The sequence below is a fragment of the Chiloscyllium plagiosum genome, unplaced genomic scaffold (assembly GCF_037043375.1).
Source record: "Chiloscyllium plagiosum isolate Xiang-an unplaced genomic scaffold, Cpla_swu_hap1 HiC_scaffold_50, whole genome shotgun sequence".
In the NCBI taxonomy this organism is placed as follows: Eukaryota; Metazoa; Chordata; class Chondrichthyes; order Orectolobiformes; family Hemiscylliidae; genus Chiloscyllium; species Chiloscyllium plagiosum.
In genome coordinates, this window is record NW_028270188.1 from 16,389,809 (window position 1) to 16,678,166 (window position 288,358).

Here is a 288,358-nt window from a genome sequence, read left to right on the forward strand (position 1 = left end):
AATTGTGGAATTAAATATAGTAACTAGCATTATGAATTGAAGAAAAAATGAGCCATTCAGTGATTATAGAAAAACTTTTTCTTCCTTTACTAAAAAATGAAGGTAACACAAGAAATATGAATTTCTATCAAATGGTTTCCTCATAGAGTCATATTATTTTACTTTAGATGATTAATATTATGATCAGAGTTCAGACATTTGTGTCAGAATTTGGAAGAAAGTTAATAGATAATGAAAGTGAGCATGAAAGTGAACAAATGATGCAGTCAATGACATTTGGTACATAAAGGAATTATAATAATTGTCATTATTGTGCAGTGATGAATAATGTTGGAATAGAAAAGACAAAAAGAATTAACATGTTCAAAACAGTTCTTTTCTTACAATTAAATGAAAGCAATAATCATTTTGCAGAGCGCGTGATTTGGAAAAAAAACAGTCATTTAATGTGTTTATAAACTGAAACCGACTTCCATTTTGCAAAAATTGAGACTTTTCCAAATTCAAAATTTAGGTTTGCTGAATTACACAACAAAAATGGTTGTAATTTGAAATATCTCTTACACACAAATTTAAAATAAGTAAACTTAATGATTTTTAGAATGACAAAAAGGTTTATTGTTTGCATGATTGTATTACAGTCAATATCCGTGATAAAGTAGAAGCATTGTTTTAAGCAACATAAATCATCTTTAACTACTGAACTGAAATAGAAGATATCAATTGCACTTGTTGCATGGAATAGTAAACAAATGCTTACTGTTGTCATTGGTTTCAGGAGCAATAAGGTACTTACCCAGGTTATTCTACTGAACAATAATCAGATGGTGATGGAAGTCTTTGTGTTGCTTTATGTGTAATGTTTAGTGAGAACATTGGGTTCGATAAAATTGAGATATTTGCATGAATTAGGAACAGAGTGATATTTGAGTGCGAATGATCTGATTTAAAATCAGAAAGTTTTTGATTTTTTTTTGAGGATTGCTGAGTGAATCGTTCTTAAACCATCATGCAATCAACGGGATAAGTGAGAGATATGCAAATTGAACTTTCAAATGAACACACCCTGATATTTTCACACCATTTTAATATCACATTCAATATAAATAGATAACTGGAAAGCTAAAAACAAATCTCACACAATTCATAAACGGACCAATAATTAAAAATTGATAAATAATAGCAAGTTGACATTTGTTTATTTTACTGAGAAGTAATTGATCTTTTCTCATATTTATAACACTGGAGCATAACATTCTGTGTTGTTTTAACTAAGATCTACAGAACAAGAGAAAATTAATGACTGTCATTACTTTGTATATTTCAGCTTTATGACTGCAACATTCTCAAATATTTTCTGAGGAATATTGATTGAGTGGAATTAGATACATTTTGCTATGAGTGACCAGAAGAAAGTATATAGCAGATACTGTGATTATTGGAATGGACGATGATACCTCCAAATAATCTACTGATATTGTGATTGGATATACAGTAAGTGTCAGCATCGAAGTAAATTATAATCAAATCAATTCAAAAATGTTTCCAAGTTTAAAGTAAATACAATATTCACAATGATTGAGAGATTGCACATTGCAATGTCCTTGCAGTATTTATTGTACAGAAGCATAATTCCACATTTGTAGCCCTTACTTAGATATAAGATATATTAGCAACAAATGGATTTTAAAAATATATATAGTCGTGAATTTGAGAATAATGAGATATCTCATCTTGATATTAGACTGAGTAATATGTAGAAATGAAGAGTAATATCGCAGGGAAAAGGACTTGGAGCTCTCTGAATTTCAAAGGCTGAGATAATTGTTATATTTCACCTGAGCAAAAATCAGACATTCACAAAGAATTTTGCAAGGGATATTATTGGTCGTTTTTTATGTGCATGGGCCTGAACAAATAGGTATTAATATAGTAGCATTGACAATAAGAAATAATGAATGATTTTTTTTTAAAAAACACTGCATTTTTACAAAGTCTACATTAAATTGCTGTGCAATTATTATAATTGATAATTGTTTTAAGAATCCTGACAGATAAATTGACTTAATATTTTGAAAACACTTTGCTCCGATGTTGATTGGATATTCATTAAGATTAAGAAACTGAAAATTAAAGCATAAAACTTAGCTGTATGATGTGAAAAAATCATTCAGCAGCAATTGAAAAAAAATATTTTGTTTAATAATACAGGCAATGCAAGATTTATATGCTTCCAATAGTTTTCTTGAAGAGTCATGTCAACTTTGTTGATGTAATTTTTACCACAATAAATGTTTCGATATTTATTTCAGAATTAGGAGGAAAAGAATTAGGCCATGAAAGTGACTATTATTGTGAACAAAATATAGAGTCACTGACATTTGATACGGAAAGGAATTCTCATAATTATGTGATTTTGTTTACTGACATCTAATATAGGAGGAAAAGGAGAATTGTCAACATTTCCAAGCAATTTTTTTCTTATAATGAAATGAAAATAAAAATCATTTTGGAGGGCAATTTGTTTGAAAAAAGGAAACAGTCATTTCATATGACATTTTAGCTGAAGACTCGTTCCGTTTTCCCCCATTGGAATCTTCACAATAATTTAAAACTTAGTGTTGGTTAAACAAAAGAACAAATTGATATAATCGATATGTTTTCTTGTACACCAAATAAAGTAAATGTAAAGCAATTTTATCATGAAAATTATATTGTCTGAATGTAATCATTTCACACATAATAAATGTTTGTATTGAATCGAAATGTCATCATAGTTGTAGAAGTGTTTTCCCCGGACAGGGAATGAAGACTCAGGAGGCAGGCAGAGCTCAGGCATGTGGAAGATGTTTCCTCATGCAGCAATCAGTTAATGAAGGGATCGTCCCCCGAGGCCAATCTCAGAAGGGAGGTCCATGACACACTGTAACGTACAATAAAAATCAGCATTTTTATGGACTTCCTGCCTCACAATAGCCACATGCAATGTGGTTACAGCCCTTCCATCCTCATCCAGCCACCCAATTGAAATACATAATCGCAGATGGGCATTCTAATGGACATTCCCAGATTCCTATAATCTCATGTTGTTTAACACGTACTATAATCTTCAGGCTTTGCGATCTTTCCACGCATCTTATTAAGTTAGATTCCAAAGTTGTTCCTGCACTCCCTCGGACCTCTCAGGATGCCTTATCAGTTGGGACATCTTGAATTCTGCTATTTATTATATTTTATTTTATCAAATTCAATTACTCCTCATACTCCTCACTGTCCTAATTATATATGTACAAAAGACATTTAGTTTTAACTTACTTGCTATAAGATTCATAATATGACTTGTGTTATAAAGTTCGTTATATTGTGTAAAATTATACAGCCAGTCGTACTGTCAGGACTTTATAATTAATGGGCAATGAACATCATACCTTGAAGCTAATTCCTAAAACTAGCTAACTTCACATCTAAGTCTAAATGCTTTTCTATAATGTTTTTAGTAGGTATTGGTGCATGTATCAAACTTATGTTGCAAATTACCCGTATTATACTCAAGAATCTGTAATTAGAACCTTTTTTTAATATTCTGAGCAACTTTAAAATAATAATTATTTCTGACAAACGAAATCTTCTGTTATCATGATAGCTGCTCAGTGAGTTAAGTGGGCTGCATCCTGCAGCTGCTGTTTATTCATTTACTGGGACAATTATCCTTTCATTTATGAAGATCAGGATTGGTCATTTGTCTGTATGTCGGCATGCTCTTATCAAGAAATGTCTGGAATGCTGTAGTCCTGGCGTTGGAGTAGGTCCATTGATAGTGTGCTTTCTTTTAATTAAAGGCTGGAAAAGAATATTAGTCTAGTTTATCACCCCCTGACACCTTGTATTTTAGTTCTAAGGTAGCTGCCTGTTTTTGAATGTCAGGCATTTTGTATGAGCCAATATGGACCATTCTATTCCGGAAGGGGGCAGGCCATGCCCACAACAGCAAATCAACTAAGATTCAAGTATTAAAATAAAAATCACAATTCACTACCATTGGTATCTGTACAATGCAATACGTTTACGTTACTCAGCATTCATTTTACACTTAAAGCCAGATGTACTGGATTTGATCAATTCTTAAATATTAGATATAAGCAACAATTAATCTTAAAAACATTTCATAGCAAACTTAAAAATGATTAGAAATCTCATATAGCTGCCCATCATGTGTAAAAATGAACAGCATTTATTGGAGTGTAAAATAATCAGACGTCTCTCAATACGTAAGGCCGAATATTAATCCAATGATTTCTGTGAACATTCAAATGAGAAGGGACCAGATATCATCTGTGAGTGTTGGATAAGGAATCGTTAATTAGTTTGTGTTATCCTGGAATAAGAGAACTATTATTCTTTTTTTAATATTGACACTAACAAATACTGGATTAAATTAAAATGTGAATTTGACGATGTTTGTTACAAAACCTAAACTGAATTGCTGTGTGATTTTTGGAATGACAATGAATTGATAATTATATTTAGAACTTTGGCAAAGTAAATGATTCAATATTTCCAAATGGATTTGCTCTGATGTTGACTAGATATTTCTTAATCTGTCAGCTGAGAATGCACACTCTGACATGATAATATGGAAAGACATTAGATATTCAGTGAACCTTTTTCAGAAATGGTTTGTCATTCACAATTCTCAGATCTTCAAGATTTCTGTACTTAGTTTCTCTACTTTTCTTCTGGAGAAATATAACATATAATAAGAACAAATTCTGCATTGTATTTAATTCATGCAATTTTTCATATCATCAATATTTAGACATTTGAGTCAGAATTATAAAGAAAATAAGTCAATATGGAAGATTTATTTTCACAGAAACATACAGTGAACAGCATTTATCAACGTATTGGTTTCAATATTGTCTCTGAATAAACGGATAAATACTTTAATGGGGATCTGTTGACAATGTGATGAGCCACAATTATATTTTTATCATAATGTTTAGATTGGAAACCTATCAGAAAAAATTCCTATATTCAGGACTTGCTTCATCTCGATACATGTTACGTGTAGTATCCTCAGGCATAAGAAATAAGGTGTCATCATTGGTCTGGGAAAGATGTAGTGTGTAAATTATAATAAGGTTCTCTTACATATCTTTGGATCTGGTGAGACTGTGATGTTTGCTGTGATTATTCATCCTGAGAACAATAAGGCACGTACAAAGTGTTTTTCGCTGAACAGTAATTAGGTTGTCTTGAAGACCATTACGAGTACTTTGATTTCAATAATGTTGAGCTAATTTCCATGATCTGGGAAATGTTTCACAACATTTTACCAAAATTCTGGATTCTAAGCGTTCAATGGGTTTCGTGCAAACACCCTTCACTTGTCGTCCTTCTCAAGCAAGGTGGATAACGCGCAGGCACTGGCTGCAAGTCAAGGTGCCAGGAAGTCTGCTTAAAACTCTCCAAAGCACAACTCTCGGGCTGGTTGTGACTGGATCTCTCTAAGCTTTGTGATCTCTTTGACCGGGCTTTTCACAGTTTTCTGGAGCTGATTATTTTGTCGAATGTTTGCTTTAGTTTGGTCTTTTTAGCTCCGATTTCTCCAGCTGTAGGAATATTTAGAATGTTGAATTATGGGCGACAGGTCACTTGACCTTAGTGCACATGTAAAATATGGTTCACTTATTGTTTTAATAATAAATTGAGAATGAATCGTTGCATTTTAACAAATAAAAGTTTCAATTTTTTCAGTGGTTTACAATGATATTGATTAGATACTCATTAAGAGAGATCAACTAACAATCATAAGCTATTTGCAGGATTGTTGAATTGAACAAGGAGACAGACGTGCAGAGATTTTTTTGGAAGGCATTGCTTTTTCATTCTAATATCTCGGATGTTCAAGAGGTCTATGCAGCTGTTCATTGGTTCTCTTGTCCAGATACTAATTTATAATTCATATCGCGGTTATTGTGCCTGGAATTTTGAGATTTGTCTCAAAGTTAAGAAGAAAACGAGGAGCAATTAATATGAGAAGTTGAGTGAATAGAAAGCACCGTAAATTTAAAATACCGAGTGTGAGAAACAAAGCTCACTCACTTCAATAATTTCAGTCCAAGACAAAATCTGAAGCAAACAGTGTGTTTATTAGACGCTTGCAAGCGTGGTGACTGAATAAGGCACATAGAGTTTAGCAAATACATACCTTATATAGGACTCACTACTCCAAACCCGGTGCCCATTACTGTTGTTTCTCTCTTGCCCTCTCCGGCCTTGTGCATAACAAAGTAGAGTTTTACTTGGCCGTTTCACCACATCCTGCTGTGGCCCATTGTTAGGTATATCCTCCTTCACTACTATCTAAATTCCCCCACTTGTGACATTTCCTCCCTTTCCCCAACCATATTGATCCTTATGACCTTTTAACTGGGGTTTGTTTTTGTGTTTTTGCAAAAGTGGGAAACAGATGCTTATAACTACTGCTTGTACAAGCATATCTGGCTTAACCTATATCCTCACAGTACCTTAACTCGTTGTCTGTAACATCTACCATTGTTTGCAGGCACGTTTCATTCTTGTTATGCACATGTTAGCTAATGCAAAAACAATTATATATTTCCTTCACATTATATATTTCCTTTTCATTCTTGTTGACTCAGCTCTTGGTTGAAACAATTATACACTGGTGTGAGTGCACTTACAATGCATAAATAATTATGATCCCAGAAGTAACAATACTTTACCTATATCCCACAATTTCCCCCATTTTTTTTAGTTACCATTTGCTATCTTCTGCATTTTTCATTTAAGCATTGCCCCCAAAATTCACAAGCATCATTCCGGAGATTTCATCCATCTTGGTCTCACTCATCCCCTCATTATTTAATCCACAAAGTTCCTCTGCCTGATTGCCTTTTCGGGGCATCTGTTTTATTAAGGCTGCCTCAATCAGTCTTTGGGTGAGTCCTCATATACAGGGCATGATACAACAGCCAATGTCTACCAATATCCCGGCTACTACTATCAGGGAAGTAAGGATGGAAACCACCACCCCCTTCTATTTTCCAAACCATGATTCAAGCCATCCCGTGAGAGATGTGTCTACTCCTGAACTCTCAGCCAGTTCCTCTGCTAAGGTAGTCAATCCCCTAAACGCCCGAGTAATTGAACCATCAGGTGCAGTGTTATTAGGAATAAAGGTGCAAGATTTTCCTCCTAACATCACACACACACAGACATTTTTCCGCTAAAATCATATCAAGGGCCATCCTGTTTTCCCATGCCATCCTACTTGTCGCATCAAACTGTTCTGATATTCCTTTAACCGCATCTCTTGTATAATTTATAAATCGCTGTTGATTATAGAAAATGTAATTTATCCAATCTACGTTTTTATTAATTGTTACCCATCAAAAGAGACCTGACTCAAAGGGTGCTGCAATCTGATTATGAGCCTTGAATTAATCAGGTACTCCCCTAGGGACTCCTACAGAATCGAGATAAATCCTGTCATCGAAAGAAGTGCCTAACAGTGATCTCTTACTCCTCCCCTTTTTCCCCACTATCTTTTCCTTCTCAAATGCCAGGGTAAATGGAATTGCCAATTGTACAATTGCACATATCCCACTCCAATCTGGTGGTAGGGTGGGTCTCAATATTTTGCCTCCACAGTACCACCACAGATCCGCTCGGGGAGCCTTTGGTGCTGAGTAGTTCCCTCCCTTGTCCGTTTCAGTGACATTCTTATTCTCTGTACATACTTTCAGCTCCCCCAAATCTCTAGACCGATTTGTACCTTGTCTATGCACACACGTCGTGTGATTTCCGACTCCGGCTGAAAACGCAGTGGAGGTGGGGGGTGGGGGGGGACATTTGAATCTCGCTTCTCCAAGGGAGCGAACATCAGAGATAGGGAGGTACAATTCCTATCATTCCATGCAGTCTTATCCTGTTACAGGGCTATCATACATTTCATGCCCTTCCTGTCTCGCTTCCACCCAAGTGGAAAGGGAGCCACCTGGGCACTGGTCTACCGGAGGCACATGCATAGCAATTGCTCTTGTTCAGACTTTTTACAGTACACTTTACCCATTCAAACCAGGCATTTGCATCCCCATACCCAGTTTCTATTTCGATGGTCTGTTTCAAGTCCTTTATCTCTATAATTTTTACTACTTTAGGGTCATCAGGAGGGGTGAAAGGTTCTACCTTATTATCCAATAGTTCTGTCCGTTTTCGCTGTCCTACGCTAATTTGAAAACAACAGCCCGAGAAATCCTTCCCGTTTGCTTACATTTCTATCCCAAATGTTTCATCTAATTGTATCTCATAGGTCCCCCCCACCCCGAGAATTGCTTTGTGCCATGTGGTTTTATTTATCATTCGGTATATTAGGCTACGCTCTTTATCTGGACAATTGAGAAGTGATCGGAAGGTGGCCCGGTGTATTGTGACAAGACCATTATACCAAGTGCCATCCCCAAAGGACTTAAGATGTATCTCTGAGCTGCGGTACTGTCTCTGATTATTTACATCCCCACAATTTACTAAATTACATGCATCAGGTCTATTACTTGCAGATTATCAGACTCAGGGACCGTTAGTAACACATATGAAAATTATATTTGACAAAATCCCAATACAAAGAGAGCTAGCATCACAACTCTAAGCATCCCCAGCATTCTAAAAATTGTGCTGAAGCACAAAAAAACTTATTACACAATCCTACAGAAATAATCCCGCGCTTGCGTCGCCACTGTATAATCAGTTAGTCTAAGTCTCTTCACCCTGAGTTTCAGCGGGTCTTGAGTTGATTCGGCTGTCCAGACTTCTTCCACAAATGGAGATTTCACTGGCCTTTTGATCCGAGTGTAGTGAGTCCAGCCTTTCTCCGCTGTCCTTATCGCCGTTTCGGTAATCAAAGGATCCTGATACGGCCCTTCGCAGTCCGGCTGCAATTTAGTCTCTGTCCATGATTTTACTCAGCCCCAATCTCCTGGCCAGATGGGATGAACGGTGAATTCAAGGGGCGGAGTCTGTGCCAATTAACTCTGTTTCCTGAGGAGAGACAAAGAGGCGGACAAGCCGAGTACATACTTCTTTAGAACAAGTTTTAGTTTCGGGAATTGTCAATTCACCGTTCGTTCCCATGTAAGGTAATCCAAATAAGATTTCATAGGGGGATAGTCCCAAATCTTTCCTTGGGGCTGTTTGTACTCGCAAGATAGCTATAGGTAAACATTTGGTCCAAGGGAGTCTGGTTTCTATGATCAATTTAGAGAGCTGTCATTTGAGTGTTTGGTTCATTCTCTCAAACCTTTCTGATGATGGTGGGTGCCATGGAGCATGGTACTCCCAGGAAATTCCCAACCCTTTCGTTATCTCCTGTAACAATTTAGGGGCAAAATTAGTTCTTTGGTCGGAATCTATACGGTTCACTAGCCCATATCGAGGAATTATGCGCTCTAAGATTGTTTTAGACACCCCACCCGCAGTGGCAGTAGCTAGGGGGTATGCCTGAACACAAACAGATAGATGATCTACTATGACCAGCATATATTTTAGTCTTCCTACTCAGTATAATCTACTTGTATACTCTGGAAGGGTCTCAAGCCCGGGTCTCTTCCTCCCGGGGTCTGTTTTCTCAAGTCTTTCTTATTTACCTTTGTGCATATTATACAGCCCTCACATATTTGTTTAGCATTTGTATGTATTCCTTTACATCCATATTCCCTAAGAACTAAATCGCACATTGCTTGTACTCCCCAATGGCTGCCTTGGTGTAGGACAGCCATAATTTCTCATATCATCATTTTGTTTAACATTTCCCTTCCATCAGGTAACATCCATTGCCCGTCTACGTTTTTTGCAGCCCCTAAAATTTTTAATTCTTTTTCTTCTCTTTCAGTAAATGTAGGAGCTTCCGGGGATCAGGGACAGCAGGTATTCGGGAGTGAATCAGCACTCCTTCTGGGTCCAGGCCTGTTTCCTTAGCCACTTCATCGGCTAATCTATTCCCCCAAACTTCTGGTTCATTTCCTTTCTGATGACCATTTACATGCACTACCACTATTTCTCGGGGGAGTAATAGGGACTCCAAGACCCGTTTAATCAACTCCTCGTGTGCTAATTCCTTCCCCCGCCTATTGATCAGTCCTCTTTCCTGCCATATCTTTCCAAAAGTGTGCACAACAACAAATGCATATTTAGACTCACTGTATGCTGCTCTCTCTTTATTTTCAAACGCCCTAAAGGCTCTTTCCAATGCGTAGAGGTCGCAGGTCTGAGCTGACCACCCATTTGGCAACCTTTCTGCCTCTACCACCCTACCTTTCGTCCCGTCTACAACTGCATACTCATTATGTCTTTTCCCTTCAGTCACCTGGGATGATCCGCCTATAAAAAGTCAGGCCCCTGCATGAAATGGAACATCTCTCAGGTCCATACAGACCTTAGTTTGGTATTCTATAACGTCAAGGCAGTTGTGCTCTGGATTCTGAGGAGATTCTCCTTATCCTTTCCAAAGAAAGGCAGCTGGATTTAAACAATTGTCCGTGACCAACACTAGATAATTCTTTTCTATTAATATTGCCTCATATTTCAGAACCCGCGAGTCTGTCAACCATCGCCCAGCTTTTTGGTTTAAGATCGTTCTCACTTGGTGTGGGTTGCTTACTATTAGGGCTCCCCTAAATGTAAGCTTTCCGCTTTCCTCCACCAACAGTGCATTGGCAGCCACGGCCTGCACACACTCAGGCCATCCCCGGGATACTGGATCCAATAGCTTCGAAAGATATGCTACTGGCTGTTTCATTCCTCCCCACCTCTGGGTTAATACTCCCAAAGCCGGTCGCTTAGCTACGGTAGCAAAGAGCTGGAAAGGTTTATCTAGAGAAGGTAAGGCTAACATGGGGCATGATTCAGATCTCTTTTGAATTCTTAAATAGTTCTTTTTCCTCTTCTTCACAACTCAGACACTTTGTTTCCTCCTCTAATAGTTTGAGATATAATTTCTTAGTCTGTTGAGCATAAGAATCAATCCACAATCAATATCCAGTTAAACCCCAAAAAAGTACGTAATTCCCGTTTAGTTCTGGGCAGCGGAATCCCCACTGTTCCCTCTAACCGTTCCGGGCTTATCTTTCGCTTTTCCTCACTAAATGTCCCAAGTATTTCACATCTCGCTCCACATATTGTATTTTGTTTTTAGATACTCGCATCCCTGCTGACCCAGGAAATTAATTTCTTTTAGTTGCTTCAACTACTCTTTCTCTTCTCTTTCCTGTTTTGCTAGGAGGTCGTCTACATACTGCAACAGTTCCCTTGGGGCTGTTAAATTTCTCCACTATTTGTTCTAACATCTGTCCAAATAAATTCGGGGATTGCATAAACCCCTGGGGAGCACGGTCCACTGGTATTGCTGTTTCCATCCTGTCTTGGGATCTTCCCATTCAAAGGCAAAAAAATCCTACTTACCTCCGCCAAGGGACAAGCCCAAAGGCATCCTTTAAATCTATCACACTAAATCATTTGTGGTCATAAGGGATCTTACTTAAAAACGTATAGGGGTTTGGCACCACTGGGTGCCTGACCTGTTCTACTCGATTCAATGTTCTCAAATCCTGCATCAATCGATACATTCCATCAGATTTTCACACTGGTAGAATTAGGATATTATAACGAGACATACATGGCTCCAACACTCCATCTCTAGCCCCTCAATTACTGGCTGCAGTCCTCGTTTACCTTCTATGGAAATGGGATATTGTTCCGCATAAACAACGACCCCTTTCCTTTTTAAACTTATTTCTAGGGGACGGATCTGTACTTTTCCACGATTCCCTTCTCTAGCCCATATAATAGAGTCTACCTCTCTCTCCACATCTTCTGTCAACATTGCCATTTGTGCAACTAATTCTTTTTCCTGAATTCAAATCTCCAGTCCGAAGAGGATAATTAAATCTCTCCCTAGTAAGTTACTTCCTATATCAGGGATATACAACAGTTCCCCTGTGACCCTATCCTTAGGACCTTCTATCATCATAGGTTCAAATACTGGAACAGTAAATCCTTCCACTTTTACTCCGGAAACAGCAATTGACCGTGTTGACATTCCTACCTTCTTTGGTTTAAAATTCAGCAATGACCGTGCTTCCAACGTGTCTACTCGGAAGTCGACCTCTTCACTACAGGGTCCCACCTTCAAGTTTATCAAGATTTCCTGGTGGCTCCCCGGGGACAGGAACCCCTGACACCCCTATTCTTCATCAAAATTCATAAGCGGAATTGCCCTTTCTTTCTTGTGTAGATCAGGACACTCCCGCTTAAAATGCCCGAGTTTCTACAATAATAGCATCCTGCCTGTGGAGACTTCCATCTCTTCCCCTGTCGCCCGAACCCTCTATCAAATGCTCCCCCTTGTCCTCTCCCTCTCCGTCTTCCTCTCTGTCCTACATGCTGCCACACACCGCTCAGGTTGCTCACTATTGGTTCCATTCTTTTCTTAACTACCTCATCAACCGTAGCTACCACCATTTTTACCTTCTGTTTTTGTCTCTCATCCTCTCTCTTTACAAACATTTTCTGTGCCACTCTTAACAATTCATCTTATAGTTTTTCGCTCCACTCTTCTATCTTCTGTATCTTTCTCTGTATGTCTGGCCATGCCTTTGTCACAAAATGTACTTTCAAAAGACCCTGTGCCACTGGGTCCTCAGGGTTCATTCTCGAGTATTTCCGCATTGAGTCTATTAATCTTTGCAAGAAAGCTGAGGGAGTGTCCTCTTTCTCCTGTCTAACTTCAAAGGCTTTAGTCAAATTCTGTGACTTCGGAACTGCCTCTCGTATTCCTTTTAGAATCAGTTCTTTCAATTCCCTCATTTCTTCTCGATGCTCCGGGTTTTGATTTTCCTTCTGGGGGTCTCTGAAGGGAAACTTCATCTCTCCCTATCCAGCATCCCCATCTCCAATGGCGTGTTCCCTGTCCCATATTTTAATGGCTGCTCCTCGTATAAGTCCTATTTCTTCCCCAGTAAATGGTATATACAAAGTACACATTAACTCAGCCCACGTATACAGATTGGGCCCCACAAATTGATCGATTTGTTCAGACAACCCGACTGGATCCTCAACCAGGACTTTCATCTCCTTTTTGAATGTTCTGACCTCCCCACTGGTGAGGGTGGCACTTACAAACCCAATCTCTTTGTCCCCTATTGATACCTCCCGAAGGGGATCATTCGTTACGTTTTTCCCATTTTTTTCCTGTTTTTGTTTTCCCCCTTCGGCTTTGGTTTAGATCCTCCGGAGGCCTCCTCTACCTCTACTTTATCTTTGCTTTCTTTTGTTGAGGATTGAGGGTAGGGAACAACAACATCCCGGTCCACCGCCCCTTCCTCCTCCTCTTGTAAGTCATCCGTTCCCTGTCCCTGTCTGTCTGTCTCTCCTCCTCCCCCATTTTCACCTAATCTGATTTTATGGTGTGGTGGTGGTGGTGGTGGGGGGGGGGGGAGCAGCCAAGAGGATCCCAGGGTCGGGGTGGGGCAGAGGGGGAATCCCTTATCTTTACTACCATACTACCATCATTCCCAAACTGCCCTTCCAACAGGACGCATAGTCCGCCTCCTCTTGACTAAAAGGTTATTTTTTATTCACATACAACTCTAAATACTGACGGACCCAATCCTCGTCCGAACCATACTTTGGCCAGAAGACAGCCGGACAAAGGATTGGTTCTTTGGTCCATAATAAACAACAATATTTAATCATTTTCTTTTTATCTTTTGCCCTTGTACAAGTGTTACTTGTCCATTCCCACAACATCCTCCCCAACGGACTTTCTGGAGGAATGTTACTTTTTCTTCCTTTCCTCCGTGACAGTTACTCTGCCTACCCCCCATTTCCCGGGCCTTCGCCAGTCCCTCAGCGATTAAATACCCCTTTTCCCGGCCACCAATGCAATACTTAAAAACCAGTTTTCTTACCTTGGTCTGTGCACAGAGTTGCCTGGCCCCTTTTCACTGTATTTTCTATCGACCTCGTGTCACTGTCTGATTCAGATGTCTCTCTTGTGGGATTCATACCAGTCGCCCAAGGGAGCGGACCAAACCGGGAAACGAGACCGCTCCTTAATTGGGAACGGGACGCATCTTTCCAGTGTCCAGGGCCAGCCACTCCCCCCGGCGATGGAAGAACATCCCGGACAGTCCCCAGTTGTGAGAAACAAAGCTCACTGACTTCAATAATTTCAGTCTGAGACAAAATCTGCATCAGTAGTGTCCTTTATTTTACTCTTGCAAGAGGGTGTGATGTCTACTGTGTACAAGGCAAGGGACACACACACACACTGAATTCAACTAATACACGATATGTATGTTATTTGGTTCCTTTTTTTATCCCATTGTTCCACCCTGTTTACATCTTCCACTTCTCCAAGACCGGCACCCATTACCCCTGATTATCTCTTGCCTTATCCGGCCTTTTCTGTACCAAAATGCTTTTTTTCTGGCCTCACAAGGCCGTTTGACCACATCGCACTGTGATCCATTGTTAGGTATATCCTTTTTAACCATTATCTACTCCCTCCATCTGTGCTTTCCCCAACCATACTGATCCTTATGACCTTTTAATTGGGGTTTGTTCCTGTGTTTCAGTAAAAGTGGGCAACAGATGCTATTGTGTACTCCTTGTGCAAGCATATCTGGCTTAACTCCCTCCGCTCACAGCACCGTATCTATTTGTCTGTAACATCAATCATTCTTGACAGACACATTTCAGCTAATACAAAAACAATTACGTATTTCCTTCACATAGTTTCCATTCTTGTTGACTCAGCTCTTATTTGAAACAATTACACACTGGTGTGAGTTCACTTACCTTGCATAAGTAATTATAATTGCAGAAGTAACACTACTTTACCTATATCGCACACTAGAGGTTGCCTAATAGATGCCACTACTTAAATGATTTAAGATTTAAGGGTGATAGGGAAAAGCCAGTGAGCCTGATGTCAGTAGTGGGTAATTTGTTGGTGGGGATTATAAGGCATTGGATCTGCACGTACTTTGAATGGCAATAACTGATTAGGGATCTTCAACATGCCTTTGTGCAAGCGATATTGTGTCTCACTAACTTGTCTGAGTTTTTTTGAAGAAGCGACTAAGATGACTAATTGCGGCAGAAAGGTGTACATTGTCAATATAGACTTTGGTAAGGTGTTTAATAATGTTGTGCATGGGCATCTGGTTAACACTGTTGGTTCATATGAATATATGGAGAACTAGACATACGGATATAAATTTTGTTCAAAGGTAGGAGACAGACGGTAGTGGCGGAGGGTTGTAATATACTGGCAAAAGTTTGCAATGCTGGGCAGATAGTCCAGTTCCGGGAGTATTCTCAGAGCACAGTCTGTACAGCTTTCCATCCTGGCTGTTACCTTGTCCCAGTATATGGTGTCAGGGTTGGTTCTGTGCGGCAGATTCAGACTTTGAGGAAATGGAAATTCCAGCTGCTCTGGCAATGTCTTTATTCAATGTTTGCATTCTTGTGAGTTGTCCCATCATATTCTCCCTTCTCCAGTTACATCTATTCCCATGCCTCCTTAATCATATTTTCTCGAAGTTATCAGTTTATTAATAATTTGTTTTTTTTTTCTGTATCTTTCCCTGACTTTGGTTTTTGGCTACTTTCTGTATCGTGTGCTGGAATTATGAAGCTCAAAAACATTGAAATGGTATGTGTCGGGCTGTTGTTCACTTCCCGCTGTGTCCCATGTGGTGTTCCATGGAGGGCAGGGGGATTCCAGTAGCTTTGACTCATGCCTTTGAAACTTGGTCTGTGCCTGTCCACTGAACACCTGTGTTTGTCCCTCTCAGCTGATCGTGCGGTCAGTTACACTAGGAAGCCCCTCGAATATTATTGTAAAGGAGCAGGCATCGAACTTGTAGCTCAGGGGCTTTTGACTTTCTCCTGTTATTGAGAGATTAGTGGAGCTGCTGGGGATGGTTTGCTGGAGATTGTGCTGTGAGCGACCTCAGACATTCAGGGAGACCTGATGATTTGGTGACCCAACTCTCGATGGAGCATGAGGACTGTAGTTACAGCATCTGGGTCTGCAACATGAATAGCAATGGAGCAGAGGCTGCAGAGAGGGAAAGCTCTGAAACCACGGAGTGAGCGTGTGGGGAAATGGATCTGCCAAATTTGTCTGTGTCTTCGTCTGGGCAAGCACACGTTCTCACTCTCGCCTTTACATACACTGATGCACATTCTCCCTCCGCTCCACACACACACACGCACATTCATAATCCTCCTGTCTCACATGTGCACACGCACACTCTGCTCTGTCACACCCATGCCCACATCCACTCTGTTTCCCTCCTGTCCTCACACACACATAACCCCTTAGTCTCTCTCACTTACGCACATTGTCTCTCTGCCCTTCACACAGACACCCTCCTTCACACACATATGCATGCACGTATAAATTTGTGGGGTGAAATTGCATATGCACGTTTACATTTGCAGATACACTTTATTTTGTTCCAAAAACATACAATTTGGAGGCAGTCAGTCAATGCTGTATTTTATGAACTCGTACTTTGGAAACAAGCCCAATCTGACTCCAGGCGAAGTCACAGACAGACTCCCAACAAGACCTCTCGCCTGACTGGAGGGGTCACCTCTTTTACATTAATAATGCCTGAAGGTATCTCCAGGCAGTGACTTGAAATAAATTCTGCGATTTGCATTTAAACAATCAAGACATGAACCTCCATTCTAAGTGATTAATGATTTAAGAGCCATCCTAGGTGCGTACCATTCATGCGCATGAGTTGTACAATCCTTATAACTTCAGTGTTTAAGGTAGTCCTCTCTCTAACACTTAATGAAGCAGCAGCAGCGCTATGGAAGCTTGTGTTTTCAAATAAACGCGTTGCGCTAAAACCTACTGTCGTGTGAATTTTGACCTTGTCTGACCCAGTCCCAGCGGCTCCATATCATAGCTTTTTATTGCTTAGCCAATCATCTCTCTTAGCAAATAAATCTTTCCTTTCCCCATGTGATCTTCTCGCGCATATAATTCTTTTATGAAGCACGTTTCACACTGCTGTCTGGAAATCCAGGTATAATACATCTATATGATCCCCATTATCCACCCTGTTTGTCAACTTTTAAGAAAGTTAGTCAAATCATTCAAACATGATTTATCCTTTATAAAGCTATGTTGACTGTGCTGGATTGTGTCTTGACTTTGAAAATATCTTGCTATTAATTGCTTCCTAACGGATTCTAACAATTTGCCTTCATTACCAATAAATTTCTCATTACTTTTAATTCCCTAGAGAGGTTGGTTATTCTAAGTTCTTTGCTTTCTATAAACTCTATGATTCCTTTCACAATTCCCATATAACAAGCACAAGACTGTAAAAGATCTGCTCCAATTGCTGTGTAAAAGGCATGAGTGGCTGATTGGACTCATTATGTTCCTGCTTTACACACTTACTAGGCTGAATGTACTCCTGCTATCACTATATTATAGTCACGATGGCTGGCATGACCTGCTCCTGTTCCTGACCAAACCGTTCAAGATCTCAATGCCGTCCTCCTTTCGCTCAATGACAGTTTTGGGGACTTATGGAATCTCCCTACTCAACTGTCACTTTTCAAGAGCTGAAATATGCAGGCAAATTGTGTTGCTCACATTGGATAGCTCAGTGGTTAACACTGCTGCCTCACTGCACCAAAGATTCATGTTCAAATACAGTCTCCAATTTCCTCCCACAGTCCCAAGATATGTAGGTAAGGTGGATTAGCCACGCTAAATTACCCATAATGTCCGGGGATGTGGAGGCTAGGTGCATCAGTCATGGAAAATGCCAAGTTATAAAGATTGGGTGGGGTGGGTGGAGGGGTTTGGATGGGATGGTCTTCGGAGGATCAGTGTGTTGTCGATGGGTCAAATGGACTGCTTCCACACTGCAGAGATTCTTGCAGAAATCAATTGAGTGAACAATCCTCGAGTTAATTCCAATATCCTTTCCTCAGTGAGGAAATTAACTCTGTTCACACTACTCGAGATGTGATCTCACTGAGACCCTATACAGCAGCAGCAGCATTTTGCCAGCCTACTGTAAGGTTCCCACCCAGGTTAGAGCAATCTCAGCTCTCTGGGAATACACAGCATTGCTGAAAGATCTTTGTCCTTTTTAACTCCACCAGCATAACGGGAGATCTGGTGATAATGTCACAATGACATTTAAGAAGAACATGTCATGTGTGTTGAGATGATATCAATCTTGAGATATGCCTTGCCAAACATCTCGCCTGAATCTACCGTTAACCTCCCCAGAGCCCACGTCACTCAGATTCCACGGAAACTGGTAAGGTGGAGCTTTGAAACAGCAAACATTGATGAGAGTTATATATCAAAATCAAAATTGTGATACAAATGTTGGGCATGTTATAAAACAGGAAATTAGATATACAAGTTTGTGGGTACTGCAGTAATAATGGACAGCTTTACGTTACTTCTGAACAAGTAAACCCAAGTGAATGTTAATGCTGGGAAAATGGATTTCATAACCGTGTATGAGATGGGTTGTTTTGACAATATGTCGACCACCGAGCTAGATATCAGGCTGTTTTGGAATTGCTGATGTGTGATCAGAAGAGGTAATTAAAGACTTTGCTGTAAAGGAGCTTTTGGGAATAGTAAGCTTAATATTTTGAATTTAAATGAGATCTGAATACAAAGCAGTTTTTTGTCCTTATATTACTGGTGTATACTGAGTCATGCACGCCATTAAGATACGAAGAAAAAGTTGGCTTCAGTGAATTTGAAAAGTATATTAAAATGATTTAATGAAAGACAGACAATGGCTGTTATTTATACAAACATTGTGAGGTCTGTAAGGACTTTCTCGAGATTAATTCCTCAGGTAGCAAGATTGTCTGATGAGGAAACTCCGCCGGTGTTCCAGAGAGTTTCAGAGAATGAGAGGTGATCGAAATGAAACATTTTTTAAAAACTCACGCAGAGGGAAGTGATGAACACAGGGGCATTCACAAGTGAGAGCAAGAGTACCGAGAATCCTAAGGCATTCCAGAAGGGCATCACGCAGAACAGAATAACCAGGGAATGTTTGGTGATGGAGAGAATACTGGGAAATAAATGAATTCAAGGCAAAAGATACGTTTTGATGGTGAACAGTCTAGTTCTCAGTTAGAAATCACACAACACCAAGTTATAGTCCAACAGGTTTAATTGGAAGCACATTAGCTTTCAGAGCGACACTCCTTCATCAGGTGATAGTCACTATCACTTGATGAAGGAGAGTGGCTCCGAAAGCTAGTGTGCTTCCAATTAAACCTGTTGGACTATAACCTGGTGTTTGTGATTTTTAACTTTGTACACCCCAGTCCAACACCGGCATCTCCAAATCAAGTCTAGTTCTCAGATGTTTGTGAGGACTGGGGTGTTGGGTGGTTCGGAAGTTTATGGTAATGATGGAATTTGTATTGAAAACTGAAGACAGGAGTTTATGTCTTTGTCAAATATAGGTAACAGAAATAGCAATGAAGTTCAGCATAGTTTATGGGATTAATAAATGGATACAGATGGAGAGACTGACCAGGAACACCAGCAATAGCGAGTATGGGATTGTAACCCGCCTGAATAATCAACAGTACGGCTTCTATCCGATCTTGTAATGTTGACCAAATCGACGAAAGATAGAAAAGACCCAAGGATAAACTCCTGTCCATTGTTGCAGCATTCCAGTGTAATGTTCTCAGATTCTGATCCATTAGTGTAACAATCCACAATATTCACAGATGTTTATCACTCCTCTGCCCGTCTCTGCAGCTGCTGATCCCCGTTAGTGTTGGAGGTGATGCATCTGCTGCTACAATGGGACAAAGCATTGCAAGAAGCCCCTTACGAATAGAAGATGGAAACTATCCAGTGACACAATTGGAATCCATGGAGACTGTCATCAATCACAGTCACTGAACAAACAGATCAGTTAGCTCCTTTCAGTGTGGTACATTCAGATCACAATAACAACTGGACTGGATTGAATGCTGGCATTGCAGGATGTTGGTCATATCTCCCATCACCAATTGCTTAGGTGAAGTTAGTTAGGAAGGCGAATGATGGATATTTTCTTATCGCAGGTTAGATGATTCTGGTGTGTTGTTCATTTGCAATGCTGTAACCACCTGAACCTCCCACCTCCAAAAACACAATCTCCATGTTGGGGTTAGCGTGCTCCCCTCCACTAGAACAGGCCCCAAGCAATAGATTGGCAGTGGGCAGGAAGTGTGGATTTGCCTGGGCATTCTTCTAATTGCTCTCATAAGGCAAATTCGTATCTTCAACGCACAATGCACTTCACCTTAATACACTTTATTGGATTCAAAACAGTAAGACTTACATTTATTGAATTCAGTCCATAGTGAAATATGGCATGTTGGCACAAAGCTGGTCCCTTTACAAGGATATGCTTTTCGTGAGACTTTTTAAAGAGGTTCTAAATGACCAATATGTCTGAATTCTAAAAGGTTTATTGGCGTCCTTTTGTTTATACATAACAATAATGCCGTAGACAGACAACTTTTACGTCTTTAAAAAGAAGTTTGTTTCATAAAGAAGACGTGACCAGCTCTCTAGTTGGACAGGTCGGTTCAATCTGGGATTAGTTGAGTGAGCTAAAAATGTGCTGCTGGAAAAGAGCAGCAGGTCAGGCAGCATCCAAGGAACAGGAAAATCGACGTTTCGAGCATGAGCCCTTCTTCAGGAATCCTAAAGAAGGGTTCATGCCCGAAACATCGATTCTGCTGCTCCTTGGATGCTGCCTGGACTGCTGCGCTTTTCCGGCAACACATTTTCAGCTCTGATCTCCAGCATCTGAAGTCCTCACTTTCTCCTATTAGTTGAGTGAGGGTCACTGTTGAAATTGTATGCTCTCCCCTCCTTCTGCCCTTCTGACTTCATATCCTGTAAGCCAGAAGCCTTTAGACAATGTTTCAGGAATCTAAGCAGGTATCCTGGTCAAGACTATTTTGAGTTTGAAAGGATCAAACAAAGTCATTTTGATAGATTGATAAGAGCTTTAAAAATCAAGCAAATCTACGATGCTCGGCGAGAGACAATTAGTTGGAGGAGTCCAAAAGTGCTTGCCTGATGTAGTGCAAATTCATTTGGAAGAGCAGAGAGTTGAAACAGCAAGGTTAGCAGCTGAAGTAGTTGATGATTATGAATTGACCCATACAACGCGGTTTGGCTTCCAGAATCAATTTCAGCCCATGAGGGATAGAAATTGGGCCAATGATAAATCCTCACGTGAAAAGGGAAAGGAAGATCACAGTGAAGGTCATAAGAACAACTTACTACAGGATAAAAAGGAAACCCGTGAAGAGCACAATGAAGTTAGAAAACCTCCGATGTTTTTATTGCAACAAGTTAGGTCACATGAAATCACTCTGTTGGTTGGCTATTGAAAATAAAACAGATGTAGGAAAACAGGATAAGCCTGGGAGTTTTGTTGGAGCGGCAACAGAAAGCACAGTGGAAGCTAGAAAGCTGCATCAGAATGTTAAGCTTATTGGAGTTTGGTTAATGAGGAAGTGCCAGATCTGCTTATAAAATGTACCGACCAAGTTTATTCACATAGTCCAGGAGTAACAGGTAAAGAAAATGCGATATTAAGGGACACAGGATCCTCTCAGTCTGTGATGCTGAAAGATGAGGAGATATGTACTCCGAAAGGATTATTTCCAGAAAAGGTCCTGCTAAAGGAAACTCATGGTGAGACTGAAAGCACAAAATTACATCAAGCAAGTGCACAATGTCAAGAAGAGTGTGGATAAATTGTGGTAAGAGTGTTGGACACACTGTCAGCTCCAGGAATACAAATTGCCTTTGCAAAGTATATAGCTGATTTACCTGTAGAAATACTACCTACTCTGATTAGAAACTCAGCAGAGACACAGGCAACTGAAGCAATTCAGGAGTCTTATCCTGTAATCTTTCCTGATTGTGGGGTAACAAGGTCTCAATGTCACCAGTTGAAACAAATGTAAAAATGTTGAATCAAAAATGTAAAGATAAGGAAGCTGAAGTGGCATTAGCAGACACTTTATTCCATCAGTTAGTTGAGACAAAACAGGGGCAAACAGGGTCTCATGCAATATTTTTTGGCTCAGCTAAACCAATTAAGTTCCAGCAGAAAGATGAATATTTAAAGCTGTTATAACAAAAAAGTTTGTACATTAGGTATTCTGAATATATCACTGTTTGTTATTACCTTACAATTTATGTTCTAATGAGAAATGGAGACTATCACATAATCAAGGAGAGGAGAAATGGGCATTAAGGCATCAAATTGTATTGCTAATGCAGTATGGAATGGTGGTTTTGTGAGTGGCGCATGAGCGACCACCTAGAGGTCATTTATGAGTGAGGAAAACTCAGGCTGAAATACAAAGACATTTTTGCACACCTGGACTGCACCAGCATGTCGTTGAAGTGTGCCAGGTGTGGCATAGATGTCATGTAATTGGAAAATCACAGGCGGTAATAAACCTGCACCTTTAATAATTATTCCTGCATTTGAGGAACCTTTTACAGGAGTCTGAATTGACTGGTAAGGTCGCCAACCTCAAACAATAAAGTGGGAATCAATACTTCTGAATAATAATGGATGTATTGACTAGATTTCCAGAGGCCATTCCCGGATGCAATATCACAGCTAAAAGGACTGTAGAGGAATTACTCTTTTAAAAAGAGATACGGTCTACCAATAGAGATACAGTGAGATCAAAGTTCAAACTTCACATCCAAACTAATCAAAGAAGATAATGGCCGCTTAGGAATAAAGGAATTCAAATCTACTGCGTCCCATGCAAAATCGCAGGGAGCAGTAGAAAGGTGACATCAAACATTGAAGACCATGTTGAGGGCTTATGGTCAGGATTATCCTGATGATTCGGGTAAGGGAATTCTCTTTGTACTTTTTGCGATCAGAGATGCATCAAACGAATGCACCAAATTTAGTCCATTGGAATGAGATTTTGGGAATCAAGTGAGAGGACCGTTAAAATTGGTTAAGGAGAAATTAGTAAATCAGAATTCAAAGGGCACACATTTGGAATAGGTCTCGAATTTTAGGGAACGAATAATAGCGCTGGGGAGTTGACTCGTCAGAATTTAAAAGTATTGCAGCATGCAATGAAACAGGAAGCGGATAGGAAATCAAACATTTGCAAATTTGTTATTGGGGATAATGTATTAGTGTTACTTCCAGTAATAGGTGAACCTTGAAATGCAAGGTTTAGTGGACCTTATCAAATGCAAAGGAAATTGAGTGAGGGTAATTTGATAGAAACTCCAGACAGAAAGCAATCTCACGGAGTATTTCATGTGAATATGCTCAAAAGGTATTTTGACAGAGAAGGAAAGCAAGAGGAGAAGGTGTTAATGATAACAACAAAGAAGGAAGAACCAATTCAAAGGATTCATCCCAACACCATCTACCTCCTACTGTCAAGCCAATTTTGTAACTGCATTGACTTTGCGATAGCCCACACATAACCGTTGGACGTTTTCTGGCTTTGGCACCATTTCTCAGGGTGAGTTCCAGTCACTGTAACTCACTTCAATTCCGCCATCTTGGAGCATATGTTCAAACTTCTTCTGAACCTGTGCCAACTTTAGAGGGTTATGCCTATAAGGATGTTTCTTAATCGTAACAGCATCTCCTGCATCTATACACAATTAGGTAAGTACTTCCCAGTTAATTTCCACATATCTCCCCATGTGATAGTAATAACTCTTTTATTTCGATTTTTCTCAGGAAGGTAACACAATAATTTATCTCAATTTTAGACTACTTCCTTATTGTCCAATTTAACTTGAGGAATATCCAATGAGATCTTGAGCAACTGGGAAAATGGGCTGAGGATTGGCAGATAGAGCTTAATGCAAATAAATGTGAGATGTTGCATTTTGTTAGACAAACTAGGGCAGGATTACTACCGTTAACGGTAAGGCATTGGGGAGTGTAATCAAACAGAGAGACTCAGGGTGCAGGTACATAGTTCCTTGAAAGTGGAGTCGCAGGTAGACAGTGCAGTGAAGAAGGCATTGGGCACGCTTACCTTCATCAGTCAGAGCATTGAGTACAGAAATTGGGACATCATTTTGTGGCTGTTCAAGAGAATGTTAAAGCCACATTTGGAGTACTGTGTACAATTCTTGTCGCCATGTTATAGGAAGGATGTTATCACCTGGAAAGGGGATAAAAGTATTTAAAATGATGTGACAGAGATGGGAGGTTTTGAGATATATGGAGAGGATGGGATTTTGTTCCTTTTGCATAGGAGACTGAGGGTGAACTTACAGAGGTTCATAAAATCGTGAGTGGCATGGAGAGGATGAATAGCAAAGGTCTTTTTTCCCAGGGTGAGCGTGTCAAAATCCAGGCAGGATAGTGTTAAGATGAAAGGGAAGAGATTTAAAAGAGATCTAAGGGCAGCTGTTTCTCACAGAGAGTGCTACAGAGACATGTAGCGAAATGTCAGAGGAACTGGCATTGGTGAGTGCAATTACAACAATTGAAAGACAATTTGATGTGAACATGAATAGAAAAGGTTTGGAGGGGAATGTTCCAACAGCAGAAAAATAGAACTTGTTCGGTTTAGGAAACCTGTTGAGCATGGATGAGGTGGGCCGAAGGGTCTGCTTGCACACTGTATGACTAAGAGTCTATGACTTGCAAACTCCTCTTTCAGCACTAATTCCTCGTTGCACTCAATTCATTTTCAAGTCAAAACCTCTCTGTAAATACCTTCAATGATATAACTATGTGAACGTTCTTAAATACAGAATTCCTGACATTGATGTGGTGCTGTAGACCATAGCAGAAGCAGTATTATATTCAAGCACAATCTGTAACTTTTTGACTGGGATAATCCCTCAGTCTACCATTACCACCAAGATGAAATCTCTGACATCTCCCTCACAAAGCCGATAATTACTTAGCTACATCCAATTCCCAAAGAGAAGAATAGTTACAATCTGACCAATTTCCATACCCTCAGTGCCATAATGTCACATTAGTGGTTGTTTTTCTGACAGAGCTGTCAAGCAGAACAGAAATAACGTGCTCATTGTGGTTTCCGATAGGTCACCATGTGGAGATGGTGCTGTTGAGGAAATGTCACTGGATTACTAATCCAAACCAGGCTAACGCTCTGGCAGCTGGTGCAAGTTAAAAACAATTAATAACATATCCACATTTAAAATCTGGTTTCATTAATAGTGACCTTGAAGCCAATGTTGATTGTAAACACCAGTTTCCTTCCCGAATGTACTTTCAGGAAGTGAATCTCCTGCACTTCCTTGGTCTGGCCTAAAAGTGACTCCAGACACACAGACGTGTGATAAACTCTTCAATGGTCTCTAAAACAGTCAAGCAAGACACTTCAATGTATCAAAGTACCCCGAGGTTTGGAAGGATAAAACCGACAGAAAGCTCTGTGTCAGAAAAGGGAATGGGAAACACAGTCCTGTTGACACTGCAGAGATCCTCGGAGGTCTGCACAGAAGACACAAAAAAAGAGCATAAATACCTTTAAAGATCAACATGTTTCAACTAATCCTTTTTGCAAATGATAAGATGCCGTTCTTTTGATCCCCCACCAAAGTACACACCGTCACATCCATCCCCATTTTTCGTCATCTGCCATGTATTTGTCCAGTCACTCCACTTGTCTCAATCACCTTGGAGCTTTTTTTGCATACTCCTCACCCACTCACAATCCGACCTCAGTTAGTGCTGTCAACAGACTGGGAAATATTGCATTTGATTCCCTCAACTAAATTTTTGGCATGCATTGGAATAGTAAGAGCCCAAGCACCAATCCCTATGACACGCCATGATCGTTTACTTCAAAACATATGGCTTTATTCCTGTTCACTGTTTCCTGTCAGCTCTCCTATTCTAAAACCATGTCCATATTTTAGCCCCAATCCTGTAACATTTGACTTTGCACAATAAGCCAGAGTCTGTACCATTATCTTTCTGAAAATTCAAATGCATTTCATCCATTGATTCTCCGTATGTATTGACCAGTCCGTTTCTCAAATATAATTCTCATTTCGTATTGACCCATTACATAAGAACTAGGAGCATCAATAAGATCATGGCCTCAGCTCCCTTACCCGCCCACTCACCATAACCTTTTGTTCCTTTACTGTTCAAAAAATTATCTATCTGAGCTTTAAAAACATTCAATGATAAAGCCTTTACTATTTTACTGGGCAGGGAATTCCACAGATTTACAACCTTCTTGGTCAAGAGGTTCCTTCTCAGTTCAATCCTAAATCTGCTCCACCTAATTTTGAGATTTGTACTCTTGTCCTAGTTTCACCTGCTACTGGAATCATCATCTTTATTTCCATCTTATCTATTCTCTTCCCAATTAAATGTGTTTATATCCGATCCTCCCTGATTCTTTCAAATTGCAATCAATATATAATTCCAGTCTAATCAGTTTCTCCTCATACACCAAATGCCTCAACTCTGGAACCAACCTAGCGAACCTCCTCTGCATCCACTGTAGTGCTAGGGTATACTTTCTCAAGTAGGGACACCAAAACTGCACACAGTGTTGCAGATGTGACCTCCCCAGCACCCTGTACAGCAGCAACATAATCTCCCTGTGTTTAAACTCAATCCCTTTCTCAAAGAAGTACAACATTCCATTTGACGTGATAATAACTGCTGCACCTGCAGACCAACTTCTGCGATTCATGCACAAAGACACTCAGGTCCCTCTGCACAGACGCTGTCTTTTTTACTGTTATTCCGACCAAAATGGATGACTTCACATTTATTATAATTGTACTCCATCTGCCAGACCTTTGCCCACTCACTTAAACTATTTATGTTGTTTTTTAAAGTTTATCAGTCCTCTGCACATTTACCTTGCCACTCATTTCCATATCATCTGCAATCTTTGAGACATTACACGTGGTCCCCAACTCTAAATCGTCGATGTAAGCTGTGAATAATTGCGGTCCCAGCACTGATCCCAGAGGCACACCACTAGTCACTGATCAGCAACCAGAAAAACACTCATTTAATCCCACTCTATGTTTCCTGTTAGTTAACCAATCCTCTACCAATGTGAATTCATTACCCATAACGCCACGCATCTTTCCCTTATGCAGCAGTTTTTTTTTTCTTTGGCGGCACTGTATCGAATGCCTTTTGTAAATGTCGGTACACCACATGTTCTGGGATCACCCTGGTCATAATGTCTTCATAGATTTCCATTACATTTGTTAATCATGACCTGCCTTTCATGAACTGATGCTGTGTCTGTCCAACGGAACAATTTCTAACTCAATGCATTGCTATTTTTTCCTTGATTACAGATTGAAGTATTTTCCCCACTACACATGTTAGGCTAACCAGTCTATAATTCCCCACTTATTTTTCTACCCTTTTTATATAATGGCGTCTGATTTCCTGTTTTCTAATCTGCTGGAAGTGCACCAGAGTCCAGTGAATTTAGAAAGAATCCACAAATGCATTTACTATTTCTTCCACCACCTCTGCTATTACCCTTGGATGCATTCCATCAGGGCTGGGAGACTTATCTACCTTTAGATCCATTAGCTTGCCCAACACTATCTCTCTCGTGGGAATGGCAGTTTCCAGTTCTTCAAATACCTTCTTCTCTTTGACAATTCTGGCACGTTATTGGTGTCCTTCACTGTAAAATCCGAATAAATATGTGTTCAATTCCTCGGCCATTTCCTCACTGAATCCCCCTTCTCACCCTATAAAGGACCAATGGTTAACTTACCCATTCTTTTTATTTCATATATTTTTAGAATCTTTTGCTGTCTTTTTTTTAAATAATCTGAGGTAATTTACTCTCATAATCTATCTATCTGATGTTTCAAGATAGTTTTTTGTTGCTTTCTTTTAACATTTATAGTTTTTCCAATCTTCTAGTTTCCCATTGTTCTTTGCCATTATTTATGCCATTTATTTCATTTTGATAGCCTCCCTTATTTCACGAGACATCCATGGTAGCTTACCCTTTTCCGAAAATCCTTCCATTTCACTGTTATATGCTGGTGCTGACCATGTGGTAAAACTGCTTTGAAAGCCTGCCACTGTTCATCAATGGTTCCACCTTAAAGTCTTTGCTTCCAGCCACCTCAGCCAAATCCTCCCTCATCCTATTGTAGACTCCTTTGTTTCAGCACGGGACCCTGGCATTGGACTTTATCTTCTCACCCTCCACCTGTACTCTAATTTCAACCATACATTCAGTCCCACTAATATCTCCCAAAACACTTATTTACGAATTTCATTCTTTTTCACTTGTGACTTAGGCTTTCCAGTCTTGCTGGGAAGATTTGATTTGTTTGGTTTGTTTTCGTCTGTTAAGACTGAACTGAAGTATTTGCTTCATAGTTCTGCTATTGCCCTGTTCTCTATTCTCCTTCCTCTGAGTTCAGACTGTAACGAAGTCTGCACGTGTTTTCTCTAACTTTTCCATTGACTTTTCACTCTTATAATTCTTATAAGATTCTCTTCAGAAACCCATCAATTCGTGTCAACACCATACAATCACTGGAGCATAGTCCTTGTACCGTCAGAAATATCACATGCTCTACAGTAGTCCCACTCTCCGACATCAAGCCCATAGCTGTGAATGTTATGACACTTCCAGACCTTGTCCAAGTCCTATTTAGAAATTATGAGGTTACCAGGACAACTCCACCTCAGGAAGTACATTGCAGATCCCAACACCCTCTGGGTGAATAACATTCCGCAAATTCTCTCTAATCCTCAACCCCTTCACTTTAACAGTGTGCTCCCCTGTTCTTGCCTCTTTGACTAAATGGAACAGCTGCTGTCTATCCATCCTGTCCAAGCCCCTCGTAATCTTATCTTTCTGAATCACATTCCCCTCAGCCTTCTCTGCTCCAATGTAAACAATCTGAGCTTATCCAGCCTCTCTTCATGGCTGATAAGCTCAATTCCCGGGAACAGCCCGGTGAATCTCCTCTGCACCCCCTCCTGTGGAACCACATTCTTCCTGTAATGTGGCTCCCAGAACGCCACAAAATATTCCATCTTGGCCGAACCAAAGTCCTGTATAGATCGTATAATCTATGTCCCGATGAGTCAAGGCTATTGACTATTCACAATGCCTTCTTAACTCCACTATTACCCTGGCCAGTCACATCCAGGGATGTGTAGAGAAGCACCATCTCAGTTTCTAAGTGTGCTGCCATTCATTGAGTCTTCCCCTGACTGGTTCCTTCTTCCAAAATGCATCACCTCATATTTATCAGAGTTGCATTCTATCTGCTATTGATCTGCTCATCTGACCAATCCATCTCTATCTTCCTGTAAGATAAGGCCTTCCTTCTCACTGCCAATCACCTGGTCAATCTTTATGTCGAACATACACTTATTTATAACACTTTACCTCCCCCCTACACATTCACATGTACATAATTTATGAAGACCACAAACAATAAGGGATACAGCACTGGGGTACACCACGGGTCACAGATCTCCAGTCACACAAAGAACCTTCTCCCATCACCCTCTGTCTCCTGCCCAGAAGAAAATTTGAATGTCATTTACCAAGTTACCCTTGATACCATGAAATTGTACTTTCTTTATCAGTTTTGCATGTGAGGATTTGTCAAAGGCGTTGCTGAAAATAAAAACATATAAACAACCTCCTTGAAAACAATCAATAAAATTCGTTCGGCGTGACCACCCTCTGACAAGTTCATGCTGACTATCCCTGATCAAACATCCCCACTACCAGCTCCATAATATTCACAGTTCCCACCTTGACGTCAGTGCGGGCCCTAAATACATCATTATCTATGCCTTAATAAAATTCAGATTTTATGTTTCCAGTTCTCTTCTCAGCATTTTGTTTGTTACAAATATGTCCATTAGAGCCTTGTTCTTGTCTCTAAAGTAAGTTCATGAAAGGGACAGTGTGTCAGAGAAGCAATGTCGCTGGACATGTAACTCAGAGGCCCAGGTTACTACACGAAATACACTGTTTGAAATCCTACCTCAGATGATGTCAGAACTTAAATTCAAATGACAAGAATTGGAAGTTAAAGCTAATTTCATTAATATCAACAATAATAGCACAACTGTTTGTCTATTTCACTGATGTTCTTTGGTAAAGAAATCTAACATTATTACCTAGTTTGGCTTCAGACTGATGTCAGACCCACAACAATGCGCTTGGCTCTTAACTGCCTGAAGCAATGACCTCACAGTAAAGAGCTTTTAGTGAGGTCCTTACCAGCGATGCAGACATCGCATGTTATAACAATATGGAAATTTAAATAAAATAAAGAATGATGCAAGAGGTCAGAAACAAAACAAAGTCGAAAAACTGCCACAGAAACTGAGCAGACTTTGCACCCTTGAGTCGAGGGAAAAATAGAATTGACATTTCGAGCCCACTGCCCATACATCATAACTGAACACAGCTGGAAATTATTGTGATTGAGGTTGGTGACAGTGATGTCTATTATGAATGGGAGAAGGAGAAATTTGAATAGATAGAGAAAGAGAGAGATAAAAGAACATTTGTTGCATAGGGGAGACGGAGTGAGTTGAATCGATAAGGAGAGTGAGAGAGAACAAGAAGCAAACCTTCTTTGAGAAGGTGACCAAACAGGTAGATGAGAGTAAACCAGTTGATGTGTATATGGATTTCAGCAAGGTGCTCGATAAGGTTCCCCACAGTGGGCGGGGGACAAAACACAGAGGAATGGGATTGTGGGAGGTATAGCAGATTTCTGAAAGAAGACAGAGGGTGGTGGTTGATGGGAAATGTTTATCCTGGAGTCCAGTTCCCAATGGTGTACCGGAAGGGTCGGAATTGGGTCCACTGCTGTTCGTCATTTTTATAAACGACCAGAATGAAGGCGTAGAAGGGTGGGTTAGTAAATTTGCAGACGACACTAAGGTCGGTAGAATTGTGGATAGTGACGAAATAAGTGGTAGGTCACAGAGACATAGATAATCTGCAGAGCTGGGCTGCGAGGTGGCAAATGGAGTTAAATGCAGACAAGTGTGAGGTGATTCACTTTAGTCGGAGCAACCGGAATGTAAAGTACTGAGCTAATGGTAAGATTCTTGCTAGTGTAGATGAGCAGAGAGATCTAGGTGTCCAGGTACACCGATTCCCGAAAGCTACCACCCAGGTTGACAGGGATCTTAAGAAGGCACGCAGTGTTTTATCTTTTATTAATACAGGGATCGAGTTCCGGAATCACAAAGTTATGCTACAGCTGTAAAAAAAATCTGGTGCGGCCGCACTTGGAGTATAGAGTACAGTTCTGGTCACCGCATTTTAAGAAGGAAGTGGAAGCTTCGGAATGGGCGCAGAGGAGATTTACTAGGATGCTGCGTGGAATTGAGGGAAGGACTTACGAGGAAAGGCTGTGGTAATTGAGGCTGTTTTCGTTAGGGAGGAGAAGGTGGAGAGGTGACTTAATAGAAACATATAAGGTCATCAGAGGGTTAGATAGGGTGGACAGGGAGACCTTTTTTCCAAGAATGGTGACGGCGAGCACGAGGGGGCATAGCTTTTAATTGAGGACTGAAAGATAGTAGGGCAGATGTCAGAGGTAGTTTCTTTACTCAGAGAGTAGTAAGGGTATGGAATGCTTTGACTACAATGGTAGTAGATTCGCCAACTTTAAGTACATTTAAGTCGTCATTAGACAAGCATATGGACGCGCATGGAATAGTGTCGGTTAGATGGGCTTCAGATTGGTATGACAGGTCGGCGCAACATCGAGGAATGAAGGGCCTGTACTGCACTATAATATTCTATGTTCTATGTTCAAACAAAGGGATTGTGGATGATCAGCTGGAATGGAATTAAAAACGAGACTAATATTATTTATTTTTATTTTGTTCTGATATTACTGAAAATCATACCCATGCTGGGTAAACACCAAAGTCACTGTTTAAAGTGAGCTATGCCGCTTTGTCTCTCTTCCCTGTGTGTATTCCTTATCTTCATTTATTCATTAGTGGGATTCTGGGCCAGTATTAAATTTCCTTTCCTCATTGTCCATGAGATGGTGTTGGTGAGATGCCTTTCCGACCTACTGCAGTCCGTGGGCTGGAAATAGTCAGTGCTTAGGACCGTTTGCTTTCATTTCTTTGAGACTTTGTGTGAGTGATATAACTGAGTGGCTGGCGTATCCATTTCAAAGGGCAATTGAGAGTCAAAGGCATTCCTGGAGTCACATGTAAGCCCGGCCAGCTGAAGGTGGTATATTTCATTCCCTGAAGGATATTAGAGTGCTAGGTGGGATTTTCTGACAATTGACAATGGTTTCATAGCTTCATGTGACTTTATTGAATTCAAATTCCACCATTTGCCGTGGTGGGATTCGATTCCAGGGTGGGGATCAGCATCTAGGTTCCTGGATTAATAAACAGGAAATAATACAACAAAGACACTTTCCTTACATCTCCAACCATCGCCACTGGCAATAGTGATGTTGCTGTTGGTGTGGCTGTGATTGAAGAGCAGCTGTACTCGAGGCTAATGGATGATTTTGTAAAACATGCCATCCTTCTTATTGTTGTATTTATTAGAAGATTAGAGGGTCGGAAGAACCCTTGGCGAAAATGAGCTGTGTGTCTTTGATCATGAGTCACGAACAGAATTCATACCAGGCAGCAAGTAATCATCATAGTAAATTGCATACTGTCTTTCATTGCAAAATGATTCAAGTACAGGGGTGAAGGCACATTCCTGCCATCGAAGAGTATTGTTCAGAAAGTACTTTGGGCACTGTGTGCAGATTATCTCTCCTTTATAATGAATGATCACTTTGCCACAGAGAGTCTGTGTAAAGGAGTTTCACTGGACTAATCCGTGTAGTGATGGTATCATGAGGAGACTGGGAAGGAAATAATCTGCCCCACTACAAAAAAAGGAGATTGTATTAAAATTTGAGGGTTATGGATCAACACTCTTTATTTTCAAAACAGAACACTGATAGCGTTATCTAAAGATGTGGTTTTTTTTCATAATACATGTTTTCACAATTTGGCAAATATATAGAAAGGAAACGATTAGACGGATACGGGAAAAATATAGGGAAATGGGGTTCGCATGGATGGACATTTTGGTCAACATGGACCAGTTTGGGCTGAATAGCCTGTCTCCACTCTGTGGACTCTATGATACTATATTTACCTGAGTGGGACCTCATATTCGTTAAGCGAGAGCTCCAGGTTCTGAATGAACTCTTACTGCCTCAATGTGCAGCTGGTGTGTGATACTGTGCTGATGTCATGTTGTTCACAAATCTGTAAGCATCCACACTCTGATAGAGTTCGCCATTACCATAGCTTCTAACCTCCATGCAGAACACTAGCCTGTCTTCTCAGCGATGGGAGATGCCTCCTTGAGACTTGGCACAAACCATCCGCTGTCCCTCCTCACTGTCAGCAAACCATGGTATTGTAAATGTAACACGTTTGTACCATGAGCAATGGAGCTAGGAAGAACACCATGGAGCAGTCTGTCTGCGCAGTCTATGCTTCACTGATTTGTCATGTTGGAGCATCAGTGACATCCTCCTTTGTGTTACAGTCTGAAGGGGATGAATGGCCTCTTCTCTTCATGAATTAGTGTTTTGAGGGGCTGAAGGGGATGAATGGCCTCTTCTCTTCATGAATTAGTGTTTTGAGGGGCTGAATGTCCTCCTCCTGGTCCCAGGGAAAAGGTTCATGTACATTACTGGGCGACCCTTGCTTCCCGCTTACCAGTGTGATGTACTGACAAGACTCCTTATCTTCCTGTGTAATAGCAGACATGCAGGGGCCTGAAAGAACATAGCAAGCCAGACATTACTGAACTCTCCAATTTCAGGTAATCTTTCTTCTAATCCACCAATTCCCTTCCCAGCCCCCTCCCTCTCCCCTTCCATTCCTGTGATCAACCTTTTTTCCAGCTACCACCCAGATTCAGTCCTCCCATCGTCCAACCCAGTGGTATCCCTTTACCTGTGTTCACCTATCCCCACCTCACCACCCTGCCTCCTCGTATCTTGCCCCGGCCCTTTATCTTTAGCCCCTTTACTGTACCCGCAGCCCTGAAGAAGGATTATACCCAAGGCGTTGTCTTCTCCACCTGCTAATGTTGCCTGGCTTGTTGTAATCTTCAGCCACTTGCATGTCTACTTTGGATTCTAACGTTTGCGGATTTTTTTTCATAATCTCTTCCTGTGTAGTCAGCCAGAGAAAGTGAATGGGCTGTGTCTCTTCTTATCCAATAGTTTTGATGGCTTGAGTGGCTTTCTCACATTCCTGTAAAACCAGCTTGAGATGCTGCATGAGCTTTTTTCTTTTAACCACGGAAATGTGCAGAGCCTGATCGCACAGTTACATGAATGTTGCCAGCACTTTAACAGCACAAGTTTGAATGTTTTCTGTCATTGATTCTTTAGCAGCTGAGGAGGAGACACAATGTTCTGAACATTGTGTGATCTTCACCGAACATCCTCACTTCTGATCGTATGATAGAGGGAAAGACATTGATGAATCAGCTGAAGTTGTTTATGCCGAGAAAGTTTCCCTGAGGATCGCCTACAGAGATATCCAGGGACTGAGAGGATTGATCTCCACCAGCCATATTGTGTTCTGAATGACCCAAACAGTGGGTATTTCAATTTTGTTCAGGCTCCTTGACACCTTGCACCGTCAAATCCTGCCGTGATCTCAGGGTCAGTCACTCTGACGTTGTGTTCATAACTTTTGTTCATGTCAATAGGCCAAGGTACATGTGTGGGGAATGTTTCCTTCTCTCAGAGGGTAGTGACTTTTGGGTCCTCTCTATTCCAGACAGCTACATCACTGAAACGTTTGAGGTCGCGGGGCGGTGTTAATGGATGTTGACACGTCCGGGAGTTGAGGGCTACAAAGAATTGGGCATGAAAGAGAAATTTCGGCCAAGAACATATCAGCCATGACCTAACTGAATTGAAGGGCAGGCCTGAGGGCCTATGTGGTCTGGTGTTATTCCAGTATACCCCATAATCCAGTCATTTTGTGGCCTCTTCCATTTCCTATGTCACTGACTTGAAGTAGCTGAATATACTAATACTGTCGTTGCATGATCTAAACTGGATCTAGTTCTATCGACTTGAGGGACTGATAAGTCTTCTTCTCTTACTGTATATCAGGCTCCATGGGCTGAAAAGGTTCATCTTGTTCTGGTGTAACTGAAATCTATATAATACAACTCTACCACCTTTGGAGAAAGTTAGCACTGCAGATGCTGGAGATCAGAGTCGAAAGGTGGGACACTTGAAAAGAACGGCAGATCAGGCAGCATCCGATAAGCAGGAGAATCGATGTTTTGGACATTACTGATGATGGCTTTATGCCCAAAACCTCGATTCTCCTGCCCCTCCGATGCTGCCTGACCTGCTGTACTTTTCCAGCACCACACGTTTCGACGTCTACCGGCCCGCCCGAGTCAAAATTCCTGATCATGTCATCAAAGAACTTTAACATATTCATCAGGCGTGAGCTTCCACTCATGCTTACTATTCCTAATCAAGCCCTGTTTTCCAAATGCATTTTATCCCTCAGAATCTTCTCAAGTAATTTACCTTCCACAGATGTTAAACTTACTGGTCTATAGTTCCCTGGCTTTATTTTTCAGTCCTTCTTTAGTAAGGGTACAACATTTGCAATCCCCCAGTCTTCTGGGATCTCACTTTTGGTAAATGATTATCAAAATTATCAGCCAGGGCCACCGCAAGTTCTTCTCTAGCCCCTTGCAGTTTTCTTGAATATATCCCGTAAGGACGATGAGATTTATGCAACTTCAACATTCCAGTGCATTCTGTATCTACTCTACTGTGAAATGGACTGTCCGTAAGATATCATATTCAACTTCCTCAAATTCCCAAGTATTCATGTCTTTCTCCACGTTAAACACGGAGAAGAAATATTTGTTAAGGACATCGCACATCTCTTATGGTTACACACATACGTGTTCACTTTGGTCTTTGAGTGGTCCTATTCTCTCAATAGTTAATGCTTTTCCTTAAATATACTTAAAGTACCTCTTTGAATTCACCCTGATCTTCACAGCCAAGGCTATCTCATAGCCCTTTATTGCTGTCCTGATTTCTGTCTTCAGTAAAGTCCTGTATCACTTATAAACATCCAGGAGTTCCATTGATCGCATCTGCCTGGACTTGAGCCACACCTCCACATTTTTTCAGGTCAAAGCCTCAATAATTCTTATCATTCAGGTTTCCCCATTCCTGACAACTTTCCTTTCACGCTCACAGGAACATATACTGTAGATTTTAAACTCTAGCTGTCTCCTATTTGCCAGTTTCCTTTGCCTGCAAACAAAATACTCCAACCAACCCTACAAGCTCCTGTATAAATCCATCAAAATTCATTTTTCCACAATTTAGAACTTGAACGTGTGGAGCAGATTCATCTTCACTCTCCATAACCATTTGAAAATTAATAGAAATATGGTTATTTGTCGCAAAATGCTCACCCACTGTCACGTCCGTCACCTGTCCTGCCCTATTTCTTAAGAGTAGGTCAAATCTTGCCACTTCTCGAACAGGACCCTCTATATAATGCTTGAAGAAACTTTCCTGACACACTTAATGGATTCCATTCCATCAAATCACTTAATGCTCTGGCAGTCCCAGTCTGCCTTATTAAAACCCCTATTATGACAACACTATTGTTCCTGCAAGTCTCCCCTCCCTCCCTGCATATTTGTTCCTCTAATTACCATTGACTATTTGGGGACCGATAGTACAAACCCAATAATGTCACCATCCCCTTCCTATTTCTTAGCTCCATCCACAAACCCTCACTGGTAGATCTTTTATATATATCATCTCTGATCACTGCTGTGATACTCGCCTTAATCCAAAATGCAACGCCCACTCCACTCCTTCCACCACCTCTGTCCCTCCGAACGCACGTTACCCTGGTACATTAAGCTGTTAGTCCTGTCCGTCCTTTAGCCATGTTTCTGTAATGGCTAAAATATCCCGGCCCCACGTACCTATCCATGCATGAGTTCACCGGCCTAACCGGCCAGCTCTTTTGTATTGAAATAAATGTAATTTAATCCAGCAGGCGTTCCTTGCTCCCTATCGTGTTCCATCCTGAACTGTCTCACCAGCTAACTGTTTCTGATTACTGTATCCTTCCAGCCTTGCATTTTCCTCCACGATCTTGAGGATAACTCACCACCCCACCCCACCCCACCTTGCCAATCTAGTTTGCACTTTCCCGTGTTGCACAGTTAAAACTGTCTGCCAAGTTGTTGGTCTCCCATCCATTGCATGTGCTACCTGTCCCTCTTGAACAGGTCAACGCTTTCACAGAAAAGATCGCAATAATCTAAAAATCTGAATGCCTCCTCACTGCATCGATTCGTTAGTCACATATTTATCTGCCATTTCCTCCTATTCTTACCTTCTCTAGTTCAAGACACTGGAAATAATCTGGAGATTACCACTGTCAAGGTCCTGATTTTTAACTTTTCTCCAAGCTCTCTGTAATCACTCTGTAGGACCTCATTCCTATATCTACCTGTGTCATTTGTGCCAACGTGCACAATGACTTCTGGCTGATCACCCTCCCCTTCGAGAATATTCTGCAGCCGATTGGAGACATCCTGGAGCCTTACACCTGAGAGGCAACATACCATCCTGGTTTCCCGTTTGAGGACACAGAATCTCCGATCTGTCCCCCTAACAATCGAATCACCTATACCTCAGACCATGTTTACCTTTATCGTTTCCTGCTGCTCCCCAGAGCCAATCATAGTGCAACCAACCTGGCTACTGCTGCTTTCCCCTGAACGGTCATTTCCTGACACCCATCCACCATCTCCCAACACAAACAAAATCAGTATCCAAAATGATATACTTGTTTTCGAGAGGAATGGCCACAGGGGATTCCTTCACTCCCTGCCTACTCCCTTCGCCATTTCTGGTGTTCGCCCAGCTACTCTCGGCCTGGAACACGACAGGAAGCAAGGAACGCCTGTTGGATTAAATTGCGTTTATTTAAATGAAACGGGGCTGACAGGTAAGGCTGATGAACTCAGCGCGTGGAGCATTACATGGGACTGGGATATTATAGTCTTAACAGAAACTTGGCTAAGGAAGGGACTTAGGTGTGGCCACCTCGCTAAAACTCTTATCTATGAAGTGCTCTGTATCTGGGTGATCCGGAAAGCAGCCAGGTACAGGTCCCGAACATGGTCCCCCAGGAGCTACAGCTGATTGTACTGCTCATACGTGTAGTCATCAGGGACGGTGGAAATGTCCCTGAGCTTCCACATCCTGCAGGAGGAATGTGCAACTGCCCTAACAGCCAGCTCAAGTGTTGCCAGTCTAGCGTTAAAAGGACTTTACCTGAGCTTACCTGTACTTTGTGGTGAGTTGCTGCTCACTGAACCATAAGACCATAAGACCATAAGACATAGGAGCGGAAGTAAGGCCATTCGGCCCATCGAGTCTCCTCTGCCATTCAATCATGGCTGATGGGCATTTCAACTCCACTTACCCGCATTCTCCCCGTAGCCCTTAATTCCTTGTGACATCAAGAATTTATCAGTATCTGCTTTGAAGACATTTAGCATCCCAGCCTCTACTGCACTCTGTGGCAATGAATTCCACAGGCCCACCACTCTCTGGCTGAAGACATGTCTCCGCATTTCTATTCTGAATTTGCCCCCTCTAATTCTAAGGCTGTGTCCACGGGTCCTAGTCTCCTCACCTAACAGAAAGAATTTCCTAGCGTCCACCCTCTACAAGCCATGTATTATCTTGTAAATTTCTATTAGATCTCCCCTTAACCTTCTAAACTCCAATGAATACAATCCCAGGATCCTCAGCCATTCCTCAATGTTACACCTACCATACTGGGGATCATCCTTGTGAATCTCCGCTGGACACACTCCAGTGCCAGTATGTCCTTCCTGAGGTGTGGGGACCAAAACTGGACATAGTACTCCTAACCAGAGCTTTATAAAGTCTCAGTAGCACAACGGTGCTTTTATATTCCAACACTCTTGAGATAATTGACAACATTGCATTCGCTTTCTTAATCACGGACTTAACCTGCATGCTTACCTTTAGAGAATCCTCAACTAGCACTCCAAGATACCTTTGTACTTTGGCTTTACGAATTAGCTCACCGTTTAGAAAGTAGTCCGTGCTTGTATTCTTTTTTCCAAAGTGCAAGACCTCGCATTTGCTCACATTGAATTCCATCAACCATTTCCTGGACCACTCTTCCAAACTATCTAGATCCTTCTGCAGCCTTCCCACTTCCTCAGTACTACCCTGCCTGTCCACCTAACTTCGTATTATCGGCAAACTTCCCGAGAATGCTCCTAGTCCCTTCATCCAGATCATTAATATATAACGTGAACAGCTGCGGCCCCAACACTTAACCCTGCGGGACACCGCTTGTCACCGGCTGCCATTCCAAAAAAGAACATTTTATCCCAACTCTCTTCCTTCTGTCAGACAGCCAATCCTCAATCCATACCAGTCGCTCACCCCGAACACCATGGGCCCTCACCTTGCTCAGCAGCCTCCCGTGTGGCACCTTATCAAAGGCCTTTTGGAAGTCTAGGTCGACCATATCCACTGGGTCTCTCTGGTCTAACCTACTTGTCACCTTTTCAAAGAACTCCAACAGGTTTGTCAGGCACGAACTCCCCTTACTAAATCCATGTTGACTTGTTCTAATCTGACCCTGCTCTTCCACAAATTTAGAAACCTCATCCTTAATGATGGATTCTAGAATTTTACCAACAACCGAGATTAGGCTAATTGGCCTATAATTTTCCATCATTTGTCTTCATCCTTTCTTGAACAAGGGGGTTACAACAGCGATCTTCCAATCATCCGGGACTTTCCCTGACTCCAGTGACTTTTGAAAGATCTCAACAAACGACTCCACTATTTCATCAGCCACCTCCCCCAGAACTCTAGGATGTAGCCCATCGGGGCCAGGAGATTCATCAATTTTAAGACCGTTTAGCTTTTCTCGCACTTTCTCTTTTGTAATGAACCCTATCGGACCAAAACATTACTACCTACTCCGCTACTAACAGAACGTCAATAGACCAGTCCACGTTTAGTTTGGGTGAGAGAAGGAGGGAGACACTAGACTGATGTAACGTTTGGGCCTTATGCACTCTTTGACATCAGGCCCATACTTGGACTTGGGGGGTGTTTTGCTGAGGTCTTCCTTCCAGTAGTGGTGACTGCGCTGATGCAAATATTCGCCCCGACAGCTAATCCACGTTGTCGCAGTCCTTTGGGCTTTTCTGTCTATTAGTACTGCATTTATGAATTCCTTGAATCTATCGATTGCATTCCAAACTGTGTCTCACTCCGGAGGGAGAGAGGTTGATTGTCCAGTGAACACAAGCTATTACAAAAAGTTTGCCATTAGACAGATTTGCGACAGCATACCCATCTGCTCGCTGAGTCTGCAGTTCGTGTATATATATTCTGATAACCTTCCATTCCATTTTCCTGCATTTTCCACATAACTATTGTTTAAAAATCTGTACATCTCAGCCTTAAAGATATTTAGTGATCCAACCTCAAAAACCTTCACAATTTTCTCCAATTGTTCCCTCCCACAGATGTGAGACTTGGTGGTCTTTAATCCCATGTTTTTTTTTCTAGCACTCTGTGTGGAAGTTGAACCTACATTAGATGTCGATTCCGGTTCGATCACACCACCTCTTTGGCCAGAGACAAAACAATAAACAAAACTAAGCTTAAGTGCCTGCAATCTCCTTCCTCATCTTCCACATACAGTTCATCCAGATCGAGGGATTTGCCCACTTTTTATCCTGCATCAACCTTCAATCCTTCCTCAGCTTCTGTGTCAATTTGCTTCAGTTCACTCTGGCGGAACAGACAGCGAATCCAGGAACTGCTTCTCCAAATTGAAGACCAATATATAGTACGCGTTTGACATATTATCTGGCTCTATGCACAGGTTGCATCCTCGATCCCTAATACTCTCTATTCTTTCTCATGTTACCTTCTTACCCTTAATAAACCGATAAAATGTCTTTGGATTCTTGAAAATATCGCCCACCAATGCTTTTATCAAGCCCCCTCCCCCGCTTTCTGCTCTTCTACTTACTTTCTTGAGTTTTGCCCTACATGATCAACTACTCTTCTGGGACCTCCATTCACCTGCTCACTTTATTTCTCCTTTAAGCTTCTCTTTCATTGTTAATTCCGTTCTGAATATTTGTAGACATCCAAGCTTAACTGGGCTGGTTTTCCGACATTTCACCTTCGGTGTAACATGTTGCCGTGACATTCTCATCAATTCCATTTTGAGCATGTGACACCCCCACCCCACCCCCACCCCCAAGCTGCTTTGCTACAGTTTCACCCAGAAGTAACTGTCTTGTGGCCAGATCCTGTCTAATTTTGATAACATCTGCCTCATTTTTCGAAATTATTCTTATTTTTCAAACATTTTCCTTTTGATCTTTTCTTTAAGAAGCTAATGTACATGAGTCACGGTCACTGATCCGACAATGTTCTCCAAATTCTGCCTGCAACACCTGACTGGCTATGTTCCCCACAGTCAGACCCGGCACAGCCCCGCCAATTGTTGTATCTGCTACATGTTGATATTAGAGGCTCTCTGGAATAAAGATCAAGACATCTGCCCCCTCTTTAAACATTATCACTGCCCGAATGAATGTTTGGAATTTCAATGCCTGAATACAATGATCCTTTTATTATATTTACACACTTCAGTGAATTAGTTATATGTCTGCTCCTGTATTTTCTTTTATCTGGGGGTCTATAATATCTCCGCAGCAGTGTGTCTGCCATTGTTTTGATCCTAACCTCAACCCAGAAGGCGTTATTTGAATACCCTTCCAAGACATCATCCGTCCTTACTGCACTCATTGACTCCATAACTAACAATGCAACACCACCTTCTCTTTTACCCCTCTCCTCTGCTGCCTATTGTTCTTGTACCACAGAATATTGAGTTGTCAGCCCTGACCTCCCTCAAACACATCTATGTGATGGCAAAAATGTCCACTTCTCTATGTCACCATTTTCACATCAGTCGGTCCGATAATATTCCCTGCACCTCGGTAAAGGACATCCAGTCTGGAATATAGCACTGGAATACTCTGTACCCCAGAGTTGTTCTGTCATTTACTGTTTGTTATCAAGCGGAATTTCCATGAACGAGAACTGCAACTCTGGGACTGAATTAATCAAATTCAACGTTCCATAACTGAACAGTTAGCTCCACATGCAATGAACTTCTGCTGAATAATTCCCTGCTCATTATGCAGAGGAGTCAGCCCTCAGTAATGGAGAAAGTGAGGACTGCAGATGCTGGAGATTAGAGTCGAAAACTGTGGTGCTGGTAGGTCACAACGGGTCAGGCGGCATCCGAGGATTGGGAGAGTGAAAGCTTTGAACATAAGCCCTTCATCAGGAAGACATTGGTGTGGTCACATTTTTTTTCCATTCCATGATTCACAGGGTATTTGAAACTGTGTTTGCTCAAGATGGCAGCAGTGTATATAGCCCTGAAATGGAAAGCAGTCAATCAGTTGTTTGCACAGGGAGTAGACAAAGTTAAGTGAAGTACAGACTGATTAAAGTACAAACATAAGGATACATAAGTCCCCTGGACCAGACTGGAAGCACCCGAGGTTAACAGAAGAAGTGAGGAAAGAGACTGCTGCGCCTTTGCCGATGATCTTTGCATCCCTACTGTCCACTGAGGTATTGCCTGATGATTGCAGGGTTGCAAAAGTTATTCCCTTGTTCAGGAAATGCAATAGGGATAATCCTGCGAAATACAGGCCAGTCAGTCTTACTTCTGTCTTGGGCAAAGTATTGGAAAGGATGCTGAGAGACAGAATTTATGATTACTTGGAAAATAATAGTTTGATTAGAGATAGTCAGCATGGGTTTTAAGGGGCAAGTCATGCCACACACATCTTATTGAATTCTTTCAGGCTGGGATCAAACACATTGGTGAAGGTAGAGCAGTGGATGTGATGTATATGGATTTTAGCAAGGTGGTTGATGAGTTACCCTAAGATCGGCTCATTCAGAAAATAAGGCGGCGTGGGATGTAGGGAAACAGGGAAATCGGTCTGTGTGGATACAGAATTGTTTGATACAGAATTGTGGATACAGACTGATAGTGGTAGAACATGGAAAGTATTCAGCCTGGAGCTCGGTGACCTGTGGCGTTCTGCAGGAATCGGTTCTGGGATTGCTGTTCTTTGTGATTTTTAAATGACTTGGATGATAAAGTGAAGGGGTGCTTTCGTAAGTTATACAATGTAACAAAGATTATTGGAGTTATACGTGGTGTGGAGGGCTGTTGTAAGTTGCAATTGGACATTGACAGGATGCAGGACTGGGTTGGTACATGACAGATGGAGTTCAACCTGGATACGTGTGAAGTGATTCATTTTGGAAGGTCGAATTTGAATGCAGAATGCAGGGTTAAAGTGAGGATTATTGGCAGTGTGGAGGACCACAGGGGTCGTGTGATCCATGTCATAGGACGATCAAAGTTGTCACCAAAGTTGATAAGGTTATTAAGATGTATGGTGTTTTCATTAGCCTGAGATTGAGTTTAAGAGCCGCAAGGTTATGCTGCAGCTGGTGGGACTACACTTAGAATATTGTGTTCTGTTCTAATCGCCTCATTACTGGAAAGACGTTGAGGCTTCGAAGGGGGAGCCGAGGAGATTTACCAAGATGCTGCCTAAACTTGAGGAATGTCTTACAAAGTAAAGTTGAGAGAGCTCGGGCTTTTCTCCTTGGAACAATGAAGAATGGGACGTGACTTGATAGAGGTGTACAAGATGATGAGAGGCATAGATAGAATGGGTAGTCAGAGACTTTCTCGCAGTGTGGAAATGGCTATCTCGAGCGGGCATAATTTTAAGGTGATTGGAAGAAGGTTTGGGGAGATGTCAGAGGTAGGTTCTTTACTCAGAGAGTGGTGGGTGCTTTGAATGCACTGCCAGGGGTAGTAGAGTTAGCTGCATTAGGGATATTTAAGTGACCAATGGATAAGCGCATGAATAGTACAACAGTACAATGAAGGGTATGCCAGTTAGTCTGATCTTCAAGTAGGATAAAAGTTGGGCAGGAAGTCAAGGGTAGAAGGGTCTGCAATGTGCTGTACTGTTCTGTGTTTTATGTTTCACGCAGCCTGTGGATTCTTATCAGTTGCTGAATGTGAGGGAGTGATGTATGTGAAATCAGGAAGCTAGGGAGCGTCGTTAGCCCAGATCTTCCAGTTATGTTGTTCATTGTTACATTCACCTGAATGCCATTACAGTATATGTAGTGTCCTACACCAGGCAGGCTCCTCCAAGTTCAGTTATTAACGTGATTCTTGACTTGTCATTTGCTGCTGTTTTCTTCAGGTACAATCTGTTGGGTGACCCATATATTGATTAGATGTTTGCTAAGTTGCATGAATTGGGTAAAAAATAAGACATCAACTATGATTATTCAACTGAGCTATAATCTCTGAAAACTATTAGGTCGATTCTATATTTATGGAACTATAATATAAACTCCTGTCAAGATTTTCTAACACAGAAATAAAGACTGCACATTTTATTTTCTGTGGAACAAACAACATGGATGTAACTCTTTTGGCGATCAGAATTACACACACAATGTCAGGATTCAAAACAATGCATTGTCACTCCAACATTTTGAAAGTAGTTGGCTTCTGAATGATTAAATGTTCAGGGTGAGCAAACGATTGACCAATCAAATAGAATTAGCGTTCTTATACATTTACACATAACCAATCAGTTTAATTTCTCACTGAAATGTACAAGCTTCAGCTATTTGCCAGCGAATTAGAAATGGCTATAGTTCAACATGCTCTGTGAATATTAAACTAAATAAATGATTTGTGCTATCAAATTTTAGTGAGCAATAATTTGAAAACGTTTAACTTTTAGAAAGAATGTTATTTAATTTGAAATGCAGACAGTGAACAAAAACGATGAACACATTATCGTGTGAGTGAAAAATCAAACCTTTCAAAGAGATTTGTGCCAAAGCAATTACAGATTCGTTTGAGTAATTGGAATACAACATTTAAAATATTCATATTCTGAGCAATAATTAGACTATATAGTGAAGCTGGCCTTGCAATAGTTACATTTTAAATTCTGCACTAAACAATCAGATATTCATGAACATTTAGAATGGGAAATAATCGGATCCTGAGTTTATTCGCATCAGACACATGATAGAGTGCAAAACTTTAAAGTACAGGAGGAGGCATTTGCCACTGTGTGTGCATCAGCTCCAGGAATGTCTCCCAAGTCCCTCCCATTTGCCAGCCCTATCTCTTGCAGCCTGTTAAATTCATATTTCCAAATACATATCCAGTTCTTTTTTTTAATGTTCATCCACAGCTCTCCCAGGCAGTTCCATTCCAAATCCTAACAACTCTCTCAATAAAGAAGTTTTTCCTTATCTGATTCCTTGCTCTTTTGCTGACAAGCTTGAAATTAGAACTCCATGATGATGCAATGCCAACTAACGGAAACAGAGTATTCCTGTTTTACTCTCCAACTTTTTTTTCATACGTTTGAGCACCGCAATTAGTTCACATATTTGTCTGTTCTGCTCAAGGAAGAATAAGCCTTGCAAGAACTGTTACAAGCACTACATCGGAAAAACAGGCAGAAAACTAGCCACCTGGATACATGAACAACAACTGGCCAGAAAAAAAGACATGACCCACTATCACTAGTATCCTTACATACAGATAAGGAAGAACACGATTTAGACTGGGTCTGCATATCCATCTAGGACAAGCCAAACAGAGACACGCACGAGAATTCCTAGAAAAATAGCATTCCAACCTGAACTCTATCCTAAACAAACATATCGATTTCGATTCCATCGAACACTCTCTGACAAAAAGAACCGGACATAAAATCACCAATACTTGAAATTACATCACTGACTCAAAGAAACCTAAACACGTGAATAGCAACCATGACATAACACCAGTACTTCACCAGAGGCTCACTGATAATGTTCCCTAGTATAGTGATGAACCATCTGAAACTGAACTCTCCAACTCAGCGAGCAAACTGACTTCCAGAAGAAGCACAATTTCTCTCATCCTCCCGTTAACTAAACACTTCATTCCACTTGTCATTCCGACTATTTTAAGGTTATTTGTATTCTTCTGCAAAGTAATATAGTATCTTTCTGAGTGTGTTTGAATGTGTGTCTGTGTATGTGTGTGTGTGTGTGTGAGAGAGAGAGAGCGAGCGAGAGAGAGAAAGAATAATCCTCTGTAATCTCTGGATTAGTCTCCGTGCCATGTGGAAAAGAGGGAAGAATGAGGAAGACAGTAGAGCATAACATGTTAAAAATCTAGTTCAGGGGTGAGAGTTCCAGATTGTTGTATCATTGGGATCTCTTCCAGGACAGGTGGGGACCTGTACAAAAAGGACAGGTTGTATCTTAACTGTACAAGCACCAACATCCTTGTGAGGAGGTTCTATAGTGCAAGTCAGATGGATTTGAATAAACCAGGAGAGTGAGAACCAAAGCAGAAGATCAGGACCTGAGCAGAAGGTAGAGGTGAATAAGACATCAGGAACGGCCAGTCTAATGACCATGCCGAGAGAAGGAATCAAAACAGTGAGTTGGGAGTTGGAATAAATTATAGAGATGAGGCGTAGGTTTTTCAGAGATTAACAAGTAAGGATGGAGAGGTGGGGGATGTGAGGGAGTGAGGTGTAAGATCAGGAAGACAGTGCACAAGAAAACGGGAAAGAGGTTGGGGTGGGGAATTCCGTGATAAACAACTGGCAGCAAAAGACAGGAAAACTTGCTGCTTGTCAAAGTGAATACCTGGGAAAGAATTTATTATGCTTCAGATAAATAACACCCTTATTGCTAGAGGTCTGTATTATAATGGAGAAAAAGCTGTCTTTATATTATGGCTGTAGCTTTAATAATGGTTGCATACAGCTAGAATAGTGTCAGTGTTGTTGGACAATGCGTGCACTGAGCATATGAATTACACTGGATGGTCCCAGAGATGGCTGGGCTGCCTTTCGTTAAGTGAGTGCTGAAGTTGCATGAGATGATGCTGGTTTGTAATATAGCCACTTACTGAGTACAGTCAAAGGAACTTCCATTGTTAATTGTTTCAGAATATACCAGAGTGTTCATGGCTGCCACTGCAAAGAATCATGCAATGAAAAACAGGCCTATCACGTCTGTGCAAGCAAGTGCAAATCCAAAGACATTTTAAACGTCTGTGAGGTTACCTGCCTGAACCACCCATCCTGACAACGCATTCCAGATTCATACCCTCATCTCAGTTCTAAACACATTCCACAAATCCTCTCTCAATCCCCTGACGTTCACTTTAAAAGTGTGTCCCTTTGTTTTTGATCCTTTGACTAAGAAAAATAGCTGCTGTCTGTTCATCCTCTCCATACACCATTTGCTCTTGTACACCTGTACCATATTCCCTCCTCAACCTTCCCTGCTGCAAAGAAAAAAACGAGGAAATGTAGCCCTCCTCTTTCGTACTCACTTTTGAGTCCTCTCTTGTCTTGATACTTCTGACTTGCATCTTCCCAATTTATCGGTGTTAAATTTCATCAGGCCATTGATCTGGCTATCTGAATAATCTGTTTCTATCCTCCTATAGCCTAACACTTTCCTCCTGACTGTGATCCACCCAGCTCATTTTTGTGTCATCCATAACATTGGTCATCATTCCACTGCTACCCACATTCCACATTCTCACAATCGTCATTTCTGGATATCACAAATAAACCGTGATTTCCTTCCTGTTCTCCAGATGTTATTCAGAGGATGATTGGACAATTCCACTCTCTTCCTTTTCCTATTTTGGTGAATTTATGAGTGATGTAGTTAACACATTTTATGAGGGATCCACAAATAGCATTTCGACACAGAGTTGAATTCACCTTTTACACTCTGCCCCTCTGCATGTTTTGTTTATAAACATTGTAAATAATTTAGGGTAAACTAGGGTTTGGCATCTTGCGGTGGAACATTAGCATTTTGCGTGGTACTGTTCTTTGTAACATTCCCTGCAACAGCCAGAGCTGAAGAAATATTTCATCTGCAGGATGGACATGCACGCATTCATTGTTTGTTTTAATCAGCGAGTGTGATGAGGATAAATATTCAAATAAATTCTATATTATGGGCAAACTGCAGAAGATCAAATCATATTCTCATATCCACCTTGAATTGGAAGCAAATATATACTGTAAAAAATCAAAAATATTGAAACACCACGTAGGGGAGAAAGGAAAATGTCGTCTGCACTTGATGGAGATATAGAAATATATAGTACATGTACAACCTGAACAAGAATCAAGTGATAGAACAGAAAGTACAAGAAATCCTTTCTTAATTTTGAATGGAATCCAGATCCCGATTTTCTTGTACAGTGATGTTTTCTCATCCAATCTCACTTCCTCAAAAGCAAGCTTTTCCCTGTCACTAAAACTTCATCTGCCTTTCTTCCTCCTCCGTCCTACACTTTTCTTACACTCCTACTTCCCTTGCACTACCCCCATGCTGCTACATACTCTTCCACTGATGATCCCCCTTCACACTCTTCTTTTGCCACTCCCACTGTAAGTTACACCAATTCCCCAGTTACTCCCACTTTCTCTGGCCAGTCCTTCCCCTTTTTGCTTTCCAACTGGGATGATGGGAGCCGCTGGCTACTGTGCTGCTATTGGTCATCAGTGAATGATGAGATTGAGATGATCAATGTCAAATAGGAACAGACAATAGTGTGTTTCTGTCACTGTCTGATGCACCGTGAGCAGGCTGGTTTTGTTCCCCATGGTACAGAGTGGAGTGTCTTTCTGTCTCTCTGTCACAGCGCTTAACTAAAGAGCCTCATCACAAATAGGACAAACCTCTACTCACAGTCAGAAATCCATGCATCAGTTTTACCTTAAACATTGTGAGTAGAGTGAGCCAATTGTTCAAACAGGCTGTGTACTGGCGTTTTGTTCTTTATTCATTTAACTGATCTTCCAATGTCAGTTGAGGTGAGATCAGAGTAACTTGTGTTGCATTAAAGTAGTGTTTGACTCATGTGACATCAGAGATCCTGAGTAAACTGTGGTCACTGGGAATCACAGGAAATTCTGCGCTGGTAATTTCCTCACTGAACAATGACACTTTCCCCAGAGCTATTGGGAATGACAAATAAACTCTGCCCTTGCTAGTGCCTTCCAAAACCATAGATAAATTTTTCTTGTTAAATTTATTTCAAGACATATTATATTTTCACACTTTGGTCTAAAGTCTCTGAAAAATAAAACTCGCTGCTTGAGTGTCACTCCAGTGAAATCAGGACGTTACAATAAGATTGCCTTCCCAATTATTTTTAATCAGCAACTTTCTGAGGTCTGATCGTGCGATATCAGTACCACTGAGATCAACGTTTTCTCTGTCCAGCAGAATCGCATTATATTGTCTCAAGGCTGCACCACTCCACAATTCTAATTTATTCACGGGCTTATTCGTTGTGCTAAACAGATGCACTGGGCACACAATTTGCAACAAGGTAGAGATGCCCTTGACCCTCTGAAACCATCCTCCCCTCCCATACCTGCCCACTGACTCCAGGCCCTCCCCCAACGCCACCTCCTGTCGTTTATTCACCATCCCTCCTTAACTTCCACTCTCTGACGCTGAATGTTCTGTACTAATCAAATGTCTGAACTTCACCTCTCTGTGCCCCCACTTTAATGAATTTTAGGCATGATAATTAGTTGAGCTCTTCCGCTGTCTTCGCCTCAGTGCCCATTTCTTTCGGCAAGGTTCCTCTCCTTGTCCCATATACCCCTTTACCCAGCTGCAACACTCTCCCTCCACCTGGACCCCTCCCTCTGGCCTTTACCTGAAATAAATCGGTTCATTGACAAATCTCAACATGACATTGGTTGTCTTAATTTCTCTGCACTCCCCTCACCAAATCCATACTATCAATGTCCAAACAGACTATACTCCATGTGCTTAGGTCCAACCCTGACTGTGTTATTCAGCCTGTGCCGACATGGGTGCTGCTGCTATAGTCTGGTGGACTGACCTCGACATTGCAGAGGTTGAACGCCCACTCTCAGGTACCTCCTCTAATCTCCCCCTGGACCATGACCCTACCATGGCACATCAGGCCTTTGTATCAACTACGACAACTGACCACATTTCATCTGGAGATTTCTTCCCCACTCGCTCCACTCCCCTAACTGCCCTCGAGCTGATGGTCCTCTGATAGCAGAGCTCGCTTCTATCTAGTCTCAAAAATTCACAAACAGAACTGCCCGGGCAGACCCTTTGCTTCAGCCTGCTCCTGCCACACAGAGGAAGTTCATGGATACACACTTGGGCCCCAGTTATGCCTGTTTCTTCTTGGGGGACGTCGACCATTCCCTGTTCCAGTTCTACTCCAGCACCCATCCGCAAATCTTTGTCCGGTACATAGATCATATCAACGCTGCTGCATCTCTTTCTTGTCCGGAATTGGAAAAGTTCACCGATTTCGCTTGGAATTTGAAATTCTCCATCACTTTCACCTGGTCGATCTCTGGCTCCTTACTTCCTTTCCTCAACATTTCTGCTTCCATTTCTGGGGATAGACAAGCCGCTGACATCCAGTATTAACCCACCGACTCCCACAGCTTCGTGGAGTATACATCCTCACACCTGGTTTTCTGCATAGACTCAATTCCATTCCCCCAGTTCCTCCATCTCCATCGCATTGCTTCTGATGATACTAAATACAACAAGGAAGCCTTTGAAATGTCCACCTTGTTCCTCAATCAAGGGATTCCCCATCATTGTTGTCAATAGGGTCCTCAACCGAGTCTGACCCATCTCCTGCACTTCTAGACTACCCTCCCCTTCCCTCTAGCAACAGAGTTTCCATTGTCCTTGCCTACCATCCCAGCAGCATTCACATGCAGAGGATCATCAGCCCACATTTCCCCCACCTCCAGCGAGATGTCCCCACCTGCACATATTCACCTCTCCTCCATTGTCCATCTTCTAGAGGGATCATTCCCTCCAGGACACACTGGTCTACTCTTTATTTACTCCCACCACAGGTCCACTTCACTTTCCCCTGCCGGAGGTGTGACATATTCCCATTTACCTCCCTCCTCATCAGTATCAAAGGGCCCAACTATACCTTCGAGGTGAAGCAGCACTTTACCAACAATTCCCACAATCCGGTCTACTACATGCGCTGCTCACAATGTGGTATCCTTTACATCGGGGAAATGAAGGGTAGACTGGGTGACCGCTTCACAGAACATCCACGTTGGACCGCTGCAAATGACTCAGAGCTTTCAGTTGCCTGCCAGTTTAACAGAGCTGAAAATGTGTTGCTGGAAAAGCGCAGCAGGTCAGGCAGCATACAGGGAAGAGGAGAATCGACGTTTCGGGCATAGGCCCTTCTTCAGGAATGAGGAAAGTTTGTCCAGCAGGATAAGATAAAAGGTAGGGAGGAGGGACTTGGGGGAGGGGCGCCGGAAATGTGATAGGCGGAAAGAGGTCAAGGTGAGGGTGATAGGTCAGACTGGGGTGGGGGCGGAGAGGTCAGGAAAAAGATTGCAGGTTAGGAAGGCAGTGCTGAATTCGATGGATTTGACTGAGACAAGGTGGGGGGAGGGGACTACACTGGCATCTACACTGGCCCCACCCCCCACCTTTTCCTCCGCTACATCGATGACTGTATCGGCGCCGCCTCGTGCTCCCACGAGGAGGTTGAACAGTTCATCCACTTCACCAACACCTTCCACCCCGACCTCAAATTCACCTGGACAGTCTCAAATTCCTCCCTTCCCTTCCTCGACTCAACCTCCTGCCAATTTAACAGCCCATCCTATTCCTTGACCAATATCTCTGTGTCAGGCTTGCTGCAGTGTTCCAGGCAAATTCAGCGCAAGCTGAAAGCACTACACCTCATTTTCCATGTGCAGACTCTGCAGCCCTTAAGACTCAAAATCAAGTTCAATAATTTTCGGGCTGAACTTCCCAATGTCCTAGCCCCCTACCCATACACCAGGCCGAGTTGTCACATAGCCTTACATTACTCAAACCCTATTGTTAGCTACTAACAGTCTCCATTAAGAGCTATCCAGTCTCTTATGCATATAAACCAACATTTTCCGTGTTACTATCAGTTCTAAAGAAGGGGCACTGGACCGGAAACGTTAACTCTGATTTCTTCACACAGATGCTGAGCGATTACAGCAACTTCTGGGTTTGTTTCAACATTGTTTCAACATTGTCATCGCAAGGTCTCACAATGCAATACCTCATCGATATTTAGAGCCCTGTCAAAGATAGGAACTTTGTAATTTCTCATTTAATGTCCATAAGAAATTATTCGAGGTTCATCTGAGATAACAACTTTGCTGCTTTCATTCAGATCAGACACTTTGTCACAGTTCAGAAAGAAGAAAGAAATCAAAAGAGCTGGAGCGAAACTCAGCAGATCTGGCAACATCTGAGCAGAGATGCAAAAAAACCCCTTTGATTCTAATAGGACTTTTCAGAACAGTGTCACATCATATGATATATGTTAATTCTGTTGCTCTCTGCAGACACTTCCTCACCTTTTTCGTTTCTCCAGAATTTTCTGTTTGCATTTCATGTTTCCATTATCTCTATATTTCATGTTTCTTGACAGGTCTACATGCTGACCTTGGTAAAATTTGGACAATGTGGTACTTTCATGTTTCTATTACAGTTGGTGTGTCTGTGACACCTGAATTACAGGAGAAAGTGAGGGCTGCAGATGCTGGAGATCAGAGCTGAAAATGTGTTGCTGGAAAAGCGCAGCAGATCAGGCAGCATCCAAGGAACAGGGGGATCGACGTTTCGGGCATAAACCGTTCCTGAAGAAGGGCTTATGCCCGAAACGTCGATTCTCCTGTTCCTTGGATGCTGCCTGACCTGCTCCGCTTTTCCAGCAACACATTTTCACACCTGAATTACAGCCGAAATCTGTTTCTTCTTTAAGACAGAAAGTAAAAACTAATCTGAACATCTTGTAAATCTCAGAATATCTATTTTGTTTGAAAACACATTTTAGAGGCAGCTGAACTTCATGAAACAATAGGGATAGATTTTTGATGATGGAACACTCCGTGTCCTTCATTGAACTAGCTTGTCTCCCCCAATCTTCAAAAGCTTTCAAAGCATAACATAGAATTATTACAGCAAAGGTGGTGAAAACTCAGCCCATTGTCTCTTCCAGTTTGGAATGAGCGATATTTCTACTATTATTCTCCTGTATTGTCCCCATAGCCCTATACATTTTGTTATTAGCATCTGCTTTTAATTGTAAGAATCCTGCCAGATATGAACAACATGATCAATCTCAAACAAAAACAGACGTTTGAGGGAAAGCTCAGCAGGTCTGGCAGTATCTGTGAAGAGACATCAAAGTTAATGCTTCAGGTGCGGTGACCCTACTCAATCTGTATTCCCAATTATTAAATGGTGTGTATATAAAATATAGTTCACTTTATCACATTTAAAGTGATCCTGTTCAGTTCACATTGTCATTGAGCATTGCATCTCCCAAACGTTGGCTCGTTCCTTGTTGTGAACTACATTCAATTCTATATGACGTTAAGAGTGATGATGACTGGGGAATATCATTGTACTCCCCATGCAGTCTCCACAGCCACTACCCCCCTTCCCCCCTATCTACTAGCTAAACCTGACTTATTAATTCATAAGTCTTAATGAATAAGTTCACTTTTGGTTTTTGACTGAGGGCAAAAAAGGTTAAAAATTACTGCTTGACAGCAAATAAAACTGCATTAAAATGTTTGTCAATTTGTATAAATTAATTACTGAAGCATATTCCATATGGAAGGTCCAATGTTTCTTTATTAGAGCAGTTAGAGGACCATTCAGAGAAATCCACACTTCCTGTCTATGTTCAGGGCAACTGTGCCCAGTGACAGTCTGTTGGCTGGGGTTTGTTCCCGTGGAGGAGAGATCAGCACATTAACAACATCCTGATTGTGTTTCTTTTTTTGTGTGGAGGGGCGGAGATTCGGGGTAAGATGGTGACAGCATTGCAAGCGTACAACAGGACAGAGTCATCTAGCCTGCAATAAGAAAACGTCCATCATTCTCCCTCACAACTGACTTCACTAGAGGAATTGCCAGCGATGTCAGCCTCAAGTCCAGTCCAGTCCAGATATATTGTGAACTGAATGTGCTGCATTGAAAGCGAGAGCTGTTTGCTCAGTGACTGCGATTGATATCAGTCCCCATGCATTGTAACTGTGTCCTATTGGTGAGGGGCTTCACTCAGTGCGGCATCCCAGCCTAGGAGCAGATCCATCCGCTCCAACAGTAACAGAGATCAGCAGCTGCACAGACGTGGAGAGGACAGATCTGAATCTGCGAATAATGGACTGGATAATTACACAAATGGAGAGGAGGCTTTCCTTGGGTCTTTTCAACATTTTCCTCTGTTGAAAATGTCTACCTTATCGGATATTAGTGGAGCTGATTATTATTTTGGGCGGGGTGGAGAGTGTGTTACTGACCTATGGTGGAGGAGCAACGCTCCGAAAGCTAGTGTGCTTCCAATTAAACCTGTTGGACTATAACCTGGTGTTGTGTGACTTTTAACTTTGTACACCCCGGTCCAACACCGGCATCTCCAAATCATAACCTATTCTCGCTATTTTTGGTGTTCTCTACTTCTGTCCATTCATTAATTCCATAAACAATTTTGAACTTCGTTACAATTTCTGTTATCTATGTTTTCCATTGAAAGAAACTTTTATCTTCAATTTCAATTGCAGTTTCCATTCATCTGAATTGCAGACCACTCCCTTACAAACATCTGAGAACAAAACTGTGCACAACCTCGAGATCCCTTTTTGCCCTGAACTGAATTATGTCTCCTGTTCTCTCTGTCACGAACCCTGTCCACTACCAGCTCAAAATATCCCCAGTCTCCATCTCTGCGTCAGTGTTGTGGCTGAACAAACTATTGTCTGCACGTTGGTAAAATTCAGACTTTATGTTTCAAGCTCTCTTCTGGCCACTTTTCCAGTTACAAGTATTTCAATCACAAAATTGTTCTTGTCTCGGACGTTGCTTCATGATTAGGACAATGTATCAGAGTAGGAATGTCGCTGGATGTAATTCAGGAGCAAAGCTTATTAAACGAAAGACATTTTTTCAAGCGATTTGTTTCAAGGCCTACCACAGCTGATGGCAGAACTTAAATAAAAATGCTAAGAATTGGAATAAAAGCGAATTTCACGAAAAACAACCATAAAACCCACATTTTGTCTGAAAACCTTCCTGTTTCACTGATGACCTTCGTTAAAGAAATCTAATGCTATACCCGGTCTGGGTTAAGTGTGACTTCAGACCCATATCAATGTGCTTGACTTTATACTGGCTTGTGGAATGGCGTCAGAGTCAAGGCAATTAGTGATGATTAACAAATGATGCCCTGGCAGAGATGCCGGCTTCCCATGGAATAACACATTTGAAGGTTAAACCAAATAAAGAAAGATACCGGAGATCTGAAATTGCATAAATAATGCAAAGAAAAGATCAGAAAGTGCTGGGAAGCTTTTCTGAACTGAAAGCAGTTGGAAAATAGTGTGAACAATGCTGGTCGCAGGGAAGTCTGCTTTGAAGGGCAGGTGGAGTGAGTTGAATCGATAGAGAAAGAGAGAGTGAGAAGAAAAAGAGCAAACAAAGGGAATGATGATCAGCTGGGATGGAAATAAAATGTGAGATCCTGCTCATTTATGTTTAACTTTTCCCATCTTCCTGAATATCATGTATCCCCCGCTTTTCAAAAATTCGCTTTTTGCCACTTCCCTTTCCTAAAATCCTCCATTACATCCTGTTTTCACTAATCAAACGAAATCTGAAGAGGATTTTCACTTTTAACAAGAAAAGTAAATTTTTCGCACATAAATTAATGCTGCTTTACTTTATGCCGTATCAGCTTATGAAAGGCTTTGTAGGAACACTCTACTTTCAGATACCGAGGAAATCTCTATCTATCTAAGATCATGTTTAAAGCGATTTGATCCCACCTGTCTGTGTTCCCTGAGTGTCGTCATGTTCTTATATTTATTAATTGGATATAGGAATCGCTGGCTGGGCCAGCATTAGTTAACTTTTTTGATTGCCCTTGAGAAGACCTTGAGCCTCACAGGGCACTTAGACAGAGTGAGGCACACAAGGTGACAGCTGCACAGGAGCTGTGCAAAGCAAGATCGACGTTAGCAAGATTAATATTATTTGAAAAGTTGGAGATGTCAATTCGTCAGTCTAATTAGGGTAGGGAAGAAGGTGTTCCTGAGCATACTGGTCCATGTTTTCAAATCTCTGTATCTCCTCCCTTTTGGAAGAGGTTGTAGGATATCATTACTAGTTTGGGAGAGATATTTGATGTTGCCAGCCTTTCACTGACAATGAGAAGCATGAATGGATGGAAGGCAAATTTAAATTATGTCTAAGATACAAAACATAATTGAGTTTATTGTATTGCCAACATCCAACCAAAGAGCCATCACATGCTTGAAAAGGATAGAGAAGCCATCACCATCACAACGCGAGAGAGAGACGGAGACGTATAAGGAGAGAGAGAAAACACAGCGAGGCAAACAGAAGGACAGTCAGTAAAACAGAGAAAGGAAGCAAAACAAGAAACAAACAGTCACATGGACATGGAGAAGGGGAGATAGTAAGTTCTGGGAAATAAACAGAAGACAGAGAAAAGGAAAATACAGGGAAACAGACGGTGTGAGAGAAATAGTGAGATACAAAGCACACAGGGAGCTGGGGATGGGGTCACAATGTGCTGGGGGTGGGGAATGGGAGGTTCTGGGGTGATGACCAGAGACAGCTGGCGCTGAACACAGTAGGAACTGGAGCAAGGGAGGTGAGGATTTACTTTGACCTGTACCAAGATATACAGGCAAAGCATAGTAAACAATAATGTACAGAACAATGGCTATAAAGTATGTTTGAGAGTCATGCAGGTTACGCTGCACAGGGCGTGGGCGAGGCGAGATCAACAGAAACAAGATCAGCATTATCTGAGATTAGGAGTACACTCATCAGTCTAATAACAGTCAGGAAGAAGCTGTTCCTGAACCAGATGCTCAATGTTTTCAAGCTTCTGTACCTTTTAGCCTGATGGAAGAGGTCATAGGAGAACATTACTGGGGTCTGATGGGTCATTGATAATGTTATAACAAAGAACATTGCAGTACAGAAACAGGCCATTCGGTGGTCCAAGCATGCGCCGATCCAAATCCTCTATCTAAGCCTGTCGCCAATTTTCTAAGGATCTGTATCTCTTTGTTCCCTGCCATTCATGTATCTTTCCAGAAACATCTTAAACTAAACCACTGGTCACAGTTCTCCATCTTGAGAAACTCCCTCCCCCGACTATTCTCTGCCTCCTGTCGCCCAGCCAGTTCTTTACCCATTAGCTCGCGCACCATGTGACTTCACTTTCAACATACCCCGACCATGGGGAAACATACCAAAGACCTTCCTGAAGTCCACGTACAAGACATCTACAGACCCTCCCTCACTAATCAACTTTGTCACTTCCTCAAAGAATTCCATTGATTTGGTAAGACATGACCTTCTCTGCACAAAACCATGTTGCCTATCATTGATAAGACTATTTTCATTCAAATAAGAAAAATTCCAATCTCTGGACCCTGTCTTCGTGGAGTTTTTTACAATCTCCCCGTGTCTGCATTGGGAGAATTAACTATTTTCTCTCTCGACAGTATGTTTCTATGTTTGTTTCAGGTTTCTGCATCTGCAGTTTTATTACTTGTATTTGATGGAGAATTGCTGCAAATATGACGGGTTTATTGTAAAAATGGCACTGGTGCTCGGGCTTCCCGAGGACATGGGAATCTTGCCCAGCTACTTATGGGAATGCATGTCTCTGATTATCTGCTCTCTCTCTCTCAATCCCTGAGTCCATCCGTCACTGCATGCAGCCTTTCATCAAGCCACCCCAGGATTCCCCACACCACATCGCCTGGTACTGGATGCTCCCGACGCAAGGAGCGCACAAAGACACTGGGCACTTTCTGAACCGCTAGGGATGCGAGGCAAAGTCTCAGCATTAAAAGGAACAGAATAGCTAAAATCTAATTGAACAGCAAAGCAGAGTAAACAGGCTGAATGGCAGCCATCTGTTCTGACATTTTCTGGTCTTTTGGACTAATTCCATATGTATACCTTGTCACACAGGTTTGGTGAAGGTGATAGATTTCAGATCCTATGGTCATTGCGACTGATTCGTTGGTCTCCATTTTCCTGGTTAATGAGATCACACTAAGTTTTTATTGTCAAGTCTATACATTTCAAAGTAAAGATCTTGCCGGAGTTGTGCAGAAAGGATTTTTGAATGTTGGAGAGACTAGATTATGCCACGTGGCAGTGAGGTTAGGAATAGGAAGGCAGTATAGTTAAAAACATGGCCAAAGAGCTGGGAGGGTAGGCTGCACTTCCAATATGTGGATCATTGGGATTCCCGGGTCAGTAGGATATACACAAGAAGTACGCGATGCATCGGAACTAGCAGCAATCTCCGATATGTAGGTCATTGGGATTACTGGTCGGTATGAAATTCACAAGAAGGACGGGATGGACGTGTACTGGCAGCAATCTCCTGACAGTCAGGTTTGCTATTGTCACTATGGAGGGTTTCAACTAGTGTGGCGGTGGGGGGAAGGAGGGGGAGAGCCAGAGCAGTACATCTACAAGCACAGTGACTGAAGAGTAGTTGGAGACTAATCCCAGTAGAGCTAAGACCAACAACAAACTGGCAGTGTGGAGTGAACACAATGGGACTGGCAGTCTGAAGTGTGCTGATTTTAATGTGAGCAGTATGACAGGCAAGACAGATGAGCTTGGAGCTTGGAGTTTGAATGAGTATATGTAACTATGATATAAATATTACAGAGATTTGGTTGAGAGAGGGATCAGAAAACAGTCAATCCAATGGGTCCAGAGAGAGTTGAAGAATGTGGAGTGAGAGGCTGGAGACTGTTGTTTGAAGCATAATAATTATCCAGCAGTTTATTGGAAGTGGACAGTGTGTGATGCAATGTACAGATTGAAGGGACAAGGGAGAAAACTGAAATTGTATGTATTACAATATTTTCTGCTTTACTGACAGTCTTTTCTAATCTCCTATTACCAGAGAATAGACGAGGAGAATTTACATCAGGGAAACTCAAACCAAATATCAGGTCAGGATCTGATGGAGTTGGGCTGAAGTGCATTTATTTCAATGGAAGAATTATTATGGTTAAGACCGATGAACTGACAGCCTGAATCCGTGCATGGGACTATGATGTTGCAGCTTTACAGAGACTTGGTTGAGAGAGGGAAAGGACTGGCCGTTCAACATTCCAGGGTTTCATTGTTTTATGTGAGATGGAGAGGAAGGTAAAAGAGGTGGACGAGGTGTTTTACGAATCAGGGAGAATGCTACATCTGTACTTGAAGAGGACATACAGGAGGGACCATCCACTGCAGCAATATGGGTAAAGCTCAAAAATAAGATGGCTGCAAGCACTGCGTTACTATAATCCCTCCAACAGCCACAGAGGGATTGAGGAACAGATGGGCTCACCCATCTGTGGACTCATAGCAGAAGCGGTAATGCAAAGATTAGAACAAACAGTTTTACCGCAAATTCAACCCAAACTCTGGGTCAGATATGTGAATGACACCTTTGTAATCATTAAAAATACAGAAATAGAGAACACACACCGGATCATCAACTCCACACTCACAGGAATCCGATTCACTAGAGAGGAAGAAAAGGACAACCAACTCCCATTCCTAGGCATGATGGTACAGAGAACACCTAACGGAGAATTCACCACAAAGGTATACAGGAAAGGCCCACACATACAGACCAAGTCCTGAACTACGAAAGCAACCACCCTAACACACACAAAAGAAGTTGCATAGAGACACTATTCAAAAGGGCCTCAACACGCTGCAGTACACCAGAACTGCAAAAAGATGAAGAGGAACACCTATACAATGTATTCGCCAAAAACGGATACCCGCGCAATTTCATCAACAAATGCCTAAGGGAAAGACAATGGAACGAGGACATGCCACAACCTAAAGGACTAGCCACACTACCATACATCAAGACCATTTCCGAACTGACAGCCAGACTACTGCGACCACTAGGACTCATAACAGCACACAAACCAACAGCCACTCTCAGACAACAACTCACCAGAATCAAGGATACGATACCCAGCATGAGCAAAACCAATGTAGTGTACAAAATCCCATGCAAGGACTACACAAAACACTACATAGGGCAAACAGGAAGACAGATAACGATCCGCATCCATGAACACCAACTATCCACGAAACGACAAGACCAGATATCCTTAGTAGGCACACACACAGATGACAAGCAACATGAATTCGACTGGGACAACACTACTATTATAGGACAAGCCAAACAGAGAATAGCCAGGGAATTCCGAGAGGCATGGCACTCATCCACAGATTCAATCAATAAGCACATCGACCTGGACCCAATACACGGGCCACTGCAACGGACAGCTGGAACTGACAACTGGAAGCGACAGATTCCAACCACTATAAATGCCGGAGGAAACATCACAGAAGCGCTTCACAGGAGGTTCCCAAGCACTGAGGATGTCACCTCGACAGGGGACGAAACGTCTGCAACACAAATTCCCAGCTCGGCGAACAGAACCACAACAACGAGCACCCGAGCGACAAATCTTCTCACATACTTTAAACACATTTTATGACTGAGGAAGAAAGGACGTGTTCCGATGGGACCGTCTTCGTCTGAATTGTGCTTGGACCAGAGTCCGTGTGAATCCTAACCAATGATGTAGACAGAGTTTTAAACTGATTAGGAGTGTGTGTGTGCGCGGGGTGGGAGTTCTGTTATAGGGTTTAATTAGAAAAGAGTAGGTAAGAGTACAGAGCTCAGGAGAGGTTATTAAAATCTCCAGCATAGACGCAAATAGGACAGAGTGTATGGAAAGTGTAACCAATCAAACTTCAAGCACACAGGACAAATAAATGGCAATAGAAGAGGGACCGTTAATACAAGATTGAAGGGTTATATCTGAATGCGTGCAGTATAAGGAATAGGGTAAAAGAGCTTGTGACAGAGATTGCAATTGGTAGGTATGACGTGATTGGCATCACAGAGAAGTGGCTGCAAGGGGATCAGGATATTCAAGGACATATACCCTATGGAAATGATAGAGGGAGTGGGTTTACTTTATTAATAAGAAATGAAATTAAATCAACAATAAGAAAGGAAATAAGGTCAGATGGTGTAGAATCTGCGTGGGTAGAATTGAGGAACCACAAAGGTAAGACAATCACAGTTGGAGACTTGCACAAGCCTCCAAAGAGTAGTCAGGAGCTGGGGCACAAGATACACCAAGAGATAGAAAAGATCTGTAGGAAAGGCAAAGTTACAGTGATCATGGGGAATTTCAATATGCAAGTGCAATGGGAAACCAGGTTGGTAGTGAATCGCAAGAAAAGGAATTTGAATAATGTCTACGGGATCGCTTTTTGGAGCATCATGTGGTGGAGCCCACTCGGGAACAGATGACAGTGGATTTAATGACGCAGGATGGACAAGGGAACTTAAGGTGAAGGAAAACTTCAGAAGCAGTGATCAGAGCATGGTTGAATCTATTCTGCAATTTGAGAGAGAACATAGAATCAGAGTTAACAGTATTTCAGCTGAATAAAGGCAACTGGAGAGACATAAGGTAGAAGCTAGGTAGAATTGACCGGGACAGGCGTCTAGCAGGAAAGACAGGGTAACAGCAATGGCTGGAGATTCCACGATAATTTAAACGACACTGCAGAAATTCATGATGTGTATTAGAGGCATGGTACAGGGAGGATGAGGCAACCAGGGCTGACAAGGGAAGTCAGGGATTGTATATATGCAAAAGAGCAAGCAGAGTGAAGGGCAGTGGGAAACTGGAGAATTGAGACCAACAGAAGGCAAGAAAAAATAAATAATGATGGAGAAGATTAAGTATGGGGGCAAGCTAACCAGTAATATAAAGGAAACTGTCAGAAATTCTTTCGATATATAAAGTGAAAAAGAGAGGTAAATGTGAATATGGACCACTGGGAAATGATGCTGCAAAGACAGTAGTGGGAAGCAAAGAAATGGCTGAGGAATTTTGCATCAGACTTCACGAGTAATTTGCCAAGAATTGAAGGGAGTGAGAGGGCAGTCCTAAATACAGTGGCCATCACCAAGAAGAACATGTTAGAAAACCGAATGGCCTGAATGTGGATAACTCACCTGGACAAGATGGACTACACCCCAGCCTTGTAAGGGAGATCGCTGAAGAGTTAGTGCAAGTGTAAGTGGTAATCTTTCAGGAATGACTAAAATCAAGAAAGGGCCAAGAGGCTGTATAATTGCTAACATGACACCCTGCTTAATAAGGGAGTTAGGCAGAAGATGGAAAACTGCACACTGATTAGCCTAACCTTGGTTGTGCGTAACATCATAGAATCCATCGTGAAGAATGGGATTTCTGAATACTTGGAGGTCTTTGGTAAAATAGGACAGAGTCAGCATGGTTTCATCAAGGGAGGTCATGCTTGACAAACCAGCCAGAATACTTTGTGGGAGTAATGTGCAGATTTGATCAAGGAGAACCGATAGATGTTATCCATCTGCACCTCAAGAATCCTTTGAAAAGGTGCCATGCATGAGGCTATTGAGAAAGATATGAGTCCATGGTGTTAGAGGCAAGGTGGACGTTGAAGCTTGGCTGTCTGACAGAAAGCAGAGAGTGTGGATTAAAGTGTCCTTCTCAGGATGGCAGCCAGTGACAAGTGATGTTCCACAAGACTGAGTTTTGGGACCACAACTTTTCACTTTGTGCATTCATTATTGATGTGAAGGAAATGACGGCATTCTGGCCAAGCTTTCAAACAGTGCAAAGGTAGATAGAGGGACAGGTAGCATTGAAGAGGTGGTTCGGCTGCAGGAGGGTGCTCTAGCGCATCTCCTCAACTGCCCAAAACTCCGCCCTTGAACTTCACCCTTCCAACTGCAACAAGTTAGATCCTCTCTGTTGCTTGCCTTCCATCCCACCAACCTCAGGATACAACGCATCATCCTCCGCCATTTCTGCCACTAACAGTCAGACCCCACCACCAGAGATATACTTCCCTCCCTACCCCTATCATCATATTGCTGAGACCATTCCCTCACAGCTCCCTCATCAGGTCCACGCAACCCCAACAAGCCACCTTCCACTCCCGGCACTTTCCCTTGCCACTACAACAGGTATGAAACCTGTGCTAACATTTCCCTCCTCACCTCCACTCAAGGCCCCAAAGGATCCTTCCACATCAGACAGATAACATCCTGTGCATCCAAACACCGCTTCTAGTCTGTCCATTGCTCCTGGTCTCAACTACATTGGCGAGACAGGATTTCAACTTGCAGAACGGTTCAGGGAACACTCTCGGACACACACACCCAACAACCCCACTGCCCTGTGGCTGAATACTTCAACTCCCCCTCCGACTCCGCCAAGGCTTTGCAGGATTGTGGCCTCATCCACTGTCAAATTCTAGCCACCTGACGTCTGTAGGAAGAACGCATCATCTTCTGCGTTTGGACCCTTCAAACACACGGTATCAAGGACAATTTTACCAGTTTCCTCATCTCCCCTCCCTCCATCTTATCCCAGATCAAACCTTCCAACTCAGAACCGCCGTCTTGAACTGTCCTACCTGTCCATCTTCCTTCCCGTCTATCCACTCCACCTTCCACTCTGACCTAACACTATCACCACCCACCTTCATCTAGCTGTCACCTTCCAAGCTACCTTCCTCCCAGCACCAGCCCCTCTCATTTATCTCTCTGGCCCCTTCCGCCCACCCCACATTCCTGACGAAGGCTTTATGCTTGAAACGTCGAATCTCCTGCTCCTCGGATGCTGCCTGACAGGCTGTACTTTTCTATGACCACACGTTTTGACTCTGACCTCCAGCATCTGCGGTCCTCACTTTCACCTGTTGAAGGATTTTTACAGGTTTGGAGAGTGAGCAACGAAGTGGCAGATGTAGTACAATGTGGAAAAGTTTGGAAAAACATTTTGCCAGGATGAATAGAGGCATAGACTATTTTATAAATAGCAAGCAAGTTCAGAAATCTGAAGTGCACAAAGACTAAGGCGTTCTCGTCCAGGAGTCTTTTAAGGTAAAGTTGCAAGTTGTCAGTAGTTAGGAAGGCAAATACAATGATAGCATTTATTTCATGAAGGCTTAAATATAAAAGCAGGGATGTACTTCTAAGGCTCTACAAGGCTTTGGTCATGCTACATTTGGATTATTGTACGCAGTTTTGGGTCCCATATCTCAGGAAGGATGTACTGGTCTTGGAGCGTTTTCAGACGAGATTCACGAGAATGGTGCCAGGAATGAAAAGCTTAACATATGAAGAATATTTGAGGGCTCTGGGTCTGTATTTGATAGAGTTCAGAAAGATGTTAGGAGGTCTAATTGAAACTTACAGAATACTACATATCCTGGGACAGAGTGGATTTTGGGAAAATATATCCAATGGTAGGAGAGACGAGAACCAGAAGGAACAGAGTAAAGAGAAGACCTTTTCAAACAGAGATAAAGAGAAACATCTCCAGCCAGAGAGCAGTGAATCTATGGAATTCACTGCCACAGAGGGTTGTCGAGTCCAGATCATTGAGTACATTGAAGAGGGAGACAGATAGGTTATTGACTGTAAAGTGGATCAAGGGTTTCAGGAAGAAAGCGGGAGAATGGAGTTGAGAAGCTGAACAGCCATCATTGAAGAGCGGGGCAGGCTCAATGGGCCGAATGGCCAAATTGCTGCTCCAATGTCTTCTGGTTGTATGGTTAATATTGGGTCTCCTCATTCCTCATTGGGGTTGTACACTGGAATTTGATCTTCAAATGATTTACAAAGAGTAACGTTTCACTACTGATGACTGGGAAATATCATGTTCCCTCACTCCACTCTCAGCAGCCATGTCCCCAATATCTTAATCACACTGCAATTGAAATCCAATGGTACTTAATCACAGTTGATTGACATCGATACCATTAACAGCATGACCCTCACCTGCCCTCTCTGATTCTCGAATAACCATCTGAATTGTGTGTCACGTCATGTTATCTGTTAACATATCCATGTTAGTTGTCCGTTATCACTCGTGTTATCGTAGGCACATTTTCCTGTTAGATTCAAGACTAGAAAAGTTCTCTCCATAGTTTACTGACATTATAATCACTGATCAGTAGTTACAGACTGTATGTTTCCATTTATAAACGGAGAAATGTGTTTATGTTCTGGAAATCCTTTGTCATGACTCCCATATCCATCATTGAATGATATCCTGTGTTATGGTGGACCAGGTATTTGGAGCAGGTGACCTCCATCTGCTAATATCAGGAGCTGTGAGGAGCTGAATAGAACATAGGGTCATAGGACTGAGCAGCAGGAGTGGGCTATTAGACACTTTGTCACCGCTCCACCACTCATAAAATCCATGGGTGATGTGAATGTGGTCTCAGCAGCATTTTTCTGTCTGTACACCATTTTCCTACATTCACATGTCTGTCAAATGTCACCAAATATAACTTTGAATAAATGCAAGCATCCAGGCACCACAAACTTCTGGGGAAGGGAATTTCCACTTGAACAGCCCTTTGAAAATTTCTCATTTGTGTTTCAACCAATGTTGGAAGGTCACTACGTCCTTTTCCAGTCCCTCTCCTCCACTGGTTACACCAATCTTAAATGCAACCAGTTTTGTGATGTGACCAATGATGTAGGTCTCAGAGTATGCCATTTTCTAAAAATGTGTGAGACACAGAAAGTTGAACTCATAACAAATGGTAAAATGATCGAGTGCCCCAAAAGTTATTCTGCCTTTGAAGTTATTCTGCTCACACAAGCTACTAGTAGTGGGATTTCACTCTGGAACAGTTGAATTTGGCTGAATTCCATTTGCTTCAGTCAGTGGAGAGATTCCAGTGAATTCTCACCAGAAATCCTTCACAAGTGGTAAAGATAACTCAGGGATTTTATGGTCTCACACTTTGCTATTGGATGAAATAACATAAGAGAGAGAAATCAATAGGCTGCTGCTTCTCAGGCAGGGGACATTTTTCTCCCTTTCTGTGTTGAAACATACGATAATGTCAACTCAACACCAAACTGGACCATATGTGCTCTTCTGGAACATTCTCTGGAAAACCCGATTATAGATTATATGCAAGTGCATTCGTTTCAATCGCAAAAAAAGTCCCCACTTTATAATTTGATGACATGCTTAGATGTGTCTGTGTAAGTTGTAAATATTGGTAGATGTCTTTATAGTATGTGTGTTAATGTCAATGCAAGTTTTTCTTAAAGTTTATTCTCTAGCGTTAGTCTCCCTGACAAGAAACAATATGCATTCAGTTGATACACTCTTCAGAAAGTCATGGATGGTTCAATACTATTTCTCAGCTAAGATCGAAACTGATAATCCCCCATAATAAAAGGCCAGCATTCCAGGAATGAGTAAAGGGAAACCTCTTTGAAAATCTTCGAGAAGAATTACATCCTTTCATTTTAGTTTCGGGGATCAAAACAGCACACAGTGCATCAAATGTGGTCTCAGCAATGCCCTGTAAAGATGCAGTTAAACATTCCTGCGATTAAATCTAATACCTTTTGCCAAAAACAGCATCATTCCACTTACCTTCCAAATCACTTGCTGCATCTGCAGACTGACTTCATATGATTCATGTCCCAGGAACATGGAAACCGCCTGAATCACAGAGTTCTGCAATCTCTCTGCATTTACATTGTTTACCATTGTTTTATTCTTAATGCTAAAATAGACAACCTACCTTGTGTTATTTCTGCTGAAGGTTTGCTCACTAACATTCCCTGTTTGTTTCTTCATTTGATGACACATGAAATAACCATCTTGGTGTACGAGCTAATTGAGCTCCAAGCAATTCCCTCTCTTTCTTTCAGTTCTTTGAAACAAATTGTTGATCATTGATGACCCCACAGTGACCTCTGAGGCACTCCATCAATTACAGCTTTGCAGCCTGAAAATAAACATTTGTCTCTACTCTCGATTTCCTGTTAGCGACTGATCTTTTCTGGACAGGAGAGTCAATGTTCCCTGCTCCTGGGTAGCCGTTCAACGGGTTGATGGCCTCCTGCTGGGCTGTGTAATGTACTCAACGGGCTGAATTACTTCAGTCTATATTGCTGTGCAATTCCTTAGAGTGACAGAATGGTCTCCTCCTGTCTCATTGTATCGATCCTGTCTGATTGAATGGGGTGGACCCCTACCATGTAATAGCCTCGAGGGTGGATTGAGGGAACAACACATGGGGTAGGGGCAACAGTTGGTCATTTGGCTGCACCATTCAGAATGCTCATGGCTGATCCGAGTGTGTCTGTCCATCCGTCTCCTTTCTGTTCCCAATAAACATTGACTCTCCTGTCCAACAAAGATCAGTCAAGCGCAGACTTATGCACTTAATGGCAAGGTCCTAGGGACTGTAGCTAAACAAAGAAACCTTGGAGTGTAGGCTCATAGCTCTTTGAAAGTGGAGTCGCAGGTAGATAGTATAGTGAAGAAGGCGTTTGATATGCTTTCTTTTATTGGTCAGAGTATTGAGTACAGGAGTTGGGAGGTCATGTTGCTGCTGTACAGGACATTGTTGAGGCCATTGTTGGAATATTGTGTGCAATTCTGGTCTCGCTCCTATCGGAAAGATATTGTGAAACTTGAATGAGTTCAGAAAAGATTCACAAAGATTTTACCAGGGTTAGAGGATGTGAGCTACAGGGAGAGGTGAACAGGCTGGGGCTCTTTTAACTGGAGCATCGGAGGCTGAGGGGTGACTTTATCGAGGTTTACAAAATTATGAGGGGCATGGATAGTGTAAATAGGCAAAGTCTTTTCCCTGGTGTCCGGGAGTCCAGAACTCGAGGGCATAGGTTTAGGATGACAGGCGAAAGATACAAAAGAGACCCAAGGGGCAACATTTTTCACCCAGAGGGTGTACTTGTATGGAATGAGCTGCCAGAGTAAGTGGTGGAGGCTGGTACAACTGCAACATTTGAGAGGCATTTGGGATGGGTATATGAATTGGAAGGGTTAGGAGGTATATGGGCCAGTTGCCGGCAGGGGGGTTGAGATATCTGGTCGGCATGGACGGGTTGGACTGAAAGGTCTGTTTCCATGCTGTACATCTCTATGACTCTATACACGAGTCTTAACTGCTCCCTGAGGATGAGGGCACCACAGATAGCACAACACTAAAGTGAAAGTTACGTCCTTACTTCTTGGTGGGACCTGTTATTTTAAAACTTTGTTAACTGAACTTCAAATCACCACCTCTTTGCAGATATAAGGACAGAATAATTATGAATAAACATAAACCATTCAGGGCTCCAAACATGTCCCACATTCCCACTGAACCTTTCCAATTGAATATGTATCAAACCCAGCCTCTGCTGCTGTCTCAGGAAGAGAATACCTGTTAGCATAGCACCACATGATAAAAGGAGCAGAATTAGGTCATTCGGCCCATCGAGTCTGATATGCCATTCAATAATTTCTTATATGTTCCTCAACCTCATTCTCCTGCCTTCCCCAAGTATCCTTGATCCCGTTATAAAACAAAAAACTTATCAATTTGTATCTGTGTCTACATGTGCGTATGTTTGTCCATCTGCTTGTCATCTGTGTATTTGTGCATCTACGTTTGTCTTTCTGTGTATCAGCCTGTGTGTTTCTATCGATGTTTGTGTCTATTTGTGTGTGACTCTATATGTCTGCGTGTGTTCTTACGTGTGTGTATGCCTATTCCCTTGTATGTATTGTGTTGTTCGTATATTGGGGTGATACCAATAATTCTGTGTATTTCTGTGTCTCCATCTCTGTGCAGTGAGGTAACTGTATTTGGGGGTGGGGGGGTGGTGGGAGTTAAAGGACTGTCGTGAGAATTGCCTTTCACTGAGCACTGCTCCTTAATCGGTCAGTGGGACATGGATGTTTCAGAAATTTCACGCGAGGCATCCCAGTCCGCTTCATCTTGTATTAGGTTCCTCCCGACATGGCGGATGTGGGGGAGGGGTGAGGGAATGGATATTGGGTACTCCACCACCCGGCTTGGCCATTTCCGTCCTATTACAGGCTGTTTCTCTTGGAATAGAAGAAAAGGATGGAAGGAGTGAGGGCAGGAGTGGATGGCCTTGCTGTTAGTGCTGGTGGAGGTGGATCTGGGAGTAATTGTGAGGCGTCCGGAATGAGGCAGTCGACAGTTTTGAATCCATATTGTATTATTAATGTGTGGGCGTATTGAGTAGGTGACAGAGAAATTGTGGGAAGGAAGTTGCTGAATTCAATAGTGAGAGTGGCAGTGCCTGAGCCATATTTGGAGATAGAGCATGAGAATTTTCTGGGGGTAGGTGCTATAACAGATATACAGACAGGGTGACGGAGCAGAGAGAATTCGGTGACCATTATCCTGACAGAGTGGGGAGGATATTGATGCTTGTCCTGTACTGATGGAGATATCGTCAGATCATCTCAGCGTCGAGATGAACCTCCCCGAATGTCCTGTCCAAGTCTATCACTAATAATGACACAGACCTGTCCCTCAGATTCCACAGAATCAGTTTATGTAGAACTTACAAATAGCAAGGCGCAGCAAATATTGATGTGTTCTATATCGGTTGCAGAAAATATGAGCATCATATGCTCTGGAAATTAGATATGCAAGTAATATGGATTCTGCAGTTTTATTGGATGTTCTCAAGTTGCATCTAAACTGTATTAACTCAGTGTCTGTTTATGCTGTGCAAAATAAATTCTGCACGGATATGTGAGGTGGGTTGAAGAGTATGTTGAGAAGCAAACTATAGAGCAGATTATTTTGGGTTTGGTGTTGTGTGATCAGAAGGAAGAATTAATAACCTTGCTCTGAATCAGCTTTGAAAGAATAGAGACGTTAATAAGGTGCATTTTACATGGTGTCTGCATGAATATAGAATGCTTGAACGTTCTGGTTAAACATCATGGTCGCCTGGAGGCTAGAGGGTCAAGTTCACTCCAGTGAATTGGGAATGTACAATATAACATATAGTGGGAGCCAAGCAATATTTGTTGGAGTCATAGAGTCAGACAACACGGAGACAGGCCCTTCGGCCCAAACACGTCCATTCCGACCAAAATGTCCATCCACGCTAACCCAATTTCCCTGCCGTTGTCCTGTATCTTTCTAATCCTTTCCTGTCCATGTATTTGTACAAATGCCTTTTAAATGTTGTGAATGTTCCCGCCTCAACCTCTTCCGCTGGCACATCATTCCATATACATATCACCCCTGTGTGAAAAGCAGTTGGTCCTCAGGTTCCCTTTTATTGTTTCCCTTCTGACCTTAAACTGATGCCCTCTTGTCCGTGATTGCCTAACCCTGGAAAAAAAACAGAGTGCATTCACTCTGTCCGTCCTTTCCATGATCTTATACATTTCTCTCAGATTCCCCCTCAGCCTCATACATCTAAAGTAAAAAGTTATATCTTGTCCAACCTCTCCCTATAACTCAGACCATTGAGTCCTTTGCAACATTCTTGTAAATTTCTTCTGCACTCTTTCCAGTTTAATACCATCCTTCCCATAGCAAAGTGAACACAGCAGACCATAACGCTCCCAGTATGGCCTCACCAGCATCCTTTATAATTGTAACGTAACTCCCTAATTTACATACTTAGTGATATACACTGATGAAAGCCAGCGTGCCAAAAGCTTTCTTCACTGCCCTGTCTAACTCTGAATCAATTTTCAGAGAACTATGCATATGAATTCCAAGGCCCGTCTGTTCCACTACACTCCTTCGGACCCAACCATTCACCATGAAACTCCAACCTTGATTTGACTTCCTAAATTGCAAGAACTTACACTGATCTATATTAAAATCCATTTGCCATTTCTCAGCCAGGTGATCAAGCTACTGCTGTATTTTCTGAAATTTCTGATAATCTTCCTCACTCTCCATGTTGCTGCCTATTTTACTGTTGTCTTCAAACTTACAAATCATGCCTGTACATTCTCATCTAAACCATAGATATATGTAATATGTAGTGGACCCAGCACTAACCCATGAGGCTTTCCATTAATCACAGGCTTCCAGGCTGACAAGCATCCTTCCACTATTACACTCTGCTTCCCACCATCAAGACAAATTTGCATCTAATTTGGCAGCTCCTCCTCAATTTCATGCGATCTAACCTTCCAGAGCAGCGTACCATGTGGAACCTTATTGAAGGCCTTACTGGAATCCATAAAGACGACATACACCATCCTGCCCTCCTCAAAGTTGCCAGTCACTTAATCAAAGAATTCGAACAAATTTGTGAGCCATGATCTCCCATGCACAAAGCCGTGCTGGGTTTGATGGTGGGCTTTTCCCCAAAACGTTGATCTTCCTGTTCCTCGGATGCTGCTTGACCTGCTGTGCTTTTCTAGCACCACTCTAATCTTGCTCCTAATCACACCCTGTCTTTCAAAATGCATGTATATCTTATCTCTCAGAACCTGTTCAAGTAAGTTACCTACAACAGATTTTACGTTTTGTGGTCTATAGTTCCCACGTTTTTCTTTGTAACCCTTCTTGAGTAAGGACACAGCATTCGCTGTCCTCCAGTCCTTCGTGACTTCGCCCGTTGGCCAGCGATGATGCAAAATATCAGCCAGGGCTCCGGGAATTCGTTCTTTGTCGTCCTGCAGTGTTCCTGAATATATCTGGTCAGGACCAGGAAATTTATAGAAATGTTGCAAAGTATTTTTATTTCAGATACAAGCACCAAAGAATGGGAAAGTGACACAATGATGTTTAACATAACAAATTCGAAAATGTAATTATCATAGGAAATGACTTCAGAAGAATTTCAGTCATTGTGGAAACCTGAGAACTCTCAGAAATTCACGACCCAGAAACAAGGGACATGAAACTGACAAGGAAATCAAAAATAGAACATGAATGCTAACAAACAGGAACAAAAACACTGCATTAATCTACAATGTGTATTTCAAAGGAAACAAAGTAAAAGCAAGTTCAAATATGGAAATTGGTAATTGGGAGAGGAGAGAGTTTATCGTGAAGAACAAGGAAATGGCCAAGAAAATAATCATTTGTTTTGTATCTGTCTTCAAGGCGGAAGATCCATAAAATCAGCCAGTAATACCAAGTGATCATGTAGCGCTTGTGCAACTGAAGACAAAAAGTCAATTTATATCAGTAACAAGGTAGTATTTGAAAGTGTAACTGGATTGAGCATTGCTGAGTCTGACAAACCTGACGTACTTCATATTAAAATGTGAGACATAAATCAGCAACAGAAGTATTAATTGCACTGTCGATGACTGCGTTTTATTTTCCTGTGCATTCTGAAGAGGCCGGAAGCCATTCCGGATAAATGGAAGTTAGTAAACGTGGTCCAAGCACTATAGATTAATGCAAGGGATCCAAACATCCATAAAGAGAAAAAGACATAGTTTGGAGAACTGCCGACCAATTAAATTGACATCTGCAGGGAAACTGTTTGAATCTATTATGCAGCATGTGATATTGGATATTTAGAAATTAATAGGATCAATGGAGAGAATCCACATGCATTTCTGGCAGATGTTTAACTCGATGTGCTATTAGTTGTTAGACCCCATCTACCACCACCTGAGTAAAGGAACAGAAAGTGACTTGGCCACAGGAAATGACATCAACAACCCAAAGAAACCCTTTAAAAGAAAGCAGGAATGTGTCGCATCACTTCGCCAGAGGTCCACTGAAGATGTTACCTAGTATGGTAAGGAAACGTTGGGAAATGAACCTGCCTGCTTAGCGAGCAAACCTGCATCCATTGTGTACTGTGTTGGTGACCCAATCTGAGAAAGAATATACTGACCACAACAAAACTGCAATGGACGTTCTCCAAATTAATCCCACAGATGGCGAGAATGTCTGATGAGGAAACTCGGCCTATGTTCTCCAGCGTTTCAACGAATGAGAGGTGGGTCACAGTGAAATTTACAAAATTCACAAAACATATGACAAATTGGAAATTATCAGGATGTTTCCCTGGCTGCCCAATCCAAACTCAAGGCAAATAATGGCAAGATAAGGGATTGGCCACTTAAGACCGTAATTTTGAGGAAATTCATCACTCGGTGAGAACTGTCTAAAACAGGGTCATAGAAACCTGCTGGCAGGGTAAGATTAAGGAAAATCTCCAGATATTCTGCAAGTGTGTCAAGTAGAAATGTATAACAAGGGAACAGGTACGAGTCATTAATAACTTGCCAAATGCATCCAAATCAACTTAGTGTTAGGAGACAGAGGGTAGTGGTTGAAGGCTGTTAGTGTGACTCGAGACCGATGTCCAATGGTGTATCACAGGGATCAGTTCTGTGATTCGGAGGTGCTGGTGTTGAACTGGGGTGAACAAACCTAAAAATCACATAACACCAAATTATAGTCCAGCAGGTTTATTCAGAGGCACGAGCTTTCAAAGCGCGCAACCACCTAATGAAGAAGCAGTGTTTCGAAGTTAGTGCCTCCGAATAAACCGGTTGGACGGAAACCTGATGTTGTGTGATCGTTAACCTTATTATTTGTGGTATTCATAAATGATGCAGCTATGAATATAGACGGGAGTGGTGGGAGTGTGACAACTAAGTTTGTGTTTGATACAAAGATTTGCCGGGTGGTTGGCAGTGAGGAGGAAGGTCTTATGTTACAGGAAGATACAGATGAAGTGGTCAGATGGGCAGAGCAATGGCAGATGTAATGTAACCTTGATAAATATGATGTGATTCACTTTGGATGAAGGAACTGGACAGGGAGTACTCAATGAATGGCAGCACACGAGGAAGCTCAGAGGGTGTTTCTCCACACTTCCCTGAATGTGACTCAACACGTGAATGCACAATTTTGAGAAAGCATAAGGGACCGTAAACATAATCTTTATTCATCAAGGCATAGATTATAAGAGCTATGCGGAACTTTGGTTTGGCCAAGATGGAATACTGTGTGTAGTTCTGGGAATCACATTACAGGAAAGATCTGATTGTAGTGGAGGGGGCTCAGAGGAGATTCACCAGGATGTTACCAGGGATGGAGCATATCAGTTATGGAGAGAGGCTGAATAAGCTCGGGTTGTTTAGTTTGGAGCAGGGAAGGCTGAGGGGGCCGTGATTCAGATGGATAGGATTCCGAGGGACATGGACAGGGTAGATAGACAACAACTGTTCTTTTTAGTCAAAGGGCCAAGAACAATGCAGCACATTTTAAAGTGAAGGGTTTGACATTTGGAGGGAATTGAGGTTTGTTTTTCACCCAGAAGGTGTTGGGGTCAGGAATGCCCTTCCTGAAAGAGGAGCTGTCATGGTAACTTCACAACCATTAGAAAATACACGTCTGTGCACTTGAAATGCCATAAGATTCACGGCTATGGGTCTTGTGTTGGAAAGCGGGACTAATGTAGACCGTGCTGTATTGTTGATGGGACAAAGTCTGTGTTTCTGTGTTTGTATGGCTGTGGAAGGTCAATCATTGAGTAGCTAAAGATAGGAATTAATGGGTTTCTGAAGAGTATATTAACAAGTGTTTTAAGATTGAACTTGTAATATCTTCTGAAAATATGTCAATGGCAAAATTAAGGGGAAAAAAGGTGCAGCTTTCTTACAGTCTGATACCAGAGAATTGAGGACAGGGAAAAAGGCAGAACTATGGAGCAAATACTTTAGTTATGTCTTCACAGAAGAAAACAAAACAAAAAAGAAAACTTCCCAACAATACTAGTGAACATTAGTCTGTTGAGAAAAAGGGAATAGAATGAAATTTTCAACCAAACAGTTTTAGAGGACGTATTGGAACTGAAAGTAATGGGCACAGACAATTTCAACAGAGATTGATCAAATGGGAATAATAATTAAGAAAGTGACGTTTAGCATAATTATGGAGAAGCAATCAATGCAAAATGAATGCATTTTCAGAAAGATTTTTGACAAAGCCCCAACACTATTATGCAAATTCAAATCCTCTGGGACTGGGACTAATATGGTTTTAGAACGGGACAGCTGGCTGGAAGCAGTGAGTAGGAATAAAACAATATGTTTTTTGAAAGGAAGGCTTGGAGGATATAGCAAGGATCAGGGTTTGGGCTGCAGCTATTCCCAATACACATCATACATTTGATTGAGTGGATCAAATTCAATATTTCCAAGTTTGCTGATGGCACTGAACAATATCGGATTGTGGGTGAGCAGGAAGTCAAAAGCTCCAAGGTGATTGAGACAAGTGGAGTGTCTGGGAAAATGCGTGGCAGATGGAGAGCAACGGGGAGGCGAGGTGTGGGATATGTGATATTGTGACCTTTGATGGGAAAAAAGAACGGGAGCCTATCATTTGAAAAGGGAATTTTTTGAAAAATGTTGATCTATAAATGAACTTAAGCTGCATTTTTGTTTCCTTCTGTGCAGCCCTCCGAGTTCAGTGTAGTGCAGTCAGATCTGAATACAAAAGTCAATACTGGGAATGGAATTGGGACGCTGACCAGTGTACACAGACCCAACAAGTGGGGAGCTGTAACATTGAAAAGGATCTGGATCTCCCTCTGCACCAGTCACTGAAAGCAATTTTGCAGGAGCAGAAAACAGAAAAGCAGATAAATCGTGTATTCACCTTCATTTCAGGGGATTTTAATCCAGGAGTAAGGGTGTTTTACTGCAGCTGAGCAGGGCCTTGGTGAGACCTCATCTCGAACATTGTGCAGTATTTTGTGCAGTTTTGGTCTCCTTACCTAATAAAGGAGAAACCTGACATTGAGGGATAGCAGTAAAGGATAACCAGACTGATCTCTGGGATGACGGGCTTGTTGTGGAAGCAGAGTTTGGGGCGGCTATGCCTGTATTCCATGGGCTTTAGGAAAATGAGTGGAGATCTCAGTGAAATATATAAAACTCTGCTAGGGCAGGACAGATTGGAAGCAGGGGTGACAATTCCCCTGGCTGGGACATCAAAACAAGGGGCCACAGTATTAGGTACAGACAGGCCACTCTGAAATGAGATGAGAATAAATGTCTGCACTCAGAGACTGGTGAATCTAGGGTATTTTCTCCCAGATCAGGCTGTGGAAACCAAGGCACTGAATATAAATAAGGATTTCTGGAAACTAAAGGGATAGGGAGAGGCAGGGTATGGTATAAAGATAGAGGATCAGATATCATTACTGAATGTTCTCCAATAACGTGATAGCTGTCTTCCTGTGCAACACTGTGTTGCAGAAAATCATGCAATATTAATGATGTGCTCTATGGGGAGAAGAGGATAATGGGCGAACCGCAAAATATCAGTAAAAAAACAAAAAATAAAGTTAGTCTAACACACACTAGCACAGTCTAATTAAATATTTAAATCATATATTGTAATGAAATAGTGCTCATAATGACAATGCAGTCACTGATTACATCCCCGTACCTTTCACCAAGCTCTTCACCAGAAAGCGCGCAGGGCTGACTAACCACGTGATGCCAAAATGGAATTCCAGTTCTCCTGAAGATTCTCCCCCGGTCTGAAATAAAGTTTCTTCTAATTGGAGAGAACAATTCCCCGTTTCAGGCCCAGGTTCAATGCTTGCAGAGCGGATTGCATTCCTATTTTAGCTGAACACTCAGAGGGTGCATTTTGCAGACAGAGGATCCTGAAGCTGGGTTTTGTTGTTCAGCTGGTGCCTGGCAAGGAATCGCGTCACAGTGAGCGGGAGTTCACTTTATAGAAAAAAGGTGCGCAATTCACGAATCGCATTGCAGTCAAATCACGTTTGATAAACACGCGTTATCAGAGAACTGCCTGTATATTGAATCGAGGAACAAGATTGATGGACTGAAGGGACTACAACAATTCTTATTTTATATTTCACAATGTTTAAACATATTAATGGATATGAACACTGTGTCGGGAAAACTGCATTGAGGAGATTTTCTCCATGAACTAGAATGGGGAAGTCTCAATGTGTTGAATGGCCTACTCCTTTCGCGATGCTTCTGTGCAGTCTGTGGGAAAGCTCTGTAAATGTTGTCACAAGCTGTCAGATGTTAGGAAGGAGGTCTCTGCAGGATCAACAGGACTGTGATTCCCATTCCCTTTTCTGATATCGAGGCTGGTGCCGGGTATTCTGTCTGTTTTTTTCCTTGAAGACCTTGGAGCAGTGTGATACAATTGAGTGTCTTCCTTGGCCGGTTCAGGGATCATTGAAGAGTTTATCACATGTCTGTGTGTCTGGAGTCACTTTTAGGCCAGACCAGAAAAGCACGGGAGATTCACTTACTGAAAGTACGTTGGGGAAGGAGATTGAAGTTTACAGTCAACATTGAATGCAAGGTCACTGTTACCATCACCAGATTCTAGATCTTGATATCTTATTAATTGTTTTTAACTTCCACCAGCTACCAGAGCATTATCCTGTATTGGATTAGTAATCCAGTGACATTTCCACAACAGCACCATCTCCACATAGGAACCTACTGGTAACCACACTGAGCGGGTTATTTCTGGACTGCTTGAGAGCTCTGTCAAAAAGAACTCCCACCAATTTGATTATCGTGAAGGGACTGAGGCGGTGTTAAATGGTCAGAATGTAATTATTCACCTATTAGAGGACTGGACATAGTTGAGTAATTTTCCACATTGCCAGAGAGTTGTCAGAGTTGGAGCTGGAATGAAACAGCTTCCAGGGACACGGCTTGTTGTGCAGCATAAGACTTCAGTCCTATTGCAGGAATGGTGTCAGGGTCCATTGTCTTTGTCGTATCTACTGTGTTCAGCGGTTTCTTCATGTCACATGCAGCGAATTGGTTTAACACTGCCATCTGTGATTCTGTGGCTATCATGGCGAGGGTGAGGTGGATCATCCATTCAACACCTCTGGCTGAGGATGGTGCAGATGCTACATCCTTGTCTTTTACACTGATGTACAGGGCTGTTCCGTTATTTAGGATGGGGATATTTCTGGTGGCCTCTCCTCCAGTAAGACATTTAATAGTACACCGACATTTATGTCTGGATGGGACAGGACTGCAGAGCTTAGATCTGATCTGTTGGTCTTTGGATCATTTCGTCCTCTCTTTCAGATGTTAGTTCTGCTGTTTGGAATGAATCCACTCAAGCGCCGTAGCTGTAACGGTTTGTCATCAGCTTTAGGTACTCATGGTTCTGACCTTGGCATGTTCACCCACACTCCTCACTGAGCCATCACTCGGCTTGATGGTAATGGTAGACTGATGGAATATCCTGGAGAAAATGTTACAGATTATGTTTGAATACAATCCTGCTTCTGTTGCTGCTGTTCTCTACAGCATCACGTGAACGCCCAGTTTGAGCTGCAATATCTGCAATTCAATTCTCCTGACTGTCCCCAGTTCACATCGAGACCCAGTCACCGATCAGCCGTGTACTCAGTGACCTCACCTGGTTTCTCATGCCGTGATACGTCCATTTTCATATTCTCATTCTGCTGAGGGCTCTCCTTGGTGTCATGCTTCCAATTTGTTACGTTACTCAAACCCTTTAACATATTAATCCGAATCTTTTCCTTGCTCGTCGTGTCATCTGCGTTTGAATTGAATGTGTTTCCCTCTGGTTTTCTCCCTGACCATGATTAAGAGCTCTGTAGTGTCAGTGATGCCAGCCTTTTGCAGTTTCTGAGCGAATGAATGTGTGCACTTCAGTTCCCAGTGTAGGACGCTCCGTATTGGACAGGGCATTTGAGCAGCTTTCAAACACGTCATTGGAACTTGTTCAAAAACAGAAATTGCTGAAGAAATAAAGCAGTTCTGGCGGCATCTTCTGTAGTGAATGTAGAGTTAATCCTTCGAGTCCAGTGGCCCTCTACAAAGCCCGCAGTTTCTTCAGCAATTTTTGTATTTATTTTGTATTTATTTCCTTTATCCATAGTTATTTGTTTCATTGAAGATTTGTACTGTGCGTATTCGTTTCTGAAGAGCCTCAGCAGGTCTGGCAGAATCTGCAGAGACAGAGAAACAGAGCTAGCGTAACAAGTCCAATGTGACTTGTTCTGAACTGAAACGGGTTGGACACTGGGCTTTTTAATCCCTTGCCGGAGATGGGGGATGGGTGACTTGGAAAAGAGGGTGTGGCAAAAGATAAACGGGCTATTGGCACTTGTGAACGAGAAGATGATGCAAAATGGCTTTAAATTAAGGTGTGAATGGAGGAAATGGGTTCTCTCTAACTGAGTCAAAAGATAAAGAAGACAAAACCACACAGGGCCATAGGGAGAACAGGAGAGAGAATGTTGACAATGTGGTATTTTATAGATCTAGATCTATTCGTTTTCACATTATACATCATCACTGCCTTCACATTATGGAATTCAGGTGCTTGACCTCTTATTGGCACTTGTAAGAGTTTCATGCTGCCTTAGTTTTGTAACATAGAGCAAAACTAACAGTATGAAGTTTGGGCTGTTTTCTACACCTGTCATTTTTAATATTCTTTCAAACTTGCAGTGCTTATCATTAAACGTTTGATCTTGAAGTTAGTATCAGATGGCGTGTTCGAGGTTGAGGGGTGGCATTCTAGAAGTTTATAATATCATAGGAGGCATGGATAGAGTAAATAGAGAAGATCTTTTCTGCAGGATCGGGGAGTTCAAACACAGATGCATAGCTTTAAGGTGAAAGGGGGAAAACTTGAAACGGACGAAGGGGCAACATTGTTTGCACAGAGTGTGATGTATGTATGGAATGAGCTGCCAGAGGAACAGTGGGAGATGCAAGTACAGGTACAATATTTCAAAGACATTTGGACCAACATATGAATGGGAAACGTTTAGAGGCATATGGGCCAAGTGCAAGCAGATAGGATTAGTTTAATTTAGAAAACCTGGTCAGCATGGACAAGTTGGACCAAAGGGTCTGGTTGTGCACGATATGACTGTATGAATGTAGAAATTGAGGAAGATGTACGAAAAGACATGATGTAATCCCTGAGAAAGTGACAAGCAGATTTGATAAAGGGAACTTGTCAACATGAGGCTTTCCAGAAAGTTTTCACAAGGTATCACAAAATAAACGTGATAGAGGCTTGTAGTATGATGAATAATATATTTGCATGGGATAATGGTTGCTTAACACATAGAAATCGGAGAGTCAGGATTAATGGATCTTTATGATAAAGGTGTATCGACTGGCTTACCACAAATATCAGGCCGATGGCATCAGTTATTTACAATCTATACTGATAGTCTGACGGCAGTAGCTGAGTGCAATATACATCGGAGTTTGTGGATGACTTTGAGAACCAAAATGCAGGCTGCTATTTAATGAAGAGGAATCCCAAAAAAGGAGTAGTACAAAGGGATTGGAGTGTTGCTGAGTATGAAACGTAACGTCAGCATGCTGATGCAGCAAGTAACTAGGTTGGTTCATGAGTCGGCTTCCTGGGATGGAAGGGTAAAATTATTGAATACATTTAAAATAGTGAGGAGATTATTCATTGTGGTTGAAATGAATGAGGGTGATATTACTGAAATGTACAAGATACAGAGGGGGCTTGACAAGGTAAATGCTGAGAAGGTGTTTTCCCTGAGTCTCGAACTCGAGGTGATAGATACCGAATAAGGAACATCGATTTCAATCTGAGGTGAAAAATGATGCATTCTCTCAGAAGGTAGTGAATTTCTGGAATTCCCTAACCCAGAGAGTTGTGGAGAGATGTAGGAAATTGGGTAGGAAAGTGGAGTTGAGCCTGGAAGTATATCAGCCATGTTCTTATTGAATAAAATTTCAGTCTTGAGGGGCCGAATAGCCGTCTCATGTTCTACTTTTTAGTTTTTTATGTCTTGCTTTTGGAAAGTAATTGGTTATTTTCCTGGAAGTCGTGTTGTACAATGTTGCATTCGGGAGAGGAGAAACTTTGCCTGAGTTAACACTGGATGGGATATGGGAGCTGCATTCAAAGCAATTCCAGAGCAGAAGTTAGAGAGTGGGGAATCATGGAATAAGGGATAGCGGCTGGGGGTCACTTGCTGACCGAGCCTGGAATTTCCAAGTGCATTTCCGAAACTACACCTAACCATCGCCGTGGCTTCGATCTGCCTGTTTGTAGCAGGTCCAAAGGGCTGAATGGAACATCAGAACATAGGGCTGAGGGACACGAGTGGGTTCAACGGCCCTTTGACACTACCCCACCAGTAAATAAGGTCATGGCTCATCTCATTGTGGCCCCAGCTGCACTTTTCTCTCCATGCAGCATTATCCCTGATTCACCTGTCTATGGAAAATCAGACAAAGCCAGCCTCTATATAATATAAAGATTCAGCCATCCCAAACTTCTGGGGAAGGGAATTCCCACTTGAGTGAAATCCGACTTTGTGAATTTTTCCTCACTCCGGTTCTGACTGAGGTTGGAGGGTGTCACTGTTTCCCTTTCTAGTCCCACTCCTTCACTACTCAGAACAAATTTTAAATGTAACCGGGTTGTTGGTATGACTGATGATAAAGGTCTCAGACGGGTTCAGGTTCAGTGATAGAAACAAGTCAGGCAGATTTCTTTCGTCAGCCGCAGGTAACTAATAGGGCTAATGGAGCAGCATGGTAGATTTTTGGTTAGCACTGTTACCTCATGTAAGCAAGGAGCTGAGCTCAATTCCAACCTCGTCTGACACTCTATGTGGAGTTTGAACATTCTTTCCGTGTCTGTGTGGGTTTCTTCTCAGTACTCCAGTTTCCTCCCACAGTTCAAACATGTGCTTAGTTTGATTGGCCATGCTAAATTACCCAGAGTGACCAGGGATGTGAAGGTTAAGTGGGTTAGTCATGAGAAATGCAGGGTTAAATTGATAGGGTAGGGGGACAGGTCTGGTGGGATACTGTTTGGTAGGTTGGAATGGACTCGATTGGTCGAATGTCCTGCTTCCACACTGTAGGGGTTCAATGACAACAGCATCAAGTTTGGGCTCTACAAACTCCCAGTCAGTATATATCTGGTTCACTCGCCTCAAGGCTTTGTATATTTCAATACGATCAGCTCTCACTCCAAGGGTAACCTGTTAAAGTCCCCATAATATCAGCCCTTCATGCATGGAATAAATTAAATGAAACACCTCTGAATTGCTTCCAGTGTTACTATATCCTTTCTCAGATAAGAATGCAAAAATAAAACTCATCTCACACACCGATGAGTCTGTTTAGTTTTGTTTTCTCAGGGTGTAGTGAGTCTTTGGAACACTTCCCGGCAGACCATTCGAGGCAGAGATATTGAATATTTTTGAGGCATGGTTCACGAATCACAGATGAGTCAAGGATTATCGAGGAGTGGGCAGCAATGTGCAGTGTTGGGGAAACTGTAGACAGTGGTACTGAATGACACGGCTCCAGAATATCCAGGAATTAAACAAAATAATAACATCGATAAAGTTTTAAAGGAGAAACAAAATGACAACGATCTGAAAGGTCAGCTTTGCTGATCTCTGCATCACAATAATGCTCTATCGCACCCCACCACAGTCATTTACTTACAATTGAACACTAAAAGAGCGATAGAATCCTTACTAATGCCATTTTGTCAAGTGGAAATGACAAAACATGGGAAAGGATCGAGTAAGTCCCAACACGCAGCGCACCCGTCAGAAGCTGTCAGTATGCCTGGGGCCGCACCTGTAACAACCTCTGCTCGTTCAATGGACCGAGTTACTCACCAGGCCTTGGGCACCGAGTTCACCAAGTTATGGAAATGATTGAAACCATGATTGAAGAAAAAACCAGCAGGAAGATAGAACCACTCTCAGCCGTGCTCCAAAAACATGAACAACAACTTGAAAGCCTTGGAAACAGAACGGATGAGGTCGAGAGCCAAACTGCAGGGGCAGAGACTGTGATCGATTCCTATAAGGAGCGGATCCTCACCCTTGAAAAAACAGATCCGTACCTTAACTGAACAAGGTGACGACCTCGAGAACAGGGGCAGGATGAAGAATGTTCATATCATCGGTCTGCTGGACCAGACATAAGGTGATCAGTCAGTGAGTCTTTTTGCGAGAACTGACTGCAGAGATTCCTTCACTTTAAACTGAAGAGTGAAGAGTGAGACAGTTCATCGGGTTACGGTGCGCAGGTCAAGCTCAGACCAACGCCCTCACCCTGTCCTTGTGCAATTACATTGTTGCAGGGACAAACAAAGACTTAGGGAAGCTTCCAGAACACAGAGAAGAGACCCGAAGAGGGCTCCATGATTATGTTCTTCCAGGTCTTTTCAGCGGCAGTGATTCAGAAAAGAAAATCTTTTGATGATATCAAGAGAAGATTAAGGGAACTTGGGATTCAACATTACTTAATGAACTCAGCGGTGCTCCGTATGCACGAGTGGAGCTTTCAATAGATCCACTGACTCTCCAGAGAATGTGAAAACTTTGTGGACACTTTAAAGTAGGCTGGATGCGTTAATGGAAAGCGATAACCTTGTTTCTCTTTTTTAAAAGAAAGTTTGTTGAACCTTTCTGGTATTAAGCAGTGTTAAATTATAGTCGGGAATGGGTAGAGTACATACTTTTAACTTCTTCATTAGTATCACTACTCGTTTTTCTCCTGCTTAGTTTGTGTGTCGGGTTCGGCTAAAGCTTGAGGGAGTTCCGAAGGTGATCGTGATGACTGAATGCCTACCTAAGGACAGTTCAGTCCCGATGTTTGTGATTAATTGTCCTGGATGCAGTATTGATAATGGGGCAGAAGATAGAGATTTGTGACGTGCAAATGCCCACAGTCGACGGGGGTAAATGCCCCTCCTGAGTGCCATTGGCACTTTGTATCTTTTTTTTGTTTTTGTATGTATTTAGTTTTGGAACGTTTTGAGAGCTTGTTAGTTGTAGTAGCTTTAGTTTGCATGTTTTTTAAGCTCTACGATTCTTTTTTCATTGGTGCTCAGTGATTTGTAATTCGAGTTCTTCCTCTCTGGATTTCAAATATTGTTTCAGTCTGTAATGGCTAATGTCGTGCTTAAATGGTGTATCTGGAACATTAAGGGGAGCCATTCGCCAGTTAAGAAAAAGGAGAGGGTGGATATTGTCGTATTGTAGAGATGCACTTTGATGACAAGGAACATTTGACATTAAAGCAAGGTGGGTTTGATCGGGTTTATTTCTCGTCTTTTAATACTAGGAATAGGAGAGAAACCATACTGGTGAGGAAGAATCTTTCATTTAAATTTGTAGATTGTATTAGACACCCACGGGAGGATCATCATCCTTAAAGATATATGGGGAAGAAAGCAGTAGTTTGAATGTTCATTGCCCCCAGCTCACTGCCTTAAATTCCTTATAGATGCATTTCCCAAATTAAGTAATCTTTATTCGTAGCACTTTATTGTAGGAGGAGATTTCAATTGTCTTTTGCACTCACGGTGGACAGCATGCTCAAAGGCTCCCAGCACCATCTTTCCAATCTAAGCAATTCGTGGATTTTTGTGTGGAACTGGGGCTGGTGGATGTATGGAGGCAGATCTACCTCATAAATAGGGATTTTACTTTCTTCTTTAAACCGCAGAAATACAACACTAGTGTTGATCTCTTCCTCACCTTGCAGCAATCTTCGATTCAGTGGTTTCTGTACAATTAGGAATATTACCAATTCTGACCATGCAGCAGCATACTTACTGGTTAAGATTAAGGGCTATATAGTAGGTTTGAGACAGTGGCGATTCGCTTTATTCTTAAGGATAGTAAGTACATTGAGTATTTCTGTAATGAATTCAGATCTTTCTTAGCCATTAATTCAGATTCAACCAGTAACACATCCATTCTATGGAAAATTGCTGAGGCTTATGCCAAAGGAATAATTCCTTAGGATGCGGCAGAAGCTGGAGCAGGAACACTTGCTCCAGATATGGTTGAAGGCAGCCGAGAGGGCATACTGTGGTAGACCCTCGGTGGCTAGGCTGCAGAGGATCACAACGCTTCGGTCTGCAGTATATAGCCTATCTTGCAATGAAAAAGAGACCCCAAAGCCATTACCTCAATTAGGGAAGGTACTGGGACCCTTTTCTGCGATCCCATAAAGATTAAAGCAGCATTTCGGAGATTTTACTCTGAATTATATCAGACTGAGCATTATGTGGATAGATGGATTAAGCTGGAATCTTTCTTCAAGAACTTGGACATTCCAGAGGTAACCCCCAAATAAGCGTCTTGCCTTAATGCACCATTGCCAGTGCTGGAGGGTGTAAAACAGCTTCCAGGCGGAAAGGCGCCCAGTCCTGACGGATGTCCACGTGAGTTTTATGAGGAATTTATAAACCTGTTAGAGCCGATGCTTACTATGTTCGTCACTCACACAGTCACGACTGCGTCCCACCATCCTTAAAAGAGGTTCATATCTCTCTTATTTTTAAGAAAAGGAAGACATCAAAAGATTGTGCTTCCTATAGGTCCATCTCACTTCTAAATGTTGATTTCAAAATTCTGTCTGAGTCCCTTACATTAAGGATGGAAACTATTTATCCTTCCATTGTCGAAGTATAACAAACCGGCTTCTAAAAGGCTGCAGATATTCCAACAATGTTTGGAGATTACTCAATATGATCCAAGTGTGCCAAGAGCAAATTATACAGGTATTAATGATCTCTTTAGATGTAGAGAAGGCAATTGCTTGGGTTGAGTAGCTGTATCTCTCCTATACATTAGAATGGTTTGGTCTCGGCAAAGTTTTTATCAAGTGGGTGAGTGTCCTTGAAAGTGACCCACTGTGTACGATCCTGTAAAACTAATATTTCTAGAGGCAATAGACAAGGTTGTTGACGCCAGTGTTGTTTACGATGGTGATTGAGCCACTGGGGAAGGCCATCTGCAGGGACCCCCACATATCTGCCCCAGAAGTGGGATAGATGTCACGTAAGATTAAATTGTCTGCAGATGATGGTCTTAATTTTTGTTAAATCCCACAGTTTTGTTACCTCACCTCATGCAATGCATCAGTTCGTTTGGTGCCTTTTCCGGCTATACCATTGATTTTACAAAGTCGGAGGCCATGCCTCTGGGCGAACTCAGGGAAATAACTGATGCCGTGGGAGAATCCTGATTTCCTTTTCAATGGTCCCGGGGGTAATGGGGATGTTTCCTATTTAGGTATATTCATTAATCCTATCTTTGAATTTATATTTAACGTGGGATTTGTCCATTTGTTTTACAAAATTAAACAAGACCTTCTAAGACGGGAGGCAGTTCCAATATCCTGACTGGGTCAGATAGCTCTTATTAACATGAATTCCCTCCCTTGTTTGCTATACCCCGTGTGAATATTTTCTTTGATGTTTCCCAGACAGACATTTAGGAGACTAAATGGATGATGTTGCCCTGATTTGTCACCATAAGCGGTCCCTTACCAAGTTAACCAAATTACAACGACCCCACAGTTTGTGGGGAGTCGATCTCCCGGATATTAAAAGTTATCAATTAAGATCTTCTTTACCCGGTGTTAGTGAGGCTTCGGCGTTAATATGGTTAGATATTGAAGCTTCTCAGGCAAAGTGCTCCCTTATTAGGCTGCTACTCATAGACAAAATGAGGACAGTTATGAAGTATTACCATTTCCCAATACATATCAATAATTTTAAAGTAGGGAGGGCAATGAGTCCGATCTAGGGCAATATAGCCAAACCTCATTTCTTACCCCAAAACGTGGTGTACCATGTTTCCGACCGGGGGTACTGGATTCCATGTTTAAACTATGGACAACTCGTGGGTGTATTTTGCTTTGATGGTTTATCTGAGGGAGAAACAAGGCTGTTCTTTGACCAAATAAGTCGTAACTATAGACTACCGAGTAGAGATCTCTTCTGTTTTCTTTTTATCAGATCAGAGATGTTATTCAGAAAAGAACCACGCTTTTAACGGACCCGTACATATCCGATACAGAGAAGAGGATGCTTATTGCTAAGAACACACTCTCTGACAGTACCCTTTATCATTTGTTGGAGAGTGCCCCCTTAGACGAGACTTTGTGCCTTTATGATGTCTGCAAAGAGTTTTGGGGGTTCAGGTCTCTTCGGACACAGGGGAGGATATTTGTGAAAATGCAAGAAGTATTTCGATCTGTAAGAAGACTCTTACCCTGAAGTTGAAGATTCTTCATACAGTCTATCTGGCCCCAGCTCCTCTCTTAAAATTCAAGGTGGGAGTATGTCTTAAATACAAAATGACTATGGACACTTTTACTCATTGCTTGTTGACCTTCCGCCGGCGCTATAGGAGCGGTGTGTTCGCTGGGATGGAGAAGATCTTGCAGACAGAATTGGAGATGGGTCAGGTTTCCCTTTTCCTGGGCCTGCCCAGTCTACTTTACTCAGATGTGCACAGGAAAAAAATACTTCAATACCCTCACTCTCTGAGTTCAGAAAAAAAAGGTTCTGTTGTGTTGGGTGTCTGAAAACCCCCTGGGTCTGTTGGGTTGTCGTAACGTCGTCATGGAGCATAGCCCTTTGGACTTTTTAAAGGTATGTTGCACCATAAAATAGAGGATTTTTATAAGACATGGCGGCCCTTTTTGAATTACCAAGGTACAGGCTGATCTGCCACTCTAATAAGGACTTTTATATAGCTATGACGAACTTGACTAATGAATCTAATGTTCAGAGAGGAAGAATTACAAACAAATGAACATGTATTAGTTAATGCTCTTGAAGTTTGAGAGCTATAGTTTTGTTACACTGAGTTCTACTATTCGTTTTTTTTATTTTTTTTAATTTCTCTTCGGTCCGTTGATTTACCTTTTCTTATGTACATGCACATGTGTGTAATTGTGTTCAATTTGCATTGTTTTTTGAGTTGGGTACTTATTGGTTCATTGAAGCATTAAAAAGATTTTCTCTGAATAAAAATATTTTTGAAAAAATTAAAATGTTATCATGGATAGAATAGAGTCCCAAAGGACCACTTTCTCATTAGTGAGACCACAAATTATGGTTTATTTTAAGATGTTGAGAGGGTATGCCCTCGGTGGCAACCTCCGTCTGTGTGGGGAATTGAACATTCGCCCTTGGCTTTACTCTGCATCAAAAGCCAACCATCCAGCCAACAGATTACGAGACTGTGTAACTGTTATAGACAGAAATAGCCAAAGTCAAAGTGAAATATAAACTTTGATAAGAAGGAAAAAGAAAGGTTCAATTCAGATAACGGTCAAGATAATGGCTGAGGAAAACAAAATCTCCGCTGGAAATTGTACTTTATAACGAGAGAGTTCACTGGATGCTGACTTTGGTTGAATAAGTTGACCCAAGCAAAATAACCAGAATTACTAATTGTGATTAGATATCGATAACTATAAAATATGAGTACATTTTTGATTGGTCAGTGTGAAGCATGCTAACCATTGTATGAAAGTAAAAAGCTGATGGAACATATTTTTTGGAGGGTTGGTCCCTATGGGAAATGCCTGCCAAACACATGCTTGAAGAAACTCAGGGTAGAAAGTGCGTGAGTGTCGTCTGGTTTGTGACAGGAAACCAGTGGGCTGAATGATTGAAAGTTCCTGCAACGTGAAGCTCAGGAGACAGTCAGATCACCACCGATCTTTTTAAATGGTATAGTACATTTGAAGGGCTGAATGGACTCATTATGGATTTTAATTGCATATGATTAAAAAAAACACTCTGTTCCTTCACCTAATGTTTTACACACTGGGGCACTGTCATTTTCCTGAAACTGGGAATTATTTGGAATATTATCTGGAACATTCCATAATCAACATTCTCCGGAGAATTCTACGATCTGGGGGGATATTACAAAGGAAAGAGGCACAGAGAACGTGTGTGTGTGTGTGGGGGGGGGGGGTGGTGGGGGGGCGTGCTGCATGCAAGAGGCAAGAGTGAGAGTGGTGGAGCATGAGCATTGTTCGGGTATCGGTGCTGGAACAGACATAGATTGAGTGTGAGGGACCAGACAGCATACGATGACCCTTGTCCTCACAGAGTTGGGAATGTTATCGATGTTTGTCCTGTATTGTTGGACATTGCTACAGATCACAGATACTGCACTGAGCTGGGTGGTGAGCTCAGATCATGCTCGGTGGGTCTTGTGGTGTGCCCCACTCTGGGGAGAGATGTTTTAACCCATCCGCCAAGATATCTGTGACCCTGTTGACAAACCGTGGTGTAATTGACCCTTATCTGTTATGCTCTGGGTAAGACGTACATGGCAGTTCCAAAATGAGGAAAGATCAATCGAGTGCCCATTGTCCTTTTAAAGATGGCACCAGTGCCAGAGATAATGGAATATCCAGCGGCATCTGGGCGATGGTGGGTTCCTCCAGCCAAAGTGGGTGGGAGAATCGGGTTAACATTGAATGGGAGTGCCACCATGGGTTAGGGTGGGTAATTAATGAGGTGAGTTCGATAAGATAGCACCAGGAAATTAGCTCGGCCTCGTGCAGAGAATCCCCCTGTCACACTCAATGAAAATCACTCAAAGATAAATTATTGTTATAATCAGACGGATAAGTTGAAGATTCTACTGACCCCATTCACAGTTACAGAACTGCAGAACAAATCCTCATCCACAACTCTCCATCATCTGAACTCACACCTATATTCTGTTCACCATCATTCCTGGTAATCCTGGCTTATTGTGCCTGATGCTATCGAAATGTCTCTATCTCAGCATTCTGAAACCTGTGAGCACATCCTTCCATGATATTGATGCTCAATCTCACCCGCTCTGTCTATACCCAAAACCCCTTTCATTTGCTGTCATGCACGGAGACAGGCCCTTCAGCCAAAACTGGTCCATACAAACCAAAATGTCCGTGCAAATTAACCCCAATTCCCTGCACTTGGCCCATACCTTCTCTGCCTTTCCAATTCATATATTGTTCGAACAAAGTGCAACGAGGTTTTGTGACATCAAGGAAGGCCTCAGGAAAGATCTCGCTGAATCTACCATTCATCTCACCCTAGCAATCAGATTACACAGAAACAATTTGACTGGAGGTTATAAACGAGACGTACAAGCAAACACTGGTGGGAGATGTGTATGGAAGTCAAGACTGCAGGAAAAAATGTGTACGTTCTAAACAGGAAATTAGAAATACAAGCATTTGCAGGCAAACCCCGAGGGGTCTGGTACAATTTGAAGGAAGAAAGTCGAAAGTTTGGCCCTCGAATAGCACAGCAGGTTAGGGTGCATCCAAGAAGCAGGAAAGTCTATGTTTCGGTCATAAGCCCTTCATCAGGAATTCACTTCAGAATTCAATTTTTTTCCTAATCCTCTGAAGGAAGAGAGTGAGTCAACATTTTTAATTTGGGAATTCTTCATCAGAACAGCTTTTGTTTTTGTTCTCCAGTATATGCAGCTGTTTGTTTTATTTTAGATCAGCAATTATCTTGCATGCTGCAGTATTAATGGACAACTTGATCTGGGAAGAGGGGAAGGGGTGAGGGCGAAGAGCAGGCAATGTGTCAGTCACAGCTGAAGGACCTGTGGAGGTAAAGGAAGGCTTGTTGGAAGCACCGCACTGGAATTCGGCATCATTTGAACAGATGTGACAGATCCAGATAAAGAGGGAGGATGCAGATTCTCGCGCAGCTGGTCATTGAGTGTCACAGTGGCTAGCAATACTGCCTTACAGCATCAATTACCTGTGTTCGATTCCACCCTTTGGTGACATTCTGTGCGGTGTTTGCACGCTCTCCTTGTGTGTGCGTGAGTTTCCTCTGGGTGTTTGGTTTTCCTCTCACAGCCAAAAATGTCCAGGTTAGGTTCAATGACCTCACTAAATTGTTCCGCAGTATCCAGGGATGTGCAGGTTCGTTGGATTGTCTATGGGAAATGTACAGTTACCGGGTTAACGTTTGGGGTTTTTTGGTCGGGATGTTATCTGGAGGGTCAATGTGGACTCGGTGGGCCAAATGGCCTGGTTCCACACTACAGGGCTTCTATAATTTCTATGTAGCTGTCTGTGTTTGAAAACACTTCCCAGGATCCTACCTGTAAGTGCTATCACAATTTGCCTCAACAAAATGTTACACCTTCCGTTTGTCTAACATGAACTCCATCAGCCACTCCTCGGCCCTTTAGCCTATCTGATCAGTGTCCCGTTTTACTCTGAGTAAACCATCTTCACTGTCCACTACCTCACCAATTTTGGTATTATCTGCAAACTCACTAACCATTCCTATTGTATTCACATCCAAATCATTTATATAAAATGACAAAATCCATTCGATCCTTGTGGTGCACTGCTGGTCACAGGCCTCCAGTCCCAAAAAAATAACAGTTCATAAACATTTACTTCGTCTATTACCTTCGAGCCAATTACCTCCAACTCTTCCTGTATTCCATGTGATCTCACCATGCTAACCAGTTTTCATGTGGAACCTTTTTGAATGCTTTAGTAAAGTCTGTATTCTATTCCACAGTTCTATTTCTGTGCCTTCGTCAATCTTATTCGTCACTTCTTCAAAACGCTAAATCAAATTAGTGGGACACGATTTCCCACACACAAAGTCATGTTGACTATCGCTAATTGGAATTTGCATTTCTAAACAAAAGTAAATGCTGTCCCTCAGAATGCCCTCCAACAACTTACCCAACAAAGACATCAGTCCCACTTGTCTACTGTTTCCTGGCTTTTCCTTACCACTGTTCTTAAACAATGGCACAACCTTACCTGCGACTGTCCATGATACAAATATCTCAGCCAGAGACCGAACAATTACTTCCCTAGATTCCCAACAGATCTGGGGTACATCTGATTCGTTCATGGATCATAGAACAGTGCAGCACAGTACGGGCCCTTGAGCTGCTGATATTGTGTCGCCAGTTTATCCTCCTCAAAGGTCAGACTAACCTTCATGTCCTTCATTGTACTAAAATCCATGTGCCTAACCAAGAGTCACAGAAAAGGACAGAGGGGATTATCCACCTTAATGTATTTTAAAATATCCAGCTCCTCGTCTTCTATAATATGGACAAATTTCAAGATATCACTTTTCATTTCCCCAAGTGCTCTACCTTCCATATCCTACTCCAGAGTAAATACTGATGCAAAATATTTATTATCTCATCGGTCTCGTGTAGTCCCACACATAGGTCACTTTGCTGAACTTTAAGGGGTCCTGTTCTCTCTCTAGTTACTCTTTTGACCTTAATGTATTTGTCGAATCACTTTGGAATATCCCTTACCTATTTTCGAAAGATATCTTATGTCCCCATTTTGCCCTCCTGATTTCCCTCTTGTGTATTAGCCTACATCCCTGGTACTCCACATTGGATTCACTCGATTCCTACTGTCTGTACCTATCATATGCTTCCGCCTTTTCTTGAACAGAGCCTCAATTCTGCTCGCCATTCAGCATTCCATAGACCTACCAGCCTTACCGTGCTCATGGAGAGTAACATGATGTCGCTAGACTCTGTAAATCATTCGTGAAGGCCTCCTACTTTCCCGCCAATAGCTTCTCCAAAGCAGTTTTTCAAAGTGCCAACATAAAACGTTCAAAGTTGGCCTGACTCAACTTAAAACTTTAACATTTATATTAGGAGTATTCTTCTCCATAAGTATTTTACAACTGATAGTTACTGCATAACTGACTCAAGAAACAGAATGACCTCCTCCTGTCCCTCTGTAACAGACTTGAGAGGCTGAATGGCCTCCCCTGTCCCTTTGTAACAGGGGCGTGTGGACAGAATTACTTCCTCCTGTTCCTGCGCAGCAGTCTCGATGCTCTGAATGATGTCCCAATGTTATGGAAGAAATTGACAACAGTGCACATAAAACCAGAAGCAACATTACACATAGTAAATGGACAATAAATATATATCCTGGTTTATTGGCTCTGGAAATTACCCCACCAGTCACCTTATGCAGCGGGTCTGTTACTTTTTCACTGTCGCCATTTATAAACAGTATGTAATATACACAGTCCTACAGTGTTCTGGCACTACTCCCACATACAAAAGAAGCAATAAGAATCTTTAAAGATTTATGGTCCATCCCTAAGCAATGCCCATCCATTCTACCCACACCGAGTAAATGTTCCATTTTATTGGGATATGAAAAGTGATGTCAGGAAGGGGTTAACTGGACCTGTTTGTTCAGTGACTGGGATTAATGTTAGTCGCCATGGGTTGAATTACCCCAGTGGACGGTTTCCATCTTTTAATGATAAGTGGGCTCCGTTCAATGTGTTATCCCACAGTATGGTGGGAGCATCACCAACAGTGTTAACAGGGATCAGCAGCTCCAGAGAGACAGGGGGAGAGATCAGAGTCTGAGCACAAGAGTCTGGAATGTTTCAACAATGAATCAGAATCTGAGAACATTAGACTGGAATGTTACAGCAATGGATCACAATCTCAGAACATTACACTGGAATGTCCCAAGAATGAACTGGAGTTTATATTGGGATGTTTGGTATCTTTCTACGTATTATGATCGAAGGTCATTATCGTGGTGGATCAAATATGCACTTTACATTATACAATATTTTTATTATCCAATCCTGGCTTTCGTTGGTGTACCTGGTAAGTCTCACTGTTCAGTCATTAATTCTATAAATCATGTTTGACAGCAATACTGTTCTTTCATTCACTCAACATCCTTGCCAATGTTATTGTTCCTGCTAAGACTCTAAACTATATATTCACTTGACAAACCACTACTAAATTGTTAAATCACTCTCTCCCTCCTTGCTTCTGGCAGTGTTACACATGGGTTGATATGTTGACTTGCTCAGTTTCAGCTGTGAAACATGATTCGTTGTATCACTGCACTTGCTATCTAAATATTGAAAGCATTGTGGTCACTATCTTCTGTTCTGGTTACAAACTGCATTTCCTACCTCTGACTCCATCTCAACCCCGGCCAATATCTGAAGCTGAAATAGACAAATAATACCAGTGGTGATCCTTTTGGACATGAACCAATTCCTAACACTATACCTTGACCATTCCTAATTATAACTACTGATAAATCCAGCATATACTTCACTGGTTCATCCCATCTGCTATTTGAACCATGAGATGTGAAATACAGTCTTAAAGATGGCACTCGCCTGTTGCTGATACTCAGAGCTGCAAACCTGCAGAAACAACTCTGCGTCAATACTCCACAGCTCATATCTGATATCACACAGAACTCTCCATCCATCCATCATTCCTGTGCGTACTGATCTATAATGCTATTGGGTCTGGCAATGCTTTTATTTAATATTCTCAAGCACGTCATTAACAGCTGCCCATTAACTATCTCTCTCTGTCCATTATACCAAGCCCTAACAGTTGCTCACATTTAAACTGATTTCCTCCATGTGTGCTCTCTCTTAGACAATGATTTTCACATCTTACAATACCCCAGAACCACACACAGACGAACACATAAAACCCCTTGTCTTGAACTGATGCATGAAAATACAGAGACATTAATTTGTGGGAGCTCATTTACTATCACTCGCAGTATGGGCGGACAATTGTCCCGTAGCAGCAATATACCGGCAAAGTATTGCAATACTGCCATGCTGGGCAGCTTGTCCAGCTTACTGAGCAATACACTGGCATAGTCAGCACAGCTCCCCATGCTGGCCAGATAGTCCAATTTACCGAGCAATACACTAACATAGTCTGCACAAATGCCCATGCTAGGCAGATAGTCCACCTTACTGAGCAATACACTAGCAGAGTCTGTACAGTTCCTCATGTGGCCAGATATTGCACCTTACCGAGCAATACACTAGCACAGTCTGCACAGCTCCCCATGCTGGGCAGATAGAGCAGTTTACTGAGCAATACACTGGGATAGTCTGCACAGCTCTCCATGCTGGGCAGATAGACCAGGTTACTGATTAATGCACTGACCCAGTCTGCATAGTTCTCCACGCTAGGTTGTCTACTTGTCCCAGTTTATAGTTTCTGCGTTTGTTCTGTGAGGCAAATTCAGAATTTCGTGGAACACATTTGGTCAGCTGATCTGGCAATGCCTTTATTCAATGTTCTCATTCTTGTGACCTGACCCGCCAAGATCTCACTGCTCCAGATAGACTCCCTCCCTTGTTTTTTTATATCATATTTCAACAACATGCTCTGGATTTGTCTGAATTGTCCGTTTCTATCATTAATGTGAATGTCTCTGTCCATCTGTATCTTCCTCTGGCCTTGGTTTTTGGTTGTGTATTGTATCGAATACTGGCATTATGAAGTTCAGAAATAATGTAATGGTGTGCGTCAGGCTGTTGTTCACTTCCCGCCGTGTCCCATATGGTCCTCCATGGACAGGGGGGAGAGTGCTGGGCTGTTGTTCACTTCCTGGTGTGTCCCTTGAGGTGCTTCATGAAGAGGTGTGTGTGTGTGTGCAGGGCAGTTGTTCACTTCCCGGTGTGTCCCACGTCGTGCACCATGTTGGACGGCGGTGTGTGTGCTGGGCTGTTGCTCACTGGCTGTTGTGTCCCATGTGGTGCTCCATGGACAGGGGGTTGTGTTCCGGGTTGTTGCTCACTTCCAGGTGTGTCCCAAGTTGTGCTCCATGTTGGACAGGGAGTTTCAGCATCTTTGACTCATGTCTTTAAAACTTGGTCTGTGCCTGTCTACTGAACGCCTGTGTTTGTCCCTCTCAGCTGATCACCTGTTCATAAACACGATGAGGATCCTGAAGTATAATTATAAAGGAGTAGATATGTCACTTTTAGTGGACGGAAGTCTTATTCTCTCCTGTTATTGATAAGTGGAGGAGCTGGGGATGGTTTGCTGGCGGTTGCGCTGTGAGCTACCTCAGACATTCAGGGAGACCAGAGGATTTGGTGACTCAACTCTTGATGGAGCATGGGGACTGTAGTTACAGCATCAGTGTCTGTAACATGAACAACAAATGGAGCAGAGGCTGCAGAGCATGGACGCTCTGAAACTACGGACTGGGTGTGTGTGGGGAAAGGGATCTGCCAAATCTGACTGTGTCTTAACGTAAGCACAGGCTCTCACTCTCATCCTTAAACACACACACACACACACCCTCTTCCGCTCACACACATGGAAACAAACATACATATCCTCTCTCTCTCACTCGCACGCCAACTCCCCCCCCCCCCCCCAACCACACACACACACACTCCGCATCTCTCGCACAGACACACCTATAAATCTGGGGTGCTAATTTGCGTTTGCATATTTATATTTGTGGATAGATTGTATTTTGTTCAAAACAGCATTCAATTTGTACGCAGCCAATCATTGTGGCATTTTATAAAGTCCTGCTTTGGAAATAAAACCAGTATGACTCCAGGGTAAAACAAGCCGGACTCCACACAAGACCCTCCATGATTTGTGCAGGGAGAGTCACATCTTAGCAAACATAATAGAATTCTTTGAGGAATGACAAAGTTGATAGTGCGGAAAGGGATCTGGATGTCATATACATGGACTTCAGTAAGGCGTTTGATGAGATAGACTGATGGAGAAGGTGAAGTCGCAGAGGTCAATGGTGTACTAGCTAGATAGTTTAGAGAACTGGCTGGGCAACAGTAGACAGAGAGTAATAATGGAAGGGAGTTTCCAAAATGGACAATTGTTCTGTGTGGTGTTTCATAGGGATCCGTGCTGGGACCACTGTTTGTTGTGATATATTTACATGATCTGATGGAAGGTATAGGTGGTCTGATTAGCAAGTTTGCAGATGAAACTAAAATTGTAGATTAGCAGAAAGTTGAGGGAACTTTCAGAGAACACAGCTGAATGCAGATAGTTTGGAGAGTTGGGTGGAGAAATGGCAGATGTGAGGTGATGCATTTTGGAAGATCCAATTCGAGAACGAATAATACATTAACTGGAACAAAACCCTGGGGAAAACTGATGTATAGAGAGCTCTGGGTGTTCAGGTCCATTGTTCGCTGAAAGTGGAAGGTCGATAGAATGATCAAGAAGGAATTTAGCATACTTTCCTTCCTGCATTCTAACAATTTAAGAAGTGGAGAACCACAGACCAGTTAACTCGTCACCAACAGGAGGGGATCTGTCGGAATCTATTGCGTACAAGAGTAGGCAGGCCATATTACAGTTGCATAGGACTTTGGTTCGGTCACATTCGGAATGCTGCGGACAGTTCTGGTTGCCACATTACTGAAAAGATCTGGATGCTTTGGAAAGAGGGCAGAGGATTTTCACCAGAATATTGCCTAGTATGGAGAGAACGACATGTAAAGAGAGGTTTGGTAAATTAGGATTATTTTCATTAGAAAGATGGAGGTTGAGGGAGGACTTGATTGTTGTCTACAAAATCACGAGAGATGTAAACAGGGTGGATAGCAAGAAGCTTATTCCAGAGTGGGGGACTCAGTTACTAGGGGTCAAGAATTCAAGATGAAAGGGGCAAAGTTTATTGGAGATATGCTCGATAGGTTCATTGCGCAGAGGGTAGTGGGTGGCTGGAATGCGTTGCCAGCTGAGGTAGTAGAGGCGGGGACGATAGCATCATTTAATATGAGGAAGCAGAGATATACAGATCCTTACAAAATAGGCGACAGATTTAGATAGAGGATCTGATAGACACGGGCTTGGAGGGCTGAAGGGCCTGTTCATGTGCTGTGATTTTTTTTGTTAATTGTAAATACTGGCGAATAGCGTCTGTTGATACTTCAAAGGAAAATGAAATCAGGTGGGCGGCATGGTAGCACAGTGGTTAGCACTGCTGCCTCACAGCGCCTGAGACCCGGGTTCAATTCCCGCCTCAGATGACTGACTGTGTGTGCGTGGGTTTGCCTCCGGATGCTCGGGTTTCCTCCCACAGTCCAAAGATGTGCAGATCAGGTGAATTGGCCATGCTAAATTACCCGTAGTGTTATGTAAGGGGTAAATGTAGGGGTATGGGTGGGTTGCGCTTCGGCGGGTCGGTGTGGACTTGTTGGGCCGAAGGGCCTGTTTCCACACTGTAATGTAATCTAAAGATCGAATGTGTGGTGGCGATAATTTATTGTAGCGAACAGAAAAATGACAAGGAGACGAAACAGTTACATTGTATCTGTCTTCAAAGAGGAAGATCCAGAAAATCTCCCAAAAATACCAGGTCACCATGGGACCGTTGTAACGAAAGATTAAAATCAATCATATACAGTTAGGAGGTAGTATTTGGAATCAGAACTGGGATGAGGATAGATAAGTCTGACAGACCAGATATAATTCAAACTGAAATTTCAGAGAAAACAGCAATATAAATATGGATTGCAATAGGGGCCACTGTACTTCTCTGTATTCACTTTGGTCGGTTATAAATGCATTCAAATGATTTACGAAGGGAAGAAGTGGGTGAGTGGAGGACTGTAGGCCAGTTAGTTGTTATCCACAGTAGGGAATCTGTTGCAACCTATTGTAACGAAGATCATATTGGACACTGAGAAAGTAATAGCAAATTTTAATTAATTGCATTTATGAAAGGGAAGTTATAATTTACAAACTTTTTCTCGAAGATATCTCTTGTATTTGGAAATAATGGCGAATCAGTGAACATGGTACAGTCAGATATTCAGGAGGAGTTTTAATCAGCACACACAGTAAGTTAGCAGAAAACATTAAAGCAAAGTGTATTGGGAGGAACATATGCAAACGGGGAAGGTAAGCATTAGAGAAACTATTGGAGAACATAGGTGGTAGTAGAAGGTTATTTGTGTGACTGCAGACCGGTGCTGTGTCACTTTAAACGCCTTCATTTAAAGCGAATCCGAATTCAGACGATGAAGAATCAGTTAGACTCAAAGTGTCTGCTTGCTCTCTCTTTACGGTGCTATCTGACTCACTGTGATGACTAGCATGTGTTGGGTTCAGTACAGATTCAGCTTCTGCAGTGATTTGCTCCGACGAGAAGTAAAGACATTCTGCACCAGTAACACAGAGAGTTGGGGAGACTGTACCTGGACTGTACCTGTACAATTTTGATGTCTTGATCTAAGTAAAATATACTGATCACATATACTGAATGGACATTCTCCAGATTAATCCCTCAGATGGCACGATGGTCTGCTGAGGAGACTTGGTCTAGGATCAAGGCGGAAATTTGTGCGTGAAACTGGAGACGCTGATTTATTGTTATATGAGAACTTCACGTCTGTTTTACGTTGAAAAGGAGAAGGCAGGTACAGAATTCAAGAAGATGGACTGAGAAGCTCTTTTACAGATTGATGTAAGATGTGAGCATGGATTGATATATTGGCTGGTATAAAATTGGACCAATGGCCATGTCTAGATCAGTTACATCTCAGGCTGCTGTTGAAGACAAGGGATGAAAGGTGCTGATGCAAATGTTTAAACAGAAAATGGTCACAGGTGAGGTGTCCGAGGACTGGAGAACACCGTTTATAGGAAGGGTTGTAGAGATAGAGCAGGGAACTATACACCAGTGTGTTTCAGATCAGTGTTAAAGAAAATTTGGCACAAAATAGATGGTGGTAGAGGCTTTTCGTGTGACTGGAGACCGGTGTCCCCTGCTATACCATAGTGATCAGTGCTGTGTCCCTTATTACGTGTAGTATTCATAAATGGTGCAGGTGTGAATGTAGAAGGGGAGTGGGAGTGTGATAAGTAAGTCTGTGTTTGATACAAAGATTGACCATGTAGTAGGCAGTGAGGAGGAAGTTCTTATGTTACAGTAAGATGCAGATGGAATGGTCAGATGGGTAGATCAATGGTAGATGGAATGTAACTCTGATAACTGAGGTGATGTACTTTGGAAGAAGGAACTAAATGGGGAATACGCAATGAATTGTAGCACACAAGAAAGCTCATAGGGAGCTTATCCACACATTCTTGAATGTGACGTGGGAGAATACAAGGTTACGTAAGAAGTCAATGGAAGCAGTAGGCATAACCTTTACTCATGGAGGCATAGATTACAAGATCTAAGGAGCACTTTGGTGAGGTCAATATGGAATACTGTGTGGAGTTCTGGGAGCCACATTACAGGAAGTATGTGAGTATTCTGGAGGGTGTGCAGACATTCACCAGGATGTTTCCAGTGATGGAGCATATCAGCTATGGAGAGAGGCTAGATAAGCTCGGGTTGTTTAGTTTGAATGAGAGAAGGCTGAGAAAAACGTGATTCAGAAGGATAAGATGCCAAGGGACATGGACAGGGTAGATAGACTGCAGCTATTCCTTTTAGTCAAATGGCCAAGAACAGGGGAGTACACTTTTAAAGGGAAGGATTTGAGGTTTAGAGATGATTTAGTGATTGTTTTTCACCCAGAGGGTCATGGGATCTGGAATGCACTTCCTAAGGGGGGCAGTTAAAACCGGTCACCTCACAACCATTAAACATTATTTGGACGAGCACTTGAAGTGTCATACCATTCATGGTTGCGGGACTGATGTCGGAAATTTGGAATAATATAAATCGTGCTGTATTTTTGATCGTCTAGAGTCTATGCTTCTATGATTGTATGGCTGTGGAAGGCCAATCATTGAACAGCTTAAAACAGGAAGTAATGGGTTTTGGAAGAGTACATTAACAAGCGTGAAATGTAAAATCTTCTCAATGTACAATATACAAAGGTGAAATGATGGAGAAGATAATTGTAGCTTCCTTACAGTCCGAAGCTAGCGAATGGAGAACAGGAAAGTGGCAGACTATGAAGCATCGACTTCAGTTCTGTCTTCATGATAGGATTTAAAAAAAATGCTTCCAAACAATTCTAGGTCTACTGAGAAAGAAAGGAAATACAATCAAATCACTAAATAAGCAGTTTGATTGAATTGACTGATTTGAGAGCAGCAAATGTAATCCCAATATTTCTAAAGGAGGCAGGGAGAAAGCAGGGAATTACAATCTACTTAGCACCAAAGAAGCAGTCTAGACAATACAAGAGTCTATTAGAAAGAATGCTTTGCCAGGGAACTTTGAGCATTATGTTAATTTGAAAGTAATGAACATGGATCAAGTCAATATCAAATTATTAATGGCGAATCATATTTAAGAATCCGACTGCGAAATAAATTATGGCGGAGCAATATATGCAGTGAATTTGAATTTTCAGAAACATTTTTGATGACGTCCCAAGTGTAGTGTTGTGACAATGCTACTCCTTTAACAAGGTTATGCTGTCCTTGTTTTTCTTTCACAGCAGTCTGAAAAGCAGCGAATCCGAAGAGTCTGGGTTTGACTACTTGGGAATGCTTTCAAATCTACAATTAAATCACGTACAATGAGGAGTGAGCTTTGCTAGATCCGGTCCTGTGTAATGAGACAGGAATAATTAATGACCTCATTGTTAGGAATCAACTTGGAAGGAATGATCACAGTCGGGTTGAATTTAAAACACAGATGGAGAGTGAAGATAAAATTCAATACCAGGGTCCTGTGCTTAAACGAAGGAGAATTCAACAGAATGGAGGGAGAACTTGGCAAAAGTCGACTGGAAACAAATACTTTATTTTGAGAGTTGACGAGCAGTGGAGGATTTTCAAAGTAGTTTTTCAAAGTCCTAAGCAAACGTATATTCAGTGAAAAGGAAAGACTGTAAGAAAAGGGCAAGTCTGTCATGGGTGTCTAAGCAAATACGCAAGGTTATCAAATTGAAAGAGATGGAATGCAAAATGGCCAAGAACAGCAGGAACCTCGAAGATTGGGAAAAGATTAAAGGTCAACAGACAGCTATGAAAAGAGCGATAAAGAAAAGTAGGATAGAACACGAGAAAAAAAACTAGCACAGTACATGAAGACAGATAGCAGATGATTCCCTAAATATATAAAATGAAAATAAGTGGCTAACTTAAATGTTGATCCTTGAGAGGGTAAGAAGGAGCATTTAGTTATAGGATATGATGAAATGGCTGAGGCATTGAACAGGTACTTTGTATCAGTCTTCATAGTGAACTACACTAATAACATGCCTGTGATCGACGAAGGGATGAAGAGTCTAGATTAGAGTGGTGTTGGGAAAGCACAGCAGTTCAGGCAGCATCTGAGGAGCAGAAAAATCGACGTTTCGAGCAAAAGCCTTTCATCAGGAATGCTCTGAATTGTTGTGCTTTACCAGCACCACTCTAATCTAGAATCTGGTTTCCAGCATCTGCAGTCCTTGTTTTTACCAGAGATGAGGGTAGGTGACGACTTGTGAACAATCATTATTACAGAGGAGGTAGCGTTGGGCAAGCTAATGGAGCTAAGGGCAGACAAATCCCTTGGCCCCAATGTAATGTATCCCAGGGTACTAAAAAGATAGCGGGAGAAATAACAAGTGCACTTGTGGTAATTTTCTAAAATTTGCTGAACTCTGGAGCAGTCCCAGCAGATTGAAAAACAGCAAATGGGACGCCATTGTTGAAAAAGGCAGGTGGATAAAAGTTTGGGAACTATAAACCAGTTAACATAATCTGGGTAGTGGGGATGATGCCTTGACTGTATTATCAAGGAAGAAATAGCAAGGCATTTTGATAGAAAACGGCCCATTGCACAGATGCAGCGAGGATGCATGAAGGGCAGATCATGCTTAACAAGTCTTTTGTAAATCTACGAAGACATTACGAGCAAGATAGTCAACGAGTCCGCAGTAGATGTGGTGTATCTAGGTTTCAAAAATGCTTTGACAGGGTGCCACATAGTAGGCTGCTGCATAAGATAAAAATGGATGGCCTTACGGCTGAAGTATTAGCATGGATAAAACATTGGGTGACTAACGGGAAGCAAAGTGTGGGTATAAATGAGTGCTATCCTGGCTGGCAATCAGTGATGAGTGGTGTGCCTCAGGGATCAGTGTTGGGGTTGCAATTATTCACAATTTATATAGATGATTTGGAGTTGGGAGCATGCGTAGTTTGTCAAAGTTTGCAGATGGCACGAAGATGAGCGGCAGAGCAAAGTGTGCAGAGTACTGTGAAACTTTGCAGAGGAAAATAGTTACATTGCATGAATGGGTAAAGGTCTGGCAGATGGAATACAATGATAATAAATATGAAGTAATCTATTTTGTTAGGAGTACAAGCAAAAAGAATTATTACTTGAATTGTAAAAGGATGCAGCATGCTGCTGTGCAGAGGGACCTGGGTGTCCTTGTGCATGAATCACAGAAGGTTGATCTGCAGGTACATCAAGTAATTAGGAATATAAATGGTATTTTGTTCTTTATTGAGAAAGGGGTTGAATTTAAAAGCAGGGAGGTTATGTTGCAGCTGTACAGCGTGCTGGTGAGGTCATATCTGGAGTACTGTGAGCAGTTCTGGCCTCCTTGCTTGCAAAGCGATGTACTGCCAGTGGAGGTGGTGCAGAGGAGATTCACTCTGGTGATTCTGGAGTTGAGGGGGGTGTCTTAGGAGGAGACACAGAGTAGATCAGCATTATATTCATTGGAATTTAGAAGAATGAGGGGAGGATCTTATTGAAAGATAAAAATAATTATTAAGGGATGACGTAAGAAAAAAGTAGAGAGGATGGTTCCACTGGCAGGTGAAGCCAGGACAAGATGGAATAACCTCAATATGAGAGGGAGCAGGTTTAGGATTAAATTAAGAATGAACCTTTTCATCCAGAGGCTTGTAATTCTATGGAATTCCCTGCCCAGTGAAGTAGTTAACGCTACTTCAGTAAATGTTTTTCAAGCTGAGATGGATATGTTTTGAACAATGAAGTAAATTACGGATACGGTGAGAGCGCGGGTAAGTGGATATGAGTCCATGAGAAGATCAGCCTTGATGTTACAGAATAGCTGAGCAGGTGAGAAGGACCAGATGGCTTACTCCTGCTCCTAGTCCTTCTGTTCTTATGAAAGGGGAGTGGCCAGTTCTCCCAGCGCAGACCCTCTGCTTTGATTTGTTTGGCCTGATTTCTCACTGACTGGCTGTTTACTAAAAGCAGGCAGCCAGTTGTGAAGCTATCAGGCCAAAGAAGAAGGTCCATGCTGATCCCTCCTCTCTCTGATATCTCTCCTTGAAGAACCTGGGTTTGATTTTTCCTTTCGAATTTTCCACGGGGTGTTTATGGGGATTGTTTCAACTACTTCGAACAACACCTTAGATTATTTAGATACAGATTACTTACAGTGTGGAAACAGGCCGTTTGGCCAAACAAGTCCACACCGACCCTCCAAAGAGCAACCCATCCAGATGCATTTGCCTACATTTACCCCTTCACCTAACACTACGCGCAATTTAGCATGGCCAATTCAGCTAACCGGCACATTTTTGGACTGTGCGAGGAAACCACAGCACCCGGAGGAAACCCACACAGTCACGGGGAGAAGGTGCAAACTCCACACATACAGTTGCCTGAGGCTGGAATTGAACCCGGGTCCCTGGCGCTGTGAGGCAGCATGCTAACCACTGTGCCACGGTACCACCCAATGGCTTTCAACCATTTTCAGATTCTCGGTTGAGAAGTGGAGTGCTACTGAAGCCCAGAAAGCTTCACCTGGAATATTAGTTGATTTGCCAACTTTTAATATTTTTTAATATTTATTTATGAAACTTTAAAATGACAAAACAGGGAATAATCTCTTTAGTTCTACTTACTGTGGAATTAGTAGCATGGATATGGCTTCTAATTGGCTGTCTCTTGGTATTGTCATCCCTAATCATGTTACACAGTAATGCCCTATATTTTTGTAGGCTGGATTGAAAGTCAGTTCTTGGTCTTCTCATGTACCCACTCCTTATGAATTTAATTTGCTAACATCATTAAGTTAGGATAATCTGTTGGGTTTTCGGATAGTTTGTTATTCTGCATGCTATTTTCTTCTGTTTGTGTTTCATTCCGTAACCTTGAAAATAAATTCTGTTTTAATTAAAACTAAGTGGCTTTACCAGCTGCGTCACTCCTGGAATATCTGCCTTACACCTGCTTAAGGCAACAAGCAAAGTTTGAGTCTGCACTACTTCCTTGAAATGACTTGAGGTGGTCTGTCCTGGCCCATAACAGTGTGCAACTGTGAGATCTAATATACTGGCATGGGTTGAGAATGGGAGAGAGCTGAAAGAAAAAGTGATTCAGAATAAGCAGTTCCTTTTTTTGGAGTGGAAAGCAATTACGAGCAGGATGATCCCGGAATTGATGTTTGGCACCCATCTATTCAGGAAGCAGATTAAACATCTGCTCGAGGGTACTCAATGTAATGTTTGAAAATCTGCTGATGGCACCAAACTGAGAATTGATTGGGTGAGGTGGATGTAAAGAAGTTCAAGGTAATTGAGACACGTGGAGGGAATGGGCAAATACGTGGCAGATGAATAACAATGTTGTTGGACGTAACACTGAACATTTTGGTTGGAAAATTATAATATCAGGCGAGCATTTTAAAAGGAATTGATGTGTAAATTTTGATTTGTGAAGATACCAACATGCATACTTTTGTTGACGTCTTCACCGAACTCTGAGGTCCATTCAAAGCAGTGAATTCTGAAGCCAGACATCAATACTGGGTTTGGCACTGGCACGCTGCCCAGTGTACATAGACCCACCAAGTGGGTATATGTAACATTGAAAAGGATCTGGATCTCCCTGTACACCAGACACTGAAAGCATTATTGGAGTAACTTAAAGCAGTTAGGAAGGTAAGTGATGTGTTGACCTTCATTACCAGGGAATTTGAGTCCAGGAACAAGAGTATCTTATTGCAGCTGCACATGACCTTGGTGAGACCCCATCTCGAATATTGTGTAGTACTGTGTGCAGTTTTGGTCTCCTTATCCAATAAAGGACAAACCTGACATTGAGGGAGAGTAGCAAAGAATGACCAGACTGATGTCTATGATGACAAACTTGTTGTGGGAGCAGCGTTTGGGGCGACTGAGTCTGTATTCCATGTGGTTTAGGAAAATGAGTGGAGATCTCAGTGAGATATATAATACTCTGACAGGGCGAGATATATTGGAAGCAGGGATGATAATGCACCTGGCTGGGACGTCTAAAACAAGCCGCCACAGTATTAGGTACGGTCAGGGCATTCTGCATTGAGGTGAGAATAAATGTCTGAACTCATAGACTGGTGAATCTGGGTATTCTATGCTACACAAGCCTGTGGAAGCCAAGGCACTGAATTTCGTTAAGTATTGCTTGACCCTAAAGGGACAAGGTTGCAGCAGAAGTTTGGTGTGGTGACAAAGGATCAACCATCGTTATATTGAATGGGAAAGCAAAATTGATGGACCGAAGTTCCTAATTCATATTGTTCCAATAATTAATCACTTCAAAGGATAGACAGTATGCAGTGTTTGTGAAAAAAAAATTGAAGAGATGTTAGACCAAAAACTATAATGGGGGAGGCTCAATGTGTTGGATGACCTACTCCTTTCCCGATGTTTCTGTGCAGTCTGTGGGAAAACTCTGTAAATGTGTCACAAGCTCTCAGCTGTTAGGAAGGAGGCATCTGCTGGATCAACAGGACTGTGTTCCCATTCCCTTTTCTGATACCGAGACTGGTGCTGGGTGCTCTGTCCAATTTTATTCATTAAGGGCTCGGGACAGTTTGATACAGTAGAATGTCTTGCTTGGCATTTTAGAGATCGTTGAAGAGTATGCTACATGTTTGTCGTCTGGAGGCACTTTTCGGCCAGAACAGGAAAACAGGGGATATTCACTGCCTGAAAGTACATTGGGAAGGCAATTGGTGTTTACAATCGACATTGGCTTCAAGGTCACTGTTACTGACAGCAGATTTTAGATTTTGATATCTTATTAGCTAATTTGAACTTCCGCCAGCTGCCAGAGCATTAGCCTGGTCGGGATTGGTAATCCAGTGACATTTCCACAACAGCACCATCTCCACATGGGGACCAATCGGAAACCACACTGAGCAGATAATTTCTGTGCTGTTTGACAGCTCTGTCAAAAATAACTCACACCATTTTGTATATCGTGATGGGACTGAGGGGGTGGTAAATTGTCAGATTGTAATGATTCTCTCTTAAGGGACTGGACATAGTTGAGGAATTTTCCACGTTGCCAGGGAGATGTCAGAGTTGGAGCTGAAATGAAACAGTTTCCCCAGGGACACGGCATGTTATGCAGCACAAGTCTTCAGTCCTATTACAGGAATGGTGGCAGGGCTCAATGCCTTTTTCGTACCTACTGTGTTCAGCTCTTTCTTCATGTGAGGTGCAGCGAATCGAATTGTTTGGAGACTGACATCTGTGATTCTGCGGCCATCATCTAAGGAACACTTCTGGCTGAGGATGGTGCAGACATTGCATACTGTCTTTTACACTGATGTGCAGCAAAGTTCCATTCTTTCGGGGAATGGCAAAGTAATAACCTAGTGGTATTGAGTTGTTAGTCTAGCGACCCAGGGAATGCTCATGTGACCTGAGTTCGAATTCTGCCACAGCAAATGGTGGAATTCAAATCCAATAAATGTTTGGAATTAAGAGTCTAATGATGATCATGAAACAGTTGCTGATTGTGTGGGAAACCCATCTTGTTCGCAGATGCCCTTTCGGGAAAGAAACTGCCATTCATTCCTGCTCTGCCCTACTTTTACCTCCAGACCCACAGCAATGTGTTTGACTCTTAACTACCCACCGGGCAATAAATGATGACCTACCAAGCGACACACTAATCCCATTGAACATTTTTATAAAAAGAATTGTGGAGTCCTCTTCTTTCGTCAGTTGTTTCATAGTTCAACTCCATTTCTAACTGGCTGTGGCAGGACTGCAGAGCTTCGATCTGATCTGTTTGCTTTGTAATCATTTTGTCCTCTCTATCAGATGTTAGTCCTGCTGTTTGCAATGTAAGTGAGTCGTCAAGTGTGGTAGCTTTAAATGCGTTGTCATCCGTTTTAGGTACACACGTCTCTGACCCTGGTATGTTCACCTACACTCGTGACTGAAACGTCATTCAGCTTAATGGGAATAATGGACTGAGGAATTATCCTGGGCAAAAAGTTACAGATTGTGACTCAGTACAATTCTGCTTCTGTCCAATTGTGATCTACACTATTACATGAATTCACGGGTTTGAGCTGCAGTTTCTGCAATGCAATTCTGATGTCTGTCGCCCATCTCATACCGAGACCCATTGACCCGTACCCCGTGAGCTACTCTGGTTTATCATGTGGTAGCACTTCTATTTTCACATTCTCATTCCTCTGAACGTTTGTTTATTGTGTCACACCTCTTACTTGTGATGTTTTTTTCAAAACTCCAAAACATATTCCGTGGGGTAGCACCATGGCTCAGTGTTTAGTGCCGCTGCCTCACAGCGCTGTGGACCCAGGTTTGATTCCATCCTCCAGCGACCGTCTCTGTGGAACTTGTGCATTCTCCCTGTGGGATTCTTCTGAGTGCTTTGGTTCCCTCCCACAAACCAAAAAATTCCAGGTTAGGTGCATTAGTCAGGGGTAAATATAGGATAAGAAAATGGGTGTACTTGGTTTACTCTTCAGAGGATCGGTGTGGACTTGTTGAGCTGAAGGGCCTGTTTCAACACTGTAGCGATTCTAATTCTAACATTCATCTGAACGTATTCCCTTGCAGTTATCCCATTTTCGGTGTTTAAATTGAATGTGCTTCACTCAGTTCTCTCCATAGCTTCTAATATGAACTCTGCAGTGTCAATGATTCCAGTCTTATGTAGTTTCAGAACCAAGATATTTGTGCATCTTTTGTTATTTTTCACTTCCCAGTGTACGGCAAAACAAGTGGGTCAGGACATTTGAGCAGCTTTGACATATACCTTTGAACATGTTCAAAACCAGAAATTTCTGGAGAAACTCAGCAGATCTGTCAGCATCTGTTGAGACAGAGAAACAGAGATAGTGTTTCAAGTCCAGCGTGGTCCTTGTTCAGAACTGAAAAGCGGTCCTTATTGCCTTGGCAAAAGTGGGCGAGGGTTGATAGGAAACATAGCATTTGGAGACGCAATGGCACAAAGGGATGGGCTTTTAAATGTGGTGAAAGAGAAACAGATATAAAATTGACGTAAATTAAAGTGTGGATGGCAGAAATGGGTTGTCTCTATTGAGTGCAGGATAAAAAAAAGACACAGACGGGATCATTGGGAGGCCAGGAAGTAGAATATATGAAAAATGGAGAACAGCCATAATGGAATCAGGCTGTGAATTTGGAATTGTGTATTAACTCCTGCAGGCTGTGACACATCAAAGTGTAAAGTTTTGTGTTACTCGAGCTTGGGTAGTGTTTCACTGGAACATTGCAGCAGCACAGGACCGAAATGTTAGGATGAGCGCAAGGTCGGTTATTGAAATGAGAGGCACAGGGTTATTCCTACAGACAGAGTGAAAGTGGTCCTCGAACCAGTCTCTATTTGGTCTTCACAGTGTAAAGGAGACAGCATTGTGAGCAGCAATAACAGGAGACCGGATTGAAATAGTAAAAGTGAAATGCTACTTCACCAGGAAGATATGTTTGGGGTCTTGGACAGTGAGGAGGGAAGAGGTGAATGGGCAAGTGTTGCAGCTTCTGTCATTGCATGAGAAGGTGTCATGGGGGATTTAGGAAATGATAGAGGGTGTCACAGAAGAAATGGTCCCTATGAAATGCTGTCAGTGGTCGCGAGGGAAAGATGTGTTTGATGGTGCTGTCCCATTGGAGATGGTGGGAGTGGCGTAAAATGATTCTGTGAATGTGGATTCTAGTACAGTAGAAGTGAGGACGAGGGAGATCTATCATTGTTCTGGGAAGGAGGGGACGGAGTGAGGGCAGAAGCGTGGGAGATTGGATAGTTAGAGCTGAAGGCCCTGTCCACCGGAATTAGTGGATTTCTGATTTGAAGGAAAAGGAGGTCACGTCACAAGCAGTTCACTGGAATGTGGCGTCATCAAAAAAAAACAACAGAGACGGAGAAACTGGGAGAATGAGTCAGCCTCCGCTGATCATGTGAACAGCTACATGCAGAAGTCCCTCCCCTCCGAATGATTGCAAAGAACCAGACATCTAAATTGAGGCTTTCTGACTCACATCTGGTCTGAAGCGGGATGTGGAAGTAGACACAGATGAAGGTCAGTGGGTATACATGGGCAGACATTCAAGCAGATATCCAATAATGCTCAGAAATTGTTGTTTCTGTTCAAAAAGAAGGACTCGATAAGAAGATGTACCACCCATGGTTGACAAGGATACTATGATGAGCATTAGTGTAGGGTCAGATTTAGGATGTTTATTTCAGGGATCACAAGCAGATGCTGGGCATGACTTTCAGCTCTGCATCCTGAATTCCCCCCAGAAACCCCTGCCATTGCTGTTCCATCCTCTTCCCTGTTCCTCTTCCTTCCTGATTCCAGGTTCTCCATCTCAAATTACAGAGCACATTCTCTCACATTATGGTCCCTCCCCACTTCACCTGAAACTCTTTGATACAGTCTACCTTCCCTGCACTGGCATCAATCTGCGTTTTGTGCTGCCACCTAGCCTCTGGTCTCAGTGTGGCTCGGCCTTTTCATTCATGCTGTTTTAGACCTCCCACTCACATCTCACTCCGGAAAGTTTCATTCTTGGAGTGACTGTATTGAAAACACCATTCTCCCTTTGCACTGAATTCACATTGTGATCCCAAATCCAAAAAGTACACCCACCCTTCATCTCACTCTGCTAACTGTGCATGCTGACCATATGGTAGAAGAATTCTTTTTTTTTTACATAGAACTGGCCAAAGTAACGTTTACACTGTAGAGATCATCACCTCTTTAGACAGAGGGATTTGTTTGCTTGATGTCTTATTAGCACTAGTAAGAGTTGCAAGCTGCCTTAGTATTGTAACATGGAGAAAAAACAAATCACATTATGAAGTTTGGGCTCAGTGTTGTTTACCTGTCATTTTTAATACTGTCACAAATTTGCAGTGCTTATCTTTAAATGCTTGCTCTTGAAGCTAGAATTAGATTGAGTGTTGAGGGGTGACATTCTAGAAGTTTTAATATCATGGGAGACATGGATAGGGTGAATAGCCAAGGTCTTTTTCAGAGGATAGGAGAGTCCAAACATAGATGACGTAGCTTTAAGGTTAAAAGTAGGAAATTTAAAAGGGATAAATGGACAACGTTTTCACACAGAGGGTAATTTGCTTATGGAATGAGCTGCCACAGGAAGATGCAAGTACAGCTACAACATTTCAAAGACATTTGGACAAACGTATAAATGGGAAACGTTCAGAAGCATATGGGCCAAATGCAAGCAGATGAGACTAGTTTAGTTTGGAAAACCTGGTCAGCATGGACAAGTTGGACCAAAGGGTCTGTTTGTGCACGATATGACTGTATGAATCTAGAAAGCAAGGAAAAGGGGAAGACACGATATGATGTAAGCAAACTGGCAAGAAATACAAAAGCAAGCTTTAATGTGTATATAAAGAAAGTTCAAGATGAATGTATGCCCTTTCGTAGAAATGAAGTCAGGAAAATATATTGAGGACGTTTGGAGGGTATACCTAGAGGGAACAGACAGATAATTTACACCAGAATTTTATATCATTCTTCACATTAAAAGGCACTGTAAGTATTTCAATGATATAATCAAAATAGCAATAGGAGCGAAGTTCTTGAACTGCCTCTAACAAAAGGAACAAGGCTTTTTAATAAACAGATAAGAGTAAGGGTACGCAGGTCAGCAGGAATTCACAGTTGGTTTTAAAAGCAGCGGTTACAGAGTGACTGGTGTTACTGTAAAAAATATTTCATAATTCTTTGGATTGCTGGAATGTTCCAGTGAAACTGGAGATCCTACAATGTGGCCCCTGTTTTCAAGAAAACAGCAAGACTGAAAGCAGTAACCATTTAGCCTCAACATTATTGTTGGGAATCTGCTAGAGTCTATTAATAAGGAAGGAATTGCAGGGCATTTAGAAAAGCTTCACGCAAAGTCAACATGGTTTTGTGAAAGGCGATCTATATTTTGCCTGTTAAATCATGCAATTTTTTTTCTGGAGATCCCTGAGAATGTTACAAGCGGACATGATAAAGGGGATCTGGTAGACACGAGGCTTTCTCGAGATTTTTCAAAAGGTTTCACGAAATAAAACTTGTTACACAAGACAGAAGCTCATAATTTGACAGCTAATATATTAGCATGGGATGACGGTTGGTTAACAAATAGAAATCAGACTGTCAGGGTCAATGGATCTTCCTGATGAAATATATCTGCTGGAGTATCAAAATATCAGGCCAATGCAAGATTTAGTTACAATCTATACTGAAAGCCGGAGCTGAGTGCAATATATATCCGAGTTTGAGGATGACACTGAGAACCAAAAGGCAGGCTGTTAATTAATGGTGAGGACACCCACAAAAGGGATGGGATTGTTTTTGTGTCTGAAACATAACGTCAGCATGCTGATGCAGCAAGTAACTAGGTTGGTTCATGAGGCGGGTTCCTGGAAGGAAAGTGTTGAATTATTGAGTACATCTAAAATGGTGAGGCGTTTATTCATTGTAGTTGGAACGAATGTGGATGATATTAGTGAAATTGACAAGATGCAGAGGGGGCTTGACAAGGTAGCTTTCGAGAATGTGGATCAATTCCAGGGCAGAGAGTCGAACTCAGGGTTGTAGATACAGAATAAGGGACATCGATTTCAAACTGAGATGCAAAGAAACGTCTTCTTTCAGAAGGTAGTGAATGCCTGGAATTCCCTAACCCAGAGGTTGTGGAGACTGGGTCACTGAATGCACTTACAGACTGGCTGGATTGGGTTTTGACATGTCAGCGAGTTGAGGGATACAAGGGGTTAGCAGGAAAGTGGAGTTGAGCCCTGAAGTAGATCAGCCATGTTCTTATTAAACGACAGTGCTGGCTTGAGGGGCCGAATAGCCTGCTCCTGTTTCTATTTCTTACGTTTTATGTTATTCTTCTGGAGAGTAACTGGTTATTTTTCTGAAAATGGTGTTATACAATGTTGCATTAATGGAGAGCAGATGATTTTTTTGAGCTAACGCTGGATGCGGGTACAGGGTTGTATTCACAGCGAATCTGAGTCTGTAACATGACCCACATCTGGAGCAGAAGTTACAGAGACGGGAAGCCTGAAAAGAGGGGTGCGGGTCAATTCCTGGCTCAGCCTTGATTTTCCAATTACATTTCCCAAACTACACCTAACCATCGGGGTGGCCTCGATCTGCCCCTGTATAGCAGGTCCGAAGGGCTGAATAGAATATCAGAACATAAGGCTGAGGGACACGAGTGGGACATTCGGCCCTTTGACACTACTCAACCAGTCAACAAGTTCGTGGCTCATCTCATTGTGGTCCCAGCTGCATTTTTCTTTCCAAGCACCATCATCACTGATTCAACTTTCTATGGAAAATCAGATGAAGCCAGCCTCGATATAATATAAAGCTTCAGCCATCCCATACTTCTGGGAAGGAGAATTCCTACGTGAATAAATTCCCACTTTGTGAATTTCTCCTCACTCCGGTTCTGACTGAGGTTGGAGGGTGTCACTGTTTCCTTTTCTGGTCCCACTCCTTCACTACTCACATCTCATTTCAAATGTGACCGGTTGGTGATATGGCCGATGATAAACGTTTTAGACGAGGTGATAAGAACAAGTCAAGCAGATTTCTTTAGTCAGACACAAGTAACTAATATAACTAACGGAGGAGCATGGTGGATCTGTGTTTCGCACTGCTGCCTCACATCACCAAGGAGCTGGGTTCAATTCCAACCTCGGGGGTCCTGTATGTGGAGTTTGAACATTCTCCCTGTGTCTGTGTGGGTTTCCTACCAGTGTGCCAGTTTCCATCCACAGTCCAAAAGTGTGCAGCTTAGAGTGGATTGGCCATGCTAATTTGCCCATAGTGCCCAGGGATGTGGATGTTAGGTGAGTTAGTCATTGCGAAATGCAAGTTTACATGGATAGGATGGGGGGCAGGTCTGGCTGGGATGCTGTTCGCTGGGTGAATGTGAATATGCCCTGCCTCCACACGGTTGAAGTTCTATAACAATATCAAGAAGTTTGGACGATACAAATACCCAGTGGGCATCTACCTGAATACATGCTGCTGAAGATCTTGTATGTTTCAGTAAGATCACCTCTCTTTCTATGAGTAACCATAATATAAGGCCTCCATCCCTCGAATACATGAAGTGAAACATCTCTGAACTGCTTCCAATGTAATTATATCCAATCTCAGGGAAGTAGACAAAAAATAACCTCACACCCCAGGTAAGGCTTTTTTTTTGTTTTCTCAGTGCTGTGAGTTTTTGGAACTCTCTTCCCCGCAGACCGTTGGAGGCAGAGATATTGAATATTTTTGAGGCACAGACAGAAGGTTCATAAGTAACAACAGAGTCAAGAATTATCAAGGAATGTGCAGGGATGCGCAGCATTGGGAAATGTCGACAGTGGTACAAAATGACACTGCTTCAGAACATCTGGCAAAACGAAACGGTAATCTAGAAAACATCTTAAAATGCTAACAGTGATAGAACAGAGTTCCAAGGACCATAGAGCTGCTCTGTCCTTAGAGAGAGACCACTTGTGCTCGTTTAAACTGAGGTTCACCACACCTCCGTTGATGGGTTTAGGGTGAGACAGCGTCCCCGTCATGGTAACCTCTGTCAGTGTGGTGAATTGAACCGGCGCTGTTGGCCTCCAACTGCATCGCAAACCAGCCACCCAGCCAACTGAGTGGGAGACAGTGTAACTGTTACAGACAGAAACAGTCACAGGCAAAGGGCAAGAGAAACTTTCATAACAAGGAAAAAGGTACAATTCAGATAACGGTCAAAATAACGACTGAGGGTAAAAACGTTCTCTGCTAGAAATTGTATTTTATGATGAGACAAGTATTTCAAAGCCGTCTTTGGCTGAATACGATAAGATGAGACAAATGAAATAACGAGAATTGCTAATTGTGATTGGATATCGATAACCATAAAAAGAGTGTAGACTTTTGATTGGTCTGTGTAAAATGTGCTTACCATTTATATAAAGCAAGACACTAGTGTGGGCTGCATATCACCCAATGCTGGACAGACCGTTTCGCCTGGGTTACTGAATCAATGCTCCGGTGTGACTGTGCTGGTCCCCATGTTGGACAGATAGCCAGTGACCTGCTGAGACTTAAGCAGTATTCCATCCTGGAGAGATTGCTGGGTTGTACTGAGCCTAGTCTGCACAGTGCTCCATCCTGGAAGATTGCTGAGTTGTCCTGAGCCTGGTCTGCAAAGTGCTCCATCCCAGACAAATTGCGGGGCTGTCCTGAGCCGGGCCTGTCCAATGCTCCATCCTGAACAGATTGCTCTGTTGAACTGAGCCTGGTCTGCACAGTGCTCCGTGCCCAGCAGGTATCTCATCTAGGTGTATACGCGTCTGGGCTGGATCTGTGAAGTGGATTGAGTATCCAGTATAATTCCTTATCGAGCTATCACTCCTCCAGCTCGGCGCAGTCCGCTGTTAAACCCCGTATTTCTGCAACATGTTGTCCATTAAGTAATTAACCAATTAAAACATGAATATCTGACCTTCTTGCGATGCACATGAGCTGACGTTCCTGAAAATATATGATGAAGGGCGACTCAATCCGAAAGTTTTCTTATTTTAAAGGTAAGTATGAGGTGCTCTGTTTCAGATGCAATTCGCTTGGTCAAAATATTCGACATTCAGCAAGATACAAAATATTCAAACACCATCGATAAAATACAATAAAAACAAGAGCAACTTGTAATAACTTAATGCTATTGGAAAACATAACAGAATAATAGATTATTTAACTACTATACAGTAACAACTCCAAAATGGCAACATCCTATAAACACCCGCTTTTCACAAAACAAATTCAGGAAACAGATTGTCTCACATGCAGTTCTCCAATTCAGGAGGAACGAACATCAAAAGACAATTGTGAGAGAAATCTTAGAGAGAGAGTGCAGCAGCCAGGAGAGATTTCCTGCCTTCCATGAGAGCTTGGCCATCACTCCACAGGACCAGACTGCAGCTTCAAAGACCACAAGGGATGGAGTGTATCAAGCCGTCTATGGCACTGCAGGAGCCTCTCAAAAATGCCTAATCCCACTGAAGCCGTTAAATGATGATAAGATAAATGTCAAAGTTAAACATAAATAAATAAAACGAAAGCATGCAGCAGGCCTGGTGATCAGTCATAGATCGTCTGGGGAACCCAGCAATTTCTACCCTGCCAAAACACAGTAGAATCATCGAGCTTGTGAAGAGAAAGCATCATCTCTCTCCGTCACCTCGAACTTTACAATTGGAGATACCCCACCCAGACTAAGTATTAGTGTGATCTATTCGTGATGCAGTGAAATGGGTTAACTGGAGCTGTTTGTTCAGTGACAATGATTGATATCAGTCTCCATGGACCCTAACTGTGTCACTGGAGGGTTTCCCTCTTCCATAATTAAGGGGCTTCTTTGAACCTGTTGTCCCGTAATATCAGGGGCCGAGTGATTCTCAACACGATAAGGATAGCAGCTCCAGAGAGAGGGAGAAGAAGTGAATCAGAACAATAGACTGAAATGTTCCAGCAATGGATCCGAATTTGAGAATATTAGATTGGAATGTTACTACAATGAACAGGAGTTTATCTTTGGGTCTCTACTGGCTTTCTCAGGATTGGCCATCGTTAAAGTTGCGGATCGAAGCCGGACTGAGGATTATTCAAGCTGGTTACTTCCCCATCCTCACTATTTTTGGTGTTCCTGGTAAGTCTATCCCTGTCAATTCTGTAAACTATGATGAAAATCATTGCTAATTCTGTTATTTATATTTCGCAAAGACGTAAAGTATTTTATTCAGTTCCAGTCACAAATTCGGCTTCCTTGAAATTAATTTCAGGCTCTTCACTCATAACCATCGCAGAAGAAACATGACTGTTCACATCCTCAACCTGACTTTTGCCTTGAACTGTTTTATATCTCGTTATTCTTTCTGCCATCGAATCTGCCCACACCCACCTCGACAATATCCCCAGTCTCGACGTTTGCCTCAATGCTGTTGCTGAATTAAACCTCATATAGCCCTTTGTTAACTTCAGAATTTATGGCTCCCGTTGTATTCTGACCTCTCTACCAGTGACAAATATTTTGACCACAAACTTGTTGCCGTCACTACAGGTACTTCACAACAGGTACTCTGTATTAGATTCATAATGTCACTGCAAAGGTGATGACTCTAAAGGCTTTGTTTGAAATCCTACCACCGACGATGACTGAACTTAAAGTCGAATGACAAAAATTGGAATGAAATTGAACTGATGGAAAAAATAAACAATCAGGATTTCTTTTAATATTTCACTGATAGCCTTTGGTAAAGAAACCTAACATTATTGCCCGGTCTGTACGAAGGGCGACTTCAGTTCCACGATAAAATAGTTGGCTCCATGTTGTCTTGCAAAATGGCCTCACAGTCAAGGGCAATTTGGATGGACAACACATGCTGTCCTTGCCAGTGATGCTGACATACCATGAAACAACAACATTAAAGGTGAAATAAACCAAGGAACTGTGGATAATGGAGACCTGAAATAAAATACTCCAGTGTCCAGAGAGAGAGAGAGAGAGAGAGAGAGAGAGAGACAAAGGAAAAGAAAACAAAAGGATTGCTGATGATGGACTGGAAGGAAAATAGAATGACAAGTTATTCTAAAATTCCTGTCTTTCCCATATTCCCGAATATCACGTCCATTTAGGTATGTCCTTGATTAAAGTGAGTTATGTTCCCTCTGTCTCTCTTCTCTGAGTGTGATGATCTATTCCATTGGCAATACTGGTGCTGCCCTAACAGTTGCTGAGATACAGAAGAAGGAAATGTTACAGAGTCAGCTGCTTCTTTGGAGAGAGGAACTGTTACTGTGGGGCTTTACAGAGATGCAACGGCTTTCTCAGCCAGGAAGAGAAACTAAGGAGAGGGAGGCATTTTCAACACTGAATGGCTGCACCATGTGTGTGGGGCATTGACTTGCTGCTGTCATTAGAAAGTCAATGGAGTTTCTGTGGATGGTGTTCTCAGGTTTGTTTTGTCAGCTGCTGAGTTCATTCAGGGAGACCCGAGGGTCTGGTGATCGCACTCTGGACACTGCATTTACAGCGTGTCTGGGTCCATGGTAAACAAATGGAGCGAAGACTACACAGAAAGGAAGCTCTGGAAGCAAAAAGGAGCAAAGCACTTTTCTTCCTGGGATTTCCAGGAAGATTTGTCTAAGCTGGACCCATTCAGGTGTAATGTGTGAAACCAGCTTGTTTCAAAAATTAGGTGCTCTCTGAGCTGTGTCCCTCCTTCAGTATAACCTGTAGCCTCACACCAGGGACAGGACTGTGCTTTCTTTCACCATGAATTTACCTGTTTTAATTCTGGAACTTTCCAGGCAGGAGTGGGTAATGTATTCACCATCTCTGAAGTGTCGTCCTCCGATGTATAACGAGATGACAGAAGCCACTGCCTGCTGAGAGGAATGCATTGATTCCATCTCCACAGGAGAAGGTACAGAAACCAACTTCCAGATATACTAGAGAGAAGTGGGACTGGTGAAAATGAGGAAATGCAGGAAATTAGAATTAATGCAGGTTATTCTTTTGGAAATCTAATTCAACTGAAGTTTAATAAGTTGCTGCATCTGATGAGTTACATCCCAGAGTATTGAGGAGATGAAAACAGAGCTAGTGAAAAAAAAATTTATTAATCTTCAAAGCTGGTTAGATTCTGGAAAGGATCCTGCTGACTGAAAAGCAGTAATGGAAACATAAATATTTAAAACAGGACGAAGAGGGAAAACATAAAACTAAATAGCTTGGTGTAAGCTGTGAGAAAAAAAAATCATTGGATCCTTTAATAAGGAACGTGACAACTAGACACTTGGAAAATAATGATATGATTTGGTAGAATCGGCCTAGATTCAGGAAAGGGAAATGGTCGTCGATAAACCTTTTTGTGGAGATTGTGCATTGTGCCTTCGACAATTGAGAACCAATGGGAGTTGACTATTTGAGTTTTTAGAAGACGCTTGACCTGATTGAATACAGGTGAGTGGGGAATGTGAGAGTCCATGGGAATGTAGGGGTGGAATATATACCATATGGATTAAACATTGGTAATGGAGATACGAGAAGAATGCTGTTTTTTCTCTGGACTGAAGGCTTGATGGGTGACAGCAGGATCAGTGTTTGGGCAATAGCTGTTCACAAGGTATAAAAATGTTTCAGATGTGAACAACAAATATCATCATGTATACTTATATTTATTGAATGGTGAGAGATTGGGAAGAGCTATTGTTGAAAAGGACCTGGATGTCCTTGGTCATAATTCGCAAGCAGAATTCTTATGGGGCAGGAAGTAAGTGATATGTGGCTCTTCATGCAAAATGATTGAAGCACCAGAGTTAGAACCTATTTCCCATTGGTCGGGTTTTGTTGAGAGAGTATTTGTTTGGTTTGCTTTATAGATAATGATCTCTTTGTCACGGAGACAGCACAAAGTGGTTTTACCAGACTAAACCCTGGCATGATGGTACCACGCGGAGTGAGTGCAGTGACTATGTGTTTAATGTATAGGGCTCTGAGAAAATAAGAAGCTGAAACTTGATGATCATGGACTGACATTCATCATGTCCCAAACAGTTGAATAGTGTGAAAATTCCATACTTACCTTTGGATGATTGATTCCCGATAGTTTACATGCATCTGCGGGGCCCAATTTCGATTGACAGAGAGCTACAGGCTCTGAATGAACTCGGGACACTTGAATGCATAGTTAGTGTTTGACACTGCATTGAATGTCACATTGTACACAATCCTGTCAGCAGCAACGATAACTTCATTTTGAAAGAGTTAGTCATTCCACACAGCTTCTGACCTCCATGGAGACCATGGTTCTGCCTTCTTAGAGATTGAAAACAATTATTTGGAAAATACTTTAAAAAGGTTGGCTTCATTTCGAATGCCAGAAAACCATGTTGAAGTAATACTTATGTACTATGAGTAATTAAGTCACGTGGATCAATTTGGAGCAGTATAATTGTGCAGCCCCTGATCCTTTTGTTTGCAGCGTTAAAACATCTCTGACCCTTTCCTGTTCCTGTGTTAGTGGCTTGAGAAGCTGAATGACCTCTTCCTGTTCCTTTTTAATGACACCGGGAGTGAAATTGTCTCTTACTGATCCTGTGTAAGTGGGTGTGGGAGTGAGCAGATCCCTTATCTTCCTGTTTTATAGGCAGGAGGGACTGGATGGGCTATCCGCCTTTTTGCTCAGTAGATTTGATGGGCTGAATGGCTTCCTCATATTCTTGTGAAACCAGAGTGAAGGGTTCAATGTTTTCCTCGTTTTACTGTGGAAATGTACAGTGCTGTAACATGAATGTTACCCAGATTTTAACAGCACAATCTTGAATGTTATCCAGGTCTACTTGCACATGGACACAGACTGCTTCAAGAGCTGAAGAGGGACAACTTGTTTTAAACATTATGTAAACTTCAGTGAATATCCCCACTTCTGCTAAGTTTTGACTCAATGAGCTGAAAGGCCTCCTTCCAAACTGCAGGATTCCCCGCAGACAAACAGAAGATGACTGGGCTGAGGGAGCTATCTTGAGGATCTCCTGTAGAGATGCCCCATGGACGAGATGATAGATGCCCACCAATGGTAATCATCTTCCCTTGTGCCGTGCATGGCTCCAAACAGTGGAGAGGTCACAATCGATTCTCATTAAGTGTGATTTTCCTCAGGCTCCTTGATCTCATCCTCAGTCAAATACTGCCTTGAATTCAGGGTCGGTCTCTCTTACCTGAGCCCCTGTGTCCATCTTTTGTTCATATCAAGAGGTCATGATGTAGAAGCAGAAAATGTTTTCTTCAAACAGAGGGTAGTGATGTCAGGAATTCTCTTACACAGAGTTAGGGGAGTTAGATCACTGAAAGTGACCAGTGATGTTCTGCAGGGAGCGGCTCTGGGACCCCTACTCTTTTTTATTTCTATAAATGACTTGGATGTGGTGTGGAATAGTGGGTTACCAAGTTTGCCAATGACACAAAGGTTGTTGGAGTGGTACAGAATGTGGAGGGCTTTTGTAGGTTGCAACGGGACATTGACAGGATGCAGAGCTGGGCTGAGAAGTGGCAGATGGAGTTCAAACTGGAAAAGTGTGAAGTGAATCCCTTTGCAAGCTCGAATGTGAATGCAAAATACATGGTTAAAGACAGGATTCTTGGCAGTGTGGAGGAACAGAGCGACCTTGAGGTCCGTGTCCACAGATCCCTCAAATATGCTCCCCAAGTTGATGATGTGGTTAAGAAGGCATATGGTGTGTTGGCTTTCATTAGCAGGTGGATTGAGATTAAGAGCCGTGAGGTTATGCTGAAGCACTATAGAGCCATGGATAGAACACATTTGGAATATTGTGTTCAGTTCTGGTCACCCAATTATAGGAATGGATTTGGAAGCTTCAGACCGGAAATTTACCAAGGTGCTGCCTGGACTGGAGGGCAAGTTTCATGAAAAAAGCTTGAGTGAGAAGGGATTTTCTCATTGGAAAGAAGAAAGATGACAGGTGACTTGATGGAGGTGTGCAAGATGATGAGAGACATAGACAGAGTGAATAGCTAACGACTGTTTCCTAGGGCAGAAATATCTATCACAAGGGGTCATAATTTTAAGGTAATTGGAGGAAGGTTTAAGGGAGATATCCGAGGTAGGGTCTTTAGACAGAGAGTGGTGGGTGTGTGGAATGCACTGCCAACAGTGGAAGTAGAGTCAATTACGTGAGGGAAACTGAAGAGATTCCTGGATAGGCATATGGAAGTAAGTGAACGGAAGCATGTAGGATAGTCTGATCATAGAGTAGGGTAAACGGGGGGTACAGCAACGAGAGTCGAATTTCCTGTACTGTGCTCACTGTTCTTTGTTCTGTGTTCTATGGAAGTGCTCATAGAGGTTGGAGACGGATTTTGATGTATCAGAGAGGTGAGGGCTATGAAGCCCTGATCTTAGTGAAAGGCAAGGCAGGCTTGGGAGGTGAACGACCTGCCTTTGTTTCTGATATTCTCACATTCTGTTATTGGAAAATTTGATTAGATTAGATTAGATTAGATTAGATTAGATTAGATTAGATTAGATTAGATTACTTACAAGAAAGTACCTGTAAGGTCTGTTATGGAATGTTGCAGTCAAGGAGCCCAGAGGACTTTGTGAGCCATCTCTGGGTGAGGTATGGGGGCTGTATTCACAGTGAATCTGGGTCTACCAACAAATGGAGCACAAGTTGCAGAGAGGGGACGCTCAGTATAGAGAAATGGCGGACGGCTTTCATATCCAGCCTGGGTTTTCCAATTACATTTTCCAAATCTCCCAAACCGAGTGTGACAGTACTGAGGGAGTGAATGTTCTCCTCTGGTTCTGTGCACCAGGTGATAGCAGTAAGTGGCCTCCAACTGCTCAGATGCAGCAGGTTTGAGGGTCTGAATGGAACACAGAAAGAGGGGGCTGAAGAGTAGGAGTGGGTCCTGAGATACTTTGAGTCTTCTTCACCAGACACTAAGATTGTGGCTGATCAGGTTTGGTTTCAGCCCCGCTTTCTTGTCTGTATCCCATTAGCCATGACGCAGTCTCTGTGAAATCTTTAACTAACTCAGCTGTGAATACTTGCAATCAAACAGGCACCACAAACTTCTGGGGAAGACAATTCCCATTAAAAAGCCATTTTAGCATTTTTCCTCATTCCTGTGATAGAATAGGAGAGTCATACAGCATGGAAACACATCCTTTTGTCCAAATTCTCCATGCCGATCAGGCATCCTAACCTGACCTAAACCCAATGCCAGCATTTGGTCCATAAATCTCTGAACCATTTCTATTTATATATTTTTCCAGATATATGGTAACTATGTAATTGTACCCGCCAGTGCACCCACCAGTTTCTGCATGAAAACGGTTCCCCTCAGGTTCCGTCTAAATCTTTCTGCTGTCATCTTCAACATATGCCGTCTAGTTCTGGAAGTCCCTACACTGGGAAAAAAGATGTTGGCCATTGAGACTATTCATGGCCCTCAGGATTTTGTAAGCCTCTGTCATGTCACTATTGAGACTCCAACAGTCCAGGGGGAAAGGCCACAACCTGTTCATCCTCTCCTGCAGCTCAATTCCTCAGGTTCCACAAAATCCTTGTAATTTTTTTCTGCACTCTCTCAAGCTTAGCAACATCCATCCTTTAGCAGTGCCAACTGAATTGTACGCAGTATTCTTAACGTGACCTCATCAACGTCCTGTAGAAGCGTAATATGCTACCCCATCTCCTATACTCATGGGATTTTCACCAGAACGAAGGACCCGATACCAAGCATGAGCAAAACTAATGTAGTGTACAAAATCCCATGCAAGGACTGCACAAAACACTATATAGGACAAACAGGAAGACAGCTAACGGTACGCATCCATGAACACCAACTAGCCACGAAACGCCACGACCAACTATCCTTAATATCCACACACACAGACGACAAGCAACATGAATTCGGCTGTGACAACACTACCATTATAGGGAAAGCCAAACAAAGAAGAGCCATGGAATTCCTAGAAGCATGGCACAAACTCCATCAACAAACACATCGACCTGGACCCAATATACCGGCCACTACAGTGGACAGCTGAAACTGACAACCGGAAGCGGCAGGGACAGGCCACTATAAATGCCGGAGGAAACACCACTGAAGCGCTTCACAGGAGGCTCCCAAGCACTGAGGATGTCACCTAGACAGGGGACGAAACGTTTGCAACAAAGATTTCCAGCTCGGCGAACAGAACCACAACTCACAAATGTTTGCATTAAATTCTATCTGCCAGTCCTTGGCCCTTTGTTTGTCAAGGGTGCTGTTGTACTCTGAAATAATCATCACTGTCCACTGCCCCACTTTTGTTTTGATGTTACCTGTAAGCCTACTAACCATGCCTCCGATAATCACATACAAGTTGTTTAAATACATGATAAAAAGCACTGAGCTCAGCACTGATTCTTTCAGCACACCCCGGCCCACAGGCATACTGTCTGGAAAACAACGCATTACCTTCAATCCAATTTTGTATACAATTGGTTAGCCTTTCCTGAATTCCATATGACCTAACCTTAGTATTCTGCCTACGATGAGGAATCTTATTAAATGCCTTGCAGAAGTCTGAGCAATGTATACCACAGTGCCTTCCTCAATCTCCTTCGTCACTTTTTCAAAATACCAATCACATTAATGAGACATGATTTCCATCGTAAAAAACCATGTTGACTATTCCTAATACGTCCTCGTCTTTCTAAATGCATGTAAATCCTATCCCTCAAAATTCCCTCCAACAATCTCCTCTACACTGGCATTAGGCTGACTGAGTCGACAATTTCTTGTGTTTTTGGATCGCTGTTCCATTTTCTAGTCCCACTCGTCCACTAGCCACAAAAAAATATAACTAGATTGGTGATATTGCCAATGATATAGTTCTCAGACTGTCTCAGGGTCAGTTTTAGGAACATGTATATGACCAAAGCAAAGTTGCTCAAACTATGATGGAAAGAAGAATGACGAGTGGATATTGCAAACACGTACATTGATATTTCTCTTTGAAATATACTGTAGAACACACACACACACACACACACACACACACACACACACACACACACACACACACACACACACACACACACACACACACACACACACACACACACACACACACACACACACACACGTCTGTTCGATATCAAACTGAAAAGGAAAATCTATGCAAAGTTATCTTGAAAGAACGTTGTCCAAGTATTATTCGAACTCATGACCAAAGTAAGAATGAGAGTTTGACCCAAATGCTATTCTACTTATGGAGTCATCAAGTCCTACAGCATGGAGAGAGGCCCTTTGGTCCAAACTGGTCCATGTTGACACAAATATTCATCCACATTAACCTCTTTTCCCAGCACATGTCACTTGTCCTTTCCTGTCCATGTAATTGTCCAAATGCCGTTTAAATATTGTTAATATAAATGCGTCACCCACTTCCGCTGACATCTCATTCCCTTTATGGACCACTCTCTGTGTAAAACATTGTCCATCAGTTTCCCTTTTATTCTTTCCCATCTCACCTTAAATTTATGCTCTCTCGTCCTCAATTCCCCAACTCTGGGGAAAAAAGTTTCTGTCCATTCACCCTATCCATGCCTCTCATAATCTTGTACACTTCTATAAGATCCCCCTCACTCTCCAACGCTCTAAAGAACAAAAGTTCTCACTTGTCCAACCTCTTCCTATAATTCATACTATTGAGTCCTGGCAACATCTTTGAAAATTCCGTCTCCACACATTTCAATTTAAAACATCCTTCTGATCGCAACGTGACCAAAACTGAACATAACACTACAAGTGCAGTCTCACCAACATCCTGTATAACTGCAACATAACTTACCAACTTCTCTCCTCCATGTCCTGACCGTTGACTGCCAGTGAGCCAAAGCCTTCTTCACTGCCCATGTCTACCTGTGACTCCACTTTCAGAGAACGGTGGACCTGAACTTCATAGTCCCTCTGCTCAACGACACTGCTTAAGGCCTTACCATTCACCATGAAACTCCTACATTGATCTAAGTTTGTAAAAAATATTCCTCAGCCCACTTCTCCAGTTGATCAACATCTTGCTGCAATTTCTGATAACCTTCCTCACTGTCCACAATATCACCTATTTTAGTGTCACCTTCAAATTTACTAATCATGCCTTGCACATTCTAAAGAATATCATTGAAATAGATAATAAACAACAATGGGTCCAACACTGACCCCTGAGTCATCTCATGTGTCACAGGCCTCCAGTCCGAGAGCATCCTTCCACTATAACCCTCTGTTTACTACCATCAAGCCAATTGTCTATCCAATTTGTCAGGTCACTCCGGATTCCATGCGATTCTAACCTTCCAGACCAGCCTATCAAGAGTAATCTTGTCAAAGACCTTACTGAAAACCATACAGACTATGTCTACTGCGCTGCCCTCATCAACATTCCTGGTCACTTCATCAAAGAACTCAAGTAAATTTGTGAGGCATGATCTCCCACTCACAAAGTCATGCAATCGTTCCAGTCTAAAAACAACTATTAATATTGATTATTAAAATAAATAACAACAAACAACAATAAATAATTTTCAGTGGACAATAAATTATCCATGGTTTATCGCGTTGGAACGTGCATCAATGGTGAAGGGCAGAATAGATTTTGTGGACAAATTGAGGACTGCAGATGCTGGAGATCAGAGCTGAAAATGTGTTGCTGGAAATGTGCAGCAGGTCAGGCATCATCCAAGGAGCAGGAGAATCGACGTTTCGGGCATGAGCCCTTCTTCCGGAAGGGCTTCAGGATGATTCCTGAAGAAGGGCTCATGCCCGAAACGTCGATTCTCCTGCTCCTTGAATACTGCGTGACCGGCAGCGCTTTTCCAGCAACACAGAATAGATTTTGTAACTGTGTCATTAAACTGCGTTGAAAAAATGCAAGGGTGGCATGGTGGCTCAGTTAGCATGCTGTCTCATAGTACCACGGATCTGGGTTTGATTTCAGCCTTGGGTGACTCTCTTTTGGAGTTTGCACATTCTCCTTGTGTTTGCCTGGGTTTCCTCTGGGAGCTTCATTTTCCTTGCACAATCCAAAGATGTACAGGTCAGGTGAATTGTCCACAGCCTTCTGTGCATTAGTTAGGGGTAAATATAGGATAGGGGCTTGGGACCGGGTGGGTTGCTATTCAGTGGGTCGGTGTGGCCTTGTTGGGCTAAATGGCCTGTTTCCATACTGTAGGAAATTGAAAAAAATAAGCCATTTCTAATCAAACCCTGTCTTCCCAAACGTGTGCATATCTTATCCCTCAGAATCTTCTCAAGTAACCTACCTACTACAGATGTTATGCTTCCCGGTCTATAGTTCCCAGATTTTTCTTTGCTTCCCTTCTTGAAAAATGGCACAACGTTTGCTACACTTCAATATTCTATAACTCAACCTGAGGCGAACGTTGATGCAAAAATATCACGCAGGTCCCTGTAGTTTCTTCTGTAGCCTCTTGCAGTGTTCTTGGATGCATCTGTTTAGGACCAGGAGATTTATCCACCTTCATACATTCTAATACATCCAACATGTCCTCTCCTGCGATATTGACTAACCCCAAGATATCACCACGATCTTTGTTAACCTCCCAAGTCTTCTTGTATTTCTCCACAGTAAAGAGAGAGGAGAAATATTCATTGAGAATCTCACACACCTCCTATGGTCCTCGACATGAATGTCCACTTTGGACTTTGAGGGGTCATATTCTCATGTAGTTATTCATTTAACTTTAATATACTTAAAGAACCTCTTTGTATTCACCCTAATCTTCTCAGACAATGCTATCGTGTGCGCCCTTTTCGCCCTTCTGATTTCCTTCTTCGGTAAACTCCTGTATTCCCTGTACACCGCCAGGGATTCCCTTGATCCCAGCTGCATGAACCCCAGCCACGCCTCCTTTTTGCCTGTCAAAGCCTCAATATTACCTGACATCCAGGGTTCTCTCTTCCTGCCAACCTTGCCTTTTACCCTCACAGGAACATATAGACCTTGAACTGTAGACATTTCACTTTTAAAGGCCTCCCACTAGCCGGAGGTCTCTTCACCTCTAAACAAACTCCTCCAACCAACCCCTACAAGCTCCTATCTAAATCCATCAAAGTTCGCCTTCCCCCAATTTAGAACTTGAACATGCGGGCCAGTTTTGTCCTTCTCCATAAGTATTTTAAATCTATGGTCACTGGTCCCAGCGTGCTCCCCCACTGTCACCTCAGTCACCTGTCCTGCTCTATTTCTTACAGTAGGTCAAGTTTTACCCCTTCCCGAATTGCACCCTCTACATGCTGCTTGAGGAAACGTTTCTGAACACACTTAATAGATACACCCCATCTCAGTCCTTAATTCTATGTAATTCTCAGTCAATGTTAGGAAAATTAAAATCTACGACTATGGCAATCCCATTGGCCCTGCAAGTCTCCCCAATCTCTCTACATATTTTAATTATTCTAATTCCCGTTTACTATTAGGGAGCCTATAGTACAACCCAAATAATATCATCATTCCCTTTTTATTTCTTAGCTTCCCCCACAAATCCTCACTGGATGATCCATTAGTTATTTTATCTCTGATTACTGCTGTGGTACTCGCCTTAATCAAAAATGAAATCCCCCACACCTCCTTCCACCAACTCTGTCTCGCATAAAGCACCTCTAACTCGGTACATTAAGCTGCCAGTCCTGTCCCTCCCTTCGCCATGTTTTGTAATGTCTATAATATCCCAATCCCACGTACCTCTCCACGCACTGAGTTCATCGGCCTTACCTGTCAGCCATCTTACATTGAGATCGATGCAATTTAATGCAACAGACATATTCCTGATGAAGGGCTTTTGCCCGAAACGTCGATTTTGCTGCTCGTCGGATGCTGCCTGAATTGCTGTGCTCTTCCAGCACCACTGATCCAGAATCTGGTTTCCAGCATCTGCAGTCATTGTTTTACCTCATTCCTTGCTCCATGTCGTGTTTCTGCCTAAGCTATCTCTGCACTTTATTGTTTGTGATTACGGTATCTCCTTCCAGCCTCGCACTTGCAACCCTGCTGTTGAGATCCCATGCCGTCCCCCACGCCAGCCAATCTAGTTGAAACCCTCCCTTTTAGCACTAGCAAACCTGCCAGCCAGGATATTAGTCCCCTTCCAATTCAGGTACACCCCGTCCTTCCTGAACAGGTCACCTCTGCCCCATAAAAGATCCGAGTGATCTAAAACTCTGAATCCCTACCTCCTGTACAAATTATTTAGCCACGCATTCCTCTGCCGTGTCCGCCTTTTCTTACTCTCACGAGCACAGAACACTGGAAGTAAACCGGACATTACTCCTGTCGTGATCCTGTCTTTTACCCTTTTTCCTCGCTCTCTATAATCACTTTGCATGACCTCATCATTATTTCTACCTGTGTCATTTGTACCAATGTGCACAATGACTTCTGGCTGCTCCCCCACCCCGGTGATAACGTTCTGCAGCCGCTCTGAGACATCCTGGACCCGGGACCGTAGGAATCTATACATCATCTTGGATTCCCATTTGCATCCACAGAATCTCTTGTCTGATCCCCTCACATATCGAGTCTGAATCATTACTTCTGAAGTTATTCGTCTCGCATAACCTTCTGACAATGGGATTTCTTCCTGAAACAGTTGGATTTGGCTGAATTGCTTTGCTTCAGGCAGTTGAGAGATTCCAATGAATCATCATCAGGAAGCCTCCATGAGTGGAAAAGACGACTAGGCTTTTTTTACTCCCACACAGTGCTGTGTTGAGCGGCAGGGAAACAGAAAAGGAGCAGCAGGCTGTTCCTTCACAGACAGGCTACATTTTCTATCTGTAAGTTAAATCAGTAACGTTATCAGGCCCCAGACTGGACCAAGTGAGCTCTCCTTGTATATTATCCGAACTATATGACTCCATCATATTCAGGTCAGTGCATTATTGCTGTTGTCATACACCGAATCAATTCATTAACAATAAATGGCCCTACTTGTTTTGAAGATGTGTTAATATGCACCTGCATAATGTAAACATAAGCGTTTGATGACTTCACACTATCTGTGTTAAGATGAATATGTTTTATTCTTAAACAAATACAGAAATTGCTGGAAAACCTCAGCCTGTCTGGCATCAGATATGAAGAGAAATCAGAGTACAATTTGTCGGTCCAATGACCTTTCCTTTGAACCTGACTTATTATTAAATTATTTCCCCAATTTTATTCTCCCACATAAGAAGAAATGTCCATCCGGTATTCACCAACTACACTCTTCTCAAGATGTTATACGGTCAATAAAACATCTCTGATTCTCAGGTCGAACTGTTCCTTCTTCGTAACGTAATGCCTTCATCCCAAGAATGAGTAAAGAGAAAAATCTTTGAAACTTTCGAAAGCAATTTTGTTTTTATCAGTTAAGGCAATTATAACGACACATAATACATCAGATGTGATCTCAGCAATGCCCTGTACTGATGCAAAAATCATCACTAAGATCAAACACAACACCCCTTACATGAAATAGAATAACTCCATTTACTTCCAAATCACCAGCTGCATCTTCAGAGTAATTTCATGTGATTCATGTACTAAGACACACAGATCCCTCTGTACCACTCAGTTCTGCATTCTCCTTGCATTTAAATAATTTTCTGCTGTTTTGTCTTTCCCCAAAACAGAAAATTCCCATCACAGAAATGTTGTACTTTTTTTTCTGCTGAAGATTTGCTCAAAACTGTCCTCTGTCTGTATGCCATTGCTTGATTCTCTGCCCCTCCCCTGTGTGCATCCCATTGCAGACACTCTGCCCTCCCCCGTCTGTATCCCATTGCAGACGCTCTGCCCTCCCCCTGTCTGCATCCTATTGCAGAAGCTTTGCCCCTCCGCTGTTAGTGTCCCATTGCATACGCTCTGTCCTCCCCCTGTCTGTATCATATTGTAGACGGTCTGCCGTCCTCTGTCTGTATTCCACTGTAGACGCTATGCCTTCCCTGTCTGTATGCCGTTGCAGATGCTCTGCCCTCCCCCTGTCTGTATCCCATTGCAGACGCTCTGCCCTCCCCCTGTCTGGATCATGTTGTAGGCGGTCTGCCCTCCCCCTGTCTGTATCCCATTGCAGACGGTCTGCCCTCCCCCTGTGTGTATTCCACTGTAGACGCTATGCCTTCCCTGTCTATATCCCATTGCAGACACTCTACCCTCCCCCTGTCTGTATCCCATTGCAGATGCTCTTCCCTCCCCTATCTGTATCCCATTGCAGATGCTCTGTCCTCCCCCGTCTGTACCTCAATGCAGATGTTCTTCCCTCCACCTGTATGTATCCCATTGCAGACGCTCTGCCCTCCCCCTGTCTATATCCCATTGCAGACACTCTGCTCTCCCCCTGACTGTATCCCATTGCAGAAGCTCTGCCCCTCCCTTGTTAGTGTCCCATTGCATACGCTCTGCCCTCCTCCTGTCTGTATCATATTGTAGACGGTCTGTCCTCCACCTGTCTGTATTCCACTGTAGACGCTATGCTTTCCCCCGTCTGTATCCCATTGCAGAAGCTCTGCCCCTCCCCTGTTAGTGGCCCATTGCATATGCTCTGCCCTCCCCCGTCTGTATCCCATTGCAGACGCTCTGCCCTCCCCCTGTCTGTATCTCATTGCAGATGCTCTTCCCTCCCCTGTATGTATCCCATTGCAGATTCTCTGCCCTCCCCCCGTCTGTATCTCATTGCAGACGCTCTACCCTCCCCCTGTCTGTATCCCATTGCAGATGCTCTTCCCTCCCCCTGTATGTATCCCATTGCAGACGCTCTGCCCTCCCCTGTCTGTATTTCATTGGAGACGCTTTGCCTCCATTTGACATCTTATTGATTGACTATCCTGATGTGTGAGCAAACTGAGCTCCATCCCCTTCATCCAATTCATTGGTGTGGATTGTAATTTGTTGATGACCTCACACAAATCTCTGAAGAATTCCAATAGTTACAACTTGCCAAAAACAAGATGAGTAATGTTCTCTTCTCTGTATTTCCTGATGCTGCCCAAGGCGCCCCTGGTCCTGCGTAACAGTCTGGGATGGTTATATGGCGTCCCCCTGTGCTGTGTAATTTGCTGAAATGATTTGAATACTTCATTCTATTCCTGTCTAACTCCATAGAGGTGCATTATAGCCTGCCCCTGCTGTATTATCACGATGCTGACTGGCTGAATGGGATCTTTCTCTCCCTCTGTAACAGCCTTGGGGGTGAATTGACAGAACAACGGATGAGGTAGGAGCAGCAATTGGTCATTCGTCCCCTCCAACTTGCTGCTCAGTTTAGAAACATCATGGCTGGTCTGATTGTAACTGAATACCCCTTTCCTGTCAGTTCCCAATAAACATTGACCCTCCTGTCCATCAATGGTCGTTCAAGGTCAACCTTGAATATCCTCAATGACCCAGACTTCACTGTTCCCGGGGGATGAGAACGCCACAGATCGCATAATCCAAAGTAGAAAGGAGCAACGTTATCTCAAATGTAAATGGGAGACCCCTTTTATATTAAAGCGTGTTAACCTCACAGCAAGTCGCCTACTCTTTTCAGAAACAAGGGCACAGCAAATGGGAACAAACATATACCATTCAGCCCCTGAAACGGTATCCCACAGTCCCATTGACTGTTCAGTCAAGTATTTATCAAACTTAGCTTTTACTGCACCCTTGGAAAATAATCCTGACACCTTAAGGCCACAGAGCATAAGAAATTGGATTTAGGCCATTTGATTCTGTCGGGTGTGTTTCTCAAAACATCTTTCTCGCCTTCTCACTGTGACTTTCGTTCGTTGTTTTAATCTAACCTTTGTCTTGAAGACATGGTTGCGTCGGTGTCATTGTATGTGTGTGTGATTGCGTGTGTGTTTCTGTGTATACCTGTTTAATGGCAGGAGACAGGGTGGTGGTGGATGGTTGTTTTTTGAAATGGAAGCCTGGGGGCAGCGATGATCCAGAGGCAAAATTGTTGGGTCCACTTTTGTTTGTCATTTATATAAATGATTTAGATGAGAGTCATAGAAGGTATATTTCGCAAATTTGCGGATGACATCAAGTTTTGGTGTACAGTGGACAGTGTTTGTATAATGGTGAACAGCTGAAGATTACAAAGAGACCTTCATTAATTAAACCAATGATTCATAGAGATGTACAACAGGGAAACAGACCTTTCAACTCGTTCATGCCATCCGATTATTCTAAATTAATCCACTCCCATTTGCCAGCATTTGACCCATATCCCACTAATCATAAATCCATCCAGTTGCCTTTTAAATGCTGTAATTGTTCCAGCCTCCACCAGTTTCTCTGGCAGCTTATTCCATAGAAGCGCCACCCTCTGCAGGAAAAAACAGTTGTTCTTCATTGTCTTTCAAATATTTCTCTTCCCACCTTCAACCTATGCCTTCTAGTTTTAGACTCTCCTACCCTGGGGGGAAGGAACCTTGACCACTCACCCTATCCATGTCCTTCATAATTTCATAAACCTCTAGAAAGTGTAAATGTGACTCCAATCAAGACGATTGGCTGTGCTTTCAGTCATTCTGGGTCTATCGTCTCAAATTCAGTAGTCGTACCTCTTCCTTCTCCATCAAGGCACGATTCCAAAAAAGTTTAATCAACTTGTTCAGACATATTGTGAAACAGCTCTGTGGGATTTGGAACTAGAATTTTAGGCACAGTGATGGGGACACTACCATCATTCAGCATTAGCCCCTAAAGCTGCAACATGATGCGCCTGTGTGTTTGTTCATCAGCCTGTTGTAGCATGCTGTGACACAACTCCACAGGGCATGAATACACACCACCTTCTCCAGAGGTAGGGGCACTACCAGACATTCATGGACTGGAATCGAATCCAGAGCCCCGAAGCAGAAACGTGGGCACCATCCATTAAACAAGGCCTAAATCCTGCCCAGATTGCGGGACATATTTGAAATGTATGGATTTATTAAATTCTGGTTAACATGACCAAATTATACAGGGGACATTTCTAATTGAAAAAAAGTACAAGTTATGAACCTCAACTAAAGGATGTTGACTGCATTCGCTATGCCATTGAGGTAACCAATGAAAGTCTTCAATTGGTTGGCTATGATTTCAGGTTTAAATGGCTATTACCAGTAGTCTGCTATATTAGGGAAAGAAATCCTGCAGACACATTCTGCACTATGAAGGATCTCGAGTAGATATCAATACTGAACACCAGAGAGGACAAAGGAGCACAATTCTGGGCCCCAAACACCAGTCACTATTTCAACTCTCTATCATGTGGCTTCCCTCTTTCTAAAATCATTCATTGATATAAGGCAACTGTTTCCTTTCCAGCTTTTGCGTACCGACTCCTCCCTCTGCCTGCGCAAGGCAAACCAAGCTCTAGGTCTTTGGGAACCTCAAGGCTGGTGTTTGAAGGCCTTCTGGACAGGGGATTGTCATTTTCATCGGAAGGGGGAGTGTGAGGGGGCAGTAATATCATTCACTGGGCTGAGGTGTGGCAGATGGAGTTTAACATGGATGCATATGAGGCATTGCATTTTGATTAAACAAACAAGGCGAGGGCTTATACAATTAATGGTTGGCTTTAGTAGTTATTTAGAAAAGAGGGACCCGGGGCGCAGGTATAATTCCTTCAAGTTGGTGGCGTAGGGTGTTTAAGGCTACTTCATTGCTCATACCTTTGAGGTTAGAAGTTAGGAAGTCATGCTGATATTGTGCAGGACATTGATAAAGCCTCTTCTGAAGTAGTGTGCAGTTCTGTTATAGGAAGGAGATTATTAAGCTGGAGATGGTTGAGAAGAGATTTACCAGAATGTTACCAGTGACACCTCATTTTCTGCCTCAGAAGCCAACAAACACACGGCATAAACATTGGATTCACTGGTTTACAAATCTCCCCTGGCCAACCCAGATCCCAGATCCAACCCCCGGACTCATATCTGCCCTCTCGAGGAGACATAATGTCCATCTACTTTCCCATCATCTCCTCCACACTCCCCACCGATCTATCACTATCACCTCCGACCTTCACTCACCTATCACTAATCTTTCCCCCAGCATCACCCCATCACCCATTTTCTCTTAACCCCTTCTCCATCCCCAGTCCTGAAGAAAGGTCCTGCCGGAAACGTCGACTCTCTTGCTCCTCGGATGTTGCCGAGCTTACTGTGCATTTCCACCGCCATGCTTAACCAACACTGAATTATCCAATATTTGCAGTCCCCACAATCTCTTAGGTACAATTCCCTTTTAACATAGCCATGTCGCAGTCTGTTATAACCGCACGTAGTCTTAGGGATATTTTCTTCTCAGGTCATGGACGATAAAAGTTCTCTCAATGTCTTCCTGATATTGCAGTGCCTGATCTGTGGACACAGTACGTATGTTTCAATTTATAAACGGAGAAGCATGCTTATATTCTGAAAATTGCTCCCATATCCAAGACAGATTGAATGGTTACACATAATTGATCTACCAGACCCAACATTTGTTCCCTCAGTCTCCCCCACATATCCCATCCAGAATATGTAAATTTTAATCATAATGTTGAATTTTAATAAAAAGTATTGAATTGAAATGGGTTAACGGGAGGTATTTGTTCAGCGACCGTGATTGATGTCAGTCTCCGTGCATCCTAAATATGTCACTGGAGGGCTTTCCTCTTCTATTAATTAGGGACTCGGTTCAATGTGTTATCCCATAGTATCAACGGGAGCATCACCGACAGCACTAACAGGCATCAGCAGATCTAGAGAGATGGGGAGGAGAGATCAGAATCTGAGAACATTAGACTGGAATGTTCCAACAATGGATCAGAATCTGAGAACATTCGACTGAAGTGTTCCAGCAATGGACAGGAGTTTATCCGACTGTCTTTACCGTCTCTCTCTGCCTTGGATCTCACTAGTTTTGCGGATCTATGATGTACTGCTGGTTATTAAAGTTGGTTACGATCCCATCCTCGCTAAGTTGGTGTTTCTGGTAATTCATTCTATCTGTTCATTAAGCCATGTTGGACTGAATTGCTGCACATGGTATTTAAAATTTAGAAAGGTGGATGTCAACATTTTCAATTCCAATGAAATATTCCATTCCTCGCAAATTGTATCGAGCAAATTACTCATGACAAATTGCTCACCAAATTATGAGGAGAACCGGACTGTTCTCAAACTCCATAATCCTTCTAGCCCTGCACAGATCTGCATTTCTATATCCTCCCCAGTCACTAATCCTGTCCAATACCATAATCATGATATCCCCGACTCCTCCTCTGCCTCAGTGCATCTTCTGAATAAACCATCAATTGTGCCTTTGTTAAATCTGGAAACAGTTTATCAAGTCCCTTGTAACCACATGTCAATTATAGAATAATTGCTCTTGAATATGTTGAACTTGTTTACTACACAGATTCTGTCAGATGGGCAGACACTGCATGCTGCTTAAATCATTGACACACAATCTAGAGGCATAGAATAATAATCTGTTGATATCTCATGAACGGAATTGATGTAATCGAACTGAAACTATCATCATTTGTGAGAAAAGGCCCATCTGCTTGCTCCATGTCCTTCAGAGAAGTCAATTCGTTATCCTTCACCAGTCATGTCTGGGCAAACCCATAGCAATGTGTTTTACTCTTGACTGTCCTGTGGAACAGCTGAACCAGTCACTCAGTTCAAGCTCAGCATAACACGCTGGCTTAACCATGGCTGCACACATCCCGTGACAGAAGAACAAAAGTAAAGTTAGCTCCCTTCCTCTGCCTGTTTTCCTTATTTCGACACGACATTCCCATTCAGGTAGGTGACCATTCCCTATTTCAAGTGCAATCTTTCTGACTGAGTCTCTCCCCATGAGTGATGTTCATCTCCATGGGCACCTCTGGTGCTGGCTTTACTGATGCTGGCATGCAGATGTAAGGAACTTTTAAATTCCACAACAGTGACAGTGCACAGAGAAGGAATGGGTTTTTATGTCGTAATAAAGATACGGAGACCAATAAGTGAGGGAAAGGAATTATTGTGATCATCACTGAGAGTGTAGTTGAGGCAGTATTTGGGATATTATGGACAGATCTTTCTCCTTTAAAAGAAATTATCTCATTGCAATAGAGGCTGTGTAAAGGAATTTCACGAGACTAATCCCTGGGCTGATGGTAAAAGAGGAGTGAGTGAAGGTTAATCTGTAGTAATATCAGACAATAAGAGGTCATTGCATTGAAACTTGACGGTGATGGACAATCACTCGTTATGTTCTACACAGACACAAAGAAGATAATAAATTCCATGGCTTGTATTTTTTATTTTTACTTGGGATGCATGATTCTGAATATTTAAGTGCCTCTGAGGATAAAATCTTCAGTCAAATCCTGCCTTGATATCAGGGTCAATCCCTCTTACCTGAGCAGGTCAGTTAAACACTTTTGTTAATGTTAATACGTGATGGTGTCAGTGTGGAGAGTCTTTTCTTCTTACAGAGGGTAGTGAATGTCAGGAATTCTCAGATCGAGAAAGTTAGCGGAGCGATATCACTCCAAGTATTTAAAGAGGAGGTAGATGGATTTTTGACCAGTCAGAGATCTGAGGGGTGTGAAGAAGTGCGCATTAAAGAACAGTTAATGCCAACAGTAGGTCAGCCATGAAAGCATACAATGGTGTGAGCATCCAAATTACTATTCCTGTTTTTATGTTCTCATATTCTTTCTTTGGAAAGTTAATGGTTTTAATTTTCCTGGAAATGGTGTTAGTGAATGTTGAGGACAGTGAGAGAAAAGAATTTTGTGAGCCATCTCTGGGAGAGGTATGGGCCCGATATTCACATGAATCTGGGTCTACAACAAGTGGACCAACAAATGAAACACCACTTGCAGAGAGAAGACACTCTTTAAAGAGGTGGGAGACCACTTCCATACACAGCTTGGATTTCCCATCACATTTTCCAACCCACAGCAAACCACACAGCGTTGAGGTACTGAATGATATCCTGTAATACTGCGAACCAGGTATTTGGAGCAACTTGTCTCCATCTGCTCCTATACAAGTGGCTTTAAAGACTGATTCGAACATAGGAACAAAGGACTGAGGAGCAGGAGTGGGTCATTAGACACTTTGTCATTGCTCGACCAGACAGTAAGATCATGGCTGATCTGATTGTGGTCTGCGCAGCACTTTTCTGTCTGTCCACAATTTTCCTCCATTCACATGTCTGTCAAATGTTGCAAAACACAACTTTGAATAAATGCAAGCATCCAGGTACAATACTAGGAAACTGCACAAAGCCAAAGTACACAGGCAGCACAATTCTGGAAGGCAGCAGGCATTTATCTATCAGTCTTGTTCCAATCCAATTAATTCTGTTGCAGTTTATCATTTTAGATTTGTTCATGGAATATAGGTGTTGTTGATAGGCCAACACTTATGGAAAATGTCTAATTACGCTGGAAGTGGTGGTGTTGAGCTGCCGTCTTGAGCTGAAACCTCTGGGGAAGAGAATTCCCATTTGAACAGCCCATATTAATTTCTCATTTCTGCTCTGACAAATGTTGGAGAATCGCTGTGTCCGTTTCCAGCCCCACTTCTCCACTGGTTACAACAGGTTTGAAGTATAATCTATACCAGTGTCTCTAAAAATGTGAGACACAGAGTAACACACGTACAGACACATACACAATCGCACATGTCTGAAGACGAAAAAGAATAGGAAAAGGTTTCTAGGGTTTCATAGTTGAACTCATTTCAAATGGAAAAGAGATAATGCATCCCAACTGATACTCTGTCTCTGAGTTATTCTACTCAAACAAGCTGCTGGTATGTGACTTCTTCCTGGAACAGTTGGATTTAGCAGAATTTACTTTCCTTCAATCAGTGGAGCGATTCCCATGAATCCTCAACAGGAATGCTCCAAGTTTGGAGAAGATTACTCACAGATTTTTACTCTCACATTTTCCTGTCTGAAGGGACAAAGTGAGGGGGTGGGGGGGGGGGGGGGGGCAATAGACTGTGGCTTACGACGGTAAGATCATCGGATATAGGAACAGAAATTAGGCCCGTCAGCCCATCGAGTCTGATCCACTATTCAATTATGGCTGACAGGTTTCTCAAAACCATTCTCCTGCATTCTCCCTGTAACCCTTGAACCTTTTGATACTCAAGAAGCTAACTCAAGATACTCAAGATACTCAAGAATATGAATTCTATAGATTCTCCACTCTCTGGCTGAAGACATTTCTCCTTACCTCCCTTTACTGTAAGGTTGTATGCTTGGGTCCTAGAGTCTCCTACCAATGGAAGTCTTCTCTCCATCCGTACTGTCCAGGCCATTTAGTATTCTGTATGTTTCAATTAGATCCCCCCACATCCCTCTGAACTCCATCAAGAACAGACCCAGAGTCTTCAAACGTTCTCATATGTTAAGCTTTTCATTCCTGAGACCATTCCCGTGTACCTCCTGTGAACCCATACCAAGGTCAGCACATCCTTCTTGAGATATGGGGCCCAGAACAGCGCACACTACTCTAAACATAGTCTGACAAGAACCTTATAGAGCCTCAGAAGTACGTCCCTGCTTTTATCTTCAAATCCTTTCCAAATAAATGCCATCACTGCATTTGCCTTCCTAACTACTGACTCAACCTGCAAGTTTACATTGAAAGAATCCTGGAGTAGAACTCCCAAGTCCCTTTGCACTTCAGATATCTGAATTTTCTCTGTAGTCCATGTTTTTATTCTTCCTAACAAAGTGCATGTTCCCACAATTTCCCACTTTGACTCCATCTTCCATTTCTTTGCTCAATATCCTAACCTATCCAAATCCTTCATGAGCCTCCCTGCCTCTTTGACGTTACCTGTCCCTATACCTATTTTGGTTTCAACTTCAAACGTAGGTGGAATGTCTTCAGATCCTTCATCTGGATCGTTAAGGTATAAATTGAAAAGTTGTGGTCCCAACACTGGGCCTTATGGAACACCAATTGTCATTGACTGTCAACCTGAGAGGGACACGTTTATCGACATTCTTTGCTTCCTGCCAGACATACAAACTTCTATCCATGCTAGCACCTTGCCTCTAACACTATGGACCCCTGCCTTATTCAGTAGCCTCCTGTCGGCACATTGTCAAAGATCTTCTGCAAGTCCTGGTGGATGACATCCATTGGCTCTCCTTGTTCTAAGCTGATTGTTACATCCTCAAGGTTTTCCAGCAGATTTTCCAGGCATGACCTCCCCTTGATGAAACCATGGTAAGTCTGTCCTATTTTACCGTCCACATCCAAGTATTCAGAAATCTCATCGTTCACAATGGATTCCAGGATTTTACGTACACCCAAGTTTAGATTAGTCAGTCTGTAATTTTCCGTTTTTTGCTTTAATTTTAAACAGGGGTATCACGTTAGCGATTTTCTTGTCCTCTGGGAATCTCCCTGATTCGCGAGATTCCTGAAAGATCATCACCAACCCCTCCACTGTCTCATCAGCTATCTGCCTTAGAAATCTGGAGTGGAGTCCATCTGGTCCAGCTGATTCATTTACCTTTAGGCCATTCAGTTTTCCCAGCACCTTTTCCTAGTTGATGCCCAGCTTACTCAGGTCTGTCCACTAAGTCTTTTCAATGTTTACTTGTTCCACATTACTATCTCTCCTGTGACAATTTCTAGCGATCAGATGCCCATTTTTGCCTCTCGTTTGCCCTTTACGTGTCGAAAGAAGCTGTTACAGTCTTTCTTTACATGACTGGCTTGCTTACCTCATATTTAAATTTCTCACTCCTTTTTTTTGCTCTCTGTTGGTCTTTGCAGGTGTTACGACATGGGGGTGAACGCCTCTGTTAATTAAACCAAACACCCAGGAGAGCTCACCTCACCGCGTAATCTATTAGAATATGAGTGACAGAGAACTCCCAAATTCCACTATTTAAAGAAAATAACGCCAATTTATTTTTAACTGTAAAAGTGAACATTACGCTACAAATATTTACAACTTTAACCAACCCACCCCCCACAACTGCCCCCAAATCTCTAACAATATGCTGTTTCAATTAGACACTTATGAAGATTACATCAACTTAATTTCAAAACCACACAGCCACTGCCGTCCTCTGTGATGTTACTCTCCTGGCTGCTGAATTCCCTCGCTCGTCGTATTTCTGTTTACTGTGAATATGTTTCATATGAAAATATATATATGATTAGTGAGCATTTCCTAATTTCTTGCGGAGCAAGATGGTTGATCCCCAGGCTTCTTCCGTCTCGATGACATCTACTCTCTCCCTAATTTTCAAAATGTTCGCATTTTCATGTCCCCAGCATCAAATTGTCCTACTGGTTCAATTTTGACAAAACAATAAATTCAATCTCGATTTGCTTTCAGTGACAGAGAGAGTGAAGGAAAGAGAGTGTTGCATGCAATAGTGAGAGTGGTGGAGCAAGAGCTTTGTTCGGGGGTAGGTGCTAAAACAGATAAACAGAGTGTGTGAGGGAGTAGAGACAACAGGGAGACATTTGTCCTGGCCGAGCGGGGAAGGTTATTGTTGCTTGTCCTGTATTGCTGTGCATTTCTTCAGATCATCTCAGCATCAGGGTGAGCCTCCCCAATGTCTTGTCCACGTCTATCACTAATAACACCACAGAGCACATCCCACAGCTTCTTCAGAATCAGTTTGTATGGATCTTGCAAACAACATGGAGGAACACACATTGGTGCCTTACATATCTAATCCAAAACTGTTGTGCAACTTTGTGCATCCGATTCTCTGGAAATTAGATTTGCAAATACCGTGGGTGCTGCAGTAATACTGGATGGTCTAAAATTGCATCTAAATTGCGTTAACTAAATGATTGCTAATGTTATGAAAAATAAATTTCACGTGTATGTGAGGTAGATTGAAAGGTATGTTGTGAACCAAAGTAGAGAGCAGGTTATTTCGGGTGTGGTGTTGTGTGGTCAGAAGGATTAATCACTTACAGTACGCTGAGGGAGCTATTGGGCAACGTGACATTAATATGTTGCATTTTACACGGTGCCTGCAAGCAATATAGAATTTTTGAACATTACACTCAAATATCATGGAAACCCGAAGGCTGGAGGGTCAAGTGAATTGGAAAAATACAATATGACATTTAGTGTGAGACAAACATTGGCTGTTAGTGATAGAAACACTGTAAAGTCTTAAAAATACGTACAGATCACTAAGTTACAAACACCAGCGAAAGGGAAGGTGACGCATTAATGGTTTACGTAAGAAATTAATGATTGCATTAAGTCTAAGGAAGCAGCTTCAGAAGAATTCCAGATATTGTGCAAACCTGAACATTCTGAGAGATTTCCTTTTCTGAAAATAAGGACGAAGGAAGTGTTAAGGAAATCAAAAAGAACATGAATACAAACAGGAAAAACAAAGACTGCTCAAATCTCCGATCCATATACCAAAGAAAACAAAAGTAAGGCCAAATGTGGAAATTTGTAAGGTATAGGAGAATTTATTGTGGGGAGCAAGGAAAGGCAGAGAAACTAACCAGCTACTTTGCATCTGTCTTCATGGAGAAAGCGCCAGGAAATCTCCGTGTCAAGTGATCACATGGGACTTGTGGAACTAAAGACATAAAGTCCATTCATATCAGCAACAAGGTAGTACTTGAAAATTGAGCTAAATTGATCATTGCTAAGTCTGATGGGCCAGATATACTTCATATCAAAATGTCAGAAATAAAACAGCATATTAATTGAACTGTCGGTGACTGTGTTTTATTTTCATGCAGATCCTACAAAGGCCAAAGCCATTGTAGATAATTGAAAGGTAGTAAACATGATCCACCTATGTCCACAGGGAAGAAGAGATAATGTGGAGGACTGCAAACCCATTAATTTGACATATGTATGGAAAGAGTTGGAATCCATTATATAAGATGTGATATTGTGGGCACTTAGAAATGAACAGCAAAATTGCAGAGAATCACAATGCATTTCTGATAGAGAAATCATGTCCGACAAACTTCGGAATGATTTGAAGTTGTTTCTTGCAGCATAGAGCACAGACAACCAGTGGAAGTAGTGTATTTGGATTTTCAGAAGTTTGGGAGGGCGGGAAAGAATTCTGGCTGTAGCAGCTGCTCCTTTTTTTTGAGGTATTTTAGGTGTTGGAGGTGATTCCCTCGAATTCCAGAAGCAGCAATTACTGCTTTGTATGCTCTTGCATTGTTTTGGAACTTTGGGAAAAAAAGTCAAAGAAACAGCAATTATAAGAGGGAAAAGAACGGACAAAGGAAGCACATGGTGAGGGGAAGAAACTGACAGGACAGTGTACCTGCACAGTTACTGTCTTTGCTGTTTGAATTCATGTATCGCTAGATATCGGAGTGCCTCTAGGAAAATTAAGAAACAGTGAAAATTACAACTGGTTTGGAGGAACTATTTGAGTAGAGTTCCCTGCCAGATAGTGGATTATTTCAAATGTGCCCTACAGAAAGTCTGCAGAAGTAAGTAGAGTGGGTTATTCCTTAATTATATATTTTTGAGATATATCTTTTGATTAATCTTAAAATATAAGCCATAAATATTAGTATAACCTTGGGCAGTGTTTTGTAGAGGAATAAGACAGTTTTGTTTTTCTGGGTCTGTAGATTGTGAAGGAGCACAAATGGACTTAGTAGAATAATATGCGCTTTTTCTCAGATGTGGGAGTTTAAAGAGGATTTAAGGTTTACTGCGGATTATATCTGCTTCTGTTTGCGAATCCTATCAGATCGAATGGACCGGTTGGAGAGACAGTTTTAGACAATGAAGAATTGGTAACAGCAACAGTATGTGATGGATGGCAGTTATAGAAAGGGGGGAAGTCTCAGACACAGTTACATAGATGGGTTAACTCCAAGAAAGACAAGATAATGAAGTAGCTAGTGCAGGAGTCTTCCGGGGCTGTCACCATTTCAAATAAATATGCTGTTTTGGAAAATGTAGCGGGTGATGGATTCACACAGGAACGTAGCATAAACAGGCAGGTTTGTGGTATGGAGACTGGCTCTAATGCAACAAGGGATACGTCGGATTCCACGAGGTCAATTGTATTCGGGGACTCTCTCGTCTGAGGTACAGACAGACGGTTCTGTGGACAGCAGAGAAATACACAGAATGGTGTGTTGCTTCCCTGGTGCCAGGATCAAGGATGTCTCAGAAAGGGTGCAGAATATTCTCACGGGGGAGAGGGGCCAGCAAGAGGTCATTGTCCAAATTGTAACCAACGACATAGGAAGGGAATAGTTTGAGATTATGGACGGAGATTGCAGGGTGATAGGCAGAAATTTAAAAAGGAGGTTCTTGAGGGTAGTAATATCTGGATTACTCCCTGTGCTACGAGTTAATGAGGGTAGGAATAGAGGGATAGAGCAGATGAATGCATGGCTGTGGAGCTGGTGTATGGGAGAAGCATTCATATTTTTGGATCACTGGAATCTCTTTTGAGGTAAAAGGAACCTGTACCAGAAGGTCGGATTGCACCGAAAATGGAAGGGGACGAATATACTGGCAGGGAGATTTGCTAGAGCTTCTCGGGAGGATTTAAACTAGTAAAGCGGGGGTTGGGGTGCTGGGGGCAGGGAGATAGTGAGGACATAGATCAATCTGAGATTGGTACAAGTGAGAACAGAAACGAGTCAAACAGTCAGGACAGGCAGGGACAAGGTAGGACTAATAAAGTAATCTGCATTTATTTCAATGCAAAGGGGCCAAACAGGGAAGGCAGATTAACTCAGGGCATGGTTAGCAACATGGGACTGGGATATGATAGCAATTACAGAAACATGGCTCAGGGATGGGCAGGACTGGCAGCTAAATGTTCCAGGATACAAACGCTACAGGAAAGATAGAAAGGGAGGCAGGACAGGAGGGGGAGTGGAGCTTTTGATTAGGGATAGCATTACAACTGTACTGAGGGAGGATATTCCTGGAAATACATCCAGGGAAGTTATTTGGGTAGAACTGAGAAAATTGAACGGGATGATCAACTTATTGGTATTGTATTATAGACTTCCTAATAGTCAGAGGGAAATTGAGAAACAAACTTGCAAGGAGATCTCAGCTATCTGTAAGAAAGTAGGGTGATTATGGTAGGAGATTTTAACTTTCCAAACATAGACTGGGACTGCCATAGCGTTAAGAGTCTAGATGGAGAGGAAGTTATTAAGTGTGTACAAGAAAATTTCCTGATTCAGGATGTGGATTAACCTATTAGAGCAAGTGCAAAACCTGACCCACTCTGGGGGAATAAGGCAGGGCAGGTGACTGAGGTGTCAATGGAGGAGCACTTCGGGGCCAGCGACCATAATTCTATTAGAGTTAAAATAGTTATGGAAAAGGACAGACCAGATCTTAAAGTTGAAGTTCTAAATTGGGGAAAGGCCAATTTTGACGGCATTTGGCAAGAACTTTCAAAACCTGATTGGGGGCAGATTTTCACAGGTAGCGGACGGCTGGAAAATGGGAAGCCTTCAGAAATGAGATAACAAGAATCCAGAGAAAGTATATTCCTGTTAGGATGAAAAGAAAGGCTGGTAGGCATAGGCAAAGCTGGCTAACTAAAGGGTTTGATTAATAGAAAGAAGGAAGCATATGCCAGGTAGAGACAGGATAGATCGAGCGAATCCTTAGAAGAGTATAAAGGTAGTAGGAGTATAATTAAGAGGAAAATTAGGAGGGCAAAAAGGGGACCTGAGATAGCTTTAGCAAGTAGAATTAAGGAGACTCCAAAGGGTTTTTACAAATACATTAAGGATAAAATCATAACTAGGGAGAGAATAGAGCCCGTCAAAGATCAACAAGGCAGCCTTTGTGTGGATCCGCAGAAAATGGGGGAGATACTAAACGAGTATTTTGCATCAGTATTTACTGTGGAAACAGATATGGAGGATATCGAATGTCAGGAAATAGATGGTTACACGTTGAAAAATGTCCATATTACAGAGGAGGAAGTGTTGGATGTCTTGAAATGTGAAAAGGTGGATAGATCCCCAGGAACCGAACAGGTGCACCATAGAACTCTGTGGGAAGCTAGAGAAATGATTGCTGGGCTTCTTGCAGAGACATTTGTACCGTTGATAGTCACAGGAGAGGTGCCAGAAGACTGGAGTTTGGCAAACGTGGTGTCACTGTTTAAGAAGGGTGGTACAGTCAAGCCATGGAACTATAGGCCAGTGAGCCTGACGTCGGTGGTGAGCACGTTGTTGAAGGGAATTCCGAAGGACAGGATGTACATGCATTTGGAAAGACAAGGACTGATTAAGGATAGTCAACAAGGCTTTGTGCGTGGGATATCATATCTCACGATATTGATTGAGTTTTTTGAAGAAGTAACGAAGAGGACAGTGCGGTAGATGTGATATATATGGACTTCAGTTACGCGTTCGACAAGATTCTCCATGGGAGACTGGTTCACGAGTTTAGATCTCACAGAATACAAGGACATCTAGCCATTTGGATACAGAACTGGATCAAATGTTGAAGACAGAGCGTGGAGGTGGAGGGTTGTTTTTCAGACTGGAGGCCTGTGACCAGTGGAGTACCACAACGATCAGTGCTGGTTCCTCTATTTTTTATCATTTTGATAAATTATTTGGATGCGAGCATAAGAGGTATTGTTAGTAAGTTTGCAGATGACAACAAAATTGGAGGTGTCGTGGACAGCGAAGAAGGTTTCCTCACAGTACCACAAGATCTTGATCAGATGGGCCAATGGGCTGAGAAGTGGCAGAGGGAGTTTACTTCAAATAAATGAGAGGCGCTGCATTTTGGGAAAGCAAATTTTAGCAGGACTTATACACTTAATGGCAAGGTCCTGGGGAGTGTTGCTGAACAAAGAGACCTTGGAGTGCAGCTTCATGGGTCCTTGAAAGTGGAGTCGCAGGTAGATAGGAGAGTTAAGGCAGTGTTTGGTATGCTTTCCTTTATTGGTTAGAGTATTGAGTATTGGAGTTGGGAGGTCATGTTGCGGCTATACGGGACACTGGTTAGGCCACTGTTGGAATATTGCGTGTAATTCTGGTCTCCTTCCTTTCAGAAATATGTTATGAAAACTGAAAGGATTCAGGAAAGATTTACAAGGATGTTGACAGGTTTGGAGGATTTGAGGTATAAGGAGAGGCTGTACAGGCTGGGGCTGTTTTCCCTTGAGCGTTGGAGGCAGAGGGGTGACCTTCTAGAGATGTAGAAAATTGTGAAGGGCATGGAGAGGATAAATGGATAAAGTCTTTTCCCTGGCGTCGGGGAGTCCAGAACTAAAGGACATAGGTTTAGGGTGAGAAGAGAAAGATGTTGGGTGGCACAGTGGTTAGCATTGCTGCCTCCCAACGCCAGAAACTCGGGTTCAATTGCCGCCTCAGGCTGTGTGGACTCTCTGTGTTGAGTTTGTATGGACTCCCTATGTCTGCGTGGGTTTTCCCCACAATCCAAAAATGTGCAGGCTAGGTGAATTGGCTATGCTAAATTGCCCATAGTGTTAGGTTAAGGGGTAAATGTAGGGGGCCGGGTCTGGGTAGGTTGCGCTTTGTCGGGTCAGTGTGGACTTCTTTCCACACTTTTAAAAATCTAAACGTAAAAAAGATCTAAGGGGCAACCTTTTCACACAGACGGTGGTACTTGTATGGAATGAGCTGCCAGAGGACGTGGTGGAGGCTGGTGCAATTGCAGCATTTCAAAGATATTTGGATGGTTATATGAATAGGAAGAGTTTGGAGGGATATGGACCGGGTGCAGGCACGTGGGACTAGATAGCGTTGGGATATCTACTAGACATGGACGGGTTGGACTGAAGGGTCTGTTTCCATGCTGTACATCTCTATGCCTCTATAACTCGCACAGTGAGTTCGTAAATGCAATTCGTGTGAATGGTATTTGGAGGAATACGTGTAATTGGAAAGTTAAAGTTAGGTTGGAGTTTGTTTCAGGGAATCGGAATATAGAGGTAAAGACATCATGAAGCAGTTGCATAGAGTGTTGGTGAGAGTATACCTGAGGTATTGAGTGCAGTGTTGGTGACCAAATCTAAGAAAGATTACACTGATCACAGAGGACGTGCAATGGACATTCTCAAGATTAATTTCTGAGATGACAAGATTTTCTGATGGGGAGATTTGTCTTGCGACCTCTCCAGTTTCAAAGCATGAGAGGTGATCGCAGTGAAATTTCAAAAGTCTATGATGCATGTCATCAGGTGGAAATATATAGGATGTTTCTCTAGCTGTCTACTCTATATTTAAGGCAAATAATGACAGGATAAGGGATATGCCATTTAAGACCCTAACAAGGAGGAAATTCTTCCCTTGGAGGGGACTGACTAACAAAGGGGCATGGAAGCCTGTTGGCAGGGAAAGGTGAAGTAGAATCCCCAGATATTCTTCACGTATATTAAGTGGAACAGAACAACCAGGGAACATGTAGGGCCTATCAGTGACTTGCCAAGTTGCATCCCAACTCAATTTCATGGTAGAAGCATGTTTTTCTGACTGGAGCCCAATTTCCCCTGGTGTACCGCAGAGATCAGTGCTGTGTCCCTTATTATTTGTGGTATTCATACGTGATGTGAATGTGAAGTGGGTGGGGGAGTGTGATAAGCAAGTTTGTGTTTGACACAAAGATTGGCCGGGTGGTTGGCAGTGAGGAGGAAGGTCTTATGTTACAGGAAGATACAGATGGAATGGTCAGATAGACAGAACAATGGCAGGTGGAATGTAAACCTGATAAATAAGAGGCGATGCAGTTTGGAAGAAGGAACCAGACAGGGGAGTACTCAAAGAATGGCATCACAATAGGAAGCTCAGAGCGTGCTTCTCCACACATCCCTGAATGTGACTGGATATGATAATTGATGAGTTCAGCATGACTGTAGATAAAGCCTTTATTCATTTAACCAAAGATTATACGAGTTTTATATAGCACTTTGGTAAGGCCAAATGAAATATTGTGGGCAGTTCTGGGAGCCACATTACAGGAAGGATGTGATTGTACTTGATGAGGTGCAGAAGAGATTCACCAGGATGTTCCCTGGGATGGACCATATGAGCGTGGAGAGAGGCTGGGTAAGCTCGAGTTATTTATTTTGGAGCAGAGGAAGTTGAGTGGATAAGGGCATGGACAGGGTGAATAGACAACAGATGTTCTTTTTATTCAAAGTTTCAGATTCCTTACAGACTGAAACCAGGGAATGGAGAATGGAGAACAGAGAAACATGACACAGCGACTTCACTTCTGCCTTCGCAGAAAAATACATAAACAAAGCCTTCCCAGCAATAGGAGAAAATATGAGTCTGATGAGAAAATGATGTTGAATGAAACTAGTAAACAAACTAATTTGGAGAATTCATTGGAACTGAAAATAATGGGCATAGAATAAAATCAACACAGGATAATAAAATGGGAAACATGTTTGAGAAACTGACTGGTAGATTAATTACAGAAAACACAATAGACGCATTGAACTTGGATTTTCAGCAAGAATTTCTATCGAGTCCCCAGCCTAGTGTGCAAAGTAAAAGCACATGGGATAGGAGGTAATATATGAACATGGTGTTAAAATGGGAGTGTTGACAGGAAACAATGAGTCCGAATAAATGGATGTTTTTTTTGGAAGGCTCATGAGGCATCGCAATGATTGGTGCTGGGGCGCCAGATATTCACAATACATCTCAAACATCTCGTTGAGGGAATCAAATGCAAAGTTTCCAAGTCTGCTGACGGAACTAGGATTTTGAAAGTGAGGAGGATGTGAAAAAAACTTCAAGGTGATTGAAACAAATGGAGCGAATGAGGAAACATGTGGCAGATGAAGATCAGTGTGGATAGATGTAATGTTGACTACTTTGTTGTGAAACACTAAAATTCCAACCAACCATTGGAAAAGGGAGTGATTGAGAAATGTCTATCTATGAAGGGAGATGCACTTTCCTTCTGTTATTTTTTGGACAGACATCTGAGTTCCATGCAGGGCTGTGAGTTCTGTAGACAGAAGCCAATACTGGGAATACATTGACACAGAGACCAGTTTACGCAGACCCACCATGTGGGGAGCTGTAACATTGAAAAGGATCTGGGATCCCCCTGTACACCAGTCACTGAAAGCAATATTGCAGTAGCAGAAAGCAGTCAGGAAGATAAATGGGGTGTTGACCCTCATTTCAGGTGGACTTGAGTCCAGGAGTAAGGGTGTCTCAGTGCAGCTGTACAGGCCCTTGGTTAGACCTCAACTCGAACATTGTGCAGTATTGTGTGCAGTTTTGGTCTCCTTACCTAATAAAGGACAAACCTGACATTGAGGGAATGCAGCGAAGGATGAACAGACTGATCTCTGGGATGACAGACATTTTGTGGAGCAGAGTTTGGGGCAACTGAGCCTATATTCCATGGGGTTTAGGAAAATGAGTGACGATCTCAGGGAGATATATAAAACACTGACAGGGTTAGATAGATTGGAAGCAGTGATGATAATTCTCTTCACAGGCCGTCTAAACCAAGGGACCACAGTATTAGGTACAGACAGCTCACATTGCATTTAGGTAAGAATAAGTGTCTGCACTCAGAGACTTTTGAACCTGGGAATTCTATCTCACATAAGGCTGTGGAAGACAAGGCACTAAAGACTAATAAAGATGTCTAGACACCTAAAGAATGGGGTAGAGAGCAGGAGTGTGGTGTAGAAATAAAGGGTCAGCCATCATTATACTGAATTGGATAGCAAACTCGACAGACCAAAGGGACTACCGCAGTTCCTATTTTATACCTTCACAATGTTAATCACATTAAGGGATGTGTACAGTGTGTGGGGAAAGTGCATTGAGGAGATGTTCAGACATTAACTAGAATGGGGCAGGATGAATGTGCTGTCCAGTGACTTTTCCAAAACAGCACCATCTGCACATGGGGGCCTATCGGAAATCGCACTGAGCAGGATATTTCTGTGCTGTTTGACAGCTCTATCATAAAGAACTCCCAATTTGACTATCGTGATGAGACTGAGGGGGTTGTAATTGGTCAGATTGTAATTATTCCCAGCTTAGGAACTGGACATAGCTGAGTAATTTTCCATATTGCCAGGGTGATGTCAGAGTTGGAGCTGGAATGAAACAGCTTCCCCATTGGCACGGCTTGTTGTGCAGCACAAGTCTTCAGTCCTATTGCAGGAATGGTGTCAGGACCCATTGCCTTTGTCGTATCTACTGTGTTCAGCTGGTTCCTCATGTCACGTGCAGCGAATCAAATTGGTTGAATACTGGCATCTGTGATGCTGTAGGCATCATGATGACGGTGCGTTGAATCATCGACTCAACACCCCTGGCGAGAATGGTACAGATACTATTTCCTTGTTTTTTACACTGATGTGCAGAGCTGATTCATTGATAGAATGGGAGTAATTGTGGAGCCCTCTCCACCAGTTAGTTGTTTAATCGTCTATCACGATATTTGGCCGGATGTGGCGGGCAGCAGAGGTTTCATCTGGGTGTATTGACCTTGTGACAATTTCTCTCTCTCGATCATATGATTTGGTTTGATTTTATTTGATAGGAGTCATTGTCGTATGTATGTAAGTAGAGTGAAACTCTTTGTTTATACATCGTGAGAGTTGGAGCTGCCTTTTTTTAGAGACATGGAATGACCGAAATTTAAAAGTCTACTTCAGCTGTCTGTTTCTGAAGAGCCACAAAATAGCCAGAAATTAAATAGAGTGCTTCAGCATTAGTGAGAAAAGGGCCTTTGAGAAGGAAATAATTTCAAGGCAAAAGAAAGGACAATCTGATTCCCAAGATTCTGAAACATGCCAACATAGTGATAAAGAAGGTTCTTTTTTAAAAAAAAAAAAGATTTGTAACAGAACACAGATGAAATAATGAAATTGTAGCACAAAAACTTTGAAGAATCACTACAAAAAGTAACTGCTCTCAATAAGGATTCTTTTCATCCACAAAAACAGCAACTCAAGTCATCTTTCAGAAGATAGCTGTGCCTTTGAAACTGTTTACAATAGTAATAAGTTCTTGTTAAATATTTGGTAAATAATCATGGACAGAAGATTTCAACGTAATTATAAAACCTTTAAGAGATGCCTTGCGTGTCTTGTCTAATTCGCTAAGAAAAAGGTTAACCGTAGAAATAATAATAATAATACGAATTTTGTATTAGAATCAGCTTTTTAATGTAAAATGTATAACGGAATTTGATAAGAGATAGCCTGCCCAATGGAGAATAGAATTCAAGCAATCCTTCAAAATAAATACTGAGAGGCATGACTCAAAAAGAGCACAGCCCCGAACTTTGGAATGCATTATAGAAAGATCCCAAGGACTAGAGATAACAAAAATCGGTAAACATCCGAAACAAATAAGCACCTCGAGCTGTCCATGCGAGTGTCCATCATTGATCAGTTGTTTTCCAAGATTGGTTCTGCAGAAGGGGAGTGGAGGGGACACTGACAAGGTTGTGTACCATCATTGCAACACAGAACGTATAAAAATACTATCTTTTTCAAGAGGGCTCCACAATTACTCCCATTCTATCAATGAATCAGCTCTGCACATCAGTGTAAAAAACAAGGAAATAGTATCTGTACCATTCTCGCCAGGGGTGTTGAGTCGATGATTCAACGCACCGTCATCATGATGCCTACAGCATCACAGATGCCAGTATTCAACCAATTTGATTGGGTCATTGATTTGCCGTATGATCTGAGCTAAAGATTAAGGAAACGATTGTCTTCTCAGGTCTAAGCCAGATTCGAGGAAGATCCTTTGGTATTCTCCCAGCATAAACCAGGTTTTGCTTGAATTAAAGTTCATTCCGTGCCTGTGTCCTGTCTGCCTCCAGAGTCTTTGACCCTAGCTGGGGAATCTCGCTAATACAATAAGCAAGACATACAGATCATAGGGTAAAGGAAAAACTTAGACTGAGACATAAAGGCTACACCAGAAAGGGCATGCAATAGGCAAAATCAATGTGAGCAAGATCAGCATAATTTGAAGTTAGAGAGTCCATTCCTCAGTTTAATACTGGCTGGGAAGATGCTGTTCATGAGCCGCTGGTTGCGTGTTCACGCTTCTGTAGTGTCTGCATGATAGAAGAGATTGTAGAAGATCCAGGGTTCGATGGGTCTTTGATCATGTTGTCAGTCTTTCCGCGGCAGTGAGCTGTGTAAATGGAGACAATGGATAGGACGTTGGTTTCCGTGATGGCATGGGCTGTGCACATAACCTTCTGTCATTTGTCTTACTGTCCTGGGCAGGGCTGTGGCCATACCAGGTCATTATGCACACAGATGGTGTGCTGTCAGTGGTGCATTTGTAGACATTGGTGAGGGTCCTTATGGACATGTTAAATGTCCTGAGATACCAGCCAAAGAAGAGGCGTTGTTGTGCCATCTCGACTGTCGCATCTACATGGGAGGTCGGTTATCATCATTCCAAGCAACTTAATGCTTTCCACCCTTTCAACTTCAGTTCCATTGATGCAGATGGGGGCATGTTCTCCTCCTTTCTTTCTGAAGTCATTGATCAGTTAGTTAGTTCTGCCGACGTTGAAAGAAAGGATGGTCTCAGTGCAGCATATCACCAAGTCTTCTATTTCCCTTCCGTATTTTGACTTGCCATCATTATATATCTGTCCTATTATGATGGTGTCATCAGTGAACACGTCGATGGCGTTCGTTCAAAATTAGGCAATACAGTCGTGGGTGTACATGGAGTATAGTAGGGGGATGAGGACACATCCTTTGGGATTTCAGTGTTGAATGTTATCATAGAAGAGACACACTTACCTATTTTCACTGATTGTGCACTGTAGGTCAGAAAGCTGAGGATCCAACTTCAGAGGGTGGAGCCGAGACTAAGGTCAGGGATTTTGGTGATCAGTCTGAAGGGAATAATGGTGTTGAAGGTGAACCTATAGACAATGAGCAGGAATCTGATGTGGGTGTCCTTGTTGTCCAGATGTTCCAGGGATATGGCAGCCGCTATGGACCCATTCCACTGGTAGGAAAATTGTAGGGGATCGAGGCAGGCTGGGAGACTGGAACTGATGTGGGCCATAACCAGACTCTCGAAGCACTTCATGCCACACACCAGTCTCCTGCGTTCTAAAGAGAAATGTCCCAGCTTTTCCAACCTCTCCCTTAGACTCAGACCCTTGAGTCCAGGCAACATCCTTGTAAAGTTCCAGTTTAATTCTATCCTTCCTATAGCAAGCTGAGCAAAACTGAACACAACGTTGAACTTGGAACTATTTGCAACTGTAAGTTTTTACTCTGCTGCCAATGGTTATGCTGCTGTGATACTATTTTATTATTTGTGTTATTCCGAAATCTTATTATTCATTAAATCTTCTGATGGCAATCCTCTCGTGTGAACGTACTCCTGATTGCGTGAATTTGAATCAATCTATTTTGTTTGGGCAGATATTTTGAGGTCGCTGCATATCAGAGAACAGGAAGAGGTGATGGATGTTTGTGCAGTGTGTATCCTTTACTGGACCAACTTGTCTCTCCAGGCACCTAAAGCTTTTATTGTGGGTCAGAGTACCTCAGAATTGTTACATCACAGAAGGAAGCTATTCATCCCATTGTAGATCCATGAACATAGAACATTACAGCTTAGTACCTGCAACATTCTTCAGCACAACCCATCTCTCCACCGACCTTATTGCGAACCGCAAATTTACTAACACATCCTTCTATTCCCTCATTAAGGTCATTTTCATAAAGACAAACAACAGTCGCCCCAAAACAGATTTTTATAGTATACCACTAGCGACTGAACTCGAGGATGAACATTCCCCATCAACTACGACCCCCTGTCTTCTTTCAGCTAGCCAATTTCTGATCCAAACCATTAAATCACCCTCAATTCCACGTCTCCATATTTTCTGGGAGAAAGTAAGGACTACAGATGTTTTAGATCAGAGTCGAAAGTGTGGTGATGGAAAAGCACAGCAGGTCAGGCAGCATCCGAGGAGCTAGGAGAAAGTGAAGACTGCAGATGCTGGAGACCAGAACACTGATTCCTGATGAAGGGCTTACAAATAAAACATAGACTCTCCTACTCCTTGGACGCTACCTCATCTGTTCTGCTTTTCCAACACCACACTCTCCATATTTTCTGCAATACCCTAACATGGGGGACTTATCAAATGTTTTACTGAAATCCTTATACCCCACTTTATCCTCATCCCCCTGTTTGGTCACCTTCTCAATGAACTCAATAAGATTTGTGAAGCATGACATACCCTTCACAAAACCTTGACTATCCCTAATCAAATGATTCTGTTCTAGATGATAATAAATCCAATCTCTTATAATCCTTTCCAACACTGTACCCATAACCAAAGTAAGCCTGGTATATAATTACCAGGGTTGTCTCCTCTCCATTTCTTGAACAAAGGGACAACATTTGCTATCGTCCAGTCTTCTGGTACTATTCCTGTAGACAATGGTGATGTGAAGATTTGAACCAACGATTGTGTATCCTTCTCCCTAACTTCTCAGAGAATCCTAGGATTAATCACATCTGGCCAATTGGACTTATCTATTTTCACACTCTTTAGAATTGCAAACATCTCCACCTTATGAACCTCAATCCCATCTAGTCTAATAGCCTTTACTCCTTATAGGCATCGACAGCATTGTCTTTCCATTGTGAATAATGATTCAAATATTTATTTAGTGCCTGTCCTATCTCCTTGGACTACACACACAACTTCACACTGCTGTCCTTGATTGGCCTTAATCTTAATTTGGTCATTCTTTTATTCCTGACATACTGATACAAAGCTTGAGGGTTTTCCTGGATCCTACTTGCCAAAGACTCCTCATCCTCTCTCTCTTGGCTATATTTAACCCTATGTTTACGTCCTTCCAGGATAACTTGTAACTCTCAAGCATCCGTACTGAGCCTTCAAGTTTCATCTTTACATAAACCTCCTTCTTCCTCTTGACAAGAGATTCAACTTCTTCAGTAAGCCACAGCAGCCTCACTCGACCACTTCCTGACAGGTACAACCTTATCAAGGACACATAGTAGCTGTTGTTTGAAAAAGCTCCACATTTAAATTGTGCCCATTCCCTGCTGTTTCCTTCACCACCCTATGTATCCTAAAACCTTTCCTAATCGCATCATAATTGCCTTTCCCCCAGCGAGAACACTTGCCCTGAGGTATAGATCTTTCCCTTTCCATCGCTAAGGCAGACATAACTGAATTGTGGTCACTATCAGCCAAGTATTCACCTACTTCCAAATCGAATACCTGGCCTGGTTAATTACACAGTACCAACTCCAATTTAGCCTTGTACCTTGTTGACCTATGTACATACTGTGTCAGGAAACCATTCTGCACACATTGGACAAAAACTGATCCATATAAGTTAATTGAACTGTAGCGTTTCTAGTCAATATTTGAAAAGGTAACGTCCTCCATAACAACTACTCTGTTATTTTCGTTCCTATCCAGTATCATCTTTATAATCCTTACTCTTCTTCTCTGGAACTTTTCAGCAGGCAATATAGAATTGTCAACAGGGTGACCTCTCCGTTTTTGTTTCTAACCTTTCCCCATACTAACTCAGTGGACGAGTCCTTATCAAACATTCTTTCTGCCAACGTAATATTGTCTTTGATTAACAATGCCATCCCCCGCTTCTTTTACTACCTACCTTGTTCTTAATAAGGCATATAAACCCCGGACCCTCCAACGATCAGTCCTTCCCTGCTTTATCCATTTCTCCAAAATGGCCACAACATTTGTGAAAAGATTTGTAGCTCGGGTGGTTCTGTTCGCCGAAGTGGTAATTTGTGTTGCAGACGTTTCGTCCCCTATCTAGGTGACATCCTCAGTGCTTGGGAGCCTCCTGTGAAGCGCTTCTGTGATGTTTCCTCCGGCATTTGTAGTGGTTTGTCTCTGCCGCTTCTGGTTGCCAGTTCCAGCTGTCCGCTGCAGTGGACGTTACACTGGGTCCAGGTGGATGTGTTTGTTGATAGAATCTGTGGATGAGTGCCATGCCTCAATGAATTCCCTGGCTGTTCTCTGTTTGGTTTGTCTATACCAGTTGTGTTGAACCAGTCGAACATCAAGCTGTACAACTGCACAATTTGGAAACAGGAAGTGAATGGAGGGATGTTAAACGAGGGTGAGTTGGATAGATTAGAAGACAGCATGAGGGAAGATAGACAGGAACAGACAGAAAATGGAAGTTTTATCGAGAAATGCTCACGGACTGCAAGGCCTTTATATTGTGCCATACCCTGTGAGCACTCTGCGGATACTGGCTGTGGTTCCAGAGTGTTTATCTTCAATAATATCACAGAGCTGAGTTGCGGACAGTTAAACAGAGTTTGAAAGGCCAAGTGATTTTTTTTTTTACAGTGAGAAGAAGATTTAATTTAAACAGACTAGGTGAACATCAGCAGGAACTGAGAATCCTGCTCGATACTGAGATACTGCGTTAGAGAATCTCAATGAGGTGGATCACTGACAGAGGGGAAATCAACATCTCAGCTGTGGGCCAAATAATGATTGAGAAAGTTTGCACACCACTTCCCTGGTTTTGTAATACACATTTCAATTTATATAGCTCAATATCATGAGTGCATCTTATCTCTTTGTACTTTCCATAGTTTAGTATGGACAGAAAATCATTTTTTCCTGTATTTTGTGTTCATTAAACAGATTTTACTCCTCATTCCTCCTCATTCCTCCCTTTAAATGTATTCTTGAATCTGTTCTTCATATGAGTTATAAAGGGCAACATTCCAACACTGATGACTGGGGAATATTATTGTCCCTCCCTCCATATTCTCCATGTTCTCAAATTCTCTGTTTTCTGTCTGCTACGGAATGCCATAATCACACTGTAATTGAAGTCCAGTAAATGACACTTCATCACAGTTCACTAACATCGATAACATTAATAGAACAGACCTCATCTGCCTCTCTCCGCAACTGGAATAACATCTGAATTGCATTTGTCACGTTCAATTCTCTGTTAACATAGCCATGCCATTTGTTTGTTATAACCCCATGTTTCTCAGACACACATTCCCCTCAGATTATGAACTATGGAAATTGTCTCAATGTTTTATTGAAATTATAATGCTTGGTCAGTAGTTCCAGGATGTATGTTTCCATTTATAAACAGAGAAGCATGTTTACGTTCCGAGAAACTTATGACATTTCTCCTGCATCCAAGTCAAATTGAATGGTTGCATTCAATTGATCTACCAGCCTCAAGATTGTTTCCATCGGTCACCCACACAAATCCCATCCAGAATGCGAAAGTTTGAATCATTGTTTTGAATTTTAATAAAACAATATTGAATTGAAAGGCGTTGGCTGGAGCTATTTGTTCAGTGACTGTGATTGATGTCAGTCTCCGTGGATCGTAAATTAAGGACTCGGTTCAGTGTGTTATCGCAGTATGGGCCAGACCATCAGTGGTTAATTTGTTCTCTCCACAGAATCTGTCAGATGGACAGAAAGTGCATGGTGGTCAAGTCATTGACTCATAACCAAGTGTCAAAGAATAAAAGTCTTTTGGTGTCTCATCAACGAAGTTGATGGAATGCAAATGAATTCATCACCACTTGTTTTAACAAAGCCTATCTGTTTGTCTCATGTCCTGTAGAGAAGTCGATGGGTCATCTTTCCTTGGTCAGGTCTCTGTGTGACTGCAAACCCACTGCAGTGTGTTTTACTCTGTATTGTCCTGTGGAACAGCTGAACTAGGTACTCAGTTCAGGATCAGCATAACATACTGGTCTGACTAGGGCTGCACACATCCTGTGAGAGCAGAACAAAAGAAAAGATCGCTCCCTTCCTCCGCCTTATTTCCATGTTCCTGCAAGTCAAACCCGTTCAGGTAGGTGACCTTTCCCTGTTTCGAGTGAATTCTTTCTCATTGAGTCTCCCTCCGAGAGTGATATTCATCTCCATCGGCACCTCTGGTGATGACTTTATTGATGCTGACGTACAGACGTAAGGCACTTCTAAATTCCACATCATTGGCAGCGTAGAGAGAAGTAATGGCTTTTTACAGCACAGGAAACAAGCTGAGACAGCTAAGTGAGGGAACAGAATTATTGCAATCAACCCTGAGAGTGTTGTCGAGATAGTATTTGGGGTATTGTGGGCAGATTTTCTCTCTTTTATAAGGAATAATCTTCTTTGCAGAAAGAGTATAAAGGAGTTTCACCAGACTAATTGTTGGGATGATTGTACCATCGGGAGTGCATGAGGATTAATCTGTAGCGCTTTGAGGGAATAAGAAATGATTGCATTGAACCTTAAGGGGATGGATAGTCACTCGTTATATTCCAAACAGACGCTGATACGGTGATAAATTCCATGGCTTGTTTATTACTAGGTTTACATGATTGTCGATAGATTAAAAGCCTCTGGGAACGTCCCTCTCACCCCACGCCACTCGATTGAGAGAGAGAGACGGGGTCAGTCTTTGACTAACCTCTCCCCACATTATGAACGTCATGTAATCCATAATCTCTACAGGAGCCACAATACCTTCATGCTAAACAGTTACCAATTCCCATCAGCTTCTGACCTCCATGGAGAACATGGGTCTGTCTTCAGAGATAGAAGAGGCCTCTTTGAGACTTGGTACAAAACATTTGGCTTCCTTCCTCACTGCTGGCGAAACATATTAAAGTATCATGTTTTCCACAGTCAATGGAGCCACGAGCAACATCGTGAGCCGTCTATGAGTGCATTCTCTGGTCCATTGGTTTTTCAGGTTGGAACATCAATGACACCTACATGTTCCTGTATAAATGTCTTAAGGGGGTTAATGGCCACCTCCTGCTTCCATATAACAGTATCAAGGGTCTGATTGGGCTCTGCCTGTTCCTTTTTAACAGCTCAATGTACTGACCAAAGCCCTCTTCTTTCTGGGGACCAGGCAGCACGATTGAATGGTCTGTCCCTCTTTTTGTTCAGTCGTTTAGATGGGCAGAATGGCTTCCACATATCCCTGTTACCAGCTTGAGGTGTTGAATGAGCTCCTGTTTTAACTGTGGAAATGTTCAGTGTCTGGCCGTGCTGTTACATGAATGTTACCGAAACTTTAACAGCACAAACCTGACTGCTGTCCAGGTTTTGCTGCACATGGACATAGAGACTGGTTCAGGAGCTGAGGGGGGACAAAATGTTCTGAAAATTGTGTGATCTTCAGTGATCACCCCGCTTCTGATCTTAATTTGGATGCGGGGGAGTGGTGTCACGGATGTGGGCACGTAGACGCTGACGAAGGAGCTACTAAAGTTTATGCTGAGCAAGTTAACCTGAGGATCACCTGAACAGATGTCCTGGGACTGAAGCGTTGTCAGCCAACCGCCCACATACATCTTCTTTTGTGCTCTGAAAGACGCCAACCAGTAGGGAGGGAACAACTGATTCCCATTAATCTCAAATAAGTAGGTGGTCGCGATGACACCCTCAGTCAAATCCTGCGTTAGTATCAAGGCCATTCACTCTGTTCCGAGCCCCTGTGTTCATCTCTTGTTCATATCAATAGGTGACAGTGTCTGTTTTGGGAGTCTTTTTCCTCTCACAGAGGGAAATCAATGTCTGAAATTATCTGGGCTGGAGAGTTAAGGGAGCTTAATCACTGAAAGTATTTAAAGAGGAGGTAGATGTATATTTGACCTGTCAGAGAGTTCACGGGTGTGATGGATTGGGTATTAAAGAGGAGTTAATGCTAACAGTGGATCAGCCATGATCGTATATAATGGCTTGACCGTCCGAAATACCTGCTCCTGTTCCTTATGTTCATATTTTCTGTAATTACAATGTTCATGGTTGTAATGTTCCTAGACGTTCTGTTATTGAATTTTGCAATCAGAGAGGGCGAAGCACTTTTGAGGAATCTCTGGGTGAGGTATGGGACTCTATTCATAATAATTTTGGTCTAGACCATGACCAACAAATGAAGCACAAGTTGCAGAGAGGAGGCACTTTGTAAAGCGACCAGAGGCGTCTTTTCATGCCAGGCTGGATTTCCAAATAACATTTTCCAACACTCACCAAACCGTGTGTGAGTCTGGAGGAATTGAATGAGATCCTGTGTTACTGTGGAGCAGGTATTTGGAGCAAGTAGCCTCCATCTTCTCCTGTGCAGGAGATGTGAGGGACTGAATGCAACATAGTAACATGGGAATGTGGAGCAAGAGTGGGTCATCAGACACTGTGTCACTGCTCCACCACGCACTATGATCTGATTATGGTCTCAGCAGCACGTTTCTTTCTGTGTACCATTTTCCTACTCTCACTTGTCTGTCAGATGTTTAACATGCACAATTTTGAATAAATGGAAATATACAGTCATCACAAACTTTAACAGCCCTTTGAGAATCACTTGATCGTGTACTGACCAATGTTCGAGGGTCACTGATGCATTTCCCCACTCTTCTACTGATGAAAGCAAATTTTAAATGCAACCAGTTGAGTGCTGTGGACAATGAAATAGATATCAGACTGGGTAATTTTCTAGAAAAATGTGGGAAACAGAAAGTTGAACTCTGAACGAATGGTAAAATGATCGATTGTCCTAAATATGTTTCTGCTTTTGAAGTTATTCTGTTTGCACGCATGTCTGGGAATGCGGATTTCTTCCCGGAACAGTTGGATTTGGCTGAACTCCCTTTGCTTCAGGCTGTGGAGAGATTCCTATGATACCTCATCAGGGATCCTCCATGAGTCGTAAAGATGTCTCAGGGATTTTCTGCTTTTACACCTTGTTTTCAGACTGAGCAATGTAAGAGAGCGAGAGACCAATTGGCTGCTGCTTCTGAGGCTAGTAATATTGTTCTCCCTCTCTGTGTGGAAAAATACAATAATGTCAACCGAACACCAAACTGGGCCATGTGTACTCTCCATGACCATTCTCTGGAATGGATGATAAGAGGCTGTATGCTGTATGCAGGTGCATCATCGCTGTTGTTGTGCGCAGTGTTTTTCATTAGTTAAAAAAAAGGGCCTGCTTTATAATTTGATTACATGTTTATATGTGCCTGCGTAATTTATATCATTGGGTTGATATCTTCATAATATTTGTGTTTATATCAATACATCTCATTCATAAAATAAACTCTAACTTTAGTCTCTTTAACAAGAGAAAACAGGTATACAGCTGAAACAAGTTTTCTGAAAATCGTGCTTCAATAAGATTTCTCAACTAAGACTTAAACAGATAATCCTCGATAACAAAAGACCTTCATTTCATGAATGAGTAAAGGGAAGCATCTTTGAAAATCTTCGAACGGAATTATATCCTGTTTTTTTTTAGTTTAGAGGATCAAAACTGCACCCAGTGTATCTGAATTGGTCTCAGCAATGCCCTGTACAGATGCGGTGAAACATTCCTGATTAAACCCAATATCCATGCAATATACTCAACGAGATGAATTACTTCATTCTATATTCCTGTGTAACTCCTTCGAGGGGCAGAATGGGCTCCTTCTATCTCAGTGTAACGATCCGTGTGGCTGAATGGGGTGATCCCCTACGCTGTAACAGACTCGAGGGGCGGATTGAGGGAACAACACTTCGGGTAGGGGCAACAGTATATCTCTGGAAAAGCATCGAGGGCTGGATTGAAGGAATAACACATTGGATAGGGGCGGCAGCTGACCATTCGGCTGCACCATTCAGAATGTTTATGGCTGATCCTATTGTGTCTGACCATCTGACTCCTGTCCGTTCCCTATAAACATTGACTCTCCTGTCCAGCAAAGATCAGTCGAGCTCAGTCTTGAATATCTTCAATAACCGAGTCTTCACTGTTCCCTGAGAATGAGGATACCACAGGTAGCACAACACTAAAGGGAAAGGGACATCCCTATTTCATTGTGGGACCCATTATGTTAGAACTATGTTAACCTCACATCAACTCACTGCCCCTTTTCGGGTATAACGATGCAATAGCTAGGAATAGACATAAACCACTCCGCCCTCCAACTCTGTCTCACATTACCACTGACTCTTTCCAATCAAATATGTATCAAACCCAGCCTCTGCTGCTGTCTCAGGAAGCGAATACCTGATAGCATTACAACACACAAGCATTAAAGAAAGGAACAGAATTAGGCCATTTGGCCCATCAAGTCTGACATGCCATTCAATCATTTCTTATATGTTCCTCAACATCACTCCCCTACCTTCTCCCTAGAATCGTTGATCTCCTCATAAATCAAAAACGTATTTATTTGTGTTTTAATGACACTAGTGTCTGTGTCGTTTTGTGTATGTGTGTGTGTGTGTGTGTGTCCATGTGCTTGTTATCTGTGTATTTTTGTGACTGCGTCTGTCTGTCTGTGTATCAGCCTGTGTGGTTCTATCTGCGTTTTTGTCTATTTGTGTGTGACTGTATATGTCTCTGTGTGCTTCTATGTAAGTGTGTGCCTATCTCCTTGTATGCATTGTGCATGTTAGTATATTGTGGTGTTTACCAATACTTCTGTGTATTTTACTGCCTGGATCTCTGTGCAATTGGTGTCTGTTCTTTTGCGAGTGAGAGAGATGAGGTTGGAACTGACAGTCAGTTTAAATTGAGAATTGCTCTTTACTGAATATTGCTCCTTACTCGGTTGGTCGGATGTGGATGTTTCAGAATCACCACGCAAGGCCCCTGGTCCTCTCCGGATCTTTCCAGGATCTTCCCCACATGTCAGGGTAGGGGGCCGAGGGAACGGATATCTGGCACTCCAGCACCCGGTTTGGCACTTGCTGTCCAATTCTATGCTGTTTCTCCTGGAATGGGAGAAGGGGAGGGAAGGAATGGGTGTGGGAGTGGTTGGCCCTGCTGTTAGTGCTGAAGGAGCGAGGGCTGAGGTGTCCGGAGGGAGTCTGACCACAGTGTTGTATCCATGTAGTATTATTAGTGTGCGGAGCTATTCCATCAGTGACAGAGAAAGTGGGGGAGGGAAGGTGCTGAATTCGACAGTGAGTGTGGTCGTTCTTGAGCCTTATTTGGAGACAGAGTGTTTGGGGGTAGGTGCTGTAACAGATATTCAGTGAGTGCGAGGGAGCAGAGAGAATACGATGACTCTTATGCTGACAGAGCGGGGACGATATTGATGCTTGTCCTGTATTGCTGACCAATTCTTCAGATCATCCCAGCGTCAAGCCTCCCTGTACGTCTTGTGCAAGTCTACATTAATAATGCCACACATCCTGTCCCTCAGATCCCACAGAACCAGTTTGGGTGGATTTTACAAATAGCAAGGAGAAGCAAACATTGTTGTGTTATATATCGAGACCAAAACTGGCGCGCAAGTATTTTGCATCATATGGTCTGGAAATTGGATATGCAAGTATATGCAAGGAGACGCAATGACATAGTGATATTATCACTGAACTCTTAACACAGAAACCCAGGTAATGTTGTGGGGACACGGGTCCAAATCCTGCCATCACAGATGGTGGAATTTGAATTCAATACGTATCTTGGATCAAGGGTTTATGATGACCAAGAATCCATTATCGATTGTTGGAAAAACTCATCTGGTTCACTGATGTCCTTTAGGGCAGGAAACTGCTGTCCTTCCCTGGTCTGACTCCAGACCCAAGACAATGCTGTTGACTCTTAACTGCCCTCTGGCATGGGCAATAAATGCGGGTTATAAATGTGACGCCCTCATCCTGTAAATGAGTAACAAATAACCGTGGGTGCTGCAGTAATACTGGATGGTGTCAAGTTGTATCGAAACTGAGTTAACTAAGTGACTGCTCATGTTGTGAAAAATAAATTCCATAAGTGTGTATCAGGTAGTTGGAGAGGAGGTTGTGAACCAAACTAGAGAGCAGGTTATTTCGGATTTGGTGTTTTGTGGTCAGGAGGACTAATTACTACCTTGCTCCGAAGCAGCTTTGAGGAATTCTAACATTAATATGTTGTATTTCACATACCGTCTGCATGCAATATAGAAATTTTGAACATTCATGTCAAACATCACGGAAGCTTGGAGGCGAGAGGGTCAAGTTAGTTCCAGTATAGTGGAAAAGTACGATATAACATTCAGTGAGAGACAAGCAATGGTTGTTCGAATCATAGAATCCAACAACACGGAGATATTCCCTTTGGTCCAAAGTGGTCCATTCCGAACAAAATGTCCGTTCACACTAACCTCACTTCCCTGATATTGCCCGGTATCCTTCTAATCCTTTCCTATCCAAGTATTTGTTCAAATACCTGTTAAATGTTGTTAATGTACCCACCTCAACCACTTCCATTCGTACCACCCTGTGTGTAAAACAAATTGCTCCTCGGGTTTTGCTTTTATTCTTTCTCCTCTGACCTTAAACTGATGCCCTCTATTCCGTGATTTCCCAACCCTGGGGAAAAAAGTCTGAGTGTATTCACTCTATCCATGCCTCCCATGATCTTATACACTTCCATCCGACTCCCCCTCAGTCTCATACACTCTAAAGTAAAACGCCCTAACTTGTTGAAACATTCCTTAAAACCCAGACCAGAGAGTCCTTCCAACATCCTTGTAAATTCTTGTGCACTCTTTCCAGTTTAATAATATCCTTCCTAGAGCAAAGTGAACTAAACTGAATATAACGCTACAAGTATGGTCTCACCAATATCCTGTATAACTGCAACACAACTCTCCAGCTTCGATATTCAATGCCCAGACTGATGATGGTCAGTGTGACACAAGCCTTCCTCACTGCCCTGTCTATCTCTGAATTAACTTTCAGAGAACCGTGAACCTGAATTCCAAGGTCCGTCTGTTCCACTGCACTCCTTAAGACCCAACAATTCACCATGAAACTCCGACCTTGAACTGACTTTACAAAATGCAAGAACACCACCTTTATCCACATTCAACTCCATTTGCCATTTCTTGGCTCACGTCCCCAACTGATCAAGGTCCTGCTGAAATGTCTGATAACCTTCCTCACCTTCCACGAGACCACATTATTCAGTGTCATCTTCAATCTTACTAATCATGCCTTGTACATTCTAAACTAAATCATTATACATAAAACAAACAGTAACAGTCCCAGAACCGAACACTGAGGCCCTACACTAGTGACAGCCCTCCGGTCCGACAAGCATCCTTCCACTATTACTCTCTGTTTCCTATCATCAAGACAATTTTGTATCTAATTTGCCATGTTCCCACTCCATTCCATACAATCTAACCTTCCAGAGCAGCGTACCATGTGAACCCTTATTGAAGGCCTTACTAAAATCAATTGGACTATGTACACCACCCTGCTCTCGTCAATGTTGCTGGTCACTTCATCAAAAACTCTAAAAGATTTGTGAGCCATATTCTCCCATACACAAAGCCGTGCTGACTGTTCCTAATCACACCCTGCCTTTCCAAATGTATGTATATCTAATCTCTCAGAATCTTCTCAAGTACCTTACCTACTACAGATGTCCGGTTTACTGGTCTATAGTTCCCAAGTTTTTCTTTGTACCCCTTCTTGAATAAGGTCACAGCATTCGCTGTCCTCCAGTCATCTGGGATATCACCCGTGGCCAGCGATGATATAAAAATATCAGCCAGGCTCCCGCAATCTCTTCTCTGTCTTCTTGTAATGTTCTTCGATATATCTGTTTTATGAAAATACTGAAAAGTTTGAAACAAAAGTCTATTTATTTAAGGTAAAACCACCAGTGATAAAGTGAATTGATGATGGTTAACATAACAAATTAAAGATTATTTTAATTATAACAAGTGACTTCAGAAGAATTCCAGACATTATGGAAACCTGGGAAATGTCAGAAATTAACAATACAGAAAAGGAGGACGATGAAAATGATAAGGAAATCAAAAAGCGAACATGCATGCTCACGAAGAGGAACACAAGGACTACACAAATCTACAATCTGTATTTCAAAGGAACCAAAACAAAGGTAAGGTCAAATGTGGGAATTTGTTATCGGGAGAGGAGAGTTTATTGTGGAGAACAGGGAAATAGCCGAGAAAATAACCGTCACTCTGCATCTGTCATCATGGAGAAAGACCCAGAAAATCATCCAGAAATACCAAGTGATCGTATAGGGCTTGTGGAACTAAAGACACAAAGTCAATTCATATCAATAACAAGGTAGTATTTGAACATTTAGCTGGATTAAACGTTGCCATGTCGAACGAAACAAATGTAATTCATTTCAAAATGCCAGGAATAAATCAGCATTGAAGTATTAATTGCACTGTCAATGGCTGTGTTTCATTTTCCTGTCTATTCCAGAGAGGCTGGAAAGCCATTGTAGATAAATGGAAGGTAATACACATGTTCCAAGCATGGTAGGTAGATGAATGGAATGGATCCAAGCATCTAGAAAGGGAAAAAGTGATAGTGTGGAGAAATGCAGACAATTAACTTGACGTCTGTAGAGAAATTTTGGAATCTGTGAGCCAGGATGCGATATTGGATATTTAGAAATTAACAGCAACATTGGAGAGAATCAGTATACATTTTTGAAAGAGAAATTATACTTGGTAACTTCGCAATTTTTTGAAGGGTATTGGGAAGAATGTATGTAAGTGGCAAATTAAAGTTGGGTTCACCTTCAATTAAAGGAGTCAGAATATCGATGCAACGACATGTTGATGTAGTTTCACAGCGTGTTGGTGAGAGTGTACCTGGAGTATTGTGTACAGGGTTGGTGAGAGTGTACATGGAGTATTGTGTACAGGGTTGGTGAGAGTGTACCTGGAGTATTGTGTACAGGGTTGGTGAGACTGTACCTGGAGTATTGTGTACAGGGTTGGTGAGAGTGTACCTGGAATATTGGGTACAGGGTTGGTGAGGCTGTACCTAGAGTATTGTTTGCAGAGTTGGTGAGACTGTACCTGGAGTATTGTGTACAAGGTTGGTGAGAGTGTACCTGGAGTATTGTGTACAGAGTTGGTGAGACTGTACCTGGAGTATTGTGTGCAGGGTTATTGAGACTGTACCTGGAGTATTGCGTACAGGGTTGGTGAGACTGTTCCTGGAGTATTGTGTACAGGGTTGGTGAACTAATCTGAGAAAGAATATACTGACCACAGAGGAAGTGCAATGGAAATTCTCCAGATTAACGCCTCAGATGGCAAGATTGCCTGATGAGGAAACTTGGCCTATTATCTCTACAGTTTCAAAGAACGAGAGGTGATCACAGTGAAATTTAGAAAATTCACAAAACATATGACAGGGTGGAAATAAACAGAATGCTTCCCTGGCTGTCTACTCTACATTTAAGACAAATAATGGCAAGATAAGGGACAGGCCATTGAAGACCGCAATAAGGAGGAAATTCTTCAGTCGGAGAGGACTGACTTGCACAGGGGCATTGAAACCTCCTGGCAGGGAAAGATTAGGGTGAATACCCAGATAATCTGCAGTGTGTCAAAAAGAAAAGAATAACCAGGGAACAGGTAGGACCCATTAATGACTTACCAAGTTGCATCTAAATCAACTTTAGCGGTAGGAGACAGAGGGTGGTGGTAGAAGGCTGTTTGTGTGACTGGAGGCTGGTGTCCAATGGTGTACCACGGGAATCAATGTTGTGTCCCTTATTATTTGTGATTCGGAGGTGCCAGTGTTGGACTGGGGTGGACAAAATTAAAAATCACACAACACCAGGTTATCGACCAACAGGTTTATTCGGAGGCACGAGCGTTCAAAGTGCACAACCACCTGATGAAGAAGCAACACTTCAAAAGCTAATGTCTCCGAATAAAACTGTTGAACTATAACTTGGTGTTGTGTGATCTTTAACCTTATTATTTGTGGTATTGATAAATGGTGTATCTGTGAATATGGACGGAGATGGGGAGAGTGAGATGAGCAAGTTTGTGTTGGACAAAAAGATTGGCCGGTGGTTGACAGTGAGGAGGAAGGTCTTATGTTACAGCAAGATACAGATGGAATGGTCAGATGGCCGATGGACTGTAACCCTGATAAATATAAGCTGATGCACTTTGGAAGAAGGAACCAGACAGGGAAGTACTCAAGGAATGGCAGCACACTAGGAAGCTCAGAGGGTGCTTCTCCACACATCCCCGAATGTGACTGGACAGAGTAATATGCAAGTTGAGAAAGCATAGGAGCCCGTAAACATAGCCTTCATTCATCGAGGCATAGATTATAAGAGCTTTTCAAATGGTAGTCTGCCGTTCTCTTTTTCCCATCAAAGGGCACAACGTCACATCTACCCACATTGCTACTCATTGCTCCGTATTTGCACAGATATTCCACTTGTCTCAGTCACACTGGAACCTTTTTTTCATTTCCCTCACCCACTCATAATCCGACATTGATTAGTGCCATCAGCAGGCTTGGAAATATTGCATTTGATTCCCTCTAACAAAAGTTTGATGTGTATTTGAAATAGCTTGAGCCTAAGCACTGAATCCTGCTATACCCCCGAGTCCTCTGCTCTAAAAAAAAACATTATTTTATTCCTACGCCCTGTTTCCTGTTAGCTCTCCCATTCTAAAAGCATGCCCTTCTATTAGCCCCAGTCTCATATGTTTCTAACTTACATAGTAGGACTGGGGCTTTCTGAAATCCCATCGTATTGTATTGATTGCTTCTCGATAATTTTGCTAAACGTCAGTTTCTTAAATATGATTCCCATTTGATAAATCACTTTGTCTCAGCCCAAACTTTCAGTTAAATTGTTTTCTCCATAACATTTATTTGCTAATTTCATTCTATTCCCTTTCTTCTCACCAGATTAAACTTTCCTAGCATTGCTGGGAAGATTTCTTTTCGTTTTCTTTGTTTTTCTGTGAAGACATAACTGAAATATTTGCTGCATAGTTCTGCCATTTCCCTCTTCTACCTTCTCCATTTTGTGGTTTCAGACTGTAACGAAGCTGCATGTTCTTTTCCTTTAATTTTGCCATTGCCATACTTTATGAAGCAGTTAAAAGTTCAGTCATAGAGCATAGAACAGTACAGCACAGAACAGGCCCTTCAGCTCACGATGATGTGCCGACCATTGATCCTCATGTATGCACCCTCAAATTTCTGTGACCATATGCATGTCCAGCAGTGTCTTAAATGTCCCCAATGACCTTGCTTCCACAACTGCTGCTGGCAAAGTATTCAATGCTCTCACAATTCTCTGTGTAAAGAACCCGCCTCTGATATCCCCTCTATACTTTCCTCCAATCAGCTTAAAACTATGACCCCTCGTGTTAGCCATTTCTGCCCTGGGAAATAGTCTCTGGGACTAGCCACGTTACCATTCATCAAGAACATTTCTGAACTGACAGCCAGACTACTACGACCACTAGAACTCATAACAGCACACAAACCAACAGCCACTCTCAGACAACAACTCACCAGGACGAAGGAACCAGCATGAGCAAAACCAAGGTAGTATACAAAATCCCATGCAAGGACTGCACAAAACACTACATAGGACAAACAGGAAGACAGCTAACGATCCGTATCCATGCACACCAACTAGCCATGAAACGACACGACCAGCTATCCTTAGTAGCCACACACGCAGATGACAGCCAACATGAGTTTGATTGGGACAAACACTACTATTATAGGACAAGCCAAACAGAGAACAGCCAGGGAATTCCTAGAGGCATGGCACTCATCCACAGATTCAATCAACAAGCACATCGACCTGGACCCTGCGGCGGACATCTGGAACTGATAACCGGAAGCGGCAGATTCAAACCATTATAAATGCCGGAGGAAACATCACAGAAGCGCTTAATAGGAGGATCCAATGCACTGAGGATGTTACCTAGACAGAGGACAACACGTCTACAACACAGATGACCAGATCAGCGTACAGAACCACAACAACGCACACCCGAGCTACAAATCCTCTCACAAACTTTGATCATCTAAATCTTTTCCTTGAGTAATGTCATCTTCTGTGTTTAAAGTGAAAGGCTTTCCCTCTGTTTCTGTCCCTGACCATGATTAAGAGCTCTGTAGTGTCAGTGATACCAGCCTTATGTATCTTCAGAGCCAATGAATTCTCTGGATTCCCAAAAATCTTCATCACATTAATGTTTTCTCTTTTGGTTTGATGCTGTTCCTGACTTGCTTTATCGCTCATGGCTGACTTGTCCTCCGATGTGTATGTTTCATCTTCTTTGGGATGAATTTTATTATCTTCTGAATTATCCCCAGATAAGGGGATGGTCTTTCCTGCTCGTCTCCCCTTCCAATTATCTCTGGCCAACTCCTCCCGAATGTCTTTGTAGTTACCTTGTTCAATTATAATCACATTACATCAAGAAGAGAGCAATAGATATAAACCGAAATAAGGAGTTTTGAGAGAAGGGACACGAAGAATAATTGGGGGATTTCTTAAGTACATACAAAGAGAGAACGAGAGAGAGGGTATAGATATGGAGATGTGAGAAATGTGAAAACTAGATTACCGAAAGAAGTAAATGTATATCCCTCAATGTTTTGGCAATTCCTGTGTGCTGTGGACCTTTGTACAGTACATGTACAACAGAGTAATATGTTTAAATGCTGGGTCTGATGCCAGAATATTTCTCTCCAATAATATGACAGACACTAGTTTTGGAAAGAGCCCGGCAGGCCAATATATTTAATTCTTGATAGAAAGGAGATTAACTGAAATAAGTTGGGACACCATAAGCAAGATTCATAACACACATCCTGATAAGAATGAGAGACAGGAGTAGGGAATCTCAGAAAATGGGGGCTTTGAGAGAAGGGGAACATATCACTTAAGATGAGGATCAAATAATGTTTTATTGGGTTATAAATTTTATACATCATGTGCACCATTTTTCGTTAACTGTGTCTCCTTTGTTCATTCAGAATGTGTTGTACATTTATGAACAATCTTCCTTACCTGAAAACACACACTGATTAAACAGTGTATATAAAATCATTTTTCCTCCATTTCAACTGTCCTGTTGTCGTGCTACCAGGATACATGAACACCAACTGGCCACGAAAATATAGACCCACTATCACTAGTTTCCATACATACAAACAAGGAAGAACACCACTTTGACTGGGACTGCACACACGTCCTAGGACAGGCAAAACAAAGACATGCACGAAAGTTCTGAGAGGCATGGCAATCTAACCAGCAGTACATTAATAAACACACCAATTTAGATATTATCTACCTTCCCTTGAAAAGAAGAACTGGAAATGACATCACCCACCTTAAGAAACCAAAACCTATAAACAGAGAGGCAGGAAATACCATCAGTGTATCACCGGAGACTCTCACTGATGATGTTACCTAGTCATGGTGACGAAACATCTGAAAACAAACCTTCAAGCCCAGCGAGTTAATCACATATTTATAAATTGTTATTTTTCTTTAATAGTGGAATTTGGGACTTCTCTGTCACTCATGTTTTAACAGATTACGAGACAAGGTGAGCTTTTCTGGGTGTGTGGTTTTAATTAACAGAGGGGTTCGACATCGACATCATAACATTTTGAGGGCTTGTTGTATGGGATTTGGACAGATTTGGGATACAAAAGGTCCCAGCAGATTCCATCACTTGACAGTTAAATAAAGCAGGTGAGAAAATTCATTTACTTTTGTTTCCTTGTTGTTGGTTAAATTAAAAGAAATGGCTTTTAACATTACGAAAGAGGTTCTGGGGTTTGAAGATGATTCCCAAGTTTGCCAAGAAAGTTTAGAAAGACAGAGGAAGCGCATACTTTTAGAATTAACAAATATATTAGAATTGGGTTTCACCAGAGACAAAAGGAAATCTGAATTTGTAATGGAATTGGTCAAGCACTTTGCTGTATCAGACAAACAGACAACTGCAGTCGAGTGAGAAAAAACGTAAATTGCAAATATAGCAAGTGGAGGTAGAAGATAAAGAAAGAGACAGAAAGCGTGAGAGAGTAAAAAAAGAGTAAGTGAAAGAGATGAAAAAGAAAAACAGAAATTGAAATTCAGAAGTTGGGAATTAGGTTAGAAAGTCAAATTAGCAGGAGGAAGATGAAGCGACTTCGTAGGGATGTATACAACTGTGTTAATACATTGCAATATTTCGGTGAGAAAAATTTCAAAACCTTTTTTATTACATTGGCAATATTGGCTCAGCAGATGGTGTGTCCAGTGAACGTGTGTGTAATGCTAGTTAAGACTAAGCTGGTGGGCACAACTAGTGAGATATGTGCAGCGCTAGCAGATGAGGGGTCAAGAGATTATGCAGAGGTCAAACAGGCCATTTTGAGTGTTTATGAATTGGTATTAGAAGCGTATAGACAGAGGTTCAGCAATATAGAGACGGAACGAGGTCAGAGTTATGTTGAGTTTGAAAGAATTAAACACAGTCATTTTGATAGATGGGTATCGGCCTTAAAAATGGGGCTCGAAGGGAGATTATTCTGCTGGAGCAGTTTAAAACCTCACTACCAGAGATGTTAAGAATTCATGTGAATGAACAGAAAGTTCAAGAAGCGAGAAGCGTGGCAGAAATGGCAGGTAGATATGCATTGGTGCAAGAAATTAAATTTAGCTTCTGGGAGGATTTTCATCCTGTGAAGAATAGAAATTGGGAAATGGGGAGATCCTACGCTACAATACATAAAGTAAGTCTCAGTGGCAATAGTTTACAACAGGTGAAAAAAGAAGCCCAAGGAGTTGAAAGGTGGTGAAAGGTATCAGGTGTTCTCACTATAACAGTGTGGAACACATAGAATTACAGTGCCGATGGTTTTAAAAATGTCACTGGGAACCGGTGTTTACACTACAGTAAGCTGGGACACACCGTGCTGTGCGTTGAAGGAAGTCACTTTAGGGAAAAATGTGGTAAAAGAGGTTAAGCCTGTGACATGAGTGAAACCGGTAAAAGAGACCCGAACTGGAGCCGACGAGCTGCAGGAGAGTCTACATCCTAGGCAGTGGCTGGGTATGGAGTCAGTGCCTGATCTCTGGAAAGAATTCGCCTCTGTGGATAAACTGGATAGGTGAGAAGGAAGATGGAAAGTTTGGACAGTTCAAGAGGGCAGTGCTAATTTGAACGGTTGGATCTGAGATTAGTATTGCCACCAGTGATAGGAAATCCCTTCAAAGCCAGGTTTAGTGCCCCCTTTCAAATTAAAATTTGTTGAGTCAGTTAAGCTATCTGTTAAAGATACCAGACATGACAAAAACATTATCGTGTATGCCATGTGAATGAAAAATGCTCCAATCACATTTAAGACTCAGGAACAGAGATGTGACCAGATGAACAAATTGTGCAGCTTATCTGTATGATGTAGTGATGCTTAGCAAGTGATTGAAAGCTCAGGTTAGAGCTGGCAGAGCATGTTGAACGATACAAGAAGCAAACTTGTAATAAACTGAAAGAAAACAATTCGCGAAGGCAGAGGTGATGTTCTTGGGATATTACATTGGCCATGAAAGGTTGATCCCATGGAACACAAAGACGAAGGGCTTTGAGGAATTTCCACGACCATCCTCGAAGAAAGAGGTGCTTCGATTTTTGGAACTGAGTGGATTCTATCGGAAGTTTGTTCCAAACTTCAGCAGCGTATTGGCACCACTGATGGATTTACTAAAGAAGGAAACAGAATTTTGGTGGACAGTACAATGCCAGGAGGCATTTTCAGAATTTTAAAGCAGCATTAATCACCGCACCAATTTTAGCTCCGCCAAATATTTTGAAACCCTTTGAAAATTGTGTTTGTTGTTAAGGATATAGGGGTCAGAGATGTATTGATACAGAAATATGATGATAGAATGGAATGGCCAATTGGCTACTTATCGAAAAAACTCAATATCCACCAGAAAAAATACAAAATCTCCATTATTGAAAAATAATGATTGAGTTTCGTACTGCTCTAACAATATTTTAATGTCTATATGACAAACAAATTGTCGGAGTTGGTTGTCGACAACAACAACAATCCTCTCGCATTTGTATTTAGAATATTTAAAGACCAAAATATGAGACTATTTCAATGGAGTCTTATGTTACCGACTTTAAACCTATAAAATGTACATGCTGTGGGTTCTAAAAACGTGATAGCAGATGTGCTATTGCGGATTTAAAGGAAAAAGTGTCGATAAGATTTGACTTTTTCCAGTGTTATATACGTGTACAGAATTAATATGAATGGTATAACTGAGATTAATGACTTTTATATTTCATAATAATGGGATTAAGAATTAAAGGAAAAAAATGAAGCCATCTTTTTATACTGATGGTTCATTTTATTTCTGACGGGGGGAGGTGTTATGAAGCCAAAGGCATGTCTGGTCATTTTAAGACAGAACGGGTTTTGCTGAATCGAAAGTGCAGCCACAGATGCCAGCTAAAGTTCACACTGTTCCACATGTCACCATTAACTGGGAAATGGATACCTGAGTTTTGGTTACTGTTTTGACAACAATTCAAATACAACCAAAGAGTTTAAATGACGCTTAGCAGACCAGAAGCCAACGGAATTTCGATATTATTGTTTGGACACCTGGAAAGTATGAGATTTATTGTAGCGTGGGAAGTATATAAACACAGGATTTTGAACACGAGAGGGAGAGCCACTGTCATCCAACAGCAAAGTAACTTCTGTAGAGCAGGAGTGCTAACTGGCCATCTCAAACACTCTCCAACAAAGATGCATGTTCATGTCAACCCTTGCAGTAAAAAAAAACATGACCCCGGGACATCAGCAACTGGAAGAGTGAACACAGCGGGGAAGATAGAGACTGTGTGGTATTGAGATTGTAATGTTTAAGATGTGCGTTGTTGGAATAGCATACTTTTATCGTGTTGGAGTCCGATAGTACGTAGTTAAGAAATGAGGGCCTTGTATTTATGAATAGGTGTTGTTTAGTGTTCATTATTAAAGTAAAGAAACTAACTTGTTCATTTATGTTTAAATGCTGGAATGAAGGAGATCTGTGCCAGTAATATTTTAACAGATTACAAGGTGAGGCGAACTTTTTTGGGTGTTTGGTTTTAATTAACAGAGGGGTTCGACTCTGTAAATGTCCATCCACGCTAACCCCATTTCCCTGCAGTTGGCCCACATCCCTCTAGTCCTTTTCTATCCACATATTTATCCAAATGCTTTTGAAATGTTGTTAATGCACCCCACCCCCCCCCCACCCAACCACATCTGCTGGCAGCTCATCCACGTACCAGCCCTCTGTGTAAAGAGGTGGCCCCTCAGGTTCCCTTTTATTCCTTTCCCTTTAACCTTAAACGAATCCCCTCTCGTCCACGAATTTGTAAACCTGGGAAAATGTCTGACAGCATTAATCCTATCCATACTCCTCATGATCTAATACAGCTCTATAAGGTCCACCCTCAGTCTCCTACACTCTAAAAAAAGGGCCTAGCTTGTCCAACCTCTCCCTATAGCTCAAACCATTGGGTCCTGGCAACGTCCTCGTAAATTTCTTCTGCACTCGTTCTAATTGCATAACATCCTCCTTATAACAAGGTGACAAATACTGAACACAATATTCCAAGCGCGGCCTTACCAAAGTCCTGTGTAAAAGCAACATAAATTCCCAACTTCTATACTCAATGTCCTGCCTGAAGAAGGCCAGTGTGCCAAATGCCTTTTTCACTGCCCTGACTTCCTGTGACTCCACTCTCAGAGAACCGTGCATCTGAAAGCTAAGGTCTCTTTGCCTACTACACCCCTTAAGACCCTCCCATGCACCACGAAAACCTACCTTGATTTGAGATTCCAAAATGCAAGCCCTCACCCATCTATATTAAATTCCATTTGCCATTTCTCGGCCCACTTCTCCACCTGATTAAGGTCCTGCTGCAATTTCTGATAAACTTCCTCACTGACCATGCTCCCACTTACTTTCGTGTCATCTGCAAACTTACTAATCATGCCTTGTACATTCTCAAACAAATCATAGATATCAAACAACTATGGATCCAGCCTCCGGTCTGACAAGCATCTTTTGGCTAAACCCTCTGCTTCTTACCAACAAGCCAACTGTGTAAGCAATTGGACAAACCCCCCAGCATTCCACGTGATGGAACCTTCCAGAGCAGCCTGCCATGTGGAAACTTATCAAAGGCCTTCCTGAAATCCATAGAGACTACGTCTAACTCTCTGCCCTCATCAACCTCCTTGGTCACTTCATCAAAGAACTCTAAGAAATTTGGGAAGCATGATCTCCCACTCACAAGACTATGCTGACTGGTCCGAACCCAATTCTGTGTAAGTAATGGGTGTAGCGAATGGTATGCTGTCCTTCATTCTAAGATGATTTGAGTACATAATAAATCCATCTTCCTCCTGTTATAGAGCCTTGCTGAGAGATCATTTGGGGCACTCTCTCCAGATTTCATCTCCTTTGTAAGGAATGATCTCCTTACCACAGACACGGGTGATGGTAACATGAGAATAGAGTAAAGAAGCTGAGTGTTTAATCTGTAGAGCTATGAGAGACGAAGAAATGGTGATGCTGAACTGTTAATGCAGCCTGGATGGGTATGGCCAGCTCTCACAAATTAGGATCACTGGGTTTTAGTTTCTCAGTAACATCAACAACGGTAGGGGTCTCCACAGATTTGGAAGCTTCAGGGAAAGCCTCCTGGTTGCTCCTCTCTCTAAATGTTCTCTTTATGCTGTTTTCTATTCCTGAATTTTCCTTTTTGCCAAGGGCTGTGTTTATGGGAATTTCCTATGTTGGACTAGTTCATTAGTAATAGCTCCAATAGAATTACGTTATTCTAAATTCATCTTTCTTTGGTTTTATTTCATCCTTCATGTTTAAATAAATGGTATTTTAGATTAGATTAGATTACATTACAGCGTGGAAACAGGCCCTTCGGCCCAACAAGTCCAAACCGACCCGCCGAAGCGCAACCCACCCATACCATTACATTTACCCCTTACCTAACACTACGGGCAATTTAGCATGGCAAATTCACCTGACCTGCACATCTTTGGAATGTGGGAGGAAACGGGAGCACCCGGAGGAAACCCACGCAGACACGGGGAGAACGTGCAAACTCCACACAGTCAGTCGCCTAAGGCAGGAATTGAACCTGGGTCTCTGGCGCTGTGAGGCAGCAATGCCAACCACGGTGCCAGCGTGCCGCCCACTTTTGCTTCACACCGACTAGTTTAACCAGTCACATTGCATCTGGAACAGACAGTTTATATTTCCTTTAAAATATGAAAACATTAGAGTCTAGGCTAACGCCTTCAAATATTTTCAAGGGGCTCTGGTGTGGTCCATCACACTAGACTCCTTCTCTTGCTGAGTAATAGGCTGGAGGCACTGAATGGGCTATACCTGTTCATCTCCAATAATGTCAACGGGCTGAACAGTTTCCTCATATTTCTGCGAAGCCAGCGTGAGGTGCTAAATGAACTCTTATTTTACTGTGGCAGTAGGTAGTGCTGTTACATGAATGTTACAGACACATTAACAGCACAAATCTGAATGGTGTCCGGGTCTTGCTGCACATGAACACAGACCAGTTCAGGAACTGAAGGGGGATAAAATGTTCTGAAAATCGTGGAATCTTCAGTGACCATCCCCACTTCTGATCTTATGGTGGGGAGGGTGGGGGCGGGGAGACATTGATGAAGCAGCTGAAGATGTTTGTGAAGAGCAAGCTACCCTGAGGATCTCCCACACAGCTGACCCAGGACTGAGATGATGAACATCTTCCTTTGTGACATGCTTCACTCCAAACACTAGAGAGTTTACTCTGATTCCCATTAAGTCCAGTTTTGTTAAGGTCCTTGATGTCAGCTGAAGTTAACCACTGCCTTGATATCAGGGCCAGTCATTTTTACCTGAACCCTTGTGTTAACCTCTTTTGTTCATATCAATAAGCCATGATATAGGAGCAGCGAGTGCTTTCTTCAAACAGGTGGTATTGAATGTCAGGATTTCTCTTCTCAGGAGTGTTGGGGAGCTAGATAACTGAAAGTATTTGAAGAGGAGGTAGATGGATATTGACCTGTCAGAGAGGTGAGGGCTATGAGGAATTGGGCATTAAAGAGGATTTCAGACCGAGAGCAGATCAGCCACGATCTTAGTGAAGGACAAGGCAGGCTTGGGGAGTGAACGACATGCCCCTGTTTCTGATGTTCTCACATTCTGTCCTTGGAAAGTCAGTGGGTGTTATTTTCATGAATGTTCTGTTATTGAATGTTGCAGTCTGGGAGACCAGAGGACTTTGTTAGCCATCTCTGGGTGAGCTATGTGGGCTGTATTCTCAGTGAATAACATGACCAACAAATGAAGCACAGTTGCAGAGAGGGGAAGCTGTGTAAAGAGAGATGAGGGGCCTCTTTCATACCCAGCCTGAGCTTTCCAATTACATTTCCCAAATCACCTCAAACCATGTGGGACAGTCTTGAAGGGCCAATTGGCCTCCTCTGTTTCTGTGAAAAAAGGTTATAGGAGTAAGTAGCCTCCAACTGCTCCTGTCTATCAGGTTTGATGGGCTGAATGGAATTCAGAAACATAGGACTGAGGAGCAGGAGTGGGTCATTAGATACTTTGAGCCTTCTCCACCAGGCACTAAGACTGTGGCTCATCAGGTTGGGGTCTAAGGCCCACTTTTCTGTCACTGTCCCATTATCCGTGACTCACTTCTCTGTCAAATATTTAACTGATGCAGCTTTCAATCAAGGTGAAAATAGAGGCACGATAAACTTCCAGTGAAGAGAATTCCGACTTGAAAGGTCCTTTCAGAATTTTTCAGTACCCCTCTGATAGAATCAGAGAGTTATGCAGAATGGAAACAGACCCGTTAGTCCAATCTGTTCACTCCGATTAGATATCAAATCTGATCCAGTTCGATTTGCCAGCATTTGGCTAATGTCCCTCCTATTTCAGATACTTTTTAAATGTCCTATTGTAAGCGTCTTCACCACTTCCTCTGACAGCACTTTCTGTACACACACCACTCTCTGTGTGAAACATTTAACTTCAGGTCCCTTATAAATCAATCGCCATCTCCCCTCCAACCTATGCCGTCTTGTTCTGGACTCCCCTACCTTGTGGAGCAGAACGTGGCTGTTCAGAATATCCATGTCCCTGATGATTTTATAAACCTCTATAATGTCACCCTTCAGCCTCTAACACTCCGGGAGAAACACCTCAACCTCATCAACCTCTCCCGACAGCTCAAACCTCCAGTCCTGGAACATCTGTGTAAGTCATTTTTGCAGACAACCAAGTTGTACGCAGTATTCTTAAAGTGGCCTCACCAACATCCTGTATAGATGCGACATGTCACCACAACTCCTATACTCAATGCTCTTACTGATTAAGGCAAATGTGCCAAATGTATTCATCACCACTCTGTCTACCTGCGACTCCACTTTCAATGAACAATGCACCTGCAGCTCTATGTCCCTTTGTTTCATAACACTCCTCAGGACCTTACCATTAAGTGTATAATTTCTGCCCTGGTTTGCCTTCCCAAAATACAAAACCTCGTATTTATCTAAATTACACTTCATCTGTCACTCCAAGCCCCTTTGTCCCATCTAATTGTGGTCTCATTGTACTCTGAAACTTTATTGCTGGAACAGCACAGCAGGTCAGGCAGCATCCAGGGAACAGGAGATTCGACGTTTCGGGCACAGGCCCTTCTTCAGGACTGAGCAGAGAGTGTTCATCAGGAGAAGATAAAAGGTAGGGAGGAGGGACTTGGAGGAGGGGCGTTGGAAATGTGATAGGTGGAAAGAGGTCAAGGTGAGGGTGATAGGTCGGAGTAGGATGGAGGCGGAGAGGTCAAGAAGAAGACTGCAGGTCAGGAAGGCGGTGCCGGGCTGGAGGGATTCGGCTGAGACAAGGTGGAGGGAGGGGGGATGAAGAAACTGGTGAAGTCCAAGTTCATCCCCTGTGGTTGGAGGGTTCCCAGTCGGAAGATAAGACGCTCCTCCTCCGACCGTCGCGTTGTTGTGGTTTGGCGGTGGATGAGTCCAATGACCTGCATATCCTCGGTGGAGTGGGAGGGGGAGTTGAAATGCTGTGCTACAGGGTGGTTGGGTTGGTTCGTCCGGGTGGCCCAGAGGTGCTCTCTGAATCGCTCCGCAAGTAGGCGGCCTGTCTCCCCAATATAGAGGAGGCCACACCGTCTGCAGCGGATGCAGTAGATGATGTGGGTGGAGGTGCAGGTGAATCTGTGGCAGGTGAAACTTCCATATCCGCGTCTTATCTTCCGACTGGGAACCCTCCAACCACAGGGGATGAACTTGGACTTCACCAGCTTCTTCATCCCCCCTCCCCCCACCTTGTCTCAGCCGAATCCCTCCAGCCCGGCACCGCCTTCCTGACCTGCAGTCTTCTTCTTGACCTCTCCGCCTCCGTCCTACTCCGACCTATCACCCTCACCTTGACCTCTTTCCACCTATCACATTTCCAACGCCCCTCCTCCAAGTCCCTCCTCCCTACCTTTTGTCTTCTCCTGCTGAACACTCTCTGCTCATTCCTGAAGAAGGGCCTGTGCCCGAAACGTCGAATCTCCTGTTCCCTGGATGCTGCCTGACCTGCTGTGCTGTTCCAGCAATAAAGTTTCAACTTTGATCTCCAGCATCTGCAGACCTCACTTTCTCCTCATTGTACTCTGAGACAATCTACTACACCACCTTTCTGATGCCATCTGTAAACTTACGAACGATGGCCCCAATATTCACATCTAAATCCTTTACATAAATGATGAAATGCACTGAACTCAGCACTGATTCTTACAGCACACTGCTGCTCACAAACCTCCAGTTTGTAAGATATCCCTCTTCCTTCAATCCAATTGTGACTAGCTTCCTCTGTATCCCAAGTGATCTAGTCTTACTCATCTGTCTACCAATCCGAATGAAATACTACCTATGAAGAGAGGCTGAGTAGGTTAGGTTTATTTTCACTAGAAAAAAGGAGATTGTGGGGGACCTGATTGAGGTTTGCAAAATCATGAAGGGTAGAAACAGGGTGGATAGAGACAAGCTTTTTCCCAGGGTGAAGGATTCAGTAACGAGAGGTCGTGCTTTCAAAGTGAGAGGTGGAAAGTTTAAGGGGGATTCACGCGGTAAGTACTTCACACAGAGGGTGGTGGGCGTTTGGAACGCGTTGCTGGCAGAGGTGGTAGAAGCAGGCACGGCAGATTCATTTAAGATGCGTCTGGACAGATGCATGAGTAGGTGGGGAGCAGAGGGATACAGATGTTTAGGAATTGACCGACAGATTTAGACAGGACATTTGGATCAGCTCAGGCTTGGAGGGCGAAGGGCCTGTTACTGGGCAGTAAATTTTCTTCGCTCTTTTTTCTTTAAATGAACACCTTGCTGAAGTCCACATAGACAATGTCAACCAAACTGCCTTCACCGATCTTCTTTGTCACCTCTTCATATAACTCAACTAAATTAATGAGACATGATTTCCCATGCAGAGAGCCCTTGCCTTCCCAAATGTATGTAAATGCTATCCCTCAGAATAACCTCCAACATCGTTCCCCGGCTTTTTGGGTCACTGTTTCCTTTTCTAGCCCCACTGGTCCACTGCTCACAACAAAGGTAAAATGTAAACAGGTCGGTGATATGGCGGATGATATCGGTCTCAGACTGGGTCAGGGTCAGTATTAGGAACAAGTCAGGCTAGTTTCTTTAATGTGCTCAAATAGCACATTTATGATCCAGAGCAATGTTACTCAAACTATGATGGAAAGATGAATGGCAAACTGTTTGGGTATTACAAATATATAATCAATATTTCCCTTTCTAAAAAACACACACACACACACACACACACACACACACACACACACACACACACACACACACACACACACACACACACACACACACACACACACACACACACACACACACACACACACACACACACACACACACACACACACACACACACACACACACACACACACACACACATAAACAAAATCTCTGTAATTTTAACTTGAAAGAACTTTGCCCAGGTATTATTGGAACTCGAGACAAAAGGAAGAATTGCAAGATTGATTAAAACGTTATTCTGCTTCTGAAGATATTGTACTCACACAGCTGCTGGCAATGGGATTTCATCCTGGGAGAGTTGGATTTGGCTGAACACAGAACATAGAAAAATATAACGCAGTACAGGCCCTTTGACCCTCGATGTTGCGTCGATCCAAGCCCACCTAACCTACACTAGCCCACTAATCTCCATATGCCTATCCAATGCCTGTTTAAATGCCCATAAAGAGGGGGAGTCCACCACTGCTACTGCCAGGGCATTCCATGAACTCACGACTCGCTGAGTAAGGAATCTACCCCTAACATCTGTCCTATACCTACCACCCCTTAATTTAAAACTATGCCCCCTCGTAATAGCAAATTCCCTTTGATAGGCAGTGAGGAGATTCCAATGAATTCTGGTCAGGGATCACCCAAAGGGTAGCACGGTAATTAGCACTGCTGCCTCACAGCACCAGGGACTTGGGTTCGATTCCAGCCTTGGGTGACTGTCTGTGTGGAGTTTGCACATTCTACCCTTGTCCGTGTGAGCATATAATGGGTGATCCAGTTTCCTCCCACAGCTCAACCTGTGTTGGTTCGGTGGGTTGGTCATGTTAAATTGTCTAGTGTTCAGAGATTTCTAGGTTAGGTGCATTAGTCAGGGATAAATATAGGGAAATGGATTGGGAAGGTTGGTTTGGACTTGTTGGGCCAAAGGGCCTGTTTCAACACTGCAGGGATTCTATAAAAATAAGAATGGCAACGATGATTGTAGACTTTTTTTTTTTAGCTCGCACACATTGCTGTGATGAGGAACAATGAAGGAGCGAGAGTGTAATAGAACGTTCCTTCTCAGGCAGATTACATTTTCTCCCTCTCTGAGCTGAATCACACAGTAATGTCATCCTCTCCAAAACTAGACCATGTGAAGTCTCCTTGTACATTGTCCAAACTATGTCTCCATCACATTCCCTGCTCCATGTAGGTGCATCATTGCTGCTGTCATACACAGAGCCATACCCTTAGCAGAAAATGGTCTCGGTCGATTTGAAATATGTTTGAAATATGTCCATGCGTCATTAAAAAATAAAATGTTTAATTTACTCAGAATACCTTTGTTAAAGCGAATGCATTTTTTAAAGAAATAAAGAAATTGCTGGAACAGCTCGGCAGGTCTGTCAGTATCTAGATGCCTTTTACATGCTGTATTTGTACCAGCCTCCACCACTTTCTCTGGCAGTTCATTCCATATGCACACCACCCTCTGTGTGAAAAGGTGCCCTTTAGGCCTCATCAATACCTTTCACCTCTCACTTTCAACCAATGCCCTCTAGCTTTAGACGCCCCTAACATGGGGAAAACCCTGACTACTTACCCTATCCATGACCATTCTGATTTTATAAACCGCTACCGCTGCAAGATGTGACACCAATCAACACGAATGGCTATACTTTCAGTCATCCTGTGCTTAAATTCTGAAATTCAATACTGACACTTCTTCCTTTTCCATGAAGTCACAATTCTAAATCCATTTTAATCAGTTTGTTCAGTTGTGTCATGAGACACTTCTGTGGGATTTGCACCTAGACCTTTGTGCCCAGAGGTAGGAACACTAGCATCAATCAGCAATACCTATTAAGCTGTAACATTATTCTCCTGTATGTTTGTTCATCAGCCTGTTCTGACATGCTGTGACATACCTCTGCAACAGGCAGGATCTGAATCCAGGCCTTCTGGTCCAGAGCTAGGAACACAACCACACAAGTTCAGGAATTGGAATCAAATCCAGAGCTCTGGCTCAGAGGCAGGGACACTACCCACAACACTACCATACCCAGATTTTGGGTCATATTTTAAGTGCCCGCTTTCAGCTCAGAGAGGATTTATTATAATCAGGTTACCATTACTGAACTACACAAAACACTTTGTATTGTTAAACAAATGCAAAATATTTGTCTCAACTGCAGGCTGTTGAGTGCACGTGTTGTACTATCGAAATTAACTGAATATCTTTAATTACTATTATCTTTAGTCTGCAATATTAGGGAAAGACTTCCTGCAGACACACTCTGTCCAATGAAGGGTCTCAAATGGATATTTATTACTGAACACCAGAGACGGAGAAAGACCATAATGTCTGGACCCAAAATACCGATTAGTATTATCCAACTCTCACGTGTGTCTGCCCTTTTCCCTCCTTACGGACGGCACGGTGGCACAGTGCTAAGCACTGCTGCCGCGCAGCGGTAGTGACACGGGTTCAATTCCCGACTCAGGCAATGGTGTGGACTTGTTGGGCCGAAGGGCCTGTTTCCACACTGTAAGTAATCTAATCTAACCTAAAATCATGAAATGATACAATGCCACTGATTACTGTCCAGCCTCTCCTCCCCACTGACTGTGTGGAGTTTGCACATTCTCCCTGTGTCTGCGTGGGTTTCCTCCGGGTGCTCCGGTTTCCTTCCACAGTCCAAAGATGTGCAGATCAGGTGAATTGGCCATGCTAAATTGCCCGTAGTGTTGGTTAAAGGGGTAGATGTAGGGGAATGTGTGGGTTGCGCTTCGGAGGATCGGTGTGGACTTGTTGGGCCGAAGGGCCTGTTTCCACACTGTCAGTAATGTAATCTAAAATCATGAAATGATACAAGGCCACTGACTACTGTCCAGCCTCTCCTCCCCACTGACTGTGTCTGCAATCTGCCCCTCTTCCACCTAACCACACAAGGCAAACCAAGCTCAGGGTCTTTGTGAAAATCAAAGCCAGAGTGTGCAGGCATCCTGGAGGGAGATGGGCATTTTAAAAGTGAAAGGGAAGGGTGAGGTGGCAGTAATATTACACACTGGGCTGAGGGGTGGCAGATGGAGTTTAGTTTGGATTAATGCGAGGTGTTGGATTTGGTAAATCAAATAAGAGTAGGACCTATACAATTAAAAGTAGGGTATTTGGCTTTATTGTAGAACAGAGACCATGGCTGTCAGGTATAATTCCTTCAAGTGTGCATCTCATACAGATAGTATGGTTAAGAAGGTGTTTAGCACACTTGTCTTCATAGGCAGACCTTTGAGTATCGAAATGGGGATGTCATGTTGTGGTTGTACAGGATATTGGTGAGACATCTTCTGGAATACTGTGTCCAGTCTGGTCATCCTGCCCACTCATTCCATAGGCACACCACCCTCTTGGTGAAAACACTGCCCCTTAGGTCACTTTTAAATGTTTCCACTCTCACCTGCAATCTATGTCCTCTAGTTTTGGACTCCCCGGACCCTTAGTAAATACCTTGAGTATTCACTTTGATATTATTGACCTTGATATTATTAAACTGGAGAGGGTTCAGAAGAGATTAACCTGAATGTTGCTGGGAATGGAGGGAGTAAGCTATAAGGAGAGGCTGGTAGGCTGGGACTCTTTTCAATGGAGAGTATGAGATTAAGGGGTAACATTCCAGAGGTTTATAAAATAATGAGGGGTACACATAAGCTGAAGGGCTGATGTCTTTTCCCTTGAGTTGTGGATTCAAAACTGAGGGATATTTTAAGGTGCGAGGAAAAAGATTTACAGAAGTCATGAGAGGTAATTATTTTGGACAGAATCTAGCATGTATGTGGAATGAACTTCCAGAGGAAGTGGTGAAATCAGGGACAGTTACAACATTTAAAGGTCATTTAGATCAGTCCATGGATAAGACATCAGTTTGGATGGTGCTGTGAGCAACTGCCCTCTCCCTCACCCTCTCCGAATGACTCCCTGTTGGTTTTCACCCTCTGCCAATGCCTGTGCAGTGGTGTGTGGAGCCCAGCAGAGGGTGGAATTTCATCACTTTAAGCACCACAGAGACACAACATTGAGCTAATCTGGTCATTTAGACTAAACGTAAAGAAATGCTCAATTCGTCTCGTAAATTGTTAAAGTACGAGTGACAGAGAACTCCCAAATTCCACTGTTTAAATAAAAACATCAATTTATTTTTTAAATACAAATGTGATCATTTTACATCAACTGTTCACAACTCTGAGACTCCCTTTCTCTTAACTACTTATTACCCGACTCCAGCCCTATAACAATATACTGTTTATGGGTCTGGTATCCTCTCATATATCAGGTGCTTGTAAGCTCTCAGTTCAGAACAGCATTCACCCTCTCTTAAAGGTCCAGTACACACTTTCAACTTCATCACATTATACCCTGATGAATATCGATAAGTGGAACTTATCTTGATTTCTCTTGCTCTGTGGTTTGTCAATATTTCATCCACTCCGTCTCGTGTGTGTCAGGATTTTTGTTGCTCCATTGATAGTAAGTCATTATTCGACTCTGTCCGTGGGAATATAGCAGTATTTCACTTGCTCTCACGCTAGTGAGTATGGCAGGATTACAGTTGTTTCATGGGGACTGTGACACTATGACAATCGCAGTGTTTGAAGATGGCACCAAACCTGGAATAATTGTAAAGTTTATTGGAGGATAGTGTGGAACTCTAACATGACAATGACACGTTAGTGTCGTGTTTAGATGTAAGGTAGACGGGGATCAATGCAGAGCAGTGTGAGGTGATGCACTTTGGTAAAAAAGATAAAGAGAGACAGTTTAAAACAGGCTATACTGTCATAAAGGGGCTGCAGTTGCAGAGGGCGCTGTGTGTATATGAGCACAGGTTATTAAAGATGTCAGGACAAGTGAGGAGAGCAGTAACTACCAAAGATTAGTTTCAGTATCTGAGCTGTTTGCAGGGGGAGGTGTAGGAGGGAGCCTCCGTGCTCCCTTCCTGGGAGGTGGTGGTGACGATGTGTTGTGAGCCCACCCTCCTGCCCACCGAGACCGTGGGGATTCCATTTGTCCCAGCTCGCCATCAAAGGGAGATGGCATCAGAGCCACGGCTTCTAAGTTGTGCCGGGGGGAAACGGAGCTGCCAATGGGTTTAAAGTGAGAATTGCCCTTCACTGAACATTGCTCCTTACTCGGTCGGTGGGACGTGGATGTTTCAGAATCTCCACACGAGGCGTCGCGGTCATCTCCGACTCCTACCAGGGTCCTCCCCGCATGGTGGGTGGTGGGGGGAATGAGGGAACGGATATCGGGCACTCCACCACCCGGCTTGGCCCTTTCAGTCCTATTCCAGGTTGTTTCTCCTGGAATGGGAGAATGGGAGGGAGGGAGGGTGGGCGTGGCTGGCCCTGCTGTTAGTGCGAGGGAGTCAGTCCACAGAGTTGTATCCATGCAGTGTTACTAATGTGTGTGTGGGGGGGGGGGGGTTTACAATGGAGGGAAGAGAGAGATAGAGGGAAGGTGCTGCATGCAGCAGTGAGAATGGTCGATCATCAGCCTTGTTCGGGGATACGTGCTATAACAGATACACAGTGACCGTTATCCTGACAGAGCAGAGAAGGTTATTGATGCATGTCCTGTATTGCTGGACATTTCTTAAGTCCACAGATACTGCACTGAGCTGGGTGGGGAGCTCGGACCATGCTCGATGGCTCTGGTGGTGTGGCCCCCTCTGGGAAGAGAATGGTCTCCCTAAGTAATTGCCCATCCACCAGGCCCTCCGTGCCCCTGTCGACAAACCGCAGTGTAATTGCCCCTTATCTGCCATACTCGGGGTAAACTGTGCAGGGCAGCTCCAAGCTACGAAAGCTCAACCGTGTGCCCATTGGCCTTTTAAAGGTGGCACCAGTGTAAGGGATAACGGAATATCCAGGGTCACCCGGGCGATGGTGAGTACCTCCAGCCATGATGGGTGGGCGGATCGGGCTGGTATTGAATGAGAGGGACACCATGGAGTGGGCTGGATAGTTAATGAGGTGAGTTCGATACGACAGCACGAGGAAACTAGCTCAGCCTCGTGCAGATGACCCCTCTGTCACACTCAATGAAACTGTCACTGAGAGAAATTATTGTTAGAATCTGCCCAATGAGTATTGGACTTTGTTGAAACCACTCCCAGTTACAAAGCTGTAGAACAAACGTTCATCCAAACTCTTCATCATTTCACCTCACACCAATAACCCTTTTCCCCATCTTTCCTAGGAAGACTGGCTCATGTTACCGGATGTTATTGAAGTGTCTATATTTCAGCATTCTGAAACCTAGGAACACATCCTTCCATAACACTATCTCTCAGTCACCATCTCTCTGTCTACTTCCCAAACCACTCCCATGTGTTGATATTTAAAATGATTCCCCCACCATCGCTCGCTGGCAGGGAGTTTCACACCCACAGCACCCCCTTGTCTTGGCACAATGGGGATATGGAGCTGTAAAAGGGTGGAAGCTGCACATCCTGTCCCTTCCACACGGGCTGAAAGTTTCCCCACGCTGGGCAGGGATCTAACACCGTGTGACTGAGCATTGTACTGGGGTGGGATACACAATCCTACATGCTGGGAGGGTAAGTGCTCCTGGTTTACAGATCAAGGCACTGGGGTGATATACACAGTCCTCCATGCTGGGAGGGTAACTGCTCCTGATTTACAGATCAATGCACTGGGGTGGTGTACACAGTCCAACATGCTGGGAGGGTAACTGCTCGTGGTTTACAGATCAATGCACTGGGGTGGTGTACATAGTCCTACATGCTGGGAGGGAAACTGCTCCTGGTTTACAGATCAATGCCCTGGTTTGGTGTACACAGCCCTACATGCTGGGAGGGTAACCATTCCTAGTTAACAGATCAATGCCTTGGTTTGGTGTACACAGTCCTACATGCTGTGAGGGTAACTGCTCCTGGTTTACGGATCAATGCACTGGGGTGGGGTACACAGTCCTACATGCTGTGAGGGTAACTGTTCCTGGTTTACAGATCAATGCACTGGGGTGGGGTACATAGTCCTACATTCAGGGAGGGTAACTGCTCCTGGTTTACGTATCAATGCACGGGGGTGGTGTACACAGTCCTACATGCTGTGAGGGTAACCGCTCCTGGTTTACAGATCAATGCACTGGGGTGGTGTACACAGTCCTACATGCTGGGAGGGTAACTGCTCCTGCTTTACGTATCAATGCACTGGGGTGGTGTACACAGTCCTACATGCTGTGAGGGTAACTGATCCTGGTTTACAGATCAAGGCACTGGGGTGATATACACAGTCCTACATGCTGGGAGGATAACTGCTCCTGGTTTACAGATCAATGCACTGGGTTGGGGTACACAGTCCTACATGCAGGGAGGGTAACTTCCCCTGGTGTACAGATCAATGCACTGGGGCGATGTACACAGTCCTACCTGCTGTGAGGGTAACTGCTCCTGGTTTACAGATCAATGCACTGGGGTGGGGTACAAAGTCCTACATGCTGTGCGTGTAACGGCTCCTGGTTTACAGATCAATGCACTGGGATGAGGTACACAGTCCTACATTCCGGGAGGGTAACTGCTCCTGGTTTACAGATCAATGCACCTGGGGTGGGGTACAAAGTCCTACATGCTGTGAGTGTAGCTGCTCCTGGTTTACAGATCAATGCACTGGGATGGGGTACACAGTCCTACATGCAGGGAATGTAACTGCTCCTGGTTTACGGATCAATGCACTGTGGCGATGTACACAGTCCTACATGCTGGGAGGGTAACTGCTCCTGGTTTAATTATCAATGCACTGGGGTGGTGTACACAGTCCTACATGCTGGGAGGGTAAGTGCTCCTGGTTTACAGATCAATGCACTGGGGTGGGGTACACAGTCCTACATGCTGGGAAGGGAACTTCTCCTGGTGTACAGATCAATGCACTGGGCTGGGGTACACAGTCCTACATGCTGTGAGGGTAACTGCTCCTGGTTTACAGATCAATGCACTGGGGTGGTGTTCACAGTCCTACATGCTGTGAGGGTAACTGTTCCTGGTTTACGGATCATTGCACTGGGGTGGTGTACACAGTCCTACATGCTGGGAATGTAACTGCTCCTGGGTTACAGATCAATGCACTTGGGCGATGTACACAGTCCTACATGCAGGGAGGGTATCTGCTCCTACTTTACAGATAAATGCACTGGGATGGGATACACAGTCCGACATGCAGGGAGGGAAACTGCTCCTGGTTTACGTATCAATGCACTGGGGTGGTGTACACAGTCCTACATGCTGGGAGGGTAACTGCTCCTGGGTTACAGATCAATGCACTGGGGCGATGTACACAGTCCTACATGCTGTGAGGGTAACTGCTCCTGGTTTACAGATCAATGCACTGGGATGTTGCACGCAGTCCAACTCACTGGGAGTGTAACCGCTCCTGGGTTGCAGATTAATTCATGGCTGATCACTGCTCAGGTCGCCCTGGTGAATAGATTATCTGGTTGAGGTTTATAGATAATGCAATGATGTGGTTAATGCAGCACTCCGTGCTGGATGGATATGTTGCCTGTGCACAGTACAACATGTTGGTGGGGTGGATGGGGGAAAGGTGATGGACAGATCAAGGTGTTCCCCGGAACGTTCTGTCCCTGACATCTTTAACTGCCATTCTGTGGAAAGTTCTGTCCCCGACATTCTATAACCGACATTCCCTGGAACGTTCTGTCCCCGACATTCTATAACTGCCATTCACCGGAACGTTCTGTTCCCGACATTCTATAACTGACATTCCCCGGAACGTTCTGTCCCCGACATTCTACAACTGCCATTCTCCGGAACGTTCTGTCCCTGACATTCTATAACTGCCATTCACCGGAACGTTCTGTCCCCGACATTCTATAACTGACATTCCCCGGAACGTTTTCTCCCCGACATTCTATAACTGACATTCCCCAGAACGTTCTGTCCCTGACATTCTACAACTGACATTCCCCGGAACGTTCTGTCCCCGACATTCTATAACTGCCATTCTCCGGAACGTTCTGTCCCTGACATTCTATAACTGCCATTCACCGGAACGTTCTGTCCCCGACATTCTATAACTGACATTCCCCGGAACGTTCTCTCCCCGACATTCTATAACTGACATTCCCCGGAACGTTCTGTTCCCAACATTCTATAGCTGCCATTCCCCGGAAGGTTCTGTCCCCGACTTTCTATAACTGACATTCCCCGGAACGTTCTGTCCCTGACATTGTTTGTGAACGTCCGAATGTCAGTAAATTTAACAAACGATAAGATCCCGAAGGAAGAGATCCCGTTCGTGGGAGAAGGAGACACTGTTGCGAAGGTCCCTCAGGCAGTTAAAGGGGTGAATACGTTTTCCCTGCGTTTACATTTCTCCACGACACAGGATCGACCACAATTTAGACCAAAATACAGAAACTCCCAAACGCCGTTTGTCTTCAGAAAATTGGGAGAGAATCCTTCAGGACAGCAACGTTTCCACCCTCAGTATTAGGAACTGGGAAGGAGTGACTTGTGTCTGCTCTCAAGTGATCGAGTGTGTGGGAATGTTCTAGAAACCATCTGTCCTTATGGATGTGTCTCTGTGTGTTTGGGGAGGGAGGGTTTCTTGTGGTTTATGTCACATTTGTGTCTCTAATTCAGACCTGCGCAGTTGTTATTCCAGCTCCAATTATTATAAATCCCTGAATACAGGGCCACATTTGAAAATCTCCATGAGTCCAAAATCAAACGGGTCCCTTTGCCTCCAGGCTGATGGATAATGGGTTTGTTTTCCTTCCTCACAATAAACATCGTGACCATCTACGTCCTGCTTTATAAAGATTGTGGATTGTCTCCATGTGTCAGACGTTACCTGGGGGCCATGGCAGCGGCGGATCTCCTGGTCATTATCCTCGTCCTGATCCTGAGAAACATTCCCATTGTTTATCGGGAACAGGTTTATTTCCTGTACTCCGTCCCCGTGTGTAATATCCACGCTGTCCTGCTTTATGCAGCCACTGACTGCTCTGTCTGTTTCACCGTCACTTTCACCTTTGATCGGTTTGTGGCCATTTGTTGCCAGAAGCTGAAAAGTTAATATTGCAGTGAGAAAACGACGGCTGTGGTTCTGGGAGCAGTGACTGTGCTGAGCTTTTTAAAAAAACATTTCCTGGTATTTTATGTTCACGGCTCAGTATTTCCTGGGGAACGTCCCCTGGTTTTGTAATGTAACAGACGCTGGTCTATTCTCCAGTGTCTGGGTCACAATCGAGTCCCTCCACCACATTCTAACCCCGTGTGTCCCATTTCCCCTGATTCTGCTGCTCAATGTTCTCACCGTCAGACACATTTTAGTGACCAGCAGAGCCCGCAGGAGACTCCACGCTCACACCAATGGGGACGCTCAGTCTGACACAGAAATGAGAAACCGAAAAAAATCCATCATTTTACTGTTTCTAATCTCGGCCAATTTCATCCTGTTATGGTCAATGTTAATGCTATATTCTATATGGTCCGTGATGGATTGGATTGGGTTTTACTCAGTGTATCTACATGCCTTTGTGCAGGAATTGGGCTTCATGCTGCAGCTCCTCAGTTGCTGCACAAACACCGCGATTTATGCCGTGACCCATACTAAATTCAGGCAGCAGCTGAAGAATGTGCTGAAATAGCCCTTCACCCAAATCCATCCATCCATCAAATTCCCTCATTAATCAATCCAACCGGGATTTTCTCATTTCAGTTCAGTGTTTCAGTGATGGAGCAGCCTGTCGCTATGATAACAGACTGAGGGTAACGCTGCTTTGTCCATCCTAATCCCACAGGGGGGTTACAGGGAAACATTTCAATGTTTCTCACAACTCAGGGGCCAGTGAGAAAAGGCACCATCCCACTGACTGTCTCCATCACTTCCATTTGTAAACAATAAAAATGTTGATTAAAGCGTGCCGAGCAGCAGAGTGACCGATGTTGTTGTGTGTCTTTGTGTTGGAGAAGCTGAGCTGGAGAGAGACATACTCAGCCTCAAGTCCTGGTGCTCAGGGAAGGGGAGGGCACAGCACCCTAACACCCTCTGACCCCCCACTCCAACCTGACCTCCCCATTTCCTCCCCCCTACTCTTTCTCCTCATTTCTCTCCCTCTCTCTCACTGCACAATCTCTCTTTCTCACCACCTCTCCCTTTCACTCTCCCTCGTCCACCCTCTCTCTCTCTCTCACTCCCCTAAACCTGATTTCTTCACCTGCCTCAACCCTTTCCTCTCCCCCTCTCCTGCCATCTGCCTCCCTCCCGCAATTCATTCTCTACTCCATTTTCCCCCTCCTCCCACCTCCCATATCTCTCTCATATCTCTCTATCATCTCACAACCACCCCTGCAACCACATGCAGCCAACGCACCAACCTTGCCCACCCTCCCCACCCCTGTCTGGATTAGAGGAAGAGGGAGATGTCAGAGAGACAGTGTGTGTCAGAGAGAAACAGGGCGAGGTGGGGAGAAAGAAAGACCGAGATAGGGGGATCGGCAGTGAGAGAAGGTGGAGAGAGAGTGAATGAGTAGGGAGAGAGTGAGGGGGGGGGGGGGGTCAAGGGAGAGATAAGGTAAGGGGGAGAGAGAGGAATAGGGGGATTGGGGGGCAGAGAGAGGGGGACAGAGAGAGGGGGACAGAGAGACGGGAACAGAGAGAGGGGCAACAGAGATAGAGGGGGAAAGAGAGAGGGGGACAGAGAGAGAGGGACAGAGAGAGAGGGGGGCAGAGAGCGGGGGTCAGAGAAAGGAGGACAGACAGGGGGGCAGAGAGAGGTGGACAGAGTGGGCGGGACAGAGAGCGGGTGACAAATAGAGGGGGACAGAGAGACAGGGGGGACAGAGGGAGGGAGACAGGGAGAGGGGGACAGAGAGATGGGGGACAGAGAGAAGGGAACAAAGAGAAGGGGCACAGATAGAGGGCAACAGAGAGAGGGGGACAGAGAGAGAGGGGGACAGAGAAGGGGGGAAGAGAGGGAGGAAAGAGAGAGGGGACAAAGAGGGGGGCAGAGAGAGGGGGGCAGATAGAGGGCGACTGAGAGTGGTGGAGATAGAGGGTGTCAGAGAGACGGGAACAAAGAGGGGGCCAGAGAGAGGGGGGACAGAGAGTTGGAGGGGACAGACAGTGGGAGGATAGATAATGGGGGGAGGAGAGAACGGCCGACAGATTTGGGGATGGGGGAGAGAGAGAGAGGACAGAGAGAGGAGAGACAGAGAGGGGGGAACAGATAGAGCGTGGGGACAGAGAGAGGGGGCACAGAGAGAGAGGGGAGACAGAGAGAGGGGGATACAGAGAGGGGGAGACAGACAGGGGACAGAGAGGGGGACAGAGGGACGGGATAGAGAGAGGGCGACAGAGGGGGGTGACTGAGAGGGGCACAGAGAGCGAGGGGTCAGAGAGCGGCAGGACAGAGAGGAGGCAGAGAGAAAGGGGGGACGGGGGTACAGAGATGGAAGAGACAGAGAGGAGGCTGACAGAGATAGAGGGGGAAATATAGGGGGACAGAGATTTGAGGACAGAGATGGGGTACAGAGAGCGGGGGACAGAGAGCGGGGACAGAGAAAGGAGGACAGTGAGAGGGAGACAGAGAGAGGGAGACAGAGTGAGGGGGACAGGGAGAGGGGGACAGACAGACGGGGAGAGAGAGGGGGGGCAGAGAGCGGGGACAGATGTTGGGGACAGAGACAGGGGAAGAGAGAGAGATGGGACAGAGAGAGGGACAGAGAGGGGGCACAGAGAGAGGGGGCAGAGAGAAGGGAACAGAGGGGGAGAGAACGGGGGAAAGAGAGAGTGGAATAGAGAGAGGGGGAGATAGAAGAGGACAGGGAGTGGGGGGACAGAGAGAGTGGGTTCAGATAGAGGGGCGACATAGAGACGGGCGACAGAGAGAGGGGGACACAAAGAAAAGGGCGACAGAGACGGGGAACACAGAGAGAGGAGAACAGAGAGAGGGAGAGAGAGAAGGGTTGACAGAGAGATGGGACAGAAAGGGGGCACAGAGGGGGCGACAGAGAGGAGGGCTGGGGGCAGAGAGAGAGAGGCGACAGAGAGAGACAGGGGACAGAGAGAGGGGGACAGAGAAAGGAGGGACAGAGAAAGGGGTGGACAGAGAGAGGGGGGAACAGAGAGGGGGGACAGAGAGAGAGTGAACAGAGAGAGGGATACAGAGAGAGAGAGGGGGGACAGGGGATCAGAGAGAGCGGGAATATGGGGAGGGCGACAGAGAGAGGCGGACAGAAAGGGGGGACAGAGAGCGGGGGAAAGTTAGAGGGGGACAGCGAGAGGGGGGTCAGAGAGAGGAGGACAGAAAGATGGGTACAGAGAGAGAGGGAGCACATACAGAGGGCAAGAGAGAGCGGGGGGACAGAGAGAGGGGGACAGAGAAAGGAGGAAGATAGAGGGGGGACAGAGAGAGGGGATACGGGGCAGACTGAGGGGGACAGAGAGAGGGGGACTGAGAGTGGTGAATATAGAGGGTGTCAGAGAGAGGGGGACAAAGAGGGGGACAGAGAGAGGGGGGACAGAGGGTGGGGGGACAGACAGTGGGAGGATAGATAATGGGGGAGGAGAGAAAGGCCGACAGAGGTGGGGATGGAGGAGAGAGAGAGAGAGGACAGAGAGGAGAGACAGAGGGGGGAACAGATAGAGCGTGGGTACAGAGAGAGGGGGCACAGAGAGAGAAGGAAGACAGAGAGAGGGGGACACAGAGAGGGGGGCAGACAGAGAGGGGACAGAGAGGGGGACAGAGGGACGGGACAGAGAGAGGGCGACATAGGGGGTGACAGAGAGGGGGATAGAGAGCGAGGGGACAGAGAAGGAAGGGGCAGAAAGGGGCGTGACAGAGATAGAGGGGGAAAGATAGGGGGACAGAGATAGGGGGACAGAGAGTAGAGGACAGACATAGGGGTACAGAGAGTGGGGTACAGAGAGAGGAGGACAGAGAGAGGAAGACAGAGAGAGGGAGACAGAGTGAGGGGGGACAGGGAGAAGGGGACAGAGAGACGGGGAGAGAGAGGGGGCAGAGAGTGGGGACAGAGATTGGGGACAGAGAGAGAGGGAGAGAGAGAGGCAGGACACAGAGGGGGACAGAGAGGTGTGGACAGAGAGAGGGGCACAGAGATAGGGGGCAGAGAGAAAGGAACAGAGTGGGGGAGAGAACGGGGGAAAGAGAGAGTGGAACAGAGAGGGGGGAGATAGAAGAGGTCAGGGAGTAGGGGTCAGAGAGAGGGGGTTCAGAGCGATGGGCGACATAGTGACGGGAGACAAAGAGAGGGGGACACATCGAGAAGGGCTACAGAAACGGGGAACACAGAGAGAGGAGAACAGAGAGAGGGAGAGGAAGATAGGGTGTCAGAGAGATGGGGACAGAAAGTGGGGACAGAGGGGGCGACAGAGAGAAGGGCGGGGGGCATAGAGAGAGGGGCGACAGAGAGAGACAGGGGACAGAGAGGGGGGACATAGAGAGGAGGACAGAGCGGGCGGGACAGAGAGCGGGGGACAGAGAGAGGGGGACAGAGAGTGGTGGAGATAGAGGATGTCAGAGATAGGGGGGAAAACAGGGTGTCAGAGAGAGAGAGGGGACAGAGAGTGGGGGGGACAGTCAGTGGGAGGATAGATAATGGGGGGAGGGAGAGAAAAGCCGACAGAGGTGGGGATGGGGGAGAGAGAGAGAGAGAGGACAGAGAGAGGAGAGACAGAGAGGGGGCAACAGATAGAGCGGGGGGACAGCGGTAGGGGGCACAGAGAGAGAGGGAAGACAGAGAGAGGGGGACACAGAGAGGGGGGCAGACAGAGAGGGGACAGAGAGGGGACAGAGGGACGGGATAGAGAGAGGGCGACTGAGGGGGCTGACAGAGAGGGGCACAGAGAGCGAGAGATCATTGTGAGGCAGGACAGAGAGGGGGCAGAGAGAGAGGGTGGACGGGGGACAGAGAAGGAAGGGACAGAGAGGGGGTTGACAGAGATAGAGGGGGAAAGATACGGGGACAGAGATGGGGCACTGAGAGTGGAGGACAGACATAGGGGTACAGAGAGCGGGGACAGAGAGAAGAGGACAGAGAGAGGGGGGCAGAGAGAGGGAGACAGAGTGAGGGGGACAGGGAGAGGGGGATAGAGAGACGGGGAGAGAGGGGGGGTGGTCAGAGAGCTGGGACAGAGATTGGGGACAGAGAGAGGGGACGGGAGAGAGGCGGGACAGAGAGGGGGACAGAGAGGGGGCGACATAGAGAGGGGGACACAACAAGAAGGGCGACAGAGACGGGGAACAGAGAGAGAGGAGAACAGAGAGAGGGAGAGAGAGGGGGTGACAGAGAGATGGGGACAGAAAGGGGGCAGAGGGGGCGACAGAGAAGAGGGCGGGGGCAGAGAGACAGGGTCGACAGAGAGTGACAGGGGACAGAGAGAGGGGGACGGAGAAAGGAGGGACAGAGAAAGGGGTGGACACAGAGAGGGGGAACAGAGAGTGGGGAGAGAGAGAGAGTGAACAGAGAGAGGGATACAGAGAGAGAGGGGCGAAAGGGGATCAGAGAGAGAGGGAATACAGGAAGGGGGACAGACAGAGAGGGACAGAAATGGAGTCAGAGAGGGTACAGATAGAGGGGGAGCGAGAGGGGAAAGAGAGTGGGGGCCAGAGAGAGGGGAACAGAGAGAGGCGGCAGATAGAAGATGTCAGGGAGTGGGGAACAGAGAGGTGGGGTCAGAGAGAGGGGTGACATAGAGACGGGCGTCAGAAAGAGGGGGAAAGTGCGAGAAGGGCAACAGACAGAGGCGAACAGAAAGAGAGGGGAACAGAGAAAGGGGGAGAGAGGGGGACAGAGAGGAGGGCGGGGGTGCAGAGAGAGAGAGAGGGGCGACAAAGAGTGACAGGGGACAGAGAGAGGGGGACAGAGACAGGGGGCAGAGAAAGGGGGTAGCAGAGAGAGGGGGAACAGAGAGAGGGGGACAGAGAAAGGGAGGAGAGAGATAGGGGATATGTGAGATGGGGATGGGGGGCAGCGAGGGGGAGAGAGAGGGGGACAGGAAGATGGGGAGAAAGAGGGGGGAAAGACGGGGGGACAGAGATTGGGGACAGAGAGAGCGGGAGAGAGGCGTGGACAGAGAGGGGGGGTCAGAGAGAGGGGAACAGAGAGAGGGGGAGATAGAAGAAGTCAGGAAGTGTGGGAGCAGAGAGAGGGGGCAGAGAGAGGGGCGACATAGAGACGGACGTCAGAAAGAGGGGGAAAGAGCGAGAAGGACAACAGACAGAGGCGAAGAGAAAGAGAGGGGAACAGAGAAAGGGGGAGAGAGGGGGACAGAGAGGGGGGCGGGGGTGCATAGAGAGAGGGGCGACAGAGATTGACAGGGGACAAAGAGAGGGGGACAGAGACGGGCGTGCAGAGAAAGGGGGGAGCAGAGAGAGGGGGAACAGAGAGAGCAGGGACAGGGAGAGGGGGGACGGGGGAGAACAAAGAGAGAGGGGGACAGAGAAAGGGAGGAGAGAGACAGGGGATATGTGAGATGGGGATGGGGGACAGCGAGGGGGAGAGAGAGGGGGACAGAAAGATGGGGAGAGAGAGAGGATGGGGACAGACGGGGGGGCAGAGATTGGGGACAGAGAGAGCAGGAGAGAGATGTGGGACAGAGAGGCGGACAGAGAGGCGTGGATAGAGAGGGGGGTCAGAGAGAGGGGAACAGAGGGGGGAAGGGAGCGGGGGACATAGAGAGGGGAACAGAGAGAGGGGGAGATAGAAGAGGTCAGGAAGTGGGGGAGCAGAGAGAGGGGGCAGAGAGAGGGGCGACATAGAGACGGGCAACAGATAGGGGAACAGAGAGAGAGGGGAACAGAGAGATGGTGACAGAGAGTGGAGACAGAGGGGGAGATGGGGGGCGGGGACAGAGAAAGAGGAGCGACAGAGAGAGAGGTGGGGACAGAGAGGTGGGGACAGAGGAAGGACGGACAGAGAAAGGGGTGGACAGAGGGGGTAACAGAAAGAGGGGGTCGGAGAGAGGGGACAGAGAGAGAGTGAACAGAGAGAGGGGTACAGAGAGAGGGGGTACGAGGGGAACAGAGAGAGGGGTGGACAGAGAGGGGGGCACAAGGAGAGGGGGAGAGAGGGGAACAGAGGGTGGGAAGAGAGCGGTGGGCAGAGAGAGGGTAACAGAGAGAGGGGTAAGATAGAAGAGGTCAGGGAGTGGGGGGAAAACGAGAGGGGGTCAGAGAGAGGGGCGACATAGAGACGCGCGACAGTGAGAGGGGGACACAGCGAGAAATGCGACTGAGAGAGGGGGAGAGAGGGGAACAGAGAGAGGGGAACAGAGAGATGGAGACAGAGAGTGGGGCGACAGAGAGAGACAGGGGACAAAGAGAAGGGGGACAGAGAAAGGGGGGAACAGAGAAAGGAGGGACAGAGAAAGGGGGAGCAGAGAGAGGGGGACAGAGAGAGGGGGAACAGAGAGAGGGGACAGAGAGAGGGGTACAGAGGGAGGGGGACAGAGAGTAGGGGACAGAGAGAGGGGAACAGAGAGAGGGGCAACAACGATAGAGGGGAAAGAGTGAAGGGGACAGAGAGAGAGGGACAGAGAGAGAGGGGGACAGAGAGAGGGGGACAGAGAGAGGAGGACAGAGAGGGGGCAGAGAGAGGAGGACAGAGCGGGCGGGACATAGAGCGGGGTACACCTAGAGGGGGACAGCGAGAGGGGGGACAAAGAGAGGAGGACAGAAAGAGGGGTACAGAGAGAGAGGGTGGACAGAGGGAGGGAGACAGGGAGAGGTGGGCAGAGAGATGGGGGACAGAGAGAGGCGAACAAAGAGAGTGGGCACAGACAGAGGGCAACAGAGAGCGGGGGGACAGAGAGAGGGGGACAGAGAGGGGTGGAGATAGAGGGTGTCATAGAGAGGGGGACAAAGAGGAGGTCAGAGAGAGGCGGGACAGAGAGTGGGGGGGGACAGACAGTGTGAGGATAGATAATGGGGGAGGAGAGAAAGGCCGACAGAGGTGGGGATGGGAGAGAGAGAGAGGACAGAGAGAGGAGAGACAGAGAGGGGGGAACTGATAGAGCGTGGGGACAGAGAGAGGGGGCACAGAGAGAGAGGGGAGACAGAGAGAGGGGGACACAGAGAGGGGGGAAACAGAGAGTGGACAGAGAGGGGGCAGACAGAGAGGGGACAGAGAGGGGGACAGAGGGACGGGATAGAGAGAGAGGGGGAGACAGAGGTGGTGACAGAGAGGGGCACAGAGAGCGAGGGGTCAGTGTGAGGCAGGACAGAGAGGGGGCAGAGAGAGAGGGGGGCCGGTGGGACAGAGATGGAAGAGACCGAGAGGGGGTTGACAGAGATAGAGGGGGAAAGATAAGGGGACAGAGAGTGGAGGACAGAGATAGGGGTGCAAAGAGCGGGGGAAAGAGAGCGGGGACAGAGAGAAGAGGACAGAGAGAAGAGGACAGAGAGAGGGGGACATAGAGAGGGAGACAGAGTGAGGGGGACAAAAGAGGGGGACAGAGAGACGGGGAGAGAGAGAGGGGAGCTGAGGGCGGGGACAGAAATTGGGGCAGAGAGGGGGGACAGAGAGAGTGGGCAGAGAGAAGGGAACAGAGGGTGGAGAGAACGGGGAAAGAGAGAGTGGATCAGAGAGAGGGGGGAGATAGAAGAGGTCAGGGAATGGGGAGACAGACAGAGGGGGGTCAGAGAGAGGGGCGACTTAGAGACGGGCGACAGAGAGAGGGGGATACAACGAGAAGGGTGACAGAAACGGGGAACAGAGAGAGAGGAGAACAGAGAGAGAGGGGGGGGACAGAGATATGGGGACAGAAAGGGGTGCAGAGGGGGCGACAGAGAGGAGGCCGGGGGCAGAGAGTGAGAGGGGCGACAGAGAGAGACAGGGGACAGAAAGGGGGGCAGAGGGGCCGACAGAGAGGAGGGCGGGGGGCAGAGAGTGGGAGGGGCGACAGAGGGAGACAGGGGACAGAAAGGGGGGCAGAGGGGGCGACAGAGAGGAGGGCAGGGGGCAGAGAGTGAGAGGGGCGGCAGAGAGAGACAGGGGACAGAGAGTGGGGAACAGAGAAAGGATGGACAGAGAATGAGGTGGACAGAGAGAGGGGGTAACAGAGAGAGGGGACAGAGAGAGAGTGAAAAGAGAGAGGAATACAGAGAGAGAGGGGAGAGGGGATCAGAGAGAGAGAGAATACAGGGAGGGGGACAGAGAGAGGGGGACAGAAAGAGGGAGCCAGAGGGAGAGGGGCACAGACAGAGGGCAACAGAGAGCGGGAGGACAGAGAAAGGGGGACAGAGAAAGGGGGAAGAGATGGGGAACAGAGAGAGGGGACAGAGAGGGAGGCAGAGAGAGGGGGACAGAGAGAGGGGGACTAAGAGTTGTGGAGATAGAGGGTGTCAAAGAGAGGGGGACAAAGAGGGGGTCAGCGAGAGGGGGACAGAGAGTGGGGGGGAGAGACAGTGGGAGGATAGATAATGGGGGAGGAGAGAAAGGCCGACAGAGGTGGGGATGAGGGAGAGAGAGAGAGAGGACAGAGAGAGGAGAGACAGAGAGAGGGGAACAGATAGAGCGTGGGGACAGAGAGAGGGGGCACAGAGAGAGAGGGGAGACAGAGAGAGGGGACACAGAGAGGGGGGCAAACAGAGAGAGGGGGGCAGACAGAGAGAGGGGCAGAGGGACGGGATAGAGAGAGGGCGACAGAGGCGGGTGACAGAGAGGGGGACAGAGAGCGAGGTGTCTAAGTGAGGCAGGACAGAGAGGGGGCAGAGAGACGGGGGGCTGGTGGGACAGAGATGGAAGGGACAGAGTGGGGGGTGACAGAGATAGAGGGGGAAAGATAGGTGGACAGAGATAGGGGGACAGAGAGTGGAGGACAGAGATAAGGGTACAGAGAGCGGGGGACAGAGAGCTGGGACAGAGAGAGGAGGACAGAGAGAGGGGACAGAGAGAGGAAGACAGACAGGGGGGACACAGATTGGGTACAGAGAGAGCGGGAGAGAGGTGGGACAAAGAGGCGGACAGAGAGGCATGGACAGGGGGAGGGGGTCAGAGAGAGGGGAACAGAGGGGGGAAGGGAGCGGGGGACATAGAGAGGGGAACAGAGAGAGGGGGAGATAGAAGAGGTCAGGAAGTGGGGGAGCAGAGAGAGAGGGGGCAGAGAGAGGGGCGACATAGAGACGGGCAACAGATAGGGGAACAAAGAGAGAGGGGAACAGAGAGATGGGGACAGAGAGGGGAGACAGAGGGGGCGATGGGGGGCGGGGACAGAGAAAGAGGAGCAACAGAGAGAGACAGGGGACAGAGAGGTGGGGACAGAGAATGGACGGACAGAGAAAGGGGTGGACAGAGGGGGTAACAGAAAGATTGGGGTCGGAGAGAGGGGACAAAGAGAGAGTGAACAGACAGAGGGGTACAGAGAGAGAGGGGGACGAGAGGAACAGAGAGAGAGGGTACAGAGAGAGGAGCAGAGAGAGTGTGACAGTGAGAGAGGTAGAGAGAGGCGGGACAGAGAGGGGGATAGAGAGGGTGGGCAGAGAGGGGGCACAGGGAGAGGGGGAGAGAGAGGGGTACGGGGGGGAAGAGAGCGGAGGACAGAGAGAGGGTAACAGAGAGAGGTGGGAGATAGCAGAGGTCAGGGAGTGGGGGACAGAGAGAGGGGGGTCAGAGAGAGGGAGAACAGAGAGAGGGGAAACAGAAAAGGGGACAGAGGGAGGGGGACAGAGAGTGGGGACAGAGAGAGGGGAACAAAGAGAGGGGCAACAGAGATGGGGGAAAGAGAGAGGGGGACAGAGAGAAGGGAACAGAGGGTGGAGAGAACGGGGAAAGAGAGAGTGGATCAGAGAGAGGGGGGAGATAGAAGAGGTCAGGGAATGGGGAGACAGACAGAGGGGGGTCAGAGAGAGGGGCGACTTAGAGACGGGCGACAGAGAGAGGGGGATACAACGAGAAGGGTGACAGAAACGGGGAACAGAGAGAGAGGAGAACAGAGAGAGAGAGGGGGGGGGACAGAGATATGGGGACAGAAAGGGGTGCAGAGGGGGCGACAGAGAGGAGGCCGGGGGCAGAGAGTGAGAGGGGCGACAGAGAGAGACAGGGGACAGAAAGGGGGGCAGAGGGGCCGACAGAGAGGAGGGCGGGGGGCAGAGAGTGGGAGGGGCGACAGAGGGAGACAGGGGACAGAAAGGGGGGCAGAGGGGGCGACAGAGAGGAGGGCAGGGGGCAGAGAGTGAGAGGGGCGGCAGAGAGAGACAGGGGACAGAGAGTGGGGGACAGAGAAAGGATGGACAGAGAATGAGGTGGACAGAGAGAGGGGGTAACAGAGAGAGGGGACAGAGAGAGAGTGAAAAGAGAGAGGAATACAGAGAGAGAGGGGGAGAGGGGATCAGAGAGAGAGAGAATACAGGGAGGGGGACAGAGAGAGGGGGACAGAAAGAGGGAGCCAGAGGGAGAGGGGCACAGACAGAGGGCAACAGAGAGCGGGAGGACAGAGAAAGGGGGACAGAGAAAGGGGGAAGAGATGGGGAACAGAGAGAGAGGACAGAGAGGGAGGCAGAGAGAGGGGGACAGAGAGAGGGGGACTAAGAGTTGTGGAGATAGAGGGTGTCAAAGAGAGGGGGACAAAGAGGGGGTCAGCGAGAGGGGGACAGAGAGTGGTGCGGGGGGGAGAGACAGTGGGAGGATAGATAATGGGGGGAGGAGAGAAAGGCCGACAGAGGTGGGGATGAGGGAGAGAGAGAGAGAGAGAGAGGACAGAGAGAGGAGAGACAGAGAGAGGGGAACAGATAGAGCGTGGGGACAGAGAGAGGGGGCACAGAGAGAGAGGGGAGACAGAGAGAGGGGACACAGAGAGGGGGGCAGACAGAGAGAGGGGCAGAGGGACGGGATAGAGAGAGGGCGACAGAAGCGGGTGACAGAGAGGGGGACAGAGAGCGAGGTGTCTAAGTGAGGCAGGACAGAGAGGGGGCAGAGAGACGGTGGGCTGGTGGGACAGAGATGGAAGGGACAGAGAGGGGGGTGACAGAGATAGAGGGGGAAAGATAGGTGGAAAGAGATAGGGGGACAGAGAGTGGAGGACAGAGATAAGGGTACAGAGAGCGGGGGACAGAGAGCTGGGACAGAGAGAGGAGGACAGAGAGAGGGGACAGAGAGAGGAAGACAGACAGGGGGGACACAGATTGGGTACAGAGAGAGCGGGAGAGAGGTGGGACAAAGAGGCGGACAGAGAGGCATGGACGGGGGGGGTCAGAGAGAGGGGAACAGAGGGGGGAAGGGAGCGGGGGATAGAGAGGGGAACAGAGAGAGGGGGAGATAGAAGAGGTCAGGAAGTGTGGGAGCAGAGAGAGAGGGGGCAGAGAGAGGGGCGACATAGAGACGGGCAACAGATAGGGGAACAAAGAGAGAGGGGAACAGAGAGATGGGGACAGAGAGGGGAGACAGAGGGGGCGATGGGGGGCGGGGACAGAGAAAGAGGAGCAACAGAGAGAGACAGGGGACAGAGAGGTGGGGACAGAGAATGGACGGACAGAGAAAGGGGTGGACAGAGGGGGTAACAGAAAGATTGGGGTCGGAGAGAGGGGACAAAGAGAGAGTGAACAAACAGAGGGGTACAGAGAGAGAGGGGGACGAGAGGAACAGAGAGAGAGGGGGTACAGAGAGAGGAGCAGAGAGAGTGTGACAGTGAGAGAGGTAGAGAGAGGCGGGACAGAGAGGGGGATAGAGAGGGTGGGCAGAGAGGGGGCACAGGGAGAGGGGGTAGAGAGAGAGGAACGGGGGGGAAGAGAGCGGAGGACAGAGAGAGGGTAACAGAGAGAGGTGGGAGATAGCAGAGGTCAGGGAGTGGGGGACAGAGAGAGGGGGGGCAGAGAGAGGGAGAACAGAGAGAGGCGAAACAGAAAAGGGGACAGAGGGAGGGGGACAGAGAGTGGGGACAGAGAGAGGGGAACAAAGAGAGGGGCAACAGAGATGGGGGAAAGAGAGAGGGGGACAGAGAGAGAGGGACAGAGAGAGGGGTGAGATAGAAGAGGTCAGGGAGTGGGGGGACAGAGAGATGGGCGACAGAGAGAGGGGGACACAGCGAGAAATGCGAAAGAGAGAGGGGAACCGAGAGAGGGGCGAACTGAGAGAGGGGAACAGAGAGATGGAGACAGAGAGTGGGGAAAAGAGGGGCGACAGAGAGCTGGGCGAGTGGGGCAGAGAGAGCGGTGACAGAGAGAGACAGTGGACCGAGAGAAGGGGGACAGAGAAAGGAGGGACAGAGAAAGGGGGAGCAGAGAGAGGGGAACAGAGAGAGAGTGAACAGAGAAACGGGTAAAGAGAGAGGGTTGACGGGGTCAGCGAGAGGGGGGTACAGAGATGGGGACAGAGAAAAGGGGGAGAGAGATAGGGGACAGAGAGATGGAGACGGGGGCAGAGAGGGGGACAGAGAGAGGGGGACAGAGAGGGGGAGGGTTGATGGAGAGTGGGACAGAGAAGGGGACAGAGTGGGTGTCAGAGAGAGAGGGCAGAAATAGTGGTACAGAGGAGTGGGACCAAGAGTGAGGACAGAGAGTATGGGACAGAGATGGGGTAAAGAGTGTGGGGGGCAGAGAGAGGGGGTGACTGAGTGAGGGGCGGACAGAGAGAGGGGGTAAAGAGTGTGGGGGGCAGAGAGAGGGGGTGAGAGAGTGAGGGGCGGCGACAGAGAGGGGACCGAGGGACAGGGGCAGTATTGGATGGGGTTGGGGGAGGGAGCGGTGCTGGACGAAGATGGGGAGTGGGTGGTGTTGGATGGAGATTGGGCAGGGGGACGGTGTTGGAAGGAGCTGGGGAGTGGGCGGTGTTGGACGGGGTTGGGGGAGGTGGCGGTGTTGGACGGGGATGGGGGTGGGGGCGGAGTTGGACAGTGCTGGGGAGGGGGCTGTTATGGACGGGGTTGGGGGAGGGGACGGTGTTGGACAGGGATGGGGAGGGGGTAGTTGGTCGGTGTTGGGGTGTGTGGAAGTGTTGGACAGGGTTGGGATGGGCGGTGTTGGACGGGTTGGGGGAGGTGCAGTGTTGGACGATATTGATGAGGGGCCGGTTTTGGAAGGGGTAAGGGAGGGGGCAGTGATGGACGGGGTTGGGGTGAGGGGGCGGTGTTGGACGGGGTTGGGCATAGGGGCGGTGATGGAGGTGGTTTAGGGTAGTGGGTGGTGATGGAGGTTTTGGGAGGGATTGGTGTTGGATGGGTTTTAGGGGGTGGTGGAGGTGTTGGAGGATTTGGTGAGGGGGCCGTGTTGGACGGATTTGGTGAGGGTGCAGTGTTGGACGGATTTGGTGAGGGTGCAGTGTTGGACGGATTTGGTGAGGGTGCAGTGTTGGACGGGGTTGGGGAGGGGACGGTGTTGGACAGGGTTGGGGAGGGTGCAGTGTTGGACGGGGTTGTGGATGGGGCGGTGTTGGACATGGTTGGGGAGGGGCAGTGTTGAACAGAGTTGGGGATGTGGAGGTGTTGGACGGGGTTGGGGTGAGGGGGCGGTGTTGTACGGGGTTGGGGGTAGGGGGCGATGATGGAGGTGTTTGAGGGTAGTGGGTGGTGTTGGAGGTTTTGGGAGGGACGGTGTTGGACGGGTTTTGGGGGGGGAGGTGTTGGAGGATTGGGTGAGGGGCCAAATTTGGACGGGGTTGGGGAGGGTTCGGTGATGGACATGTTTGCGGAGGGGGCGGTGTTGGACGGGGTTTGGGAAGCGTTTGGTGTGGGGGAGGGGGTGGTATGGGACGGGTTTGGGGAGGGGGTAGTGTGGGACAGGGTTGGGGCGGGGGCAGTATCGGATGGGGTTGGGGAGGCAGCGGTGTTGACCGGTGTTGAGGGAGGAAACGGTGTGGGACGGAGTTGGGGGAGGGGCCGGTGTTAGACGGGATTGGGGAGGGTCGGATTCGGATGGGGTTGGGGAGGCAGCGGTGTTGGGCGGTGTTGGGGGAGGGTTGGTTTCGGACGGGTGTGGGGGGGAGGGTGGTTTGGGACGGGTTTGGGGGAAGGTGGCGGTGTTGGACAGGGTTGGGGAGGGGCCGGTGTTGGACGATATTGGTGAGGGGCCGGTTTTGGACGGGGTAGAGGAGGGGGCATTGATGGAAGGGTTTGGGGGTAAGGGGCGGTGATGGAGGGGGTTGAGGGTTGTGGGCGGTGATGGAGGTTTTGGAAAGGGGCGTTGTTGTTCGGTGTTGGGGGAGGGGGAGGTGTTGGATGGTGTTAGGGGAGTGGGCTGTGTTGGACGGAGTTAGGGGAGGGGGCGGTGATTGACGGGGTTGGAGAGTGGTTGATGTTGGATGCTGTTGGGCGAAGGGGCAGTGTTGGACTGGGATGCTGCAGGGGGCAGTGTTGAAAGGGATTGGGGAGTGGACGGTGTTGGACGGGAATGTGGGAGGGTCCGGTGTGGGATAGGTTTGGGGAGGGGGTAGTTTTGGACGGGGTTGGGGAGGGGGTGGTGTTGGACGGGGTTGGGGACGAGGGGGTTGCACGGTGTTGGGGTGTGTGGTAGTGTTGGACAGTGTTGGGGTGGGCCGGTGTTGGACGGGGTTTGGGAGGGGGAGGTGTTGGACGGTGTTAAGGGAGGGTGCGTGTTGGACGATATTGGTGAGGGGCCGATTTTGGACTGGGTAGAGGAGGGGGCTGTGATGGACGGGATGGGGTGAGGGGGCGGTGTTGGAAGGGCTTGGGGGGAGGGGGAGGTGTTGGATGGTGGTGGAGAGGGGGCAGTGTTGGATGATATTGGTGAGGGACCGGTTTTGGATGGGGTAGGGGAGGGGGCAGTGATGGACGGGTTTGGGGGTAAGGGGCGATGATGGAGGGGGTTGAGGGTAGTGGGCTGTGATGGGGGTTTTGGAAGGGGGCGTTGTTGGTCGGGTTTGGGGGGAGGGGGAGGTGTTGGATGGTGTTAGGGGAGTGGGCGGTGTTGGATGGAGTTAGGGGAGGGGGCGGTGATTGACGGGGTTGGAGAGTGGTTGGTGTTGGATGTTGTTGGGCGAGGGGGCAGTGTTGGACGGGGATGCTGCGGGGGGCAGTGTTGGACGGGATTGGGGAGTGGACGGTGTTGGACGGGAATGTGGGAGGGTGCGGTGTGAGATAGGTTTGGGGAGGGGGTAGTTTTGGACGGGGTTGGCGAGGTGGTGGTGTTGGACGGGGTTGTGGTGGGCCGGAGTTGGACGGGGTTTGGGAGGGGGAGGTGTTGGACGGGGTTGGGGAGGGGGCGGTGTTGGACGGGGTTGGGGAGGGGGCAGTGTTGGATGGTGTTGTGGATGGGGCGGTGCTGGACGGGGTTGGGGATGTGGAGGTCTTGGATGGGCCTGGAAGAGGGGGCAATGTTGGACGGGGTTGGTGAGGGGTCGGTGATGGACATGTCTTGGGAGGGGGCGGTGTTGGACGGGATTGGGAAGGGTTTGGTGTGAGACGGGTTTGGGGGAGGGGATGGTGTGGGACACGTTTCGGGGAGGGGGTGGTGTGGGACAGGGTTGGGGCGGGGGCAGTGTCAGATGGGGTTGGGGAGGCAGCGGTGTTGGACGGTGTTGGAGAGGTATTGGTGTGGGACTGGTTTGGGGGAGGGGGTGGTGTAGGGCGGGTTGTGGGAAGGCGGTGTTGTTGGACAGGGTTGGGGAGGGGACAGTGTTGTACGGTGAGGGGTCAGTATTTTACGGTGTTGGGGGGTGGGGGCGGTGTTGGACGGGGCTGGGGAGGGGGAGGTGTTGGACGGGGTTGGGGGAAGGTGCAGTGTTGGACGGGATTGTGGAGGAGTCGGTGTTGGACGGTCTTCGGGGGGCGGTGTTGGACTGGGTTGGGGGCGATGTTGAACGGTGTTTGGGAGGGGGTGGTGTAGGGCGGGTTGTGGGAAGGCGGTGTTGTTGGACAGGGTTGGGGAGGGGACAGTGTTGTACGGTGAGGGGTCAGTATTTTACGGTGTTGGGGGGTGGGGGCGGTGTTGGACGGGGCTGGGGAGGGGGAGGTGTTGGACGGGGTTGGGGGAAGGTGCAGTGTTGGACGGGATTGTGGAGGAGTCGGTGTTGGACGGTCTTCGGGGGGCGGTGTTGGACTGGGTTGGGGGCGATGTTGAACGGTGTTTGGGAGGGGGTGGTGTGGGATGGGGTTGAATGTGGGGGCGATGTTGAATAGTGTTGGGGGCGGGGTTGGTGTGGGACGGGTTTGGGGAGGGGTTGGTATGGCACGGGTTTGGGGAAGGGGTATTGTTGGACAGGGTTGGAGACGTTATGGTGTCGGACAGGGTTGGGGAGGCGGCGGTGTTGGACAGTGTTGGGGGCGGGGGAGGTGTGGGACGGGGTTGGGGGAGGGGGTGGTGTAGGACTGGGTTGAAGGTGTGGGCGGTGTTGGATGGTGTTGGGGAAAGGGTTGGTGTGGGATGGGATTGGGGAGGGTGTGGTGTGGGACGGGGTTGGGGAGGGGGTGGTGTTGGTTGAGTTTGGGGAGGGTGTGTTGTGGGATGGTGTTGGGGAGGCGGCGGTGATGGGTGATGTTGGGGGAGGGGTTGATGTAGGACGGTTTTGGGGGAGGGTGTGGTGTAGTATGGGTTTGGGGGAGGGAATGTTGTGGGACAGGGTTCGGGAGAGGGCGGTGTCAGACTGAGTTGGGGAGGCAGCGGTGTTGGACGGGTTTGGGGAGGGGCTGGTTTTGGACGGTTTGTGGAGGGGAAGGTGTTGTATGGGTTTGGGGTTGGGGTGGTGTAGGACGGGGTGGAAGGTGTGGGCGGTGTTGGATGGTGTTGGGGAAAGGGTTGGTGTGGGATGGGTTTGGGGGAGGGGCTGGTGTGGGACAGGTTTGGGGCGGGGGCAGTGTCGGATGGGGTTGTGGAGGCGGCGGTGTTGGACCTGTTGGGGGATGGGACGGTGTGGGACGGGTTTGGGGAGTGGGCGGTGTTGGACGGGGTTTGGGGAGTGGGCGGTGTTGGACGAGGTTTGGGAGGGGGTGGTGTGGGACGGGGTTGAACGTGGGGGCGGTGTTGAATGGTGTTGGGGAGAGGGTGGTATGGGAAGGGTTTGGGGAAGGGGTGTTGTGGGACAGGGTTGGGGAGAGGACGGTGTCGGACGGGGTTGGGGAGGTGGCGGTGTTGGACAGTTTTGGGGGAGGGGGAGGTGTGGGACGGGTTTGGGGTGAGGGGGTGGTATCGGACGGAGTTGGGGAGGGGGCGGTGTTGGAACGGATTGGGAAGGGGCGGAGTCTGACGGGCTTAGGGAGGCGGCGGTGTTGGGCGGTATTGGGGGAGGTAAAAACAATGACTGCAAATGCTGGAAACCAGATTCTGGATCAGTGGTGCTGGAAGAGCACAGCAATTCAGGCAAAATCCGAGGACAGGCAAAATCGACGTTTCGGGCAAAAGCCCTTCATCAGGAATAAAGGCAGAGAGCCTGAAGCGTGGAGAGATAAGCTAAAGGAGGGTGTGGGTGGGGAGAGAGTAGCATCGAGTACAATAGGTCACTGGTGGAGGAGATGAAGGTGACAGGTCAGGGAGGAGAGGGTGGAGTGGATAGGTGGAAAAGGAGCTAGGCAGGTCGGACAAGTCCGGACAAGACAAAGGGACAGTGCTGAGCTGGAGGTTAGAAACTAGGATGAGGTGGGGGAAGGGGAAATGAGGAAGCTGTTGAAGTCCACATTGATGCCCTGGGGTTGAAGTGTTCCGAGGCGGAAGATGAGGCGTTCTTTCTCCAGGCGTCTGGTGGTGAGGGAGCGGCGGTGAAGGAGGCCCAGGACCTCCATATCCTCGGCAGAGTTGGAGGGGGAGTTGAAATGATGGGCCACGGGGCGGTTTGGTTGATTGGTGCGGGTGTCTCGGAGATGTTCCCTAAAGCGCTGTGCTAGGAGGCGCCAAGTCTCCCCAATGTTGAGGAGACCGCATCGGGAGCAACGGATACAATAAATGATATGAGTGGATGTGCAGGTAAAACTTTGATGGATGTGGAAGTCTCCTTTCGGGCCTTGCATGGAGGTGAGGGAGGAGGTGTGGGCACAGGTTTTACAGTTCCTGCGGTGGCAGGGGAAAGTGCCAGGATGGGAGAGTGGATCGTAGCGGGGCGTAGCGGAGGAAGAGGTGGGGAGTGGTGCCGGTGTAATTATGGAAGATCAATTGATCTCCGTCGCCAACAAAGAGACAGGCATAGCTGTGGCCCATACATATGCCCATGGCTACCCCTTTGGTCTGGAGGAAGTGGGAGGATTCAAAGGAGTAATTATTAACCGCCTCAACCTGTCGACCCCCCTCCCCCACTCCAACCTCTCACCCTCACAACGCGCAGCCCTCCAATCCCTCTGCTCCAATCCCAACCTCACCATCAAGCCAGCAGACAAAGGGGGCGTAGTGGTCGTCTGGCGCTCTAACCTCTACATCGCTGAAGCCAAACGCCAAATCGAGGACACCTCTTCCTACTGCCCCTTGACCATGACCCCACCCCCCATCACCAAACCATCATCTCCCAGGCCATACAGAACCTCATCACCTCAGGAAATCTCCCACCCACAGCTTCCAACCTCATAGTCCAGGAACCCCGCACTGCCCGGTTCTACCTCCTTCCCAAGATCCACAAGCCTGACCACCCTGGCCGACCCATTGACTCAGCATGCTCCTGCCCCACTGAACTCATCTCAACTACCTCGACACTGTCCGATTCCCCCCTAGTTCAGAAACTGCCCACATACTTTCGAGACACCACCCACGCACTCCACCTCCTCCAAGACTTCCGTTTCCCCGGCCCCCAACGCCTCAGCTTCACCATGGATATCCAATCCCTCTACACCTCCATCCGCCATGACCAGGGCCTCCAAGCCCTCCGTTTTTTTCCCTCTCCAGACGTTCCCAACAGTACTCTTCCACCGACACTCTCATTTGATTGGCCGAACTGGTCCTCACCCATAACAATTTCTCCTTTGCATCCTCCCACTTCCTCCAGACCAAAGGGGTAACCATGGGCACACTCTTCCTCCGCTACATTGATGACTGCATTGGCGCCACCTCGTGCTCCCGCGAGGAGATTGAGCAATTCATCAACTTCACCAGCACATTCCACCTTGACCTTAAATTTACCTGGACCATCTCTGACACCGCCCTCCCCTTCCTGGACCTCTCCATCTCCATCAGTGACGACCGACTTGACACTGACATTTTCTACAAACCCACGGACTCCCACATCTACCTGGATTACACTTCTTCCCACCCTATCTCTTGCCAAAATGCCATCCCGTATTCCCAATTCCTCCGCCTCCGCCTCCACCGTATCTGCTACCAGGAGGACCAGTTCCACCATAGAACACACCAGATGGCCTCCTTCTTTAGAGACCGCAATTTCCCATCCCATGTGGTTAAAGATGTCCACCAACGCATCTCATCCACATCCCGTACCTCCGCCCTCAGACCCAACCCCTCCAACCGCAAGTAGGACAGAACGCCCCTGGTGCTCACCTTCCACCCTACCAACCTTCGCATAAACCAAATCATCCACCAACATTTCCGCCACCTCCAAACAGACCCCACCACCAGGGATATATTTCCCTCCCCACCCCTCTCCGCATTCTGGAAAGACCGTTCCCTCCGTGACTACCTGGTCAGCTCCACGCCCAACTATGAGCCACCCTCCCATCCTGGCATTTTCCCCTGCCACCGCAGGAACTGTAAAACCTGTGCCCACACCTCATCCCTCACCACCATCCAAGGCCCAAAAGGAGCCTTCCACATCCATCAAAGTTTTACCTGCGCATCCACTAATATCACTTATTGTATTCCTTGCTCCCGATGCGTTCTCCTCTATATCGGGGAGATTGGGCGCCTCCTAGCAGAGCACTTTAGGGAACATCTCCGAGAGAGCCGCACCAATCAACCACACCGCCCCATGGCCCAACATTTCAACTCCCCCTCCCACTCTTCCGAGGATATGGAGGTCCTGGGCCTCCTTCACCGCCGCTCCCTCATCACCAGACGCAGGAGGAAGAACGCCTCATCTTCCGCCTCGGAACACTTGAACTCCAGGGCATCAATGTGGACTTCAACAGTTTCCTCATTTCCCCTTTCCCCACCTCACCCTACTTCCAAACTTCCAGCTCAGCACTGTCCCCATGACTTATCCGGACTTGTCCGACCTGCCTATCTCCTTTTCTAACTATCCACTCCACCCTCTCCTCCCTAACCTATCACCTTCATCCCCTCCTCCATTTACCCATTGTAGTCTATGCTACTTTCTCCCCACCTCCACCTTCGTCTAGCTTATCTCTCCACGCTTCAGGCTCACTGCCTTTATTCCTGATGAAGGGCTTTTGCCCGAAACGCCGATTTCGAAGCTCCTTGGATGCTGCCTGAACTGCTGTGCTCTTCCAGCACCACTAATCCAGAGATTTCTAATTGGGCCATCACTGTCTGCTTCCTGCCGCTCAGCATTCTGCGACAAATTCCTTGGATCTTGAGTTTTTATGTTCACTATCAGTTTCCAGTATGGATCCTGATAAAAGCCTTACTGACCTCCAAGCAGACGACAGGAAAGCATTGCCTTTATTTACACACCTGGTCACCTCCTTAAAAAGTGCAATCCCATTTGTCAGACGCGAGCTCCCCTTAACAGAACCATTCTGACTGTTCTTCATGGACTCCAGTCTCTTGAAATGCTGCTTAATTCTATCTCCCAAAATTACTTCCAACAGACGCCCTACCCACGACATTAGCCTGACTGGCCTGTAGCTGCCTGGTCTATCCAATGCTCCTTCTTCAATAACAGTACTACATGGTCAGTCCGACAACACCTCTCCTGTGGCCAGAAGGGATTCGAAAATGTTTGCAAGTGTACCTGCTACTTCCTCCATCAACTCAATCAGTAAACTGAGATACATTTCCACCGTCTTTGGAGATTTGTCGGGTTTTTAGAAGCCTAGACCATTCAGACCATCTCTTTCTATATATATATATATATATATATATATATGCGAATTCATTTAATTGCATCACAGAGCATCTCCACGATTTCATATCAGCACTGACAAAATGCATCCATTCACTGTAACCTCTGGGTCCATGCACAAATTCTCACTGTGTTCCACAACCTACTCTTTCTCTCATTATCAATTCACCCTTAATGTCACTGTAAAGTACATTCAGGGTTTTATTTCCCCTCTTATCACTCCTCTCTCCCAGGTAATTAGCCTGCGATACGATTTGGAGGAGTGTGGGATGTCATTCTGGATGTGGATTATCATTGGGAAGCTCAGAAATAAGGAACATACAACTGTGCTGAGTGTGGGGCAGTGGGATTCACTTGGGATGAGCAGACGATAGCTGAGGAATAAACCTCAGCAATGCAGCATGAAAATATCCCTTTGAGCTGGCAGGTCAGTCACGTGAAACAAAATCTCCAACACTGGGAAAAGCGGGTGGAACCGCTTCAGGTTCAATAATCAATTGAAGACGGTCTGTTTGAACACAGTCTCTGGAATCTGGACGTGGGAATCATTACTGAGCAGGTTATGAAGGACGCAGAGGCAGAAATGTCCTGAACAATTTCAGATATTCCTCGTAGACCACACGACATGGGAGCAGAAACTATGCCATTCAGCCCATCTGATAGTGTGGCACTCACTCAGTACTGACTCTCCTACAATGCAGGTATCCCCCAGACTGATGCGCTGACAGTATAGCACTCCCTCAGTCATGATCCTATGACAGTGTGGCACTCCCTCAGTCGTGATCCTCTGACATTGCGGCAATCCCCCATTACTCGCCCCCTGATAGCGCAGCACTCCTCAGTAGTATCTTCTAACAGTGCAGCACTCCCTCAGTAATGACCCTCTGACAGTGCAGCATTTCCACAGTACTGACCCTCCGACAGTACGGCACACCCGCAGTGCTGACTCTCTGACAGTGCAGCCCTCCCTCAAACTGACTCTCTGACAGTCTAGCACTCCCTCAGAACTGACCCTCTGACAGTGCGAGACTCCCTCAGTACTGACCCTCTGACAGTGCAGCACTCCCTCAGTACTGACCCTCTGATACAACAGCTTTCTTTCAGTACTGACACTCTGACTCTGCAGCACTCTCTTTGTACTGACATTTCTACAGTGCAGCATTCCCTCAGTACTGATACTCATATAGTGTGGCACTCCCTCAGTCCTGATCCTCCGACAATGTGGCACTCCCTCAATACAGATACTCTTACAGTCTAGCACTCTCTCGGTTCTGACCCTCCGATAACGTGGCATTTTCTCAGTACTGACCCTCCGACAGAGCAGAACTCCCTCAGTACTGACACTCTGACAGTGCGGCACTGCCTCATTCCTGCACTTCTGATAGTCCAGCAATGCCTCAGTACTGATCCTTTGGCAGTGCAGCACTCCCTTAGTACTGACCCTCTGAAACAACACTCCCTCAGAACTGGCACACTGACAGTGTCGCGCTCCCTCAGTAATCACCCTTTGAGTGTGCATCACTGTCTCAGTACTGACCCTCTGGCAATGCAGCAAACACTCAGTACTGACTGTCCGACACATAGTGTGGTGCTCCCTCAGTACGGAACCCCTCACAGTGTGGTGATCCCTCAGTACTGACCCCCTCACAGCGCGGTGATCCCTCAGTACTAACCCCCTCAGAGTGCGGTGCTCCCTCAGTTCTAACCCTATCACTGTGCAGCGCTCCCTCAGTAGTAACTCTCTCGCAGTGCGACACTCTGACAGCATGGCGATCCATCAGTCCTAACCCTCAGAGAGTGCGCACTTCATGATTACTGACCCTCTCACTTCACAGCAATCCCTCCGTCCTGACTCTCTGACAATGCTGCACTCCCTCCACACTGATCCTCTGACAATGCTGTACACCCTCCACACTGACCCTCTGACAATGCTGCACTCCCTCCACACTGACCCTCTGACAATGCTGCACTACCTCCACACTGACCCTCTGACAATGCTGCACTCCCTCCACACTGATCCTCTGACAATGCTGCACTCCCTCCATACCGATCGTCTGATAGTGATGCACTCCCTCAGTACTGACTCTCTAACAGTGTGGAAGTGGCCCTATACTGACCCTCCGATAGTGTGGCCCAATCTCAGGGCAAATCCTCTGACAGTACAGCACTCCATCATAACTGACACTCTGACAGTACAGCACTGCCTCAGTACTGATTGAAAGACAGTGTAGCACTCCCTCAGTACTGACCCTCTGACAGTGCAGCATTCCCTCAGTACTGACCCTCTGGCAATGAGGCACTCCCTCAGTACTGACCCTCTGATGGTGCAGTGCTCTCTCAGTGCAGATCCTCTGATAGTGAGGCTTGCCGTCTGGTCTGACCCTCTGACAGTGTGGCGCTCACTCAGTACTGACTCTCTGACAGTGCAGCACTCCCTCAGTTCTGACCCTCTGACAGTGCAGCACTCTCTCGGTTCTGACCCTCTGACAGTGCAGCACTCCCTCAGTACTGACCCTCTGACAGTGCAGCACTCCCTCAGTACTGACTCTCTGAAATAGCACTCACTCAGAACTGACACTCTCACTGTGTAGCGCTTCCTCAGTACTGACCTTTTGATAGTGCATGCTCCCTCAGTTCTGACCCTCTGACAGTGTAGTGCTCGCTTTATACTGAACCTCTGATGGTGCAGTGCTCTCAGAGTACAGAGCCTCAGACAGTGCCACATTCCCTCTGGACTGAACCTCTGACAGTGTGGTGCTCATTCAGTACTGACCCTTTGACAGTGCAGTACTCCTCAGAAATGGCCATCTGGTAATGCAGCAGTCCCACACTACTGACTGTCCGACAGTGCAGTGATCCCTCAGTACTCACCCTCTGGCAATGCAGCTGTCTCTCAGTACTGACCCTCTAACAGCACAGTGATACCTCAGTCCTGACCCTCTGACAGTGCGGCACTCCCTCAGTACTGACGCTCACACAGTGCAGAACTTCCTCAGTACTGACCCTCTGACAGTGCAGTGATCCCTCAGTTCTGACCCTCTGAAAGTGCAGCACTCTCTCGGTACTGACCCTCTGACAGTGCAGCACTCCCTCAGTACTGACCCTCTGACAGTGCAGCACTCCCTCAGTACTGACCCTCTGACAGTGTAGCACTCCCTCAGTAATGACCCTCTGATAGTGCAGCACTCCCTCAGTACTGACCCTCTGCTAGTGCAGCATTCCCTCAGTACTGACAATCTGACAGTGCAGCGCTTCCTCAGTACTGACCCTCTGACAGTGCAGCACTCCCTCAGTACTGACCCTCTGACAGTGCAGCACTCTCTCAATGTTGACCCTCCGACAGTGCAGCACTCTCTCAGTACTGACCCTCTGACAGTGCTGAACTCCCTCAGCACTTACCCTCTTTTTTTCTATTTCATAGAGTCGTGTGGAAATTTGGAGACATAGGGTTTGCAGATTCTGAGGAAGCATGAGAGAGACACACAAACCAAACCCTTGTGAAACTCTCTGCAATAGACTATTCAGAGGCACAGAGTCACAGAGGTGCACAGCTTGGAAATGGACCCTCCTGTCAAACTCGTCCATACCAACCAGATATTCTCATTTCATTTCATTCCAATTGCTAGCACTTGGCTGATATCACTCTAAACCCTTCCTATTCACATACTCATCCTGATGCCTTTTAAATGTCGCAATTATACCAGTTCCCATCGCTTCCTCTGGCAGCTACCTGCATGCCCTTGAATCAGTGCTCAAACTTTCATACTGTCGATACAAACTCTAATAAACACCAACCTACGAAAGGCTATCATTGTCATTTTCAACCCACCCTTTGCTTCTTCATTACGCTGATTTCAACACAGGGAAAGAAACAGAGTTAGTGACCATCCACCGTGACCCTGTTATCAAACTTATTTTCAAATGAGCCTGGCATGTGATTCCCACACCCTCTAATTGTTGCCTGGAAGGTGGGGGTGAGCTGTACTCTCCTGCTGCAGTCCTTGGGTGTCCCACAGTAATGTTCTGGAGGTAGCTCCAGGATTTTGGCCTGAACCTTGTAACGAGCTCTCTTGCTGTAGTGCCTTTTTAAAGTTGGGAAGTTAGTATAGACCAGGAGGACCCGAGAACTGATGTCTTGTCAGAGAGAGAGGCCTGGTCGGTCACACACCTCAGGTGAGGGGTGAGGTTGAGAAGCTGGGGGCTTCATGGTAATTTCAGACATGATAGAGATTGAGCCAACAATGTTGGCATCACGAATCTGTTAGCTGTGGTAACGGACCCCCCTTTGTAGCAGAGGGATTCAATCCCTTTAAGAGAGCAAGCTTGAGAATTCAACACTAAAATCAATCTGTGAGGACGCGCTGGAGACCCTAAAACATCAATACAGATATTGCTGAAGAAACTCAGCATGTCTGGCAGCATCTCTGGAGGGAGTGGGAGAAAGAGACAGACTGAGTTCACCTTTCAATCCAGTAATTTCTGTGGGAAAGTTCCTTCGGAACAGACCGTTTTGAGGAAGGGTCAATTGAAATGTTAATTGTTCCTATCTCTCTTCACCGTTGCCACTGAATTTCCTCAGCCATCTGTTTGCTTGAGAATTTGATTTGACCTGATCCAAGCGTCACTGAGTAATTCAGTCTGTGTTCAATGCCCTGAGGCTGCTTCTGTTGAAAGTTGACAAACAGGATTAAGGCTTTGTAATGTATTGTATTCGGAGAGCGGGGTACATGGGAGAACAGATACAGAACACAAGCACTTCACAAAGATCCTTCTCAATGTAACTTTGTGATGTTAATTCAGAAGGGACAGCTCAGAGCTAACATTTCAGTTAATCAGCCAAGGGGAGGATATATGTCATGGCAAAGACTTGTTGTGAAGACTGTACAGAACCGAACTTTAGTGGTAATGTTTGTACGTAAAGTGTTTTATTGTGAATAGTGTCTCTGCTTGAAATTGATATACATATTTTTTCGAGGGGGATCGAGCATCTTGAGCTTGTGGAGGCATTTCCCTTGTCCCTAATCTTTCTTAAATAAACGCTAGACAAGTTAGATACTCCCCGGGTACAAACATCAAACGGTCATCAACAGGGAGGAGATGGTGGGATTGTCACGGGGGTTCAGTGTTGCCTCACCCCACCCGGATTCGATTCCAGCCTCGGGTGACTGTCTGTGTGGAGTTGGCACATTCTCCCCATGTCTGCCTCCGGGTGCTCCAGTTCCCACACACTGTCCAAAGATGTGCAGGCTAGGTGGGTTAGCCAGAGGAAATGAAGGGATCCAGGGATGGGGGTGGGGTGTGGGAATGGGATGCTCTGCCGAGGGTCAGTGTGAACCTATAGGCCGAATGGCCTGCTTCCACATCTCAGGGAATCTATGATCAATCCAGAGACTCAAATAATGTTCTGGGTCCTGGGTTCCAATCTTGAGGGTGGCAGTGGGTCATCACAGTGAGAACAGGTTTCGGGATGAACACAGTCCAAGGGGGCAACAGTTTGCTTTCTGAGGTGTTGAGGGCATGAATGTTCTGTCGAGATGCTTTGGGGATAAACATACTGAGGGGATGGTTTCTAAGGTAGTGAGGGAGCACTCTCTGTCAGTACAGGTTGCAGATTTTGGAAAGGTACAGATGCGCTTCATCGAACGCAGAACATAGAACAGTACAGCACAGAACAGGCCCTTCAGCCCACGATGTTGTGCCGACCATTGATCTCGTGTATGCACCCTCGAATGTCTGTGACCGTATGCATATCCAGTGGTCTCTTAAATATCCTCTTCTTTTTCCTAAAGACTAAAGTCCAAAATCAGTCAATCTCTCTTTGTTATATAAGCCCTAGGTCGGCGTGAGGTGTTGGACTGGGGTGGAGGCGGCTCTGAGGGTAAGTTTGGGGGCGGTGTTGGACGGCGGTGAGAGTCAGGCTTGGCGCAGTGAGTGGAAGGTGGTGCACTCAGGTTGGGGATGGTGTGTGGATGGTGGTGCAGGTCAGGCTTGGGGCAGTTTGTGGACGGCAGTAAGGGTCAGACTGGGAGCGGTGTATGGATGGCAGTGAGGGTCAGGCTGGGGGCGGTGTATGGACGGCAGTGAGGGTCAGGCTGAGGGTGGTGTGTGGACAGCAGTGAGTGTCCGGCTGGGGGCAGTGTGAAGATGGAGGTGAGGGTCAGGCTGGGGGTGGTGTGTGGACAGTGGTGAGGGTCAGGCTGGGGTTGGGTGTGTGGACAGTGTTGAGGGTCAGGCTGGGAGTGGTGTGTGGATGGTGGTAAGGATCAGGATGCGGGTGGTGTGTGCACGGCGGTGAGGGTCAGGCTGGGGGTGGTGTGTGGATGGTGGTGAGGATCAGGATGGGGGTGGTGTGTGCACAGCGGTGAGGGTCAGACTGGGGGCAGTGTGTGGACGGCAGTGAGGGTCAGGCTGGGGGCAGTGTGAAGACGGAGGTGAGGGTCAGGCTGGGGGCAGTGTGAGGATGGCAGTGAGGGTCAGGCTGGGGGCAATGTGTGGACGGTCGTGGAGGTCAGGCTGGGGGTGATGTGGATCAGGTTTGGGGGCGGTGTTGGACGTTGTTGGGAGTCAGGTTGGGTGCGGTGTGGGTCATGTTGGGGCGATGTTGGATGGTATTGGGAGTCAGGTTGGGGGCGGTGAGGGTCAGTTTGGGGGCAGTGTTGGACGGTGTTGCGATACAGGCTGGGGCGATGTGGGTCCGGTTGGGGGTGTTGGGATTCGGGCTGGGTTGGTGTGTGGAAATCGGTGAGGGTCAAGCTCGGCGCGGTTTATGCATGGCGGCGAGGGTCAGGCTGGAGGTGTTGTTCGATGGTGAGAGTCAGGCTCCGGGCACTGTGCAAACGGCAGTTTATGGTCAGGCTAGGGTTAGTGCGTGGACGTCGGTGAGGGTCAAGCTGGTGGCGATGTGTGGACGGTGGTGAGTGTCAGGCTGGGGGCGGTGTTTGGACGGTGGTGAGAGTCAGGCTGGGGACGGTGTGTGGACGGTGGTGAAGGTCAGGCTGGGGGCGGTGTGTGGACGGTGGTTAGGGTCAGGCTGCGGGCGGTGTGTGGAGGGTGGTGACAGTCAGGCTGGGGGCGGTGTATAGACGGTGGTGAGGGTCAAGCTTGGAGCAATGGGTGGACGGCAGTGAGCGTCACGCCGGGGGAGTGTGTTCACAACGCTGAGGGTCAGGCAGAGGGCAATGCGTGGATGGTGGTGAGGGTCAGCCTGGGGGTGGTGTGTGGACAGCGGTGAGGTTCACACTGGGGGCGGTGTGTGGATGAAGGTGTGGGTCAGGCCAGGGGCGGTGTGTGCACGGTTCGGAGAGTCAGGCTGGGGGCAGTGTGTGGACGGTGGTGAGTGTCAGGCTGGGGGCAGTGTGTGGATGGTGGTGAGGATCAGTCTGTGGGAGTTGTTGGATGGTGGTGAGGGTCAGTCTGTGGGCAGTGAGTGGGCGGCAGTGAGTGTCACGCTGTGGGCAGTGAGGGTCAGGCTGGTAATGTTGTTGGACATCGGTATGGGTCAGGCTGGGAGCGGTGCATGGACGTTGGTGAGGATCAGGCTGGGGGCAGTGTGTGGACAGCAGTGAGTGTTAGGCTAGGGGCGGTGTGTGGACGGCGGTGAGGGTAAAGCTGGGGGCAGTGTGTGGACAGTGGTGAGGGTCTGGCTGGGTGCGGTGCATGGAAGTTGGTGAGGGTCAGGCTGGGGGCGGTGTGTGGATGGTGGAGAGGGCCAGGCTGGGGTTGAGTGTGCATGGCGGTGAGGGTTAGGTTGGGGACGGTATGTGGACGTCACTGTGGGTCACTCTGGGAGCAGTGGTGTGGATCAGGCTTGGAGCAGTGTTGAACTGTGGTGAGGTCAGGTTGGGGGCAGTGTTGAATGGCGGTGAGGATCATGCTGTGGGTGGTGTTGAACGGCAGTGAGGGTCAGGCTGGGGGCAGTATGTTGGAGGCAGTTAGGGTCAGTTTGGGGGAGGTGCATAGATGGCTGTGAGTGTCAGGCTGGGGGCGGTGTGTGAACAGCGGTGAGGGTCAGGCTGGAGGCAATGTTTAACGGTGGTGAGGGTCAGGTCTGGGGTCGGTGTGGGTCAGGTTGGGGGAGGGGATGGACGGTGTTTGGAGTCAGGCTGGGGACGGTGAGGGTCAGACTGGGGCGGCGTGTGGACAGCGTTAAGGTTCAGGCTGAGGACCATGTGCGGACGGCAGTGAGGGTCAGGCTGGGGGCAGTGTTGGATGTGGTTGGAAGTCAGGCTGGGGGCGGTGACGGTCAGGCTCAGGGCAGTGTGTGGACGGAGGTGTGAGTCAGGCTGGGGAGTTGTTGGATGGTGGTGAGGGTCAGGCTGTGGGCGGTGCATGGGTGACAGTGAGTGTCACGCTGTGGGCGGTGATGGTCAGGCTGCTAATGTTGTTGGACGTCGGTATGGGTCAGGCTGAGGGCGGTGCATGGACGTTGGTGAGGGTTAGGCTGGGGGTGGTGTGTGGATGGTGGTGAGGGTCATGCTGGGGGCGCTGCATGGACGTTGGTGAGGGTCAGGCCGGGGGCGGTGTGTGGATGGTGGTGAGGGTCATGCTGGGGGCGGTGTGTGGACAGTGGTGAGGGCCTGGCTCTGTGTGGTGCATGGACCTCGGTGAGCATTACTCTGGGGGCGGTGTGTGGTCGGCGGTGAGGGTCAGATTAGGAGTGGTGTGTGGATGGCAGTGGGGGTCAGGCTGAGGGCGGTGTTTGGACGACGCTGATGGCCAGGCTGGGTGTGGTGTGTGGATTGCAGTGATGATACGGCTGGGGGTGGTGTGTGGACGACAGTGAGGTTCATGCTGGGAACGATGTTGAACATCGGTGCGGGTCAGGCTTGGGGCGGTGTTGAACGATGGTGAGGGTCAGGCTTGGTCATAGTGTGTTGGTGACAGTGAAGGTCAGGCTGGGAGCGGCATGTGGGCAGCGGTGAGGCACAGGCTGGGAGCATTGTGAGGACTGCAGTGAGGGTCAGGCTGGGGGCACAGTGTGGGCGGTGGTGAGGCGCAGGCTGGGGGAGGAGTGTGGTTTTGGTGGTGCGGATCAGGCTGGGGGGATGAGGGTCAGGTTGGGAGCGGTGTGTGGACTGTGGTGAGGGTCAGGCTGGGAGCGGTGTTGGACGGTGGTGAGGGTCAGGCTGGGGGCGGTGAGGGTCAGGCTGGGGGGCGGTGTGTGGACAGCGTTGTGGTTCAGACTGAGGGCCATGTGAGGACTGCGGTGAGAGTCAGTCTGGGAGCGGTGTTTAATAATGGTGAGGATCAGGCTGGGGTGGTATATGGACAGCGGTGAGGGTCAGTCTCGGGGCAATCTGTGGATGGCGGTGAGGGTCAGGCTGGGGTCAGAGTGTGGACGGGGGTGAGAGGCAGCCTGGGGGCAGTGTGTGGCGGGTGGTGAGGGTCCAGCTGTGGGCGGTACGTGGGCGGCAGTGAGCGTCACGCTGTGGTCATTGTGGGTCAGGCTGGTGATGTTGGATTGAGGTGAGGGCCAGGCTGGGGCGGTGTTGGCCGGTGTGAGGGTCAGGCTGGGGCGGTGTTGGCCGGTAGTGAGGGTCAGGCTGGGGGTGGTGTTGGAAGGCGGTGAGGATCATGCTCGATACGGTGTGTCGACGTCGGTTAGGTTCAGGCTGTGGGCGGTGTTGGACGGCAGTGAGGGTCAGGCTGGGGGCATTGTGTGGACAGCGGTAAGGGTTAGGCTGGGGCGGTGTGTGGGAGGCTGAGAGGGTGAGGCTAGCGGTGTGTGAGGATGATGGCGGTGAGTGTCAGGCTGGGGTGGTGTCGGGTTGGCAGTGAGGATCAGGATGTCAACGGTGTTGAACACCAGTGAGGGTCAGGCTGGGGGCATTGTGTGGATGGCAGAGAGGGTCAGACTGGGAGCAGTATGCTGGCAGCGGTGAGGGTCAGGCTGGGGGCGGTGTTGGAAGGCTGTGAGGGTCAGGCTGGGGGTGGTGTGTGGACGTCGATGAGATAAAGGCTGGGGGCGATGGTGAACGTCGGTGAGCATCAGATTGGGGCTGGCATGTGTGCGGCAGTGAGGGTCAGGATGGGGGTGGTGTGTGGATGTCAGTGAGGCTCATGCTGGGGCGGTGTTGAACAGCGGTGAGGGTCAGACTGGGGGCAGGGTGTGGACGGCATTGAGGGTTAGGCTGGAGGCGGTGTGTGGGTGGCGGTGAGGGTTCAGCTGGAGGCGGTGTGTGTGAGGCTGAGGGAGGTGTGTGGATGGTGGTGAGGGTCAGGCTGGGTGTGGTGTCAGGTTGGCGGAGAGGGTCAGGATGTGAGCGGTGTTGAACGCTGGTGATGGTCAGGCTGGGGGCGTTGTGTGGACAGTGGAGAGGGTCAGGCTGGGGGCAGTGTACTGGCGGCAGTGAGGGTCACGCTGGCGACAGTGTTGGACGGCGGTGAGGGTCAGGCATGGGGTAGTGTGTGGACGGTGGTTTGAGTCAGACTGGCGGCGGTGTGTTGGCGGCAGTGAGTGTCAGGCAGATGACGCTGTTTGACGGTGGTGAGGGTCAGGCTGGGGGCGGTGTTGGATGGTGGTGAGGGTCAGTCTTGGGGCGGTGTGTGGACGCTGGTGAGGGTCAGTCTGGAGGCGGTGTGTGGACGGCGGTGAGGGTAAGGCTGTGGGCGGTGTGTGGTCATTAGTGATGGTCACGCTGGGGGCGGTGTGTGGACAGGGGAGACGGCCAGATTGGGGGCAGTGTGTGGACGTTGTTGAGGGTCAGGTGGTGAGGTTCAGTCTGGGTGCATGGACGTTTGTGAGGGTTAGGCTGAGTACGGTGTGTGGACCTTAGTGAGGGACAGGCTGGGGGCGGTGTGTGGACGGCAGTGAGGGTCAGGCTGGGGGCGGTGTGTGGATTGCAGTGAGGGACAGGCTGGGGGCGGTGTGTGGACGGCAGTGAGGGTCAGGCTGGGGGCGGTGTGTGGATTGCAGTGAGGGACAGGCTGGGGGCAGTGTGTGGACGGCAGTGAGGGTCAGGCTGGGGGCAGTGTGTGGATTGCAGTGAGGGTCAGGCTGGGGGCAGTGTGTGGATTGCAGTGAGGGACAGACTGGGGGCAGTGTGTGGACGGTGGTGAGGACAGGCTGGGGGCAGTGTGTGGACAGCAGTGATGGCCAGGCTGGAAGCGGTGTGTGGATTGCAGTGAGGAACAGGCTGAGGGCGGTGTGTGGATGGCAGTGAGGGCCAGGCTGAGGGTGGTGTTTGGGCGGCAGTGAAGGACAGGTTGGGGGCGGTGTGTGGATGGCAGTGATGGCCAGGCTGGGGGCGGTGTGTGGATTGCAGTGAGGGTCAGGCTGAGGGTGGTGTGTGGACGCCGGTGAGGGACAGGCTGGGGGCGGAGTGTGGACGGCAGTGAGGGCCAGGGTGGGGGCGGTGTGTGGACGGCAATGATGGTCAGGCTGGGGGCGGTGTATGGATTGCAGTGAGGGACAGTTTGGGGGCGGTGTGTGGACGGTAGGAGAGGATCAGGCTGAGGGCAGTGTGTGGATTGCAGTGAGGGACAGGCTGAGGGTGGTGTGTGGATGGCAGTGAGGGCCAGGCTGAGGGCGGTGTGTGGATGGCAGTGAGGGCCAGGCTGAGGGCGGTGTTTGGACGGCAGTGATGGACAGGTTGGGGGCGGTGTGTGGATTGCAGTGAGGGACAGGCTAGGGGCGGTGTGTGGGCGTCAGTGAGGGTCAGGCTGGGCGCGGTGTGTGGATGGCAGTGATGGCCAGGCTGGGGGCGGTGTGTGGACGCCGGTGAGGGACAGGCTGGGAGCTGTGTGTGGACGGCAGTGATGTCCAGGCTGGGGGTGGTGTGTGGATTGCAGTGAGGGTCAGGCTGGGGGCGGTGTGTGTATGGCAGTGATGGTCAGGCTGGGGGCGGTGTGTGGAGTGCACTGAGGGACAGGTTGGGGGCGGAGTGTGGACGGCAGTGATGGTCAGGCTGGGGGCGGTGTGTGGATTGCAGTGAGGGACAGGTTGGGGGCGGTGTGTGGACAGCAGCAATGGTCAGGTGGGGTGCGGTGTGTGGATTGCAGTGAGGGACAGGCTGGGCGTGGTGTGTGGACAGCGGTCAGTGTCAGGCTGGGGGCGGGGATGAATGGCGGTGAGGGTGAGGCAGGATGTGGCGATTTGGGTCAGGCTAGGGGCCATGTGTAAACGTTGGTGACGTTCAGTCTGGGGGCGGTTTTGAACGGCAGTGAGGGTCAGGCTGGAGGCGGCGAGTGGTCGGTAGTGAAGGTCAGGCTGGGTCGGTGATGAATGGCGGTGAGGGTCAGGCAGGGTGCGGTGGTTTGGGTCAGGCTAGGGGCCATGTGTAAACGTTGGTGAGGTTCAGTCTGGGGGCGGTTTTGAACGGCAGTGCGGATCAGGCTGGAGGCGGCGAGTGGTCGGTGGTAAAGGTCAGGCTGGGGGCGGTGTGTTGACGGTGGTGAGGGTCAGGGTCGGAGCGATGTTGAATGGTGGTGAGTGTCATGCTGGGGGCGGTGTCTGGACGGTGGTGAGGGTCAGGCTGGGGTCGGTGTAGGTCAGGTTGGGGGCGGTGTTGGACGGTGTTGGATGGTGTTGGGAGTCAGTCTGGGCGCGGTGAGGGTCAGGTTGGGGGTGGTGTGTGAACGGTGGTGAGGGTCAGGCTGGAGGTGGTGTGTGGATGGTGGTGAGGGTCAGGCTGGGAGTGGTATGTGGACGGTGGTGAGGGTCAGGCTGGGGGAGGTGTGTCGACGGTGGTGAGGGTCAGGCTGGGGGCGGTGTGTGGACGTTGGGGTGTTTCAGGCTAGGGGCGGCGTGTCGACGTCGCTGTGGGTCACGCTGGGAGCAGCGGTGAGGGTAAGGTTTGGAGCGGTGTCGAACGGCGGTGAGGATGAGGCTGGGGGCGGTGAGGGTCAGGCTGGGGGTGGTGTTGAATGGCGGTGAGGATCAGGCTGGGGTAGTGAGGGTCAGGCTGTGGGTGGTGTTGAATGGTGGTGAGGGTCAGGTTGGGGGTGGCGATGAGGGTCAGGATGTGGGGCAGTGTGTGGACGTCAGTGAGGCGCAGGCTAGGGGCGGTGGTTGTATGGCAGTGAGGGTGAGGCTGGGGACGGTGTTTGTGGGACATTGATGGGCAGGCTGGGGGTGGCGTGTGGCTGGCTGAGAGGGTCAGGCTGGGGGTGGTGTGTTGGTCGCAGTGAAGGTCAGGCTTGGGGCGGAGTGTGGATAGCAATGAGGGTCAGGTTGGGAGTGGCGTGTGGGCGGCAGTGAGGGATAGGATGGGTGCATTTTGTGTGCGATGGTGAGGGTCACGCTGGGTGCAGAGTGTGGGCAGTGGTGAGGGTCAATCTCGGGTTTGTACGGATGGTGGTGAGGGTCAGGCTATGGGTGGTGTGTGGATGGTGGTGAGGGTCAGGGTGGGTGCGTTGTTTGGGAGGCTGAGAGGGTCAGACAGAGGGTGTTGTGTGGAAGGCGATGAGGGTCAGGTTGGGGGCAGTGAGGGTCAGGCTGGGGGCGGTGTGTGAATGACAGTGAGGGTCACGCTGGGGGGCGGCATGTGGCCGATAGTGTGGGTCAGGCTGGGGTCATTGTGTGGACAGCAGTGAGGATCAGGTTGGGGGCAGTGTTGAACGGTAGTGAGGGTAAGGCTTGGGGCGGTGTGTGGATGGCAGTGAGGGTCTGGCTGGGGTCGTGATGAACGGTGGTGAGCGTCAAGCTGGGGGCGGTGTGTGTGGCAGTGAGGGCTACGCTGTGGGTGGTGGGTGGGTGGTGTGTGGACAGCAGTGGGGGTCAGGTTGGGGACGGTGTTGAATGGTAGTGAGGGTCAAGCTGTGGGTGGTGGGTGGGTGGCAGTGAGGGTTACGCTGGGGGTGGTGTGTGGACTGCAGTGAGGGTTAGGCTGTGGATGGTTTGTGGACAGCCGTGAGAGTCCGGCTGGGGATGGTGAGTGGACGGTGGTGAGGGTCAGGCTGGGGGTGGTATGTGGACGATGGTGAGGGTCAGGCTGGGGGTGGTGTGTGAACGGTGGTGTGTGTCAGGCTGGGGGCGGCGTGTGAACGTCGCTGTGGTTCATGCTGGGAGCAGCGTTGAGGGTCAGGCTTGGAGCGGTGTTGAACAGCGGTGAGCATCAGGCAGGGAGCGATGAGGGTCAAGCTGGGGGCGGTGTTGAACGGCGGTGAGGATCAGGCTGGTATATTGTGTGCACGGTGGTGAGGGTCAGGCTGAAGGTGGTGTGTTGGACGGCAGTGAGGTTGAGGCTCGGGGTGGTGTTTGGGGGGCACTGTTGGTCAGGCTGGGGTGGCGTGTGTCTGGCTGAGAGGGTCAGGCTGGGGGTGGTGTGTGGATGGCAGTGAGGGTCAGGCTGGGGCGGTGTGTGGCCGGCAGTGAGGGTCAGGTTGGGGGTGGTGTGTGGACGGTGGTGAGGGTCAGGCTGGGGGTAATGTGTAGGCGGTGGTAAGGGTCAGGATGGGGGTGGTGTGTGCACGACGGTGAGGGTCAGGCTGGGGGTGGTGTGTAGACGGTGGTGTGTGTCAGGCTGGGGGCAGCGTGTGGACGTCGCTGTGGGTGACGCTGCAAATAGCGGTGAGGGTCAGGCTTGGAGCGGTGTTGAACGGCAGTGAGGATCAGGCTGGGTGCAGCGGTGAGGGTCAGGATGGTGGCGGTGTTTGGGTGGCAGTGAGGGTTACGCTGGGGTTGGTGTGTGGACAGCAGTGAGGGTCAGGCTGGGGGCGGTGTTGAATGGTGGTGAGTGTCAAGCTGTGGGCAGTGTGTGGGTGGCAGTGAGGGTCAGGCTGGGGGTGGTGTGTGGATGTCAGTGAGGGTCAGGCTGGGGACAGTGTGTGGATGGTGGTGTGGGTCAGGCTGGGGGCGGTGTGTGGATGGCGGTGAGCGTCAGGCTAGAGGTGGTGTGTGGACGGTGGTGAGGGTCAGGCTGGGGGCGGTGTGTGGACGGTGGTGTGTTTCAGGCTGGGGGCAGCATGTCGACGTCGCTGTGGGTCAGGCTGGGAGCTGCAGTGAGGGTCATGTTTGGAGCGGTGTTGAACAGTGGTGAGGATCACGCTGGGGATGGTGAGGGTCAGGCTGTGGGCGGTGAGGGTCAGGTTTGGAGAGGTGATGAACGGCGGTGAGGGTCAGGCTGGGTGCGGTGTGTGAGCATCGGTGAGGGTCAGGCTGGGGGCGGTGTTGAGGGTCAGGCTGCGGGCGGTGTGTTCGCAGCAGTGAGGGTCAGGCTGGCGATGGTGTTGGACGGCGGTGGGGGTGAGGTTCGGGCCGGTGTTTGGAGGGCACTGTTAATCAGGCTGGGGTGGCGTGTGGCAGGTAGTGAGGGAGAGGCTGGGGGCGTTGTGTGGACAGCAGTGAGGATCAGGTTGGGGGCAGTGTTGAACGGTGGTGAGGGTCAGGCTTGGAGCGGTGTATGGGTGGCAGTGAGGGTTATGCTGGAGGTGGTGCATGGACTGCAATGAGGGTCAGGTTGGGGGCGGAGTATGGATGGCAGTGAGGGTCAGGCTGTGGACGGTGTGATGACAGTGGTGAGGGTCAGGCTGGGGGTGGTGTGTAGATGGCTGAGAGAGTCAGCCCTCACTGGCAAGATCCCAGTCCCAATATTACAGAAAGTTTGCATTTCAGATGGAGTCCTTTCTGCCCATTCCCCCCTCCCCCATTAAATGATCTTGGTCCTATCAGGATCCTCAGAATTGGCCCCTGAATGGCCTCATTGGCTATGCTTTCTGTGGAGACCTCGTCTCTGTCCTGTCTCAGACTTTGCGTCTCATACTATTCCTCCCTCAATTTCTCTCTCTCTCTGACAACAGACCACCTTTCTCCACCAACCCCAAAACCCTATCAAACACTCCTCCTGTCTCTGGCTGTCCCACTCCCTCCGTGTCTCCCACGCTCCCCCTTCCCATGTAGACCCACAGCTCCTGGGCTGGAGGACATGGTGCAGAGTCTAACATAGCAAGATCCCACTCTGCAACTATTCCACAGCCACACACACTGTCCTTCTCCCTCCACATGTGTCCTTCTTCCTCTCCCTGTTTCTCATTGCCCATCTCTCTCTCATTCCCCACTTTCTCCATCCCCACTCTCTTCACGTCTCTCTTTCTCTTTTTGTCAGCCTCCCCTTCTCTTTTGCTTGATTTCAGACTCAATGAGAAAAGTACTTTATGTCCCTTACACTCACTCCCTCCCCACAGTCGGGGTAAAACCCGGGAGAGACCAGGAACAGGTTGATCACCTGCATTAACTGTACTGCATCCAGCGACACAGAGACAAACTCTTCCCAATGTCCCTTCCCCAGTTACTGGCACAGAGCGGAGAGGTCCAGGGAGAAAGAGAGATGAACAGACAGACAGTGGGAGGGAGGGAGAGAACAAAAGAAATACCGGCAGACAGAGGGAGGGAGAGAAAGTGAGAACTGAAAGAGAGCAAGAGAGAGGCAGAGAGAGAAAGGGAGAGAGAAAGAGTAAAACCCCAGAAAGAGAAATACAATGTCAGACAGATAGAAGGTGAAAAAGGGGAGACAAAGAAAGGGAGAGAAGGTCAGATAGACAGCAGGAGAGAAAACCCAGGGAGAGATATAGGATAGAGAGAGAGAGGAGTTGCAACAGCAGAGAGATAGAGCTGAGAGAGTTAGGTGGTGGTGGAGGGGGGTCTGCTGCGATGCAGCGAGAAAGATGTAGAGACAAAAATAGCAAGTTCCCACAGAGCTGAGAGAAAGATGCAGAGAAAGATGAGCAAGGTGTTGTTTTTTGTGAAAAATTGAATGATTAAGCATTCCTGAAAAACATGATGGGGTGACAAAGGGGCAGAGTGTTGTAGGAAGGGAATCTACAGAGAAATGTCAACAGGGCAGAGATGTGAGGAATGTTGAGAGATAGGGATTGAAGGAAAGATGTGGGAGAGACAGCTGGGAACACAGAAATAGACATGAGAGCTCTCATGGGAGTGGGAAGCAGTGAGATCGGTGGGATCAGACTGTGCAGCTGCCCCCTCCCTAGCATTTTGCACCTTTGTCTCTCCTCAGTGTAGAGCTCACCCCTTGTGGTAAAATTCCCAGAAACAGCCTGAATTCGTGTGTGTGTGTGTGTGTGTGTGTGTGTGTGTGTGTGTGTGTGTGTGTGTGTGTGTGTGTGTGTGTGTGTGTGTGTGTGTGTGTGTGTGTGTGTGTGTGTGTGTGTGTGTGTGTATATATACGTCCGTGTCTCTGTGAGTGTGCATGTGTGTGAGCGTGGACGTGTATGTCTCTGTGTGTCTGTGTATGTGTGTGCGCGCGTGTGTACATGTATGTGCGTACGTGTGTGTACGTGTCCGTGTGCGTGTGTGTGTGTGTGCGTGTACGTGTGTGTGTACGGTTGTGTGCGTGTGTGTGTGCGTGTGTGTGTATGTGTGCGCGTGTTTGTGTGTGTGTGTATACGTGTGTGTGTGCGTGTACGTGTGTTTGTGCGTGTACGTGTGTGTGTGTGTGTGTGTGTGTGTGTGTGTGTGTACGCGTGTGCGTGTGTGTGTGTGCGTGTGTTCACTCACTCTGGTTCCAGCTCCTGTCTGATGATTCCTCACAGTAGAATAATTTGATTCTCTCTGTCTTTATACTGTCCTGGTTTCAGCTCCCAAATCAAATGTTGAATCCTATTGAATAGCAGAGCAGGCTCAAAGAGCTGAATGGTCTCCTCCTGTTCCTATTTCGGATGGTCTTATGTTCTTAACACTATCTCCCAGCTCTTGGCCCCCACACTGGAGGTGATGACGACACAAGGGACTGATCTGAAGAGCGCTGTTCTCTTCCGTGAGTCTCGGAGGGAACCAGCCTGATTTGGATTGGAGTTGCAGCCTCTCAGGGAGAAGTGAAATCTCCTTGATGTTCCCCTTCGTTTCTCACTGCAAGGTGGCACAGGCCAGTCTCGGGGAAGCAAACAACAGGTCAGATGTACATAGAATATAGAACTTAGAAACATACAGCAGTACAGGCCCTTTGGCCTTCGATGTTGCGCCGATCCAAGCCCACCTAACCTACACTAGCCCACTATCCTTCATATGCCTATCCAATGTCCGTTTAAATGCCCATAAAGAGGGAGAGTCCACCACTGCTACTGGCAGGGCATTCCATGAACTCACGACTCGCTGAGTAAAGAATCTACCTCTAACATCTGTCCTATACCTACCACCCCTTAATTTAAAGCTATGCCCCCTCGTAATAGCTGACTCAATACGTGGAAAAAGGTTCTCACGGTCAACCCTATCTAAACCCCTAATCATCTTGTACACATCTATCAAGTCACCCCTAAACCTTCTTTTCTCCAATGAAAACAGCCCCAAGTGCCTCAGCCTTTCCTCATACGATCTTCCTACCATACTAGGCAACATCCTGGTAAACCTCCTCTGCACCCGTTCCAGTGCCTCCACATCCTTCCTATAGTAGGGCGACCAAAACTGCACACAATACTCCAGATGCGGCCGCACCCAGAATCTTATACAACTGCAACATGACCTCAGGACTCCCGAACTCAATTCCTCTACCAATAAAAGCCAGTACGCCATATGCCTTCTTCACCGCACTATTTACCTGGGTGGCAACCTTCAGAGGTCTGGAGGAGGGGCTAGAAGGTTGGGTGAGTAAGTTTTCGGATGATATGAAAGTGCTCGGTCTTCCAGCTCCATTTCAGACGGCCACGTGGGAGGGGCTTGTTTCCTTCATCAGCTTCTCATGCTCTCCCTTCTGGGTTAGGGTGGGGGCCGAATGGCTTTGCTACTGGCTCCTATTGAAGTGCAGGCTGGCAATGATTGGGTTATACAGTGCATGCCCCTGTAGTGAGGTCGGTTAGCTCAGTTGGCTGGGCAGTTAGCTTACCACACTAGCTAAAGTTACTCTGAAGGACTCTCCTTCCCAACCTCTCCCCTTAGCTTGGGCATGGTGACCCTCTGATTAAAACACCGCCAGACACCACTCTCTAATAGGAGCTGTCCCATGCTCTGGTAAGACTACGGTGACATTACATTGGTTTGTACCTGGGGCACTGTGTCCAAGACTAGTCCCTGCATTGCCAGAGGGATGTTAGTGTGTGGGGAAGGTTTACTAGATGAATCCCCATGGGAATGAACAACACTCTGTTTCCCCCAGTTAATTCACTCTTGCAGCTTTTGTTTCTTTGGAGACACAAGGACCAATTCACCTGAAACAGCAGCAGGATTTTATATTCATTGGCACCTTATAAGATTGGCTAGTTTACATGCACGCGCACACACACACACACATGTGTGCTCCCTCAAACACACACACAGACACACTCTCACAAACACATACACACACACACTGACACACTCTCACACATACATACACACAGGCACAACTCTCTCTCACACACACATAGACACACGCTCCCTCAAACACACACAGATACACTCTCAGACACACATACACATAGGCAAAACTCTCTCTCTCACACACACACATACACATGCTCCCTCAAACACACACACAGACACACTCTCAGACACACATACACCCACAGGCACACTCTCTCACACACACATACACAGATGCACTCTCTCGCACACACAAACACAGGCACACACAGGCACAATCTCTCTCTTACACACACATACAGACACACACTCTATCACACATACACACAGGCACACTCTCTCTTTCAGACACTCACAGGCACACTATCTCTCTCTCACAAACACTCTCACACACACAGACACACTCTCTCATACACAGGCACACTCTCTCACACATACACACACTCACTCTCTCACACATACACTCTCACAGACACACTCTCACTCTCTCACATATACAGACACTCTCTCACACACACACACATGCACACACACACTCACTCACACACAGACAGGCACACTTTCTCTCTCACACACATACACACAGACACACGCTCCCTCAAAAACACACACAGACACACTCTCACACACACGCATAAACACACAGTTACACTCTCTCTCACACACACATACACACAGACACATTCTCTCTCACACACACACCTGGACACACACTCTCTCACATACACACATTCTCACACACACAGAGACACACTCTCTCACACACACACTCACTCACACACACACATACACACAGTCTCTTACACACACAGACACATTGTCTCACACACACACATAGGCACACAGACACAATCTCGCACAAATACCTCTCTCACACGCACATACACATACAGACACACTCTCACACACACATACACTCAGATACACACTCTCACACACACAGACACACTCTCTCACACAAAAACATACTCTCTCACACACACACGTATACACTCACACACACACACCCTCACTCTCACACTCATGCACACACAGACATACACACCGTCAAACACACTCACAGACACACACTCCCACATAAACACACACATTCTCTCTCACTCTCTCACGAACACACATACAGACACACAGAGATACACATGCATCCACTCTTCCACACACACAGACACGGACACTCTCTCTCTCTCTCTCTCTCTCTCTCTCTCTCTCGCTCTCTCTTTCTCTCTCTCTCTCTCTCTCTCTCTCTCTCTCTCTCTCTCTCTCTCTCTCTCTCTCTCTCTGTCTGACTGTTCCTCTCTCGCACACACAAACACACACACAGGGCTCTAAAGGCATTGTTGAGGTTTTGATGAAGAAATGATTTCTCCGAGGACTGAACCCTGATCTGGCATGATGACTTCTCCAGGGAGACAGACAGCAGCTGCAGAGACTTGTTGGATCTTCCTGTGCACCACCTCTTGCATCGACAGCATTAGTCTGTTTGGGTGCCTGCTTTTCTAAAATGTCTCCAAGCAACAAGTGACAATAGATTGATGAAGGTTTTCCTCCAAACTATGTTTCAGACACATGCTGCTGTTATTTTTTCAATGATTGTTTAAAATGATCTGAATGTTCTGAAATGGGGAGTGGCTTCCATTTCAAATTACAACACCAGAGTGCCTCGGGGAATTGCATCTGTTCCTTTCTACCCTCTGCACTCTGTACCGCCAGATAGTTCTCCCTCAGTACTGCAGAACGTGCTCCCTCAATACCTCAGATAGTGCTCCCTCAATACGTCAGAAAATGCTTCCTCAATTCCTCAGATAGTGCTTCCTCAATACCTCAGATAGTGCTCCCTCAATGCCGAAGAAAGCATCACTTTGTTGTGTTTAATCTCCAAAGCCCCTCAGACAGTAGCTCCACAAAACATTCACATCTTCAACACTTCAGGCCTCAGCCCAGCTCCCCCCCCCCCCCCCCCTCAGATTGTGTTCAACCCCTTCAGACTGGAAGGACACACATCCACCCCTGTCCAAGATTGGAGCCCAGTTCCCCAGGACATGACTTGTCTCTCTGGATTAATTTTAGAATTCCTAAAGTGTAGAAGCAACCATTCCGTCCATTGGCACCACACTGACTGTCTGAACAGCATCGCTCCCAGACTCACATCATCTACTCTATCCCTGTAATACTACATTTCCCATGGCAGCTTTGGGCGGTGGGAGGAAACTGAAGCACCCGGAGGGAACCTGCATAGATACGGAGAGAATGTGCAAACTCCACACAGACAGTCACCGGGAGTAAGAATCAAACCACTGAGGCACCGTGCTGTCCTCTCTCCTTGGATGCCATCTCATCTAACCTTTTACAGGACAAACAGGAAGATAGCTAACAATCCACATACATGAACACCAACTCGCCACGAAACGACACGACCAGCTATCCTTTGTAGCCACACACGCAGACAACAAGCAACATGAATTCGACTGGGACAACACTACTATCGGAGGGCAAGCCAGACAGAGAACAGCCAGGGAATTCCGAGAGGCATGGCATTCATCCACAAACTCCATTAACAAACACATCGACTTGGACCCAATATACCAACCACTACAGCGGACAGCAGAAACTGACAACCGGAAGCGACAGGGACAGACCACTATAAACACCGGAGGAAACATCAAAAAGCAGGAAGCTCCCTAGCACTGACGATGTCGCCTAGCCAGGGGACGAAACGTTTGCAACAAAAACTTCGAGCTCGGCGAACAGAACCACGACAACGAGCACCCGAGCTACAAATCTTCGCACAAACTTTGAACCTTTTACTAAGCCACCGCCCATGTGAAACCTTCTCATCTGTCTCCTTGGTCATCCCTTCAAATGCTGTATCAAGTTGGACACATCATTTCCACAAACAAAGCCAAGCTGACCAACCCTAATCAATTCTTGCTTTTCCAAATGCATGCAAATTGTCTCTCAGAATGCCCTCCAACAGCTTACCCACCACTGCCATCAGGGTCACAGCTCCATAGTTCAATGGCTGTTCCTTGCAGCCTTACTTCAATAATGGCACATCATTAATCACCCTCCAATCTTCAGGCACCTCACCCGTTGCCACTGATCGGTCCATCTGACAAGGCCATCTACATCCTTCTGTAACCTAAGGCTATCCTCCTCAGTAGTTATCACCCAACCAATCTTCATATCATTCATGAACACAATGATTAACCCTCCACCATTCAAATCTAAATCTTTTCTATCAACCACATCAGCAAGACCCCAACAGTGAGACATGAACAGACAGAGATTTGTAACTGGACCGTCACTGTCTGCTTCCTGCCACTTTGCATTCTGCGCCAAATTCCTTGGATCTTGAGTGTTTATGTTCACTATCAGTTTCCAATATGATCCTGATAAAAGCCTTATTGACCTCCAAGCAGGCGACAGGAAAGCATTGCCCTTATTTGCACACCTGGTCATGTCCTTAAAAAGTGCAATCCCATTGGTCAGATCTGAGCTCCCCTTAACAAAACCATTCTGACTGTTCTTCATGAACTCCAGTCTCTGTAAATGCTGATTAATTCTATCTCCCAAAATTGCTTCCAACAGACGCCCCACCCACGATATTAGCCTGACTGCCCTATAGCTGCCTGGTATATCCCATCCTCCTTCTTGAATAACAGTACCACATGGTCAGTCCGACGACACCTCTCCTGTGGCCAGAGGGGATTTGAAAATGTTTGCAAGTGTACCTGTTACTTCCTCCATCACCTCATTCGGTAAACTGAGAGACATTTCCACCGTCTTTGGAGATTTATTGGGTTGTAAGAAGGCCAGACCACTCAGAACAATCTCTCTCTCTCCATATGCTAATGCATTTAATTGTATCACAGAGCATCTCCACGATTTCATATCAACCCTGTCCCAATGAGCATTGACAAAATGCATCCATTCACTGTAGCCTCTGGGTCCATGCACAAATTCTCACTGTGTTCCACAACCTACTCTTTCTCTCATTATCAATTCACCCTTAACGTCACTGTAAAGCCCTTTCAGATTTTTATTTCCTCTCTTAGCACTCCTCGCTCCCAGGCAAATAGCCTGTGTTACGATTTGGAGGAGTGTGGGATGTCATTCTGGATGTGGACTCGCATTTGGAAGCTCAGAAATAAGGAACACACGACTGTGCTGAGTGTGGGGCAGTGGGATTCATTTGGGATTAGCACACGGAAGCTGAGGAATAAACCTCAGGCCTGCAGCATGAAAATATCCCTTTGAGCTGGCAGGTAAGTCACACGAAATGAAAACTTGATCGCTGGGAAAAGAGGGGGGTAACCAAATGAAGACGGTGTGTTTGAACACAGTCTCTGGAATCTGGATGTGGGGATCATGACTGAGCAGGGTATGAAGGACGCAGAGCCAGAAATGTCCTGAACAATTTCAGATATTCCTCTTAGACCACAAGACATGGGAGCAGATATTAGGCCATTCAGCCCATCTGATAGTGTGGCACTCCCTCAGTACTGACTCTCTGACAGTGCAGCCCTCCCTCAGCACTGCCCTCAGATTGACCCTCTGACATTGCGGCAATCCCCCATTACTGATCCCCTGATAGCGCAGCACTCCCTCAGTAGTATCCTCTGACAGTGCAGCACGCCCTCAGTAATGACCCTATGACAGTGCAACATTTCCACAGTACTGACCCTCTGACAGTGCGGCACACCTGCAGTGCTGACTCTCTGACAGTGCAGCCCTCCCTCAAACTGACCCTCTGACAGTCCAGCACACCCTCAGAACTGACCCTCTGACAGTGCGACACTCCCTCAGTACTGACCATCTGACAGTGCAACACTCCCTCATTACTGACCCTCTGGCAGTGCAGCGCTCCCTCAGTACTGACCCTCTGATAGTGCAGCACTCCCTCAGTACTGACCCTCTGGCAGTGCAGCGCTCCCTCACTACTTACCCTCTGACAGTGCAGCACTCCCTCAGTACTGACCCTCTGACAGTGCAGCACTCCCTCAGTACTGACCCTCTGACAGTGCAACTCTCCCTCAGTACTGACCCTCTGACAGTGCAGCACTCCCTCAGTACTGACCCTCTGACAGTGCAACTCTCCCTCAGTACTGACCCTCTGACAGTGCAGCTCTCCCTCAGCACTGCTCCTTTGACACTGCAGCACACCATCAGAAATGACGCTCTGACACAACAGCTTTCCCTCAGTACTGACACTCTGACTCTGCAGCACTCTGTTTGCACTGACATTTCTACAGGGCAGCGCTCCCTCAGTACTGATACTCATACAGTTTGGCACTCCCTCAGTACTGACCCTCCGACAATGTGGCACTCCCTCAATACAGATGCTCTTACTATGGAGCACTCCCTCGGTTCTGACCCTCCGATAACGTGGCATTTTCTCAGTACTGACCCTCCGACAGAGCAGAACTCCCTCAGTACTGACACTCTGATCGTGCGGCACTGCCTCATTCCTGCACTTGTGATAGTCCAGCAATGCCTCCGTCCTGACCGTCTGACAATGCTGCACTCCATCCACACTGACCCTCTGACAATGCTGCACTCCCTCCATACTGATCCTCTGACAATGCTGCACTCCCTCCACACTGACCCTCTGACAATACAGCACTCCCTCCACACTGATCCTCTGATAGTGATGCACTCCCTCAGTACTGACTCTCTGACAGTGTGGAAGTGGCCCTATACTGAACCTCCGACAGTGTGGCCCAACCTCAGCACAAAACCTCTGACAGTACAACACTGCCTCAGTACTGACTCATTGACAGTCTAGCACTCTCTCAGCACTGACTCATTGACAGTGTAGCACTCCCACAGTACTGACCCATTGACAGTGTATCACTCCCTCAGTACTGACCCTCTGCCTCGGTCCTGCACCTCTGACAGTCCAGCAGTGCCTCAGTACTGTCTATCTGACAGCGTAGCACTCTCTCTGTACTAACCCTCTGACAGTGCAGCACTCCCTCAGTACTAACCCTCTGACAGTGCAGCACTCCCTCAGTACTGACCCTCTGACAGTGCAGCACTCCCTCAGTACTGACCCTCTGACAGTGCAGCACTCCCTCAGTACTGACCCTCTGACAGTGCAGCACTCCCTCAGTACTGACCCTGTGACAGTGCAGCACTCCCTCAGTACTAACTCTCTGACAGTGCAGCACTCCCTCAGTACTCACCTTCTGACAGTGCAGCACGCCCTCAGTACTGACCCTCTGATGGTGCAGTGCTCTCTCAGTGCAGATCGTCTGATAGTGAGGCTTGCCGTCTGGACTGACCCTCGGACAATGTGGTGCTTACTCAGTACTAATTCTCTGACAGTGCAGCACTCTCTCAGTAATGACCCTCTGACAGTGCAGCACTCTCTCAGTAATGACCCTCTGACATTGCAGCACTTCCTCAGTACTGACCCTATGACAATGCAGCACTCTCTCTGCATGACCCTCTGACAGTGCAGCACTCCCTCAGTACTGACCCTCTGAAATAGCACTCACTCAGAACTGACACTCTCACTGTATAGCGCTCCCTCAGTAGTGACCCTTTGATAGTGCACGCTCCCTCAGTGCTGACCCTCTGACGGTGTAGTGCTCCCTCAGTACTGACCCTCTGATGGTGCAGTGCTCTCAGAGTACAGAGCCTCAGACAGTGCAGCATTCCCTCTTGATTGAACCTCTGACAGTGTGGTGCTCTCTCAGTACTGACCATTTGTCAGTATAGTACTCTCAGAAATGGCCGTCTCGTAATGCAGCAGTCTCTCACTACTGACTGTCCGACAGTGCGGTGATCCCTCAGTACTGACCCTCTGCCAATGCAGCACTCCCTCAGTCCTGACCCTCTGACAGTGTTCGACTGCCCCCATACTGACCCTGTGACAGTGCGGTACACCCTCAGTACTGACCCTCTGGCAGTGCAGCTCTTTGACAGTGCAGTGCTCCTTTAGTTCTGACAGTCTCACAGTGTAGTGCTCCCTCAGTACTAACCCTCTGAGAATGCACCGCTCCCTCAGTACTGACGGTTTGACAGTGCAGCACTCCCGCAGTACTGATCCTCTGACAGTGCAGCACTCCCTCAGTACTGACCCTCTGACAGTGTAGTGCTCCCTCAGTACTGACCCTCTGACAGTGCAGCACTCCCTCAGTACTGACCCTCTGACAGTGTAGCGCTCGCTCAGTACTAACCCTCTGAGAATGCACCGCTCTCTTTGCACTGAATCTTTGACAGTGCAGCACTCCCTCAGTACTGATCCTCCGACAGTGCAGCACTCCTTCAGTACTGACCCACTGACAGTGCAGCTCTTTGACAGTGCAGCGCTACTTTAGTTCTGACATTCTTACAGTGTAGCGCTCCCTCAGTATTAGCCCTCTGAGAATGCACCGTTCCCTCAGTACTGATCCTCTGAGAATGCACGGCTCCCTCAGTACTAAGCCTCTGAGAATGCACCGCTCTCTTTGTACTGACTCTTTGACAGTGCAGCACTCCCTCAGTACTGACCCACTGACAGTGCAGCTTTTTGACAGTGCAGCGCTACTTTAGTTCTGACATTCTTACAGTGTAGTGCTCCCTCAGAACTGACACTCTGAAAATGCACCACGCCCTCAGTACTGACCCTCTGATAGTGCAGCACTCCCTCAGTACTGATCATCTGACAGTGCAGCGCTTCCTCAGTACTGACCCTCTGACAGTGCAGCGCTCCCTCAGTACTGACCCTCTGACAGTGCAGCACTCCCTCAGTTCTGATCATCTGATAGTGCAGCACTCCCTCAGTACTGATCCTCTGACAGTGCAGCACTTCCTCAGTACTGATCCTCTGACAGTGCAACACTCCCACAGTACTAACCCTTTAACAGTACAGCACTCCCTCAGTACTGACCATCTGACAGTGCAGCACTCCCTCAGTGTTGATCCTCCGACAGTGCAGAACTCCCTCAGTTCTGACCCTCTAACAGTGCTGCACTCCCTCAGTCCTGACCCTCTGACAGTGCAGCACTCCCTCAGTACTGACCCTCTGACAGTGCAGCACTCCCTCAGTTCTGATCATCTGATAGTGCAGCACTCCCTCAGTACTGATCCTCTGACAGTGCAGCACTTCCTCAGTACTGATCCTCTGACAGTGCAACACTCCCTCAGTACTAACCCTCTAACAGTACAGCACTCCCTCAGTACTGACCCTCTGACAGTGCAGCACTCCCTCAGTGTTGACCGTCCGACAGTGCAGCACTCCCTCAGTACTGACCCTTTGACAGTGCAGCACTCCCTCAGTTCTGACCATCTGACAGTGCTGCACTCCCTAAGTACTCACCCTTTGACAGTGCAGCACTTCCTCAGTACTGACCATTTACATTGCAACACTGCGACAGTACTAACCCTCTAACAGTACATCTCTCGCTTAGTACTGACCCTCTGACAGTGCAGCACTCCTTCAGTTCTGACCCTCTGACAGTGCTGCACTCCTTCAGATTTGACACTCTGACAGTGCAGCACTCCCTCAGTGTTGACCCTCCGACAGTGCAGTACTCCCTCAGTGTTGACCCTCTGACAGTGCTGCACTCCCTCAGCACTGCCCCTCTTTTATTCTATTTCATAGTGTCTTGACGAAATTTGGAGACATAGGGTTTGCAGATTCTGAGGAAGCATGAGAGAGACACACAAACCAAGCCCTGTCTGAAACTCTCTGCAATAGACTATTACGAGGCACAGAGTCACAGAGGTGCACAACTTGGAAATGGACCCTCCTGCCCAACTCGTCCATACCAACCAGATATTCTCATCTCATTTCATTCCATTTGTTAGCACTTGGCTGATATCCCTCTAAACCCTTCCTATTCACATACCCATCCTGATGCCTTTTAAATGTCGCAATTATACCAGCCACTATCACTTCCTCTGGCAGCTACCTGCATGCCCTTGAATATGTGCTCAAACATTCATACTGTCGATACAAACTCTAATAAACACCAACCTACGAAAAGCTATCATTGTCATTTTCAATCCATCCTTTGCTTCTTCATTACGCTGATTTCAACATAGGTAAAGAAACAGAGTTAGTGACCATCCACCGTGACCCTGTTATAAAACTTATTTTCACATGTGGCTTGTATGTGATTCCCACACCCTCTAATAGTTGCCTGGAAGGTGCAGGTGAGCTGTACTCTCCTGCTGCAGTCCTTGGGTGTCCCACAGTAATGTTAGGGAGGGAGCTCCAGGATCTTGACCTGAACCATGTAAAGAACTCTCTTACTGGAGTGCCCTTTTTAAAGTTGGGAAGTTAGTATAGACCAGGAGGACCCGAGAGCTGCTGTCTTGTCAGAGAGAGAGGCCTGGTGGGTCACACACCTCAGGTGAGGGACGAGGTTGAGAAGCTGGGATCTTCATGGTAATTTCAGACATGATAGATATTGAGCCAACAATGTTGGCATCACGAACCTGTTAGTTGTGGTAACTGACCCCACTTTGTCGCAGAGCGATTCAATCCCTTTAAGAGAGCAAGCTTGAGAATTCAACACTAAAATCAATCTGTACGGACACGCTGGAGACCTGAAATATCAACACAGAGCTTGCTGAAGAAACTCAGCATGTCTGGCAGCATCTCTGAAGGGAGAGGGAGAAAGAGACACAGAGAGAGTTCACCTTTCAATCCAGCAATTTCTGCGGGAACGTTCCGTCAGAACAGACCGTTTTGAGGAAGGGTCACTTGAAATGCGAATTGTTCCTCTCTCTCTTCACCGTTGCCACTGAATTTCCCCAGCCACCTGTTTGCTTGAGAATTTTATTTGACCTGATCCAAGCGTCACTGAGTAATTCAGTCTGTGTTCAATGCCCTGAGGCTGCTTCTGCTGAAAGTTGACAAAAAAGTTTAAGGCTGTGTAAGGTATTGTATTTGGAGGGCGGGCTACATGGGAGAACACATACAGAACACAGGCACTTCGCAAAGATCCTTCTCAATGTAACTTTGTGATGTTAATTCAGAAGGGATTGCTCAGAGCTAACATTTCAGTTAATCAGCCAAGGGGAGGATATATGTCATGGCAAAGACTTGTAAAGACTGTACAGAACCGAACTTTAGTGACTATGTTTGTACGTAAAGTTATTTTTGTGAATAAAGTCTCTTTTTGATATTGATATAAATATTTTTTCGAGGGAGACCAAGCATCTTGAGCTTGTGGAGGCATTGCCCTTGTCCCTAACCTTTCTTAAATAAACACTAGACAAGTTAGATACTCCCCGAGTACAAACATCAAACGGTCATCAACGGGGAGGAGATGGTGGTATTGTCACGGGGGTTCAGTGTTGCCTCACCCCACCCGGGGTTCGATTCCAGCCTCGGGCGACTGTCTGTGTGGAGTTGGCACACTGTCCCCATGTCTGCCTCCGGGTGCTCCAGTTCCCACACACAGTTCAAAGAAGTGCAGGCTGGGTGGGTTAGGCAGAGTAAATGTAGGGATCCGGGGTAGACGGGGGGATGGGATGCTCTGCCGAGGGTCAGTGTGAATCTGATATGCCGAATGGCCTGCTGCCACATCTTTGGGAATCTATGATCAATCCAGAGACTCAAATAATGTTCTGGGCCGTGGGCTCCAATCTTGGGGGTGGCAGTGGGTCATCACAGTGAGAACAGGTTTGGGAATGAACATGGTCCAAGGGGGCAACAGGTTTGCTTTCTGAGGTTTTGAGGGCATGAATGTTCTCTCGAGGTGCTTTGGGGATAAACATACTGAGGGGATGGTTTCTAAGGTATTGAGGGAGCACTTCTCTGTCAGTACAGGATGCAGATGTTCGAAAGGTACAGATACACTTCATAGAACGTAGGACATAGGACATAGAACAGTACAGCACAGAACAGGCCCTTCAGCCCACGATGCTGTGCCGACCATTGATCCTCATGTAAGGTAAACCTAATGTATGAACTCTCAAATGTCTGTGACCATATGCATGTCCAGAAGTCTCTTAAATATCCCCAATGACCTTGCTTCCACAACTGCTGCTGGCAACGCATTCCATGCTCTCGCAACTCTCTGCATAAAGAACCCGCCTTTGACATACCCTCTGTACTTTCCGCCAAACAGCTTAAACCTATGATCCCTCGTATTAACAATTTCTGCCCTGGGGAAAAAAATCTCTGGCTATCAATTCTATCTATGCCTCTCACTATCTTGTACGCCTCAATTAGGTCCCCTGTCTTCCTTCTTTTTTCCACTGAAAGAAATCCAAGCTCAGTCACCTCTCTTTGTTAGATAAGCCCTCCATTCCAGGCAGCATCCTGGTAAACCTCCTCTGAACCCTCTCCAAAGCATCCACATCTTTCCTATAATAGGGCGACCAGAACTGGACACAGTATCCCAAGTGCGTTCTAATCAAAGTTTTATAGAGCTGCAACAAGATCTCACGACTCTTAAACACAATCCTCCTGTTAATGAAAACCAAAACAATATATACTTTCTTAACAACCCTGTCCACTTGGGTAACCATTTTAAGGGATCAATGTACCTACACACCAAGATCCCTCTGTTCCTCCACACTGCCAAGAATCCTACCTTTAATCCTGTACTCAGCTTTCAAATTCCACCTTCAAAAATGCATCACCTCACATTTATCCAGGTTGAACTCCATCTGCCACCTCTCATCCCACCTCTGCATCCTGTCAATGTCCCGCTGCAGCCTACAACAGCCCTCTATACTGTCAACGACACCTCCAACCTTTGTGTTTTCTGCAAACTTGCTGATACATTCTTCAATCCCCTCATCCAAGTCATGAATAAAAATTACAAACACTAGAGGCCCAAGGACAGAGCCCTGTGGAACACCACTCACACAGACTTCCAGGCAGAATATTTTCCTTCTACTACCACTCGCTGTCTTCTGTTGGCCAGCCAAGTCTGTATCCAGACAGCTAGGTTTCCCTGTATCCCATTCCTCATGACCTTCTGAACGAGCCTACCATGGGGAACCTTATCAAATGCCTTACTGAAGTCCACATACACAACACCCACAGTTCGACCCTCATCAACTTGCCTGGTAACATCCTCAAAGAACTCAGTAAGGCTTGTGAGGCATGACCTGCCCCTCACAAAGCCGCGTTGATTCCATTAATTCAAGCCATGCTCTTCCAGATGTTCAGAAATTCTATGCCTCCGAATCCTTTCTAACTCCTTACAGACGACAGACGTGAGAGTGTCTGGTCTGTAATTGCCAGGGATTTCCCTATTCCCTTTCTTGAAGAGAGGAATTACATTTGCCTCCCTCCAGTCCTCAGGTACGACTCCAATGGAGAGTGAGGATGTAAGGATCTTCGCAAGCAGCGAAGCAATCACATTTCTCACTTCCCAAAGCAGCCGAGGACAAATTTGGTCTGGCCCTGCCGAATTGTCAATCTTAATGTTTGTCAAAATGTTCAGCACATCAGCTTCCTCAATCTCTATCCGTCCCACCATGCTTACCTGCTCCTCAATGGTTTCAGTCCCTACAACGCCTTTTCTTTCGTAAAGACAGAAGCAAAAAACTCATTTAGGGCTTCCCCGAGCCCCTCAGAGTCTATACACAAGTTCCCCTGCTAGCCCGGAACGGCCCTACTCTTTCTTTGATCATTCTCTTATTCCTCACATATGTGTAAAATGTCTTTGGATTCTCCCTAATCCTTCCTGTCAAGCCTTGTTCGTGCCCCCTCCTGGTTCTCCTCAGGCCATTTATGAGCTCCTTCCTCGCCTGCCTTAATCCTCTAGAGCTGAGCAAGACCCTTGCTTCCTCCATCTTACGTAAGCTGCCTTCTTTCTTTTGAAAAGAAGCTCCTCCGCTCTCGTCATCCAAGGTTCCTTTATCTTACCCCTTCTTGCCTGTCTCAGAGGAACACATTTATGCATCACTCGCAACAACTGTTCCTTAAACCGTCTCCACATGTCTATAGTGGCCTTTCCATGGAACAATTGCTCCCAGTCCATGGTTCCCAACTCACGTCTGATAGTATCATAGTTTCCTTTTCCCCAATTAAATATCCTCCCATTGTGCTTGCTTCTCTCCTTCTCCATTGGCTATATAGAATGTGAGACAGTTGTGGTCACTATCACCAAGATGCTCTCCCACCGCAAGATCTGACACCTGCCCCTGCTCATTGCCGAGCACCAAAATCAAACTGGCCTCTCCCCTCGTCGGCCTCTTCAATGTGCTGAATTAGGAAACCCTCCTGAACACTCCTTACAAAAACAGCTCCTTCGAAACCATCTGCTCGAAGGAGGTTCCAATCAATATTGGGCAACTTAAAGTCACCCATTAGAACAACCCTACTACATTCACACTTTTCGAAAATCTGCCGACCTATGCTTTCTTCAATCTCCCTGCTGCTGTTGGGGCGGGGGGGGGGGGGGGGGCTGTAGTAAAACCCTAATGAGGTGACTGCTCCATTATTGTTCCTAATTTCCACCCATACTGACTCAGTAGGCAGACTCTCCTCGACAATGGTAACTTCTGTCGCTGTGATACCCTCTCTGATTTCCTTTCTGAATTCATTGCATGTGGTGTCCCTCAAAGTTTGACCAGAACGGTGGCTCATGGTGAGCACTGCTGCCTCACAGCATCGGGGACCCAGGTTCGATTCCAGCCTCGGGCGAGTGTCTGTGTGGAGTTTACACATTCTCTCAGTGTATGTGTGGGTTTCCTCCGGGTGCCCTGGTTTCTTTCCACAGTCCAAAGATGTGCAGGTTAGGTGAAATGGCCATGCTACATTGCCTGTAGTGTTAAGTGCATTAATCAGTGGTAAACGTAGGGGAATGGGTCTGGTTGGGTTCCTTTTCGGAGGGTCAGTGTTGACTTGTTGGGCCGAAGGGACTGTTTCCGCACTGTACGGAATCTAAGGATCTATCCTTGGTCCCTCCTTTTTCTCATCTACATACGACCAAAAGGTGACATTGTCTAAAAGCGCAGTGTTGGGTTTCACATGTACACTGACACTGCCCAACTCTCCCATTCCATCATCCCTCTTCATTACTCCACTGTTACTCAGTTATCAAACTGCTTACCACGCTCCCACTACTCGATTAGCTGCAATCTTCTCCAATGAAACATTGTTACGGTTAAACCCATTGCCTTACCTTTACCTTTCTGCTGAGACCATCCCTCCCACTTGGAACTCTCTGAGGCAGAACGACACTCTTCACAATATTGCTGTTACATCTGACCCCAAGGTGACCTTCTGATCAGGCATCCACACAATCACAAACACCATGAATTCCATTCTCTAAAATGATCCTTGTCTCCACCTCACCCCAGCTCCATTGTTACTGAAACCCCTGACCCGTGTCGGTGTTGTCTTAAACTTGATGAATCTGAAGCAGAACCCTTGATTCCGTGACTGACCCAGAATCTGCTAGCTTTCTGTGTTTCCTGCAAAATTACCCCCTGGTCCCTTTGTTGTGCAGCTTTCTACAGTTTCCACCATTTAAATAGCACTCTAATCTTTTATTATCTCCTCCAAAATGAGCAACTTCCCATTTTCCCAAATTATACTCCATCTGGCAACTTGTTGCTCCCTTCTCCTGTGCGTCTCTCTCTCTTCACAATCCTCTTAGAACTTTACAGTTATGCCTTTTCTGACAGATTCCCACCGCCCCCCCCCCACCCCTAACCGTTCACTGGGAATCCTGGGCATTGGGAAGCATGCAGTGTTGCTTTGTTTTCCGTGAGACTCTATGGGATGGCTGGGAGGAGCTTGATGCCCATTGGTCAGAATGGAGACAACTTGCCCATCGAGCTGCATGAGCCTTTCACTCCCCATGTCTTATTGATGAGGCACAGCGGAAACACGGAAGGAAAGAAAGGGAAAGAAATCCTGCTCTCCACATCTCACTGACTCTTGGAATATTCTGTCCCATGTATCAAAGATCTGCCCTGTTCAGCACATGAAGTCCCAAGGTGGAAACTCATAGAAACCCCCATAGATTTCCCCCTGAACCAACTGCTAACCTCCACAAGGGGTAATGTGCACCGTCATCCAGGCCCAGGAGGAGGGGATGGTGTGAGTTTCTAACCTGAACTGACAGTGATGGATTTTATAAGCTTATATTAGAGGATACTACAGGTGGGCATTCAGATGGTAATCTCAGTCATTGAAACACCAAACTCTGACAGAATTAGTCAATTCATTAGGACTTGCATATTCGCATTGTGTGTGAGTATTGTATTCAATCTGAATCCCATTTGCTGCATAAAAGTTCTCCTTTTAATCTTCCCAAACCTTTAATGTGTGTCCTGTAATCCTTGTATAATGAGCTAATGGATGTAAGGTTTATTATTATAACGTGTAACTTTTCTAAACCCCTCTGTCACAGCTCCCCTCAATTGCCTTTGCTACAAGGAGAACACCTCAGTTTCCCCAAACCGCTGATTCCCCAATGTCTGTTTGCTCTCTATAAGGCACACATCAGGATTGTGTTGGAACATTCTCCACTTGCCTGCATCAGTGCAGCCAGCACCAACACTATTAAAGAAAGTGAACATCCTCCAGGACTAAGCACTGTGCCTGAGAGGTGTTCCATCACCACCTTCGCATTCCCTTTCCCCATCCCAGAGACACAGTGGCATCACTTTGTAAAAGGTAAAGGCAGCATTGTCCTTCCAGACCATAAGGCTGCTCTCTCATTAGGGAGGAAACTGGAGCACCTGGAAGAAACCCATGCAGACACTGGGAGAATGTGCAAGTCCCATAGAGACAGTTGTCCAAAGCTGGAATCGAACCTGCCTCCAGAGTGTCCAACCGTTTAATAATCTTGCAGGTCTCAATCAGATCCTCTCTCATTCTTCTGAACTCAAGTGTATATTCAATTCCTCTTTTTATGCGTGCTTGCTTTCATTGACTGATGTACAAGAATACCTAGATCTCGTTGTACTTCCCCTTTACCAAACTTGACTCCTTTTAGATAGTAATCTGCCTTCCTGTTCTTGCTTCCAAAGTCGATAACCATTACATTTATCCACATTAAACTGCATCGGCTATGCATCCGTCCACTCACCTAGCCTGTTCAAGTTAACCTGTATTCTCATAGCATCCTCCTCAGCCAGCTTTGTGTCAGCAGCAAATTTGCTAATATTACTTTTAATATGTTCATCTATATTATTAATGTATATTGTAAACAGCTGCGGTCCCAGCACCGAACCTTGTGGTACCCCACTAGTCACTGCCTGCCATTCCGAAAGGAAGCGTTTATCACTACTCTTTGCTACCTGTCACCCAGCCAATTTTCAATCCAAGTCAGTATATTCCCCTTTGTAAATCCATGCTGACTCTGACGAATCTTATTACTGCTATCCAAATGAGTCGTAATTTCATCTTTTATAATTGACTCCAGCATCTTTCTCACCACTGACCTCAAGCTAACCGGTCAATAATTCCTTGTTTTCTCTCTCCCACCTTTCTTGAAAACTGGGACAACATTAGGGTGGCACAGTGGCACAGTGGTTAGCACTGTTGCCTCACAGCTCCAGAGACCTGGGTTCAATTCCCACCTCAGGCGACTGACTGTGTGGAGTTTGCACGTTCTCCCCGTGTCTGCGTGGGTAACCTCCGGGTGATCCGGTTTCCTCCCACAGTCCAAAAAAAAAGTGCAGGTCAGGTGAATTGGCCATGCTAAATTGCCCGTAGTGTTAGGTGTTAGGTCTGGGTGGGTGCACTTCGGCGGGTCGGTGTGGACTTGTTGGGCCAAATGGCCTGTTTCCACACTGTAAGTAATCTCATCAATCTCATCATTAGCCACCCTCCAATCTGACTCTCCATCTCCTGATTCTGTGTCTCCCCCTTCGCAAGTGGCTGAACGTCATCCCTCACCAACAGGGCCATCCCAACCCCTCTGCCCATTAGTCTGTCCTTTTGATAGCACTGCACAGCATTTATTTCAATGCAAGAGTTTTGACAGGGAAAGCAGATGAGCTTAAGATATGGTTTTGAACATGGGACTGGGATATAGTGGGTATTACAGAAACGTGGTTTAGTTTGGACAGGACAGGGAATAGATGTAAGAGGAAGGATAGAAAGGGGGATAAGAGAGAAGGTGGAATGGTGTTTTTGATTAGGGACAACGTTATTGTTGTGCTTAGGGAGGATATTCATGGGAGTTCACCCGGTGAACTTACTTGGTTGGAACTGGGAAATAAGAACAGGATGATCACCTTATTGAGGTTGTCTGTGTGGGTTTCGTTTGTGCTCTGGTTTCCTCTCACAGTCCAAAGATGTGCAGGTTGGGTGGATAATCCAGGCTGAATTGCCCATATTGTTCAGAGATGTGAAGGTTGGTTGGATTGGCCATGTGAAATTGCCTACAGTTTTCAGGGATGTGCAGGTTGGGTGGATTGGCCATGTGAAATGCAGCGTTACAGGGGTAAGATAGGAGGCTCTGAGGGTCAGTGTGGATGTGATGGGCGGAATGGCCTGCTTCCACACTTAGGATTCTCTGACAATAACTCTACTAGTTTTAAAATAGTTGCAGAAAATAATAGACCATATCTAAAAGTTGGTGTTCAAAATTGGACAAAGGTGAATTTTGACGGTACAAGGCGAGAACTTTCAATATTTCTTTACAACCCCCAAGGTAAAGGGACGGCTGGAAAGTGGGAACATAAGAACAGAAGGAATACGAGCAGGAGAAGGCCATCTGGCCCCTCAAGCCTTCTCTCCCATTCAATAAGATCAGGGCTGAGCTTTTCATGGCCTCAGCTCCACTTTCCTGCTCTCTCACTATAATCCTTAATTCTTTTCCTGTTCACAAATCTACATTTTGCCTAAAAGACATTCAAGTTGATAACGTCAACTGCTACACTCAGCAGGGAATTTCACAGATTCATAACCCTTTAGCTGAAGAGGTTCCTCCTCAACTCTGTCCTAAATCAGATACCCCATTATTTTGACGCTATGCTCTCTTGTTTGACCCACTACCCCGCCATGGAAATAACCTCCCTGCTTCTATCTTATCTATTCCCTTCATAATTTTATTTTTTCCAATACAACCTCCCATTCTTCTAAATTCCAACAAGTATAGTCCCAGTCTATTCAGTCTCTCCACTTACACCAACTCTCTCCACTCCCGACTCAAACTAGTGACCCTCCTCTGCACCCCCTCCAGTATCAGTACATCCTTGCTGAAGTAAGGAGATCAAACCTGTACACAATACTCCAGATGTAGCCTCACCAGCAACCTGTACAGCTGCAGCATAACCACCTCTCTAGCAAGGAAGGACAATAGACCCTTCACCATCTCTTTTACTCCCCTGGGATGCATTCCATCACGGTCACGAGACCCATGTACGTTTGGGCTGTTATCTTTCCCAACACTCCCTCTTTATTGAGAATGCTGTTTCCATGTCCTCATCTGCCATTGCCTCCATCGGCCTGTGAAAATGAGACAACAAGAGTACAGAGACAGTATGTTCCTGTTAAGGCCAAGTCTGGTAGGTGTAGAGAATACTGTGTGTCTAGAGAAATTGAGGGTCTGGTCAAAAAGATGAAGGAGGGATATGGCAGGTACAGACAGCTGGGTTTGAGTAAATCCCTCAGAGTATAGGGGCAGGAGGATTACACTCGAGGGAAAACAGGAGGGCAAAAAGGATACATGAGATAGCTTTGGAGGGAAAGAGGTTTAAGGACAATGCAAAGAGATTCTACAAAACACAGGCAGAGAATAGGGACCCTCAAAGATCAACAAGGTTGTCTGTGGAACCACAGAAGGTGGGAGAGATATTATCCGAGGATTTCATGTCAGCTTTTACTGAAGTGGATATGGAAGCTAGAGACTTTGGAGAAATAAATAGTGATAACTTGACAACTGTCCATATTACAGAGGTGGTTGTACGGGGTGTCTTATACATAACGCTGAGTAAATCTGTGGGACCTGATCAGGTGTATCCCAAATATTTATGGGAAGTTAGGGAAGTGATGGCCGGGCCCCTCGCTGAGATATTTCTATCACCGATAGCCACAGGTGAGGTGCGGCAAGACAGGCGCCATTATTTGAGAAAGGTGATGAGGAAAGGCCAGGGAACAATACACTGGTGAGCCTGAGGTTAGTGGCAGACAAGGTGTTGGAAGGAATTCTGAAGGACAGGTTTATATGTAATTGGAAAGGCAAGAAGTGATTAGGGATCGTCAGCATGGCTTTGTACATAAATCACTAACTTGGACTTTTGAAAGACATTCAAAAAGGTTCCACATAACAGGCTGATTAGCGACTGAGACACCATGGGATGCAGAGAGAACCAGCTATTTGGATACAAATTGGCTGAAAGGTTGGAGACTGGAGGCCTGTGATGAGCAATATGGTGTAAGGATCGGTGCTGGGTCCACTGCTTTTCATCATTTATATCAATGATTTCTATGTGAATATATGAGGTATAGTTCGTAGGTTTACAGTAGACATCAAAATTGGAGGTGCACTGGACAGTGAAGAAGGTTATCTCAGAGTACAATGGGACTTCAATCAAATGGGCTGAGGATTATCAGATCGAGTTTATTTCAGATAAATGTGAGGTGCTCCATTTTGGAAAAGCAAATGAGAGCAGGAATTATACACTTAATAGAAAGGCCCTGGGGAGTGTTGCTGAACAAAGAGACCTTGGAGTGCAGGTTCATAGTTCTTTGAAAGTGGAATCATAGGCAGGGTAGTGCAGAAGGTGTTTGGTGCACTTGCCTTTACTGGTCAGTGCATTGAGTAGTGGAGTTGGGATGCCACTTTGCGGCACATTGATTCAGCCACTTCTGGAATTCTGCTTTCAGTCCTGATCTCCACGCTATCGGAATGATATTGTGAAACTTGAAAGGGTTCAGAAAAGTTCTGCAAAGATGTTGCCAGGGTTGAGGGTTTGAGCTATATCGGTAGAGGGTGAGTAGGCTGGACTGTTTTCCCTGGAGCATCGGATACAATTGTGAGGGGCATGGATATGGTGAAATGTCAGGGTCTTATTCCCAGGATATGTAAGTCCAAAGCTTGGGGGCACAGGCTTCAGGTGTGAGGGAAAAGATTTAAAAGGGATCTAAGGAGCAATGTTTTCCAGCTGAAGATGGTACGTTTATGGAATGAGGTGCAAGATGAAGTGTGGAGGCTGGTACAATTACCGAATTATGCCTTTGAGATGTTGTATGTGATTAGCAAAGGTTTAGAAGGATATAGGCCTAGTACTGGCATATGGGATGAGATTAATGTAGGATGTCTGGTCGGCATGGACAAGTTGGATCGAAGGGTCTATTTCTCTGCTGCACATCTTTATAGCACTAATAAAATTTAGATGGCTTACTCTTTTATGGAGAGTTAGCAGAAGATCAGATAATGCTCCTTGGAGCTGAGAAGGTTTAGGCAGTGATTTTGACCAGGAGCAGATTTTTTTCCAGGATATTTAATTTACAGAGAGACAGGGAGAAATTATTAACGTCACAATTTTTCGTAACTACCTTCAGGTAACTGGCAAATAATGCAAAGAAAAATGTGAAGATTATTTTACTCACTAAGTTCTGAGCATCTGGGACAGTTTGACTGACAGCTGGATGCAGATTCAGTAGTTATTGTCAAAATAAATTTGGAATTTAACTTTTTGAAGGAAGGATTTGGAAGGCTACAGACAAATGGGAGGTGAGTTGGGATAGACTGGCACCATCTCCAGAGGGGTAGAGTACAGCCCCATTGGCTAAATAGCCCCAAACCCCAGTGCTCTGAGTTACTGCCCCATTCACTGTGAATGATGAAGCTCATCCCAGGGCAGAGTCATAGAGACCTACAGCATGGAATTAGACCCTTTGGTCGAACTGGTCCATGCCGACCAGATATCCCAACCTAATCTAGTCCCATTTGCCAACACTTGGCACATATCCCTCTACACCCTTCCTATTCACATACCCATCCAAATGCCAAATGGTGTAATTGTACCAGCCTCCACCACTTCCCTGAACAGAAGATTCCACATACGCACCTATCTCAGTCTAAAAAAGTTGCCTCTAGGGTCCCTTTTAAATCTTTCCCCTCTCACCTTAAACCTACACCCTCTCGTTGTAGACTCCCCCACCCCAGGGAAAAGACCTTGTCTATTTTTCCCATCCATACTCCTCAGGATTTTATAAAGCTCTATGAGGTCACCCCTCGGCATCCGATGCTCTTGGGAGGAGCCCACTCATGTCACAATAAGGCCATGGTGATTGACAGCAGCTTCAGACCAAAAGGAGAATTGGCGTGATCCTCCAGCCAATGGGAGTGAATTGGGGTGGGTCCAGCAGGCCAACATGTGGCCATAAGCTGTGCAGGCGCAGTGTTACGGTGAGGGGGGACCTAGTGAGTGTGAAGGGAGTGGGAGAAACTGCAATGTCTGGGGAAGAAATGGAGCTATTGTGGACTGGGAGGGTTTATAAATGCACGGTTTTAGGCTGCTGGACCTGAATTAGAAATTCCTGGTAAATTAGAACCAAAAGAACTGCGGATACTGTAAATCTCACACAATAACCAAAAGATACTGGAAAAGCTCAGTAGGTCAGGCAACATCTGTAAAGAGAAATCAGAGTTACCGTTTTGGATCCGCTGACCCTTCCTCACAACTGATGTTACTGAAAAGAAATGTCTGTTTATATGCAGAAGGTAGGGGTTAAGGATTAAATGATAGGTGGTGATAGAGTCCAAAGAGATGGGAGCAGTTGGACAAAGGAGTGCATAACGATGTGGTTGGGGGAGGATGAATAGCTGTTTATGGGGACTGTTAGTGGTTAACCATAGGTAACATGTAATGGTAGGCTGTAATAACAAGGCCTGGTGTGTGGGTTAAGAGGCGAGGGCGCTAGGACATTGGAGAGTTCAGGACCTAAAATTATTGAATTTGATACTGGGGCTAGAGGGGTGCAGGGTCCCCAAGTAGAAGATGAGTTGGTGTTCTTCCAGCTTGCGTTAACGTGTGGCGCTGGAAAAGCACAGCAGGTCCGGCAGCTTCTCAGGAGCAAGAGAATCGACGTTTTGGGCATATTCCTTTCATCAGGAATGCCGGGATTGGGGAGGTGGAGTAAGAGGGCAGAGAGATAAATAAGAGGGATGTGTGTGGTTGTGCGAAGGGAGCTGGGAAGGCAATAGGTAGATGTAGGTGGAAGGTAATGGAGAGAGGGTGGAGTGGATAATTGAAAAGGAAGATGGACAGGTGGGACAGTTCAAGAGGGTGGTGTTGAGTTGGATGGTTGGATCTGGGATAAGGCAGGGGAGGGGAGATGAGGAAACCTTGATTCTGTGGTTAAAGGGTCCCAATTTGGAAGATGAGGTTTTATTCCCACAGGCATTGGGTGGCTGGGATTTGGTGGTTGAGGTGGCCCAGGACTTGCATGTCATTGGCGGAGTGGGTGGGGAAGTTGAAGTGGTCAGCCACAGGATGGTGTGGTTGGTTGGTGCATGTGTCCCAGAAATGTTCCTGAAACATTCCGCAAGTTGGTGTCCTGACTCCCCAGTGGAGAGGAGAGAACACCGAAAGCAAAGGCCATAATAGGTGAGGTGTTTGGATGGCAGGACAATCTCTGCTGGATATGGGAGGGTCCTTTTGGAGGTGAGGGGGAGGTGTGGTCACAGGTTTTACACCTCTTGCATTGGCAAGTGAAGGTGCTGGGAGTGGAGGGTGAGTTGGTGGGTAGCATGGATCTGACTAGGAATTCACTTGGAATGGTCTCTGCGGAATGCTGAAAGGAATGGAGAGGGAAATATATCTCTGATGGGATCTGATCGTAGGTGATGGAAATGGCGGAGGATGATGCGTTGTACGTGGGTGGAAGGTGAGGACTGGGGGGTTCTATCCTTGGCACTCCTTTGTCCAACTGCTCCCATCTCTTTGGACTCTATCACCACCTATCATTTAATCCTTAACCCCTACATTCTGCATATAAACAGACATTTCTTTTCAGTAACATCAGTTGTGAGGAAGGGTCAGCGGATCCAAAACGGTAACTCTGATTTCTCTTTACAGATGTTGCCAGACCTGCTGAGCTTTTCCAGTATCTCTTGGTTATTGTGTGAGAATTACAGTATCCGCAGTTGGTGAGGTGTGGCTCTATGATAGAGGTGTGGAAAGTGGTGGCGATACACTGGAGAGTATTTCCACATAGGAGGGGACATTGCAGTCCTTGAAATACGGGGCGTTTTGGTATGTTCTCGAGTGTTCTGCCAGTTTGCACCAAGCTTCACTGGAACACTGCAGTAAGCATGCGACAGAGATGTTGACCAGGGAACAGACTCATGTGTTAAAGTGACAGGCAACTGGAAGCTCAGGGTCTGTTTTGCAGCAGAACGTAGATCATCAGCTGCCATTTCCAGTACCTACACTGATGTGCTGCCAGACACAGGTTCCTGTCCCCTCCATTAACAGCTATGCACCCTCCGAACCAGATTGCTATTCACTCCTTAGTCTTTCCAAATGTTACTGTCTCTTTTGGACTGTCCCCACCTATTATTTACTCTTTAACCCCTATCTCCTGCAGTCCAAAGATATGCTGGTTCAGTGAATTGGCCCAGCTAAATTTCCCACAGTGTTGAGGGATGTATAGGTTAGGTGCATTAGTCAGTGGAAATGTAGAATAATAGGGTCAGGGAATGGGTTTGGTTGAGAAACTCTTCAGAGGGTGGGTATGGACTTGTTGAGCCGAATGGCCTGTTTCCACACTGTAGGGATTCTAATTTTCCCAGCTGTCGACGGTTCTGAAGAAGGGTCACTGGACATCGAATGACCTTTGGTGTATGCAGGAGGAGGAAACGGGAAAGGGGAGTTGGATCCGGTTAAGATTGGATGGTACAAAGTTAAAAATTACACAACACCAGGTTATAGTCCAACAGGTTTAATTGGAAGCACACTAGCTTTCAGAGCGACGCTCCTTCAGGTGATAGTGGAGGGCTCAATCGTAACACAGAATTTATAGCAAAAATTTACAGTGTGATGTAATTGAAATTATACATTGAACAATTGATTGTCTGTTAACCGGCATCTCTAAATCATATACTGGGAGGGTTTAATTACCTTTACAGGTAGTTAGGCCTGAATTAGAAACTCTTGGTACCACGTTTACAGCAAATGGGAAAATGGCTGTGGCCCTCAGTCAGTGATAGGTCCTGGGTTATGGCCGCCATCTTTATTTGGGGCAAGGTACAGCGAGGCACATGGACATGTCCTCTTCCTGGGTGGGGAAGGGGTTATTTGAAGAGGAGCATTTACACGCCAAACACATACCAAGAGAAATGCTTGCCTTCACTATTCATCTTGCATTGACTGTGAGCTTTGTTTTATGAAATCATTTTATAGGATATTAATTGAGACAGGGATCTCAAAAGCAATTTTCTATCGTCAGCAGGGTCATCAGGATTTGAATACCATTGACATTTAACTGTGGAAAGGAGAAAGGCGTGTCTGTGAGAAAGTATCTATTTTTTTCAAGCAAAAAGCAGAAAGATGTTCAAATTTGTGGTTCGATCACCCTTGAGTTTGTGCTCTGTTCTGGGCCCTGCAGCTGAGGAAGGAGATATTGCCCTGAGAGGGAGCACAGATTTATCCAAATCACACCTCGTCTCTTTGTAGGAACTGTCAGATTTGGTCCCAGTCACCCACTTCATGATGTTAACCTTTAAACTCGTTATTTTCAATTCCCTGCAAACTTCTCATTAAAATTCCTTATAGACTCAAATTCCAGCTCCATTTCAGGTAGAAATTTGCAGATTCTGACAACTGTTCATTCAGAAACTGCAGAAGTCTATGTTGAATCTGGGATTACAACGGACTGAACTGAAAGATGAGATGCTGTCCCTGAGCTCCCATTGAGATGAATTGGAACAGTACAGGAGGCTGAGGGCAGTGTAGGTATGACCAGACAATAAAAATGACAGGGCTGCACTGTGAGGGCTGCTTGGCTCAATGAGAGAGTTTTAGAGTTGGGTGTAAACAGAGGGAGGGGAGACAGGGAGAAGGTGAAGCTCAGCTTCAGTTTTAGTTCACATGGTCCCAATGGGAACAGTCAGTTTGTAAGTGAAACCTACTGAGTTTTTTAACAGTTTTTAAAAGTATAAAATGTCAGCTTAAGTAAAAATCAGAGCTTTAGATTATCGTGGAAATGTTTGAAGTGAAGAAAGGTTGCTAGCTCATTTAAATTCTCGTAATGAGAGTAACTATCTGAAACTAGGGAGACGTGTGACAGGAGCCCTCAGACCTGTGGTGTGCTCCACTTATACAATGTGGGAAATAAGGGACACTTCTAGTCTCCCTAACGGCTGTGTGTGCAGGAAGTGTGTCCATCTGCAGCTACTGGGAAACTGCTTTTCAGACCTGGTGCTGAGAGTGGACTCACTGTTGAGAATCTGCGATCCTGAGAATGTTATGAACAGCACGCTTAGTGAGTTAGTCACACTGCAGGTGAGGGTTACACAGGCAGAAAGGGAATGGGTGACCATCAGATCAAGTAAAAGGCTCAGTAAAAGGCTCCCCAGTGATCATTCCCCTTCTCACACAGATATTGTGCACGGCCTGGGATTCTATAAGCGCGGTGGGGGGGGGGGGAGAGACAGGTGGGGTGGACTCTCAGGGGAAATCAGCAACAGGCAAGTTCATGACACCACAGATAGCTCCGCTGCACAGAACTGGAGGAGGGAGAATGGCAGAGCTATAGTGACAGGGGATCCACTAGTTAGGAACAGAGACAGGAGCGTCTGTGCCCACAGACATGAATCCAGTACAGTGGAATTGAACCCAGGTCCATTTATTGATAAGTGCACAGATCAAGAAAGGTCAGTGTCCCAAATGCAACCTTCAGCACCTGATCACCCTGAAGCTCTACTTTCTCGGGGCTATACACTTGTTCTGAGCCCTTCAGAGGGATTGAAGGGGATGGGGAGAAAACAGGAACAGGGTTGTGTTGTAGATCTACAAAATAACGGTCACCCTCCCCTCTCGGTCTCCCCCCTCTGTCTCCCAACCCCCATCGTGCCTCCTCCCCCTCCGCAGGGAAAAGACCTTGTGTATTGACCCTATCCATGCCCCTACTGATTTTATAAACCTATATAAGGTCACACATCAGCCTCTGACCCTCCAGGGAAAACAGTGTATTCATCCGCTCCATGTAGCTCAAATCCTCTACCCCTGGCAATATGCTTGTAATTCTTTTCTGACCCCTTTCACGTTTCACAATATTGTTTTGAGAGGAAGAAGACCAGAATTGCACGCAATATTCCAAGCGTGGCCTAACCAATGTCCTGTCCAGCCACAATATAACTTCCCAACTCCTATACCCAGTGCTCTGACCAATAAAGGAAAGCATACTAAACACTTTCTTCACTTTCCTATCTACCTGTGATTCTGCTTTCAAGGAGCTATGAATCTGCACTCCAAAGTCTCTTTGTTCAGCAACACTCCTGAGGACCTTACCATTAAGTGTATACATCCTGCTAATATTTGCTTTTCCAAAATGTAGCACCTCACATTTATCTAAATTAAACTCCATCTTCTAGTCCTCAGCACATTCAACCATCTGATCAAGATCCCGTTGTAATCTGAGATAATCCTCTTCACTAATCACTACACCTCCAATTTTGATGTCATTTTACAAACAATATTTTCTATGTTCACATCCAAATCACTTATATAAATTATGAAAAGTAGTGAATCCACCGATCTTTTGTGACACCCCACTGGTCACAGGAAAGCAACCTTCCACCACCACTCTCTGTCTTCTGCCTTTGAACCAGTTTTGTATCCAAATGGCTAGTTCTCTCTGTATTCCATGAGATCTAACCTTGCTAATCAGTCTCCCATGGGGAACCTTGTTGAATGCCTTACTGAAGTTCATGTAGATCATTTCCACCGCCTTGCCCTCATCAATCCACTTTGTTGTTACTTCAAAAGACTTGACTCAAGTTCATGAGAAGTGATTTCTCACACACAAAGCTGTTATTAATATCCAGGGCTTAACTCTGTACATTGGGGTCGGTGTCACCCAGTTATGGGTGTTTATATTCTGGATAAAGTTCACGTACACCAGCTTTGTGTTAGTGACTGTGTATTGAGTCTTATTAATATCACCAACACAGGCAGTCCCTATATTCCTAATCCCCCTGCCATTTGCTCTGTCTCCTCCATCCCCACCATAGACAGTAAGTGGGCGGAGCTCATGGAGTTTCTATGTGAGTGAGATTGAGAAAATCTTCCCTTCTTTCCACGAGCCCACCAAGAAATGGTGGTAGTGTCCTTACCTCTGGACCAGGAGGATCGGTGTTAGAGTTGAGTAATAGCATCTTTGAAGAGGCTGAATGGAAAACGTGCAAGCCTCCAGGTCATACTGTCTCCCAGCCTCCAAACAGAACCATCCTGTCGTCTCTCTCTCTTGTCAGAGTCTCCCATTGCTCAGTTTGTCCAGGATCCCCTCCTGCTGCTGCACTGCTCCTGTCCCTGACTGACCTGTCCATCCCCAGTATCCTCCACATCCATTCATTGTTTACAATCCCATTACCCCAGTCCTCCAGCCCCACCCCCTCCACTCTATTGAGCAGCAGTTGCTATCAATCACCCAGACTCCAATGTGATGTGGGACATGTGCTGTAGGAGGGGAGACCAGTGCACGGGCACAGTGCTGGCCAATTGTTGGCATATGTGAGGTATGGTCAGTTCCAGGGAGGGAGGCTTTGGGTGTGTGGGATTAATCTGTCTTTGGCAGCTTCCTCCCTCTGAAAGCAGGACGCCGGGGAATGGCCCCTCCCCTGGTATTCTGACAAGTGGTCAAAGTATCAATGGGGAAGCATTTTGCAGAAAGTTATCAGAACTCTTGTGAAGATTCAGGAATGTTATGGAGGCGGACAGAGGTCGCCTGTAATTAGAGTTCTAATTTGGTTCATTTTCGTTCAACCAGATATGATTTGGCCAGTGTGTGCAGGATGGTTCTCATCAGAGGTCGGAGTGGGGAAAATAAATAAGAGGTTCCAGATTGGGGGAAAAAAAAAACAATGTGGGTCTGACGTGGAAAGACAAACTGGGAGGTGGGGGGAGGATTCATCAACACCCCGGAGGCTCTGAGTCAGACTCATTGATTTGATTAGATTAGATTTCCGACAGTGTGGAAACAGGCCCTTCGGCCCAACCAGTCTATACCGACCCTCCGAAGAGCAACCTACCCAGACCCATTTCCCTCCGACTAAAGCACCTAACACTATGGGGAATTTATCATGGCCAAGTCACCTGACCTGCACTGTCAGCCTTTGGATTGTGGGAGGAAACCGGAGCACCCAGAGGAAACCCACGCAGACAATGAAAGAATGTGCAAACTCCACATTCATGTGGAAGGGAAGGTGTGTATTTTGTCCGTTGGTGAATATTTCAAATTTCAGTGTGACTGGAAAAAGTACTGAGACACAGCCAAGTCCATGTTAGCGTGGTGACTGTGGAGAGAGATCTCATTTGTTTTTAATAATCTGAAAAAAACATGGCTAATTTTCCAGGAACAATTAAGCTACAGATTTGTTTTGTATGAGGACAAGTTTTAATTCCCATGCAACCAAAAAGAGACAAGGATATCTGCACCATGGAATAAACTAGGAAAACGGGATTGTTGTAAAGGAGATAATTATCGATCATGGCTTGTAATCCATTGGTGTTGTCATGTCGGTTCATGTAATATGTAATACCAAATAGGCTTCTTTTTGCGTAAAATTCCTCGATAGTACCACCGCCTGTCGCTGCGTGAGATCCGGTTCAATTCGCTTCCAGGATGAATGCTTGCATCTTGGGAGGGCTCAGTGGATAGTCTGCACCTTTCCACTCCAGAAACCCGCATTCGATTCCAGACTTGTTTGACGGACTGTGTGGAATTTGCACACTCCTTTCTCTCTCTCCCTTGTGAGTTTCCTCAGGCTGCTCTGATACCTTCCCACAATGCAAAGGTGTGCAATTCAGATCACTGGCAAACAAAATCTGAATGTACTTTAAGTGTTGTAAATCAGAGACAAAAGTCAGAATTGCAGCTCGGGAAAAACAGAATGACCATTTCGGGTCAACAGACCCTTCCTCGGAACTGTTTTTAATTCGCAATGCTAACTCTGATTTCTCTCCACTAATGCTGCCTGAGTCCCTGAGCTTTTGGAGCAGTTTCTATTTTCGTAGGTGGATCATAAATGCGGATTTAGAAAGATAGAGTGGGGCAGTGTGAATCTCTTCCATGGCACAGTGCAGACTCAACTGGCCAAATGGTTTCTGTATGCACTGTGTCTAATTCCATTAACTCTGTATCTATAAGTCTTTGTCCTTTTTTTAGTCTTTGTTATTCACATCTATCCTGTCATGTGAATTGCAGAACAGGACAATCGACGTTTCGGGCATAAACCACCACCAAACCGTTACCACCTGACGTCTGGAAGATGAACGCCTCATATTCTGCCTTGGGACCCTGCAACCACACGGGAAATTTGTGGATTTCAACGGCTTCCTCATTTCCCCTCGCCCCACATTATTACAGTCTGAAGAATCCAACTCAGCACCACCCTCCGGACCCATACATCCCTCCCCCGTCTGACATATCACCTCCTCATCACCTCCTCCCCTGCCTCGATCCACCATTTGCTTTCCAAGCTACCTTGCACCCAACTCCAAACCCCTCCCATTTATTTCCCAGCCCCCACCCACAATACCCATTCCTGATGAAATACTTATGCCAGAAATGTCGATTCTCCCGCTCTTCGGATGCTGCCTGACCTGCTGTACGTTTCCAGCACGACACTACCGCCATGGCGAAGAAAGACGAGCTCTGCTCAGGCTCTTTATCTGGGAGCGGAGAAGGCTGAGTGAGGAAGTGATAAAGGTGCACATTAAGGGGATCGGTATATGTAATAGGAACAAACTTCTTATGGGAAGAGTGAACAACCAGGGATCTCCGTTAAACGCAAGCGAGAGGGTGCTCAGACGAGATTTAGTAAGAGCGTTTCCACTCTTAGAGTGCTGTTTATTTGGAATTCACTGTGTGAACCGTGTGGTAAAGGTCAGCAAAACATTTCAGGAGTATTTAGCCGAATACTTGAGAAGCTAGAGCACACATGGATAAGGACCAGGTACTGGAAAGTGGGGTGAAGTTAAACAGATGTCTGATGAAAGAACCGAACACTGTATAGAAAATACAGAGCATGAAAGCATGGGAAGGGTATCTGTTACAAGGGGTCTGCGGAATGTTACACTCGTCAAAACGTTACTGGAGCAGGATGGAGCCAGGTGGCAGGATGGGATAAGAATAGTGGAATGCTCCTAAACCAATTAGCAGAGTCAGACTGGGCTGAAACGTTACGATGGCAGGCTGAGATAAAAACAATTAGTAAAGTCAGTCTCGCCTACTCAATATCATCATGGCAGTTTGGGACAAGTCGTGACAATACATACGAAGGACATGACTTTAAATAATTAATTGATTGTTCAGTCAGCCTGCTTGAAAGACGGAAAGATATGACATTAAATATCTAATCAGTAGTTAGTAGAGTCAGCTTGGAACAGGGAAACATTGTGATAGATGGGCTAGCTATGTATCTAATCATGAGAGGTTAGTCTGGGATGGAAGTTCATTGTAGGACAGGTGGCAATAGAATACATAATAGTGACAGTCGAATAATATTAAGTAGAATTATGAAAAACCATAGTGGCAGAAGTAGAACGATAATGGGAACTAACACTATTGGTTTATTGTACAGCTGGACTGAGGTAATTCTGACTAACACAGTTGGGCATTCTGATAAGCTAAAAACATGATTTTAAAAAAAAAGGAAAGGAGTGATGGAGTTTAATTCAGATACATGCGAGGTGCTGCACTTTGGGAAAGCAAATCTTAGCAGGACTTATACACTTAATGGTAAGGTCCGAGGGAGTGTTGCTGAACAAAGAGACCTTGGAGTGCAGGTTCATAGCTCCTTGAAAGTGGAGTCGCTGGTAGATAAGATAGTGAAGAAGGCGTTTGGTATGCTTTCCTTTTTTGGTCAGAGTGTTGAGTGCAGGAGTTGGGAGGTCATGTTGCGGCTGTACAGGACATTGGTAAGACGACTGTTGGAATATAGCGTGCAATTCTGGTCTCCTTCCGATCGGAAAGATGTTGTGAAACTTGGAAGGGTTCAGATAGATTTACACGAATTTTTCCAGGGTTGGACTTTGAGGTAGAGGAAGAGGCTGAACAGGCTGGAGCTGTTTTCCCTTGAGCGTCGAAGGCTGAGGGATGGTCTTAGAGCGGTTTACAAAATTATGAGGAGCATGGACATTATAAATAGACAAAGTATTTTCCCTGGGTCGGGGAGTTCAGAACTAGAGGGCATAGTTTTAGTTTTAGAGGGGAATGATTAAAAAAGAGACCTAAGGGACAACTGTTTCACACAGAGGGTGGTACGTGAATGGAATGAGTTGCCAGATGATGTGGTGGAGGCTGGTACAATTGTAGCATTTAAGCGGCTTGTGAATAGGAAGGATTTGGAGGATTAGATTAGATTACTTTACAGTGTGGAAACAGGCCCTTCGGCCCAACAAGTCCACACCGACCCGCCGAAGCGCAACCCACCCATACCCCTACATTTAACCCTTACCGAACACTACGGCCAATTTAGCATGGCCAATTCACCTAACTTGCACATCTTTGGACTGTGGGAGGAAACCGGAGCACCCGGAGGAAACCCACGCAGACACGGGAGAATGTGCAAACTCCACACAGTCAGTCGCCTGAGGCGGGAATTGAACCCAGGTCTCTGGCGCTGTGAGGCAGCAGTGCTAACCACTGTGCCACCGTGAATATGGGCCAGTTGCTGGCAGGTGGGACGAGATTGGGTTGGGATATCTGGTCGGCATGGACAAGTTGGACAGCAGCTTCTGTTTCCATGCTGCATATCTCAATGACTCTATGACTCCAGGCCATGGACCCTGAGGTTCGGGGGGATTCAAGCATTTGTTTTCTGAATGTCACGGTTTTTGCTTGCAAATAAAAGATTTACTCCTTGAAAAACTCTCTGCATCTCCTGGTGATTGTTGACATTTTCTCCACGACCACCGCAACTTTGGGTGCAGTTAAGTTGTGGTGACTGCAGCTCTGTGGCGCAATGAAAAGCCTGTTAGATCGCTACAAATTTGGTAACTTTGCTATTCAAAGTTTGTGGGTTTGAATCTCACCAGAATTGGAGTTTAGTTCAGTTTTCAGCTGAATCATTGATTGTTGTGCTGATTTCTCGCCAATTCCTGTCATCTGGAGTTCTCGTCCCTGCTACTGACCAGAGGAAATTCCTTACCTTCTTGGTTGTGAGTTTTTACGGAGTCATGATCAGACCAGAATCAGATGCTCACCCGCAAAATCTGCAAACTTCGTTCAGAAACCCACTGTCTGTAAACGCATTTCACTCTCAAAGTTGCACAGAAATTGTCGATTGCTTAAATGTCTTTATCCCGTTGTGTGACATGTTGTTGTGGATGAGCTGGGGAAAGACATTGACGTGTTTGGTCAGCCATGATGATATCAAACGGCGGATAGGACAGGTAATTGGAATAGCCTCCTCCTGTTCCTCTCTTTCCGTGCTGTTTCTCACAGAAGGTTTTCAAAATTAACATAATGAGAGCAATGTGAATCGACACTACGGAATATCAAAGTGCTCCCCTTTACCCCACCGCTTTCGCAGCCAGAACAGACAGCTCCTATTGCGGCTTTCGATCAGAGAGTGAAGGATTCTCTCAGGCGCTCTGTCAGACTACATGCTCCTTCACACAGGGTTCCAACTGGGCACATGGAACAAGCAAACGTGTGGATATTGGGATTCAGGGACAGATTGCCACTCCGCTGGGCTGCAGTTCTGGTCACATGAATTTCTGACATGCTGAGTCTTTCTGTGCATTCTACCTACTTTACGATTTAAACTGTAATTGTTTTTTTTATTATTGCATAACATTCTAACATCTTCAATATTCATGCAAACCGTGAAACGAGTTCTTGAATGTAGGAATGGTGAAGATTATTAATGAATGCAATATATTTATTGTTAACTGTATGAACTTTCAGAAGGAAGTTGGTGAAGTTTCATTGATTCGAATTCTCTGCCGATTGAAGCTGATCGAATGAAAAGCCCTGTGACAGCGTCAATGTAACATTGTCTGTAAACAATGCAGGAACCAACGGAACCCATTTTTCGATGTTGTCTATTTTTCACATTTTTTTGTCCCTTTTGTATCCTTTTCGTGAACCTGATGCTTCAATAATCACAGGTTCATGTCAGTTTCACCTTGTCTGCATTAGATTTAATTTCAGAACAAGACGGTTCAGGGAAATGAAGCAGGGCAGGACATCACCACCAAAGATCCCACGGTCTTGTGGTTCAGTTGTTAGTATTACTGCCTCAACAGGGTCCAAAGTTCGTTTTTAGCCTCGGTGGACTGTGTGTGTCGAGTTTGCACATTCTTCCCGTGTTGGGGTGGGTTTTCTCCGGGTGTTCCAGTTTCCTCCCACAGTTCAAAGATTGTGCAGGTGAGGTGAGTTGGTCATTCTAAAATGCCCATATTGCGTTTGTCAGAGGGGAAATGGTTCTGGTTGGGTTACTCTTCGGAGGGTTGGTGTGGACGTTTGGGTCCGAAGGGTCTGTTTCCGTATTGTAGGGAATCTAATAATCACGGCAAAAGTCGAGCAGTTGAATTAAAGTTCCCAAGGTACGTGTAGGTCACGTGACAGGCTCGCTGTCTGCGACTCTAGTCGCACAGTTGGTCAGCGCTGAATACTTAAAAGTGCATAACATGCCAAGGCTGTAAATTCAATGCTTATCTAAAGATGTTGTTACTGACATTGACCAGGGATTACTGAAGCATCAGACTGAAGCGCAGTTGAAAACAATGTTGAGTAAAATAGCATTTATTTGAAAACTCCAGTTTCTGACGTGGGGAAAAGTTTTGGCCTTTGTTAAACATGCCAATTATTAACAAAAAATCTGCAAATATTCCCCACGTGAATTTACATCTGTGGATCGAGAAACAGAGGTGAGGTTTTAGCTTGATGACTTTCCTCAAATCGCTGACCCAGCACTGGATTACGTCCTGGGAAAGTCTGTTTCATATCATTCAATTTCCTGTAAGCTGCACAGCTCATTAAATCAATCGAAACTATTAGATTTATCTCTTTGTGGTGTTTGACATTTGTCAGTAAACCTGGTAAAGGATCTGGGCAAGTAGTTTTGCTGTTGGGAGGAACAAAGTGTCAAACTGGAATAAGGTTGAGTCTTGATGCAGGATTTTTCAAACGGAGATAAAAGTGTATTAAATAGACTCACTCCCCTTTCGGTTAATTATGACCAAGTGTTCATGGCAACAGATGGCAATGATAATGATGTTTTACATCGACAGGCCAAATCTTGCTCACTAGAGGCACCACAGTATTACAGATCAGGTGAGCGGGGGAGATGATGATCCTTGTGGACACCTGAGACAGTGAGAGAATTAATCCCACGCTGATGGTCTCACTTTTCTCATAAACCAGTTAGTCAGCGGACTGAGCTGACAGACTTCCATTCAATGCAGCGCTAAACCAAACAGCTCTGTGCATTCACAGTATGTAATATTTCATGTTGAATGAGTTGCTGCAGCTTCCAACTCCACTAGCTCTTCTTACATTTAACATTTTCAGTTGCAGGTGTCATGCAATTTCTTTCCTATGGATGTTAACGAATTCAGGAATGTTTCCATTTTTCATCCTCATCCAGGCAGCGCAGAATGATTGTCGCTGTTTAATTCTCCCCGTGTCTGCGTGAGTTTCCTCCGGGTGCTCCGGTTTCCTCCCACAGTCCAAACATGTCAGGTTATGTGAATTGGCTGTGTTAATTTGCCCGTAGTGTTAGGGGCAGGGGTAAATGTAGTGGATTGGGTCTGGGTGGATTGCGCTTCGGCGGGTCGGTGTGGACTTGTTGGGCCGAAGGGCCTGTTTCCAAACTGTAAGTAACCTAATCTAATCTAATCCAATTCACTCCTTGTCTTCCTGCACTCGCTTTTCAAATATTCTTGAATCAGCTCCTAAAATGATTCTATTTCTGAAAATTCATCTCCGAATTCAATAACTCTCAGAATAAAAAATGCCGACTCCAAACTTCTTTATCGTGCCCCGATGGGTTTGAAGTTCTAACCTCTAGTTTCCACTCACCTAAAAGAGGAAATTTCCCTCGTATTTTCTCTTAACAGCTTCACATCAGCTGGATGACCTCTTTTCGGACACAACTAAGTCTTTCCTGATTTCTACCGCATTATTCCTTATCTATGCCACCATCCCATTAAACCCCCTCTTTTCGTTACTAGTGGCTTTATCTCCCAGTACACCTCATTTCCATCGTTTCTACCGACATGGTATCATGGCCGTGTCATTCCTAACGTCATTATAGTCCAGTAAACACTGCCCGTATCTTTCATCATGTCTTTATATCCCTATATATTTCAACCTGAGAAAGGATGCGGGGTCCAATTCAATGCATGAAAACTCACCACTAAGCTATGCAATCTTATTACCGATACAGGAAAGGTGGAAGTAACTTCAATTACAGCTGAATGGATTGGTTGCAACAGAATCGGGTCAAATCCCAGTCACATACTTGACTGTTGTTCTTATAGTTATTTGTTCTCTACGTGTGCTGAAGTAACACAGTGAGGGATCAATTACTATTGCCAGACATACATAAGGGGGTGGGTATGAAATGCTGAAGTTGTGAGACCAGGGCAGTTTTTATTGACATAGACTATTCACTGTTCGAATATCAGTCTTAGGAATTAGACAGTGAACGATTTTGAGCGAAATGCGAGCAGGGAGGTTTACCCCATGACGTTACACCAATTTGTGTGGTTACTTTGTTGTATACCTCATTTGTGTGTTTTGTCTCATTGAGGATTTTGAAGTTGTCCCCTCGATACAAAAGTTCCGTGCTTTTGCATTATTATACAAAAGATGCAGTACATTAACACCCAACGTTGTTTCAGTCTACTTGTGCAGATATTGACTCCAAGAAACAATTTGCTACATTCACGCTCATATGGCTCTTTTCATTCCACCGGCTTCTGTTCTTCACGGAATCTGATTCAGCAGATCTTGTCACTGAGTCATTTCTTTGTACGTGTTCAGATCATGTGAGCAGAATGTCACATCTGTAACACAGAATTCAGACCATAATCAGGGAACCGTACTCTGCTCTTGAACATTTCATGAACACCAGGAAGAAATACTTCAAAATTTACTAACCTGTTTTTCAGAAGCAAGATAAACAGTTCCAGGTTTCTGCTTTTGTTGTCACACGGACCAAAGTTGTAAATGCTGGAGCCAGTTGAGACTGTCCGTTCTCCCACATCCATTTTCTCCCCAGGAAGTGTTAAGACGATGGTCTGGATCGTATTCTTCTGCAAAGAAGAATCTTTGTTATCCATTAATTTCTGGTGTATGGGCCCACCAGGCTCCCGCTGGGCCTCCCTGTTAGCACTGACCACAGTGGTTTCCCACAGTCTTCAGCTTTTTGTAGCATGTACCTTCGAGGATGACATCAAAAGATATTCACTGTTACTGTGTGATACTCTACCCAATGGAGACAGCTCTACCAATAGAGGCAGCTCAGTCCGCGGGGATGGGACAAACAGTACCATCTCGCGTGGAGAAATTCTGCAGTGTCTCCTGCGGATCAGATACAGCGAACTTTATCATTCAGATCATACCAGAGTGAGAACACTCGAAAAGGCTAATTGGTCACTCGTATCTGTGTCAGCTTGGGAGTTACAAAATATTGGTTAAAGCGGAAACACTGGATTTTGGATCAGGTTTCAAGTGTTTACGTGAGGCAAGAAGCAGAAAAAGATACACTGTGAAGAGATTGGGATCTGACTACAGGAGCAGCAAATAGGTTGTACAGCGTAGAGGAGAGCTTTGAAGTATTGAATTCTGATTGATGGGCTGATCATGTTTTCACTAGGCCACGCTGCTACAGAAGATAATATGTCAGTGTCTCTCGGAATTGTGATGTCGCAGGCAAATATCACCGTTACACTGCAGGAAATTCCTTTATCCAATGAGAGGGCAGTCTGTATGTAAATTAGCTTCAATATTGAACCCTTTCTCATAAATAATTCCACTCCATCTCAGTGTGTTGTATTGTCTCCTTTCCACCTTAACTGTCATTGTGCCTGCACTGAAGTTGATTTGCTCCTCCTGCATGTCTTTTACTGTTTGGGTGATATGATGCAGTTGCAATGACCCACCTTCTGACAGAATTTTCCACTTCACTTCAGCCCGCCCTAACTTCGCAATCTGATACCATTCTCGTTGTTTAGGTGTTAAGTGCTCGTCTCCGATCCAGCCTGCCCTCACCCAAAATAAACGCAAAACGCAGTCACACTGTGATCACTGCACTCCAGGGGAACCTTCACTCCGAGGTCATTGATTATTCCTAGGAGAAAGTTAGGACTGCAGATGCTGGAGATCAGAGTCGGGAGTGTGGTGCTGGAAAAGCACAGCAGGTCAGTCAGCATCCGAGGAGCAGGAGACTCCACGTTTCAGGCATAAGCCCTTCATCAGGAACAAGGCTTGTGAGTCGGGTCTGAGAGATAAATATGAGGGGTGTGGGGTTTGGGGGATGAAGCTGGGAAAGCGATAGTTGGATGAAGGTGAGGGAGAAGATGATCGTTCAGACGGAGCAGTGATGGAATGTGTCCAGAGCGCGGTCCCAAGTTTTAGGCTTGGGACATGGGGGAAGGGATATAAGGAAACTGTTCAAATCCACACTTATCGCGTGAGGTGACAGAGTCCCAAGGCGGAATATACTGCGTTCCTCCTCCAGGTATTTGGTGGTTATGGTTTGGCGGTGAAGGAGGCCCAGGACCTGTACGTCTTTTACGGAGTGGGAGGGAGAGTTGAAGTGTTCAGTCATGGGATGGTGAAGTTGGTGGATGCGGATGTCCCAGAGATGTTCTCTGAAATGATCTGCAAGAAGGCGTCCTGTCTCCCTGATGTAGAGGAGATTACACTGTGTGCAACGGATGCAGTAGATGACATTGGAAATTGTATAGGTGAATTTCTAGCGGATGTGGAAGGATCCCTTGGGGCCTAGGACGGAGATGAGTGAAGTGGTGTGGGCGCTGGTTTTACCCTTCCAGCAGTGGCAGGGAAAGATGCCAGTAGTGGGGTGTGGGCTTATTGGGGGTTGTAGACCTGACAAGGGCTTCGTAGAGGGAATGGTCTTTTCAGAATGCTGATAGGGGTGTGGAGGGAAATATATATATCTAATGGTGGGGTCTGTTTTGAGATGGCAGAAGTGGTGGAGTATGATGTGTTTTATGCGGAGGTTGGTGAGGTGAAAGTTGAGGACCATGGAGTTCAGTCCTTGTTGCGGGAGGGGTGGGGTTTGAGGGCGGTGGTGAGTGAAGTGGAGGAGATGCACTGGAAGGGGGGAGGGAATTTACGATTATGGAAGAAGGAGACCAACTCGGACTTTCTGTGGTGGAATTATTTACCCTGGGAAAAGATATGGTAGAGACAGAGGAATTGGAAACAAGGGATGACGTTTTTCCACGAGGTGGGGTGGGAGGAGGTGTAGTATTGGTAGCTGTGGGAGTCGGTGGGCTTGTAGTATATGTCTGTCATGAGTCATTCGCTGGAGGCCGTGATGGACAGGTCCGAGAAGGGGCGGGAATTTGCCAAGAAGCTCCAGGTGAATTTGAGGTCAGGGTGAAAGGTGCTGGTAACGTTGGTGAACTGTTCAACCTCCTCATGGGAGCACAAAGTGGTACCAATGCATTCATCAATGGAGTGGAGGAACAAGTGGAGTGAGGTGCCAATGTAACTGTGAAAGACGGATAATTCCACATATCTGACAAACAGGAAGGCACGGCTAGGTCACAAGCGGGTGCCCGTAGCTACCCCTTTGGTTTGGAGGAAGTGGGATTATTGGACAGAAGCGTTGTTGAGGCTGAGGACCAGTTCAACCAGGTGGATGAGGGTGTCGGTGGAAGGCTACGAGTTGGGCTGGGATGAGATGAAGAAACAGAGGGCTTGGAGACTATCGTCATGGCAAATGATGTGTACAGGGACTAGATGTCCAACGTGAAAATGACGCGTGGGCCAGGAAAACAAATGTCTTCGAGGAGATGAAGTGCATAGGTGTTGTAACAAATGTAGGTCAGGATTTCCTGGACTGGGGAGACAGGGAGGTGTTGAGGTAGGAAGAGATGAGTTGGGTCAGACAGGGGCAGGATGAGACAACAGGTCTTTTAAAGGATGTAGAATCAGGTAGTGCGCGGTTCATGGACAATGAGGTTGGAGGCTGTGGACGGGACATTCCCCAGATGGATATAGTTCAATGATCGCTGGGATCATGTCCAGCGAGGGAAGGGATCCAGTTTGAATGGTGCAGTGATCAAGTGTGTCCAGTTCAGGGATCCAGTACAATGACTGGTGATCTAGTTCAATGATCGCTGGGATCATGTCCAGCGAGGGAGTGATCCAGTTGGACCGGTGCAGTGATCAGGTGGATCTAGTGCAGGTATCCAGTATGATGACTGGAGTGATCTAGTTCAAAGATTGCTGAGACCACGTCTAGTGAGGAAGGGATCCAGTTGGACTGGTGCAGTGATCAAGTGGATCTAGCGCAGCGATCCTGTATAATGACTGGGGACCCAGTTCAATTATCGCTGGGATCATGTCCAGTGAGTGAGGGATCCAGTTGGACCGGCGCAGTGATCAAGTGGATCTCGCGCAGGGATCCAGTATGATGACTGGAGTGATCTATTTCAAAGATTGCTGGGGTCATGTCTAGTGAGGGAAAGGGTCCAGTTTGTTTGGTGCAGTGAACAAGTCGATCTTGCTCAGAGATCTAGTACGATAACTGGATGGATCTAGTCCAATGATCGCTGGGATCATGTTCAGAGAGGGAAGGGATCCAGTTGGACTAGTGCAATGATCAAGTGGATCTAGCGTAGGGATTCAGTACAATGACTGGGAGATCTAGTTCAATTATCGATGGGATCAAGTCCAGCGAGGGACTGATTCGGTTGGACTGATGCAGTGATCAGGTGTATCTAGTGCAGGTATCCTGTCTGATCACTGGAGTGATCGTGATCAAAGATTGCTGAGATCAAGTCCAGTGAGGAAGGGATACTAGTTGGACTGGTGCAGTGATCAAGTGGATTTAGCGCAGGGATCCTGTAAAGTGACTGGGGATCTAGTTCAATGATCGCTGGGATCATGTCCAGTGAGTGAGGGATCCAGTTGGACGAGTGCAGTGATCAAATGGATCTAGCACAGGGATCCAGTATGATGACCGTAGGGATCTAGTCCAACGATCGCTGGGATCATGTACAGCGATAAAGTTTGAATGGTGCAGTGATCAAGTGGATCCAGTGCAGTGATCCAGTACAATGACTGGGGATCTAGTTCCATGATCGCTGGGATCATGTCCAGTGAGGGGGCGATCCAGTTGGACCAATGCAGTGATCAGGTGGATCTAGTGCAGGTATCCAGTATGATGACTGGAGTGATCTAGTTCAAAGATGGCTGTGATCAAGTCCAGTGAGGAAGGGATACCAGTTGGACTGGTGCAGTGATCAAGTGGATATAGCGCAGGGACCCTGTACAATGATTGGGGATCTAGTTCATTGATCGCTGGGAATATGTCCAGTGATGGAGAGATCCAGTTAGACAGGTGCAGTGATCAAGTGGATCTAGCACAGTGATCCAGTACAATGTCTGGGGGATCTAGTTCAATGATAGCTGTGATCATGTCCAGTGAGGGAAGGGATCTAGTTTGATTGGTGCAGTGATCAATTGGATCTTGCGCAGGGACTGAGTACGATGACTGGAGGGATCTAGTCCAATGATCGCTGGGATCAGGTTCAGCGAGGGAAGGGTTCCAGTTTGAATGGTGCAATGATCAAGTGGATCCAGTGCAGGGATCCAGTACAATGACTGGGGATCTAGTTCCATGATCACTTGGACCAAATCCAGCCAGGAAGTGAACCAGTTGGACTGGTGCAGTGATCAAGTGGATCTAGCACAGGGATCCAGTACAAAGATTGGGGTGATCTAATTCAATGATGGCTCTGATCATGTCTAGTGAGGGAAGGGGTCCAGTTTGATTGGTGCAGTGAATAAGTGGATCTTGCGCAGGGATCCAGTACGAGGACAGGAACGATCTAGGCCAATGATTGCTGGGATCATGTCCAGTGAGGGAAGGGATCCAGTTTGACCATCAACCTGACCCGCTCACTCTCACTCGATCACCATTGCCCTGACCCCCTTAATCTCACTTCATCACTGTCACCCTTTCTCCGACACTCTCACTCCATCACCGTCAACCTGAGCCTCTCACACTCAATCCATCATCTTCACCCTAACCCCGTCACTCTCACTCCATCACCGCCACCATGAGCCCCTCACACTCACTCCATCACTATAACCCTGACCGCCTCACACTCTCTCCATAACAGTCACCCTGACCCACTCACTCTCACTCCATCACCATTCAAACAGACCCAATCACACTCTCTCCATCACCGTCAACCTGACCTCCTCACACTCACTCCATCACCATCGAACTGACCCACTCACACTCACTCCTTCACCGTCCCACTGATGCCCTCACACTCACTCCATCACCGTCACCCTGACCCCCTCACACTCACTCGATCACAGTCACCCTCACTCCTTCACAGTCACTCCATCACAATACCCTGACCCCCTCAAACTCACTCCATCTCCGTCACCCTGACCCACTCACACTCACTTTTTCACAGTCACCCTCATCCCCTCACACTCACTTGATCACAGTCACCCGAACTACCTCACACTCACTCCATCACCGTACCCTGATCACCTCACACTCAAACCGTCTCCATCGCACTGATCCACTCACGCTCCCTCCAATACCATCACCCTGAACCCCTCACATTCACACTCCATCAATGTCACCCTGACCCACTCACACTCACTCCATCTGGTCACACTGAACCCATCACACTCACTCCATCAACGTCACCTTGACACCCTCACTCTCACTCCATCACCTTCACCCTCAACTACTCACTCTCACTACATCAACTTCACCCTGATCCCCTCAATCTCATTCCATCACCATCACCCTGTCCACATCACACTCACTCCATCACCTTCACCGTGACCGCCTCACTCTCACTCCATCACCGTCTCCCTGAGCCCCTCACACTTACTCCATCACCGTCACCTTGACCCCCTCACTGTCACTCCATCACCATCTCCCTGACATTCCCACTGCCACTCCATCACAATTGCACTGACCCCTTCACACTAACTCCATCACCGTCACCCTGGGCCTCTCACACTCATTTAATCACCGTCACTCTGGCCCCCTCACACTCACTCCATCTCCATCACACTGATCGCCTCACAATCACCCCATCATTGTCTCCCTGACACCCTTCCACTCACTCTGTCACCTTCACCCTGACCCACTCACACTCACTACATCACTGTCATCCTGACCCTCTTACACTCACTCCAACATGGTCACACTGACACCCTCACACTCACTCCATCACCGTCACACTGACCACCTCACTCTCACTGCATCAAAGTCACCCTGAGACCCACACACTCACTCCATGACGGTCACCCTGACACCTTCACACTCACTCCATCACCTTCACCCTCAACCCCTCACACTCACTCCATCACCGTCGCCCTGACCCCTTCACACTACACCATCACCGTCACCTTGACCCCCTCACTCTCACTCCATCACCGTCTCCCTGTCCCCCTCACACTCACTCCATCACCATCAACTTGACCCCCTTACTCTCACTCCATCACCGTCTCCCTGACCTTTTCACACTCACTCCATCACCGTCACCCTGACCCCCTCAATCTCACTCCATCACCTTCACCCTGGGCCCCTCACATTCACTCCAACAGCGCTACCCTGAGCCCCTCACACTCCCTCCATCTCCGTCACACTGATCCCCACACACTCAATCCATCACTATCACCCTGACCCCGTCACACTCACGCCATCATTGTCACCCTGAAGCCCTTCCACTAACTCTATCACCGTCACCCAGACTCCCTCACAATCACTCCATCATCCTGACCCCATCACACTCACTCGATCATTGTCACCCTGACCCTCTCACCCTCACTCTATCACAGTCACCCTGACCCTCTCACACTCACTCCACCACGAACACCCTGGCCCTCTCACACTTACTCCATCACTGTCATCCTGACCCTCTCACACTCACTCCACCACGAACACACTGACCCCCTCACACTTACTCCATCACTGTCACCCTGACACCCTCACACTCACTCCACCACAGACACCCTCACCCCCTCACACTCACTCCATCACTGTCACCCTGAACCCCTCACACTCACTCCACCAATAACACCCTGACCCTCTCACACTTACTTCATCACTGACACCCTGACCCCCTCATACTTGCTCCATCACCGTCACACTGACCCCCTTACACTCATTCCATCACCGTCACCCTGACCCCCGCACTCTCACTCCATTATGGTCACCCTGACACCCTCACACTCACTCCACCACTGACACCCTGACCCTATCACACTCACTCCATCAACGTCACACTGACCCCCTCACACTCACACCATCACTGACACACTGACCCCCTCACACTCTCTCCATCACCGTCACCCTGACCCCTTCACTCTCACTCCCTCACCGTCAACCTGAACCCCTCACTCTCACTCCATCATTGTCACACTGAACCCCTCACATTCACTCCATCACACTCACCCTCAACCGCTCACACTCACTCCATCACCGTCACCCTGACGCCCTCACACTCACTACATCACCGCCACCCTGACATCCTCACATGCACTCCTTCACCGTCACCCTGAACCCCTCACACTCAATCCATCACCGTCAACCTGACACACTCACACTCACTCCATCATTGTCACACTGAACCCCTCACATTCACTCCATCACACTCACCCTCAACCGTTCACATTCACTCCATCATCGTCACCCTGACCCACTCACATTCACTCCTTCACCGTCACACTGATCCCCTCACGCTAACTCCATCACCCTCACCCTGACCCCCTCACTCTCACTCCATCACCGTCACTCTGACCCCCTTACACTCACTCCATCATGGTCACACTGACCCCCTCACTCTCACTCCATCACCGTCGCCCTGACCCTCTCACCCTCACACTATCAAAGTCACCCTGACCCCCTCACACAAACTCCATCACCATCACACTGATCCACTCATACTCACTCTATCACTGTCACCCTGACCACCTGACACTCACTGCAACACCGTCACCCTGACCATTGCATACTCACTTCATCACCGTCACCCTAGCCCCCTCTCACTCCCTCCATCTCCATCACACTGATCCCCTCACACTCACTCCATCACCGTCACCCTGATCCCCTCACACTCACTCCGTCTCCATCACACTGATCGACTCAGACTCACTCCATGATCGTCACCCTGACCCCCTCACACTCATTCCATCACCATCACCCTGATCCCCTCACTCTCACTCCATCACTGTCACCCTAAACCCCTCACACTCACTCCTTCACTGTCACCCTGACACCCTCACACTCACTCCATCACTGTCACCCTAAACCCCTCACACTCACTCCTTCACCGTCACACTGACCCCCTCACACACCCTCCATCACCATCACCCTTACCCCCCATACACACTCCAACACCGTCGCCCTGACCCCTCACACTCACTCCATCACCTTTAACCTGACCCTCTCAATCTCTTTCCATAACCGACACCCTGACACTCTCACCCTCACTACATCACATTCACCCTGACACCTTCACTCTCCCTCCACCGCCGTCGCTCTGACCACCTCACACTCACTCAATCACCACCACCCTGACCCTCTCACACTCTCACCATCACAATCACACTGACCCCCTCACTCTCACTCCATCAGCGTCGACCTTACCCACTCACACTCACTCCATCACCATCACCATGACCCCTAACACTCACTCAATCACCGTCACCCTGACCCCCTCACACTCACTCAATCACCGTCACCCGGCCCCCATCACACTCAATCCATCAGTGTCACCCTGACCCGCTCACACTCACTCCATCACCGTCACCCTGACAGCCTCACACCCACTCCTTCACATTCCCCTGAACACATCTAACTCAATCCATCACCGTCACCCTGGCCCCCTCACACTCACTCCAACACCGTTACCCTGACCTCCTTGCAATCCCTCCATCACCGTCTCCCTGGCAATCTCACACTCACTCCATCACCATCACCCTGACCCTCTCACACTCACTCCATCACCGTCACCCTCACCCCCTCACACTCACTCCATCACCGTCACACTGAACCCTTCACACTCAATCCATCACTGTCACCCTGACCCACTCACACTCACTCCATCACCGTCACACTGACCCTCTCACACTAACTCCATCACTGTCAACCTGACACCCTCACACTCACTCTATCAGCGTCTCACTGATCCCCTCACACTCACTCCATCACCGTCAAACTGATACCCTCACATTCACTTCATCACCTTCAACCTGACCCCCTCACACTCACTCCATCACCGTCACACTGACCCCCTCTCACTCACTCCGTCACTGTCACCCTGAACCCCTCACACTCACTCCATCATGGTCACACTGACCCCCTCACTCTTACTCCATCTCCGTTACCCTGACCCCCTCACACTCACTCCATTACCGTCACACTGATCCCCTCACTCTCACTCCATCATGGTCACACTGACCCCCTCACTCTCACTCCATCTCCGTCACCCTGACCCCCACACACTCACTACTTCACCTTCACACTGACCCCTCACACTCACTCCATCACCGTCTCACTGACACTCTCACACTCAATCCATCACCGTCACCCTGACCATCTCACACCCACTCCATCACCGTCACCCTAACCATCTCACACTCACTCCATCATCTTCATCCTGACCCCTCACACTCACGCCATCACTGACACCCTGACCCCCTCAATCTCGCTCGCTCACTGTCACCCTGACCCCCTCACACGCACTCCATCTCCGTCACACTGACGTCCTCACACTCACTCCATCACCGTCACCCTGATCCCCTCACACTGACTTCATCATCGCCACCCTGACCCTCTCACACTCACTTTATCACTGCCATCCTGACCATCTCACACTCACTCCATCACCATCACCCTGACCATCTCACACACACTCCATCAGCGTCACCCTGACCCATCACTCTCACTCCATCACCGTCACAGTGATCCCCTCGCACTCATTCCATCACCGTCACACTGATCTCCTCATACTCACTACGTCACTTTCACACTGACCCCCTCACACTCACTCCATCACTCTCTCACTGACACTCTCACACTCACTCCATCACTGTCTCACTGACACTATCACACTCACTCCATCACTGTCACGCTGACCCCCTACACTCACTCCATCACCGTCACACTGACATTCTCACACTAACTCTATCACTCTCACATTGACCCCATCACACTCACTCCATCACCATCACCCTGTCCTCTCGCACTCACACGACCACAGTCACCCTGACCCCCTCACTCTCACTCCATCACCGTCACCCTGACCCCTTACTCTCACTCCATCACCGTCTCACTGTTCCCCTCACACTCACTCCATTACGGTCTCCCTGACCCCTTCACACTCACTCCATCATTGTCAGCCTGACCCCCTCACACTCACTCCATCTCAGTCACCCTGAGCCCCTCACACTCACTCCGTCACTGTCACCCTGACACCCTCACACTCACTCCATTACGATCTCCCTGACCCCCTCACACTCACTCCATTACCGTCACACTGACCATCTCACACTTATTCCATCAAAGTCACACTGATCCCCTCATACTCACTCCACCACACTCTCACTCAACCGCTCACACTCACTCCATCACCGTCTCCCTGACGCCCTCACACTCACTCCATCATAGTCCACCTGACTACCTCACACTCACTACATCACCATCGCCCTGACCCCCTCACACTCACTCCATTAACGTCAACCTGACACCCTCAAACTCACTCCATCACCATCACCCTGACTCTCTCACTCTCAGTCCAAAACCGACTCCCTGATGCCCTCACACTCACTCAATTACCGTTTCTCTGACCCTCTCACTCTCACTCCATCAAGGTCAACCTGACACTATCACATTCTCTCCAACAGCGTCACTCTGACACCCTTACACTCACTCCATCACCCTCACCCTCAACCCATCGCACTCACTCTATCACAGTCACCCTTACCTCCTCACACTCACTCCATCACCGTCTCACTGATCCACTCACACTCACTCCACCACCGTCCCCCTGATCCCCTCACACTCATTCCATCACCGTCACCCTGACCCCCGCAGTCTCAGAGTATCACCGTCGCACTGACCCCCTCACACTCACTCCATCATCGTCACACTGATCCCCTCACACTCATTCCATCACTGTCACACGAATCCCCTCACACTCACTCCGTCACCATCACCCAAACCCCTCAAACTCACTCCATAACCGTCACACTAAACCCATCACACTCACTCAATCACCATCAACCTGAACCCCTCACACTCACTCCGTCACCATCGCCCTGACCCCTCACACTCACTCCATCACCATCACCCTGAACCCCTCACACTCACTCCATCACCTTCACCCTGACTCCCTCAATCTCAGTCCTTCTCAATCACCCTGACTCCTCACACTCACTCCATCTCAGTCACACTGACCCCCTCACACTCACTCCATCATCCTCACACAGATCCCTTCACACTTACTCCATCACCGTCACCTGACCCTCTCACACTCACTCCACCTCAGTCACATTGACCCCCTCACACTCACTCCGTCACAGTCAGCCTGACCCCCTCACACTCACTCCATCACCGTCACCCTGACCCCCTCACACTCACTCCATCACAGTCACCCTGATCCCCTCACACAAACTCCATCACCTTCACCCTGATCCGCTCACACTCACTGCGTCTCCGTCACACTGATCCACTCACACATACTCCGTAATCACCATCACCCTGAACCCCTCACACTCACTCCATCACCTTCACACTTACCCCCTCACACTCACTTCATCACCATCACCACTCACTCTCACTCCATCACCGTCACACTGATCCCCTCACACTCACTCCGTCACCGTCACCCTGAATCCCTCACACACCCTCCATCACCTTCACCCTGACCCCCTCACACTCACTCCATCAACGTACCCTGACACTATCACACTCTCTCCATCACTGTCACCCTGACCCCATCACACTCACTCAATCACCGTCACCCTGACCCCCTCACACTCACTCCATCACCGTCACACTGACCACCTCACACTCACTCCATCACCGTCACACTGATTCTCTCACACTCACTCCATCACTGTCACCCTGACACCCTCACACTCACTCCATCAAAGTACCCTGACACTATCACACTCACTCCATCACCTTCACCCTGACCCCCTCACACTCACTCCATCACCATCACCCTGACCATCTCACACTCACTCCGTCACCGTCACCCTGACGATCTCACACTCACTGCTTCACCATTAGACTGAACCCCTCACACTCACTCCATCACCGTCACCCTCATCCGCTCACACTCACTGCGTCTCCGTCACACTGATCCACTCACACACACTCCGTCATCACCATCACCCTGAACCCCTCACACTCACTCCATCACCTTCACCCTGACTCCCTCAATCTCAGTCCTTCTCAATCACCCTGACTCCTCACACTCACTCCATCTCAGTCACACTGACCCCCTCACACTCACTCCATCATTCTCACACTGATCCCCTCACACTTACTCCATCACCGTCACCTGACCCTCTCACACTCACTCCACCTCAGTCACATTGACCCCCTCACACTCACTCCGTCACAATCAGCCTGACCCCCTCACACTCACTCCATCACCATCACCCTGACCCCCTCACACAAACTCCATCACCTTCACCCTGATCCGCTCACACTCACTGCGTCTCCGTCACACTGATCCACTCACACATACTCCGTAATCACCATCACCCTGAACCCCTCACACTCACTCCATCACCTTCACACTTACCCCCTCACACTCACTTCATCACCATCACCACTCACTCTCACTCCATCACCGTCACACTGATCCCCTCACATTCACTCCGTCACCGTCAACCTGAATCCCTCACACACCCTCCATCACCTTCACCCTGACCCCCTCACACTCACTCCATCAAAGTACCCTGACACTATCACACTCTCTCCATCACTGTCACCCTGACCCCATCACACTCACTCAATCACCGTCACCCTGACCCCCTCACACTCACTCCTTCACCGTCACACTGACCACCTCACACTCACTCCATCACCGTCACACTGATTCTCTCACACTCACTCCATCACAGTCACCCTGGTCCGCTCACACACACTCCATCACCGTCACCCTGCCCCCTCACACTCACTCCATCAAAGTACCCTGACACTATCACACTCACTCCATCACCTTCACCCTGACCCCCCCACACTCACTCCATCACCATCACCCTGACCATCTCACACTCACTCCATCACCGTCACCCTGACCCGCTCACACTCACTGCGTCTCCGTCACACTGATCCACTCACACACACTCCGTCAACACCATCACCCTGAACCCCTCACACTCACTCCATCACCTTCACCCTGACCCCCTCACACTCACTCCATCAAAGTAACCTGACACTATCACACTCTCTCCATCACCGTCACCCTAACCCCATCACACTCACTCCATCACCGTCACCCTGACCCCCTCACACTCACTCCATCACCGTCACCCTGACCAACTCACACTCACTCCTTCACCATCAGACCGAACCCCTCACACTCGCTCCATCACCGTCACCCTGATCCCCTCACACTCAGTCCGTCACCGCCACTCTGACCCCATCACACTCATACCATGCCGGTCACCCTGAACTCCACACACTCACTCCATCTTCGTCACACTGATTCACTCTCACTCTCACTCCATCAGCGTCACCCTGACTCTCTCACACTCAGTCCATCAAAGTCACACTGACCCCATCACACTCACTCCATCATCGTCACCCTGAACCCCTTACACTCACGCCATCACCGTCACCCTGACCCCCTCACACTCACTCCATCATCATCTCCCTGACCCCCTCAAACTCACAACATGGGGAGAAATCCCCAGTGCCCAATGAGATATATCCCAGGCTGCTATAGAAGGTAAGGGAGGAGATTTCGGGGGCCCTGGTGGATATAGTTAATACTTTGCTGCCATAGGGATATTGCGAAAATACTGGGAACATTTCTGAGGGACAGGATGGATCAACATCGAAAAGGCAGGAATGGTTTCAGGACAGATTTGGTAAAGGAAGATCCTGTCTGATGAATTCAGTTAAGTTTTTTGAAATGGTATCTAAAAACATTTATGACAGCAATGCAGATGGTGTGTTTATCATGGAATTGAGTCAGGCTTTTCACAAGGTCCCAGCCAATATGTAAATGGCCCAACTGGAGAAAGGAGCTAAACCTGACCTCCCATTGTGAACCAAGGTAGGGAATGGGACTGAGGTGTTAGTGAGGGAGCACTTCAGCAAAGTGACTGCAATTCTATTAGTTTGAAAGTAGCTTTGCTGAAAGACAGGAAGCTGATAGAAACCTAGTGAGCAGGCATCTGGATGGGTACATAAAAAGGAAGAATTTAGAGGGATATTTGCAAAGTATTGACAAACGTTAAAGTTATAAGATGGAGAAAGACAAATCTTGACAGTATTAGACATGAAATTTTTAAAAGTTGATTAGAGAGGCTATTTTCAGGGAAAGGGAATTCTGACAATTGGGAATATTTTAAATGTAAGATAAAAAGGACCGTTCAGTACCAGCATGTTCCTGTTAGTGTACAGCTCAATGCTGACAGCATTCGGAAACACTGGCTGTCGACTGAGACTCTGGTCAAGGAAAAGGGGGCACATGTCAGGTATAGCCAGCTGGATCAAGGGAATCCCTGAGAAGCATCAGAGTTGTAGAATACCCTTTGGATGGAAATCAGGAATGCACAAAGGAGACATGAAATAACTTTAGCAGATAAAGTTAAGGAGAATACAAAGAGATTATACAAGTGTATTAAGAGCAAAAGAATACCTAGGGACAAAACCGATATCCTTAATGATCAATGAAGCCAACGATGTGTGAAACTAGAAGATCCTAAACAAATATTTCACTTCGGAGCTTACTGTGGACAAGGCCTGGGGCGCTCAGGGAACTAAACATTGTTTGGCCTCACCACTATTGGAATATTATGTGCAATTCTGGTCTCAATGCCATCAGAAGGATGTCGTGGAACTTGAAAAGGTTCAGAAGAAATGAACAAGGATGTTGCCAGGCTTGGAGGGTTTGAGCTACAGGGAAAAACTGAATAGACTGGGATTATTTTCACTTTAACATGGGACACTGAGGAGTTATCTTGTAAAGATTATTTTTTTTTAAATCATGATAGCATGGATAGTGTCAATAGATAAGGACTTTCCTCCAGTCTGGGTGGCGGGGGTGGGTGGGAGTAGGGAAAAGAGTCCAAACCTACAGGACACCGCTTTAAGGTGCAAGGGAAAGATTTAGAAGTGACCTATGGAACAGCTGGTTCCTGCAGAAGGTGGTGCATGTATGGAATAAGCTGCCAGAGGAAATGGTGGAACCTGATAGAAAAATAGCGAGCAGGCATCTGGATGGATATATAAATTGGAAGAGTTTAGAGGGATATTGGCAAAGTTCTGACAAATGGGTTGAGAAACATCATGGAGGAGTTGGACTAAAGGGTAAGTTTCCGCGCTGTACATCTCTATGACTCCATGTCTTGAAATGAGTCCACATTATAGAAGAGGCGGTGTTGGAAGTTTTAAAACATAACGGTAGATAAATCCCATGATCTGATCAAGTGTATTGCTAAACATTGTGAGAAGCTGGGGAAGAAATTGTAGGGCCCTGAGCAGTGATATTTGTGCCATTGATAGCCACATGTGATGGGCTGGAAGACTGGAGGGTGGCATTGTGGGCAGTGACGGAGGGTTTCTGAGATTACAAAGGGATCTTGATGAAATGCGTGATAGGCTGAAAAACTGCAGATGGAGTTCAATTTGGGTAAATGCGAGGTAATGCATTTAGGTTACAACAAACAAGGGTCGAGCTATCACAATTAATGGTCGGGTCTTTGGTAGTGTTGTAGAATAGAGGGGTCTTGGGGTTCAGGTACATTGTTCTTTGAAGTTTGCAACAAGGAGAGACAGAATGGTTATAAAAGATACTTGGTACACTTGCCTTCATTGCCAGTCCTTCGAGTTTAGGAGTTGGGAAGTCGTGTGGAGATTGTACTGGACACTGATGAGGCCTCTTCTTGAATACTGCACCCAGTTATGGTCACCCAGTTATAGGAAGGATATTATTAAGCTGGAGAGGGTTCAGATTATATTTACCGGGAAAGTGCTGGGTATGGAAGGTGTCAGTTATAAAGGAAGGCTGTATAGACTGGGACAGTTTTCACTTGAGCCTGGAGGTTGAGAGGTGACCATATAGATATCTATAAAATAATGAAGGGTATAGATAGAGTTAATGCGACTTGACTTTTCCCAAGGGCAAGGGAATTTTAGGACTAGGGGCGACATTTCTTAAGGTTAGAAGGGAGAGTTTTAAAAACAGAAAACGTGAGAGGCAAACTGTTAAACAGAGTGTGATGTGTGTATGAAATTAAATTCCGAAGGAAGGGGTGAATGTGTGGACAATTAGAACGTTTAAAAGACATGTGGATTACTACAGGAAAAGGTTTGGTTTGAAGGAATGTGATCCAGGAACAGGCAGGAGGGACGAGATTAGTTTTAGATTATGGTCAGAATCAACCGAACAGTCAGTTTTCGCGCTGTATGACTGTCTGGCTATAAAAATAATGCTGGGCCCTTATTTAAGAAAGACTGCAAGGGGAAGCCAAGAAACTGCAGACTGAGGAGGCCGAAATCAAGGATGGGTAAGTTGTTGGCGATCATTCCGAGACTAGGATTTACATGCATTTGGAATGACAAGGATTGATTACAGATAGTTGGAGTGGCTTTGTGCGTGGGAAAACATGTCTCACAAACTTGACTGAGTTTTTGGAAGATGTGACCAAGAAGATAGATGAAGGCAGAGCAATAGACGTTGTTTCTGACTTCAGCAAGGCGTTTGACAGGGTTGAGCAGGTTACACTGGTTAGTAAGGTTAGATCACATGAGGTCAGCGAGAGCTAGCCAACTGGATACACAATGGATTTGATAGGAGTATGCAGAGGGTTGTTGTTCAGACTGGAAGCCTCTGACCAGCAGTGTGCTGTAAGCATTGGCGCTGGGGCCTCTGTTGTGCATCATTTACATATATGATTTAGGTGAAAATACAGGAGTCACTGTTGTTATGTTTGTGAATACCAAAGTGTGTGGTCTCCTGTGCAGTAAATACAGTTATCGAAGGGAATCTTGATCTACTGGCCAGTGGGCGAAGGAATGAAAGATGGAGTTGAATTCAGGTGTTGAATTTCGTTTAGGCAAATCAGGGAGGACTGACACAGTTAATGGTAGGGCCCTGGGCAATGTTGTCAAACAGAGAGAGAGAGAGAAAGAGAGAGAGACACCAAGGGTTACAGTTCCATTGTTCCTTGGAAGTGACATCACAGATGGACAAGGTGGGGGAAGCAGCATTTGTCACACTTGCCGTTATTGGCTAGCGCTTGGTTACATACGTTGGACAGAGGATTGAGTAAATGAATTGGAGCTATTTGTAATATTGCCCTCAATATTTCTCTAGGGCACAGGAGGCCACGGGTGACCTTACAAACGATTTGTAAAACAATGCAGGCCACAAGGAAGGTGAATAGCCAAAGGTAGGTGAGGCCCAAACTATACGGTATAAACAGGAGGTGGCAGAGCAAAGATTTAACGAGGGAGCGGAGGGGCAACATTATCCACAGAGGATGGTGCAGAGACAGAACAGACTGCCAGAGGAAATGGGAGAAACAAGTACAATTACAACAAGGAAAAAACATTTGGGCAGGTACATAGAGAGTAGAAGGTTTGAAGAGACATGGGCCAAATGCAGTCAAATCTGACTCGTTCAGTTTCAGAAATCTGGTCAGCAGAGACAGGTTGGGCTGAAGAGTGTGATTCCATGTTGCCTGACTATGTGTCTTCAGTTATTGGAGGAGGAGACAATCGAGACAAGGCATGTTGTTGAGACTGAAGCAAGTTACAGAGATCGGGATGGTAGTCTGGAATGGAGTACGTTTCAATTATGGGGAGGGACTGTAGAGAGGGGAGGAGGCGACAGAGCTGGGAGCTGTTACAGGAGTTAAAACTTATTGAAGGTACTGGTCCACAAGACATGCCACAGATACAGTGTTAGGGGAAATACAAAAATAGAGCAGCATTCCAACCCTCTCGTAGGAGGCCTGCTTTCCCCTTTGTTGTCCAGATGCTCACCAAGGCAGCACAGGCCTGGATTGAAAACTGGGAACTCTCGATGCTGTCTCAGTGCAACAAAACTTACAGCGGGGATGGTGATTGAGCCTGGGGTGTGTCTGTACTGTGCTCTCCCTCCAGCACTGTATCTAT